This window comes from Peromyscus californicus, unplaced genomic scaffold, assembly GCF_007827085.1.
Source record: "Peromyscus californicus insignis strain IS unplaced genomic scaffold, ASM782708v3 Scaffold_6__1_contigs__length_162567912, whole genome shotgun sequence".
Lineage (NCBI taxonomy): Eukaryota > Metazoa > Chordata > Mammalia > Rodentia > Cricetidae > Peromyscus > Peromyscus californicus.
Genome location: NW_026294584.1, coordinates 135,039,040 through 135,305,002, shown reverse-complemented (window position 1 = coordinate 135,305,002; position 265,963 = coordinate 135,039,040). Strand labels below are relative to the sequence as shown.

The window sequence follows — 265,963 nt, the reverse complement described above, 5'->3', positions numbered from 1 at the left end:
TGCTCTGGTTTCAGTTGGATTCCTATAATTGCCCACTACTGTCAGTCAGATTTCAAGATGTATTTAATACCATTCATTCCTTCGGAAATGTATTTAATTAAGCCCAGCATGGTGGCTTATACCTGTAATCCCAGCACTCAAGAGGCAGAAACAGGATGATCACCATAGAGGCCAGTCTAGTCTATACAACAGGTTCCAGGTCAGCCCAGGGCTGCACACTGAAACTTTGACTCTTAAAAAAAAGAAAAAAGGCCGGGCGGTGGTGGCGCACGCCTTTAATCCCAGCACTAGGGAGGCAGAGCCAGGCGGATCTCTGTGAGTTCGAGGCCAGCCTGGGCTACCAAGTGAGTTCCAGGAAAAGGCGCAAAGCTACACAGAGAAACCCTGTCTCGAAAAACCAAAAAAAAAAAAAAAAAAGAAAAAGGGTATAGAGATGGCTCTGTGACCTGCCTGGGGGAAGGGGGAGAAAATGAACAAAAACACCAAGATGGCATCTAATAATCAGGCGTGGTGGAACAGTTTCTAGGTAATAATCTGAGGAAAGATGAGAAACTATCAGAAATTCGACAGACACTGGAGAGCTGGAAAGGGAGCCTTGAACTCGTGATAACAGCAGCAATAGCAGCAGAGACAGCCGGGAAACCCTCAGAAACGAGAGCTATTCTCAAAAGACATCTCTCACAGTTCAGCAGCCTGAGACCCTCTGAACCACACTCACAGGTGACTAAGTGGGAGTGAAATGCTACGTGGGAGAGCCTGACAAACAGCATCTCTCAAAACATTCAGGAAGCCAACCGCCTAGTGACATCTGAAAGATACACCAGAACTTTCACGAACTCCACGCAGCGTGCGGGACCAGAGGCTGAGGGGATTAACAGGCTTGAGCACATCTGTGGTCCCTCTTGTGTGCACTGCCCACCGACTGGACAGCACTGGCGATATCATCAACCACAGGAAGACTGAGAGCCGAACGGGACCGCCCATCACAGAGCACCCTCCAACAGCAGGGAGGGGTGTGAGAGATGCCAGTCAGTTTTTATGTCCTCTATCTCCACCGGGCAGATTAGCGGCTGGCTTAGCCCTTCTTGCCCCATCTTGCTTTTGTCTTTGTACCTTCCCCCCTCCCCCTCCCCTGCAAGGACCTTCTCTCCTTTTCTTTCCCTTGCTTTTTCTTCCTCCAGCGGATGCAGTCTGGCCTGGTTCGTAGAGTCAAGCTGCCTCAGCCTCCTGAGCGATAAGACATTAGCTCTGTCTTTTCGGTCTACCTTAAGCAAAATTCTCTCAACCTCCCCCAACTTCTTTTGTCCCTAAAGTTCCCCCTTCTGTGACTGTTTCTCTCTTCTGCTTTCTACAATCCCAGTACTGATCACTAGTCTTACTCTTTTGTTTCTTCTGCCTCCTTTCTCTTTCCGTGTATACCCACTATCCTGGCTAGATTTGTTTGTTTTTAAAGATCATTTAAGGGGTGGGTGGGTGTGATGGTGCATGACTTTAATCTTAACACTCCAGAGGAAGAGACAGGTGGAACTCTGAGTTTGAGGCCTGCTTGGTCTACATAGTGAGTTCCAGGCCAGCCAAATACAGTAAGACCCTGTCTGAAAAAAACAAAAAGAAGCCAGGCTATGGTGGTACATGCCTTTGATCCCAGCACTTGGGAGGCAGAGGCAGGTGGATCTTTGTGAGTTTGAAGCCAGCCTGGTCTACAAAGCTAGTTCTAGGACAGCCAAGGATACACAGAGAAACCCTGTTTTGAAAAAAACAAAAAAGAGAAAGAAAAAGAAAACCCAAAGTTTATTTCTTTATTCATTTGTGTGTCTGTGTTTGTGTGAGTATATGCATGAATCTATAAAGGCCAGGAGAGGATGTTGTATCCCTTGGAACTGGAGTTACAGTCATTTGTGAGCTGCCCGACACAGATGCCAGGATCTGAACTCTGGTCGTCCGGTTGAGCAGTACGTGCAACAGTCCCTGAGCTGGTTAGCTTTAATTGTTGACTTAACACAGCGTAGAGAGAGTCTCCTGAGATGAAGCCACAATTGAGGAATTGCCTAGGTCAGATTGGCCTTCGGGTGGTAGTGGGGGAGTGCCCAGCCTACTGTGAGAGGAGGTGATACCTCTAGCCAGGTTGGTCCTGAACTATATAAGAAAGCTAGCCTGCCTATGAGCCAGCAAGCAATGTCTTGCTTGGTTCCTGCCATACTTCTTTGTTGAGTGAGTTCCTTGGTTGGAAGTAATGCTATATGGAATAGCAAGTAGGCATGCCAGGAGTGTGGCCTGGAGTTGTATGCAAAATAACCTTTCCTCCTATAAGTTATTTTGGTTAGTGTTTTATCTCAGCAACAGGAAGGAAAGGAGAGCACCCACAAGAACTAAGAACTGGTATTAGTCCATTCAGTGCTATCAGTGTCTCTGTCCCCTAAGATCATTAGTCCTTAAAGGATGGTTGCTGTACTATTACTGTTTCCATAGTAGCCCTACCCCTGGACAGTGATAGTGTTTTATAGGCAGGGGAAGGCCGAGGATAGAGCCTGGTACACTGAATAACCAGTTTATCAGGGGAAAACAGCACTTCAACCCCGCTCAACATATCCCTTCCTGAACATTGCAAACAAACACACTGAAAGATGATCTCAAGAAAATTCAACTAGCAATTTAATTTTTTTACTTTCTTTTTTTTTTTTTTGTGACAGAGTTTCTCTGTGTAACAGCTCTGACTGTCCTGGAATCTGCTTTGTAGACTAGGCTGGCTTCAAACTCAGAGATACTCCTGCCTCTGCCTCCCAAATGCTAAGATTAAAGGCATTCACCACCACTACCCAGCAGCAATTTAACTTTTTTTTTTTGCAATTTAACTCTTGATGTGCAAGTTCCTACACACACACACACACACACACACACACACACACACACACACACACACACACACAAGTAACATGAAAAACCAAGGTGTTTTTTCTCTGAAAGTTAAAAACCCCAGATTAATGGCCTCCAGAGTCAATGTAGGATGTACAAGTGGGATTAAATAGAAAGCTACAAATACTGAAGAAAACCCAAACTGAGCCGATGCTAGAAATAAAAGTTCAGTAAATAGATGTTAAAATGGCTCAGTAATGGCACACACCTTTAATCCCAGCACTCGGGAGGTGGAGGCAGGAATCTTGAGTTTGAGGCCAGCCTGGTCTACAGAGTGAGTTCCAGAACAGCCAGAGCTGTTACACAGAGAAACCCTGTCTGGAAAAACAACAAACAACACAAACAAAAAGGGCTCAGCAAGCCTGACCGTGGTGGAAAGAGAGAATCCATTCCTGAAAGTTGTTCTCTGACCTCTACATGTGTTCTGTGGCATATGCCCACCCCCATCATACACGCACAGTAGTAGTCAATAGTGCAGGTGAGATGGCCCAGCTGGGTGCCTGCTGCCAAGTGTGACGACCTAATTTATCTTGGGACCTACAGAGGAGAGAACTGACTCCTGCAAGTTAGAATTTGACTGTCACATTTTTTTATAAACTGTTTTCTTCATTTTAATTATTACTTGTGTGTGTGTGTGTGTGTGTGTGTGTGTGTCTGTCTGTCTGTCTGTCTGTCTGCCTGTCTATGTAGGAGGAGGTCAGAGGAATGTCAGATCTGGAACTAGAGTTACAGGCAGTTGTGAGCTGCCTAATATGGTGCTGGGAATCGAACTCTGCAAGAACAGTGTGTGCTCTTAACCAGAGTCACCTCTCCAGCCCCCATGTATGTGTATTGGCATGTGTGTGCACACATACAAATACAGATACCAAAGAAATAAAAGCAATTGAACTGTTTTTAAATAAGTAAGTGATGTGGACCATCAGGTTGTTCTTCAGTGACACTCTTCTGAGATGAAGGACCAAAAGAATATAGGAAAGTTTGGGATCAGGAGGTCTTGCACAAGCTTGCTAAGCAAGCTTATAAAGAAGCATGGCATCTTATGCATGGTCTGTTGCTGGGGGGGGGGGGGGGGGGGATGTGGGACCAAATCAGCAGAAAGCTTTCATGCAGTGGGATGAAGTCAGCAGGAAGCTAACTGACGCTGTTGCACAACAGGAACACTCCAGCCTTCAAGGGAAAAAGCCAGGTTCCTAGGAATCTAAACCTTAACTCCTTTGAGGCCCTGGCTCCAGCCCCAGACCAGACCTTTCCAAGACTGCCCCTGGGCAAGGACACAAAATTACTCTTCTCTTTGTCCTTTCATCAGGGCCTGGTTCCCAACAAGTAAAAACTCAATAAGCAAAATAAAAAAGTCTCGGGGCTGGAGAGATGGCTTAGTGGTTAAGAGCACTGACTGCTCTTCCAGAGGTCCTGAGTTCAATTCCCAGCAACCACATGGTGGCTTACAACCACTTGTAATGAGATCTGGTGCCCTCTTCTGGCCTGCAGGGACACATGCAGGCAGAACACTGTATACATAATAAATAAATCTTAAAAAAAAAAAAAAAAAAGTCGCCGGGCGGTGGTAGCGCACGCCTTTAATCCCAGCACTCGGGAGGCAGAGCCAGGCAGATCTCTGTGAGTTCGAGGCCAGCCTGGGCTACCAAGTGAGTTCCAGGAAAAGGCGCAAAGCTACACAGAGAAACCCTGTCTCGAAAAACCAAAAAAAAAAAAAAAAAAAAAAAAAAAATCTCATTGGAGAGTCTCACCAATAGACAATAGAATGGCTCACAGGAAGGACGGAGTGCCAGATCTTAAAGACAAGGTTTCCACAATGAATTGGTACATTTAGTCAAGGGTGATAATTTTTTAAAAACATAAACATGCCAAGTGTTCAGACACCATGAAAAGAGGAAATCTGTAGATGTAACCAACCGTCTTATTAAATAAGAAACACAGAACCAATGCAAAGAAGAAAGCCAAGAGGTCAGAGCTAAGAGCCTTACCAGCCTGCTGCAGCTAGCCTCTTCAGCCAAGAGACCTCTCTGAAAGAGACCTACTTCCTGTCTGTTTGTCTTTAGACTTTCTGTTCTGCCTTCTCAATGGTTGTAAAACCAACCACATGACTGCCTCATCACTGTCTGTTGTACAGCCCTCCAGGTCTTCTATGGTATTGAGATTAAAGGCGTGTGTCTCCAATGCTGGCTGTATCCTTGACCACACAGAGATCTACCTAGCTCTGCCTACCAAGTGCTGGGGATCAAAGGCGTGCGCCACCACCGCCATGCTCTTGCTATGGCTCTAATAGCTCTGACCCCTGGGCAACTTTATTTATTAACATACAATTAAAATCACATTTCAGTACAAATAAAATACCACCATAGAGCCGGGCGGTGGTGGCGCACGCCTTTAATCCCAGCACTCGGGAGGCAGAGCCAGGCGGATCTCTGTGAGTTCGAGGCCAGCCTGGACTACCAAGTGAGTTCCAGGAAAGGCACAAAGCTACACAGAGAAACCCTGTCTCGAAAAACCAAAAAAAAAAAAAAAAAAAAATACCACCATAGAAATCTATAAATCATGTGCATAGAATTCCATGTCAAGGGCATAGAAAATGCTTGCAATACAATTATAGCAAAGAAATTCCAAAATCTAGAGGGAAAGAGGCTGATTGAAGTGAAAAAAAAAAGCATATATAATACCAAACAGAGAAGACAAAAAAGAAACTCCACATTGTATTGTAGTTAAACACTGAGTATACAGAACAAAAAGAGAAACACCAAGTTGCTGTGCTCAAATAAACCTGTTGTTATACTTTTTCAGTTTGGCTTGATCTGACTTGCTGCGTGGGTGGAGAAAACTTTGGGGGACAGAAGACCTATTTTCTTGGTGCTGAAACCCAGGAGTTCTTCACCCACCCATTTTCTTTGAAGGAGACAGGGGTGCTGTCAGGAGCTGGCATGTCTTATTGAGGGTTAGATCAGTAGATGCTGCATGGGGGAACGGGTGTGTGCTGGGCACACAGTAGCTGGCCTCTTTGGCTCTGACTCCCACATTGCAACAAATGTATGGACCAGACATTTAGGCAATTTAGGATGGGAAAGCAGATAGAAATAAACAGGGAGAGTGGATTTGTTTTTTGGGGTTTTTGTTTGTTTGTTTGTTTGTTTTTGTTTTTTCGAGACAGGGTTTCTCTGTGTAGCTTTGCGCCTTTCCTGGATCTTGCTCTGTAGACCAGGCTGGCCTCGAACTCACAGAGATCCACCTGCCTCTGCCTCCCCAGTGCTGGGATTAAAGGCGTGCGCCACCATGGTCCAGTCGAGAGTGGATTTGTTGCAGGTGGACCGGGCAGGTAGGAGAGCAGACAGAAACAGAGAGATCAGATATGTTGTGGGTAGAATGGGTGAGTAGGATCCCAGCATGACCAGACCAAATGCCAGGAGAGCCTGGTGAGTCTTTGGCACCAATGAAAAAGGAAAAAAAAAGTGAAGTTGGTACCTTTCGGTGGGCCTCGCCAAGGTATGCCACTAAGAGAACACACCACATGCAACAGTGTTAGTGCAAGAGGTTTGTTGGGGGAGGGGAGAGTGAAAGAGCAAAAGGCTGTCTTGGAGTGGGGACATGAGAGAGGCAGGTGGACAGACAGAACAGGGAAGAGACAAGAAGAAGAGAGGTGAGTGGGGTGCCCGTGACTCTGGAGGGCTCAAGGTCAGTCTCTGGGTGAAAATGCTAAAATCTGTCTCTTGTTCCCCAGACCTCCCCAACTAAAACTTAATCATCTGGAGAGCAAGGCTCCTGACCCCACAGGCAAAAGAGTCATCTGTGGCATTTAAGGTGTGCCAGGGAAGAGATCAAAAGCCCAAAAACAAAATTGCCAAGTGCTGGCACTCACTGACTCCCAAAAGCTGTTGGGTCCCTGTTTTAAGTGAGGAAAAGGCCACAGGCTAGTGAGTGCCCCGCCAGGCCATCAATAGCCTTGTTGAAAGTGCCACCTAGAAAGACAACTGGCACCAAGATGCATGGGAACATCAAGCTAAGACCTCCAGCAGACCTAGGCTTGGCTACAGGCTTGCAGGAAACCCAGAACGCAGCAGGGAAGAGATCCGTTTCCTTCCTTCTGGACACCAGAGCCACTGACCCTGTCCTGGGAGTTTTGGGATGTCACCTCTCCTCGTTTCCCAGTTGTCGGGGTAGGGAGGACAGCCTTACCCACCTCACCAGATTTAATTGTACTTTCAGGGTTACTTAATGGGAAAAGATTTCCAGCTAAGATAGGAGCTTTCATTTCATTGCCTCACTCCAGACCTACTTGCCTGTGTTTCTCATATGCATACAGACAGGCCCCTGATCTTTGCCTTGTCCCTAATTAAAAAAAAAAAAAAAAAGTTCTCATGCACCACAAGCTTTTCTCTTCCCAGTTCCCTGTTCTAACTCACTGTTAAGCTAATGGTACAGGACCGCCATAGAACTGGAGTCTAGAGATCAACTCCAGAAACCAGCTTAAATCCATCTGGACAGGTCGGACCTACTTCAGGCTTTTCCTGTCTTACCAGCATCCTGTCAGATACAAAAGCAGCCAGAGTGCCAAGCCAAGAAAGATGCACGGCTCCAGGATGGACAGCCCATCATCCAACAACACCCATCTACCTCAGAAGACCCCCCCTTCCCTATTCCCCCAATAGCCAACTGATGCCCTCCAAGTCAGCTGGAAGTAGTTTTTTCTGGGAGAAATGATGCCCCTATTCCTATCTACTTGCTTTTTTTTTTTTTTTTATAATAAGCAAAAGTCTAGAATATAAGAATTCTGCCGGGCGGTGGTGGCGCACGCCTTTAATCCCAGCACTCGGGAGGCAGAGCCAGGTGGATCTCTGTGAGTTCGAGGCCAGCCTGGGCTACCAAGTGAGTTCCAGGAAAGGCACAAAGCTACACAGAGAAACCCTGTCTCGAAAAAAAAAAAAAAAAAAAAGAATTCTGTATATGCGCAGCACAGGGTCTCGTCTGGCACCTTATTATGTCATCAGACATGCACTCCCACGCCCTCTCTCTGCATCTCTCTTGGTCTCTCTGTGTGTGTGTCTCTGTCTCTGCCTCTCTGTCTCTGTCTCTGTCTCTCTCTCCTTCTCCTAATAAAGCTCTAAAAGGTACCACTGGGTTCTGTTGTGACTGTGACCTTTCTGCCACCAACCAAACCAGCACCTCGGTAACTAGCGCCAGCAACCAGCGCTGTATACCCTTTCAGCTGTTACAACCCTGCCCAACAAAACCTGTGCCACCGAACACTGGCTACAGAGGGAGGGGCAGGAGTGCAGAACTCAAAAATCCTGGACATAAGTGAACTCAAACCATTTGTTTTGGGGCATATGGTGTGAGATAGCCCCAATTTGGATAAATTTCACAGCAGACACCACAGGGATGACTGAGTTTAGACCCATCATTGTCCATTTCCAAGCCTGTGCCAGAGACCAAAGACCAGGGGGAGGTGTCCCACTAAATAGCCTGGGGTTGAGCAGTGGGGTGGTGGGGTAGCCCTTGGGAAGGACATCTAACACAAAGACACCTCCGTCCCCACCCTGAACAGAAACTGTCTCTGCTCCGAAAAGGGATTGGACTTGCCTAGCACAGCCATGACTTGGCAGGGGATCCCAAGGGTGGTACTCGGTACCGCTTTAGGCGGTGGCAAGGAAATGCATGACTTACCCTGAGTCGAAAGTCAATCATGTCTGGCAGAAAGAAAGATAAAGGGAGAGGAGCAGCCCCCCATGTGGCCAGAGGACCCGGTCCACTGGGTGGGAGAGCTCAACTCCTCCCAGGTTTTAGCACCAAGATAATAGATTTTCTGTCCCCTGATGCAGATAATAGATTTTCTGTCCCAACAATAGGTTTCTCTGCCAACACAGTAATTCAAGCCGGATTGAAAAAGTGTAACAACAGGTTTATTTGAGCAAAGCAACTCCTGGGCAGGTTCTCCATTCTCGGAGATTGGGGCCAGAGAAGCGACATCCTCAAACTAAAGCAGGGAGATTATATAGGTTGTAGACCAGGGGTGATGATGTGTTCACCACAAACTGGGTTTGTGCCCAAGTATGGTCAAAAGCTGTGCACTTTAGGCAGGGCCTTGGGCAGACACAACTTCAGGGAAGGAAGCCGCAGTAGCCAAGTACGTGGAACTGGGCTTTTTGGTGCCTTCCCTTTGTTCGGAGATTCTCTGAGTGGGCAGGGTTTGGAGAGAGGGACAGGAATGGGCCTTTCTGGATCATGTAGGGGTGAGCTGGAGGTTCCAACCAAGGACAAGTCACATATAAAGACAGCCCCACCTGAATAACAGCTCATTTCACAACAGAAACTAAATAAAAACCGGAACATGGGAAAATAGACTTCAGGTTTGGAAAGACAATAATTGCCAACCCAGATTAGTATTGTAAGTAAGGGTTCAGTGAAACCACCAAAATGGACCACTCAGTGGGTAGAGAGCAAAGTTTATTGGGGGAACAAACTGCCAATCTGCCTCCAAGAGCAGAGGACGGGAGCTTGGCAGGAAAGCGAGAAGGTTCTACAGTCAGCAGGATGGGAGTCTTCGATGCTGGCTGTTAGGATTAATTAATCGGGAAGTAGGTGCCCTTACTCTAGGTAGTTGGGAGTGGGTGGATAAGGAGATAAAGGAGGTGGTGGGTTTTCCTGGTGAACAGAAACCTTCCTTGGGAGACTGCTGAGGAATGCTGAGTTTAGGCTTCTATTTACCCAATAATAGTCCTTCTGTTTACCTGCTCAGAGTCCTTCTGTTTAGGACATTGTCACACTGCCAGTTTTAGGGCCTGCTTTGAACCTAACAAGTATACCCAGGAAAACTATCTGTTAAGAATGATAGAAAAAGAACATTCTCTAATAAAAGCAGGCTAAGGAATTTATGGCCACTAGACCAGATCCTAGAAGATACTGGAAGGGATTCTTTGGACTGAAGAGCATGGTGAGCACATCTAAGAGGCTTTAGATGCTACAATGATAGCTAAACAAGTAAGAATTTGGAAAACACCAAACACTACAGAATCAACAAAATGACAATAATTAATACACACCTTTCAATGATACTTCTAAATATTGATGGTTTCCAATCATAAGACACCGACTGGCAAACTGGATTTAAAAACAGAATCCATCTATTTGCTGCTTCCAAAAGACTTCTCACCATCAAAGGTAGCTACTGTCTTAGGATAAAAGGTTGGAAAAGGTATCCTAAGCAAATCAAACTAGGCATTGCTACTCTAGAATATGACAGATAAATAAATAAATAAAGGAACAAGCTGTCAAGAGGACATTACAATTTTAAACACATATGCACCAAATACACAGTAGCCTTAAAAACTAAACAAATTGGAATAAACCTAACCAAGAAAATAAAAGGCCTTTTGTTTTGAAACAAAAGAGCCTTTTCTTCCAGTATTGTACCAAGGTGCCCTTCCTATAAACAGACTCTCACATGTGCTCCAGTAAACAGCTCTGATGAACACACACACACACACACACACACACACACACACACACACACACACACACACAGTGTCACAGTGTTTGTACTCAAAAGTTTAGTGGGAATGTAAATACAGGGAAAATTAATCTGAGGAGAAAAGTAGTGTGCAAGGTACAAACAGCAGAAATTTAAGATGCTCTATTTGAGCTGATTTGGGGAGTGGGGAGCAGTTTCAAGACAGGGTTTCTCTGTGTAACAGCCTGGCTGTCCTGGAACTCACTCTGTAGACCAGGCTGGCCTCGAACTCACAGAGATCCACCTGCCTCTGCCTCCCAAGTGCTGGGATTAAAGGCGTATGCTACCACCCCCTCCCCACTTGAGCTGAATCTTAAAAGCAAATTCACAAGAGAGGGTCTGAGTGTTAGAAATAGAGGGACAGCACATGTGGAGGCCTGGAGAACGGTGTGGGGGAGGGGGACTACAAGCATAGCAGAAGAGTAAGTGATATAAAAAATTGTATGAAATCCACTTCATTGAATTATGAAAAGTTTATGAATTTTTGTGTGTTTTTGTATATGTGTGTGTGTGTGCATGTGCACATGTGTGTACATGTGAAGGCCAGAAGACAACTTTATGTGCTGTTCCTTACATTCTATTAGCCATGGCCACTCCATTTTGAAAAGCTATTCCATTTTGGCTAAATGGTGATAATTTCCTGAAGCCGCAGTAATTAGCTATAGGTGGACTTTTCTGTCCCACCAGCCTATTCCCAAATAACCACACAGAGACTTATTATTAATTATAAATTCTAAGCTGATAACTCAGGCTTGTTATTAACTAGCTCTTACATTTTAAATTAACCCATATTTCTCATCTACAGCCTGCCACGTGTCTTCTTTGCACTCTCTTTTTGTCTGCAAGTCCTGCCTAACCTCTGCCTGTCCAGTTGTTGGCCAGTCAGTTCTTTTATTAACCAATGAGAGTAATACATATTTACAGTGTACAAAGATTGTTCCATAGCATTTCTCCTTTTTTTGCTAATTAAAAAGGAAGGTTTTAAGCTGGGCGGTGGTGGCGCATGCCTTTAATCCCAGCACTCGGGAGGCAGAGGCAGGTGGATCTCTGTGAGTTCGAGGCCAGCCTGGGCTACAGAGTGAGTTCCAGGAAAGGCGCAAAGCTACACAGAGAAACCCTGTCTTGAAAAACCAAAAAAAAAAAAAAAAAAAAAAAGGAAGGTTTTAAGTTTGACATAGTAAAATTATATACAATAAAAACACTTATCAAGTAAGAATTACAGTTACAATATCCAGTTGATTTGTATTTGGCAAATTAAAGAAAATATTATCTCTCTTATCTTTATGAGTCTAAAAGTTTTATACCTAATTTACCTTATCATAATTAAGGAAAACTTTAGGTCTCATTATTTAGTCTTTAACTCCATCAAAGACCCCAGAAGAGTATAATGGTACCTAGCGACAGGGACATCTGGCTGCTTGGATAGTCACCCAAAGTTCTTCTAGTGTTGGGGCATCTAACTCTGGCTTACAGGCCTAGTACATCTGACAGACATTTCTGAGAAGCAGGGAATTTCAAAGGACTGTCCTACCTTGTCTTGGCCAAGTTTAGCAGCCGTTTTGTTGTTGTTGTTGTTGTGTGTGTGTGTGTGTGTGTGTGTGTGTGTGTGTGTGTGTCTCATACTGGTCCAGTTTGGATAGTATACTGTCAGAAATTGAGACAAGGGCAGTTTCTTTGCCCAAATGGCTAGTTTTTGCCATAAAGAAAGCAAATTCCATATGGAAGTACTTTGATGCCCATCATCTTCTTTTGAAGAAACGTGCTGTCAGGAGCAGATGTGTCTCACTGTCATAGAAGCCTTAGGTTACTAAACATATTAAATGCCATGTTCTGTAAGTCTTTGAAGTATTTGAAGACTATCTATCTAAATATATCTGTTTAACCTTGAAAACATACCTAATATGACTACAAGTTTATTATAGATGACTAACCACTAATCTGTATTTTTTAATTATACATTACATTTTAAAATAAGTTACATAAGCATAATACCCCAAACAAGAGTAGAAACATACATATGGCCAGGCATTGGTGGCACACGCCTTTAATCCCAACACTTGAGAGGCAGAGCCAGGCAGATCTCTGTGAGTTCGAGGCCAGCCTGGACTACAGAGTTCTAGGACAGGCTCCAAAGCTACACAGAGAAACCCTGTCTCAAAAAGTCCCCTCCCAAAAAAATAAAGAAAGAAAGAAACATACATACAGCATAACAAAATTAACTTTAAATTTGTATTAATAAACCAAAATCCGCCGGGTGGTGGTGGCTCACGCCTTTAATCCCAGCACTCGGGAAGCAGAGCCAGGCGGATCTCTGTGAGTTCGAGGCCAGCCTGGACTACCAAGTGAGTTCCAGGAAAGGCGCAAAGCTACACAGAGAAACCCTGTCTCGAAAAACCAAAATAAATAAATAAATAAATAAATAAATAAACCAAAATCCATACCAATGTAAACTATTTTGAGATTAATAGTTGTTTTTGGGATTAAAGTAAATTCATCATTTCTATGTCATATCCCCCTTTTTTCCTTTAGAAAGAGATCTTTGAATTTAACTCTTTTGTTTGGCTTTTTTTTTACTATGACGAATAAGAACTTATAACCAACCCCTCTTAAATAATAACAAACATCCATAATCTATCTTTTGGGAATGTGGGTGTTGTTTTTTCTAGACTGCTTCCTTTTGTCTGGGGGTGCTGGCATCTTTGGGGGTATCTTGAGAAAATCAGGATAATTGTTAAGTCTTGGTTGGAGAAGTTTGTGAGGCTGTACCAACTGAGCCAGCAGCCTTGAAGCTGTTCTGGATGTAGAATTTTGAGGAAACTGCAACAGAGGCATTTTGAGATGCTGGATCACCTGGGCCATTTGTTTCCATTGGTGTTTGGTCTCCTTGTACTGAAAATACATAAACTTTTAAGGTAACATATATTTCTGTATTAATACAACTATAGACTGTGTGGTGTACACAAGTTAGCCAAAGATGATTTTTTTTTTATTTTATGTTTGAGCAGATAAAGTATACGTTACATGTTTTGTAGTTTTTCCAGTTTTTTTTTTAATGCCTGTAGCCAGAATTTTCAGGGAGTGTTCCCTGATCAAACCTGATCCTATCAATCTGAAATGAATCCATAGGCTCTCATTTTCTGTGGAAATAAAAGCATAACCTCTCCCCCAAAGCAACACACCTTTTGACTTCCATTTTGAAGTTATGATATTTTAAAAATATATAGGTTGGTTTAATCTAGCAGCTTTCAGTGTCTCTTAGCAGCTATTGCTCCTTTATCAGCAGTCAAAAAATTTAAAGACAGTAACATACAGGATCCAGACTCTGTGTATTTCCCATATTTACATACACATTTTATTCCATTTTAAGGGCTTTACTTTATTATTTTTAAACTATTTTTTATTTTATAGCTGTATATATCCTTTTTCTTTTCTCTCCCATGTCTATATATATTTTTAAACACACTATAACCCATTTAGAGGTTTTTTTTTCCATCTACGTCTGTCTTTACTGTGTATCTGTAATCTTTTTTGTCATCATGATCTGAACTTAAACTGCTGTACAACTTAGCTCATGGCATGCTGGTAGCTGGCTCCTCCCCCCTTGGTTCCCTGAGAGCCTACTCTCATGGCAGAAGTACTGGGGAGCCATGTTTACTGCCTCAACTCTGGGAAGGTTTTGGGTCCACGCTGCCACCAAGTAGTGTGCCACCCGCTGCTTATAAACCCCATTTAAGTGTTTGGTAGCAGGGCCTCTTAAAAGAGCTGTGTTTGCTGCTACCACCAAGCCAGAAAGCCACTTCTTGAAGGAGCTGTGCGTCTGTTTGTTGCTAGCACTGAGCCTACCCAAGAGAAGGCAGTTACCTGGAATTCACTTTTGACTCTTCATTTTTGTGTCTTTGGAACCTTTTTGTAAAGCTTTCTCAGGTTTTATGTGGATCTACATTACTCCATAATGCATGTCATTTGTAGGTGGACTTTTCTGTCCTGCCAGCCAATTCCCAGATAACCACATAGAGACTCATTATTAATTATAAATGCTTGGCTGATAGCTCAGGCTTGTTTTGAAGAGACAGAGAGCCTCACAAATGGAGTGAGTGATACAATACCTGAGAAGTGCAGAGAAAAAGACAGGCTCTCAGTGTACAGAAAAGAAGGTTCCTGGGTAGGGGAGAGGGGAAGTAAGATGGGTACCCTCTGATAACAGACTGTAGTCCCACCCTCAGGGCAAGCCCACGACCCTCAGAACCAGTTGTGAGCTTTTGTGAGACAGACTCCCTTGGTGGGTAGGTGGCAGTGAGAAGGAATCTTGTAGCATACACACACACACACACAATTATTATTAATAATAAATCTAAAATGTTGATGTAATACTGTCAAAGTTCAGTGGATCCCCCCATTGCTCCCCAGTCTTTACAGCATCCCAAACAAGGTCACTCAATTTATCATATTTTATAGGAATTTAAGAAGCCAGAAGCAAAGATAGAGATGAGAAACTCCACTTGAAACTTCCAGAAGGCAATGGACCCTATCAACTTAGAGGGTAGGGCCCTCTGGACTACCCACACCTAGAAACATGGAGTCACATGTGTGTAGGTGTAGGTGAAGTCATGCCAGGAAGAGACTTTTTTTGTTTTTGTTTTTGGGGACAGGGTTTCTCCGTGTAGCTTTGGCGCCTTTCCTGGAACTCGCTCTGTAGACCAGGCTGGCCACGAACTCACAGAGATCCACCTGCCTCTGCCTCTCAAGTGCTGGGATTAAAGGCATGCGCCACCACCGCCTGGCAGGAAGAGACTTTTATGACAGAAGCCCTGTGCACTGTGATTCTAAAGCCTGTTGGCACAATCTTAATGGGGGTTGCAGGTTATGTTGGGAGGATGTGGTCAGGCAACAGGTGATAGGATTACTATGAACATTTGGATAAAAAAAAATCGAGGTTTAAAATTTTATTACATGTATTTATATGTGTTTGCATTTATGTATGGGCATATATTCAATTTTGTGTGCATGGAGGTCAGAGGACAGCTTGCTTTGTTATTTTACCATGTGGGTTTGAGGGATTCAACTTGGGTTATCAGGCTTAATGACAAGTGTCTTCTTTATCAACCAAGCCATCTCACTGGCTGAAAAACTGGGATCTTTGAACATACTTTGCACAAAGTAGCTCTGTTTCCTTTATATAGATTTTTAAAGAAGATTTATTTATTTTATTTTATGTATATTTGGGGGTGGGTTTCAAGACAAGAGTTTCTCTGTGTAGTCCTGGCTGCCCTGTAACTCACTCTGTAGACCAGGCTGGCCTCCAACTCAGAGCTCTGCCTGTCTCTTCCTTCCGAGTGCTGGAATTAAAGGTGTGCGCCACCACTGCCTGGCTTGATTTCTTAAAAGAAAGGGAGAAACAAGATGAGGGGCTGTCTTTTCCATGAGTGCATGTTCACATTCAACTTGAGAGACATAGTGAATAAGTCCTTCCACTTTTCTGGGGTACCTGGAGAAAAGAGGTAGGGGAAGGTGTTGATGGAGCTACTGTCCTGCCCCGGTCCCCACCACTTCCACTTTCTTTTTCCCTGTCCCACAAAGGGATCCCTTGTCTTCGTTTGGCTCACTATTACTGTGATGACCAAAAGCAAGTTGAGAAGAAAAAGATTTATTGGCTTACACTTCCACTCATAGTCCATCACTGAAGCAAGGCAGGACAGGAACCCAAAACATGACAGGAACCTTGAGATAGGAACTAACGCAGAGGCCATGGAGGAGTGCTGTTTACTGGCTTGTTCCTCATGGCTTGCTCAGTCTCCTTTCTTATGGAACCCAGGACCACCAACCCAGGGGTGACATCACCCATAATGGGATGGGCCCTCCCACATCAATCACTAATTAAGAAAAAAGCCTCCAGCCCAATCTTATAGAGGCATTTTCTCAGCTGGGGTTCCCTCTTCTCAGATGGCTCTAGCCTGTGTCAAGCTGACATAAAATTAGCCAGCACATCCCTGGACCAGTGATGAAAATGCAGGTGTTGCAGGCAGAGGCAATTTCCAAGCAGGAAACCAGAACGCTACATTTGAATCTCCAGTCAGAATTCCTAAAGGGGAGGTGGGCCAGTAATGTGGTAGGAGAACATTTAGCTAACACATGTTGAGGTCCTGCCTTTGATTTTTCAGCATCAGAAAAAAAAACCCAGAGTCTAAAGAGGTGGATTGTGACTTTACAATGTGTTTGGAAGTTGGGGCTAAGGGAAATGCCATGGAGGCTACAAGAAGGCTATTGAAAACTCAGCCACATGCAAGGAGGTGGTGTGTGTACCCCGCCTTTATGGAGATGATAGTCCTGCTTGGGACCCCCTTCCAATTTTAGGCTTCGGAAGACAGAGTCTCATTTGTAGCTTGAAATGAAAAGGCCAGAGAAAGGAATTTCAAGATAGAAGAATAAGAGGAACTATTGCTATGAAAGATAATGGAGCTAGGCAGAGGTGACGCATGCCTTTAATTCTAGCACTTGGGAGGCAGAAGCAGGCCCATCTCTGTGAGTTTGAGTCCAGCCTGGACTACAGAGTGAGTTCCAGGGCAGCCAGGGCTACACAGAGAAACCCTGTCTTGAAAAAAAACAAAACAAACAAAAACTGGAACAAATGAGATCAGTGCTGATAGAGACAGAGTAGATGAGTTAGTGATCTAAAGGAGTCAATGCCCATATCTCCTAGAGAATAGATCAAGCTGTCTACTGAAAGAAACATGGCCTTTGATATGATGGAGAAGAGTGAATGAGTGAGTGTTTGTAGCTCTCTGTGTGTGTGTGTGTGTGTGTGTGTGTGTGCGCGCGCGTGTGTGTGTGCGCGCGTGCGTGTGTGTGTGTGTGTGTGTGTGTGTGTGTGTGTGTGTGTGTGTGTGTGTGTCTTGATTCTGGGACTGAGAACCGGGGCCTTGCACATGCTAGGCAAGTGTTCTACTACTGAGCCACAGGTCTTGATGCAGACTCTATTGAGTTGAATTGGTAGCCAGTGAAATCTGTCTGGGATTGCAGTAGGTCACCGTTGGCTTCATCTGCCCCATTGAGTGGAGGGCACAGAACCAAAAGGGGTCCAGATGAGGCAAGATGAGGGGCCCAGGAGAAAGGATAATGATGGAGGGAGGATCTGGCTGCCATTTGAAAGGAGATGCTGCAAAGAAAATTTTTTTGTTTTTGGTTTTTTTGAGACAGGGTTTCTCTGTGTAGCTTTGCGCCTTTTCCTGGGACTCACTTGGTAGCCCAGGCTGGCCTCGAACTCACAGAGATCTGCCTGCCTCTGCCTCCCGAGTGCTGGGATTAAAGGCATGCGCCACTACTGCCCGGCGTGAAAATATTTTTAAAAGAGTGTTAGATCTCCATATGAAAACATGTGAAACTCTCCACTTCTGACTAGGCTGGTGGCTTAGTTTCAAATTAGCCCTATACACAGCAACTGTGAATCCACCCTGGACGTCAGGAGCCGTTACTTAATCACCTGATATCCTAGTGACGTCACAGCATAGCCAAGTGGTTGTGGCTAGACTGTTCCTCATTTAGAGATGGTACACTGTGCCTTGGGATGACCAGACCATAATAAGCACATTTAAAGTGGCATGTAAGGGTATATGGAGTAAGACTGATCTGAGAAACACAAAGGTTTTTGCTTCAGTGGCCTTCAGGGAGCTTGACCTTCAAGTGGCATCTATGATTGTTTCTATTTGGTGACTTTCTTGACGTCTTGTCTTCTTTGCATCTTGGCTGGCATGGTCTCTCTCTCTCTCTCTCTCTCTCTCTCTCTCTCTCTCTCTCTCTCAACTGCTAGATACTCCTTTGGAAAAAAAGAAGTGTTGCTGGGCTGTGGTACAGCACTGTCTAGCATCCAAGAGGCTCTGAGCTCATCTCCAGCAACAACACACACACACACACACACACACACACACACACACACACACACACACACACACAGAGTTGTATTTTATCCACATATTAGTTAAAACCAGATACTAGGTTATTACGATACAGGAATTTCATATTGATGACTAATTTTTTTTTTTTTTTTTGAGACAGGGTTTCTCTGTGTAACAGAGTCCTGGCTGTCCTGGAACTTGTTTTGTAGACCAGGCTGGCCTCGAACTCACAAAGATCCTCCTGCTTCTGCCTCCTGGGTGCTGGGATTAAAGGTATGCGCCATCATGCCCAGCTCCTAAAATTTTTTTTTGGTTTGGCTAAATATATATTTTATTATGCTTGATAATTCAGCTCGTTTGTCTCTATCTTTTAGATAATTATATATTTGTATCCAGTTGTAGTAAATAATACAGTAGTCCAGTAGACATTTTGCCCATTATCCCTGAGTCTGTGACTTCCTTCTGACACAGTTAGCCGCAGTGATTTGCATGCCCAGTGTTTCCTGTTGGCCTTATGTTGGCTTTGTGATATTGTTTCCCTTTTAACTTCTCATTGTCATATCCACCAATCACCTCAGCACTTAACAATTGAAATGCTAATCTTAAGTTAGTACAACTTTAATATGAGAATGCTGACTGCCTTAGAGCCTTTTAATTGTCAACCTTGCCTTGACGTTTGGAGAGACAATTAAATATTAAATGCAGGACCCAGAATCTGAATGAGCTGAATGTCATATCATCACATAAGCTTTAATAAGATTTCATTTGGCTTCAGGCTCCGTGATATGTCTAGACTGATCTGTCTGGAGCTCTTTGACTTAGATTAGCGTGTTGGCCCCTCTAGCCCTGCGTCTGCTCTGTGACTTCCCAGACGAGCCCCTGATAGTTTCAGCGGGAAAGAGCTCTGTTCTCTGTGCCAGCATGTTCTCTTTCTTAGTTTATGTCAAAGCAATAAACCCTTTCCTTCAAAAACAACATGTGAGATTCTTCCTTTGCTATGTGTTCTCTTCTTGTTTCCTGAAGCATATTTTGTTCTCATCTGTGAAAGTTCTGTGGTTCCGCCAAAGGCAGCCTGCCCGGTTGTCTCTCGGACCCCCCACCCCTTCTCCAATGCAGGTGCGTCTCTCCTGGTCTCTAGTCCTCTTTGCCCAAGCACTGACTCCTCGGGACTGCTGCCTGCGTCATCTGGGTATGGACACGGACTCTGACTCTTCCTGCACCCTAGACTGCTCCCTGGTCTCACCTCAGCATCTCTTGTACCTCCACACTCCTTGCTATTTACACCTTTTCTAGTGTTGGTGTTCCTGGGAATTTTTACCTGGGACATTTAAAATAAGATTTACTTTTTATGTGTGTGAGTGTTTGCCTGCATGTATGCATATTCTCACATATGTCCGGTGCCCTCAGAGGCCAGAAGAGGTCTGGCACTGGAATTCAGATGATTGTGAGCCACCGTGTAGGTGCTGGGGACTGAACTTGGATCCTCTGTAAGATCCATCATAACCTTGGATCTAAAAACAAATATTCTTCTTTGCCTACTCCTCTTAGGCCCCCGCCTTCTTTCTCTCTGTATGATATATCTGTGTAAGAGAGTGCAGGTGTGCGTGTGCACGTGTGGATGTCAGAGAACAACTTGTCGGGGTCGCGTCTATGGACTGTGGGTTCTACAGATTCAATTCAAGTCACTAGACTTGAGAAACAAGTGCTTTTATCCACTGGACCATCACACACGTGCGAGAGCACGTGAACTAGTCAGCTTTCTGTTACTATAACAAATGTCTGAAGCAATCAACTTACAAAGAAAGAAGTTTAGTTGGGGTCACTGTTTTGGAGATTTGGGTCTATTGTCACTTGGTCTTACTGCTTTGGATCTGTGGCAAGGCAGGACATCATGGTGGTAACTCATGTCAGCTGGGCATGGTGGCACACACCTGTAATCCCAGTACTTAGGAGGTAGAGGCAGCAGGGTCAGAGTCCAAGTCCAGCCTCAGCTACATGGTGGGTTTGAGACCATCTGGGGCTACATGACATTGTCTCAAAACAAAACAAAGCAAAACAGAAGAACAGGACTCAAAAAAAGAGCAACCAGTGACCCTTTCCATGACACATCTCAGTGACCTGAATACACTCCAGTAGGCCTCATCTCCAAAGTCCCAGCACTGGACTTTTGAGGAGCATTCCAGTTCAAGCAGTAAGTTACTCACATTCTCTCCCCAGGGGTTTTCATGCTTTGACTCTGCTTGCTGATGCTATGATTTCTTTTCCAAAAAGTCAGGGTTTTTTTGTCTCACTATGTACCCCCAGGCTAGACTCAAGTGGGTGATTCTCTTGACCCAGCCTATGGAATGGTGGGATTATGGGTATGTACTACCATGCCCAGCTTCCTAAGAGGTTTTCAAAGCCGCAGCAGTCTCCCTTAAGGATAGCATGGCATTTAAGGGAAGGCTAAGACAGTGCTCAACCTGAGTGCCAGGATATCAGCGCCATTCTGAAATGCAGAGCAAACAGGCAGGCAACCCATGTGAGAAAAGTAATGCAGAGATTTCTGAGATCACTTTACATCCTTTGAAGAAGTCAGAAAGAGAGGCACACACCTATAATCTCTGTTATGGGGAGGCTGAGGCTGGAGGATTTCTGCAAGTTTGAGGCCAGTGTGGGCTATATAGCAAGTGTTAAGTACCAGGTCTGTTAGGAATACACAGAAAGATTCTGTTTTTTGTTTTTGTTTTTGTTGTTGGTTTTTTGAGACAGGGTTTCTCTGAGTAACAGCTCTGGCTGTCCTGGAACTTACTTTGTAGACCAGTATAGAGATATATTGTGTACCCTAATAAACTTCGCCTGAAGATGAGAGAACAGAACAAGCCACTAGATTAAACACAGAGGCCACGCAGTGGTGGCACAGGCCTTTAATTCTAGCACTCGGGAGGCAGAGAGCTGTCTGGATCTCTGTGAGTTCAAAGCCAGCCTGGACTACATAAAATTGACTAAGTCTAGGAGAGAAACAGAGCCAGGCAGTGGTAGCACACACCTTAATCTCAGTACTTAGGAGTTACATACCTTTAATCCCAGCCCTTGAGATCTCATGGCTCTGCCACCAGTATTAGGGAAGCACACACGCCTTTAATCCCAGCACTAGGAAGAAAGTAATATGGCTGGGCGGAGAAAGGTATATAAGGTGCAAGGAGATAGGAACTGGGGCCCTTTTGGCTAGAGGCCTTTTGGTTTTAGTCCCTTTTTGCCTGAAGCTTTTCAGCTAAGGAAGCCTTTCTGCTGAGGGCCCAGAGACATTCAGTCAGAGGATTCCTGGAGTTGGCGAGGTGAGACATGGCAGTGGATTGTTCCTTTGTCTCTCTGATCTTTCAGCATTTACTCCAATATCTGGCCCCAGGTGTTTTATTGAAAGACCGTTTAAGATTAGAGCAATAGACCAGGCTGGCCTCGAACTCACAAAGATCAGCCTGCCTCTGTCTCCCAAGTGCTGGGAGTAAAGGTTCACACCACCATGACTGGCTTCCTCTCTCTCTCTCTCTCTCTCTCTCTCTCTCTCTCTCTCTCTCTCTCTCTCTCTCTCTCTCTCTCTTTCTCTCAGGACAGAACCCAGGGCCTTAAGCTTTCTACCACTGAACTAAATTCCCAAGCCCTATTTTCTTTTTTTTTTTTCTTTTTTTTTTTTTTTTTTTTTTTTTTTTTTGGTTTTTCGAGACAGGGTTTCTCTGTGTAGCTTTGTGCCTTTCCTGGAACTCACTTGGTAGTCCAGGCTGGCCTCGAACTCACAGAGATCCGCCTGGCTCTGCCTCCCGAGTGCTGGGATTAAAGGCGTGAGCCACCACCGCCCGGCCCTATTTTCTTTTTAAAAACACAGGATGATAGAATACAAGGCCCCATGATACACATCTCTCTTTAGCCTGCCATGACAGCCCTCGGAGCGTAAGACTCCTGGAGGAATAGCCGAAGCCTCAAGACAGAAGAATGTTTGGGGAGCTCCAAGGTAACAAGTGCTAAGATGAACTCGGCCCTCCACTTTCTCTGGGAGGCCTCTGCTTATCCTCAACACACACAGACCAGCCTCCACTGCCATCACCCCCCCTCCGCCCCCACTGTGTATGCAGCTTGGGGATGAGGGAACAAAGTGATAGCTAAAGCCACCTCATTTCTTCAAACCTTCGCCAGATGACGATGTCCGGTTTCAATGGGGACTTTCAAACTGACTTTACAGTGGACTTCCAGGGCTGGGGTGTGGCTCAGAGATACAGCTCTTGCCTGGCATGTAAGAGGTCCTAAATTCCATCCCTGTATTTCAAAGCAACAGCACACACTCTGTCAATCCTGACTTTTTCACTCGGCATCTTACTCTTCCCCTAGGAATGAAACGGGAGCCTCCAACTGTGTTGACAGGGTGGGAAATTTTGTCTTACCCTTTCTCTTCCCCGCCTTGACAAGGCTTTAGTGGGGTTTACTGCCTGCAGAGGGCGTAGGGAGTCGGAGACCAATGTTGTTCTCTAATTTTCCCTCTCCAGGGCCAAACTAAATTCCAGAAAACCGCATACAGTGGGGATTTTTGTTTTCTTTCTTCCATCCCCAGCCCTGGTGGCGGCAGGGCTCAAAGAGCAGTCTGTTCTGGGGCGAAGCCGGCGTCTGCCTCTCTCCCAAACCAGCCCTGATCAAATCCCAAGCCGCCAGTCCTTAGATAACGTGGCTGAGAAACCCTAAACCAGCCGCTCCGACTTGCATCAGTGCCCAGCTTCGCTGTCTGGAAATCGAGCCCCGCCGCTGAGATGCTGCTCTGATTGAGCGTTGAGCGGCACAGCTGGGCTCTCTTACTGGCTTTACAGCCCGGACCAGTGGACCTAGACAAAGAAGGTTTTCAGAAAGTCTGTCCAGGGCTTGAGCGTTGGTGCTGTTTTGTGGCCCTTGGCACATGTACTGGGTTTTAGGACCTTTGTCCATCCCCAGCAAAGCAGAAGGTAGGTTCATGTAGCAGTGAGGGGGCTGTTTGTCCAAGGTGCCTACAAGATCCTGGCAGAAGAGTGGGTGCAATTGTGTTTGAGGAACAATGTGAAAGTCAGAAAAAGAAAAGCAGGAATGGAGTATAGATGGGTTCCTTTCCTTATTCATTTTCTTCCTTTCTGTCTTCTTCTTCCTCCTCTCCTCCCTATCCTCCCCTTCCTCTTCTCCTTTTTCCTCCTCCTTTCCATTCTGGAATTTGAGTCCAGATCTTTGAACACAAGTGCTTAGCGACTGAGCTACAGCTTCTATCTGGACCATTTCTGCTTTACTGGGGGAAGGCATTAGATGGGTAAACTGTGAGGAGACAGGGACTCATGTGAATAGAGACGAAGCATAGTTTCCATTATTACAGAATGTGTATTGGTGCTGGGCAGTGGTGGCACACCTCTCTAATCTCAGCACTCGGGAGGCAGAGGCAGGCGGGTCTCTGAGTTCAAGGCCAGCCTGGTCTACAGAGTGAGTTCCAGGACAGCCAGGGCTGTCTGTCTCGAGGGGGGAGAGGGAAGTAAGATGTAAGAATGAAGAATGTTTATTGAATGATTTTTCAGTTGGATGCTAAAGGGGCATGCAGGTCACAGGAAGTAGAAAACAAGGTCAGAAGCCATGCCCATAACTGCAGCCTTTGGAAAGCTGAGGCAGGAGGATCGATGAGCGTTGAACTCCACAGAAAGCTACATAGTGAGTTCCAGACCAGCAGGGGTTAAGGGAAAGATCTTGTCTCAAACAAAACCAAACCGGAACAAACAGAAGATGTGCTCAGGTGACAGAAGATTTGCCTAGTATGTGTGAGGGCCCTTAAAGAGTTTCTTTCTTCAAGATGAAAGAATGGAGATAGGAAACACCAGAGGCCCAGTGCCCTACAGCCTATTCTGAAAATTCTGGGAACATCCTCAGTGATGCAGAAGGTGGTGCCAGAGAGCTGAAGTGTGCCAAGGAGTTGCTTCTGGGTCCAGGGTCTGTGCTGCTCCCTAAGGGGGAGTGCAAACTCATGTGATGTGCAAACTTGTGAGAACTAAACCTGTGAAATAGGTCCTTGCAGGGCAAGAAAAAAGTGTCAAGTCCTCACTGGTGGCTGGGAAGTGCTTAGGGGAACGGTGAACCGCAGAGCTCGATGGTAGATATGACTCGGGAGCGTGCAAGATTCTGCTTAGAGTTGCCTCTCCTTAGTTTCAGCTTCCTGATTCCCCACCATTATCTGTGGCGTCAGACTGCAGGATGCAGGCAGGAGAATGTCTTTCTGGAGAAAGGTAAGGGAGTGTCTTTCAAGTAGGGTTTAGAACTCCCATCACCTCCCAGCCCTGCCACACACACACATACACCAGGATGGGACCCAGGGCTTCAAGCATGCTAGGCATGTGCTCCTCACTGGCTATCACCTGCAGCTCCTGAGGTAGGGGTTAATGATCAGAGAAACAGAAGTAGAGCTTCAGGGGAAGCTCTTCTGACTTACATTTCGGCATCAGCTAAAGAGAAATCAAGAGTTTTTCTGTCCTAGGTGAAAAGATAAACTTTCAATTGTAGTATAAAAATAAAAAAGAGAAATCAAAATGACTTTTCTGGGGGCTAGGAGTGTAGCTCAGGGGCAGAGCTGCTTGCCATGCATAACCTAAAAACTTGGTGTCAATACCCAACCGTAAAAAGATGAGGGTGGGTAGTGGGGAAGGAGGAAGAAATGCTTTTTACCTATATCCTCTGGGCTTCCTACCAACAAGGCAAACTTCAGTGGAGGAAAAAAATTGATATTATTCTATGGAAAGCCTAAGCAAATAAAACTGTACCGCACCCCCATAAGTGTCTGGTGAATTGCTGGGGAATCCCTTTTACTGGTGGAAGGCAAAAAGCATGGTTGTCATGATTTGGAAGCAGAAGTGCACAAAGTTGATCCAAACAGCACATAACCAGCCATGGTGGCATACTTGGGTCAAACTTGGTCAGCCAGAAGAGAAAACGTGGGCATGTGGCTCAGTGGTAAAATTCTTGTCATGTGTAGGCTCAGAGTTTGATCCGTAGAGCACAGACTAGCAAACAAGCCTGGCAGTGGCCCAAACCTATAACCCTAGCATGCCAGAGGCTGAGGCAGGGAGACCTTGAGCCAGCCTGCTACACAGTGAGCACAAACCGGGCATGGCGGAACATACCTGCAATCTTAGCACTGGGGAGGGGAAAGCAGGCGGATCAGATGTCTAGGTCATCTTCATGTACACAGGGAGTTAGGGGTCAGCTTGGGCTACATAAAATCCTGTCTAAAAAATAATGGGTGTGTAGGGTGCATTCTCACTTTGGACTGGAAAAGGAAGTATGTCCAAGCAAAGGATTGCTCAGTGGAAAACTTCCAAGCACATACTTCTGCTCTGGGAATACCTCCTTACCATTCCCTGAATACTGTGCTGAAAACTGGGCCGGGGGTATGATAAAGTCATGATCTCTTAGTATGTGAATTGCTGAGGATTTCCCCTAGCCCATGAAGTTTATTTTGATGTGAGCATAACATTATCACCCTTTCTTCTTTTCTGTAACTTCCTTTGTCTGGTTTCTTTTGTTCCTTTTTCTAAAAGTACAGATTCATGCCAGGCAGTGGTGGCACCTGCCTTTAATCCCAGCATTCAGGAGGCAGAGGCAGGCAGATGTTCGAAGCCAGCCTGGTCTACAGAGTAAGTTCCAGGACAGCCAGAGCCACACAGAGAAACCCTGTCTTGAAAAACAACAACAACAACAACAACAAAGTATGGATTTATTTATTTGGTTTTTTTGTTTGTCTTGTTGTCTTTTTTTTTAATCTTTTTTATTTTTATTTATTTATTTTTTTAATTTTTTTTCTTAATATGGAACGCTTCACGAATTTGCGTGTCATCCTTGCGCAGGGGCCATGCTAATCTTCTCTGTATCGTTCCAATTTTAGTATATGTGCTGCCGAAGCGAGCACTTTTTTTTTTTAAAGATTTATTTATTTATTATGTATACAGAGAAGGGCACCAGATCTCATTACAGATGGTTGTGAGCCACCATGTGGTTGCTGGGAATTGAACTCAGGACCTCTGGAAGAGCAGTCGGTGCTCTTAACCTCTGAGCCATCTCTCCAGCCCCCTTTTGTTTTTTTTTGGTTTTTTTTTTTTTTTTTTTTTGTTTTTGTTTTGTTTTTTGTTTTTTGTTTTTTCGAGACAGGGTTTCTCTGTGTAGCTTTGCGCCTGTCCTGGAACTCACTTGGTAGCCCAGGCTGGCCTCGAACTCACAGAGATCCGCCTGGCTCTGCCTCCCGAGTGCTGGGATTAAAGGCGTGCGCCACCACCGCCCGGCATCCCCTTTTGTTTTTGAGACAAGGACTCACTATGTAGTCCTGTTTGGAACTAAATAAACTCGACTGGCTTCGAACTCACAGAAGTCTGCTTGCCTTTCTTCTTGAGTACTAGGATCAATAAACTGCCATTATGCTCAGCATCCTTTAACTCTTTATGACTTAATCTTGCACTTTATTTTCAATGTTGGGGATTGAATATAGGGCCCACACATGCTAGGCAAATCCTCTGGCTTTAGTCTTTTTCTTCATTTAAGAAAAACATTGAGATAGGGTCTTGCTAAGTTTGCTGAGGCTGCCTTTGAACTCAGTCTGTAGCCCAGACAGACCTTGAACTTGAGATTCTTTTGTTTTAGCCTCCTTACTATCTGGGATTACTGGTCTGCACCACTAGACCTGTTACTCTTGCACATATTCATCCATGGAGATGGTAAACACTCATCACTTTTCCTATCTATTATGCAAACCTGTGTAAGGTCAGAGCCACAGGGCTTCAGCAGAGGTCCTGCTATTTATTCCATCATCCAGATGGAATGACCTGACCATACCGGAAAGGAAGAGAAGAAGCCAGGAAGGACGGTTCAGTCCTGGTGTGGTGAAGCATGACTATGGTGCCAGCTGCTGGGGGGTGGGGCCAGGCAGAAGGATTATTTCAGTCCAGGAATTGAGAGACTAGCCTGGGTGACATTCTGAGACCCTTGCAATAGCACAACGAGAACTGTTAATTCAGTCAGGGTTTCTCCCTGCTCCTGGAAACGATCCTGTAGAGGCAAACTCTGTAGAATTACTTGCAGATAATGGACCCAGGAAAACACGGATGGAAATAAAGATGTCCTCACTAAAGGACAGAGCAGGTGGCACTGATGAGGACGGGGAGAGGAAGGGTGAGGAGTAGAGCATGTCTGAATGAGTTGCAGATGTGTTGAAAGAGAGCTCAGAGTTTCCAGGGTGAATTTATTTCTCCAGGGGAACTTCCATTTCCTGGAAGCAGCTAGTGCAAAGGATAATAAAAAGACGCTGGACCTCAGGGCTTGGGTTACAGCTCAGAGTAAAAGCATTTGCAAGGTCCTGGGTTCCATCCCCAGAACTACAAAAACGAAATGTGTATAGGACCTGAAGTTAGAGCTTCTGAGTTGAAGTCCCATGTAAGATACATATGGGGCAAAGGATGCAGTTCAGTGGTGTTTAGCTAGCATTACAAGCCCTGAATTTGATTCCTCATCTCTAGCACCAGATTTTTTTTTTCTCTCGAGACAGGGTTTCTCAGTGTAGTTTTGTGTCTTTCCTGGAACTCACTTTGTAGACCAGGCTGGCCTCGAACTCACAGAGATCCGCCTGGCTCTGCCTCCCGAGTGCTGGGATTAAAGGCGTGCACCACCACCGCCTGGCCCAGATTTTTTTTTAACTCAAGACTCATGAGTTGCCTATACAACATCAAGTATTTAATATCTTTGAGCCCATTTCCTTTATCTGTAAAATGAACCAATGAAATCTTTTGCTTCTCTGTAAATGATTTGCATGAGTTGAGAGAAAAAAAAAAAGAAGCTTTGCCAAGACGAATAGCACTCTAGCACAGTTACTTATTTACTTACTTATTTAGTTTATTTTAGGTGACGGGGGTTTGAGACAGGCTCTTGCTACGTCGCCCAGGCTGGCTTCAAATTCACTATGTAGCCTAGGATGACCTTAGATGTCTGATTCTCCAACTTCCACCTCTGGAGTGCGGGGATTGCAGGTTAGTTTTGTGTAGTGCTAGGAACTGAGCCAGGGCTTCGTGAATGCTAGGTTACCACTCGACCAACTGAGCTACATCCCTCGCCTGGTGCTTAGTGTATCTCTATGGAGTAGAATACTAATCGCTCTACAGGGACTGGAGAGATGGCCCTGTTGTTCTTCCAGGGGACCCCAGTTCAATTCCCAGCATCCACATGGTGGGTAACAACCACCTGTAACTCCAGGTTGCCCTCCTGTGACCTCTGAGTTACACACATGGTGTATATACATGCAGGCAAAACATTCACATACATAAAGTAAAATAAATCTAAAATATATATCTTTTAAAAGAATCGTTCTAGCCGGGCGGTGGTGGCGCACGCCTTTAATCCCAGCACTCGGGAGGCAGAGCCAGGCGGATCTCTGTGAGTTCGAGGCTAGCCTGGGCTACCAAGTGAGTTCCAGGAAAAGGCGCAAAGCTACACAGAGAAACCCTGTCTCGAAAAACCAAAAAAAAAAAAAAAAAAAAAAGAATCGTTCTGTATTAGGCATTGCTGCTACCCTACCTATAGGTTATTGGGCATCCTTTTCATCCTTTTTTTTGGGGGGGGGCTGAGTTTCTCTAGGTATCCTTGGCTGTCCTGGAACTTGCTCTATAGACCAGACAGTGTTATCCATTATCCTTCTCCTCCTTTTTAAAATAATTAATTTTTTTAGAGTTTAGTATACCAAGTGATGAGCTCTATTATGCTACACACACACACACACACACACACACACACACACACACACACACACACACACACACATACGGTTCATTATGTTTGTTCTTATTCCACCCTCTCCCACACTGACTCTCCTCATCACTTATTGCTCCTCTCTTATTCTTCCTTCCTAGTTTTCTTTCTGCTTTCACATCATATGTATTCCATCACCTTCTTTTTTTACCCTTCTTCTTACTTTAGGGATTATTTTTTGGGGGTGGGGGTGCCTGTGCATGTTTGTATGCACACATGTGCACATTCATGTATTGTGGGATGATCCTTCTGTATACTGTGAATATGTATTACTCTCATTGGTTAATAATAAAGCTGTTTGGCCTATAGCAAGGCAGGATAAACTTAGGTGGGACAAAAATCAAACTGAAGACTTGGATGAAGGAGGGCAGAGATGGGAGAGATGTGAGCGAGCTACCCAAGAAGCAAGATGCCAGAGGACTGGTAAAGCCATGGGCCATGTGGCAATACATTTAGTAGAAATGGGTTAATTTAAAAGTAAGAACTAGTTAATAAGAAGCCTGAGCTGTTGGCCCAGCATTTTGTAATTAATATAAGCTTTTGTGTGCTTATTTGGGACCGGGCGGTCAGGACAGAAAAACTCCACCTCTATTTATATTTATGTGTATCCACTTGCACTGGGGATCAAACCCAAGGCTTTGTGTATGCTAAACACATCCTGTACTATTGAGATACATCCCATCTCACTCTTCCCTTCTGTATTCTCTACCCCCAGAATCCCTGTGTCTCTGTGATGACATTGGCCCACTTTAGAAAGCTTGCCTTGACCTTTTTTTCAAAGCTTCTATAATCAGAAAAGAAGATCTTTTCCATGGCATGGCTTGCCAAGCCCAAACCCAGAGAAAGCTCTTCCCAAATGGTACTACAGGTAATATGATATAAATTATTTTTCCTTCCTGGTGCAGCCTCTGTATTGTGACTCTGGGTTATGGTAGTCTCAATGTCAGATGGTAAAGTCACCAAAAGACATCTGAAGAAGTAGTGAGTATCCAGTTGAGTTGACACAACAATGAAAAGACATGATAAACAGTAGATTCAATATATTAGCCTGTGTACGTGGGTCAGCCTGAGTATTTTAATCCATATACTTAGCTCTGGAGTTCAGTTGATCAGGAAAGAAACTTGAGTGCTAAAGTCTGTGATAACACCAGAAGCCAAGAAAGGAATGTAGGGATTAGGGGGTAAATCAGTGGTGGAGCACTTGCCCAGCATGCAAAGCGGTGTAGAGCAAGCAGGGTACCACGGAGGCATATGCAGCAGGAAAGTGGACAGGAGATAGGAGAGGGAAGCACGAGAATTTCCTAGTCTCCTCTACCCCCACCTCCATCTTTATCAGGAAGTTGTAAGAACAGAACACTGGGCTAGGGTGCAGCTCAGGTGTAGCTTGTGTTCAGCATGCACAAGACCTGAGCCCAGTCCTTAGCAAGGAAACAAAGCAGAGAAAAAAACAAGATGAGGAGGGCACAAGGCTGAGATGCAAGGTGATTTCATTCTTCTTCTAATTTCTTGGAAACTTATGGCTTGGGCCAGATATTTGACCTTTAAAGTGTCTGATTTCTTTTTCTAGGAAATATCTTTTCTCCTCAATGAGACAAAATGCTTCCTGTTTCCCATCTCTCCCAGTCCACCTACAGGTACTTTTTTGCACGAATCCTAAATGGTCTTATAATAAAAACCTGGAGCCAGATATCAGGGTGAAAGCTGAAAGATCAGAGAAGCAGAGCAGCCAGCCACCACCTCTTACCTCACCAACTCCTCAGCCTGAATGAGAGAGTTACCGTCTCCTCCCGCCTTACGTTCCTTTCTCTGTCCAGCCATATCACTTCCAGTCTCAACCTTCCTAGTGCTGGGAGTAAAGGTGTGTGATCCCAAGTGCTGAAATTAAAGGTGTGTGCCACCACTGCCTGGCTCTGTTTCTCTTTTAGACTGGATTAATCTCATGTAGTCCAGTGTGACCTTGAATTCACAGAAATCCAGATGGATCATTGCCTGTGCCTCCGGAGTGCTAGGATTAAAGGTGTGTGCTACCACTGCCTGACCTCTGTGGCTAACTCTGTGGCTGGTTCTGTCCTCTGATCTTCAGGCGAGCTTTATTTCCTAGATTACAAATATATCAGCACAGTACTTTTAGCGTATGATCTAATGAAATGATTGCCAGCTTTCAGGAGAGAATCCTAGGAGGGAAGATGCTACCACCCATTTCCATGACAAAGTGCTACAAGGGACTCAGCCTGCCGCCCAGCAGGGCCGCTGCCAGGAAAAGAGACTTTCTAGGGCTCGGTCCCTTCCCACCAGACTTCCCACCAGACTCAGGCCAGCTTGAACAAGCTGCCCTTCTGCTGTGACTTTTGGTAAACAAACAAATGAACAACCATCCAAAGCTTTAGAGCATCACACGGACACTTTCTAGGGAGTGGCTACCTACCCTTTGGATTCACCTTCTCCTGGAGAACTAGAGTGAGGAAATACGCTTAGTCCCGTAGACTTCTGCCCTGTACAGCATTTGCATGGTATGTGCTTGATTTTAATGTCCTGGAACACATTGGTCCTTCCACTTTTCCGCCTCTTCCAATGTGGTTTTTTTTTTGGGGGGGGGGGCATTTTTACGTATCTTAGGCTGGCCTCAAATTCGGCTATGTAGTTGAGGATGACATTGAATTTCAGGTCCTCTTTGCATTTACCTCTGATCCCTGGATTACAGCTGTGTGTCACCATGCCCAGCTCTCTCTACATTCTTCTGACTTGTTTTCTCCACAAGAGTGAAAAAATTGAGCCTCCACCTGCTGGGTGACCTCTGACAATTCACTCTGCCCTTCTGGGTTTTTTAACTATCTCATTTAAATCAGATAATACTGCTTTCTCTGCCTAAAGTCAGGGTATTGGAATGTGGAGTATCTGGAGGACCCTTTCAACCCTGAGTGATTTCCCCCCTCCTTTTCAGTGTGTGTGTGCGAGCGCGCGTGTGTGTGTGTGTGTGTGTGTGTGTGTGTGTGTGTGTGTGTGTGAAGTAGAGCTCCAGATCTTATTACAGGTATTTTAATAAAGACAGTGCATGCCCAGCAGTGGCATGGGCTCCTTAAGGAAGAGGCGCCTCTCCTTTTCTTTCCCCCCCTCTTTTTAAACTACTTTATTATAAATTATGGGCATGTGTGTGTCTCTGTGTGGGTATATACACGTGAGCAGAGGTTGCAGCAGAAGCTACAAGAGAAAGTTAGACTTACAGGTGAACCCAGCTCAGGTCCTGTAGAGAGCATTATGCACTCCAGGGATGAGCCGTCTCTGCAACTCCACCCCACCTTTTCATTTCCTTATTTCTTTTATAGTTCCGGGAATGGAACCCAGGGCCTCTGCCATGCTAAGCACGTGGTCTACTATTGAGTTGCTTCTCCAGTCTTTCTTTCATTTCATTTATTTATTTATTTATTTATTTATTTATTTATTTATTTATTTATTTATTTATTTATTTATTTATTTATTTATTTATTTATTTATAATTAATTCTCCAACATCTCTTCCACTCAAAATGGGGGAAACTCTTTATTAAGGCTCCTCTGGCCAGGAAAGAACGGTATTCAAATTTGACTTGGAAGACAGAGTTAAAGGCTAAGTGTCCATTGGGGCTAGGGTCATTTTAGGCAGAGAAAGACCCGGAGGCCAAAGTCACCGAGGTCACTCCAACAAAAATGCGTCTCAACTCCACACCAGCTTCGAAGGAGCACCCTCAAATATCTTGGCGGTGACTGGGTTTCCTTCGGTCATAGAGTCCACGTCTTAACTCACATCTTCCTGCATGCCCACATCTCCCTCATCACACATCCCACACTCCCTCCCACATAACCCCAAGGGGTGGCTGCGTCAGGGACCGGCTCTCTGGCCCCACCTCTCGCCTGCCCTCCGCCTCTAGGGGGCAGGGCCCACCTGTGCCTGGGGGCGGGGCCGAGGCGGGGGGCGGGGCGGGACAGGTAGGGTGTAAGGTAGTGTTTGGAGCCGAGAGAAAGCGCCCAAACTGCAGCAAGCGAGCGCAGGAGCCGGCGGCCACTTAGGAGAGCCTCCTGGGCAGGGTGCAGGAGCGAGCGGGGAGGGAGGGAGGTGGCGGGCCTGCGACGAGGAGAGGCGTGGAGTGGACACTTGGGGAGGAGGAGCCGGGCTCCGCGGCCGGAGAGAGACCTGCGAGGCGCCCGCGCAGCCGAGGGACCCCAGCGCGCAGAGCATGAGCGGCCAGCCGGCTGGAGAGCGACCCGGGGAGACTGCTTGCGCGCCACGCTGAGCGGCGGAACCGGGTCGGGGCGGCGGGTGCGGGGTAGCCAGTGCTTGGGCGGCGGGCCGGGCGCAGAGCCATGGGGAGCCCCCGCGCTGCGCTGCTGATGCTGCTCCTGCGCCCCATCAAGCTGCTGAGGAGGCGCTTCCGGCTGCTGCTGCTGCTCGCGGTGGTATCAGTGGGACTCTGGACTCTGTATCTGGAGCTAGTGGCGTCAGCCCAGGCTGGCGGGAACCCCCTGAATCGCAGTAAGTAGCGCCGGGGGCCAAGGAGGTGGCGGAGGTGGGCGGGCGCCCCGGGGCGGGGATCCGCCTCTCCCAGCAGACTCCAGGTGCCAGCGCCGCTCCTCGCCTTCCCGGGGACCCTGGCCGGTGGGGGCCGCCGTGGGTCGCTAATTCTGGCCTGCCCAGGGTAGAGTGGGACCAGGACGCTCTCGGGGCTCCCAGAGCTCTGGCAGAGGTTTGGAACTCCTTCCACCGTGCAGAATTCGCAGCATCGTGGACAGAGACGCGCGATTAGCGAGCGCGGGCTCCGGGGCTGCGGCGCAACTCGGCCGCACGCTGCGATCGGCGCCGCCCCAACTTTGCCCTCCACTTGCTGGTTGTATGGTTGGGTTCCTGTTTCCCCTCCTGCAGATCTTTCGGGGTTTCTTTTTCAGTCGCACCCCCGAGAGAGCCTCCAGGCCTTCCCGCATTGGGTGCGCTGTTTCCAAGTACCCACCTCCTTGAATTCTTAGTTCTCCGCTCATCCAGACTGCCACCTCCAGTGTTTGAAGCCCTTGCAGAACCCGCGGATCTAACAAACTCCCGAGATCCCGCCAAGGCGACTACGCCATGGGTAGATTCCTACTTACATTTTTATTCCACCAAAGCACTCAAGTTTCTGCTTAGAAAAACGGGAGGAAATGGCCTTTCCCCTCTTCAATGGATATGATTGTCCACAGCGACTTTCAATATACTTTTGATTGGCCTAACAAAGTAAAATATCATGTGGTAGCCAGAAAGGAATGGAGAACTTTCCAGAAGGGTCAGGTACCCTTCCCCAGCCTAAAGAGAAACTCCCTGGGTTTCACTTTTCCTGTTTTAAGAGTCTCAAAGAATACCTTTCTGGTAGATATTTTGGTCAACAGCTTTGCCCTTGGCTGAATGTGGTCTTTTGTGGCTCAGAAGAAGAAATTATTGTCTCAGTAACTAAGCAGGTTTGGAGACATGAGCTTATAGCCCACCCTCTCTGTGGCAATGGACATACATAATTCTGGCTGTGAGCTAGGAGACTGGCAGTCACAAGAGATCAAGCTACTGTATGTAGCTAGAGATCAAGAGGCATTTGGCCTGCATGATCTCCAGGGTCCCTCTCAGTTGGGATAAGAGACGGTATGGCCACTTGGTATCCGCCACTTGGGCATTTCCGAGGTGAGAGGGAGCCCCGCATCTATAGGGAAGAAGGTTGCCCTCGGCCACAAGCACGTAGCCCTGCATAGAGTCCTTCCTTCCCGTGACCCCAGTCTTCCTCCTCGGGTTTTGTTTTTTGTAGAAGCCTTCACACTGTGGCCACGCAGGTGCAGGGAGCTGAGCTTTCTTGGAGTGCGTACAGGTGGGAGGCTTGAGTTCATCTCCTCCTTGGAACACCCGTTGCCAGCATAGTTAGTGGGATACTGCGTGTAAATGCGACAGGGAGGCGGCTGCTTTGTGATCCCGAAGTTAGTGGTTGCTGTCTGTCCTCTTGGCTTTTCCTCTACCGCGGGTGTGCTTCCTCGTCCCAGACCAGGCCCAGCTGGCCACAATAAGCTTGCACTCCAGCTCCCACCAGCCCTTGGATCTTGTTGGCTTCCTCATACCAGTTTCTGAATCTGCTGTGTTTCTCTCCTCGGTGGATCTGACTTGTGGGTTTTTATATTTTTATTAAAAAAATTATTTCTTTTTCCAAACTGACCCTTCTCCAAAAAATGTTCCCAGCTTCTTATTCCAAAATTGACTCAGTGCTCCTTGTGATTTTTTTTTTTTTTTTTCTTTTTGAGACAGCCACGCTCTAGCCCAGGCTAATGGCGGCTTGCTGTTGCAGGCAGGGCTTGATTTCAAGATCTTCCTGCCTCAGTCTCCCGACTGCTGTTCGGGGGCGTCTGCCACATAGCCTGTTTTCTTCCCTGTGGCTTCTTTCTTTTCTTTCTTTTGTTTGTTTTTTGAGACAGGGTTTCTCTGTGTAGCCCTTGGCTGTCCTGGAACTTGCTCTGTAGTAGACCAGGCTGGCCTTGAACTCACAGAGATCCACCTGCCTCTGCCTCCAGAGCTGGGATTAAGGGCATGCACCACTTTTTTTTTTTTTTTTTGGTCTTTAAGATGCCCAGATGTTTTGCATCAAAATTCCCTTCTGTGCTGTGTCTTACTCGCAGGTCAGAGCTATTCCTCTGGGGATAGGGTAGGGCATTAGGAATGGAAAAGTGGGAAGAGGTTGCTAGTGTTCCCTCCTCCTGCATACCAACAGCTACCAGAGTAGTAAAGCTACCCTCCCAGCTGTGCCCAGGACTTGACCACAGCAACCAGAGCCCCGTCTTAGCCCTGTTTCCCAGTGAGCCAATCTGTGCCAACTCAGTCCACCACCCGCCTTCCTGTCATCTGTGAGGCTGGCCTCTACCGCCCAGAACCTGTCATTTGCTTGTCCCTGTGTGAGGGTATATTGGTTTAGCACTGGGAAAGTGTATAGAGAATGGCAGTCACAAACTCTAGGGTGGCAGAGTAATGACAGGGGAGCAGACTTCCTGCTCCATCTTCACAAAATAACCTGGTAGTTTAAGATATGGATGGTGTGCAATTTTGGGCTCCATATGCAGAAAAAGCTATAACCACGATTGGGAGAGCTTTAAAGGAAAACAACTAAAATTATTAACACATAGAAAAGGGTTCTTGGCTGCAATAATGTCAGCCATTCAGTCAGTCATATTTGTTTAATACATAGCTCAAACAAAGCACTGTGCTAGGTCATTTAGATATGATGACCAAGATACGGTGTCTTAGTTAGGTGTACTAATGCTATGATGAAACATCGTGGCCAAAAGCAAATTGGGAGGAAAGGGTTTATTTGACTTACACTTCCACATCATAGTCCATCACTGAAGGAAGTTGGGCAGGAACCTGGAGGCAGGAGTTGATGCCAAGACCATGGAGGGGTGCTGCTTACTTGCTGGCTTGCTCCACATGGCTTACTCAATCCTTCCTTCCTTCCTTCCTTCCTTCCTTCCTTCCTTCCTTCCTTCCCTTTCTTTCTTCTTCCTCTTCTTCTCTCTCTCTCTCTCTCTCTCTCTCTCTCTCTCTCTCTCTCTCTCTCTCTCTCTCTCTCTCTCTCTCTGTGTTCATTGGTGTTTCGCCTGCATGTTTGTCTGTGTGAGAGTGTCAGAAGCCCCGGAACTGGAGTTACAGACATTTGTGAGTTGCCATGTGGGTGCTGAGAATTGAATCTGGGTCCTCTGGAAGAGCAGCAGCCAGTGCTCTTAACCGCTGATCCATCTCTCCAGCCCCTAGCCCGCTTTCTTTTTTTCTTTTTTTTTTTTTTTTTTTTTTTTTTTTTTTGGTTTTTCGAGACAGGGTTTCTCTGTGTAGCTTTGCGCCTTTCCTGGAACTCGCTTTGGAGACCAGGCTGGCCTCGAACTCAAAGAGATCCTCCTGGCTCTGCCTCCCGAGTGCTGGGATTAAAGGCGTGCGCCACCACCGCCCGGCTTAGCCCGCTTTCTTATACACCTTAGGACCACCAGCATAGGGATAGTACCACCCACAATGGATTGGGCCCTTCCACATCAATCACTAATTAAGAAAATGTCCTACAGGCTTGCCTGCAGCCTGATCTTAGAGAGGCATTTTCTCAATTGAGGTTCCCTCCTCTCCAATGACTATAGCCTGTGCCAAGTTGACATAAAATGATGAGCCAGCACATAATGGTTTCTTTGTTCTATAGCTTTCTGGCTAGGAGTGGAACAAGGTGTTGATATGAAACAAAAACAAAAAACAGGCTGGATGGTGATGATACACACCTTTAGTCCCAGCATTTGGAAGGCAGAGGCAGACAGATTTCTGAGTTCAAAGCCAGCCTGGTCTACAGAGTAAATTCCAGGACAGCAAGGGCTACACAGAGAAACCCTATCTGGAAAGCATTCATTAAATTTTTCAAAAGTAGAAAGCAAATATTCTTGTGATATTTCTGAAAATGGGACACAGCTTTCAAATAATTTCATAGAAGTGGAGACATTTAGGGAGGTGGTGAGGAGTTGGTTAAATTCTGATGAATTGGGGCTGGAGAGATGGCTCATTGGTTAAGAGACCTTGCTGCTCTTGAAGAGGACCTAGGTTTGGTTCCCAGGATCAACATGGTGGCTCATAATGATTTTCGTTCCGGTACACAGGATCCATTGCCCTCTTCTAGCCTCCACGAGCATGGCATACACATGGTGTGCTTATTGATGCAGGCAAAGCACACACACCAAATAAAAACAGACTCTGATGAATTGAGGCTGGGGATGCAGCTCAGTTGGCAGTATGCCTGCCTAGTGTATATGAAGCTTTGAGTTTTATCTTCAAGACCTTACAGAACTGGATGTGGTGTACCCCTGCAGTCACAGCATTCTGAGGTGGAGACAGGAGGATCGGAAGTTCAAGGCCAGCCTGTGCTACATGAGACCCTGCCTTTAAAAAAAAAAGCTGAAAGAAGGCAAAAGAAGATTCTGATGGAGGGCAGGAAAAAGGCTACTCACAGGAGCCAGGAAAAAGCTAGTGTTTGGGAATGTGAGCAGCTGAGTGTGGTGACACAGAAGGTATTTAGGTAAATGAAGGATGAGGCTCAACTGTGGAAGACTCTTGAGCTACATCCCAGCTCTTGTGCAAGACTTTGAATAACAGGAAAACGTGGCATCTGGTTCACTGAAAGCAGAAAAGCAGTTATGGGCTTTAAGGTAGGATAACATTGCTGTGTGGAACAGGCAATCTTTGTAATAATACTTTGAGGATGGGTAGTGGTGTTGGAATAGGGTCTTCAGAGCTCCTTGCTGTGCCCCCATAAGTCCATAAGTTGCTGGATGTTAAAAGCTGCTCTGGAGTGTGTCATCACAGCAGTGGTGTTGCTCAGAGAACCTGAGGTGACTATTGTATTCAGATGTGCACCTAAGTATTTCAGTATTTTAATAACTGGTACAGCTATGTTGATGCGTAGTGGCTGAATAGCAGCCCTGAGAGCAGACTCTTCAAGGTTCTCCATTCAGGTAGGCTTTAGCAAGTTATATCCATTTGTCCACATTGTATCTGGTAAGGTTCTGCCAGAAGGCAGAGGTTGCACTAAAATGCTTTCTATATTCTTTGCTATATAATGGACTTACAGTTAGGGTCAACTTGGTGTCGGAGCCAATAGATGACATTTTGGTACAAAGCCAGCACAGAGAGACAGTGCTCATAGTGTATCCTGGTTTTATTTCAGAGTTGGGCCTGGCATGTTCCTTCCCAAGTACCAGGTTTACCTGCTGGACACCAAAGCCCTCTCAAGCCTAGGCAACTAATTGTCCTTTGCTGCCTCTAAGGTCAGCCCCACATTTCCAGTTGGCCCTTATCATTTTGATTGACATTTTGAGTAGACAGAGGGAGGGACACCCACTGATGTCAGACAGACAGGTTGCTCCCATGTCACCACAGCGGTCCTCTTTGAAAGGATACAAACTTCCTGGAGCAGAGGTAACCCAGGGCAGAGCTGTAATCTGAGAAGTGTGCTTGGCAGGGAGAAGCAAATGAGGCAGATGTGTGGGCAGAGGAGGGATAGGATGGCTTGCGGAGGAACCTCACCGTAGAGCAGAGCAGAGCACACCACAGCTCCTGCTGCCTGCCACGCTGTTCTTTCCCAGGAATCCACTGGCTCTTTTTCCTCTGCTCTGCCTGCCTCCCTGTACGTTGGCATTTGTTACAGCGCTTGGCTGCTGTGGGCCTTTTCAAATTAGGATTCAGTTCTGGGCACATACTAGGCGTTCTGGGAACTCTCCTAAACACCTCTGGTAACCACTGGGCAGTTGTAGATTTCAAAGCACCTGATAATTTCTATTAGCAGACACGAACTTATCAGTGACTAATCCAAAAATAAAACCCAGGAATTCTTGTCCTGTGTACCATCATACATGTACTCTCCAATGCCTTTGAATATGAATGTCAAAGATAAGAATTGAGCAGTCTGGGGCTGGAGAGATGGCTCAGCAGTTAAGAGCACATAGTCTTCTTGCAGAGGCCCTGAGTTTTTCCTAGTACCCTTGTTGGGCAGCTCACAGTGTTGTAACTTCAGCTCCGGGGGATCAGGGCCTCCGAGGGCACCTGGACTCATGTGCACATACACAGACCTGTACACATAATTGAAAATAAAAGAATTATTGGGCAGTGGTGGACCATGCCTTTAATCCCATCACTCAGGAGGCAGAAGCAGCCAGATCTCTGTGAGCTTGAGGTCAGCCTGGTCTACAAAAGCGAGTTGCAGGACAGCCAGGGCTGTTACACAGAGAAACCCTATCTTGAACAACAACAACAACAAAAAAAAACCCAGAAAACAAAAACAAAACAAAACAAAACGAAACAGGCAAAACCAAAACTAACAAAGAGAAGAAGAATTAAGCTGCTCATGCTGTTTGTGAGTGCTTTCTAGCAGGCGAGTGGTGTTTGACTAGAGGACACTCTCTTTATTTGTTTCGGCCATTTACCTGGACTCCCCGTCCCTGTCCTAATGGAGCCAGCGGGTATCTTGGCAAGACATCCCCAGCTTCATTCTGTTCTCCACCCAGGGATCCTCAGTCTAAGTTGGTGGCACTGGAGCTGCCAGACACTCCCTGTCCTCGGGGTTGTTCAGGGCACGACTCTCCTACTTCACGGTGCAAGGGCTTCTGAAATAACCGATTTGGTGCTGGTTCACTGGAGGCTGGACGGTGTACTGCAGTAATTTTCCAGGCCACAGAATCTGGCCTGGCCCTCTAGTGTTGAGCTTTGTGGAGCAGAGCAGAGCAGCCGCCATGGAGTTTGCTTTGGAAGGGGGCCTGGAGGCTGTTCTGGGAGTTGCTGCACGGTACTGTCTACCCAGTTCCACTAGTCTCAAAACCCTCCCCTTTAAAAAATTTTCCACAAGCATTTTCCTTATATCCCAAGGCAGTGAGGTCTAAACTAGGCCAGCCATATATTTACACTTTGATGCAGTCCTCCTCTGACCTTTCAATCCACCCAATTCATAGATTTGTAGATTAACTAACACAAAAGGATGCTGCTGGGACAGATAAGTTTGGATGGTGTATATAAAAGGTGTTAGACCGAATGAATAGGTTGTGTATTCTGAGCAAAGCATGATAGGTCTTTAATTTTTTTATACTTACAGGTTCTGCTTTTCTTCCCCCCTCCTTTTTTTTTTTTATTATTTTGCAATACAATTCAGTTCTACATATCAGCCACGGATTCCCTTGTTCTCCCCCCTCCGGCCCCCCTCACCTTCCCCCCAGCCCACCCCCCATTCCCACCTCCTCCAGGGCAAAGCCTTAGACAGGGTTTCATGTATCCCAGGCTGGCCTCCAACTCCCGATGTAGCCAAGGATAACCTTGAACTTCTGATACTTTTGCCTTTACTTCCTGAGTGAATTTGATACTTGGGATTACAGACATGCTCCACTATACCCGGTCCTTTCATGTGGTGCTGAGGATAAGCCAAGGCTTCCTGCATGGTAGACAAGCACTTTACCACAGCTATATCTTTGGCTCAGGTTCTTCAAATGTTGGAAACAGCCATTAGATAAACAAAAATGAGTTTCTTAATTATTTTTTGCCATGCTGAAGTTTGAGCTGTGACTTTGTACCACTACATCCATATTCCTAGCTTAAAAAAAAAAAAAGATTATTAGTCGAATGGTGGTAGGTAGCTCATGCCTTTAATCCCAGCACTTGGAGGGCAGAGGCAAGCAGATCTGAGTTCAAGGCCAGCCTAGTCTACAGAGCAAGTTCTAGGACAGCCAGGGCTACACAGAGAAAACCTGTCTCGAAAATCCAAACCAAACGAACAAAAAGATTATTTATCTATATATCTATCTATTTATTTATTTATGACATAGTTTTACTATGTAACTCTGGCTGGCCTGGAACTCACTATGTAGACTAGGCCGGCCTTGAACTCAGATCCTGCTGCCTCTGCCTTCTAGGTACTGGGTTAAAGACATGGGCCACCATGCCCAGCTATTTTTATTATTTTAAGTTATAACTGTGTATGTTTGCTTGTGTACTTGTGGATGCCAGAGGTATTATACCTCGCTGGGAGCTAGAGTTACAGACAGTTGTAAGCTGCCTGGCGTGGGTTCTGGGAATCCAACTTGGATTCTCTGCAAGAGCAGTATACGTGCTCTTAACTACTGAGCCATCTCTCCAGCTCCCAGGTTTTAAAAAACCTTTTGATGAAAGACATAGACAGACAGGCATGGACACATGTACACATGCACGCACGCACGCACGCATGCATGCATACATACCCCCGCACACATATACACACACAGGGCAGGGAGTTGCTCTATAAATGTACAGCCTGGTAAACAGTGTATCTGCATAGCCAATCATGATGAAGAAGCAATTCTGTAAGACACTTTGGACTTCCCTTTGAATCACTGGCACCAGCATAGATGAACTTAAGACTACTTTTGTGTGTTATAAATGGAATCATTCAATATGTGATTTATTATACAAGTCACACAAACACAGTTTTTCTTGAGGCAGTGTTTAATGTAATACAGGCTGGCCTCAAACTCACTGTGAACCTGAAACTGACCTTGAATTCCTGATCTTGCCTCTTACCTCACAAGTATTAGTATGACAGGTGTGTGCCACCATGCCTGGCTTTAAAATACAGTTTATGATTCTAAAAACAATGAACATTCCTTGTCCCGGATGACAGCTCTATAGCTGGACCATTAAGCTACAGTCATAGCTTTTCTATTCTGTGCTTTAGGTACTCTAGCATATCTGATGTAACGGTCATCAGTGGCTAAGGCGAGGAGCCCAGCTACTGTGAGACAGAGCCCTGCGGATGTCCCACCAGAGCTGCTGTGAGACAGAGCCCTGAGGATGTCCCACCAGAGATACTATGAGACAGAGCCCTGAGGATGTCCCACCAGAGCTGCTGTGAGACAGAGCTCTGAGGATGTCCCACCAGAGATACTGTGAGACAGAGCCCTGCGGATGTCCCACCAGAGCTGCTGTGAGACAGAGCCCTGAGGATGTCCCACCAGAGATACTGTGAGACAGAGCACTGAGGATGTCCCACCAGAGCTGCTGTGAGAGTAGAGTTGGAGACTGTTGCTTTTATTGTGTGTGAAACTCCCCAAAACGTTTCTTTCCAGTCTTGACACTGGAATAGCTGTGTTTATCTTGAATAGTTTAGTTTTTGTTGGTCAAATCAGTTGTGTAGCTACCCTGGTTTCTCCCTACTTTAGAAAAGCCTTAGAATTTAATTTTCCACCGGGCCGCAGTTGTGCATGATTTTAATCCCAGCACTCAGGAGGCAGAGTCAGGCGGATCTTTCTGAGTTCAAGGCCAGCCTGGTCTACAGAGCTAGATCCAGAACAGGCACCAAAACTATACAGAGAAACCCTGTCTCAAAAAAACTAAAAAGAATTTAATCCTTCCTTCACATGGAGAAAAGCGGAAGAAATTTTATGATTTGTAGCCTTTCCTTCCTTCCTTCTTCTCTTCCTTCCTTCCTTTTATAGGTGGAACCCGGAACCTCACATGTTAATCTAGTGTTCTACTACTGAGCTGTGCTCCCAGATCTGTATTTTTCTATTAATTTCTTTCTTTGTGTCCTACAACTACTTCCAGTTTACACCATCTTGACAGCTTGTGGTTCTTACAAGCCATTTAACTTAATCAAGAAATAAATGAAAGTGCAACGGTGTACATAGAAACTTTGAAAAATTGCCTCAGATCCGCTACTCCGGCCGAGAGATTACTGAAAAGAAACTGCAAAATAAGTAAATAAAGTTCAATAAGCTGGTTGGCAACACTGCTAGTCACACAATCCAGGCACTAGCCAGCAAGGCTAGAAAACTCATTTGTCACATGGGCACTAAATATTGAAAAAGAAGACCTGAGAGGGACAGAAGATCGTGGAAGTGAAGCTCTGGGTCTGCAATGCAGCTGTGGCTGACAGATCCACAAAGTCACAAACATCAGAGGTTCCTGCCTATGGACAGCTGAGAAAACAGGCGGGGGAAGAACCTTTGCTTGCTTCTGCCTCCAATTCCTTATATTATTATTATTATTATTATTATTATTATTATTATTATTATTATTATTATTATTATTGCTTTGTTTTCTGAGATAATCTCCCCACATAGCTCAGGCTGGCCTTGAACCTGTGGTTCTCCTGCCTCCATCTTCTGAGTGTTGCAATTACAGGTTTGTATCATTATATCCAGTGCTGCTGCTGCTCCTCCTCCTCCTCCTCCTCCTCCTCCTCCTCCTCCTCCTCCTCCTCTTCCTCTTCTGAGGAAGAGGCTCCCACTATATAGCCTAGGCTGGCCTTAGAATCACAGAAGTCCTCCTGCCTCTGCTGCCTGAGTGCCGGAATTAAAGGAGTGCGACATCATGCTTGGCCTCCATTTCTTTTAGACCATGTTTTTGTGTCACCTAGCAGAGGCTATGCTGTGTCCTGCTTTATAGTAGGTAAAGTTATGCTTTGTAGAATCAGGCTGTTAGAAGAGGGATGAAGGATGGGAAAAAGAAGAAGGAAAAAAAAAAGGTATCGCTGAGCGGTGGTGGCGCACACCTTTAATCCCAGCACTCAGGATGCGGAGGCGGGCAAATCTCTTGAGTTTGAGGCCAGCCTGGGCTACAGAGCGAGTTCTAGGACAGCCAGGGGAACAAAGAGAAACTCTGTGTTGAAAAACAACAACAACAAAAGGGTATGTGGTTGTGTACACCTTTAATCTGTGCACATTGTGAGTTCCAGGCCAGCCTGGTCTACATAGTGACTTCCAGGCCAGCCAGAGCTACACAGTGAGACTTTGTCTCAAAAACAGAAAAAAAAAAAAAAAAAAAAATGGAGGGGCTGCTGCTGGAGAGATGGTTCAGCAGTTTCAGACCTGTGTTCAGTTCCCAGCACCCACATGGAGGCATACACCTGTCTTTAAACTCTAGTTCCTGGGCTTCTGAACTCATGCACATGCAGGCAAAATATCCATGCACATAAAATAAAAATAAATAAGGAAGGAAGGAAAGAGAGAGAGATGGGATGGTGGAGGGTAGGAATAGAGAGAGAACTTCCAAGAGATTTTCTATATAAGCACCCAGGAAATAGAATAATGTGTGTTTTTCAATTTTCAATTTGCAAATCTTGAATGGTAGCTGAGATGATTCATTTTAAAGCTTAAGGGAAAATGTCTATGGAACATTTACTTTTTTTGGTGGAGAGCTGAATGGAATAAAGCCTTGATAGTTCCTGGAAAAATGTGGAATTTGAAGACAAGGCAGGGTTTTACTCCCAGTTCTGTTACTCACCAATTTAAGACCTCTTGTAAGGTAATTATTCCTTTCCACGCCTCCGATGCCTCATCCGGGTCAGAGGTCACACTGCTTGGTGTAGGGCTTTTCTTCTTCCATCGAGATTAATGAGTCTGCCACGCACAGGTGCTTAATTAGAGGTCGTAGACGTTAAGTGCTCAGTGAATGGTGATTCCCACCTCTTCCTCCTTGAGGTTTCCAGTCTGCAAGAAATGTAAATGCCCAGGCAGGCCTGGGTCAATAGGCTGTATTCCTCAACTGGTCCTTTGGCCAAATGCTTCTTCAGGTTAGCCTATGACAAACATGTGCCCAGCTCCAAGCATCTGCTAGATGGGCAGATGTTTGCATGGAGTTGGGAGGTAGGTCGGCTGCTAGAGACTTCTGAGAGACCGGACTGTTTGGCTGTAGTAGGGCAAGAAAGCACAGCAGACAGAATACACCAGCCTGTCATCATGCTACATGCTCTGGAGTACATGTTGAGGATGGAAGGCGCTGTAAGGCAGGAACATGCACAGTAATCGTAATTTAAATTTTAGCATGGTAGCACATGCCTTTGTTCCCACCACAGGCAGAGGCAGGTGGATCTTTATGAGTTCAAGGCCAGTCTGATTTACATAAAGTGAGTCACAGGCCAGCCAAGGCTACATAATGAGACCTGGTCTCGAGCAGTAAAATCAAATAAAAAATAATTTAAACCTTAGCTCTGACTTGCTATGGGTAATAGATTAGATAAGATAAATGTAAATGATTCAAAACAAAGGAAAACAAAATTTCAGAAGGAATTGTATTCCTTTTCTTGTTGCTATGACAGAATCCCTGTCGAATGCAACTTAAGGAAGTTTGGTGGCTAACGCTGGCTGTCAGCTTGGCACAGCCGGGGAGAGGGACCCCCAATCTAGGAATTGCTTCTATTGGCTTCCAGCAGCTGTGTCTGTGGGGAATTTTTTTGCTTCGTGATTGAAGTAGGAGGTGGTTTCATCTCCAGATGGTGAGCCTGGGATGTATGAGAAAGGTAAATAAGCAGCCAGCAGTGTGCCTCCGTGGTTTGGCTTCCCTGCGTGAAGGACTGTGATCTATTGTTGTTAGCCATAGTGTTTATCTTAGCGACAGGAAATAATAGGATAGGAAGTGTTTATTTTGGCTAATAATTTGGGATACAGTCCATCATGCTGGGAAAGGTCTGGTGACAAGACTGTGGAGACAAGTGGTCACTTGTGTTCCCACTCCAGAAACACTGAGAGATGGCTGAGGTTCTCCACTCACTCTCCCTTGCACTCATTCCACTCATTCGCGAGCACGTGAGACGGGGCCACCCATAGTCGTTTGGGCCTTTCCTCTCAGTTCAACCTTTCTGGAAACACTGTCATACCGTGCACAGGTATGTCTGTATCCACGGTGACTTTAAATCCGGTCAAATTGACCTTGAAGATTAACCATTAAATGGAGGCAATAAATGTAAACAAAAACCATATAAATTTTGAAGGCTTTAGCTTTATCCTCCTTGGGAGTAGGTTTGAAACTCTTCCATGTTACTTAGGAGCTAAGGGGACAGTCATCTTTTTTTTTTTTATGTTCTGGTCATACGTAGCCTTGAAGACTTAATTGCCTAAACTTCTCTGCTGAGATCCCCTTACAAATACCTTGATCCACCCTTTCCAACTTGTCTGCCAACCAGAGTTCATAGATGTGTGGCACTGCTCACCCGCACCCTCCTTGTGCAACTAGCTCGGTGTCCTGGTCACTGCTGAGCCAGAGATTGGCACAGGGTGTGAGGACCCTGAGGACTTCCTCCAGAACCAGAGACAAAGCCCAGCACTCGTCCTCAGTTCTTGGGTCTCCTTTCTTCCCATTTTGGCTAAGTGGGAAAAGGGAGAAGGAGAGGGGAGAACACCCAGTGGGTGACTTTTAGCAGTAGCGGTGAAGATTGTACAAGGGAGGAAGACTGAGCAAGAACCCAAGGGGGAGGATTTTATTCTTTTTCCATTCTAGTGACTTTTGTTTGTCTAGTTTTATTTGATTCTATGTCAACAATTTTAGATCCCTTTAAAATGCTGTATTAATTGTATGCTTTTGACAGTTGTAAACGACTTTATAATATTGTTGATTGTGCCCCAAACTAAGGGGCCTGTATCTGCTGCTCTGATTGTCATACCTTATGGTTTTGTTTTTTTTTAACAAATCTTTTTTTTTTAAGGTTTATTTATTTATTATGTATACAGTGTTTTGCCTGCATGCCAGATCATTACAGATGGTTGTGAGCCACCATGTGGTTGCTGGGAATTGAACTCAGGACCTCTGGAAGAGCAGTCAGTGCTCTTAACCACTGAGCCATCTCTCCAGCCCCATACCTTATGTTTTGATCCTTGGAGATTTCTTTTCTATTATGAAGGGCTTAGCTGTGTCCTTAGAAAGAAGCTAGTAATATTGTATGCAGTACTTGTAAACATTTTGGTATGTTTTTCCAAAGAAGTCCTTTGGCTTAAATGCCCTTTTAAGAGTTTTTTGTTTGGTTTGTTTTTTGTTTTTTTTTAAGGCAGGGTTTCTCTGTATAGCCCTGACCTGTCCTGGAACTCACTCTGTAGACCAGGCTGGCCTCAAACTCCCAGATCCACCTGCCTCTGCTCCCCGAGTGTTGAGATAAAAGGCGTACACTGCCACCACCCTCCATCGAGATTTATTTTTTATTATTATTTTTGTATGTGTGTGCCTGTGTGTCCATGTGCATGCTGATGCCTATGGAGGCCAGAAGATGGCTTCGGATACCCCTGAGCTGGACTTACACGTGGCTGTAAGCTGTCTGATGTGGGTGCTGGGAACCAAACTTGGGTCTTTGTAAGTGCTGAGCCATCTCACCTTCCTCCTTTAGCTTGAGTGTCCAAGTCTCCTACTGTCTGATTTTGTGTGTGTGTGCACACGCGCGCATGCATGCATGCATGCATGCATGCAGAGGTGACTCTTTCTGTGGAAGGCAGATAGCATTAGCTAAGTGTCAGTTGAGGGGACTAGCTTGTTGAATTGAGGAGCCTGTTGTACAGAAGTTACCTGGGGTGAGGGAGATGAGGATGAGCAGCCGCATGTGAGGCCCCTTGATACCACACTCTACAGAGTTCAGGCTTGGCAGCGGATAGGGTCGCAGCATAAGTTCTGTTAGGCAGGAGTTGGAGATAATGAAAGTCCCTTTTTAAAATCCACTAATTTAGCCGGGCAGTGGTGGTGCACACCTTCAGTCCCAGCACTTGTGAGTTCAAGAACAGCCTGGTCTATAGAGCGAGTTCCAAGAACCCAGGACTACACAGAGAAACCCTGTCTTGAAAAAAAAAAAATCCACTTATTTGTATTTCAATTCTTCAGACATTTATTGAATTTTTGAATGTTCCAGGAGCTGTGACTGTAAGTAAATGAAGCTGTTGGAAGTTTGCGAGGTGGCTTGTGATGGACATTTAGAGCTGGTCATGATACCACATGTCTGTAATTCCAGTTCTCGGGAGACTGAGACAGGTTGCTGCAAATGTTGAGGCCAGCTTTGCCCGTGTGGTACAACTCTGTCTTTTATTTATTTATTTAGACAGGGTATCACTATGTATCCCTGGATGTTCTGGAACTCATCATGTAGACCAGGCTGGCCTTGAACTCACAGAGATCTCCACCTGCCTCTGCTTCCACCATGCCTGTCTAAATTAGCCTGGTGTGTGGCATGGGCCTTTAATCCCAGCACTCAGTAGGCAGAGGCATGTGGATCTCTGTGAGTTCCAGGTCAGATGGGGTGACATACTCAGACCCTGGTTGAATGGATGAATGAATGAATGAATGAGTGAGTAAATGAATGAAAACAAATGACCTCCTTAACCCCAAACCACCCCTGTGGTTACTATAGTGATTCTAAGGGTAGGCAGCGAGTGTCTAGCTTGAAAGGGAGGCAGACAAAAGCTGAGCCATCTCAAGGAAAGATGTGGCAGAGTTGATGTAGTAAAGGAGAAAATCTGAAGTTATGGGTTTCAGACATGATTCTCTGTCTCCATTCTGTCATGATCATTTTTATTAAGGGATGCTGTATCAATCCAGTATCTCAGAAGTGTTCTTGTGAGAAGGAAGTGTTGCATTTCTTCTCCTGTTTTCGTCTCTGGGACTTGGGTACTACAGTAGTCCTGGAGAACAGTGTTAAGGGATCAGGAGACAAATCAGCATTCAGCAGATGCTTCTGAGCACTTGTGAAATACCAGGCAAAGCCCTTTTGTGAAATACCATTGGGAGCATAGTATGGCTCATGAAATTCAAGAGTGGCCCGAAGTGACTGCGTGGAGGTAGAAGGGGCTTCCCAAGTGGTGACATTCAGAAAGCAGGTGTCTTAGTGGTACAGGGTATGATTAAGCACCCGATGGATGGTGAGATTTAAGGCCCTTAGTGGTTCAGACAGTGGGAGCCTGGCAGTGGGTAGAACAGAGTTGCAGCCGGTTTTCAGTGTCTCCTTTCTACCCTTCCTGCCGTCCTTGAAGCTTTACCCTTTTACCTCCTGGCAGGAAGAGCCAGCCACTGCCTCTGAGCTCTCTACTCAAGGTTATTCTGGGCCTGGAGAGAGACCCATCGTAGTGTAAACCTGGATCCCTAAACAAATCTGGGTGGGGTTGGGTCCTTCCTCTCCTACTGAAAGCCTGACTGGAATTAACCTCTGCTCCTCGTTCTCTCACAGCATTGTTTTCATACCTCCATTAGTGCACTTATCAAAGTCTGCTTGCATCAGAGTTATTTCTGTCTGGGTTTGTCTTCCCCCAAGAGATTGTAAATTTCTAGAGTGCTGGACTTAGGCATTGCCCCCTTTTTAGCTCCCTGGGACAGATTTTTAACACTTTGTGGATTGTGTATACTTGTAAGAATCTCATGGAGAAATGCAGGCCCTTTCTCCTTAAGTTTATTCACCCCTTAAATATTTTGCATACTATGAGTCCCCTGACCCCTACCTCAGAATCCTGAGGCAGTAATTTTCCAAAGTGTTTTATCCAGTGCTCTGGTAAGCTCTCAGGGTCCGATTGATGGGGACTTCCTGCCAATTAAACCTCCTTTAGTTGCAGAGGATATTAGGTGGTAGCAGGGAAGCCAGAAAGAGCACCTCTGTACAAGGGAGCATGTAACCGGATGCGCCCATGCAGAGGGAAGGGCTGTTGAGGCTGTGGCTATCCCAAGCCGTGGGCAGGCCTTCTCCCACATCTTTGCCATTGTTATGCTGTGTTCTGTTATCATTTCATCCCTTCTGCTTGATTCTCAAATGCTGCCCACCTTTGATATCGCCCGTCTTGAGCCACCTTTGACTATTTCAGAATCAGCTGACCTATCCTCCTTGGAACTTTGTTGCAGTTAAGTTATGTGAAGCTTGTCCTCTGGGTCTGTCTCCTGTATCCACAGCCTGAGAGACTCCTGAGTGTCTAGTTAGGGCAGCTCACGGCACTGCTCTATAAGCGTGTGTAAAGCACCTGAAGAGGCAGCTGGTCACCTTAGATTTGAGCTACTGTAGCTCATGCGTCCTCTGAGGTTGCCATGATGCCAACCATACCACCTATTATTGTGTAATAGCTCCTTTAAACTCACTCTAGTTGAGGGTGACCTGAACTTCTGATCTTCCTGCCTCTGCTTCCCAAGTACTGGGCTTGCAAGCACGGACTACCCAGGGCTTTGTGCATGGTAGGCAAGCACTCTACTAGCCCAGCTGCATCTCTAGCCTTGTGGGGTTTTAAATCCCTCCTGTGTCTCTTTTGATTGGTTTCAAGGCATTGCCTCTAACATATCATAAGGATACCTGTCCTCCAGCCCCCAATCTTAGAGATGAGAGTTGTTGAGATGACTGGTATCACGTTTTTATTCTAGACTCCTGGCAGACATCCACAGGAGAACGTGAATGAAATCCGTTGACTGAGCCTCTGTGCAATCTGAGAATCTTTCAACATGATTCACCACGTCATTACTACAGTTGATCTGAGTTACTCTTTAAAATGGAATCTGTTCGCCCAACTTCAGGGCTTGACCAGTGAAGATTGTAAGGCCTATAGAATTTTAATTTTAATAGCAGAACTGGGCTCCGAACTCCTGATACATTTCTTCACTCCTGCCGATTACCAATTATTCTGCCTGCTCATTCATTCCCCTTTTCTTTGCTAATGCTTTTTTCTTCCTCCCCTGAAGTCAACAGTTCTCAACTCGGGGGTCACAACCCCTTTGGGGGTTGAACAACCCTTTCATAGGGGGTTTTTGAAGACCATTGGAAAACAACAGATTTACATTATGATTCATAAAGTAGCAAAATTACAGTTATAAAGTAGCAATGAAAATAATTTTATGGTTGGGGGTCACTACAACGTGAGGAACTGCATTAAGGGGTTCCAGCATTAGGAAGGTTGAGAACCACTGCCCTAAGTGGTATTTTATTTTCTCAGTGCTGGGGATGGAGCCTAGTACATCATGCATGCTAGGCAACTACTCTACCATTGAGCAACACCCTCAGCCTGTGTTTATCTTTTCTTACCAGTGAGGCAGCTGAAGTCATTGCCACTTAGTTGCAGGTGGATCGTGTTTCCAACTCAACTACTGTTAGCGGTAATCTGTGGCTTTCCTGAAATTTCTCTTGTGACACCTGCTTTGATATTAGTGGTTGAGAGTAGCCTGCAAAGATGTTCTTATTGATGTTGAATTCTCACATTGCAAGGGGCAGGTCAAGACTTGACGTTCTTCATTGAACAGATTCCTTTGCTTTAGGCTCCCATCCTGAGAACAGAGCCCATTCAGTATTGAGCTCCTCCTCGCCGCCTCCTCTGGCCATTGTCTCCTCCTCCTCTGAAAGTTTTTTTTAATCATTATTTATTTTTGTGTGTGTGTGTGTGTGTGTGTGTGTGTGTGTGTGTGTGTGTGTGTGTGTATGTGTATGTGTGTGACAGAGGGGCGGGGAGGGAGGGAGGGAGAGAGAGAGACAGAGAATGCACATGCCACAGCACACATGTAGAGATCAGAGGACAACTTGTGGAAGTTGGTTCTCTCCACCATGTGGGTCCTGGGGATTAAATCTGGGTCATCAGTCTTGGTGGCAGATGTCTTTACCTGCTGAGCCATGTCACTGGCCCCTCAACTGGTCCTTTAATGGCAGCTGTTACCACATGTAACTGCAGTGGACCCTGGAGTCTGTTTCAAGCAGTAATAAGATGGGACTTACATTCAGAACTGACTTAAAAAATAGTGTACACCTGTTATCCCAGCTGCCAGGGAAGCTGAGGCAGAGGAATTGCAAGTTCAAGGCTTGCAATGGGCACAAAGTGAATTCAAGGCTAGCCTGGGTAACTTAAGGAGACCCTGTACCAAAATAAAGCCTAAAAAGAAGAAGAAGAAAAAAAAAGAGGCTGTGGATATAGTTCAGTGATAAAGCACTTGCTTGGTATCATGCTTGAGGCTCTAGTCTCACTCCCCAGTACTGACCCCCCCCAAATAAATAAGAAAAAGGGGGGGCAGAAAAGCACATAAATCTTTTCTCTTTCCAGCACATAGTAGAACTGGGCATCAGGGGATAGATTTTCCGTCTTGTTCTGATATGAACTGGCTGTATGTCTTTCAGTAAGTCAATTCTGCTCTTTGCTGTCTGGGGCTGAGTCTTTCTTTGTCAACACAGAGCTCTGACTATGATACCTGGTCTTATCTAATTCTGACATCGTCCTCAGAGAAATGATCTTTGTCTCAGCTTTCAGTCTCCTGAGTTGAATGTGGCCAGAGAAGGATTAGCAAAAAGGAGACGAGGGGAGATGCCTGAGTTCAAATCCTGGCTTCTTACAGCCGTTAGCTCTACTCAAGGGAGATGGGAGGCTGGGCTGGGACCTGCTCTTGTCCTTGAGACAGCGGCTGTCCCCTTCCTTCCCCATTCCCACTGGGGAAGGAAGGGTTGACCCTATAGGTGGGGGCTCTGAGGGAGGCTAAAAGTTGGATGATGATGTGGGGAGCATTTGGGGGGCATTTCCGTAAGTCCTGGTCATCATTGTCATCAATCTCGTAGCCCTCCCCTAAACTTCTGAGCTATAGACGGGACTGGGTCCTACCCTAGGGCCTCACCCTCTCTTCCTCCTGCCTGCTGGGCAGCCATCACATAAACACTGCTGTGTGCTTAGCTCAGGAGTGGGAAGACTGTTCAGGGACTGGCTGAGGAATTGCCCACTAATCTTGGCAGTTGCTGCCACAAGCTTGACCAGACCATCAGAAGTGGGGGAATCAGAAGTAGGAGCTAGTGAGTCATAGGTGCAGCCACGGGGAAGAAGCCCTTGGCAGAGGTGCCCATCCAGGAAGCCAATTTCCCTTGCAACTCTTGGGGAGTCAGAGTTCTGGATTCCGCCTTCCAGGCTTGCTCACTTAGGTAGCTGTTCTGGTTAGCATCCCTGTGGTGGTCCATTTAGTAGTAATAATAATCCTGACTGCCCAAGGTGAAAGCCTGGCACATCTCAAATGTTCAGCAAGCTTCTTTTCCCTTGGTTACAGTGTCCGGAGTTCAGGACAGGGCTGAGTGCGACACCCTGTGAAGACGTGGAGGAAGAGTAGCAAGAGGGCTGTCACACTCCAGGTGGCCTGCCTCCCTTCATGACCACCGTGGCAGGGTGGGAGGTTACTTTGTGTGTCTCTCCTAACCCCTCGTTGTCCTGGGGCAGGGCAGACAAGCTCCCAGTCATTACCTCACCGCAAGGCCCTGTTTGCCAGAGCTGAGAGGAACTGCCTGGGTGGAGAGCTCCAGGCTAATTTTAGACTTGGAGGCTCCCAGGCAGCTGGCCTGGCTGGGACAACTGGGGTCTGTCTCCTAGCAGGGAGCTGTGCCTATTGCTCTCCAGGTCTGCTTAGGGGGGCACGTTCCTGACTCAGCCTCTGTTGTAGAGAAAGCCTGAGGTAGGTTCCTGTGTACCAAAGGTAGGGCCCAGTTACCGCCACTTACTCCAGTCTCCTTTTTACTTGTGTTAAGATAGTTAGTTCCAACCTTCTCATGCTGTGTTCAGGTGGCTTTGGAGACTAGAAACTACTAATATATCGCCCCAAAGCGTGGGCCTTTGAGACTCCAAAAGCGGGCAGGAGGGGACATGAGAAGAGTGTATATCCAGGCTCCCACTCGTTACCGATCTGAGCATCTAATTGTGTATTTTTCTGTCTTTTTCCTATCGGCACATATAGTAAATGGGGAAAAAAGAAAGATTGAGTCCCACATAGGGATAAAGAGATGAGGGTCTCTGTTGGATACAGACAGCTCCTTGCCTCTGCTCCCCCAGGTCCCAGGATTGACTCCATTGTACTTTTGCTCCCCATCTGAAGCCCACCAGTGAGCTGGGCACTCTGGTGGGGAAATCCCAGTGTTATTCTCAGATATCATCTTGTCAACTTTCATCCCAGGGAACACTGGAAGGGAAATCAGAAAGATGGAGCCTCTTCGGTGTTTTGTTTTGTTTGTTTTTGTTTGATTTTCGAGACAGGGTTTCTCTGTGTAACCCCTGGCTGTCCTAGAACTCGCTCTGTAGACCGACCAGGCTGGCCTTGAACTCACAGAGATCCCCTTGCCTCTGCCTCCTAAGTGCTGGGATTAAAGGCGTGTGCCACACCACCCTTTGAACCTCTCCGGTTTTACAAACAAGAAAACAGGCCCAGAGAACTTTGTCGAGCCAAACCTGGTGCTTGCCTGTGATCCCAGCACTCTGGAGGCCAAGGTAGGAAGACTATGAGTTAGGGGTAAGTGTAGATTACACCTGTAGTGAGAACATCCCAGAATGAGAAAAAAGCCAGTTCTGGTTCTGCTCAAACAGCTACTTACACCCTCAGTCACCCAACTCCATCAGTTTATTTAGAGATGTGTGTAGGTCTCAGTATTTTGCCCTAGCTGGCTGCAAAGTCCTGGCCTCAGGCAAAACTCTTGTTTCAGTCACTGAAGTACCTGGGACTATAGTCTACCACTCTGCACGTACCGTTTATCACTCTGCAGATACAAACAAAGATCAAAACTTGATGCACGTACCGTTTATCACTCTGCATATACAAACAAAGATCAAAACTTGATGCTGGGAGCGTGGCTCAGTGGCTGAGTGCGGGTCTAGCATGCATGACACCCCGGGTTGATCTCCAGCACTGCAAACAGAATAAAACAGAATAAAAATCCAGAAAGCAGAGTGTTTGGGGAGGGGCCGTTTCTGGGAAGAGGGTTGGGAATTTGGGAATTTGAAGAGATGCAAAAAAGTTACAAAGTAATGTTATCTGGTTCGTAAGCAGAGGGGTAAGCCCCCTGGGGTCATCCTGTCCGCCATCTCGCTCTAGTTCTTCTGATGTATTTCTTTGCAAAAAGTAGTTGAAAATTTGAGGACGTTCACAGGTTGGAGAAAGTGGTCTGGTTAGGTAAGGAGGGGAAACCTAAGTGAGAGGGAGAAGAAACATAATTAGCAGGCAGGGTGCTAAGGGCTAGGCAGAGCCATATGAATAAGTCCACCTGTGTGTGCTTGACACGTGAGCTCGATGGCCTTTCTAGTCCCGGTTTACAGAGGACAGAACTGAAGTTCACGAAGGTCCCTCACCTTGTTCAAGGTGTCGTGTCAAATTGCCTGGGCGGTCAGCTGTGACTGCAGCTGTGGTGGAGGAAAATGAGGTGACAGAGGGGGCTGGTTGGGAGGGGGCTGGGCGGAAGGAAGGAGAATCCCTCACCTCTCCGAGCTTGTTTCTCAACTTACAAAATAGAGCTGTATTTTATTTGTCACTAATTTCTTAGAAGTTATTCCTGACTTCAGAAGAAGTTAGGACAAGACGTTAGACGTTCTTTTAGAGAAGAAAGTGATAGATCAGAAGGTTGAATCTACATAAAGGCAGAGCACTGGAGCCTCAGTGAAGGCAAAATAAAAGCTTTTGTTTTTAGTTAGCTTAACCGACGTTAGGAATAATAGCGTATTTGACTCCACAGGCATACTTGAACTTGTGCATGCTTTTACATAAATAAAGTGAATGACAGCGGTAACACCAGCGATACGGGGGAAACTGGAGACATTTTATTCGTGGAAAGGTGTAATTATAAGGGTCGGCATTGTTTAAAAGTGGACGTGCGTTCGTTGTAAATGTGTTTTGCAGACAGCAGGACACCACTCAGTGTGAGGAAAGAATGAAAAGTAGATGTGGGGACACAGGTCTGTGATGTCAGCCCTTCAGAGGCACTGCTGTAATTTGAAGCCAGCCTGGGCCACATAGCAAGACCCTGTCTCAATCAAAAAAGGGACAGCAAGACGGCTCAGTCGGCAGATGTCCTCTGCGCAAGCATAAGGCCATGAGTTCTGATCCTCGGCACTGTGGAGACAGAGGTAGGAGGACCCTCTGTCAATTAGCAGATAGCTGAATCATTCAGTGAGGGACCCTGCCTCAGAAAGTAAGGAAGATAACTGATTCATCCTCTGGGCTAGAATGGAATAATTGAAACTGCAGAAGGGGGCTGGGAGTAGTGGCACGTGATTATAGTTGTAGTTTGAGGTAGGAGGCTCATGGGTTTGTGGCTAATCTTGGTTACCTAGTGAGTTTCAGGCCATTAAAACCCTGGTCAAAAAAAAAAAAAAATAAAGAAAAATTAAAAAGGAGGAAAAAAAACCCATATAATTATATAATGAAAAATAAAGCACTCTAATGTTGACTAAAGCAGAAATAGCTGCATTAATTTCAGATAGAGCAGATTGCAAGGTAAAGAAACTCATCAAGGGTAAAGTGGAACAGTACATAATGACAAAAGGCCAGTATTCTAAGAAGATGTGACAGCCCTTAAGGGCTATGTGCTTACGGTGGTGTCAAAATACAGGAATCAGAAACTGATAGGCTGCAAAGAGAAATGAATGAGTCCATTGTTACAGTTGGAGACTTAACCCTTCTTTCAGAAATGCATCTATCCAGCAGGCAGAAAATCAGTGAAGACATAGTTGAACTCAGAAGCGCCATCCATCAACTGGATATGATTGACAGCTGTAGACTGTATCATCCAGAAACAACACAGCACACATGCCTCTCAAGGAGGATTCAGCAAGATAAATCACATTCTGGACTGTAAAGCACACCTTAACAATTTATGAGGCTACCATCATATATAACATCTGCTCTCAGGCCATATAGAATTAAACTAGAAGCCAGTTACAGAAAGATAACTGGAAAGTTTTCAAATATGCTGAGATTAAACAACAGACTTCCAAATTACACATGGATCAAAGGAGAAATGTCAAGAAAATTTTAAAATATTTTGAATAAAATAAAAATGAAACTTTAACTTACCGAAATTTCTGGGATACAGCAAAAGAAATACTTTGAGAGAAATTCGTGGCACCAAATATGTAGATGAAAAGAAAAACCTGACGTGGGTACTCTGTGCTCCCACCATATTGGAAGCTAGAAAGTGTAACACAAATCAAGCTCCAGGTAAGTAGAAAGAATCCTGAAGGTTGGAGTAAAAGTCAGGGGAACTGAAGGCAGGAAACTAAGAGAAAATCAACCAGTCCAGAAGCTGGTCCTTTGAAAATGTCAATAAAGTAGGTAAGCGTCTAACTCAGGCTCCCTAAGAAAACAGAGATGACAAATTCCTGACGTTCAGAATAAAAGAGGCTTGAAGAGCACATGCCTGATGGCGTTAGGAGGGCACTGAAAAGGACTGTGGATATGGCTCAGTGCTTGCTGGGCTAGCAGGAAGACCCGGATAGGGACCCCTAGCTCCCCCATAAAATCCGGACATGACAGCATGCATCTGTAAACTCCAGTGCTAGGGGCGGAGTAACAGACACGTGGATCACCCACCTGAAGTGTAGGGAGTGTCTGTGGGTCAGCTAATTTACCTGAAATGGCAGGTTCCAGGTTCAGGGAGAAACCCCATCTCGAAAAATAAGATGGCAGTTGAGAGATGGCTCACCTATTAAGAACACTTGCTGCTTTTCCAGAGGACCTAAGTTCAGCTCCCAGTACCCACATCAGGGAACTCACAATTGCCTGTAACTCCAGCTCCAAGGCTTCTGATGCCTCTGGCCTCCAAGGGCACTGTACTCATGTGCATATACCCAGATTCAGACATACAATAATATACATAATTACAAATGCTTTGTTTTGAGACAGGGTCTCTCTACATAGCCCTGGCTGCCCTGAACTCACTATGTAGTTCAAGGCTGACCTCACAGAGATCCACTTGCTTCTGCCTCCCTAGTGCTGGGATTAAAGGTGTGCGCCACCATACCCAGCAATAAAATAAATCTTTAAAGAAGAATATGTACAGTTCTGTGCCCATAAATACAGAATACACTAATATGTGAAAAGAACTAGATCATCTGAATAAGCTGTTACAGATATCTAGTAGATCATCTGTTAAAGACACTGAGTCAATAACCCAGAATGAAAAGCACCAGCCCCAGGTTGGTGATATTTAAAGACATTGAGCCAATAATTTAAAGACATAACCTAGAACAAGAAGCACCAGCCCCAGGTTGGTGATAAATAGGAGCAGACATTTAAGGAAGATCCAGCTAATTCTCTGTTTTCTTCTGGAAAACAGAAGCAGAGGGAACACTTGCTTATCTCTTCCTGTGGGGCCAGCATCACACCAATCTCTAAACCAAGACATAACACAAAAACACAAGTGAGGAGAATCTAAACTCCTACAACTCGATCAAGAATATAAAAACTCAGCCTTTAATCCTAGCACTCGGGAGGCAGAGCCAGGCAGATCTCTGTGAGTTCGAGGCCAGCCTGGTCTACAGGGTGAGATCCAGGACAGGCACCAAAACTACACAGAGAAACCCTGTCTTGAAAAACCAAAAAAAAAAAAAAGAAAGAAAGAAAGAAAGAAATATAAAAACTCTGCAGCTACCATCACACCTAACAGTGTGAAGCAGAAAGGTTTCCCACTCACATCCAGAACTTTAAAGCATTGAAACCTCCTTCCCTAGCCCTTTGTCCTAGAAGTCCTAGCTAATGGGATAAGACAAGAAAAGGAAATAAAAAGTATAATGGTTGGCCAGGAAGAAATAATGTTGTTCATTGTTCACAAATTCCAGGGTAGCTGATGGAGAGGTCAGAAGGATTCCAGAAACTACTAAGGTGAGCAAGGCTGCAGAGCACAAAGTAATATGACTGTTAATCACATTTTCCCCTTTTTGAGCCAGGTTTGCTGGCCTTGCTATGGAGATCAGGTTGGCCTCTGTCTCCCAAGTGCTGGGATTAAAGGCGTGTACCACAATGATCAGCTACAGTCTTCTTAATTACTCAACAATGAACAAAGGAAATTTGAGATTAAAAACACATTAAGGTTTATGTTATCACTTGTCTAAAATGAAATATTCAAGTATAGATACAAAGAACATGTATAAGATCTATATGAGGAAAATGTTTAAACTATGATAAAAAGAAGTAAATTGATTTTCTACATTTGTAGATAAGCCAATGTCACTCCTTTTCTTGGGTCTCCTATCCAGCCATAAAAAAATCTTGCCTATTTTATCTTCACAATGACCATGTTAATTTGGAATCTTTTTGTCTTCTCTCTCCCTCTCTCTCTCTTTCTGTGTGTGTGTGTGTGTGTGTGTGTGTGTGTGTGTGTGTGTGTGTTACTGAGGATTGAATCTAGGACCTGGGATAGTTGCTCTATCCCTAGGATAGATGCTCACCTCTGTCTTATTTTTATTTTGGGGCAGGGTCTCACTAAATTGCCCAGGCAGGCCTTGAACTTGTGGATCCTTGGGATTTCAGTCTATGCCACCAGACCTAGCAGAATCCCGATACCTTCTTACCTGAGTCTCTGTAAAGAGCTGAAATGTTCTAACCTCTCCTTCTGTCCTCAGGACCATTTTTATTTTCTGTTTTTATTTTTTGTGTATGGGTGTTTTGCCTGCATGCATATCTGTGCACCACTTGCATGCCTAGTGCCTGTGGAGGCCAGAAGAGGGCATCGGATCCCTTGAACTACAGACGGTTGTGAGCCTCCGTGTGGGTGCTGAGAATCAAACCCAGGTCTCTGGCAGGGAAAGCTGTGCTCTAAACCTCTGAGCATCTCTCCAGCTGGCTGCGGGTGTTGCTGAGGAGGCGTAGCGTTTGCCTCCTTCAGAGGCTCTGGTGCAGCTCCTGCTGCTGTTGAAGGTGCTGCTACTGTCGCTACAATATAGCTGTTGACTGTCTCTCACACCTAAGCAGGCTGACTGTAGGTGAACACTTGACAAACACCATATTCACACGCTAGCATGTGTGGGACCATGGTTTAAACCATTGTGGCCAACACTCCAGTCTACTTGCTGTGCCTTGAGAGAGTTTTCTGAAATAAGGGTTTCTCCATGTTAGAGGCCCTGGGTAGTGCTAGAAGCAGGGACATTGGAAAAGGAGTATATAGGACCCACAGAGCTGCCATTTTGAGAAGCACTAGCTGGTTTGAGAAGCCAGGGATAAGGAGGTCAGAGTGGACTACAGGGCATCTGAAGGTGGCAGAGGGGGAAAGTCGGTGGATGGGCAGCATTTCCTGATGAAAGCAGTGACAGGTGAACATCCGGAGTCCTCTGCGTGGTGGGAGCAGTGTGAGAAGCTCTTGGCTCTTTTGGCATAGGAACTAGGAAATCCGAGGATGCAAAGGTCATCTAGCATTTTGGTTGGCTTCTGGCACTGCCACAAATGTCATAATTGTCATGCACGCCTTTGTAGGACACCTCTTATGACTCTTTGTCAAGTAAATTTTATTTTTCCTTCATAGGTTAAATAAACTAAGGCTGAGAAAGGTTAAGTGACATGTCTCAGGATTCAGTCACACTAAATGCATTCTACCTGACTTCTTCTAATTGCTTGGGTGCGTTGCCTTCTGAAATGGTTTGTGTTGGGACTCACCTGTGGAAGGCTTTTCTGTTGCTCTTTCGAGGTTTCTCATTTATTTCCTGTAACTCTAGTACTTTCTTCTAGTCCTCAGTCACTTGGCTTTTTTGTTTTGTTCTTTTGAGACAGGGTTTCAGGTAGCCCAGGCTGACTTCCAGTTTGCTATGTAACCAAGGATGACCCTGAACTTCTGATCCTCTTGCCTCTACTTCCAGAGTGCTGGGATTAGAGGCACGTGGCAGTTGTGTTAGGTTTAGCAATGCTGGAGATCCGGGGCCACTGCATGCTAAGCCAGAATTCTGTCAACTAAGCTGTATCCTTATCCTGGCTTTTTGTTGCTTTATGTTATTGTTTGTTTTGAGACAGGATCTCACTCTGTAGCCTAGACTGGCCTGGAACTCTTGATGTACCCAGATTGTTCTCATATTTGTGGTAATCCCTTTTGCCTCTGCCTACCAAGTGCTGGGATTAAAGGCGTGCGCCACCACCGCCCAGAAAGTTAAAGGTCGTACTGTAGGCCTCTACAAGTAGTAGGTGAGCTATGGTACCTGTGAGCTTGCTTCTATTTTCGGCTCAAGGTGTACCCACTGGGATTTCAGGCCCATGCTCAGGGCCACTGGGCACAGCTGTGCAGGTTGTATTCTCCACAGATGTCCCTCCTCCTGGGGATGAGTGAGAACTGCAATTCGGTGTAAGTTCTGTGTGCCGAGCAGAAGCCCAGAGACGCTCTTGGGGTAGGTGGCCTTGACTCTTCTGGAGCAGCTCAGAGTTAGTTCTCTTGCTCTTGCCTAGCATTCCTCTCATGTGCAGAGGAGGCATCTCTGGGAAATAATGGGAATCGGCCACTCACTGTCTCACCTTCCCAAGACGGACAGATTGCTGAGCCTGATGACCCGAGTTTGATCCCACATGTTGGAAAGAGACAGCTGACTGGTACAAGTTGTCCTCTACCTCCACACACATCTGGTACATATCTCCCCCCACCCCATGATAATAAATAAAAATGTCAAAGTCTAAATGAATGAGTGGGGAACAGGCACTGCTTGGCCTCCGCCCCCCTTTTATATATTGTTATGGACACTGTTTTTCCACTTTGCTCTACTTCTCAAGAGCAAGTAGAGATCGTAGTTTTGTGTAAGGTTTTCTGAGTGTTAAATGTTGCCTCAGATTATCTAAAGCACCATGAATTCTAAGGAGATTTGTAGCTCCTAAATTAAGGTTATGCTCTCTAGCAGGTATATAAACTTTTAAGAGAAGCAATTTAAATATTGTTCTCAGGCCAGGCGTAATGGAGCACACCTTTAATCCCAGCACTAGGAGCCAGAGGCAGGTGGATCTCTGTGAGTTCAAGACCAGCTTGGTCTACAGAGCGAGCTCAAGGACAGCCAGAGCTCAAAGAACAAAACAAAACAAGATGTGGCACGCACTAGATGAAGACCCCCTATATTGACCTCTAGCCTCCATGCGTGCACCCAGACATACCTGCATACACAGGTGTATTACCCTCCCCCCCCTCACACCTTATCCTTCTCTTGTCAAAGATAAACAAAAGCTCATGAGCAGACTTAATTTCAGGCTTTATGGAAGAAGGCAAAAGAGTCTGACAACTTAAATGGTGCTTGTGCCACATATGGTGGTTCCTGCCATGTCTTTTAGGTGAATCAGGGCTGTCTATAAAAGCTCTAGTATTTCTGGGCGGTGGTGGTACACACCTTTAATCCCAGCACTCGGGGAGGCAGAGGCAGGTGGATTTTTGTGAGTTCGAGGCCAGCCTGGGCTACAGAGCGAGATCCAGGAAAGGCGCAAAAGCTACACAGAGAAACCCTGTCTCGAGAAAAAAAAAAAAAAAAAAAAAAAAAAAAAAAAAAAAAAAAGCTCTAGTATTGATAGTGTAAGAGGGGATGCACTAACTGACCAGGACAAAAGACAGTGGTAGGAGTGTATGCGTTAGGTGTGGACATTCAGTGTATGTACTGAAGTGATCACATTACTCACACTAACCAATTGATGGATGCTCAATGGTTGCTTTGAATTCTTTTGTTGCCCATCCCTGGATCCTCGAGCCTTCATATCAACACAAAGCAACGCCTGGGTAACATCTGTTTTCAGGGGTCAGTGTCCATGTTGTGGTGCTGGGTAGGGACTTTGAACGCAGTCTTGGATGAAACTGAATGTCAAGCCTGACTCCTTCCCAGGTGGAATGATCCTTAATAAGTAACTTAAGCTAGGAAGCTTAATTTTCTTCATCCTTAAAATAGAGATCGATACTGCCAATATTTGAAAGGCAATTGTGAAGAGGATATGTGGATATGATTAGTTCCACACCTTCATCAAGGAAGCGTCATCCATTTATACATGGGGATTGAACCCAGGGTCTTGTGCATGCCTAGAAAGTGTCCTGCCACTGAGCTATTCCTGACTTACCTTGTCTTTTATGCAGAGGCTTAGAGAAGTTTGGATCAGAGAACTAGGGGCGGAGGATTGCTCGGTGACATAGCCTACTGGTCCCGAAAGTTGTTGATGTCCATTTAGCTGATAGGGAACTGCCAAGCAAGCCCGGGACATCCTAACTCAGCAGCTCTGGGTGGGGCCCAGGAATCCTAATTACCAATCCGATTTTGATGATCTCGATGGACCGGTGACTTTGGGAGCCATCCTGTTCTGTCAGGGGCAGAGCTGGTCCCTTCTGTCACTGCCACCTTTTCACTTAGAGCAGTGACTCTCAACCTTCCTAACGAGGCGACTCTTGAGTACAGTTTCTTGTGTTGTGGTGACCTCCCCAACCATAAAATTATTTTGTTGCTACTTCATAACTGTAATTTCGTTACTGTTATGAATTGTAACATTAAATACCTGATATGCAGGATATCTGTCTGATATGGGACGCCTGTAGGGGTCATTACCCACAGGTTGAGAACCACTGACTGAGACTATGCTGTAGGCAACGTGGTCCTTCTGGCAGGAACTCAGCACAGGAGGGACTGTTGGACTAATGAATGCTTCTGAAGCAGCTGGGTATGCCCCACCCTTTAGAGACCTGTCCCATGCCCTCAGAGGGATCTAGGTCCCCCTAAGGCTAAGAGCACAGGGTAGAGGAGACTGGAGCCAGGCCTCTTGTTGGGCTGCACAGTAAACAAACAGGTGTGTCGTGGCTTGCCTGATCAGGATGGGGAGACCTGCTATAGGCTGATGAGCTTGTCCATCACATTCCCTAGGACACAGACCCAGTAGGGGGCTGACCTGTGTGTGCCACCTGTTGACAGGGCTTTCTGTGTCCTAAGCTGAGCCCCGGCTCCTTCTGGCCTCTAGGTGTCAGGTGCTCTGCCCTGCTGCAGCTGTCACGGGTGAACCCTCTGCTGCCTGGCAGCCACGGTCAGTGCTTCCTTACTACACACTCCGGGGCCTCCCTTGGGGGAAACTATTTGATTACAGACAGAGGTAACATTCCTGGTATTGCATCCCAAATGATGAGGACATGGATGATAGGGAGATAGTGCTGGAAGACATGGGAAGAAATGTGTTGGCACACACCTGTCATCCCAGGACTTGGAAGACCGATGCAGAAGGATCTCTCTGTGAGTTTAAGGCCAGCTTGATCTACATAGCGAGTTTCAGGCCAGTGAGACCTTGTCTCAAAGACGGGTGAACATGAACATATGAAAAGAAAGGAAACCAGTAAGGGGGAAAGAAAGTGTAAAGACTGAGAAAGAGAGGAGCCAAGAAGGATATATGTAAGGCAGGCGAAGCCAGATTTGGATGGCAGGCCTGGAGGATGTGGCTTAGTAGTAGATTGCTTGCCTCGAACGTGCAAGGCCCTAGCTGATAACCTCGGGGTGACAATGAGGAAGTGAGTGGGCAGATGATCCTTGCCATTGTTTTACTGTGGTTGTGACATCCTTGTGACATGGCATCCTTGATCACCCTGTTGGGTTAAACGAGTTCCTGGGTAGGAAACCCGACCAATAAAGCAGGAAGTTTTGGGCTTGCATTCCCAGCCAGGGTTTCCCAGCAGTGAGATCCCAGGGATTGTGGGGTGTGTGCACATGACTCACCTGACCGCAAGACTTCCCAGGTTTACAGCCCTGAATACCTGTTCCTATTCACTTACACACCTCTCACCACTTAGCAACCACACCCTACAGTCTCCCTGCTCTCTGCTTTCTCCACCGCCAGGCAAGGGCTGCCACTCATACCCTCTCCCCTCTGATCGCCTCCTCCCTGCTGCTGCGGCATTTCCTAGGAGCCAGAGTCCTCTGCGATCGGCTGACAAATCCTCCCTGGGCTCTCGTACAAAGCCCTTTTCCTGTCTGTGTCTCAGATTTCCGACCTATAAAGTGAGCCTCGGGCTCACTCCTTGCCGTGTGGAGCTGTGAATGAGGTCTGTTTCTTGTCAGATGAGAGATGCCACAGTGAGATCCACACAGTCCCTTCTCTCTCTTTCACTCTACCTGCCCTCCTGCCCCAAGGCCTGCCTCTCCCCTCTTCCTATTTACCATACAGATAAGAAAGTCGTGTAGGTCTGTGAACCCCGAAGACCTCACTTTGCAGATCCACCAGCCTCTTACAATCTTCATCTCACCCACTCCTACCCTATTAGAAACTGCGGAACACCTCCTTCCATCCTTGAAGAAGCAGAAATGTAGCACGTGCTCAGGGAAAAGGAAATTCAGCCTGGGGTGTAGCGCTTGCGTAGATGTTCAAGGTTCTGAGTTCTGTCTGCAGCACCATAGAAAGAGAAAAGAAAACCTAACATTATAGATTAGAGTTTAGGTTAGACATAAAAGCCACTCATTTCTGCCAGGTGGTAGTGGTGCACGCCTTTAATCCCAGCATTTGGGAGGTAGAGGCAGGCAGAGCTCTGTTCGAGGCCAGCCTGGTCTACAGAGCAAGTTCCAGGACAGCCAGGGCTACATACAGAGAAACCCAGTTTTGAAAAAACAAACAAAAAGTTGCTCATTTCACACACCAAGCGCAGTGGGAGCAGCCATGGCCGACGGTCCTGTGTAGGAGCTGTTACTATGGCAGCTGGAGGCAGCTGATGGTGGCCTAGACGGTGCAGCGGAGCTGACTATGCAGGGCATGGAGCACCAGGTGGTGGTGGGTGCAGTGAAGAGCCCACAGGCTCTAGGTGAGGCCACTGAGGCTGAGCTTCCTTCTACCAAGTGCTGGGAGCTCACTACTGAGGATGAGGAGATGGCCCGGGAGGGCAGCCATGAGGCCCATGTGTTTAGAAGCATTCCTCTTGAAGGCTTGGTGCAGAGTGAGCTTATGCAACTGTCCAGATGAGCAAGATGGACTTCAGCAAGGCCACGTCCAACAGGTGGATCCAAGTGGACAAGAGTGCAGTCCATGGGCCCTGGGTGTTCCAAGTGGTGGACAGCGTAGAGGATGGTCCAGGCAGGCCAGCCTGAGAGGCTGGCTGAAAAGGATTGAGCTCAGGAAGAGGAAGCTGCTGACAGAAGTGATCCTGAAAACCTACTGGGTGAGCCAGGGCGGGGCCTTCAGCACAAGTGCGTCCAAGATGGAGGCAGAGCTGAGCCCAGAGATGATCTCCAGCGGCTCCTGGAGGGACCGGCCCTTCAGGCCCTACAGCTTCTCTGCCCGAGGTGTGCTCTGAGAGTGGCCACCTTCTCCCCTTGCTCATGGTCCTCTCCCAGTCTGGCAGATCTTCCTGGAGATGGGGTTCTCTGAGATACCTACAGGCAACTTCAGTGAGAGCTCCCTCTGGAACTTGGATGAGCTCTTCCAGCCTCAGCAGCACCCGGTACGTGACCAATACGACACATTCTTCCTGCGAGAGCTGGGTGAGGCGCTGTAGCTCCTAATGGACTACATCCAGCGGTGAAACGGACCCACTCCTAGGGCAGCTGTGGCTCACAGGGCTGCAAGTATACCTGGAAGCTAGATGAGGCTGGAAAAATCCGCTTCGCACACACCACAGAAGCCAGCGCCTGCACCCTTTACTGCTTAACCCAGAAGAAACCCTTCATACCGGCAAGCACTTCTCCATTGATCATGTGTTCCAGAATGAGATGCTGGACACCATGGCCAAGTTCTACCAGATCAAGGGGTGTGATCGTCGACCACGGGCTCCCCCTGGGTCACCTCATGGGTGTGCTGAGGGAGTTCTTCCCCAAGCTGGCGATCACCCGGGTGTGCTTCAAGCCAGCCTACCACTCTTACTAGAGCCCAGCATGGAGGTGCTCAGCTACCACCAAGGACTAAAGAAGTTGGGTAGAAGTTGGCGACTCTGGGGTCTTTTGCCCTGAGATGCTCCTGCGCATGGGGCTCCCTGGGAATGTATCTGTTATGGTTCAATGATCCTGCTGCTCGTTGAGAGAGGGAGGGAGGAGAGGTGGCTAGTCTGCCCTCAGAGAGCTCAAGGCTTGCCTGGGGAGAGAAGCCAAGCTCTACCCAGTGGAGCGGAAGTGGAGATGCTGAGCCCAGGGGCAGGCCTTAGGGACAGTGTATTAGGAAGGCCCAAGAAGGGAGCCCAGGGGAGGATGTGGAATTGTACAGCTGGGTAGTAGGAGAAGAAGGAAACTGTGGACCAGCTTCTCTGGGCTCCCATAGGATACTTGGAAGCATGGCCTCATCTGCTCACTCTTCCCCAGGTCTCCACTGACAGGTTGTGATCCAGTCTGCCTCAGTGGTTCTCAGGAAGTTTTTCCCATGCTCCTTTCTGTAGTGGCTTGTGAGGCCCAGTTTCAGGCAGGAACACCTAAGCTGTGGAAGACAATGTGAGCCTCAAAAGTAGCAAAGCTCAGAGTCAGACTCTGTCCCTGTGGTGCCAGTGCCCACCCTCTGAGTCAGGGCTCTTTCTCTGGGGCGTTGGTCAGCCTCATTAGGCCACTCAGGGATGATCATTAGGTGTGGCCCATTTCTTTACGCTCCTGAATATTTTGTCAGAATGACATTACAAACTGCCTCCTATTGTTCAGTGTCGCAAACCTGAAAGTTGAGCACGCAGCTTTCAGAGGGTGAGATTTTTATGTCACATCCCACTATAAGCAGAGTTAGTTAAGGAGAAAAAAACTCCGGGAAGATGAAGTGACCACACAAGGCCAAGTTTTTTTTTTTTTTAACACAATAGACTGAATTAATTTTATTAATATGCACAACAAATTTTTGAATGGTGACTTCATGATGCTTTCCTCTTAAAGATGGTACAAAAATGCTGAGATGTCTATATACTTGAGGCGCTTGCTTGACAAGATTCTTCAGCGGCAATTTGATAGGAAGTTTCATCGTGTAGGTCGGGAGGACGTGCTGACAGGCTGCTGTCCACACCGGTGGTATTTTGAGCACCTCCTGACAAACGGGGCAGTAGAGAACATCTTTCATGCAGGATGGGGCCACCAAGAGCTCCTCTGTGAGGAGGAGCTGGACAAAGTGATGAAGTGGTGGAAATGGTGGCCCTGAGCCTGACTCCCTGAGGACACCCAGAGCGGGAAGGACAAGGCCAAATGTAAGAAAACAAAATAGTGCTCCCATCCCACTGAGGGAAGGATGATAATCCTCCTCCTCTTTCCCTTTCTCCTATCCCCTTAGCCGTAAGCTGGGGGAGACAGTCTCTGATACCCCCGTCCCTTTTTATACAGAGGTCTTCCCATCTCATGGATAGGAGTCTTGATTTTGTAAAGTATGTAGCAGATTGAAAGTTGTGAGGAAGAAAAAAAAAATGTCAATAAAAGGAAGGAAAGAAAGCCAGAGAAAGGACGAGTCTGGGAAGGGAAACAACAGTACAGGAGGAGGGGACTTCTAGAGAAGGCTGCAGTGACCTCTGGTCTGGGAGCTCTGACACTCACAGCCACCCAGAAGCTGCCAGAAGGCCTCGGTGGGGACTAGGGGTATGCCACTTCCAGCTGAGGAATCATGGCAGTGGGAAGGGAAGGGTGGTCTGCTGCCCTCACAGTAGACGTGATGTGAGCTGAGGTAAAGACGAGCACACAGACCTGGACAGAGCTGGTGTCTGCCTGCTCTGTGCGTTCCCCTCTGTGCCAAGTATGATCTGATGGAGCTGTGCCCCTGATGTGTGCATAGGCAGGAATGGAGTTCAGACTGTTAATGCTAAGTCAGTTTTTTTAGATCCCTGTTTTTGGAAACTAATAAGTAGAGTGGTGTAGATAGAATTGTAAATGGTCTTATTAAATAAGAAACACAGAGCCAAATAAAGAGTTAAAAGCCCAGAGATCGAGCAGTAGCCAAGAGCTAAGACCACCTCATCTTACCACTCGCTGCTGTCCTTCCCCTGAGAGAGAGACCTTCTTCCTGTGTCCTTTTTATTGCCTTTCTGTTCTGCCTTCTCATTGGTTCTAAACCCAACCACATGACTTCTACATCACTGCCTGTCTATGCAGACCTCCACGTCTCTACGGTTGGTACTGGCATTAAAGGCGTATGTCACCATGCTGGCTATGTCCTTGAACACACAGAGATTTTGCCTGCTATGTGATCGGATTAAGGGCGTGTGCTACCACTACCAGACTTCTGCTTAATGGCTTGCTCTTAGCTCTGATCCCCAGACAACTTTATTAACATACAAATAAAATCACATTTCAGCACAAATAAAGTATCACCATAGAGCAGGTTTGAAGTGGGGTCCTCTCTTCCCCTAACCTCAAATCACACATTAGAAAGTATATCATTTTCTTGTTGATTCCTATCACATCCTGTAAAGGGATGACAGGTCACTAGACAGGAAGCAGGTCACTCCATGGCCAGAAAAGATGGCGGCAAGGGTGCCAGAGCAAATGGAGGTCTGATTTCTAGATTACAGTTCCATCTGCCTAGAATCCCAGGTCATCAAGAGAGGGTCCACCCAGGTGCATCTGACATCTACCATGCAAGCTGCCTTCCTGTTTGAACTCTACTCTCTTCTAATTACTGCATAGCTGTTGTTTACTTACTAGTTTATACTGTATCAATTTATATCTGGTGCATATAAATCTATCACAGAAGTGCTAAATTTGGCCAATTAGCATATTTGTGACTTCACACCATTTTGTGTGTGTGTGTGTGTGTGTGTGTGTGTGGTTGAGCACCAAACACCCACTTCTGGAGAATATTCTTGGAGAATATTTTGGACTAGGGTATATCTTAGTGGTAGATTGCTTACATGAGGCCCTGGGTTTGCTCTCCAGCAAACACACACACACACACACACACACACACACACACACACACATACACGCTAATATAGTGACTGTATGGTGGTATTTTATTTGTACTGAATTGTGATTTTAATTGTATGTTAATAAATAAAGTTGCCCGGGGGTCAGAGCTATTAGAGCCATAGCAAGAGCATGGCGGCGGTGGCGCACGCGTTTAATCCCAGCACTTGGTAGACAGAGCTAGGTAGATCTCTGTGTGTTCAAGGATACAGCCAGCATTGGAGACACATGCCTTTAATCTCAATCCCAACCATAGAAGACCTGGAAGTCTCTACAGACAGGCAGTGACGAGGCAGTCATGTGTTTGGGTTTACAACTAATGAGAAGGCAGAACAGAAAGACTATATAAAGACAAACACACAGGAAGTAGGTCTCTTTTGGAGAGGTCTCTTGGCTTAAGAGGCTAGCTGCAGGGTAAGGCTCTTAGCTCTGATCTCTTGGCTTTCTTTGCATTGGTTCTGTGTTTCTTATTTAATAAGACGGTTGGATACATCTACATGACTGTGTTAGTAAATCTTCTATTTCTTTTCTTCTTTTTGTTTTTGTTTTGTTTTATTTTGTTTTTAAGATAGGGTTTCTTTGCTTAGACTTGGCTTTCCTGGAACTCTCTCTGTAGACCAGGCTGGCCTCAATCTCACAGAGATCTGCCTGCCTCTACCTCCCAAATGCTGGGATTAAAATCGTGCACCATCACCTCCAGCTTTTCTATTTCTTTTATAGTGGTCTGCCCTCAAACCCAGAATCCCCCCCCTTCCTCAAATGCCCTCTGTTCACATGCAGTCTTTATGAGGAACTCACTACTATTGGTATGTAATGACTGAATTATTTTGTCAGCTCTGAGGTGACTTGAATTTTAACTTTGTTTCTTGAAGGAGTTAATGTCTAGTGGATGAGTAAAAGGATGGATGGACACCAAGCTGATCTCACCTAAAGAAATGACAGCAAGTAGGACATGATGACACACGCTTTTAATCCCAGTGCTCGGGAGGCAGAGAGGGTGGATCTCTGAGTTGGAGGCCAGCCTGGTCTACAGAGGAAGGAAGGAAGGAAATAACAAATAGCAGTAGCACAGTGGCTCTCCTGACGCCCCTTTCCTCTGATCTTCACTGTTGGGCTACACTACCCCCCGCCACCCCATTGGAGAAGTTTTTCTTTTTCTTTCTCCCTTTCTAGTTTTAATTTTTTATTTTTTGAGAACGGCTTTGAATAAACCCCAGTTCAAGAACTGGCTCTTGCTGAGATCTGTGTGGGCGGAAGTCTGCCCCTTCGTTGGCTTGGCTTCTGCAGTTGCAGGCCTTTCTCACGCTTTGTCCCGTTCTTTGAGACCGCTCCCACTGCGTGAGATGATGGTGTCTGCCTAGCACACTTCATTGTCACGACAGGGAGTGTCCAAAGACCCTTGTTTCACATTACCCAGGCTTCGGATTGCTATCTGCCGGGAGATAGGGGTCTGAATAGGTCTGCCTCTTAAACGGTCCTGCATCTGGATTGTTAGGAAGAGAGGACAAAGACCTAGAAACAAAACTGTGTGGAGCCTACGTGGGGCTTCCAGCCCTCTCCCACGAAGGGCCCCAGATCAGACAAGCAGAGCTCCGCCATGGGCAACCTCAGCCATCCTTTTCTCTTCTTTCATTTGCATAGATCTGAGCCAGTTAAGCTGCAGCCTGTGCTCTTCCTAGAGACCAGACTGTGGCCCAGTCTCTTTTTAACCTCTAGCATGCTGCAGGGTCCAGGGGAGTAAACCCCAAGGAGATGCAGCCCTGGGAAATTCTATGTGAGTCAGCTTTTAGGGGCAGAGCTATTTGGACTATATTAGGGGTGCTTGTTACTTTAAAGGAAGTCATGCCAGGTCTGTTTGTAGCTAGAGTTTTCCTGCCTGGCCCACAGTCAGGGCAAATCTCTCTCACCTGCCAATCCCACAGCCACTCAGACCCGACCAAGTAAACACAGAGACTTATATTGCTTACAAACTGTATGGCCATGGCAGGCTTCTTTCTAACTGTTCTTATATCTTAAATTAATCCATTTCTATAAATCTATACCTTGCCACATGGCTCGTGGCTTACCGGCATCTTCACATGCTGTTTGTCATCGTGGCGGCTGGCAGTGTCTCTGACTCAGCCTTCCACTTTCCAGCTTTATTCTCCTCCTTGTCCCGACTGTACTTCCTGCCTAGCCAATGGCCAATCAGTGTTTTATTTATTGACTAATCAGCAACACATTTGCCATACAGAACATCCCACAGCATCTGTTAGCAACTTGAGGTTTTCATTTGTGTGTGTTTAGTGCACTGCTATAATCCCAGCTCTGGGAAGGCTGAGGCAGGAAGATTGTGGGGTGAGTTTGATGCCAGCTTGGGCTACATGAGAGAGACCCTGTCTCAAATAGAAAACCAAAAAACAAAAACAAAAACAAACAAACAAAAAACCCACCACCAAATAAAAAATAGTGCATAATAATTGCAGTGGTCCATAAAGTCATCATTTTTCCAGATAAACAGGACCAGATCACAGAGCTACAAGATAGAGGGCCTGAGCCCTAGACTCCCGTCTCCTAGCCTCATGCTTATTTCAGTCATAGCGATGATGGGACTCGGCAGAATTTGCCAATCTTGATTCTCCTATTTTTTTTCTTTTCGTTTCTTTTTTTTCTTCGACTTAAAAACATTTTTGAGGCTAGGTGTAGTGGCACATGCCCGTAATCCCAAGCACTCGGGGCAGAGGCAGGATGATTATAAATTCAAGGCTAGCCTGGGCTATAGAGTGAAACCGTGTCTCAAAAAAAAAAAAAAAAAAAAAAAAAACAAAACCCAAACTGGGCCAACAAAATGGCTTAACAGGCAAGCGCTTGTGGCTTTAGGTCTGGTGACCCGAATTTGACCCCTAGAACCTGTGATTGAAGGAAAGAACCGTCTGACTTACACACATGCACCTTGACACATGCTTGCCTGTACTCACCCATACTACATGATGATAATAAAACAAAGCCCAAACTTCTGGGCAATGAGGTGCAGGTTTGTAACTCCAGCTACTCTGGAGATTGAAGCAGGAGGATCACAAGTTCAAGGCCTGCCTAGGCAACTTAGTGAGACCCCTTCCCACAATAAGAAAGGACTGAAGCCGTAGCTTAGAACACTTACCAGGCCTGTATCTCTACTACCAAAAAAAATTTTTTTGAGCCAACCAAAATAAAAAACTGTTTTTGAGGGACTGGAAGGATGGCTCAGTAGTTAAGAGCACTGGCTGCTCTTCCCGAGGTCCTGAGTTCAATTCCCAGCACCCATGGTGTCTCACAACCATCTATAACTGTAGTCCCATGAAACCCAATGTCCTCTTTTGGTGTGCATACATGTAGACAAAACACCCATATACATAAAGTACATAAGTAAATAAATCTTTTTTAAAAAGATTTTGATGTGGACATATGTAGGACCAGCTACTCAGTAGCCTGAGGCGGGGAGATTATGAGTTTGAGGACAGGTCTGGGGTGTAGAAAGATGGTAGTGTGTGAGCTTAGCATGTATTGCGGTTCTTGGTGCCAACCAGGACCATTTGCATGAACACACATACACAGTTTTTATTTAAGAACGTATTCTAGCCGGGCGGTGGTGGCGCACGCCTTTAATCCCAGCACTCGGGAGGCAGAGCCAGGCGGATCTCTGTGAGTTCGAGGCCAGCCTGGACTACCAAGTGAGTTCCAGGAAAGGCGCAAAGCTACATAGAGAAACCCTGTCTCGAAAAACCAAAAAAAAAAAAAGAACGTATTCTAATGCAGAAGTGAAAAAGAAAAAGTTGTCTGCATGTCAGCACCCAGGCAGCTGAAGCAAGAGGGTCTCAGGGTGACTCCAGGGTGGATTCCACAGCAACACCCACTTCAAAAACCAAACAAGCAAAAATCTCCGAACCGCATAATGTAAACAAGTGGTTTTTCAGAGGTTTCATACACTTTCTTATAGACCCTCCTCCCTTTCTTTTTTCTTTCTTTATTCCTACCTCCCTTTTTTCTTTCTCTTTTAAGACAGGGTCTCTCCATGCCTCCCCGGCTGGCCTAAAACTCGCTGTGTAGACCAGGCTGGTCTGGATCTCACTGTGTAGACCAGGCTGATCCTCCTGTCTCTGCTTCCCCAGTGTTTACAAGTGTGTACCCTCAATCCTGGCTCCCAGATTTTCTATGATTATACAACACTCGCATTATAGACATAGGTATATTTTGAAATACCCTTAATTTTAGAGTAATTTTATGTTTACAAAGACATTACAAAGATGCCTAGCCAAGGAGATCTTATATCCCTCCCAGTTTTCATGTCATTTTACTTTAGTAGATGTTGCTTGTCACAGTTGATGGTCCAGTATCAGAGCACTAGTGTTAATTCAAATCAGGGTAGGGCTGTAGCTCAGTTGCTAGAGAGCTTGCCCAACATGCAAGTCCTAGGATGCATTTCTGGCTCACAATTCAGAGGTGGAGGCAGGAGGATTAGAAGTTCAAGGTCATCCTCATAGAAGTAGGGAGTTGAAGCTAGCTTGGGATATATCAGACCCTGTTTTTAAAAGTTGAAGTTCACACTTGTTTGTTTCGTTTCGGTGATGCTGGGGCCTGAGCCAGGCCCTCACACGTGGAAAACAAGGGCTCCACCACTTTTCTACACCCTGCCCTATACTTAACTTTGTTTACTTATTCTTGTGTATAAGTGTGTTGTCTACATGTAAGACTTGTACCATATGTGTGCCTGGTGCCTCAGGAGGCCAGCAGAGGGCATTAGATCTCCTGGGCCTGGAGTTACAGAGCATTGTGAACTACCATGTGTGTGCTGGGAATTGAACCCAGGTCCTCTGGAAGAAGATCAGTGCTCTTAACCACTGTGCCATATCTCCAGCACTCCTCCCCCATATTTTATTTTGATTTCCTTTCCAATATTTTTTTTTTCTATTCCAGGATCTCATCTGTTTAGTCATCATGTTTCCTTGATGGTTTTTTTCTTTTTTTTGGTTGTGACAGTTTTTTTTTTAATTATTTTTATTTTATGCGCATTGATTTTTTTTGCTTGTGTGTATGTCTGTGTGTGGATGTTGCAACCTCTAGAACTGGAATTATAGGCAGTCTTGAGCTGCTATTGGTACTGGGATTGAACCCGAGTCCTCTGGAAGAGCAGCCAGTGCTGGTAACCTCTGAGCCGTCTCTCCAGCTCCAGGGGACAGTTTTAATTATTTGTTTTGGAGTTTCACTTTTGCTATATATGGCAATTTCCCCCAAATAACTGTTTAGAACACCTCTGGGGTAGTGTATAAGGTGTATACTTGTGTGTGTGTGTGTGTGTGTGTGTGTGTGTGTGTGTGTCTGTCTGTCTGTCATCTGTCAGTCTGTGCTTTGTATGTACTGGGGGGTCTAACCCAGAACTTGTATCTGCTAACTAGGCAAATGTTCTACTCTGAGCCACACATCAGCCCCTTGTACACTTTAAATCAACTGCCATGTTGAACTGAGGGGGTCTACCCCATCATTACACTGCCCCTGGCAATAATAATAATAGATAACAACAACAATAAAACCAATAGTAATCCCTACTATGAAATAATAACAAGAAACAACATTAATAAATAAGAACAGCCTGGTCCACATGAGTTTCAGGTCGGCCAAGACTACATAATAAGACCCTGTCTCAAAAAAAAAAAAAGGAGACGAGGGGGAGGAGGATCTTCTGGTGGTCATCATTTGTAACTAGGAGTGATCTGGGAAATGACTTACCAGGGGTTCCACCCCAGTATAGCAGGTTGTTTTCTGGCTGTCCTGGAACTCACTCTGTAGACCAGGCTGGCCTCAAACTCACAGAGATCCACCTGCCTCTGCCTCCCGAGTGCTGGGATTATAAAGGCGTGCGACACCACTGCCCGGTGGGTTGTTTTCTTTAATTGCCTCTTCTCTGCCCATCTCTCTAATCTCAGACACCTATTTATGGCAGCGTCCAATTCTTATTAGTTAATGAAGATAAAACTTCTAGATCCCACACATTCTCTGTCACCACAGAACGACCATTACCTGTTTTGAAACAACTTCCTTTATAAATTTAATCTTGGATTTAGGCCTCTCTCTGTTCAAGTCAGAGCCTCTGACCTACTTAAACCCTCAGATTAACCTCCACCATTCTCCAAGGCCCAGGTTTACCCTCTTTCCTTTCCTCCCTCTGACCTCTGACTTACACAGGCCCAATAGCACCAGGACTCTCTGTCCTTTGGGGATTAACCCTCCTAGACTCCGTCCTTTGGGGATTAACCCTCCTAGACTCTGGACTTGAGAGCTGGACAACAGAGGAAATCACCTCCCAGAGAAGAACCAGTCTTGTGAGTTGACAGCACAGGATAGGCTTGGGCCCCAAGAGCCTTGCTAGGCATTTATTACACGGAGGGAAGGTAGAACCTGGGTCTGGTCATTTCTCTCGCCCAACACAGAATTTCTGCCGTTTCTTGCAGGCATTTGAACCAGGAACATACCCGAGACACTGCTTCCCCTCCAGTACTTCAGAGATGATGGACAATTTGTCCTGAGACCTCCTGGCCATTGCCATAACGGAGCCTGCCTCCCTTTTAGAACCTCATTTCCAAGGGGGTGGTCAAGTTCATCGAACAAAAGGGCTGACAGCAGAGAAATACTTTGCAAAATGCAAATGCTTAATAATAAATGAGCATTAGAAGCCAGCCTGAGGCCCCTATGTCTTAGGAAACCCATCTGCTGGAGTGGGACAGGAGACTATTTTCAGGGCAGGAGGGACCTGAGGCAACACAGACTGGTGAATGGGGCAGCCTCCTGAGGGATTTACATGGTACGGAAACCCAGATATAGAATTAGAGAAGAAACAACAGGTATTCTTCACTCTCCCAAATGTTGATTTCATTGACCTGAATCACGCCCCTGCTCCTGTGTGCTGGGACCTATTTTAAGAGAGTCATAAATATACAGACTCGGAAATGCCTGGTGCGGGGTGGCAAGAGGATGTGGTTGCACTCCAGGACAGGATCCGGCTCAGATCACACTCCCCGCCCCTGGATTTCAGGCGGGCTGGAGGGATGGCACTGAGCTGGTGTTTGCAAGAAGGTGCCGGGAGGTTGTTCTAAACACAACCTAGAGAGGTCACTGGCTAACATGGGTTCCTGCTTCCGCTCTCGGTGGTGGGAGCTGAAAAGAAAGGGGGCTCAGGGACCTCTTGTCCATCACACCCCTTTTTACCCCCCGACCCACTGCACCGGAATCACCCACTTGTCTATAGGCTTTCATTAGATCTGCTGCTGTTTCCCTGGATCGAGACCTGCTCCACACACCTGTGTTCCCTGCCCTGGCTCGAGAGTCCAGTCCAAGGTTATTGAGTCAAAAATACACTAATCTTTAGCTTAGAGAAATAATTCAGGCCCTTCTCCTTACTTTTCAGGTAAGGCAAGTGATGGGCTTTGAGTGCCCAGGCTGGCCAGGGCATGCAACGTGTCTACAAGGCCTCTAACTCAAACGAGGTTTTGTCAGGGGTGGAACACCATGAGCCCAGCTCTGGGTGTTACTTGGGTAGGGCTGAGATGTGGCAGCATTGGGCAGACCAGAGGGCTCTGGATAGCTTTGCCCACTCAGAGCTGGTCTTGATCCTCAGTGATAGAGCCCTTGCCTAGCATGTGAGACCCCCCACCCCCCCGCCCCGTTCTTTTGAAGCACCAGGAATTTGGTATGAGTTTTCCTGGCCTGCTGTTTTGGTGAGCCCCGGAAATAAGAAAGCTTTTGTGTCAGTTCTTTGAGGAGGTAGTGTGGTCTTCCTTGGCGTGACACAGCTCAGGGATGGAGTGGCGACTTTCCCCAACTCCATGGTCCTCCAGTTTCTCCTTCTGTGATCTGAGAAGTACTTGGAGAGGGGGAGCTCACCTGAGCTTTCAAGAACAAGTCAGTCTCTAGTGAGATATTTACACCAGCTCATGCCCAAGGGTGCAGTATGAGTCATTTAATCTAATTGGTTTAATAAGTAAACGATCTGTGCACAAAGAGGAGGGGGTTGGGCACGAGAGGGAGGGGCTGCGCTATCTACAAATCCTAAGGAGTCAGCTTTGAAGAGAAACCTGTTACCCGCTCTCCGGGGATCTGTGGCAATTAAGCTGGGGGTGGGGATGCTTTGGGAAGGAGGAAGAATGGAGACCTAGATGTCCTGGTGGCAGGAGAGGTAGTTCGGGTTCTCAGTGCCCATCCTAAAAAAGAAAAAGGAGCCGGGCGGTGGTGGCGCACGCCTTTAATCCCAGCACTCGGGAGGCAGAGCCAGGCGGATCTCTGTGAGTTCGAGGCCAGCCTGGTCTCCAAAGCGAGTTCCAGGAAAGGCGCAAAGCTACACAGAGAAACCCTGTCTCGAAAAACCAAAAAAAAAAAAAAAAAGGAATCATTCTTCGAAGTACACAGTTCAGTAGGGGCTGGGGGTGTGGCTCAGTGCTCAGTGGTAGAGTACTACCTATCATGTGCAAGGGGGAGGTGTAACCTCCAGTACCATACAACCCCCCCCCCAAGTACAATTCAGTGCAATCATTATTTAATTTCAATTTTTTTTTTTTTTTTTTTTTTTTTTTTTTTTTTTTTTTTTGCTCTGAAAAGGAACCAGGTACACAGTGGCAATCACTCCATCTTCTCTCCATCCTCCAGTACAGGCAACCACAAGTCTTCTCTTGTTTGGTTTTTTTTTTTTCTCTTTTTTTTTTTTTTTTTTTTTTTTTTGGTTTTTCGAGACAGGGTTTCTCTGTGTAGCTTTGCGCCTTTCCTGGAACTCGCTTTGGAGACCAGGCTGGCCTCGAACTCACAGAGATCCACCTGGCTCTGCCTCCCGAGTGCTGGGATTAAAGGCGTGCGCCACCACCGCCCGGCTTCTCTTGTTTTTTTAACCTCCGGGAATTTGCCTATTCTGAACATTTCGTATGAACAGCCCATGTAATAGGTACCCCATTCTGTCTGGGTTTTTCCTTTCACTTAACAAACTGTAGTATTTTCAGGTTTAATGATGTAGCATGGGTCTCTCAGTATCCACAGGAGATTGGCTTCAGGGCCTGCAGGTACCCTGAGGATGCCCAAATCCAAGGATGCTCCAGTTCCTTATGTTCATGCAACCTAGTACATCCTCCTGTATACTAGAAGTCATTCTAGATGGCTTGTGGTATCTGGTATAGCATAAATGTGATGTAGTGCTGGGATTAAAGGCGTGCGCCACCAGTGCCCAGCCTCTCTCTGTTTTTTTGAGACAGGGTTTCTCTGTATAGCCCTGGCTGTCCTGGAACTCAATCTATAGACTAGGTTGACCTCGAACTCACAGAGATCCGCCTGTCTCTGCCTTCTGAGTGCTGGGATTAAAGGTATGAGCTACTCCTGCCAGCTGCTTTGTCTTGTGAGATAAACTTCTTTTTCCTTTTGTTTTGAGACAGGGTCTCACTATGTTTCGTTGCCTGTCCTGGAACTCACTATGCAGATCAGGCTGGTCGCAAACTCAGAGAGATCCACCTGCCTCTGTCTCCCAGTGCTGGGATTGAAAGTGTGCACCACCACCCTGGTTCTGTTTTTGTTTTTTTTGAGACAGGGCTTCCCTAAACAGCTTCAGCAGCTATCCTGGGACTCACTCACTGTGTAGCTTGGGCTGACCTTGAACCCACTATCTGATCCTCCTGCCTCACCTGCCTCCCAGGTGTCTTCATTAATTGCTGATAGACAGTGGGTTGTTTACAGTTTGGGGCTGTCAGAACTGACACTGCTCTGGTGGTTTTACTTCTTTTTGTTTTTGTTTTGTTTTATATTGCTGGCCTAGAACTCATGGACGATCTTCTTACCTCTGCCTTCAGAGTTTTGGCTGTTTTTCCTTTGTTTGAGGGTTCTAATTTCTCCATATCTTCACCAACTGTCTGAGATATGTACACACACACACACACACACACACACACACACACACACACACACACTTATACTAGTGAGTGTGAAGTGGCCCTTGCCAGGTAGAGTAGATGGACATTGTTATTCTCATTTGTCATAGTCCCTTGTTTCATGTGGGAAAGAAATGCGCATGGAGGGGAGCTGTATGGCACACACAGCAAAAGTGTACAGCTGTTGAAAAGTGCTTGTGACGGTTGAGGAGAACTGAGCAACTTGCAGGAATACTGGGCCAGCTAGTTTTTACGTCAGTGTGACCAGGTTAGAGTCACTGGGAGGAGGGAGCTTCACTTGAGAAAATGCCTCCTAAGATCTGTCTATAGGCAAGCAAGCCTGTAGGGCATGTTCTTAATGGACTGATTGATAGGGGAGGGCCCAGCCCATTCTGGGTTAGGGCCACCCTTGGGCAAGTGGTCATGGGTTCTGGGTTCTGTAAGAAAGCAGGCTGAAGAAGCTATGGGCAGCAATGGCAGCAGCCCTCCATGGCCTCTGCATCAGCTCCTGCCTGCAGGTTCCTGCCCTGTTTGAGTTCCTGTCCTGACTTCCTTCCATGATGAGGGGTGATATGGAAGTGAAAGCCAAATAAACCCTTTCCTCCCCAACTTGCTTTTGGTCATGGTGTTTCATCATAGCAATAAAAGCCCTAACTAAGACACTAAGACACACACACACACACACACACACACACACACACACACACACACACACACGTTATAAAGCCATCCGTGTTTTGAGTCAGTTTTCAATTTTTTTATTCCATTTATTTGTTCACTGTGTACGTGTCTGTGTGGTTGCGAGTCATGGCATACATATGGAAGGCAGGTGACAACTTGGGGGAGTCAGTTCTCTTCTTCCACCGTGGGGATTGAATTCAGGTCATCAGGCTTGGTGGCAAGTACCTTTATTGTCTAAGCTATCCTATCTCCTAAAACTCACCTGAATGACGTAAATGATGATGAATTGCTAATATCTGTGCTTTAGTTCTAACACATGTATACCCTGTGACCCAACAGTTTCACTTTTGAACTCAGTTTGGAAATCAGAGCAGCTATATATGAACCATTGATTGAAGACAGTTAAATGGCCACTAGTTGAGAAGTACTTTGTTCAAATATACCATAAAACTATTTTCCAGTGTTGGGGGTTGAACCCAGGACTTGCACACACTCAGCAAGTGTTCTACCACCTAAGCTCAGTCATAGATTCTTCCAGAAAACTTTACTACTCAAGAACTGAGAACCAGTAGCCCCAACATTCTTGGGAGCTTGCTGGATGCCGGTTCTTAGGTCTCCCACACAACATCAACTGCCCCTCACACCTTACCTCCAGCGCTGGACATGGAACTCAAGGCCTGATGCATGCTGGGTAAGTACCCCACCACTGGGCCATGTCCTTAGCCCCAAAGATGATAGATTTGGGATGCTGCCATTTACCAAGATGCATATCTTTGGGGGACCCAGGTTTAGAAGCAAATATCAAGTTTGGTTTTTCTGAGTTACTGCAAAGATGTTCACACAGGGACTGGGTAAATTTAAAAACTACATATAAAGAAAAGTCAGAGCAAGCGTAGGGAAGTGGACGGTAGTGAGTGGCATTCTACAGGACTAATGAGTAAGGTGGAGTGTCACCAGGAAGAACAGTCCCGGGACCGAGCCAGCCACAAAGTTAGAGTGGTTTGAGGCAGGAGAATGAGCTTTTAGCAAAAAGACAGAAGAAGGCCATGTGAGAGCTAAAAGAAAGACCATCAAGGATCCTGGGTTCTGCCTGGCAGGTTTCTGTGCTCTGGGATCCAGGGAAGGATTCAAGGATGTTTCTGTGCTAGTTTTAGTTCAGAAAACTACATTATGGTTCCAGCCTGGGACCTATGCGTAGGTGGGGGCAGGCCTTTGAGACGCAGAAACTCACCCACCTCAGAATACCTGTTTGGGTCCTCTTCACAAAGAGCCTTTGTGTTTCATTGTGTACCCTGTTCTCTCACCACCCATCCTGGGTGCTGTGGAAAAAACACAGTTGCGGGGCAGGATTGACTGTGGAAAATGCAGCCAGCCCCATGTCAGTGGCCACACAGGGACTTCACATGTGACTTCCTGCTTCCTGACCGGTTTCCTTAGCTTCTGTTCTCTATTAACGAGGAGGCGTCATAAGACCAGCTTCTCAGGGCTGGGTTGAGGATCAAGTGAGCAGCCCATGGACTTTGACACAGAACTAGTTTGAGTCTCAGTTTAGCCTTTTATGAGATCTGGAGCAAAGCCTGTGAAATCTTATCAGTAGGCTGGGGAAAGGAGTACTTCCCTGGTTCTGCGCTGGGAATGAATGAATGAATGCACAGTACTTGGCATAGCATGGGGAATCAGTAAGCCATAGCCTTGAGTGCTGAGTGGAACCGCCCAGCCTCATCTACGTTGAGCACATATTGGCCGAATTTGTTCAAGCCTCTGAATGTTGGAAGATGAGGCAGTAGAGATCTTGAAATGATAACAGACTTGGCAAAAGGCATATAGCAAAAAAGTAGTAGGCAGGGACTCAGGCCAGAACTTTCTGACTCTTAACTTCATTTGTTAGACTGTACTTGACCACCAGACAAGGCAGCTGTGCCCCACACAGCACTTGGTAAATCTAGCCTGTCGACTGAATGCACCTTTCTTTTTAAGCACCTTTTAAAAGCTTTATCTCCACTATGAGCTATTCTATGCAACGGTCAGAACTCTAATATACTGGTCCAAGAAGCCAACTTAAAATAGGTAACAGACTGTAGTCTTTGTGAGAAAGCCGTATCTGTTTTTGTATGGTGGTGAACTCTGGGGAACCTAGCTTAGTGCTCCTAGCAGCCCAAGGGGATAAATTTGCATCTTGCCCAATAAATTGCCTACAACAGACTCTTTGAAACATGGAAAACATATTCCCCTAAGACCCAGGAAGGCTCAACAGTTAATAGCGTCCCAAGAGTTTTATGTATTACTAGGATACAGTGATCAGAGATCATTAAACATCAAAGTTTATGTTCAAGAAGGGAAAAAAATAAAAGGTCCAAGCCCTCTGCCTTAGTTGTCTTTACAAGTACTCCAAGTAGGAGAAGGCTCCAGAGCCCATTTAAAGTTATCAGGTAAAATGAGAGTGGGTGAGATCCAAAAGGAGCAGTGCCTGGCTCAGGAAGGCCCCCTCTTGCCTTTCATCTTTCATATCATTGGTTCTCCACAGCACACTCAACTTCCTCCTCGCTTTTCAGGGTAGGGACCAGGGCAGTCTGACCCATTTCTGAGTAGATTTTATCAGCTCATCTTCTTCGGTGCCCTTGATTTTCTCTTTGGTTCTACTAGACTTGGCGTTAGAGGTTCCTTAAACCAGTTAGACACTGGCATCCAGATGAATGCCTGCTGTTTCTCAGGGCCAGAGTGAACAGAGTTGGGATAGATAACCTGAGATGGTCACTCTGAAGGTGCCCTCTGATCTACCTGGCCTGCCACTTTCCTGCTCCTTACTAAAGTCCTGTAGTGGGCTGAGGATTTCCACGTTTATCCGACCTCAGGATAGTCCTATACTCCCAGCTCTTTGTCCGGGTGTTGCACCTGGAGCCAGCTCTGGCTCAGGGAAAGGGGTGATGGAGAAATCAATGAGTTGTGGGGACCATACATGGAGTAGAGGGTCTCCGAATGAACCATCTGTGCATGTTTAGTCAACATCTGTATTGACTCAGCTCCATGTGGATCAGGGTGGTTTATAGGTGAATCCTAACACTCATCTGAGGAACTTAGGAACTGTGTAAGGCTAAAGACAACAGAGAGCTTTGAAAATAAAAAAAAAAATTTTTTTTTTGAGACAAGGCCTAACTTCAACCCAAGCTGGCCTAGAACTCACTAAGCCTGGGTGGTCTCAAACCTGCAGGATAACCCTACTTTAGCATCCCACTATGTGCTGGGATTACTGAAAGTGAGAATCGACTATTGAACAATGTGACTCTTTTGCCTAGGTTGACATAGTAAGAACACATATCATTATTATTTAGATAAGAACACATAACAGATCTGGGCGGCAGTGGCGCACACCTTTAATCCCAGCACTCGGGAGGCAGAGCCAGGCGGATCTCTGTGAGTTTGAGGCCAGCCTGGTCTACAGCGCGAGATCCAGGACAGGCACCAAAACTACACAGAGAAACCCTGTCTCGAAACCCTCCCCCGCAAAAAAAGAACACATATCATTATTATTTAGTCAGCGTATAAAATAGGTATCATTGTAGCATTTTCATGTATATTTATCATTGTGCTTTGTTTATACTCATGCTCCACATTACCCCCCCTTGTCTTCCATCCCTTGGTCTATAGACTCCTCCCTTCTACGTAGGCCCCCTTCTGCTACCATGTCATATGACAAGAATACATATATATGTGATGTGTGTATTCAACGTAGGAGAAAACAAACGCAGCGTTTATCTTTCTAACTTACCTTGTTTAAAATAATCTCCCATCCATCCATTTTCCTGCAAATGACATAATTATATTCTTCTTTATGGTTGAATAAAACTCAATTGTATAACTACATATTTGTCTGTCTGTCACATTTTCTTTTTCTTTTCTTTTTTTTTTTTTAGAGACAGGGTTTCTCTGTGTGACAGTCCTGGCCGTCCTGGAACTTGTTTTGTAGGCCAGCCTGGCCTCGAATTCAGAGATTCACCTGCCTCTACCTCCCAAGTACTAGGATTAAAGGTGTGCGCCACCATACCCAGCTTGTCAGCATTTTCTTTACCTGTTTATCCGTTAAAAGGCATCTCGGTTAATTCCATATCTTAACTATTGTGACTAATTATCCAGTGAACATGGATGTTCAAATACCTCTGTTGGGAGCTGGCCTGGATTCCTTCTGGTATATACCAAGGAGTAATATAGCTAGATAATATGATATGTATTTATGTATTCATTCATTCATTTATTTAGAGACAGAATCTCACTAAGTAGCCAAGGCTGGCCTCAAATGTACTGAAATTGCTTCAGGCCCCCAAGTGCTTAGACCTGTCTTGGTGGTTCTAGTGTTGGTTTGTGGGCATCTCTGTAGGGTTTTGTAGCGTATGTCTTGATTAGGGTTCAGAAAATACGATGTCTAACATACCAAATAACCAGTTGAAATTCTCACTTTTCTTTAGAGCCATAGATCTGGGTCCTGTGGGCGTGTGTGTGTGTGTGTGTGTGTGTGTGTGTGTGTGTGTGTGTGTAAAATTATTATTATTATTTGTTTTTTTTGAGATAGGGTTTCTCTGTGTAGCCCTGGCTGTTCTGGAACTCATGCTGTAGACCAGGCTGGCCTCGAACTCAGAGATGGCCTATCTCTATCTACTTCCTGTATACTGGGATTAAAGGCATGTATCACCACGCCTGGCTAGAGCTAATTTTTTGACTGTAGAGAATATAAAACTATTGTTCAGTAGTTTAATCAGCCATCTTGAGGCAAGGTCTCATTGACTTTGTGAAGGTCAGAGCAGACCAGTAGAAGTCATCTTATGGAGTTGTAATCAATGGCATCTGAGCCAAAGTAAATATTTATACTACAGCCCAAGGGACTGATTCTTTCTTCAAGATTTAGAAAATTACATTGCTTTATTTACTTTATGTGTGTTTTGAGTGTGTGCATGCATGTGTATGTGTGTGTGTATGCACATGTGTGTATGTGTGTGTGCATGCATGTGTGTGTGCATATGCCACAGTGCAAATGTGGAAGTCAGAGGACAAGTTGTGGGGGCCGCTTTTCTCCTTCCACCATGTGGTTCCAGCTCAGGTCATCAGCTGCCCCCAAGGGACAGATCCTTACGGTGAAGGTAGAGAACAGCAATATCGGCTGGACTGTCAGTATCGACTGGACTGGCCTTCCGAGTCCAAGTCCCTTTCTCACGTATACTTGCAATTGTTTATCTTACCGATTTGAAGATTCTGGGGAGGCCTTTGAGTAACTCAGCAGGTAAAGGTGCTTACGGCTGAGCCTAATGTCTTGAGTTTCACCCCCAGGACCCATAGGATAGAAGGAGAGAACAGACTGCAGAAAGCTGTGTCTGCTGTTGTCATGTGTCCCCGCTCCCCCCCGCTATAAAATAAAATAAGTGTAATTATTGAGGCCCTGGATTTGATTTGTAGCCTCACACATACACACAGACTAAATAAATACATACATATATGCATACATGCTACCTTTTTGAACTGCTGGGGCTGGAATTTAGGGCCTTATGAATATGAGGCAAGTGCTCTGTCACTGGGCTACACAGCAGTCCTTATTCTTTATTTTAAAAATTGCTTCGCAACCTAAAGAAAGGATCTTTTCTCCCCCCTTCTATTGTGAAATGTTAGGAGTTAACACATCAAGGAAGTACTTAGTGTGTTTCTGGGGTTTTCTGTGCATATAAGGACGGTAGAGGAAATCCTGTAGGGAGGCTAATAAGTGGTGTGTCAGTCAAGTCTGACATCACTTCTCAAGCTCTCACTGTTCAGACTGAGGCCACAGGTAATGCCCAGCCTTGCCGAGCTCAGAGCCTTCTTTACGCGGTAGCACAGTCAGATTTAGGACTGATCCTGCTCTTCACTTGCAGGCTCAGATTCTCAGGGAAACGTTTTCTCCAAGCTGCCTCTGTTGACCGTGACCTTATTTCCACAAGAAGGCTTGTGTTCTTAGAGTCCAGACTAGACAGGCCCAGCAATATTGGGCACCTGCCGTCAGACTCATAGACTAGATGCCTCACTTGTTAGTAGACTAGGAAGGTGCCCAGACAGAGACCTGGGTTTTAGTCGTGGGTCTTCTCCAAACTGGCTTTGTGATCTCAGACAACAACACCTTAGCCTTTAGCTTCCTAATGGAGATCATATTTGAGCTTATAGCAATGATTTCACTGTTTCCCTAGATTGCAACAAGCTATTTTGTTTGAGATAGGGTCTCTCTATGTAGCCCTGGCTGTCCTGGAATATGTACACCAGGCTAGCCTCAGACTCACAGAAATCTGCCAGCCCCTGTCTACTGAGTGCTGAGATCAAGAGTGTGCGCCACTGTGCTCAGCTTGAGCTATTTTTTCCTGTTGTTGTTGTTGTTGTTTGTTTGTTTGTTTAAGACATTCTCACTACATAGTCCAGACTGGCTTTGAACTTGAGGTTCTCCTGAGTTACTCAGTCTCTAATGTGCTGGGATTGCAGGCCAAAGCCTCTGATACCCAGCTGAAAACATAACTTTCTTTCTTTCTTTCTTTCTTTCTTTCTTTCTTTCTTTCTTTCTTTCTTTCTTTCTTTCTTTCTTTCTTTCTTTCTTTCTTTCTCCCTTCCTTCCTTCCTTCCTTCCTTCCTTCCTTCCTTCCTTCCTTCCTTCCTTCCTTCCTTCCTTTCTTTCTTTTTTTTTTTTCCCTAGACAATGTTTCTCTGTATAACAAACATGGCTGTCCTGGAACTCACTCTGTACACCAGGCTGGCCTCGAACTCACAGAGATCTATCTGCCTGCCTTTGTCGCCCTAGTGCTGGGATTAAAGGCGTGCACCACTACCCCACAAAAGCATCACTTTCAAAGTCTGACTAGCCGGGCGGTGGTGGCGCACGCCTTTAATCCCAGCACTCGGGAAGCAGAGCCAGGCGGATCTTTGTGAGTTCGAGGCCAGCCTGGTCTACAGAGCGAGATCCAAGAATGGCGCAAAGCTACACAGAGAAACCCTGTCTCGAAAAAAAAAAACAAAAAACAAAAAAAAAAAACCAAAAAAAAAACAAAGTCTGACTAATGACTGTTTTTACCTTATCTTTTTTTTTTGTTTAATTTATTTATTTATTGTGTATACAGTGTTCTGTCGGCACATATGCCTGCATGCCAGAAGAGGGCACCAGATCTCATTATAGATGGTTGTGAGCCATCATGTGGTTGCTGGGAATTGAACTCAGGACCTCTGGAAGAGCAGCCAATCAATGCTCTTAACCGCTGAGCCATCTCTCCAGCCCTTTACCTTATCTTTAAGAAATCCATTTAGAAGAGAGGCAGGAATCACCAGTGAGACACAGAGAAAGTTGGACATACAGTACTGAGGAGAGGTAACAAGTCCGTGGCAGAGCGTAGATTAATAAGTTATAAGAGCTAGTTGGGAACAAGCCTACGCTAAGGCCAAGCTTTCATACTTAATAAGACGTCTCTGTGTCATTTGGGAGCTGGTGGGACACAGAAAGACTGACTGCATATAATAGTCTAAATAATCAATTCCCCCCATTTTCCAGATAGTCTGTAAAGTGTTACAGTGTTTGTGTCTTTGATACATTTGTGTACCCTTGCTTTAAATAGAATAACTCTCAGGAAAACCTCTTATCCTTTAAAGAATCAAGTCGATTATGTACAGCTAAACTGTTTTCACAGGGAAGAACACCTTCCATCCTGCCTATATTTGAATGGAGTTGCAGGGTTCTCACAGGCAGTAATAGGGTTTGAATTCTAAGCAGACATCAGGGGTGTTGAGAGATGAAGTATTAAAGATTTCAGTTCTTGGCCTCTCTGGGGCCTGGTGGTGTGAGTCCCTATTTTATTTGCTTTGTGGTCTTTCCCCAATTTACCTTAAAATCAAAACAAACAAAAAACAAAAGCACCGGGCGGCGGTAGCGCACGCCTTTAATCCCAGCACTCGGGAGGCAGAGGCAGGCGGATCTCTGTGAGTTCGAGTCCAGCCTGGGCTACAGAGTGAGTTCCAGGAAAGGTGCCAAAGCTACACAGAGAAACCCTGTCTCAAAAAACAAAATAAATAAATAAACAAACAAACAAAAAATAACAAAAGCATGGTCTTGTAGTCTGGCTGGCCAGAAATTCACTATAAAGACTAGGTGGCCTCAGACTTCCAGTGATACCCCTGCTTCTGACTCCTGAGTTCTCCATAACCAGCTCCCAAGTTATGTGTGGCTTATGTTAAGGCTAGAGGGCAGGCAGGTAGGCCTATGGTTCTAACCAGATCAAACCATAGTGGAGAACTAATCTTCCAGTCTTTATGTTTAGTTGCTGTTTCACTGACTGGTACATGGTCATACTACACACTAGCAGTGTGCATCTGTGCACATATGACTTACCACAGGAGTTCAAAGTATCTAGAACCAAGCATGTGGCACATATCTGTATTCCCAGCACGTGGGAGGCTGAGGCAAGAAGATTACAAGAGTGAGACCAGACTGACCCCATCACACACACACACACACACACACACACACACACACACACACACACACACAGGTCTATACCATTGTGCTAATTCCACTATCACTCTATGTAGCTATAATGTCAAACAATTGGACTAAAAAAGTTCTAAATGGTTACTCTGAAATACCTGCTTCTTGGAGGATAGGCAACTAACAGTCTCCACACATGCTTCCTGAGCTGCAGATTGTAAGGGACCAGAAAGTTTAAGCACTCCTGGAAGCTGGGCTGTATTGAAATTGGTGTTTTCACACTGTCTAGTGTACTAGAACATGAGTGCCCTGGGGAATGCCCCTCCTTAGGGACTCATATCTTCTGCTCTTTCCCTGTTATGGACTGGGAGTGGTGCAGCCTGAGCATACCAATGTACCACTCCTCTTCCTATCCAGGGCTCCACAGGTTTTCTGTATCCTCAGTGAAACCCAGGTGTTACTACCATTTATTTCTCTGAGATAACAGCCTGGTCCCCTTGGTCTTCAGGACCTGCTAGATTTTTAATTAATTAATTAATTTGTTTGTTTGTTTGTTTGCAGTTTAGTAATGTGCCTTCCTGGAAGATTTGAAAGCAGGGTCTCAAAGAGACACCTGAACATTTATGTTTTACAGCCTTTAAAATATATATATATTATATCTTATATATTATAAAATATATTTTATATTTTATTTTATATAAATAAATACCCTAGTGGTAGAAACAACCCAGCTTTCCATCATGGATGAATAGATAAACAAAATGTGATATATACCTGTCTCTGTCATTTCTAGAATTATGGAAGTTGCTTACACTGCACTTCCTCTTTACTCAGATAATATTATATCCTTCTGGGATCTTTGATGGAGTTGAAGACTAGATAGTTATAATTAGTTTTCCTTGGTTATGATAAAAGGTAAATTAGATATGAAACTTTTTTGGAGGGGGAGGGGTTTCGAGACAGGGTTGCTCTGTGTAGTTTTGGTGCCTGTCCTGGAGATCGCTCTGTAGACCAGGCTGGCCTCAAACACATAGAGATCCACCTGGCTCTGCTTCCCGAGTGCTGGGATTAAAGGTGTGTGCCACTGCCATCCGGCATTAGATATGAAACTTTAGACTCACAGATATAGAGTATTTTCTTTAATTTTGCCAAATACAAATAGACTAGATATTATAGTTGTAATTCTTGTTTGATAACTTTTTGTTATATGTAATTTTACTGTTAAAATGAAAACCTTCCTTTTTGATTAGACAGAAAAGGGGAAGTGCTGTGGGATGGTCTTTTTGTATGCCGTGAATACATGTTGCTACCATTGGTTAATAAAGAAGCTGCCTTGGCCTATGGCAAGCAAGACAGGTTATAGCAAGGCAGGAAATCCAAGCAGAGAAACAGGGAGAAGTTAGGGCAGATGCCATCCAGCTGCCCAAGGAACAAGATGCCAGCAGACCAGTAACACCATGGTCATTGGGCAAAATATAGATTAATAGAAATGGGTTAATTCAAGATGTCATAGCTAGCTAGCAATAAGCCTGAGCCATAGACCAAACAGTTTGTAATTAATTTTAAGCCTCTGAGTGCTTATTTTAAAAGCAACTGCGGGACTGTGGGACTGGAGTGAGACAGAGAAAAGTGTCTGACTACATCTACCCATATACAGTGGCATATTGCTCAGCCTTAGGAAAGGAAAGGTATTTTGACACATACTACAACTTGGTTGAACTATGAAATAATGTTATAATTATGAAATAAGCTAAACATATAATTATGAGCCAAACATATAATTATGAAATCAGCCAAACATAATAACAAATATTGTATGATTGCATGTATATGAGATACTTAGTATAGTGAATTTATAGATAGTAGAGTTCACAGAGAAAGTAGCATAGTGGTTCCCAGGGGCTGGGAGGAAAAGAAATAGAAATTACTTCCTGTATACAGAATTTCAATTTAGAATGATGAAAACTTTGTAGGAAGGATGGTTGTATAATAGTGTAAATGTACTTAACTGAATGTGCCAGTGAACTGTGCACTTAAAAATGGTTGAAGTGCTCTGACAGTGTAGCTCATGGAAGAGCACTTGCAAACTCGCAGTTTGGGTTGTGAGCATAATTTTTAATGGCTGAACCATTTTGGGTTGGGGGTTGTGAGCCTAACATTTAATGGCTGAGCTCTCTCTCCAGACCTACTTGCAAATTTAGAAGTGGTAAGTTTTATGTTATGTATTCTGCTAGACTTTGCATTACTATACCAAAATGCCTGGCAGAAACAACTCAATGGGGGAGGGGCTGTTCTTCACTCACGTTTCAGAGGGTTCGTTGCATCATGAACAGGAGTACATGTGGCTATGTTTGGATTATGAAGAGAAATACAGAGAATCACAGATAGTGGTCTCAGAGAGCATGTCTCTGTCTGACAGGCATATCTCTTGCAGGCTCCACCTCCCACAGTTCTGCTACTTCAGGAGCCTATTCAGAGTCTAAGTCTATCAGTTGATTAAAACGTTCATTAGATAGAATCTTCATGTCAGTCGTTCGGGAGCACCTTACAGACTCCCTAGAGGTACACTTCACCAATCTCCCTGGTGCCTCTTAATCTTACCAAGTTGATAATCAAGATTAGTTCATCTTCTATGTATTTCCAATACATAAACACACCTCAAATTACATTTAGAAAAGAGACAGAAGGCTAGGCACGGTGGTTAATGCCTTTGGAGGCAGAGGCGGGTGGACCTCTGTGAGCTGGAGGCCAGCCTGGTCTACATGGTGAGCCTCAGGTCAGTCGGGGCCAAATAGTGAGGTGATAGAGATGGGGTAGGAGGAATGGGTAAGAGAAGGAGAGAGAAAGGGAAAGGGAAATAGTGTGTACACTAAAGCAGCAGCAAGGCTTCCTTAGAGACAGACCCTTGGGCTATGACGTTGACATCTCAGCCACCGTGAGCGTCCGCAGACTACTAAGACACCTTCAGCTGGTGTCAGTTTCTCAGAATGTCAGGGCCAGTGCTGGTCAGTTCATCCAGTCTCTAGTCCAGAATTATGAGGAGATGCTGCCTAAGTAACTCTTCCAGCTCCTCACACCAACGCCGTTTGTCATTCATTTATCCACACGTATCAAGTGCTCACTTGATGCCATGGGAATATAATAATGGGAGAGACATGATCTTCAGGCCTTTCTGAGGGTCAGGCTCGGGTACTGATTAAACACTATGATGGCATACTGTGCCTCTAGCAAGAATCAAAGACTGGGCCGGGCGGTGGTGGCACACGCCTTTAATCCCAGCACTCGGGAGGCAGAGGCAGGTGGATCTCTGTGAGTTCGAGGCCAGCCTGGTCTCCAAAGCGAGTACCAGGAAAGGCGCAAAGCTACACAGAGAAACCCTGTCTTGAAAAAACCAAAAAATAAAAAAAATAAAAAATAAAAAAAAAAAGAATCAAAGACTGATTTCTGACATCCTTAATGCTGGCTCCCCTTGGGTATTAGACAAGTCAGTGAACTTGCCTTTAGGTCTCTCTGCCCTTGTCAACAAAATGGAAAAGGTTTGTGGCACCGGGCTGAATGTAAGAGTGAGACCAAGAATATGAGATATTGACTCTGGGATGAGGGCCTGACCCTTATGGCCCATCTGTTGCCCTCGGTGCATAGAAGCCCTCAAAGTTTCATTTAGATGGCATTTGTGGGGAGGAGGAAGGTAAAGCTTACCCTCACAATAACCTCCCTGTAGCCTTGACTGGCTGGAACTCTGTGGAGACCAGGCTGGTCTTGAACTCACAGAGATCCCTGAGTGCTGGGATTAAAGGTGTGTGCCACACCTGACCCCGATATTCCCGCCGCTGTCCTGTATGCCGTCCTGTCCCATTCCTTCTCTTTCCCAGAAACAGGTTACAGCAGCCTCAGCTGGGTTTTGGCAAGTCACTTGACTCAGACGGTGCAGGTGTAGCAGCTGGCAGGCACCCACATCAGATAATACGCCTTATTTGTTTTCCAGCCAGATGCAGAAAAGAGGCCCCAGCTGCTAAGAGGAGAGCGTGTTCAGTGGCTCGATGGTGGATCGCTTTCCTGCCTTGCTCTAAGTTGGATCCCCACACTGCAAATGTGTGCAGTGTAGGGGTGAGGGTAGTCTGATATCACTGATATCAAGTGAAATGGGCTGGGAGACTTAAGTCTCTAGACTGCTGGGCCAAACCAAGGCCCCGTGTGGCCCAAGAAGATGTGCTCGGCTTCAAGGATCCTTCCTCTCTTTGCTTCCCTTGGATTCTGTGGCCTTTTTGTACAACACACAGAAGGTCCCTATGTAAGATGCTTGTTAGGAGATCTTTTTGAAAAGCAAGCAGTTTTTCGGTGCCATTGTCTGGAGGCTGTGAGGACCTCAGTCTCCCCATCTGGACATCGGGAATTGTGTTCATGTGATTGCTGTGGGAATGAACTGAGACAGTGTATGTCAAGCGTGTAGCTGAGACGAGCCTGGGCAGATGTCTGTCTGTAGCTCTGGTGGTTTTCTCTGCGGGAAGCCCGTGCTAACCTGTTGGTGGGTGGAGTGGGGTTATGCGTGGAGGAGAGGTTTCTAAACAGAACCCCTCCTAGGTCTGTGTTGTCATCATCTGTAATCATCCCGCAAGCCCAGGCTCTTCGTTATTAGCAGTTAATTGTGAAGTAGTAGCTCCTGCTTGTCCCCTCTTGTCTTTTAAAAAAATGACTTAAGAGCCACAGTCTTGCCTCCTGTGTGTGGCTGTGGTGCGGGTGTGCCGCTGTGCTCAGTTTCCCTCCTGTCTCCTCAGTGGCTAGCTGATGTCCGTGCTGGCTTTTCACAGACACACTCCTCACTATTTCCCTCCCCAGGTCTGCCCCCCACCTTCAGATGGTGATGGTTTGGTTTGTTTGTTTTTATCCTGGCTCCCACTTCTTCCTATCAATGATGCTTCTGTCTCTGCAGGTCCTCCAACAATGGAAACCATTTTTCTGTCTCTCTTACTCAGGAGAGAGAGAATCCCTGTTTCCTCCTTTGACCTGGAAGAGCCTAGGGCTTTAAGGTTGTATTTGCTTTTTAGTTTTAGGATTTATTTTATGGGCACGCGTGTTTTGCCTGCATGTATGTCTGTGCAACATGTGTGTACAGTGCCCACAGAGGCTCAAAGAGGGCATCAGATCCCTTAGAGCTGGAGTTACAGATGGTTGTGAGGTATCATGCTGAGTGCTGGGAACTGAATCCAGGTCCTCTGCGGGAACATCTAGTACTCCGAACAGCTGAGACATCTCTCCAGTCCTTTTTTTTTTTTTTTTTTTTTTTTATTATGTGGATCTGTTTGTATGGATGTGTACGTGAGTACAGGTGCTTATGGAGACTAGATCATCAGATCTCCTGAAGCTGGAATTAAAGATAGTTGTGAGCCATCTAGGGTGGGTTCTGGGAACCAACCTTGGTCCTCTGAAAGAGCAGGTGCTCTTAACTGATGAGCCATCTCTCCAGCCCCCAAGCCCAGGCTGTTGACTAACTACTAAAATTCTGTTTTCTGCCCTCCAGAGCCTCTATGGGCAGCACTAAACCTTCGTCTGAGCTCTGGTGATGTTCTTGCTGAGATCCCTCCATTGCTGGTACGGAATCAGGATTTCCCTATATTGTTGCTGTTCCTAGACTCGTTAGGACTATGAAGACAAGTTTTTCAATTACAGAGAGTTTGCTCATAGTCTTGCCTGAGTCTTGGAAAATGGAAACTCCTTGAGCAACATTATGTCATCAACATCCAGTGAGCCCAGCTGCTGTGTCTGTCTGCTTGTATCCAGCAGAACTGGCTTGCACGTGCCCTGCATGTGGGCACAAGTGTGAGGACCAGGCCATCTCCAGTTCTTAGATAAGTGGGTCCTTTCATTAACCATGAATGCCTGCCCTGTCAGCCCCCCGGAACGGAAGGAGCTAATGTCTGTCCTTTTCTCTCTGTCCCAGCTGTTAGTAGGATATATACTCTCAGTACACACCAGGTGCTCAGCAAATGCCTGGTGACTGGGTAGCTCGCTGGTCCATTTGCTCATTTTTTCCCAGGCTTCTGATTGATCATTCTTAGCCCCTTATTCTGCATGTTAGACAAACGCCCTACTACTGCAGCCCTGAACTCCCTATTTGAAAGACCCCCGGGGAGGTGAAGGGTAGTTCCACATTTTCCTTGAAGAATATCTTTGTCCCATTCCACAAGAAGACAGACTGTAGGTGGAATTTTTCGTCAGGACTGACAGTCAGCTCCCAAATAACCACACAGAGGCTTATTATTAATTATAAATGCTTGGCTGGTAGCTTAAGCTTGTTACTAACTAGCTCTTACAACTTAAATTAACCTGTTTCTATGAATTTACATGCCGTCACATGGCTCTTGGCTTATGACCTCATTTTCTTTTCTTTCTTTTTTTTTTTTAAAGATTTATTTATTTATTATGTATACAGAACAGGGCGCCAGATCTCATTACAGATGGTTGTGAGCCACCATGTGGGTGCTGGGAATTGAACTCAGGACCTCTGGAAGAGCAGTCGGTGCTCTTAACCTCTGAGCCATCTCTCCAGCCCGTGACCTCATTTTCTATACATCCTGTTCCCTCTGCATCTGGCTGGCAACTCCACCCTTCTTCCCAGTGTTCTCTTAGCCTGGCTCTCCTGCCTGAGCTCTCCCTGCCTAGCTATTGGCCAGTTGGCTCTTATTAAACTAATGAGAGCAGCACACCTTCACAGTGTACAAAAAGATTATTCCACAGCAACAGACCTAGTGGGTCCAGAAAAGCCAACCCCACTCGAGGATCCTAAAAGAACCTAAGTGGCTTTTCTTGCCTAGGTGTCCTCGAGGATTAACGTGCAGGCTGTGGGCCAGTCTTCAAAATCCAGGACTCTGTCAGCTCTAGGTTTTCCCAAAGCTGTTCCATTTCATTAAGGGTCTTAAGTTCACACCCCCCTCGCATGGAACTGTGACTGTCATATCCCTGACTAGTAAATGGACCCTGAAATGTTATGGGTTGTTTAAATTTTTGTAATGATGGTAGCAATAATGACAATATCCTCAAGGTGACCCAGGCTGGGCTCTGTCTTCTGGAGACTATGTTGATCACCACCCGTGCCTGAAGAATGGAAACTTCCTGAGCTGGGCTATATAAAGCAAAGCCCATATTCCAGCAGCAGCAGCAAATAGAAGGACATGGAGCTTTCCTTCTCTTTTCTCCTCATCTGCTCCCTTGACTTTTTTTCCTATCTGGCTGTTTAGGTGAACAGGAAACCCCACAGCAGCCGTACAACAGGTGCATCCTTGGCACCGGCTCAGGTGCCCTCTTTTGGCCCCTTTTAGGCTGCACCCTCAAGGGCAGTAGGTGCAGCTTCCATGTCACTGGCTGCAAGCCTCAGCCTGCCTGCAGTCACAACCATCCCAACAGCTCAGGCGCTAGCCTGGCAGGAAGCTGAGGGTACAGCTGACTGCTCTTCAGGCCCCTGGGGCTGGCTGTGAGCAGACTTGGAGGCTTGTCGGGGAGGAAAGCTCATGAGAGTCCCACCTGTGTTTATCTGTTCATGAGTGGGAGCCAGGGAAACCTTAGGACTCCACCTCCGCTGTCCTCAGCCCTCTGCCCTTCCCTCCTCCTGATGAACTGGGCCGCCACCGGTGGTCCCCAGGGCCCTCGTGAACACTGCATTATGTCCGTTGAGAAGGAGAAGGTGCTGCAAGCAGGAAGAGAGCCTTACACTCTGCCCGAATGCTCGTGTCTAGTATGATGGGATTGTGTATTTGGGGCTCCATTTCCCCCCTGGCATTTCTTTGGCGCTTGCAGAGAGAGACTGGTTAACTAGTGACCAAATTGGAAAGAGAAAGGAAATGGTCTGGCATGTGTGTGCACATGGGATCAGTAGAAGGGAGTTTGGAGATGGTAGGAGAACAGGCAAGGGCTGGTGAATAAAAGGGCACATGATATCAGGTGATAATTATGGAAGTGAAAACTCACGCACATTTAACAGGGAGTAATAGAACTAAGAACACAGACTTTTGTTCACTTACTGTCTAAAATAAAAATATATTGTATAACATGTCTGTAATTCAAAAAGAAAGAATAAAAATGTATGTGTATGTATATATTTTTAAAAAAATATGAAAATAAGGTTGAGAAGAAAGGTTTCCGTGGGAGAGAGGATGAGGAGAGACAGGGAAGGCACCAGGAAATAAAAGGAAAATGACCAACATCCATTAAATACATGAACCTGTCCAAGCATAACAGGATATACAGATTCGGTGTCTACATACATGAACCTGTCCGAGCATAACAGCTATATACAGATTCAGTGTCTACATACATGAACCTGTCCAAGCATAACAGGATATACAGATTCAGTGTCTACATACATGAACCTGTCTGAGCATAACAGGATATATAGATTCATTGTCTACATACATGATCCTGTCCAAGCATAACAGGATATACAGATTCAGTGTCTACATACATGAACCTGTCCGAGCAGGAAAGCTATATACAGATTCAGTGTCTACATACATGAACCTGTCTGAGTATAACAGCTATATACAGATTCAGTGTCTACATACATGAACCTGTCCAAGCATAAAAGCTATATACATATTCAGTGTATAAACACATGAACCTGTCCAAGCATAAAAGCTACATACAGATTCAGTGTCTACACACATGAACCTGTCAAGGAAAAACTGAAAACTAAAAAAAGTGTCAGACACAGGAAAGAGATTGTTGAGAGACAGTGTAGCAGTGTTTTGAAAGACATTTCTGGGTTTATAATCTGATTAAACCTCTGGTTCTGCCAGGCCTATACCTTTCTCTTACCCAGGAGGTATAAGCCAGTGTTAATTATACTTCAGCCAATTCTTGCTGAAACCGCAGTTCACTTGCTTTTGGGTCTGTAGTGTCATAGATTATTTTCTTTAAATTGTATTTATTTACTTATTTATTGATATTTACTTCTTTTACAATATGTGTATGAGTGTTTTGCCTATGTGTGTCTGAGAACCACATATGTGCCTGGTGCCCACAAAGGCCAGAAGAGGGTATGGATCTCAGATCCCTTGTGAGCCACAATGTGGTGCTGGGAGTCCAACCTGTATCCTCTAAAACAGCAAGCATTATATAGTTCTGGCTGTCCTGGAACTCACTCTGTAGGCCAGGCTAGCCTCGAATTCACAGAAATCCGCCTGCCTTTGCCTCCTGAGTGGTGGGATTAAAGGTGTGTTGTTGTTAGAGTTTTCCTGCCTGGCCCACAGTCAGGACAAATCTCTCTCACCCGCCAGTCCCAAGCCGCTCAAAGGTGGGATTAAAGGTGTGCTGTTGTTAGAGTTTTCCTGCCTGGCCCACAGTCAGGACAAATCTCTCTCACCCGCCAGTCCCAAGCCGCTCAAACCCGATCAAGTAAACACAGAGACTTATATTGGTTACAAACTGTATGGCCGTGGCAGGCTTCTTGCTAACTGTTCTTACAGCTTAAATTAATCTATTTCTATTAATCTATACCTTCCCACGTGGCTTGTGGCTTGCCGGTACTTTACATCTTCCTTATCCTGATGGCGGCTGGCAGTGTCTCCCCCACCCAGCTTCCTGTTCTCTCCCTTCTCTTCTCTGTTAGTCCCACCTATACTTCCTGCCTGGCCACTGCCAATCAGTGATTTATTCATTGACCAATCAGCAACATATTTGACATACAGACCATCTCACAGCACTTCCCCTTTTCTTTTCTTAAAAAGGAAGGTTTTAACCTTTACACATCTCCAAAGTCAGCTTGGTATATTTGGGAATTTGGGCGTAGCTTCTCTTACTACTTCCTGCTGGAGGGGGGCGCTGTATCTTCTGGGGAAACAAAGAAAATTTTAGGATCATGGAGTAGTCCGTGGGGCTGTATCATCTGAGCCAGTTGTCTTGAAACGGTTCTGGATGTTGGATCATCTGGGCCATGGTGTCATCGGAGACCTTTCAGGGGGTCTTGGCTGGTCAAACCTGATGTATCTTACTCTGGAACAAATCCATAGCCTCTTGCTTTCTGTGGAAACAAAAGAGACTCTTTTTCAAAGCAACATATCCTTACATCTAAATTTTGAAGTCAAAGTATCTTTAAAATATACATATTGGTTTAACTCAGCTTCCTTTACAATCAAATATCTCTCTGTAGTTAAGAATCCCAAAGACAACATAATCCAGACTCTCTGTGTAATAGTCATCTCTACGTGGCTTATTTTTTATATTAATTTTACTGTCTCTTTAAAGACTTTATTTTTTAAAACCATGTATTTGTTTTTATACTGTATATATCACCTTTTTTTTGTCTCTTTCAAGCCTACGTATATTTTACATATATTTTAAACTATTACATCTGAATCTGTCTTATTGTGAATCTGTTGTTTTAAGCTGCAGCAGCTGTGGCTGCTGGCTCCGCCCACCTCAGCTTCCCAACATGGCGTGGTAGTTTACCACCAGCTCTGGGAGCTATCGTGGGTCTATGCTTTTATCCAAGCAGCGTGTAGCCCAGAAACCTCTTTTTTTGTTTTGTACTAGCAAAGGCTAAATCCATAATGTAGCTTAATGTGCCACTTGCAGAGGCCTCATTCCCGCCATACTGCAGGTCGAGCGCGCACGCCAGCAATCCGCCAGTAGCTCAAACCGGCAGTTGCCGCTCATTTGAGAGAGACAATTAGGAAGCTGTTTTTAGCTCCGTTTTAGAATCTTTTTTCTCAGGTTTTAGGTGGAAACTCTTGCCCCACGTTGGGCGCCATTTGTTGTTAGAGTTTTCCTGCCTGGCCCACAGTCAGGACAAATCTCTCTCACCCGCCAGTCCCAAGCCGCTCAAACCCGATCAAGTAAACACAGAGACTTATATTGGTTACAAACTGTATGGCCGTGGCAGGCTTCTTGCTAACTGTTCTTACAGCTTAAATTAATCTATTTCTATTAATCTATACCTTGCCACGTGGCTTATGGCTTACCGGTACTTTACATCTTCCTTATCCTGATGGCAGCTGGCAATGTCTCCCCCACCCAGCTTCCTGTTCTCTCCCTTCTCTTCTCTGTTAGTCCCGCCTATACTTCCTGCCTGGCCACTGCCAATCAGTGATTTATTCATTGACCAATCAGCAACATATTTGACATACAGACCATCTCACAGCAGTGTGCGCCATCTCTCTAGCCCCATCTCATAGATTATTAAGCACTATAAAAGAGGATTGCTTATATAGTTTACTTATTAGAAATTACAACTAAATTTAAAAAAAAGAAAAACGGAGTAATCTATGCTTGCGTTAATATATAGCATGCCTCTGTACAAATAGACATGTATATATGTGTATATTAATGTATATGTGTGTGTATTAATTCATACATGTTAATTGTTATGGTTATAGTAATAATAATTTTTATTGCATCAAGTTCCCTGGGGCATTGGGGAGCAGGAAGGAAAGACTATCACACTCTCTACCATCAGAGCCCTAGGCATGCCCTGAAGGCTGTCTCCCAGGTGACAAGTCCTTTGCTTCATCTGCCTGTCTGTGACATGCTGCTTCCATTTTCTGATCTGGGCTAGACCCTGCTGGCCTCAAACCTCCCCAGGCTCTCTCCTCAAGCTCTCCCAAGGGACAGAAGCCTTTCATCCTGCGGCTCAGGGCCAGTTCCTGGCTCTTGTGAATCCATGCCCGGAGTGTCCTGGCCTCTTGTCTCCTCGTCACCCTCTTGTTTTCTCATGGGACAAGGATTCTGTCTCTTCAGCGTCACTGTGTTTCATCATCACTCCCCCTCTTTGCGTTTTTAGTCTCTGGAGAGAGTTTCTGTGCAGACCCCAGGGCTTCTTTTCAAAGTCTACGTTCATCCTGGATCTTCAGGTCTGTGGTGTCCTGTGGAGCAGTCCTTCTCCTAGGCTGCTCACACTCTTTTCAGAGTCCTTAGAGGGCCAGCCCTTCCGCTCTCAAAAGTCCTCCCCGGTAGTCTAGGGAAGGAGAAAATCTCTTCTACTGGAGACCAGTCCCAAGGCTGGAAACAACGCTGTAAAGATGTCTATGCCTGCCCTGGTAACCCCGTGTGTTCATCCCTTTTCAGGCAGTACCCCAGTTCCTTCTCTCCTGGAAGCATTCTTGGGCTGCCTTCAGTTTTGCTGCTGATACATAGAGCTGTCAGATTTCTTTCTTTCTTTCTTTTTTCTTTTTTTTTGGTTCTTTGAGACAGGGTTTCTCTGCGTAGTTTTGGTGCCTTTCCTGGAACTCACTCTGTAGCCCAGGCTGGCCTCGAACTCACAGACATCCGCCTGCCTCTGCCTCCCGAGTGCTGGGATTAAAGGCGTGCGCCACCATCGCCTAGCTCTTTCTTTCTTTCTTTTTCTTTTTCTTTCTTTCTTTCTTTCTTTCTTTCTTTCTTTCTTTCTTTCTTTCTTTCTTTCTTTCTTTCTTTCTTTCTTGGGAGGAGGGAAGGGGTAGGTAACCTTGTTCCACTGTTTAGCCTTTATTTGGTGGTAAACTGGCATCATCCACTGTGTTAGACTGCCTACATCCAGCTCTGTCTACCCTCAGGCAAACTCTGCTTCCACAGAAGCGAGAAATAGAATGTGGAGTAGAGAGATGAGGTGACTCATTGTCTCAGGGCTGACACAGTGATCACAGGATTGGAACAGCTTCTGTAGGTCTCCACTGGGCTCCCGTTGTTCACGTGGAAGTGATGTATGTGCGTGTGTGCTCATGTTATCTGTCTTTACATGGTGAAATAAAACTAGCATGGAGTGAGCAGGGTGTTGCACGCTTTTAATCCCAGTACCCGGGAAGCAGAGGCAGGTGAATTTCTATGAGTTCCAGGCCAGCCTTATCAATATAGCAAGCTCCAGGCCAGTCATGGCTACATAGTGAGACCCTGTTTCAAAAATAAAAACAAAACAACCCAAAAGCCAAAACTACACCTCCTAGCATGGTCCTTTGCATATAATAAGTGCTCATTAATGTTGGCTGCTATTGGTATCATTCTTATAGTTACTTAGAAGCAAAAGCAATACACATTTCCACAAGCTTGTAAGAAGTCTGGTTGAGCACTGATAGAGGTTTGAACACATTTTCTTTAAAGATTTTTATTCATCTATTATGTATACAGTGTTCTGCTTGCATGTATGCCTGCAGGCCAGAAGAGGACACCAGATCTCATTACAGATGGTTGTGAGCCACCATGTAGTTGCTGGGAATTGAACTCAGGACCTCTGGAAGAGCAGCCAGTGCTCTTAACTTCTGAGCCATCTCTCTAGCCTCCCCCCCCCCAGCACATTTTTATGTGGTGGGCTGGAAGGGAGTGTGCTTTGGGTCAGCCAGTTAGTTCAGGGTCTTCATTAACAGGCTTTGGGAATTTATACTGACCCGCAAATTTAGCATTAACTTTTTACTTCCTAAGTTGTTCTGGCCTGCAGGCATACACTCAGACCAAATGCTGTATACATAATACAGATATTAAAATTGTGCTGGGGATGAAACCCAGGGCCTTGTACGCCACTGGCGAGGGCTCTACACTGAGCTCTACCCTGGCAAGCACTTTGTACTAACTAAACTCCGCCTCCAGCCCTTAACTGTTAAGTGAAAATACTTTGAAGTGTTTTCAGCCCCTGAGATGGAGCCGGAGCAATAGCCTGCCGTCCCACTGTAGAATCTGCAGCATCAGTGGCAGCCTCAGCTGAGAACGGCCTTCCCCGTTCTCCCGTTGACTGGCCCTGACGTCCACATGCTGTACGGGCAGGAGTATCAGATGAAGGGAAATGAGTGGCAGTTCCTGCCCTGCAGCACCCAGTGAGGCTGAAGATTGAGTGGTCACAGGCCCTGGCTGCGTCACGTGGGTTTATCGTTTCACTGTGTGACCTGGGGCGGATAATCATATCATTTTTGTTGTTTTGTTTTTGTTATTTCTGAGGGAAAGGGTGAGAGGAGGTGATGGAGTTAACATATGTTAGAGTCTTTGAAAAATGATCCCGAGGGATATATGTGTGCTATAGTGTCACAGAGAGCCAGGATGATGATCTCCAGGCCTTTGAAGTCTATTGCCCCCAGGAGGGATGTTGGCAAAGCTCTGGCTGATGGTGAACTTGATAGCCCAGCTTTGTGAGGGCAAAGCATGAGGCCCTCGGTGGTGCTTTGTCTGACACCTGAGATCTGGGTGTCTGTCTCTGACACCTGCTGTAGGAGAAGCGGGCCCTGGCAGCTGGTGCTCTGGAAGGAGAGTTCAGCCAGAAGCAGGAGGAATCACTTGACCGGGGACGAGTGACAAGTGCCAGTCATTCAATCAGCACATTCTTCAGCTCCAATTCCCCACCCCCCCGGGAGGGGGGCTAAGCAAGGACTGGGTACCCACTGGCAGGATTAATGCAGATGCAGAGATGGGAAAGATCCAAGCAAAGGGCCCAGTGCCTAACATAGAGTGTTTGCCTAGTGAACACTGGCAGGGCTGTGGGGAGGTGATAGAGGACCACAAAGTCCGTGGAGCAGAGAGGATACATCTGTTGCTATGCTACCACCAAGTCCTTGCCTCCCTGTCGGCTTAAGCAGAGGGGAGAGTCAGAGCTACTGACTCTTAACAGTTCACACAATTCAAAAGAATTTGGGATTTCTGTCCCCCGACTCTCAAACCCAAACCCCTAATTCAGGAACTGTTAGGAGGAGGGGACTCATATCAAGCAGCTTGTGAGTCAGACACATATAATCACTGCTCACAGCAGGCCTGGTGGATGGAGAAGGCCTGGTGGATGTTCTGATGAAGAAAGCAAGGTTAAAGAGATAGAGTGACTTACTCAAGCTGTTACAGCTGGAAGGGGCATGTATACTTGGACCTGTCACTCAAAGCCCGAAGACTACACTGTTGACCATCCAAATCTCATATCTCAGAACCGTGTAGACATACCTGTGACCTGCAGGTGAGGGCCTGGTTAGGTTTAATTTTACTGAGTTTCCTGTCTTTTCCTCAATAGAACTATCCTTGGCCACAGAGAGAGTCTTCAGTTAAAAAGGAATAGAACTGGTGTCAATGACAGTTCTTCACTTAGTATAGACCTGAGTTCAGTTCTGAGTACAGCCAGGAAGCCAGGGGTTTAGAGCTAATAAGTGGATTAAGGCAGCCAGTCAATGCTCGATTAAAAGAAGAGACATCAAGAGCATTGTAGCCAAATTCGCCCAACAGGACTCCTCTAAAAAAAGGGGGTTGGGGCTGGAAAGATGGCTCAGTAATTTAGAGCAGTTGCTGTGCAATCATGGAAACCAGCGTTCAGATCCCAGGACCCATGTAATAAGCTGGACACCCTGCACATGTGCAGGGGGACTGAGAAGGAGCATGGCTGGGGCTTACTGGCTTTCGGTCTAGATAAGAAAACATGAACCTCGGGTTCATGGAGAGACCTGTCCTCAGAGGGAGTAGGTATAGAGTGAATGAAGGGCATTCCCAGTGCCTTCTGGTCTCCATGATGCATAACACACACAGACACACACACACACACACACACACACACACACACACACACACACACACACACACAGTGTGAGGGGCTCATTTTTTGAGATTTTTTTTTTAAAGTATGTGTCTGTTCATGTGCCCTTGGAGGCCAGAAGTCCTCATAACTGTAAGTGTGACTGCATCTCTGTGTAGTAACCTGCTGCAGGCCACAGGAATATATCATAAGAACTCAGCTGGTTATGGCAAAGTCACTACCTAGAGGGATTAGGGAATTCCTCCAGAGGAAGCCAAATCCCAAGGAGTTTTTGGTGTTACTTGGCTTGTTATATATCAGCTGTATTCTGTTATGAAAATCATGTGTGCCTTCATAGTTTTCCCAATTGACTTTTCCCTAAGAAGGACTAACAGTGTGGACTGATCACCCTCTGAACATACACATTCCAGGTATTTGGAGAACAGCCTCGGGGAAAGGCTTTCTCTGGAATCAAATTATCTCCCTTAGCCACTTTCAAGGACTACAGGAAACACCGCCCAGGTGGGCCCCAACTTCCGAGGACTAACAATGATAACAGTCCACATGCAAGTCTCCTGACTTATGGTAAATTCCACAAGGAGACACCGCCTGGGAGATGTGGACATTAAGTAATAGCTTTACACAATTTAGCTCGGACCCTCCCTTTATATACCAGGACTTCCAGGGCACAAAGTGGGAGAAGAGAAAAGAGAATGGAAGAACTAGATGGGTAAGAACTTGAGAGGAACAAACTGAGATGGGGAAGAACTAGATTGAAGGGCTAGAAGAGAGGACTAGAGGAACGAGATGGAAGATGAGGAAGAGCCAGATGGGGAAGAACAAGATGAGGAAGAGCCAGATGGGGAAGAACAAGATGAGGAAGAGCCAGATGAGAGAGAAGGAGATGGGAGAGGAGCTGATAGGGGAAAGAACTAGATAGATGAGAACCTAGAAGGGACAGAGCTAGATGAAGGAATTAAGATAGAACCTAGAGGGGGCAGTAGATAAATATAGAGAAATCAGGCAAGAAAGGAGCTAGACATGAGAGCAGAATAGAAGCTGTGCAGAGAGAGAACTATCACAGAATAATAAAGTGTATGAACTAAGGAGTCTCATGTACATAGATTCATTTCTTTTCATCAAAGATTAATTATCAGCTGGTTGTAGATTCTTCCCGGACCCTGGGAGGGGGACTATCGAGGGGCTGGACCCCCCAAGTCCCCGATAGTAACCCAAGGCCCAGATCCATAGCTAAAATCTCTGACTCCAGGACTCCTCTAAGCTCTGCTAAAGAGTGGCCACGGGAGAGCGTAAATGATGACAGACATTGGCTTGGAAGGGCTATCTTCTCTAATCTTGGGTGACAAATATATCCGTGGCTCAGAACTCCAAGCTCCTCTTTCCCCTTCTGTAAGTTGAGAATGATGGCCTCTGACCTGACTCCAGCATCTTTAAAGGCTCACATGATGCCACGCCTCTGAGATGCTTTCTCAACACAAGCCCCGTAAGAAAAGTCCAGTCCCCCAGGGCATGCTCCAGTCTGTGACTCCGTGCCCACCCCTCCAAGCATCAGCACTTAAGGCACGAGGTGAGGTCTACCTTCTGTGTGGTCCACTACTTGTACTCTGTGACTGTTTTTGTTTTGCTGGGACTTGGTCTTGCTGTGTATCCCAGGCTGGTTTAATCCTGCCTTAGTTCCCTTAGACTTTTGATGTGTTCTAGGCATCTGCCACCACACTTAGCTGTTTATTCTGGTTTTATTTAGTTAGCTATGTCCCTGTTGGTGCTCACATAGGGATCCCGTGACACTTCTGCCTTCTGCCAACTGTTGATTCCCAAGGGGGAGGGGGATGACTGCCAAACTCCTTTTACGTGGAGTTTTTTTTCCCAAGTGGTGCATCCACCCTACTCCTCCTGAGAGTGCCTGTGTTGTGCCTGCATGAACTCCAAGCCGAGATGCAGCCCAGCCCCACCAGGGCAATCTTAATGAAGCAGCCCACTCCGGTTCTCAGCTTAGCCTTGTTCCTGTTCGTTCTGTGACTCTAGAGCAGTCATTTCATCAGCCTTGGTCCCCATTTTATTTTGTATTTTTTTTTTCCTCTGAGACAGGGTTTCTCTGTGTAGCCCTGGCTGTCCTGGAACTCACTCCGTAGACCAGGCTGGCCTTGAACTCAGAGATTCACTTGTCTCTGCCTCCTGAGTGTTGGGACTAAAGGCGTGGACCGGTAGCACCGGCCTGGCTTTAAGGACTTTTGTTGTTGTTGTTGTTGTTTTTCCCATTTTTTGGACCTGGAGTGAGGATGGAGTGAACTTAAGAACTGGTCTGATGGTTCGCAGCTCTGATTTATGGCCTACAGTGTTGTAGGTTCACTTATTTGAAGCCCGGCTGATCTCTTCATTGTTGAGAAGGCATGGCTTCCAGTGAGTCACAGACTGACCTGGGCCCTGACTCTTCCTGCCTCACCCCCTTGCAGCCCCTCACCTCTGCCTCTTCGTTTGTGAGCATGCTTGCTTGCACATCAGCAGTTTCCTGTCCCCTCCCTCCCACCATGGTCTGTCTTTTGGTCTCCTCAGATGCATGTGAGCTAACCTGTTCCAGAGCACACGTCCGTGAGTCACAGATAGCCTTCAGATCAGATCAGGGCTAGCTAGTCCTGTAAGTTTGCTTGACAAAAACCAAGTCCCTGGTTCACTCTTTCCTGCCCCCTTCAACTCTAGTTCTATCCAGCAATCCCATGGTTAATGACCAGAGAGAAGTGTGCCCTTTACCCCCTCCCCATCCCTGGCTGCTGCCCTGGAAATGGCCTTTGCCACCATTTCTTGACTGGGCCTCTTGTGAGAAATCACTCACTCTGTGCAATTGGGTAAGAATCATGCTGTAGTAGGTCCCCACAGTGTGTGACAGTAGCTGAGTTCACCAGGCAGTTTCTTCTCTGAGGTCTTTCCCACTCTCTGCCCTGTGGACTATGGCTAAATTTGCATCTGCCCCTGCCTCGCCCACTTCATGCCTACCTTGTGAGGTGGGGTGAGGAGAAGAGAAGCAATTCCCTCTCATCTCTGCCTCCCTAACCTTACAGACTTACAGGCTCCTGAATTTAGTTGACCTTGTTTTTCTCTTTCCCTTTCCTAGGATACGGCAGCTGGAGAGAACTGGCCAAGGCCCTGGCCAACAGGAACATCCCCGCTGTTGATCCAAATCTCCAATTCTATCATCCCCAGAGGCTGAGCCTCAAGGTATGCGGCAGGTCCAACCTTCCTTCCAGCCTCCTGCTGCTGGATCAGCCGGACCTTCAATTACCCTCAGTTGCTCCATGGCCTTAAGGGAAATCTTCTCTGTGGTATATGCAGAGGGGAGAGAGCTGGGAGAACCCCAGTCTAGCCTCTAAGAAGTTCTAGATGATCACAGCTATCTATTTGCCTCCCTCAAAGCCAGTGGTCCTCAACCTTCCTCATGCTGAGACCCTTTAATACAGTTAGTTCCTCATGTCGTGGTGACCCCAGCCATAAAATTATTTTGTTGCTACTTCATAACTGTAATTTTGCTACTTTTACGAATCGTATTGTGAATGTCTGATATCTGCTATGTGACCCTTGTGAAAGGGTCATTCCATCCCCAGGGATTGTGACCTACAGGTTGAGAACCATTGCTCAAAGCCTCAGTGGGCCTAGTTGTCTTGTTTCTGCTTTTACAACATTGTCTAAACTATCTGTGAGCTGTTTCAGGCATGTGGCCCCCATCTCAAGACAACACATCCTAAAAGCTAGGCTTAGAGGTAGAGCCTTTGCCTAGCTTATGTGAGGTTCTGGATTTCATATTTCATCCCTCTCTTTCTTCCTCTCCCTCTCTCTCTCCCTCTCCTTCTCCCTCTCCCTCTCCCTCTCCCTCTCCCTCTCCCTCTCTCTCTCTCTCTCTCTCTCTCTCTCTCTCTCTCTCTCTCTCTCTCTCTCTCACACACACACACACACACACACACACACACACAGAGCGTTTTCTGCCTATTAACCAGCATATCTATCTTGGAGACAGGACTGTATCTGATGAATAGCCGGAGGTGGTAAAGTAAACCAGTGCACTTCCCTGCAAACAGTTAGGGTGTAGTTTGTCATGGAACATTTCCTTATAGTGCTATCAGGTGGTAGATTAGGGAAACTAAGGGCCATTCCAGTTTGGAATCCCACCCCTGCAACAGTTGAGCCAAAAACAGACATGGATCCTCAAATCCAGGCAAGACCAAAGTAAATCTATAGACATGTATATCGTAGCGAGGACTTGGGGTGTCTTTGTCTCCTGTTTGTTGAGACCAGTGACAAATCTAGATAGCACTTGGGGTAGGGGGTGTTGGAAGAATAAGAAGTCACAGTTCCTGTCCCAAGTGGGTCCAGGGTCAGTTTTTTTTTTCTCATGGAGCAGGTTGAAGAAATTCAGGGATGTAAACAGACCTCAGGAGTGCATGTTGACAAGCCTGAGATATTCTTGGGGATATGATGTAAATAATGAATGAAAGAATCTCTCTCTATTTTTTAAAAAAGTTATTTATTATACAGCGTTCTGTCTGCATGTATTTCTGCAGGCCAGAAGAAGGCACCAGATTTCATTACAGATGGTTGTGAGCCACCATGTGGTTGCTGGGAATTGAACTCAGGACCTCTGGAAGAATAGCCAGTGCTCTTAACCTCTGAGCCATCTCTCCAGCCCCCTGAATGCTGACAAGGTTCCTCAGAGCAGGGACTGTGTCCCAGGACCCCCTACTTCCCCAGGAGCATCTTCAAGGAGCCCCGAATGCTGTCCTATCTCCAATTTTTTTTTTTTTTTTTTTTTTTTTGGTTTTTCGAGACAGGGTTTCTCTGTGTAGCTTTGTGCCTTTTCCTGGAACTCACTTGGTAGTCCAGGCTGGCCTCGAACTCACAGAGATCTGCCTGGCTCTGCCTCCCGAGTACCTGGGATTAAAGGCGTGTGCCACCACCGCCCGGCCGATCTCCAATTTTTAGCAATGTACTCACCAAGTTCATTCTTTGTTCTGATAGGACCAAGAAATTTCCCAAAGTAGGAGTAGGAACAGTAGCTACCTAAAGTGGAACAAGCCCGTCCCATGGCTTTCTGAGGTAAGGAACTCTACTGATCCTGGTCTTTCAAGAAGCTTAAACCGATGAAACACAGAGATCTCAGAAAACTCTCTTGTGATTATTGCTGTACTAAAATGTTTCCCTCTAGGCTCATTAGATTTTTCTCCATTAGAGAGCACAAGCATTTGCTCCATTAGAGAGCACAAGCATTTGCTGCAGGCCTGGTGGGTGCCGAGCTCTGCATATCAACTCACTACAGCTATCTTGCTCCTGTAAGGTAGTGTCACTGCGTTAACTCAGCTTTCTGTCACGATAGCAAATGCCTGGCACAGTGGACTCCAGTTTGGCTCACAGTTTCAGGGATTTTCGGTCATGGTTCTTTGGGCCTGTTGCTTTGGGCCTTTGTAGCCCAGCACATCGAGGTAGAGCTAGAGGAGGATTATCCTAGCTTCAGGATGCCTGGAATAAATAAAGAGGGGAAGGGGCCGGCCCTAATACCCCTCCAACAGCAGGACCTGTTTCCTTTAGGCTCTATCTCTTAAAGTTTCCACCTATCCACAATAACACTGCACCCTGTGGGCATTTCAGGGGCGTTGTAGATCCAAACAGTAACAGTTATTATGCTTATTTTATAGGTGGGAAAGCAGTATCTGGGGAAGTTACATGACTTTCACGGCCTTGCCAATCCCAAGTCTTAAAGATAACAACTTCCCCAGGAGTGCTCTCTCAAACCATGAAGTTCTATAAGATATTCCAGGAAGAAAGGAATTCATTGTTAAATAAACTTTAAAAAAAAAAAAAACCAAACAAACTAAAAACCCACTTTGCAGGACAACTGTTCTTGGAAATTCACATTAGCATATGAAAGATTCTGAGAAGTCCTGGGGAAATCTGTTTAGCCTGGTTTAGCTCAGCATGTCCCAAATTTATTTGCCCCTGAATTACCTTTTCCGTGAGTGCCTGTTAATATTCTGAACTACCAATGTTCTAAAGGAACATGCATTAGGAATCTGCTTCAGAAAGCAGTTATTATGGGACCAAAAATCACAACCAGGTGTACTGGCACAGCCGAGCAATCACTTGAGCCTGCACAGAAAAGAAGCAGCCTGTCTCTTTACAAAATCCCAGCCATCATGATGCTATTTACTAATAGGCATTGATAGTATTTTCTTTCTTTTCTTTTTTTTGGTGAGCATGTACAAGTTACCTTGAGTACATGCTTGTATCAGAACTGTGGAATAGCGCAGTGCTTTGGGGAATCATATTTTACAGTGTGTTTAGAACCCAGGGTCTCCCTCTTGGAGCCTGTGGTAGAGACTACTTCTCTTAGCTGTGCGGTGTGGGCCGGTCTATTGTCTTTATTGTTCCTATTACAGATAGATCTTGCAGCTTGGGTGGTTTTGTTTACAACCCACCCACTCAAGGGCAAGAGAAAAAGAGACAGTGTTAGCTCCTCTGCTCTATGAGACTGCCTCTTTTTAAAGCCCAAAGTGAGGATGGATTACAGTGCTGGCATAGTTGTTCTAGGTGACATCATCAGGCAGTGGAGATAGTATGCTGAGTCTTGCTTTAAAGATCGGTTGGTCCTGGTGATCTAGCCTTCTCTCTAAGGGCAGCTTGGTTCATTTTTCTTTTCTGTCTTTTTTTTTTTTTTTTTTTTTTGAGACAGGGTTTCTCTGTGTAACAACTCTGGCTGTCTTGGAACTCACTCTGTAGACCAGGCTGGCCTTGAACTCATAGAAATCCATCAGCCTCTGCCTCCCGAGTGCTGGGACTAAAGGTGTGTGCCACCATCCCCGACTTGTTTATTTTTGAGACAAGGCTGGCTTTGAACTCACTGTATAGTTGAGAATGACTTTGAACTCCTCCTAATCCTGTGCCTTCACCTCCCAAGTGCTAGGATTACAGGCGTGTGCCTCCACCTTTAGCCATGTTCTCATTTGTGTTCGTTCTCTCTCTCTCTCTCTCTCTCTCTCTCTCTCTCTCTCTCTCTCTCTCTCTCTCTCTCATTTTGGGGATAGGGTCTCTCAGGCTAGCCTGAAATTTATGACCCTCCAGCCACAGCTTCCTGAATGCTGAGATTATAGGCATGTGCCATCACCATATCTGTCCTGGAATTGACTTTTTTTTTTTTTTTTTTTTTTGAGAAAAAGAGGTCTTAGCTGGCCTGGAACTCACAGAGCCAGGCTCTGTCTACCGAGCACTGCGTTTAATGGCATGTGCCACCACACCTGGCCAGGATTGACCTTTTTAAAGAAATAATTGGTATCTTAGTACATTTGTGTGACCTTTTAGTGGTAAAATGACTGAATTCCATGGATTTCATCTTTAAACATTAAAAGATTTAAAATCCTCAATCTCTATAGACCTTTAGGGAATCTTTGATTTCCCAAGGAGATGAGTAGCATCCACTCCAGCCCAGCTTCCTGTCCCTCCCATTATGGGGACTTCTGTGTGCCCAGCTCAGTGGCTCTCAGATTAGGGTACTCACCCCTTTGTAGTCAGTGTGTCCGAGAAGTTGCAGAGTTAGTGGAGAGCCTTGTCCTAAGTGAACAAGGACTAAAAGTCGAGACATTTCTTTGTTTCCCGATCTCAGGCTTTGCCTGTCTGCTCTGAGGCCAGAGTCATTTGAAGAGGCAGCAGCCTTAGCTGCTGTCCTTGGTGTGAGAGAGGACTAAGCGGATTGGACAGCTGGGTGCATGGAGTAGCTGTCTTAAAACTTCCATGTCCGCTAGCAAACTCCAGTGCCAGCCAGTTCATCTGTTGGTCGGTGTGCAGGTCTGTTGGTACACTCTGTCTACCTGGTCTACCCCCAAAACAAAAATAATTACAAGCGAGAAGCTTGGTGAACATGGCTGACCTAAGCAAGTCACAGTGTTCATGTTACTATACAACTTCGGTAGGCGATGCTTCTCGCCTGTGGATAGGCCTGGGCCATAGACTCAAGGTTTTTGATGTATTTTTGTTTCCAGGACTTAATCCAGAGCCCCACACATTGATTCAGGATTTTTTGTCTTTTTTTTTTTCCCCTGTTCCTTTGTTTTCGGTTTTTGAGACATGAAGCCTAAAGCCGCTTAGAGCTTATATATTAGCTCAAGATAACCTAGAACCCACGGCGATTCCTCAGGGTTGTAGGCTTGTATCACCGCACTCAGCTTGTTACTATTTCTGGGGGAGGGGGGTCGGCGGGGGCAGAAGACAACTTTCAGGAATCAGTTCTCACCTTCCACCTTATAGAGGCAGGGTCTCTTGTTTCTGCTGCACAGTGTGTTCTAGGCTAGCTCTGGGCGATTCTCCCATCTCACAGTAGGACTGCTGGGATTGCAGACTTGGTCCACCGCACCCAGCTTTTTATGTGGTTGAAGATGGAGCTCAGGGTGTTGGATTGTGGGGCAAGCACTTTACCACTAAAGCATCTCCCTGGCCCTTGTCACTGCAGGTGGATTGCTCTGGGTTTGAGAATAGCCTAGGCTACATGTTGAGCCCTCGTCTCAAAAACAAAACCGAACAACAGAAATGTCATTGAGATCTAGTTCATGTTCCTTACAAGTCACTCACAGTGTGCAATCCAGTAGCTTTCGGTATATGAATAGAGTTGTGCGTCATCAGGACTTTCTGACTCAGTCACTCAGTGGTAGAGCATTTGCTTGAAATTTGTGAGGCCTTAGATACAATTCATAGTGCCACTAAATAAATAAATAAGGAAACCAGGGCTGGGGATATAGATTGGTTGATAGAGTACTTGCCTAGCATGGACAGAGCTCCTGGGTTCAGTCTGCAGCACTGTATAAACTGTCCCTCTGTCCCTCTGCAACAGCTCCAGACACAGGTGACACCATTTTACACTTCTCAAGTCTTGGTCTTTGATTTGAGCTCTGTGTGTGTGTGTGTGTGTGTGTGTGTGTGTGTGTGTGTGTGTGTGTGTGTGTGTCTGTCTGTCTGTCTGTCTGTCTGTCTCCCTCTCTCTCCCTCCCCCTCCGTCTTCTCCCCAGGGAAGTGCTGTACACTGAGCTGCACTCCACCCTCCTTAATCTTTCGCATTCACCGGTAGGAAGCACTCGGGCAGAATGTATTGCTCTGAATTCAGCTTCTACAAGCATCTGTTCATTCAGATAATTCAGATTCGCGGGGACACAGGGGAAGGAGCTCTTAGCTCTTCCCAGGGCAGACACAGAGGGCCTCACAAGTGTCTGAGAAAACTTTTGAAGAATAAATAGGAGCCTGCCATGTAGGGAAATAAAAACAGGGCTTGATCAGGAACCAATATTTGGGAAAGCGTGGGAAGTCGAGAGTTGGATGGTTTTGGGCAAAGGCTGGAAGTTAGATGTGGGTAGGTAGGGCAGGGAGGGTGTGGTGTGTGGTGAGGGCTGGGCAGGCAGGTCAGTCGTAAAGATCACAGTGAGGTTTTATTCTGCAGCCACCTCAGGGTTTCAGCCACAGAGTGACTTGCTCTGTCACACCAGCTGAGCTGCTTCAGAACAGTCCTGAAGGCCATAAGGGGACTCAGTGCAGGAGAGACACTGTCATGCTGTGAGGCCGACAGAGGTGGGGTGTTGGAAGGGCTGGCAGTGGGGCAGGCCTTACTCTATTAAATACTCCCTTTGCCCCTCCATCTCCACAGGGTAATTGCTGTGTGTTCTCAGAGAGTCACTTCCTGAGCCCCGATATCCTCCCTTCTAAAAGACAATCCAGTAGGTACATTTTCCACTACAGCTAACTGCAGGTTCCAGACCATCCCAACTAAAGCTTGGAGGAAGCTCTCCCCTTCCTGGCCTTCTGCCTATGCTAGAAAGGGAGAGGGGCCGCAGCCGAGGCTGGTGTGCCAGAGTGCCACATCCTTGCTAGTTCAAAGTCCCTAAAATGGGGTTGGGGATTTAGCTCAGTGGTAGAGCGCTTGCCTAGCAAGCACAAGGCCCTGGGTTCGGTCCTCAGCTAAAAAAAAAGAAAAAACAACAAAGTCCCTAAAATGGAGTAACACAAATTCTGGTGTAGTTGTCAATCTGGGTCTGGGGAGGAAGACAGTGTCTGCAGGTCTCCAAGACACCCCCACAGCCAGAGGTTGGGGACAAAGGTCTGAGACTCAGCCAAATGCTGGGTGAGGTCTACCCCAAAGAAAGGGTTAATTCTCTCATTCACTGTTGGTCTGCCCTGCTGGCTCTCCATAGCACCTCAGGCTGCCATGGCCAAGCTAGATAGCCTGGGGAGAAGCTGTGAGGGGGTGGTGTCTACCTGCCCTCAGGCCAAAGCTGCTTTCCTGCCAAGCCCATTCTCATGCTGAGGTTGGCGTCCTAGCTCCAGGCTTCACAGGAACACCTCCGTGGTGGCTGTGTTCACCCTCTAGTCCCCTGCTCTTCCGGGGACCAGAGCTCTCTGACCTGGAGGTCTCCTGGGGAGGGCCAAGAGGCAGACCACTTGGAGGAGACAACTGAATCTTTTCAGCTGGACTTGAGGAATTTCCTCAAGCAGCATAATGCCCCCATTCTTCTCTTCCTCGAAGTCGCAACCCGCCTCCCACCTACCAGCCCACACATTTTCTCACCCCCCCCAGCCCCCCACTTGCATTCCAGTGAGTGATGGCTACTTCCCAAGGTCCTCCATACCAAGTGCTGACCCAGCTAATGCACTTAAGGGTTAGAGAGTGACAAGCTGGGCTCTGTCTTCAGGGTCCAGAGTGGGACAGTGTCCGTGAAGCCTAGCCTGTCATTGCAGCCTGACTTAGACCCTCAGCATGCCTGTAGAGCACTTCCCCCGTGCCTACACCCCTTTCAAAAAAGGATTGTGTGTGTGTGGGGGTGTACATGTGTGCTGGTGCCTGACAACCTCTGGTGTCAACCACCTTGAGTTTTGAGATAAGATCTCATTGGCCTGGGGCTCGCCCATTTAGGACTGGCCTGGCCAGAGAGCTCTAGGGGGCCTCCTGTCTCTCCCCTGCCTGTGTTAGAATTCCAGTGACTTCTGGGGATGGAGCTCAGGCCCTTGTGCCTGTGTGGAAAGCACTATATTAACTGAGCCATCCTCCCAACACCCCATCCTGCATCACTGCACAGAGGACCCAGAAGGAGTCCTTCAGTCTGGGTGCCTCTTCCAACCACTCCTGCCCACTTTTTTCTTAAGAGTGACTCAGATTTTGGATCTGACAAGCTCCAGTTGGGGGTAGGGAGCAGGGCAGGACCTGTTTGTGTGTGTGGATGGGGCACCACGTGGAGTGTGCTCAGCTCTGGTAAACGGCTGTGAAAGGAACTGGATGGGAGTAATGTGGAACTGTGGGTCAGCTGGGACCATATCCCCGCTTCTCTTCCCTTCCTAAACAGGGTCCCTCCACTCGCCTGGAGTGTGGCTGCCTTCTGCGAGAGCCTCTGCTCCAGGCCTAGGCCTGCCCCCCTCCGATGCCACAGCAGAGAGGGACAGAGAAAGGGCAGACACTTCTGCTTCTGCCAATGTAGTGCTGCCAAGAGCCTGTGGGCTGCAGGAGGCCCCTGGTGCTGCACAGCCTGGGGGGGGGGGGGGAGGCAGAGACCTCCATAGTCTTCCTCAGTTGCTTCCCCCAGCCAGAGTGTGAAGACCACTGTGTAGATAAGACTTCCTGACAGGCAGAATGCTGCAGGGCCTTCCATGAGGAGCAGGGGAGGCGTGGTGGGCAAGCCCTTGGCTGGAACCTAGCCAAGGCCCTCCTACTTCCCCCTGCCACCTCTGCCATTTTGCCACGGCTGTTATGCCCCTCTCCCGCGCCTGCGGGATACAAGGCAGCTCCCTTCCTGCCTGGAAGGAATGAGGAGTGTGTTGTGTGTATGTGTAGGCATGTGTGCATATATGACCCCATCCTTAGAGTCAGGCCACGGGGCTGGTGGTAGCTTTCCCTCGGGACACACGTGCCTGAGATACCCAACTCACAAAGAGGAAAGGATCGCTTTGGCTCACGGTTCCAGAGGTTTAATCCTAGGCTCGCTTGGCCCAGCTGCTTTGGGCTTCTGGCACTTAGTACATCATGGTGGCAAAGGACTAGAAAATCAAATAAGACAGAAAGTAGCTGGGATCCCAATATCCCCTTCAGGGGCACATCCCAGTGACCTAATTGTCCCCTGCAATGTCTCCACCTCCTAAAGTTTCCACCATCTCCCAGTAGCACCCCACACAGGCTGGGAGCCCAGCCTTCCATAGACTATGCAAGAAGCACTGCCCATCTGCTTGCTCTGCCCTGGAACTCCCCTCGCAGGGCAGAGTACAGGCTGCTCGGCTCACTCACTGTCCCTTCTCTGCTCCGCACAGTTCCGGGGCCATGCCAACCTGCATGTGTTTGAAGACTGGTGTGGCAGCTCCATCCAACAGCTCAGGAGGAACCTGCACTTCCCGCTGTACCCCCATGTAAGTGCCTGTGGGGGTGTCTGCTCACCATCCCCAGATCATCTGTGTCTCCTCCATCTCATCCTCCCCATGCCTCCTTCCCGGCCCCTTCTCAGTCCATTACAGTCTATATCATTCCCCTGTTCTCTCGGGCCCCGCCCCCTCTTCCTCTCTTGAGAGTATCTTTCTTGTCTTCTCCTTCCTAAGCCTCTCGCCACCTGCCGTTCTATAGCGTTTCTGTTTAGGCTCTCTTGGTATTTATCCAGGGCCAGCCTGTACAGATGTTCAAGTTGTGCATCATGCAGGGTCGCCTGGACCAAGAGCTGAGTGGGACCTGACACTTGAATGCCACACACCACGCCACACCCCTAGTCTCTTATCTCCTGTTCCCCTCCTGGTCTTCCCACCAGCCCTGAGAGGCTCAAACTCAAATTCCTTAAATTCTTCTTCCTGCTGGGCGGTGGTGGTGCACGCCTTTAATCCCAGCACTCGGGAGGCAGAGGCAGGCGGATCTCTGTGAGTTTGAGGCTAGCCTGGTCTACAGAGTGAGTTCCAGGAAAGGCACAAAGCTACACAGAGAAACCCTGTCTCGAAAAACAAAAAACAAAAAACAAAAAAACCCAAAATTCTTCTTCCTGATTCTGAGTAACAACAGTTCATCTTTCTCGACATAGATCCGTACAACCCTGAGGAAGCTGGCTGTGTCCCCCAAGTGGACCAACTATGGTCTCCGCATATTTGGCTACCTGCACCCTTTTACCGATGGTGAGGCAGCCCCAAAGCCTCATCCTTCTTCCTGCTCTTGAGTTCTTCAGGGAGGTCCTGGAAACACGCCCGAACTAGGAAATACACCTGCAGTGAGCCCCTGTTAGCCCATCATCAAGGGAGAGGGCTTCATATTGCTACCCCAGAATGTAGAGGTTCCCCATCCCCCATGTAAAGGTGGGAGGCAGTAAGGCACTATAAGTGAAGGGAATTAATGCCCAGGCATAATGTAGACTTTCAGCCCTGGTGCCAAGGCCCTCCTTGACCCAGATACTCTGCCGTTGCCCAGGGAAGATCCAGTTTGCCATCGCTGCAGATGACAACGCCGAATTCTGGCTGAGTCGTGATGACCAGGTCTCAGGCCTTCAGCTGCTGGCCAGTGTGGGCAAGGTAGGGTCAGCTTGGCCCCTGGAGGCAGTCAGTCATGTGCTATAGGAGACCATTGGGAGCCTCTTTGACCATTAGCATCGCTGATGTGAAGAAGAGACAGAAACCGCACACGCTGCCCCTCAGCTCTGCCCTATTCTGCAGAGGGCATGCGAGATGTGGGCAGAGTGGGGGCCCAGCCACACACGTCTTTTGGGGCCCACTGTCCCTTAGCCCCATGCTGAAGATTGATGCTGGGCTGATTGCCTGTGGGAAGGCTCCCTTCCACCAGTGGGGGCAGCGTGTGTTGGCCAGCCACCCTCCCTAACTCCGTCTTCTCTCTCTCTCACCCCTCCTCTCCCTTTCTTCCCCTATCTTCTCTCCTTCCCTCTCCCTCCTTCCCTCCCCTCACCCCACACTTCTAGACAGGAAAGGAATGGACAGCCCCCGGAGAGTTTGGGAAATTTCAGAGTCAAATTTCCAAGCCAGTGAGGTGAGTGGGGAGGGTTACCACCCATACTCTTGTGAGCCCCTTCTGTACCAGGCCTGTCAGTATGAGAGAGCTGGGAGGGCCCCTCCTCACCATCTCCACCAGCTTGCTGCTCAGGGTTACTGTGCCTGAGCGCCCGTCCACATGGTCTGCCTAAACAGAAGCCATCTGCCCTGCCCTTCATTTTATTTTTATTTTTTAGTGAATGAATTTGTTTTTTCTTTTTTGTTTTTTTTCCGAGACAGGGTTGCTCTGTGTAGCTTTGTGCCTTTTCCTGGAACTCACTTGGTAGCCCAGGCTGGCCTCGAACTCACAGAGCTCCATCTGCCTCTGCCTCCCGAGTGCTGGGAGTAAAGGTGTGCGCCACCACTGCCCGGCTCTTTTTCTTTCTTTTTTTTTTTTTTTAGTGAGTGTGTTTTGCCTACACGTGTATGGGTGTGCCATGTGTGGGTCTGGTACCCTCAGAGGACAGAAGGATTATTGGGTCCTCTGGGACTGGTTTTACATGTGGTTGGAAGCTGCCCTGTGGATGCTGGGAACCAAACCCTGGTCCTCGGCAAAACCAGTGCTCAGTCTTAACTTCTAAGCTCCAGCCTCCTTTGTCATTTTAGATGGGGCCACTGAGGCCCAGGGAAGCTTTGTGACTGACGGCAGGCCACACAGATATTGAGTGACACCCAAGAGTAGAAAACAGGTCTCCTTTTTACCCGTTCTTGCCTTCCCGTTTTCTCCAGACCTAGAAATGCTCTCACACATAACGACTGCCTAGTAACCACTAGGGGTTACTCTGGGGTTTGAGAGGGTCCCTACAGGGAACTGGAAGAGTGACTTTGAGGTGATCCTGGAGAAATCAAACCTTTTCCAGCCCGCAGCAGCAGCGGGAATGGCCTTAACAGTTGGGCTGTGAACTTAGTCCAGCCTCAGCCCGCCACCTGGTGGCTGACACAGTCACAGGCGAGGCCATATGCTGGCTGGAAGTTGCCTTGAGCAGACCTAGTTTTCGAGGAGCCCTTGCTGCGGGCCAGCACTAGTGTGAGCATTCTGAGTCCTCTCAGTGGTTGGCACGGACCCTAAAGCAAGGCTGCCTGGTCCAAATTACAACTCCACTGCTTTACTACCTGGGTGACGTTGGGCAAATTACCAAAGAGTATGGTGCCTCCTCCTTACAGCCAAGGAGTGTCCGTCAAAGCAGAGGATGGTCCTGGCGTGCAGCAACTGCTCACTAAGGCCTAACTCTGAGTGCTGTGTCACTGGGTCCCCCAACTGACTTGTGAACCACTTAATCTGGCCCTTGCAGAAAGAAAGCCGAGGTCAGCTGTCAGGGGTAGGTGGGGATAGTTAGATGGCAAGCTCTTGGGAAGAGAAAGGAGCACCAGGGAGCTTTTGGGTGGGAGATGTGGACCGAGGGGACCAGCTGAGGAGAACCCCGTTTCCTGTCTCCTTCTGCCAGCTTGTCGGCCTCCCTCAGGTACTACTTTGAGGTTCTGCACAAGCAGAATGGTGAGGGTACCGACCACGTGGAGGTTGCGGTGAGTGACTGCTTCATCCCACTCCCCTCCACCCCTCCAGCCCCCCACCCCGCCTTTCCCAGCATTCCCTTCCCCATATCTCTTGAACGTTCTCCAACATCTGTGCCCTTCCTCTAATTCTAGTGGAGACGGAATGACCCTGGAGCCAAGTTCACCATCATCGACTCCCCTTCCTTGTCCCTCTTCACAAGTGAGTAGGCTCTGCCTGCCTGGGAGTCCCTGGGGCTCCAGTCAGGAGAATGTGGCCCAGGGTGAGGTTGGAGGGTGGAGATAAAGTTCTGCTTCTTAGAACATGGGTGTGAAGTAGGTCCAGAGAGGATAAGAGCCTGGGGGACCTTACAATTAGGGGTCTTTACTCTCCAGGGTCAGAGGTCTATTTAAGAACATGCTAGACACAGGTGTGGTGGCTTCGGGTTTGTTGGTTTGGTTTTTCAAGACAGGGTTTCTCTGTGTAGCCCTGGCTGTCCTGGAACTTGCTCTGTAGACCAGGCTGGCCTTGAACTCAGAGATCCACCTGCCTCTGTCTAAGTGTTGCCAGCACTAAGGAGGCTGTGGCAGGAGGATCATATATATATTCAAGGCTATCCCATGGGGACTTAAAAATAGACACAAAGCGAGAAAAGGGAGAGTGGGGGCATTCTGGAGGAAATATGTTCAATGTATAATATATGTATGTATGTATGAAGAAAATATAAAAAAGAAAAAGTAATACAAACAAAAAGAACCTGCTAGAACCTCTCTGAGCCCTACCTCCGAAAAATGCCTTTGCCCACCCATGCCTAACATTTTGAATATAACTACAAGGGATTCTGGGACCATGAGGCTCACTGGACGGCAGACTCAGCATGTTATATTTGTATATTTGTGCATACATATATATGTATGTATATGTATGAATGTAACAATAATAATCAAAGACAAAGAGGCTGTCAATTTGAGACTGGAGGTCTTGGGAGGGCCTGAAGGGAGGAACGAATGGGAATGTAATTCTACTTTAATTAAAAATGTATTTTTAGCCAATGGTGGTGTATGCCTTTATTCCCCGCACTTGGATGCAGAGGCAGAAGGATCTCTGTGAATTTGAGGCCAGCCTGGTCTACAGAGTAAGTTCCAGGACAGCCAGGGCTACATAGAGAAATCCTGTCTTGAAAAACTACTACTAGTAGTAGTAGTAATAATAATGATAATAGTAATAAATGTGCTGGGGTGTGGCTTGGTGGTAGAATACTTGCCTAGCACATGCAATACCCTGGTTTCCACCCCCAGTACAGAAAGAGTTAAAATTAAAAATAGCATCTTTAGCTGGGCGGTAGTGGTGCATGCCTTTAATCTCAGCACTTGGGAGGCAGAGGAAGGCAGATCTCTGTGAGTTCAAGGCCAGCCTGGTCTACAAAGCAAGTCCTAAAACAGCCAGAGCTACACAAAGAAATCCTGTCTTGAAAAACAACAAATAGCATCTTTAGGCTTCCATGGCAAGAGTATGGTGAGCAGCAAGTCCTGGGGAAGAACAGGAAAGTGAGATCAGAGAGACAGGAAAGTGAGTGTGCTGAAGGAGAGAAGATGGGGAAGGACCATCTGGGCTCCCAGGAGAGGCCGGAAGTTGTTGTTGGTCAAAGTAAGAGGTGCAGAGCAGAAGGGACAAGCTGTGAGCTGCTGGATGTTAGAGAGGAAGTGGTGTCAGAACCCACAGATTTGGGGGCTGGACAGACGGCTCAGTAGTTAGGGGCACCTGTTGTTCTCTTCAGAGGCGCCATTTTCAATTCCCAGCATCCACCTAGTGTCTTCACAACCATCCTTTCCTCCAGTTCCAGGGACCTGACACCCCCTTCTGGCTTCCACAGGCATTGCACACACATGGTACAGATAGACATGCAGGAAAAACGTTCATAAACATAAAATAAATACATTTAAAAAGTCGAACCAGGCGGTGGTGGCGCACGCCTTTAATCCCAGCACTCAGGAGGCAGAGACAGGCGGATCTCTGTAACTTGGTCTACAGAAGCAAGTTCCAGCCCAGCCAAGGCTACACAGAGAAACCCTCTCTTGAAAACAAAACAAAACAAAAAGAGTAGATAGAATAGTAGATAACATCTGGGGCTGAAGATAGAACCCAGGGGGCAGAAGGAAAAGGCAGGCAGTCAGTTCCCCTGGGGTCTCTCTGGAGCAGAATTTCTTAAACAGTAATCCCTTTTAGCTTGAGAAATCTGCACACAACTCCTGGTGTATGGGTCCATAAAATAGGTATATACACTGAACATTTACTGATAACAAATAATATGGAAATTCATTTTCAATTTTTTAAAAAAAATTATTTATTTATTTAGAAGAGGGCACCAGATCTCACTATAGATGGTTGTAAGCCACCATATGGGTGCTGGGAATTGAACTCAGGACCTCTGGAAGAGCAGCCAGTGCTCTTAACCTCTGAGTCATCTCTCCAGCCCCGGAAATTCATTTTAAAATAATGCTTTTGATATACTGTTTATCAAAGACAAAAGAAAATTTGCGCATCAATGAAATATCTATGCTTTATTTTTACATAAAGAATTAAATCTTGGTTCTGGGGATATGGCTCAGTGGTTAAGAACACTTACTTGTTGCTCTTGCAGAGGACCTAGGTTCAGTCCCCAACACCTACATGGTGGTTCACAGTCATCTTTAACTCCAATTCCAAGGAACCTGATATCCTCTTCTGATCTCTGTAGGCACCAGGCAAGCACATGGAGCACATACATAGATTTGGACAAAACACTCATACACATAAAATAAAATTTAAAAATATAAAATAAGCTTTTTTTTTTTTTTTTTTTTTTTTTAAAAGAGCACTTATGAGCTTGGTGGGTGGTGCACACCTTTGATCCCAGAAATCAGAAGGCAAAGGCAGGTGGATCTCTGTGAGTTCAAGGCCAGCCTGGACTACAAAGCAAGTTCCAGCACAGCCAGGGCTCTTATACAGAGAAACCTTGTCTTGAAAACAACAACAACAACAACAACAACAACAACAAAAAAGAGCTCATATTGCTCTTCAGAGACTGAGTTTAGTTCTCAGCACACACATCAGGTAGGGCTCAGTTAACCTGTCATTACCAGCTCCAAGACTTCTGATGCCTTCTTCTGGCCTTTGCAGGCACCAGCCCATATGGCATATACTCACATAGACAGACATACAAACAAATAAAAATAAGCCTTTGGCTAGATGTGGCGGCACACGCCTTTAATCTCAGCACTCAAGAGCTGGAGGCAGGCAGGTCTCTGTGAGTTCAAGACCTGTTTTGTTTTGTTTAAGATTTATTTATTTATTGTGTATACACTGTTTTGCCTGCATGTATGCCTATACACCAGAAGAGGGCACCAGATTTCACTACAGATGGTTGTGAGCCACCATGTGGTTGCTGGGAATTGAACTCAGGACCTCTGAAAGAGCAGCCAGTGCTCTTAACCTCTGAGCCAGCTCTCCAACCTCCAAGGTCTGGTTTATATAGTGAGTTAAAAGATAGCCAGGGCTACATGGTGAGACCCTGTCTCAAAAAACCAAAAACATTTATTTAAAAGATTAAACTTTGACTGAATATTTGATCTGTAGGATATGGAGCATCTTCCAGTTTATTTCAAGTAATCGATATTGTGTGTGTATGCATGTGTGCATGTGTCCGGGCACACGTGCAGAGGCCAGAGAGGACATCAGGTGCCCTGCTTTATTGCTCTTTAACTTATCCCCGTAAGACAGGGTCTCAGTGAAACTGAAGCTCACTGTTTTGACTAGGCTGGCTGCAAGTGGGCCCCTGGGATCTACCTGTTTTTGCTCCCCAGCACTGGGACTACAGGCTATGCCCAGCTTTGATGTGGGTTCTGAGGTTTAAAGTCATGTTTGTGAAGCAGACATGCTTACTCACAGAGCCCTATCCTCAGCCCCTTGATCAATATTTTAATTTTATAATCACCAGTGCTGAGAGCGCTGCTTTGCATAAATCATTGCTGAGATCACCATTTTCAGAATAAATAAGTGGTACAAACTAGAAGTTATGTTAAGGGCCATCCTGGAAATTCTGTCCTAATTCTAAGCCAAAATTCACTTAACAGCTTTTCAAAATGCTCATGTTTTTGTTTTCTATCATTAATCTGTTACATTTCTATAAGAATGTAAAACTTCATGTGCACATTAAAAACACCATATCATAGCATACAGTAGTCCTGAACCTGAGCCAAGGTGTTTCAGGGATTATTCACTGGCATTGCTAGGTGTGTGGCAAAGTGTAGTCAGAAGATTTCCTGTGTCCCTCCTGGCCCATGGTTGGGACAAATCTCTCACCCACAGTCCCACAGCCTTTTATAAAATAATCACACAGAGGCTTAATATTATTTTTACTTTCTCTTTAAAGACTTTATTTTTTAAAACTACCTGTTTTTTTAAATAATTGCATATGTTCCTTTTTCTCTCTCTTTTAAGCCTACGTACATTTTTACACACATTGTAACCTGTTAAGAGGTTTATTCCATCTGAATCTGACTTATTGTGAATCTATAATGCTTCTCTGACCAGGAGAGATGTTAAATTGTTAAACTGAGTGGCTAATACTGAAGCAGCAGCTGACTCCGCCCATTTCACCTTTTCAACATGGCGGAGGTAATTCACCTCCAGCTCTGGGAGTCATGCTCACCGCTGACTCTGGGAGGCAGTGGGTCCATGCCTCCATCCAGCAGCGTGTAGCCCAGAAACCTCCTTTTTTTTTTTTTTTTTTTTTTTTTTTTCTGTACTAGCAAACGCTAAATCCACCTCACAGTGTGCTGCGTGGCTGGGAGATGCCTCTGTGTAGTGGTGGGAATAGGCCATGCTGCTCTGCTCATGGCGGCTGGTGTCCAGCTCCATCTCACAGGCAGCTGTTAGGAGACAAGTGTCTATGCTACTGCTGGCATGAGACTGTGAGAGGAAGCCTAGTGTGGTGGCTCTGTTTCTGTGTGTTCAGAATCTTAAGCTTTTTTAGGTTTATGTGGATCAATGCCCAATGGTGAGTGCCAAATGTAGTCAGAAAGTTTCTCTGGTCCCGCCAGGCCCCCTCAGTTCCATGATATCAGAAAGTTTCTCTGGTCCCGGCCAGGCCTCCTCAGTCCTATAGCCTGCTTATAAAATAATCACACAGAGGATTAATATTAATTATAATTGCTTGGCCATTAGCTCAGGCTTATTACTGGCTAGCTCTTACACTTAAATTAACCCATAATTCTTATCTATGTTTAGCCATGTGGTTTGGTACCTTTTCTCAGTTCTGCCTTAATGTCTTGCTTCCTCTGTGTCTGGCTGGTGACTCCTGACTAGCCCTTCCTCTTCCCAGAATTCTCCTTGTCTGCTTGCCCTGACTATATTTCCTGCTCCTGGCTCCTGGCCAATCAGCGTTTTATTTATCAACCCATCAGAGCAACACATATTCACAGCATACAGAACAACATCCCACAGCAGCAAAGGCCTCATATTGTATGTTCAGAACAAGACTGATATTGTGTGCTATAACCAGAAACCTTTTACTATTGACACATTTTTTTTTTCAACAACCCCCACTCAGTGACACCACCCCATGTGGGCGCTTGACCACCAGCTTACGCTGCGGGCTGGAGAAGAGAGAGGTGGTGTGAGCAGACTTGAGGCTAAGTCTCAGCTGTGCTCAGCAGTACTGTAGCTAATGGGGCGTGGAGATAAAGGAGGACCACTCCAGTGCTGTGGATGCCTAGGGGAGCCTGGTTCACCATGTTCACATGGTACTCACAGATGGTGTATGAGAGGCTGCCCACGCTAGAGGCTGGAACTAGATTGCATGGGTGGTAACATCTTTCTGTCTTACCAGAGAAGGCCCAGGTTCAAACCCCAGCACTGCCAGGAATACCCAAGAAGTACTACCTGGGCGTACACTAAGTGAAAGTAAATAATATGGCTGAGTGTAGATTTCTGTCAGGTCGGCAGTAAAGCATTTGGGGGAGGAGGTATCTTTTTCTAGTCTATGCAAAATCATGGTGTGTGCTGGCCATGAGATGAAGCAGGCTCAAAAGGAGCCGGCTAAATCCACAAGTGTCTGGGCATCTGAGGGCAGGGGCTCCGCACAGCTCAGACTTTACCTGAAGGAAAAAGAGGCCATGCCTGAACTCTACCCGCCCTGCAGAACACACTCGGTTCTGTAAGGACCTACAGCTTCCCACTGTTCTCTCCTCCCTGGCCACAGATGAGACCATCCTAAGGATGAATGAGGTGGGCCACATCCCACAGACAGCAGCCAGCCACGTAAGCTCCTCCAACACTCTTCCCAGGGATGAGCAGCCCCCAGCTGACATGCTGCGGCCTGACCCTCGGGACACCCTCTATCAAGGTAAGTCTTTGCTCACATTCTGATCACCACGTGGAGGGTCTACACCTGCCAGGTTCTCTGTGTTGATGAAAAGGACTCAGGAGACCTGTCTATGCTACAGTAGCCCCAAAGTCACAAAATCTTTTTCCCCATTTGAAGTGTAAAACATAGCATACATACCAAAATTACAAGAGTGTTTACGTCCAGTTTTATGATCTCACAAATCATTATAGAGTGGACCTTGTCTAACCAACACCCAAGACCAGAAATGGAATTAGATTCAGATGTCATCACACAGTCCTAGATGGCCACAAATGTCAGCCGCTTTATGGATCCCAGCTCTTATCATCCAGTAAGGAATGAACATGTTAGTCTTTCGATGCTGAGGGCTGAGTCTGGGACCTTGAGCTGAGCCTGTGCTCTACCCCGGAGCGCATCCCCAGCTGGTCATGTCTACATTTTAAAAGCTGACGGCGCGCCCCTTTTCGTCCCTTTAAAAGAAGGCGGTGGCCAGATGTGTCACCTATCTGCAGGCCCAGCAGTCAGGAGGATGGGGCAGGAAGATCCTGAGCTTGTGACCATGGCAGACCCTGTCTGTCTCAGAAAAACAAAACCAAAAAGTAGTGAAAACTGGACAGCGGGAGGAAGGGAGGGAATCCACTAAGGGGAGTATGCTGAGGTGGAGCCTTGTGGCCTCTTGAAGTGTCGCTAGACAGTGATCCAATTGTACTGTCCCTGTGTCTTGGAGTTCTCTTCCTGTGGTGACAGCCTCAGTCGATAGACATGGATTGGGACCACAGCTGTCACCAGTGAGTACAGTACAATTGGAGGCCGCTCTGGTGGAGGACATCAGGTCTCTCCCTCAGCCAGAGGCCTTTGTGGCCCTCAGATGTTTGTGTTCTCACCTCTTCACACTCTTCAATCCTCCTCTTCCCTTCTGTTCTCAGTGCCGCTCATCCCCAAGTCCCATCTGCGCCATGTCCTGCCCGATTGTCCCTACAAACCCAGCTACCTGGTGGATGGACTCCCGCTGCAGCGCTATCAGGGCCTCCGCTTTGTAAGTCACGTCCCTAGACCAAGGAGGACTGGGAGAGGCCTGTTGCCTGTGGCTGGGGGTGTGGGGGATGGGGGATGGACCAAAGCTGACTCTGTGCTTCCTGTGTCCTAGCCCAGGACGCAGGATGACCTCTCAGGTCCCTGGGCTGCATCCCTGGATGGGCTCACTAGGGTGAACCGTCCTGCAGAACCTGCAGATAGATGCTCTGCCTTCGAATCTGTCTCTTCCCCCAGTCCTACAGCCTGGTGACTCTGCTCCAAGGGCCACACAGACCCTGTCCTGCCTGCTCAGTCCCGGCAACTGGGGAGCCAGTGGCATTTTAAACTCACAGACAAGATGCTTGGGAAAATGTACTAGATGTGGGTGGTAGCTTTATCTGTGTGGAGGGTGAGGGAGCAGAAAGAACGTGGTACACCCAGGTCTAGAGATGAAGATAGAGGACTGGAGGCTTGAAGAAAGGAAGTGGTCAAGAGTCATGGCCAGGCCAGAGAGTGCGGGCCTTAATTGAGGACGTTTTTGGTGGCGGTGAGCTCAGGCTGTGTTTAAGAGCAAAGGAAGCGGAGTGTAGAAAGGGCCCAGCGCTGAGAGAGGGAGTGGATAAAGAGAGGCTCCCAGGTGGCAAAGGGAAGAGGAAATGGTCTTGGTGACAACTAAGGGAGACAGATGGCCCAGGGAGGAGCCCACAAGGGCGGTCGTGAGAAGACAAGTCAAGACTGCATTACTAAGTGTGACATTCAGCACCGTGGCACCTTCCCCGTCCGGGTGCAGCTCAACCCAGGCAGGCTGCTTCCTCCCCAGGAGTCTCCCTCTCATGCATGCCCTGTTTTCTCTGCTTCCAGGTTCATCTGTCCTTTGTTTATCCCAACGACTACACCCGTCTGAGCCACATGGAGACCCACAATAAATGCTTCTACCATGAAAGTGCCTATGACCAGGACAGGTGTGTGGCACTGGATGGGGCAAATGGAGGGACTTTCAGGGGGCCCCGTGGGAGTCAGGAGAGCTGCCTAGGCTGGAGGGGCCGGTCCCTCCACACTGAGGAGTCCTGGGCCCTCCTCACACGCACATGTGTGGGTATTCCTGACCAGAACATACTGTTCCAGCTCCTTTCTCCACTCCCTCCCAGGGAGAATCTGTGAGGAATCTGGTGCCCGTCCACATGTCCTTCCTCCTACAGGTCCAGCTTCCAGGAGTATATCAAGATGGACAAGCCAGAGAAGCAGGGCCTGGAGCAGCCAGGTACAGAGGCGAGTGCAGCTGAGGCTGTCAGAGCGCACCTAGCTGCGGGTGGTGGTGGTCTCTTTCTAGGGAACATTCTAATCGTTCAGCCTTGCACCGGAGGAGCTTAGCATGCAAAACCCCCCGATCGGATCCCCTCATCACAATCCAGGGAGCAGAGAAGTACCCACGCCTTCCATTTCAGTCCGCGTAGAGAGTGCTGCTTCTCACGCACTGGGGCAGCTGGAGACGTGGGTGGCCGTGGGACCCTGGCTCTCTACACTGCTGGGAAGCATGCTATAGAGAAGCCCTGTCTTGCTGTGGCCTTCCTTCATGAAGGACAGGGTATGGCTGAGCTCACTTGTTGAGTCCTAAATGGTGCTGGTGCTTATAAGGTATTTTATATCACGGGGCTTACAGTCTTCTAAGTGGTTGTGTTTTGTTTTGATTTTTTAAAACTTTCCTTTGTTTGCATATATGCTTTTGCTTTTTTTTTTTCTTTTCTTTTCTTTTTTTTTTTTTTTTTGGTTTTTCGAGACAGGGTTTCTCTGTGTAGCTTTGCGACTTTCCTGGAACTCACTTGGTAGCCCAGGCTGGCCTCGAACTCACAGAGATCCACCTGCCTCTGCCTCCCGAGTGCTGGGATTAAAGGCGTGCGCCACCACCGCCCGGCCGCTTTTTTTTTTTTTTTAAGACAAGGTCTCACCATGGCATTCAGGATAGCCTGGAACTTGCTGTGTAGCCTAGGCTAGACTGAACTTTGTGACAATCCTCCTGTCTCTCTCCCTTCCAAGTGCTGTAATTACAGGCCTACACCACCATGCTGCCTGTCAGCCTTGATATAGATAACAAAACAGGGGGTAACTGAGGTGGAGTAACTTGTGCAGGGTCACACAACAAACGGCCCCCACCTGGACCCCTCGGGATGTCACATGTGTAACCATCTGCTGTTTTGTGTCTTTGGGGAGGAATTGAAAACTCCTGAAACGAGGGATGATTCTTAACAGGTTTTGAGGATGGCCTTCTAGAAGAATCCCAGTATGAAGAAGCAGAGGAAATCCCTGCCTCCCAAGACCAGGATCCTGGGACACAAGGAAGAAAACAAAGGACTACTTCCACCCCAGGGCTGGGTGTCACTGAATACCACCTCCGGAAGCTCTTGGCTCACCCACAGAGTGGCCCCTTGGCACCTCTTTCCAAGCGGAACTCTACCCCTCCCTTTCCAACAAGGACTAATGACAGCCCAGGCCAGCAGCCGGAGAAAAGGAAGGGGAAAAGTCGCCCTGTGCCCAGCCAAGATTTATCTCATTCTGACAAGGGGACCCTGAGGAACCTGCCTCTCCTTCAGAGAGCCAGACCCACTGGGGACAGTCCCGGGAAGACGCTTGAGCAGTCTCAGTGGCTGAATCAAGTGGAGTCCTACATTGCTGAGCAGAGAAGGGGTGACAGGATGGAGTCCCAGGCCCCCAGCAGGGGCTGGCACGGAGAGGAGGACGTGGTGGTAGCAGCAGGCCAGGAAAGAGAAGTGGAGGAAGAGGAAGAGGTGGAAGAAGAAGAGGAAGAAGATATGAGTGAGGTGTTCGAATACGTACCTGTGTTTGACCCGGTGGTGAACTGGGACCAGACCTTCAGTGCTCAGAACCTCGACTTCCAAGCCCTGAGGACTGACTGGATTGATCTGAGCTGTAACACATCTGGCAACCTGCTGCTTCCGGAGCAGGAGGCCCTGGAAGTCACACGGGTCTTCCTGAGAAAGCTCAGCCAGAGGACCCGGGGGTAAGGTAAAGGGCTTCCCTGGGGCTGGGGCAGGGGTATATGGTAACGCTGTCTTCAGGAGGCCCTGACCTGCGGACTGAAAGCAGGGTTCCTGCTGCAGGAGTAGCGGACCTTTGCTGGTATTCTGGGACGTGAGAAGGTTGCATGGCTTCACTCTGACTGGAACTGAAAATTAGCAAGGCTTGGTAGATGGCATCTGCCCTCTGAGAAAAGGCTTGGGAAGAGAGAAGCATGCAAAACAGGCTGAAAGCGTCAGCCACAGCCTCAGATGGCGTTAGAGGGCGTGGCTAGAGCTCTGCTCTCCCTCACCTTCCCCCTCATAGGTCCTTCCCCCGCATCATACCCTCTCTCCCTTTATATGTTCACTTGTTTAATCAATCAAGATCTCAGTATGCTGGTTTTAAAAGTACCTTCCCAGTAGAGTTGAGCCGTCACTAGTGTCTAATCATCCCAGGGCATTTCCATTCCCTTCGTGTTGGCTTGGGTCCTGCACCCACACCAGCTGGGCACGTGCTGCCCTACGAAGCTATGTCCCCCCCTACGAAGCTATGTCCCCCCCTACGAAGCTATGTCCCCCCCTACGAAGCTATGTCCTCCCCTACGAAGCTATGTCCCCCCCTACGAAGCTATGTCCCCAGCCCTTTCCTTTTCTTTCTTTTCGAAATAGGGTCTCAATGAGTTATTGAGGCCGACCTTGAATTCATGGTTAACTCAGGCCTGGAACTTGAGATCCTCTTGCCTCAGCCTCCAGAGGAGCTGGGCTTACAGGCCTGCACCTCACGACCTGAGGACAGGGAAGGGAGAGGAGAGGAAAAGGCCCTCCCTGCTGGTTGCGGTTGAACAATCCCTTCCCACCATGGTTATCCTCGTGTGCTATAGAGCAGAGCTGCCCCACCTACCCAAGTGCATCCTGCACCTGTAACTGTCCTGCCTCTGCTCCTCCCACCTCCACATTCTTGCCAGGCTCTGGTACCCACTGTTCTACTCTGTGCTTCCCTGAGAGACCTTGATTGCTTCCACATACAAATGAAGACACGTGGTATTTGCCTTTCTGTGCCTAAGTTATTTGTCCTACAATTCTATCCATACTGCTTTGAAAGGATTCTGCTGTTGATGGGTAGATAATAGTCCAATGTATATGTAACCAATGTTGCTTACTCATTTGCTTATGGATAAACGCTTTGGCGGTTGTGACCGGAGCTGTGGTGCACACGTGAGGGCAGGTGACTTTAACATGCTAACTTTTGTTCCTTGGATAGTAGGATAGCTGGATCATAGGTAAGTAACTCTAGTTGTAGTTTTTTGAGGAACCTCTGTGATTTTTTTTCTTTAGTAGCTGTACAAGCTTACACTCCCACCAATGTGGAAGAGAGTCAGTGTTCATCTGCATCCTCTAATGGCTGTAACTCTTATTTTATTTTAGTCTTGACAGCTGTCAATCTTGCTGGGGTGAAATGGTATCATTTTGATCTTACCCTGATGGTTAGCGACACTGAATATTTTTTTCACATACTTGTTAACCATTTTAAAAAAGGTTTATTTATTTTATATGTATGAGTGTTTTATCTGTCTGTATGTAAGTGCATTGTGTATGTGCCTAGTGCCCTAAGGGGCCAGAAGAGGGTGCTAGATCCTTTGGAACTGGGATTATGGATAGTTGTGAGCCACCATGGGGCATTGGGAAGCAAACCCAGGTCCTCTGGAAGGTCAAGTGCTCTTAACCGCCATTTTTTGGTGGCCCTCCTGTGTCCTCTTCCTAAATGCTAGGATTACAGCCGTATGTGCTACCATGCCTGACCTTTTGTTTTTGTCTGTGGCCTAGAACTTACTATTTGGATGGGGCTAGCCTTGGACTCATAAGCAGAACTCCTGTTTCTGCCTCCCAAAGTCAGGAATTATAAGCAGACACCTGGCTTGTTTTGTTTTGTTTTTTAGATGAAGTCTTGAGCCCATGTGGGCCTGGAATGTAGGTCGTGCCTCACTGTATACTTTGTTATCTTTGAAAAGGGTAGCTATCTGTTTCCAGATAGAGAGACTGGCACAGTGGACAAGAGCATTTACCGTGATAGCCTTAGGGCCTGAGCTGAGATAAAGCCTGGCATGGCATTGCATGCCTGTAATCCCCGCGTTGGTGGGCAGAGACAGGGAGAGCTGTGAGATCTCCGTTCACCTGGATGTGTGCTGCTTCCTCTAGTTTGGCGAGGCTGTGCTTGTTCACTTTGGCTTTTTGTTGTCTGAGCTTTGAGGCTGGTTCAGACAGTCTCTGCCCAGAGCAATGTCCTGAAGCATTCATTACCTGGGTGTTTTCTTTAGCAGTGCCATCATTTCTGGTCCTAAGTAGAAATGTTTGAGACTGACTGAGTTGATTTTTGAGCAAAAGTGGGCTTCATTCTAGTCTTCTGCGTATGCAGTTTCTGCTTTCAGAAGGCACTGTCCCCTAGACAAGGCGTGCTCTGCTGCCTTTGCTGCCAACCAGTTGGCTGGAAATGCCTGACTTATTTCCAGGTTCACTCGTCTCCTCCATTGATCGACATCTGTGGGTCGTTGTTGTTTTGAGTACCCTGTGTTGGGTGAGTGTGCTTAAAATTGTAGTAACCTCTTGGCGGATTTTTCCTTTAATCAAAGTGACCTTTGTCTCTTCTGACAATATATATTATATATCTATCTATCTATCTATCTAATATTACACCTGTTTTCTAGTTCATTTGTTCGGAGCACCTTTACTATCCTTTCACCCTAAGGTAGTGTCTTTATTTGATAGAGAGGTGTGCTTCTTGGAGGCAGCAAATATGTGAATCCTGCTTTTTGTTTTGTTTTTAAGATTCATTTTTATTTAAAAAGTTTTTAACCCTTATTTTTATTTTATGTGCATGGGTATTTTGCCTGCACGTGTGTCTGTGAATCACATGTGTACAGTGCCTGCAGAGGCCAGAAGAGGGTGTTTGGTCCCCTGTGGTTGGTCTTACAGATGTTTATCAGCTGCCATGTGGGTGCTGGAACCCAACACAGGTCCTCTGGAAGAGCAGCCAGTGCTCTTAACTGTGGAGTCATCTCTCCAGACCCACGATTTATTTTAAATTGTTTGTGTATGGGGTGGGGTGGGGGGGCATGTATAAGTGTAGATGTCCTCAGTGTTTAGAAGAGCCTATTGGATGCCTTGGGGCTGGATGATGGTCAGCCACCTGATGTGGGTGCCGGGAACCCAACTCAGGTGCTCTGAAAGAATAGCAATCACTCTTAACCACTGAGCTTTCTGTCCAGTCCCTGTATCCGTATTTCTTTGTTTTTTTGTTTTGAGACAAGGTTTCTCTGTGTAGCCCTGGCTGTCCTGGAACTCACTCTATTGTAGACCAGGCTGGCCTCGAACTCACAGAGATCCACCAGCCTCTGCCTCCCAAGAGCTGGGATTAAAGGCACGCGCCACCACTGCCCAACTTGTTTTTTTTTTTTTTTTTTCTTAATGTGGGTCAATTTCTCAAGGGATCTGTCACAGGACCCCTTATATTGAGTCTTAGTGCTATAAAAGGCCTTAAAAACCATCCTACATTTAAAGATGAAGGAGTCTTAGGGAGGTTGCATCTCTTGCATGAGCCTCTACAGCTAACCAACTGCAGAGCAAAGATGAAGCTAGGCCCTCCTGACGACTGGCCCTCAGGCTTCTACCACACGCCCTCTGCTCACTCTAGCACCCTCTGTACCTCAGGAGATACCAGCTGCAGCGCATCGTCAATGTGGAGAAGCGCCAGGACCGGCTGCGTGGAGGGCGCTACCTCCTGGAGCTTGAACTGCTGGAAGGCCAGCGCCTGGTGCGCCTCTCAGAGTACGTGTCCACTCGAGGCTGGCGGGGGAGTGACAGCACTGGTGGGGAGGACACGGAAGCCCGGAACCTGCAGGGCCTGGTCTGGAGCCCACGCCGTCGCAGACACGTGCTGAATGTCCAGGATCCAGAGCCAAAGCTGTGCTGGCCCCAAGGTTTCTCCTGGAACCATCGAGCTGTGGTCCACTTCATTGTGCCTGGTAAGCTTTAGCAGAATGGTGGGGTGTCTTGACGATCACCACGAGCAATGGGTCTGTTTTCTTGATTTGATCTCCCAAGGATTTGTGAGTGAAGCCACCTCACCACCGAGGAAAAACGCAAAAGGAAACAGGTTGAACTGTTGTGCCGTTGGTGAACAATGGAGCTGAGGTCACTGCTTTCTGTCCTGCTAGGTCTCAGGGTTGGGTGTGAGCATCAACTTGGGTTGTTGTTGAAGAAATAAGAGTGAGGGTATTATATAGAGTGGGTTTTGTTTTGAATATTCTTTGTGGTCTGGAGATCAAATCCAGGGCCTGGCACAGGCTAAGCAAGGCATGGAGCCGCACCTCCAGCCCTAGAGTGATCTTTCCAGTGAGAAAGGAAAACACGAGACAGTGTGTAAGAACGAAGGAGAAGAGATGAAAGGTGGAAGTAAGATGGATAGGTGGCAGGTCTGTTAAAGCTGGGCAGGGTTGCTGCCATGAGTCCCACCCACGACTCTCTCCCAGATACTGCCTGGGAGGTGTTCAGGGAGCTGTAGAAGGGGCTGGTGAGCCCTGCCCCTCCCTAGGGTCTCTGTGCTTCATGCTAATGATTCCTGGAGTTGCATTATCCCCTGGCAGAGGTCGATGGGACTCCTGAGTTGAGTCAGAGCTGAGAGATGTTCGCCTTTCCTTAACTCTGCTGTTTTCTCCCTGCCTGACCTACCTGGGTAGTGAAGAACCAGGCTCGCTGGGTGCAGCAGTTCATCAGAGATATGGAGAGCCTGTCCCAAGTCACTGGCGACCCACATTTCAACGTCATTATCACCGACTATAGCAGTGAGGACATGGATGTGGAGATGGCGCTGAAGAGGTCTAGGCTGCGGAGGTGAGGAAGACCTGGCTGCAGCCAGCTTGTCACCTTTTCCACATCCCGGGACTGCTGGTCAGGGCAGAACCGGAAGGTACAGCCAGCTTTCCTGAGTCCCAGTGTCCAGCTTTACGCCCCTGCCCACAACCCAGGAGCACTCATTCTCTCTGTTTTGTGCCTTCCAACTTCCTTCAAGGACCCCACAGCTGAATCCTCACACGCCTCCTTCTCTTCCTACAGCTACCAGTACATGAAGCTGACTGGAAACTTTGAGCGCTCCGCTGGACTACAGGCTGGCATAGACCTGGTGAAGGTAATGGGCCTCAGGGAGCACCTCAGGGAAGGTGCTCAAGAGTACTTAAGAGACAGAGAGGCATTTGGAAGGTATAAGGTAGTCAGCTCCTTAGGAAAGGGATTGGGTCACAGGACCGTGCTTGTCACTGTCCATTACTGTAACAAGATAACCTGAGCGTCCTCATCTGCTTTCTATTGCTGTGATAAACACCATGACCAAAAGCAACTTGGGAAGGAAAGGGTTTAACTGGTTCACACATCTGGGTCCCAGTGGATCACTGAGGGAGGTCAGGGCAGGATCTCAGGCAGGGTCCTCGGGTCCCGGTGGATCACTGAGGGAGTTCAGGGCGGGATCTCAGGCAGGGTCCTCGGGTCCCGGTGGATCACTGAGGGAGCTCAGGGCAGGATCTCAGGCAGGGTCCTCGGGTCCCGGTGGATCACTGAGGGAGGTCAGGGCAGGATCTCAGGCAGGGTCCTGAAGGAGCTGTGCTTCCTGTTTTGCTCTTCACAGCTTGCTCAGCTTCCTTTCTCTTCATTTTACTTTTTTAAATTAAAAACCATTGCTGAGGCTGGAGAGATGGCTCAGCGGTTAAGAGCACTGGTTGCTCTTCCAGAGGTCCTGAGTTCAATTCCCAGCAACCACATGGTGGCTCACAACCATCTGTAATGAGATCTGGCGCCCTCTTCTGGCCCGCAGTGCGGGCATGCGGGCAGAACAGTGTATACTAAATTAATTAATTAATTAATATTAATTAATTAATTATTGCAGATGGTTGTGAGCTGCCATGTGGGTGCTGAGAATCAAACCCAGGTCCTCTGGAAGAGCATCCAATGTTCTTAACCACTGAGAGCCAGCCGCTAGCCCTCCATCTTGCTTTCTCATACAGATGTGGCACCATTCACAAAGGTCTGGACCCTCCTGCATCAATCATGAATCAAAATGCCCCACAGACTTGTCCAAAGGTCAATGTGATGGAGGCATTTTCTTCATTGAGGTTCTTCTTCCTAGATGACCCTAGCTTGTGTCAAGTTAACCAAAAACAAAACAAGAAACAAACAAAAAACAAAACCAATCAGCTCACTGAATTGAATTAAGCTAAGATTTGTTTGTTTTTTATTTGTGATGTTGGGAATTGCACTCAAGGCCTTGTGCATGCTAGGCAAGCACTCTCCCACCCAGCTCCTTCCCAGCTCTGAGGAGAAGGTTCATTTGGTCTGTGGTTCCAGTCTATGGTCATTTTGCCCCAATGCTTTTGGGCCTGTGGTGAGGGAGTTAATCACGGCACAGAACACGTGGTAAAGGACACTGTACTTTGTGGCAGCCAAGAAGTGAGAGAGAGGGGGGCTAGGCTCCCAGAATCCGTACTCCTCCTCGTGACTTACCTTCTTCCCACCAGGCCCCACCTCCTATGGGTTCCCCAAGCTCCCCGTAGCACCACAGGCCGGAAAGCAATCCTTCGTCATGTGGCCTTTGGGGGATATTTTGAAACCTTAGCAAGGAGCATCCTTGGCACTGCATTGCAGACCCAGAATACAACGGGACTAAGTAAATAGCAAGGACGTGTTTCCCCAGGTGTCAGAATCCTCAGACTCCATAAAACATGGGACAGAAGTCAGTATTGTGGTACATGCCTATCATCCCAGCTCTGAGGAGGCTGAGACAGGGGGAGCATGGGTTGAGGCCAACCTGGACTACACAACAAATCCCAGACTAGTCTTCCAAGATTCTGTCTCAAAAGAAAGTGGGGAAGGAGTCTGAATTCATGCTGTGATGTGAGGACTCAGCCCTGCTATCCAGGGTTGTGGAAATATGCCTAGTGTTTAGCTTTGTGTAAGTTGTCCTTCACTCCAGTAGGGGAGAGCCCAAGGATTCCACTAGAGCAGTTGGTTCTCAACCTGTGGTGACCCCCTTGGCAAACCTCTGTCTCCAAAAATATTTACATTATGATTCATAACAGTAGCAAAATTACAGTTATGAAGTAGCAACAAATAAGTTTATGGTTGGGGATCATCACAACCTGAGGTACTATATTAAAGGGTAGCAGCATGAGGAAGGTTGAGAACCGCTACTCTATAGAGAATGGCCTCATCTCCCAGCTCCGGTCCAGAGTTCTGCTGACCTTGCCTTCTCTATCCCCAGGATCCACACAGCATCATCTTCCTCTGTGACTTGCACATCCACTTTCCAGCAGGAATCATCGATACCATCCGGAAGCACTGTGTAGAGGGCAAGATGGCCTTTGCCCCCATGGTGATGCGGTTGCACTGTGGGGCCACCCCACAGTGGCCTGAGGGTGAGCCTTGCCCTGGGTGAGGGAGGAGGAGGCACCCTCTGACCTTGGTGTTTAACCCCACGGCTGGAAAAGTTTATACCTAAGCATCAGCATCTTCCCCATCCTGCCTTCCTGTGTTCTCTGAACTTTGGGCAGACCCCAGGCTCTACAGCGGCACTTGCCCCTCTCCCCAGCATGCGTTCATCCGACAGTCATGAAGCATTTGCTGTGGGCTGGACCCTGTGCCCAGGAAGATGGGAAGGTGGAGAGATGAAGCAGAGGAGAAAACCAACTCACAGCGGCCAGAAGGGCTGCTGGGATCACATCCTAATTGCTGGGCTATAGTGAGGTTGTGACATCAGTCTATGGTCACTGCTGTGTTTGCTGAACCTCAGGCCTTGACAGGGGGGCTTCCCCCAGACAGTCCAGGGACTTCCTTAGCTGACAGTCTTCTGCCTCTGCCACCCAACTCTCTACCTTCAGAAGAGCCCGTGGGAACCCAGCATCCAGCTCGTCTCAGCAGAGTGTCTTGTCTGTCCACAGGCTACTGGGAGGTCAATGGATTTGGACTGCTTGGCATCTACAAGTCAGACCTGGACAAGATCGGGGGCATGAACACCAAGGAGTTCCGAGACCGCTGGGGAGGCGAAGACTGGGAGCTCCTGGACAGGTGACACGGGAGCAGGGCGCAGGAGCAGGGCACAGGAGCAGGGCGCAGGAGCAGGGCCTTTAGGGATCTGCTGGAGTTCAGGCCCAGGGCAGTGAGGCCAGAGCTGCAGAGCACGAGAAAGCATACTGGTCTGGGAGCTCCCAGAGGCTGGCTTCGCTGACACGCAGGCCTTGTATCCAGCAGAGGGGATGACATTCCTGCTGTGTGTCACACAGTCTGAGTGGCTGGTTGAGTTGTCAGAGGTAAAGCAAGAGATTGGAGCTAAACAGAGAAAATGATGATGTTCTTGGGACCGGGTGAGGCACTCAGGAGCTTTCTCCCCAGCCAGGGATCAGACTCTTCCCAGACACAGCTGCCTGGAGGAGGGGTTGAAAGCTGTGAGAGGGCATGGGGAGATGGGCCAAGGGTTAGGAGTGAGTCGGGAGCCGCAAAATAGGCAGTGTGGACCATTAAATGACAACAGGCTATCTAAGGGGGTCTGGATTCCTGGAGGTGAGAAGGGAGGTGTTTTGAGAAGAGTAACAGCTCAGAGAAGGGGAGGGCTGGGCATATAGAGCACTCTCGCCTAGCATGAATGAGGCCTTAGGCTCAATCCCTGGTACTAAAGGTGGGGATATATATATATCCCCACCGTGTGTGTGTGTGTGTGTGTGTGTGTGTGTGTGTGTGTGTGTGTGTGTTCATCACTTTTGTCATCACTGTGACAGAGTACCTCACTAAAGCATCTTGAGGGAAGAAGGGTTGGCAGCAGGTTCATGGCAGGGATGGCATGGTAGCATTCGTAGAGATGGGAACTCCTGACATCTTGGGCAAACTAGGAAGCAGAGAGAAAGAAACTTAGCCCGGAACTAAGACAGACTAAACCACACAACCCAGGGCATACCATGTGTTTGCATATACTCGTACACTTGTATTCTTAGCCTGGTGTGGTGACATATGTTACTAATCCCAGCACTGGGGGAGGCTGGAGGCCAGCCTGGTCTACACAGCAAGAGCCTGTCTCAAGCCCCCATCCCCCAAAAAAGGAAAGGAAAAAGAGAAATGAAAAGACACAGTGGAGTGGACTTAGGAGCAGTGGACTTGGCAGGTGGGCCAGGAAAGTGTTCTAGCAAGAAGCAGGGTTGTGTGGATGCCCGTGGATGTCCGTGGCCTCCCGTGGACACTGGGCTGCAAGAGTGGGAGGAACCTGCTGCAATGAGAATGTTTCTCCCTGTGTTTGCTTGTGAGCCCTCTTTCCCAAGAGAAGGGGAAGGAAGAGGATACTACCTTGAGATGTGACCTCAAGGGAGGAACTAAGAGGGAAAGGAAGCCTGTAACAGCTGGAAGGGTGTCCATAGAAGGAGGAAGGGATGAGGCAGGGGCACCAGGGACATGCTACTTCCTGAGAGGGAGGGCAAGGTGCAGCCACCAGCCTCTGGGTTATTATAATTGGCAGGTGAGGTTCAAGCCCAAGGCTTCATTCATCCTCCTCACCAAACACTGTGCTCGGTGCAGCTGTCTCCATTTCTCAGAGGGGAAACGGCTCGTGAAGAGTAGTTAATTACTTGTCCCTTCTCTTCCTGTAAAGCATCAGAGGCCTGAAAATCAGACCCATCTCTGATTTCCCGCTGGAGGGAGAAAAAGGAAGAATACTGAACTACTGAGAATGAAAGGTGGGGTGCGGAGAGGTTCAGTCACAGGAAGCCACATCACAGTAGACCCCAAAGCGGGTGGGAGCCCAGTGTGGCTGTTACTATCACACGTGACCTTCATGCTGGGCTCTGTGCTTTGATGCAGACCTCCAAAATAGTTCTTAACCCTCCCGCTGTCTTTGAGACCCGAGGAAAGAGCTGCTCTGGTTCCATCAAGTTGCAGAGCTGTTTGAAGTATAGGCCTCCTAGAAAAGGGGCCCCTCCCCTGGTGGCTGTGCAAATGAGAACATTGCCTAGCCTTGGGTTTGATCTCCAGTACTGCCAGAAAAGCAGCCAGGCTGTGAGACACACACCTGTAATCCCAGTTTTCAGGAGGCTGAGGCAGAAGAATCTTGAGTTAGAGGCCAGCCTGGGTGTGGTGATATATTGTGCACCCCAGTAAAACTTATCTGGGGATCAGAGGACAGAGCCAGCCCTAGATTAGACATAGAGGCCAGACAGTGATGGCACATACCCTTAATTCTTTCACTCGGGAGAAGACAGATCAGTTTGGATCTCTGTGAGTTCAAGGCCACACTGAGAACAGAGCCAGGCATGGTGGTACACAGCTTTAATCCCAGTACTTGAGATCTCATGCCTTTGCTTGGGAAGCACACACGCCTTTAATCCCAGAAAGTAAGATGGCAGGGCAGAAAAAGGTATATAAGGCATGAGGAAATGGGAACTCACTGTCTTTAGACTGAGGATTTCATAGAGGTAAGAACGTGGCTGGCTTGTTCTATTTCTCTGATCTTTCCACTTTCACCCCAATATCTGGCTCCGGGTTTTTTTTATTAAAAGACCATTTAAGATTTGTGTTACACCTGGGTTACATAAGATGGTGCCCCCCACTCAACAGACAGACAGGGACAGGGAAAGTCTGTGGGTTGCTTGTCCAGTTCCGGTCTCCTGATACTGTAAAGCAACTGGTGTATGCTGGGAATTGTGCTGAGTGCTGCAGATCCATCATCGTGTGTGTGTGTGTGTGTGTGTGTGTGTGTGTGTGTGTGTGTGTGTGGTGTGTGTGTGTAATTAGAGAGGATGGTGTGTCTATACAGATATCCACATTTATAAGATTATTGCCCTCTTCTAGAGAGGGGGAGTGTGTCTTTGATAGGCAACTTTCTGAGTCACACAGCTGTGACTGCAATCAAGGCAGGTTGGCTCCACTGTGCCTGGCTTGCTTTTTGCCCCAAGGGAAGTGACCAGAGGAAGGAGGGCAGGATCTGACGAAGATGTGGAAGGGTGGGTCCCTCGGGGGCCCGGTTGCTCCTGGACACCTGTTGCCTGGGTGCCTGCAGCGTTCCCGCTTCCGCGCCTCACACTGCCCTCTCTCCTCCAGGATCCTCCAAGCAGGCCTGGAAGTGGATCGGCTCTCCCTCAGGAACTTCTTCCACCACTTCCATTCCAAGCGAGGCATGTGGAACCGCCGCCAAATGAAGATGCCATGACCCCCAGGGACAGCTGCTTCCAGCTCCTTGACTTGCAGTTGACCTCGAGGAGGGAATACGAGGAACAGAAGCCTCAGCGCTAATTGCCCTCTCCACCAGGAGCTGTCCCTTCATGCAGGGACGAGTGCTGAGGCCCCTCTGCCACTCACTGAGTTGACAGATGCATAGGATGGGCAATGAGGTCAAGAAGAAAACACCTGCTTGAATAGAATACCATCGTGTCCACAAAGGTGCATTCCTAGGCCCCCGGCGCTCCTCACGGGGAGTACTGACCATGAACCAGAAACTTCAACGGGACAGATTTTATTTGGGGTGGAGGTGTGTGTGTGTGGGATAATTTTTAACAGAGTATGAAGACTTTTGTCTAGACCCAGCACTGACTGGGAGTGAAGCTGTGCATAGCTGATCTCAGACCCACTGAGGTGCTGGTCCCGTGCGGAATACCTCAGCTCCAGGCTCAGTCTGTGCCTTCCAAACACACACATTTCTCATGGTAGCCACTGAACAGCTGGCCACCAACTCGGGTATTAGCCCAACTCCTACAGATGGAGAGTTCTTTGTGGAAGGCCAACATCGGTGGCATCTTCCTTCTGCAACGGGGTGCAGGGTGAGTATGAGTGGGCATGGGCCCATCCTCCTGAGAGTCCGACATGTGGGCTGTGTGGAGGAGAGGCCGTGCAGGCGGAGAAATGCCCTTCCTCCTTTATCTCACCTGCCAGGGAAGACCTGGAGATGATAGGGAGGTGCCACCAAAGGTGGCGTGGATAGGCCCTCAACTGCTTAAGTGAGAATTTGGGAGGGACTCAAGCAGGGGGAGAAAAAGGGAAGAAAATGTATACTGTAAGCTTAGCACTCCTGTGGCTTCGCCTTCCTGCGGAGAGAGCCCCAGCCTCCTGGCCCTGAGAAGATGAGGTGAAACCTGGCCATCTGATAAGGGGCAGGGTAACGTATGGGGGACGGGGCAGGAAGAACCGAAAGATGGTGAGTTTCGGGGGACAATAGCCGTAACCTTTTCTGTCTTTGGCTACCCCTTCTGTCCCCTGATGTCACATACTTATCTTGCACTAATAGTCCCATTGCTCCATGGCTGGGACTTTCTACTGTTACTGCTGCTGCTGCTGATTCGCCAGTGGTGCGTTGGATGCTCGGGTATTAAACCCAGTCTGTGAAGAGGGCTCAGCGCAGCGCCTTTGCTGCCTGGAGAAAGGGCAGCACTCCGCAGAGCCTGCCTACCATGCTGTGAACGAAAGCGCGGCATTTGGAGCTGCAGGACCCACATGGTGGGCTCTGTGAGTGCCAAGAACGGTTTGGCACATGCAAAGTGGGACCCCCCCCCCCAAACCCCCCGGGCCTTGCCCTTAGGCAATCAGAAGGACAGGGTGGTTCTGTTTATGGGTTGTGGCTCTTTCTCAGTCCCGCTCAGGCCTTCTGCCCTTTAGAAAAGGCACATAGGAAGCAGGCTAGGGCTGCAGTGGGACAGCTGGAGTGCCAGGCTTCTCTCTACAGCCATAGATTCTTGGAATTGTGCTGGAAGGCCAGAGCCAGTCCCAGCAGCCCTCCTGCTCTGTTTCTGAGGACTGGAAGCCCCCTGGGCCTTCCCCCCCACCTCTGCGCATCACCTCCCTCCCAGGTCTAGTGCCTTGTGTTTGATGTCTGTTACCTCCTTACCATCTGCCTTAAGGGAGAGGATAATGCTGTGGGGAAGGGGAGGGAAGAGGGCCTCAACTCAGCATCGTAGGAAACAAAGGCTGTTTTCCTGTTGCCCAAGAGCCAGGGAACCACACTCTCGTCCCTCAGCTCTCTGCTCCGTGACAGGCTAAGGACTGTCCGTGGCCTTCCGCCTTGGTGCTTGCCGGCAGAAAGGACAAGCTTCCTGTGCTGCAGTGTGCTTGGGAAGGACACCGCACTGTCCTGACTGTGTCACGGTCTCAGCAGCCCAGGTTAGTGGAGGTCACAGCCTCACTAGAGAGGCTTCTCCCTGCCTGGGGACCGTGCAGCTGTAGTCCCAGCACTCGGGAAGCTGAGCCATGAAGATCAGGCGTGCAGGGCTAGCCTAGGCTACTTAACAAGATGCTGTCAAAGTAAATAAACACAGGAAAAATCTTTTCTGAGTGAATTGAAGGTGCTCTATTGATGCTTTGCAAGTATGAGTTGGCCCTCCTAGTTGCCTATGACCTAGGCAATTTTTTAATTTTTATTTTTTTCAGGATTTTTTTAAAAATTTTATTTTATGTTCATTGGTGTTTTGCCTGCATGTATGTCTGTGTGAGGGTGTAAGATCCTCTGGAATTGGAGTTACAGACAGGTGTGAGCCACCATGTGGGTGCTGGGAATTGAACCCGGGTTCTCTGGAAGAGTAGCCAGTGCTCTCAACCACTGAGCCATCTCTCCAGCCCCCATTTTCAAGATTTTATTTTATGTGTATGGATATTTTGCCCGCATGTGTATCTGTGTACCATCTGAGTGCCTGGTGCCCATGGAGGCCAGAAGAGGGCATCAGCTCCCCAGGAACTGGAGTTGCAGATGGTTGTGAGTCACCATGTGGGGGCTGGGAATTGAACCGAGATCATCTGGAAGAGCAGGCAGTGTTAACCACTAAGCCATCTCTCTAGTACCCCATTTAAAAAAAAAAAAGTTTTAGACAGGTTTAAAGGTGCCTTTAACCCCAGCACTCCAGAGGCAAAGGCAAGTGAATCTCTGTGAGTTCAAGTCCGCCTGGTCTGCATAGTTACATGGTGAGGCCTTGTCTCAAAAAAACAAAAACAGAAAACAAAAATTAAAGTTAAACTTTTTCATTTAAAGTGTGTGTGGTGTATGCATGCCACGTGTAGGTCAGAGGGCGGCTTTCAGTGGTTGGGTCTCCCCCACCCCATACCATATGGAGTCCTCAGGCTTGGCAGCAAGCACCTTTACTCACTGAAAATTTGTATTCTTGAAACATTACACCATTAGTGTGAAAAGTACAGTAGGTTTAGAGTAGAGTCTTTCAAAGCGTGTGTGTGTTCATCAGTCCAGAGCTCAGTGACCTGTTTGAATGTGCAGATGACAATGATCCCTTTCCAGGACACGGATGACGAGAACATCCACACACCAACATGACTCGGAGCCCATGTGACTGAAGACAGCAACACTAACTTGGTGGATTTTCAGATATCTTTATAGATAGATTCCCATTTTGCAGAAAGGGAAACTGAGGCTTGGAGCAGAGGGTAGGAATGCAGTGGAACCAGAGTCTGCAGGCTATGTAGATTCTGATTAGCAGACCCAATTCCTGTTGCTGGAGGAAAGGGTAACTGTTGCAGAGGCTGAGCTCAGGCCTCCAGACCAAGATGCAATTACATCACCCAGTAAAACTGCACAACTGAATTCAGGTCCTGTGGGCAGGAAACAGGGGCATCTTCATTGCTCTTGAAGCTCTCCTGGAGGCTGTGGAAAGTGCTAGCTAGCCTGACTGGTCAGGGACAAGGTTTGAAGCAGTTCCAGACCCTGTTCCTGTGGAGACAGACAGACAAAGACAAAGAAAGGGCGGGACCTGCACCCAATCCACCAGGTGAAGTGAGCACAGAAGAGGGTCATTCAGCAGGTTCCCGCCAGCTCCGAGGGAGCCTTGTGGAGGCTGCTGCTGGCTCGTGCCGTACGGCAGTATCGAGCACTGTCAAACACCAAGTCGAAGCCACAGCTCTATCTTTTTGCCAACAAGCCACAACAGCCACGAACCACATTGGCCCTCCACCCCATCCCCAAAAACCTACCTAAAAACGGGCTGGGTGTGGCACACCTGTCATCATTGGTTACATAGGGAGTTTCAGTCTAGCCTGGGTTACAAGAGGCACAGACAGCAGAAGAACTGAAGGATCATCACTCCTTCAGAGCAAAGGCCTCAGGGCAGGCCTCACTCAGTCCCCCTCACAGTACGTGTACTGACTTGTGGGAGGCTCAAGCCTTTAACACATCACATCACTCATGGTGCATGTACTGTGGGAGACTCAATCATGTAACGTCACATCACTCATGGTACATGTACTATGGGAGGCTTACACATGCATCCCAGCACTCATGGTGTATGTACTGTGCAAGGCCTATCAGCCCTTCAAGAACTCCCTTGGTGTGGGGAGGGAGAGCCCTCTTACTCCAACTGCCAGAGGCAGAGAAGGTCAGTTGTGAGCCCGTGGATCTCACCTGGGACCTAGGCAGGGATTAAACAGGATTGCTGGAGGTCCTGGCAGCCATGGAGCCTGTCTTGTGTGCCCCGAAAGCAGTGATAAAAATGTTGATGACCACAGTAATGAAGACCAGGGTGGTGGCAGCGTTGTTGAGCTGGTTTAGACGCCATTGGTTTGCTACCTCATTCAGGTTCAGCCTGGCTGTGGAGACCAGGGGATCAGGGTGGGTCGGGGGTTGATGTAGCAGGGCTGAGGCCTGGAGCTTCCCTCTCTCCACCCATGAATTTGGAGACAGCATGGCTTGAGAGACCCACCAGGAAGAAATCACTGGACTGAAATGTGTTTGGGTCTTCTGACCAGCACATGAGGCATCCCACATGTGCTTCACAGAAAGGGATTGGGAGCCAAAACATCGTCTAAGAGGGGAGGTGTGCTTGCTGTATAGAAGACTGCCACCAGCTAGTGGGGTCATCATTCAACAGCTGTCAAGGAGTGCCCACCCATGGGATATGAGGAGAAAGAGGTGCCCTCACTGTAGCTTCTGTTACTTGGAGATCTAGAGAGGGCTGGCTCTGTTAGGGGTCTAGAAAGTTTCATGTGGGATGCAGGAGCCTTTCCAACCACCAGGGGGCACCAAGGCGTCTGACTGCAGGCTGGGCTCCTTACCAATGACCACAAGAAGAATGCCAATGACTACTTGCAGAATCAGAGAGAGACTGATGAGGGTGATGAGGGTGGTGTAGTACTCTAAGGACGGCCCCTGCTCCAGCACCACTTTCAGCCGCGTGGCATTGGACATAAAGAGCGCCACATCCAGCATGCTCTCTGCCACACTCTTCTTGGTGGCATAATGGTTCAGGTTGAGAGGTTGGTTCCCCCGGGGGTTGGCATGCCCGCGCTGTAAGAGAGGAGATTCTGTTAAAGGGGCTGTGAGGGATTGGAAAGAAGAAAGGAGTTTTAATACACTTCCCACAGGAGATGGAATGTCCTCTTGGGTGACAGTGATGGCCTCCCTGCTCAGCTTATGACCTGAAACCAATGAAGGGTAGGATGGATGAGCAGGTGAGTAGTAGACGGACTGTTGGATGAACGAACTGGTGGCTGGAACCTCTTTGGACTGCTAAGCTCCGAATTAATTAATGCTGTATTGTGCTATCTACTTCACAGAGAGCCACTAGTCCCTCACACCTTCACATAGTCAGATGAAGAGGGGCAACAGAAGGAGGGCTGAGTGAAATGGAAATGATACTTCCTCCGGAATGGCTGGCCCTACCCTAGCCAGTGCCTAGATCAAGAGTTCTAGAGCTTCAACCCCACTCCAGCATGCCCTGATTGGCAAACATGGGCTGTTAGAAAACTCATGTTCACAGCAATGCATACTAGTTGAAAGCTCTTAATTTCAAAAATTGTTCTTGGAAGACTGGAGATGTAGCTCAGCAATACAGTGCTTCACAGCATGCCCAGTCCCTAGTTTCGATTCTTGCCCTGCTGAAATAAGTTATTATTATTATTATTATTATTATTATTATTATGTTTTTTGTTTTTCGAGACAGGGTTTCTCCATGTAGTTTTGGTGCCTGTCCTGAATCTTGCTCTGTAAACCAGGCTGACCTCGAACTCGCAGAGATCCACCTGGCTCTGCTTCCCAAGTGCTGGGATTAAAGGTGTGTGCCACCACTGCCTGGCCTAAATTATTTTCTTTTTATTATTTTAAAATATAATTATTTTTGAGGTATAAAATAAAGATCTTGTTCTCCCTAAGCCACTAATTCCAAAAGATGAAACCATAATATAGGCCGTATAGGAAAGTCAGAGGGGATGCTACGGGACCTCTGTAGTCACTCAAGAGGACTTCGGAGATCAATTTGGCAATGGTGCTTCGGGCATATGGAGCTAGAAGATACCAGAAGCAGGGAGACTATTGTGGTGTGATCTCATAAGGCATGACGGTGACCACCTGTAATCCTAGAACTAGGAAGGCAGGGTGTCTTAGGTTTCTATTGCTATAAAGAGACACCATGACCATGGCAACTCTTATGAAGGAAAACATTTAATGGGGTGGCGTACACTTCAGAGGTTCAGTTCATTATCAACATGATGGATTCATGGCAGCATGCAGGCAGACATGGTGCTGGAGAAGGAGCTGAGAGTTCTACATCTTGATCTATAGGCAACAGGAAGTGAACTGAAACCCACACTAGGCATAGCTTGAGCACAGGAGACCTCAAAGCCCACCCCCACAGTGACACACTTCCTCCAACAAGGCCACACCTGCCAGGCGGTGGTGATGCACACCCTAATCCCAGCAGAGGAGGCAAAGGCAGGCAGATCTCTGAGTTTGAGGCCATCTTGGTCTACACAGGGAGTTCCAGGACAGCCAAAGCTCCACCGAGAAACTCTGTCTCAAAACAAAACAAACAAAAAACAAAATAGCACCCTAACACACAATTGTTAGAAAATAAGTTAAAGTCCTTGGCTCCCCTTGAACCTCTACGCTAGAGCAGTGACTACTACCTTGGGTTGCTGGCTTTTTTTTGTTTTCAGGGAGGTGAGGAGGAAGTCTTTGTTTGGTTCCCCCCAGCACGCTCCTCTTTCCCCTCAACACACTCCTCTCTCAGTTCCTGTGCTGTGCTCTTCTAGTGATAATACTTACTTTGTAGCGACGGCTGATAACATTGTATCAATAACTAAAACCGCTAGAAGCCGCCTGGGGAAGGACCAGGGAAACTCAAAGGCGGTGAGCCTGTGCCCAGAGCTGTTTTAAAGCTAGAAGTCCACAACAAAGGCGAAGCTGTCTTCCTTAATGGTAAAGCACTTTATGAAACTCACATCTACAAAACGATAAAGTCAATTCAAACCCCCAAAACTAAAAAATAAAATTGAAAACCAAAACCCAGAGGCTGGAGAGACGACTCAGCTGTTAAGAGCACTTGCTGCTCTTGCAGAAGACACAGGTTCGGTACCTAGCACTCATGTGGTGGCTCACAACTGCCTCTAACTCCAGACCCGGGGGACCCAGTACCTTCTTCCAGACTCCCCTGGGAGCCTGCAAGCACATGGTGCATTTACATACATGCAGACAGACAGACAGACCACTCAGATTTTATATATGAAACAGTCTCACTACCTAGTCCCTAGCCCCTGCTGTCCTCAGACTACCTATGTAGGCCAGGCTGGCCTCAGACTCACAGGAATCTACCTACTTCTGCCTCTGGAGTGCTGGGATTGAAGGCATGGGCCATCATGCCCTGCCAATCTTTAAAAAATAAAAATAAAAATAAAAATAAAAACCCAACCCAACACCCCAGAGAGAAAAGAAAAGTTCCAAGTCATCGTCTGCTCTGTAAGTTTGAGGCCACCCTGGTCTTACACACCCTACCTCCCCACGAAATCAGACGAGGGCTTCCGAGCCTAGAGAATAATGGAGAGCTGTAGACATAGAAGGCAGCCATGGGATATTCCTCTCTCTCTCTCTCTCTGACTTCTTTCCCCACTGGATTTTTCGGGGGCCTGGCTTGCAGCCAGTGCTGAGGGTGGGAAGGATGTAACAGAGTGTGGGGAGGACCTGTTGGATCTGGGAAGGCACCCCCTCACCCACAGCTTTCAGAAATGAGGTCCAAGCAAGTCTCTGTGTGGGGTCAGGGGGCCTGGCTAGTGAAAAGCCAAGGATCTCAGGACGAACCCCACAAAGGCCAATGGTCACTTGGGACACAAGGTTATAAGGCAGTGCTGGCCCATTTGATGAAGGTCCGTTCTGAGTCACTAAGAACAACAGATGGTTCCCCAGATCAACATTCTCCTACGCCTGCCCCCCCCCCCCACTGAGCTGATACCCACCTCCTCCCAAGGCCGGCCTTACCCATCCTCCAGTACCTTGCTCCTCCTTCCAAATGCAGCTCACTTGTGGATCAAGAGTTGCTAGACTGGGCTAGCTCTAAAACTTGCAGTGGGCAAGCCTTAATTCAAATCTAGCCCTGTGTTTGAACATTGACCGTAGATGAGACTAGGCGGATAAAGGGGTACTGGAATGGGTGAGTACCTGGGAAACAGATCTTTCTAAATCTCTGCAAAACGTGTAATTTCTCATTTTTTCCTCTCCCTCCCTCCTTCCCTCCCTCCCTCCCTTCCTCCTCTCTTCCTGGTGTTTGTCTCTTTATTACCAGGGCTTCACACGTCCACATCATGCATTCTGCCATCGAGCCCCACCTCCAGCCTCCCAACCTTTTGTTACTGTCTCTTTAAGAGCCTGTTTTACCGAGGATGTGGGACTCACTGTAGGAGGTGTAGGCCTCTCTGAATTCAGGTCTCTCGCTTTCATTTTGCTTTACTGAGGCTCCTCTCCAGAAGGCCAGTTCTCCTGTGTCCACAGGGTGGCATGCGAGGTTCAAAGAAGCTGCTTGGGTACTGGGTGTCAGGTTGACATTTCAGCCCCAAGAAAGTGCCCACCACCATGTGACAGGCTGGGATTGTTGAGGACCTGAGCCAACACAAGTGAATAGCCTAGAACTTTCCAGACACAACTCTGAAGGGACAGTTAAAGAAAACCAATGCTAGCTAACCTGATGCTATTTATTGCCTGTAATGCCAATACACGGGAGGCTGAGGCAGGAGGAATGTGAATTTCAGGCCAACCTGGGCCACATGGCAAGATACCAAAACAAAACAAAGAAATATAAAGAAGCCGGGTCTGGGTGGGGTGATAGGTGTGGGAACTGCCTTGGTCCTGGAGCCCGGGACAGAAGGAGTGGTCAGAGGTAGCTGCTGTGAGACCCTGGAAGAAATTGCTTTGAAGAGGGTCCCCTCTTTGGACCTTTGCAAGTGAGGAAAAGATTTTTCCAGCCTTCCTGGACCTGAGGATGGGATTGGCTGTTCCCCTAAATCCTACAGTAGAGCATCCTCTTCTCCTTAGCTCCAAGCCCCCTAGCAACCGCATCAGAGATCTGGCTAAGGGAGGGGCACAGGATGACAGCCAGTGGTGCCTCAGAAGATCTGGCCCTTTAAGGTCAGAGCACAGGCGGGTCAGAACAAAGGCCTGGGAATGTGGGCTGGATCAGGGAGCAGAGCCATCCAGCATGAGTCATTCATGTTTCATGGACTTAGAATTCCTGGCTCCTACTTGCCTCGGCCTTTCCCATGGCCACGGGACAGCATGCAGGGCCTGTCTGCAGAGCTCGTACCAGGTGACTGGAGGCTCCTATCCGACTCAAGCCGTGCTAGGGAGGGGGGTTCATGAGCCTGGGCTCCCGGCTTTGGGGCTCAGTTCTACCCAGAGTGTGGGTGCTCAGGTTCCTGTTTACAGAACAGGGGGAAAACCAGGCCCCTGGAGGAGAGGCAGAGTGACTCTTCTTCCCCAGAAGTAAAGACAGAATCCAAGTTGTTCTCTTCCTTTCCTAGTCCGAAATCTGTCTCACAATGCCCATCTCTCAGGGTCTCACATAAGGGCTGCTCCCCTTAGTCCTGTGTTTTCATTCAGTAACGGCTGGACCCTGAGTCTAGGGTCCAAGAGGCCCTGTTCAATGTGCACAGCCCCAGAGACTTCTGCCAGCCGGGGATGCCTGGGAACCTGAAGGCCACTGAAGTTGGTGTGAGTTGGAACAGGGGGGTTGCAGAGGGGGTAAACTCAGGTCCATTCTGGGCCCAGAGCACCTCTAGGACCTAAGAGTACGTGGGTTTGGTGATTGGAGCGGGTAGGTAGAGGGTGAGCACACCAAAGATCTGATTTTGAGGCCCTACCCGACTCCCAAGACTGGGGATCCCACCCCTTCAAGTCAGCTCCCATATCGAGCCCTTCATCGTCACTGTTCTGTGTTCCTGCTTCTTTACAAAGCTAAGGTGCTCAGGAAGGGACTGCCTTTTTTAACAGAAAAGTAAACATGTTGTCACGTTGTTTATTGACACTCTGGTTATCAGGGACCGTGATGTCCACTGGCTCACTCTGCTTTTTCTTAGAAACAGGATTACAGGGATGCTGTCTCACAGGGGGAAGGGGTGTGTGTGTCATGGAAGCTGGATAAGTAACTGTTCTAAGAAGAGGCTACAGAGGCCTAGAGCCCAGCACAGTGGGCACTGCCAGGAGGTGCAGGGCCCAGGAAGCTGAAGGTGGAGACCTGGGTCCTGTCCCTGCTCTATTGAGCTGAAGTGTGAGCAGGCCAGCTCTCCCAACCTGGGCCTGTGGTAAGCAAGGAGCTCAGTTCTTTTTAGCAGAGCAATCTAAGAAAAGGAAGGCCCCCTCCTTTGGGTGGAGAGTCTCTGGGTTGGGGATATCTGCTAGGAGGAATTGAGGCCAGGCAGCTGTGGGGCCAGGCCAGGGTAGAGACAGTGAATCACTCTGCCCTATGCAGCTCCAGGCACCGGTGACCTTTGGGTGAGTCACTGCTGTCAGTTTTGAGAAAAGCCATGTGGGCTGTCTTTCTGTGTGTCAGCTCAAACCCAGGCTCTACACAGAGTAGCTCTAAAGGAACCCTGACCAATGATGACCTTTCAGTTGGCCTCAAAATGGCAGTCTACCTAGGAGTCTAGCCAGGAGCACCTGGAAAGTTGGTGGTGAGTGCCACGCTTCCAGAGTCTAATCTTCCACCCCAGGAAAGGGTGGGTCCAGCCCAGGCAGAGTGGTTGTTTAAATAATGACATCAAGAAAATTATTCTACTAACGGGTTTTAAGTAGGTGTTGGAGTGCTCTGCTGCCCTGTCAGAATCCAGCTTGGGAGGGTGACGGGCCTGCCCACGGTGTTGGAGTACACATACTGGAGCCATGTAGCCCCGACATACTGTATAGCCATGTGGCCCCAACATCCTGGAACCACGTAGCTCTTGGTTATGGAGGACAGACCTGGCATCTGGCACAGCCTTAAATACAGGACACAAGTCAGCTTAGTTCTCTAAGCTCTGCAGAGTAGGTGAGGGCGTCGCCATCTCGTGAGCAGAATGCAGAGAGCGCAAGTAACTCACCCCAAATCACCCAGCAACATTTCCCTGTACTCTGTTCTCTCTGTACTGGAGTCTGTAGGTGAACCGCTCCCCTACGGTGTCCCAGAAGCTCAAAAATACTTCGGATCTATGATAAACATATGGGTGATGCATGGTGGCACATGTCTGTAACCTTAGCACTCCGGAGGCTGAGGTAGGAGGAAAGCGAGGAACCTGGGAAAGAAACGAAACAAAACAAAGAACCCTGAAGATGAAATTTGTGGTGTGAGATGGAAAAGGCAACCCGGTAGTCTGGCAGGGGCACACTGCTCAATGGAAGTCTAGTCCTCAGCCCCGGCAAAGCTTGCTCCAGGCTTTCCTGAATCTTTTAGGGCTGTGTCCCCCCAACCCCTGCACTGCTGTGGGAAGATAAAACACAGACATGAAGGTAAACCTTGGATTCAAATGTTAAAAGGAAGCCGGGTGGTGGTGGCGCACGCCTTTAGTCCCAGCACTCAGGAGGCAGAGTTCGAGGCCAGCCTGGTCTATAGAGTGAGTTCTAGGACAGCCAGGGCTACACAGAGAAACTCTGTCTGGAAAAACAAACAAACAAACAAACAAACAAACAAAAAACTAAGAGGGGACTGAGGAGAGAATCCGGAAGAATAGAGTTGACCGCAGCTTCTTTGGCTGTGAGATGGGAACATCTGCCCTGTTTGCTGTGAGCGGCTGTGGCTGAAGCACCCCTCCCTGTACAGTGCTTGCCTGTTATTCATGAGGCCTTGGATTTGGTCCCCAGCAACAAAGGGGAGGAGAGGAGAGAGAGAGAGAGAGAGGAAGAAAGAGGAGAAAGAGGAAGAAGGCAGGCCCTTGAGAAATACTGAACATACACAAGATAAGCGGACAACCCCCCAATTCAGGATTACCCTCCCACGTGGTCCTATTTTAAAGAATCTGCTCTGCCCCAGGGCCTGTCCCAGCCCAACTTTCCATGTAGGCACCGATTAGCTTTTTCACAAGCCCCAGGGACTCATAATGCCTCTCTCTACCATGACACTCTCCACACCCAAGCCATGCCATACTACACCAACGTCCCAAGAAAGGAAATGTTCACACAAGCCCGATGACACTGTGTGTCTGAGGTCCCTGCTCCTGCACTTGGCCTGCGGCCTTCTCCCTTCTGGGCCACTCATCAGCCCGTCTCCCTACTTCTCTCCCCACCCTTCCCCACGGGACAGGCTGACGGCTAACCATCTTGAAGGCTCTGCCTGTGCCCCAAGCAGGATGCTGAGAAGCGGTGCCACACATTACTCATCATCCCCTGAACACACTCCACCCTTCCCATCTGCCTCTGGAGGCCTGTCTGCCCTACGCTCCTGGGGGAAGTGTCCCCTCTCTTCTAGACCCCTTCCCCACCAGGTACACCCCACCAGGTGACTGACAGGCTCTGCTCCCCAGTCCGTGCTGGCCTTTGGCCTTCTTTAAGCCTCTAGATGGCTCCCTCTGCTCTGTTGTCCCCACCCCTTTGGGACAAGGTCTCACTCACTGTACAGCCCAGGCTGGTCTTGAACTTAGGACCATTCTGCTTCAGCTACTTTAATGCTTGGAAGGCAGGCTTGTAGCATCATGGCCAGCTACCCTTTAGAGCCTCTCCTGCATATTCTTAGATTGCACGGTGCTCAGCTTGGTGCCTTGCTCGTGTTGGTGTGCAGTGCATTCTGGGATCCTGGGGAAGGGACTTAGTGTCTCAAGGATGCTACACAGTGCTCATCCAAGTATACTTCCAGCCCAGTATTAGACTATTTTACTTTCTTCAGGTTTCTTCCCCCCCCCCCAAAAAAAAAGAAAAGATCTTTAGGGTGAGGCATTGGGGACATCACCTCCGGGTCAGGGAGTGGCTTGGGACATGTGTTAGAAAACTGGCTCCACCCTAAGGACTGTCTTCTCTCCTCTGGACTCCACTCAGCTGGGACCCTCATGAAGGGTTGATAGGCCGGGTGCTGTCACTATCTTCAGGCCAAAAACCCACAAAAGCGCAGACTCCTGTGGCCCTCTGCTGGGGGCAGGCCGGGTGCCTCCACCATACCGCCCTTGGCCTCCCATGCCAAGAGCAGCGGTCTTGCCCTTAAAAATCAACAGCGTCTAATCCGCGGTAGGGCGGGGTGTCTTTTACGTGTTATTCTGGTGATAATCCCTGACTGGCCTTGAAAGCTCCCCAGCCTTGGGTGCAGCCTCAGTGGGAGGCTCCTGTTCTTGCTCCAGGCAACCGGCCTGGGCCTCAACGCTGCTGCGGCACTGAGAACCAGGGGCGTGGCCTTCGGGGGAAGGGCTGTGGTGTTGCGGTCGTCCAGCAGGGGAGGCCAGGAAACAGCTCAGAGAGGCCCAGGTTAGCTCAGCTCCTCCCGGGCTGGAATCCAAGTCCTCTGATGCCCAAGTGACAGGGTTGGTCCTTCACAAGAGGAGGTGGAATGTGTAGGGAGGCTGCAACGGAGGGCTTGCATGGTCGGCAGGGCCTGCTTACTCTTTCTGGGGAGCTTGTCCACCTCCCCAGCAAACAGAACTTTGCCTGTGGCCTTCAGGAAAGACTACTCAAAGTGCAGTTAACCATAGATTTACCACACACAAATTGCCGGAGAATCCATCTGCTCTCCCGCAGTACCCACTACACTCCAGACCAGAGCACTATCTGAGGTTTCCAGACCGTTTGGCATTTAGTTCTCTTTGGCTCCGGGGTTCCCCCAAAGCAGTATTCCCCAAGTCCACCCAGCCCACCGCTGCTGACTAGGTGGAGCCACTTTTTAAGAGTCAAGTGAAAGAGTTAACATGTAAACAGTAATAGTCAAATAAAGAGAGTGCTGCTTGCCAGGCATCGCTTTCATGGTGTGGGTAACTAGTCCCCCGTTTGTAAGTGAAGGAATTGAGGTTCCAAGAAATTAGCTTCCCAAAGCCACCAGATCTAAAGGGCCGGGTGCCCGTATGGACGTCCTTAAGCCTGGGCTCTGTCTTGTATACGGTTCTCAACATGTGTGGATTTGAAGTAGAGGCAATGGCAGCTGGGAGCACACAGAAATGAAGGTACTGGGCTGGAGGTGTGGCTCAGTGACAGACCACTTACTTCCCTTTGGTGTGTAGGCTTGATCCTCAACAGGGGTGGGGGCTGGGTAGGCAGATTCTCATGGCTGAATCTGACGTTCAAGGGAGATGCACCAGGTGATGCTGGTGCAAGGCTGGGTATGAGGCTCACTGTCCTATCTCTGACTCCTGACTCCACTGGAGGCCTCCTCCTTTCAAAGTGCCTGTGCTACACAGTTTCATTTTCCTTTTAATTCATCTAAAAGCACCGATTTTTACAGAAAACCAAGGGTCAGAACAGTTCAGGAATGTTGCCCAGCTTTCAAGTATTAGAGTTATTGGGATTTGAACCTGGGCAGGTTCTAGGACCTGGGTCCTTAAGCCACTACACCATACAGCCCTGGAAACAGGTTTCGGAAGCCTGGAAAGGCCTTGTGTAGAGGCTCACACATTCAATCCCAGTGCCGAGGAGTCTGAGGCAAGAGGACTGTTTAAGTCTAACCTGGGCTACAGAGAACTGTTTAGTTCTACCTGGGCTTCAAGAGTGAGACCTTGCTTCAAAAAAAAAAAAAAAAAAACAAAGAAACCCTCAATAGAACCAGTCTAAAGTTTTTTTTTTTGTTTTTTTTTTGTTTTTTTTTTTTTTTGTTTTTTTTTTTTTGGTTTTTCAAGACAGGGTTTCTCTGTGTAGCTTTGCGCCTTTCCTGGAACTCACTTGGTAGCCCAGGCTGGCCTCGAACTCACAGAGATCCGCCTGCCTCTGCCTCCCGAGTGCTGGGATTAAAGGCGCGCGCCACCACCGCCCAGCTAAAGTATTTTAATGTAGTATTTCTAGATCTTTCCACAGAAAAACAAAGAACACCCCTGTTTCGTTTTATACTATCAGTCACTGTGGTCTGGCAGCTTCTGTCCCCTATACTCATTATTGCCACACTATTGCCTTGCTTAAGAGAGCCTGAGGCCCCTTTTTTCTTTTCTTCTCCTCCCCACATGGGCACTGAGGCCTCATGGGTGCTGGGGAAGCGCTTTATCACTAAGGTGCATCTCCAGCCCCTGAGCTACCTGTTTTCTCCAAGCCTTGATGGAGAACCTAAACCCAGATAGAAGCCTAAATCCAGAACAACAAAAATAAAATAAAGAAAGAAAGGAAGAAAAAAACAACAAACCTAATACTTAGTCTCCAAAGAACAACAAAACCAGAAGTTAATTATGAAGCCGAATGTCGACATTGCACACGATGGCGAAGAGTGAGTTTGGTGTGTCCCCACTAGAACGTCCATTTCAAAAGGCAAGAATTATTTGCTTGGAATGTAGGGCAATTAGAACAAGAAGTAATAATAGTTTCTGGCTGTAGTCCAGGTGACAGGGCCCCATGAAGGAGATGATATCTGACAGCTAGATGGGAAAAGGGGAAGGTGGTGAATTTCCCACCCCGCCCGGCCCTGCCAGAGCCTGCCAAGGTGCCTATTTAGTCCGGTTCAACAAACACACGTCCAGCTCCTATCATGTGCAGGCGTCAAGGAAGCAATAAAGATCCCTGCCTGCCTCATAGTCCTCTCCTCCTAATCTCCCCAAATGGCAAGGTTTAACAGGGAATAAAGTATATAAAGTGGGAAGCCAGGAGACAAAAGACCCTTCATCCCACCCCAATGGGAAAGCTGTAGAGACTATGGACTTGGCCTCACTGCTGTAGCACCTCACCGGACATGGCAAATGAATGAGTGAATGAATGATGCATCCATTCAGAAAAGGCTTAATAGAATGAAGAGGAGTTGAGCTCCGAGACCCTCTCCAATGGAGCATCTTGCTTGCTCATCAAAGAATATGTGAGTGTCTACTGCAGCGTCCTTGGTCCTGGCCCTAGATGAGATAGACTATAAATGAGACAAAGAGAGGAGGGTACTGGGAGCACTGAGTCAAAGCTGGGGTAAAAACAGTCCTAAAGGGACCCTTCTGATTGACGTGCCAGCTTCCATCAATTAGAAGAGGCCTCTGGGGACCCAGACCCAGCCTAGGTGGATTGCCCTCAGCCGGCACCCATCCCTTCCCTTCCTAGAAGTGCAGCTAGAGACCTCACGTGGTGGCTCTCCTCCTTCCTCAGGGTTCCATTGCCACCGTGAGATGCAAAGACACAGTCACTGAGCCCACACCTTCACTCTGTGGAGCACTCGGATGCCGCAGACAAAGCTGAAGAAGATCAAGGGGGAGTGAACAAGCGAGCAACCGCAGAGTTGTGTGTGGAGCCAGGGATTCGACTCAAGCCTGCCTTCATATATTTGCTGCTTCTCTGCTTCCTGGTAGGTGAAGGAGTCTTCTGGAAGACTTCCCTCTCACCAGAAACCAGCATAGGCCTAGTCTGGATTTAGCAAACCCATAACACAGTTTACTAACCCCATGGGAAACAGCCCAGCATCAGGCTCTGGCAAACCGGCCACTTCTCTGTATTCCTCGAGTCACGGGACAGAAACAAAAGCTTGTGCATGGGGGCAGGCACCCTCCCACCCACTGAGCCACATCCCCAGCCCATTCCCTACAACTGAGACGGTCTCCTGTGGCCCTGGCTAGCATTAGTAGCTGAGGATGACCTTGAACTCCTGATCCTCCTGCCTCTACCTTGCTGGGGTTACAGGCGCTTATCACCATGACTGTTACCCAGGTGGCCTTGAATTCCTGGTCTCAACAACCTTCCTTCCTTTACCTGCTGAGTAACTGGGATTATAGGCATGTACTTCCATGCCTGGCCAGACTGAGGCCTATTAAAAAAATCATTTTTTATGGTATGAGTGTTCTCCTTCATGTGCGTCTATCCCCCAAGTGCATGCCTGGTATCCTCAGAAGCCAGAAGGGGGCATCAGATCCCCTGGAGCTGGAATTATAAATGTATGTCAGTCACCATGTGGGTGCTAGGAAACGAACCTGAGCCCTCTGGAAGGGCATCAAATGCCCTTAACTACTGAGCCATCTCTCCAGCCCCAGTATGCCTTCTTTTTAAATAAATAAATGTATGTATTTATTGGGGAGGGATTGAGTGTGGAGGTCAGAGTTCAGTTTGGGAGTTGGTTCTCACTGTCCACCTTGTTGAAGCAAGGCCTTTCGTGTTCTTGAGCTGCACCTTCTTCTCCAGGCTAACCTTCGAGTTTCCTTTCTGCCTCCATCACACTGTAGGGATGCTGGAATTGCAGATGTGCACCACTGCATCTGGCTTCTTTCCCTGGTCACAGGGATTGAACTCAGATCGGCTGGCCCACAAGACAAATGCTTTTACCTGCTGCTGACCCATCTTGCCAGTGGCTCTTTAATACTCCTGTTAACCTAGTGTTATGTCCTTCCTTCCTTTCTTCCTTGGGTTGTTTTGTTTTGTTTTGAGACAGGTTTTCCTGGATAGCCCTGACCGCCCTGGAATCCTCTCTGTAGACCAGGCTGGCTTCAAACTCAGAGATCTGCCTGCCTCTGCTTCCAGAGTGCTGGGATTAAAGGCGTGTGCCACCACGCCTGGTGCATTATGTTCTTTCAAATTCTCCGTATACATCCTCTCTTTCATCTTTCATCAAAACCCTCGGAGGAAATCTTAGAGAGATTAACTTGCCCAAGGTCACACAGCTGGCAGGTAGAGTCAAGATTTGAACCCAGGTCTGTCTGAGGTCAGTGTTCCGAACTCCTAACCTCTGAACTGTTTTGACCACCACTCACAGCTCTTGCTTTTTTGCCCTGGTCATGAAGGCTGGAGCTCCGGGGAAGTCAGTTCTCTAGTGTCCAGAGAACATATACATATTCTGTATGTGTGTTGTGGCCGGTATGTATACTAGGTGTGGATAGATGGGTGGATGCAGAATCGCCTGTGCCCACTGATCCCACCTCAGCACTGGCATCGTCCTGCCTGGAAGTTTCTCTGCAGCCCGGGGCAGTGCCCCAGGGTAAGGAGTCAGATGTCAACCCTTCATACCCTCACCTTCTAAAAATACTAAGGAGCATGAGTTCTGCTTGTCACCACACAGCTAATCTAGTTGTTCCCTGTATGGTCCCTGTCTGCCACCTAGCACCTGCTCTCGAGTCTTCTGCCTGACAGCTACTCCTGTTATCCCATGACTTTCCTGTAAGACCAAGGCCAGAGAACCCTTGAGCACCAGGCCAGGCCAGCTCCTCAGGCTGGACTTGGGGACACCAGGCAGGTTCGGGCTTGCGTGTTCTTTGCCAGGGCTCTGTTCCCAGGTGTGTGTCCTGCTAGTTTATGTGGAGTTTGAGGGCTGTGGACGCTCAGGACACTGGAGTGGGGACTCAGCACTGACAGTTGCCATGTGACTTGGGACCTCTGTTAGTCACCTGCTGAAAAGGGTATAATAATATTACAAAAGAGTGATGTTATCATCCTATTTATAAATATATCTATTTATATGTATATCTAAGCCTGATAGGACAGAGACTGTAGCAGCCTCATCTCTAGGCTATCCTAAAACAGATTCTTTTTTTTTTAAATTTTATTCTTTCATGTGCATAAGTGTTTGCTTGCATGGATATCTGTGCCCTACATGTATATCTAGTGCCTTTGGTCCAGAAGAGGCATAGGAGTCCCTGGAACTGGAGTTTCAGACAGCCGTGAGCCACCATGTGGGAGCTGGGAATTGAACCTCAAGTCCTCTGAAAGGACAGCAAGAGTTCTTAACCACTGAGCCATCTCTTCAGTCCCCATGGACAGATTTTTTTATTCCTTTGCTTTCTCTATTTTTCTTGTTTATTGATTGGTATTGGGAATTATACCCAGAATCTTGTGCATACTGGGCACCTGCCCTGCCAAGCTCCCATATTATATTATATAGTTACTTTTCTTGTTGACCAAATACCTGCTAAGGAGCAGCTTAAAGGAGGGAGACTTTGTCCTGGCTCATAGTTTGAGGGCATGGTCCATCATGGCAGGGAAGACTTGGCATCAGGACCGTGGCACAGCTGGTCACATTGTGTCCACACTCAGAAAGCAGAGAAGCCGGATGCTTAGTAATTCAGCATTCTGTTACCCAGCATTCATCCGAGACCCAAAGCAGCTGGCAGGCGAGAGGCTCAAGGGACCAGGTGCTCAGCAGCAGGCAGGGTCGGTCCAGGGACAACTGGATAGCTGTGCGGTGACAGGCAGGGCTCAGTTCCTCTGTATTTTTAGAAGGTGAGGGCATGCAAGGTTGATATTTGCCTCCTTACCCTGGGGCACTGCCCTGGGCTGCTGGGACCCAAGTCTGGTGCTGCCTGCCTTTGAGGTAGGTCTTTCCAACTCAGTTAAACCTTTCTGGAAACACAGTCACAGATGTGGCAGCGGGTTCCAAGACAATTCTAAAGTCAGTCAAGTTGACAGATAAGATGAACTCTCTTACATGCTTTTTCCTCAATGAGTGAGTTTTTTATTTACTTAGGTGTGAGTGGGGACACTGAAGGACAATTTCCAGGTGATTTTCTTCTTTCAACCACATGGGTCCCAGAGAGCCCACTCAAGTAGTTAGGCCTGGCAGCCGTACCTCTTCCCACTGAGCCATCTTGCCAGCCTGATGTTTTGATTTCAAGTGGCTAAAAAAGCCAGATATGGGGCTGTTGATATAGCTCTTGGGTAAACCACTTATCTAACATGTTTGAGGCCAGGAATGTAGCACGCACTTGGAATACCAGCCCTTAGGAGGCAAAGAAAGGAAGACCGTGAGTTTGACAATAGCCTAGGTTCCAACTTGAAACCTTGTCTCCAAAAAGAAAAAAAAAAAAAAAGTGAAGGCAGCCGGCACTAAACCAAGTGTGGGGTCTGTCTTAGGGTGGCCTTCTTGAGCAGGTCCAGAGACGCCAGCAGGCCTCTTGCAAGTACAGGAGACACGGATTGGGGATCTCTGGCAAAGAGGACCACAGGTCCCAGGTGTCCACTCTGTGTCCTGGCCCAAAGTTGTTCTCTAAATACTGAGATTTCCCAGCCTCGTCTGGCTTGATCCTTCCGTTTGGGGTGAGTGGAGACTCTTTCCTCTCAGGCCGTGGTGCCAGCAAGGCTAAAAGGTCTTGGCTCATTTCTCAAGAGCCAGGATTAAGGAGCAGTAAAAAGCACAATTTTAGACACCTTTAGAGCTGGAAGCGCAGAGGGGAAATCCCTTCTCACTGGAAAGGGCTAACCCCACTTCAAGACATTCGGTTTTAAACTGTGGGCACTTTCCCTGCAGCAGGGCATTGCTTGCAGCCTGTGTCCAGCCTTGTTCTATAAACAGAGAAAGAACTCAAAAGTGAGATAATCTTCTACCATCACCAGCAATATCCTCCCCAGGCTAGGGCTGCAAGGTTCCAACTGAGACAACCGTCTTTCATCTCTGGGACTGTTCTCAGTAAGGAGTCACTGTGGGACACGGTTCCTTGGGCTCTAGAGGTGTGGAGAGGCATTCAGATCTGCATGGAAGGGACCTACCCATCCCAACTTTAAGCCCTTGTTGCCTGCAGATAGTAGAACTGCCTGGAATGGAGGTGTCATAGCAACGGACAAATGTAACCAAAGGGGAACTGACATTATAATCCTCTGGAGACTATGGCAGGGTAGAGTGGGAATGGAGTAAGTCCTGGCCTGGCTCCACGGCGAAACCAGAGTGGGTCAGGGGTCAGAGCTGGATCACCAGGTGAGGCTGCACACCCTGACATCTGGATTTTTGTGTGTGTGTGTGTGAAGGGCCTTGTGACCGTGGCTGGCTGCAGAACCCTAGGTATATAGACATGCTGAGGCCACTGCAAAGCCTCAGAGACAGAACAATTCCAGTTACATTAGCAACTGAAAACACGCAGAGGCTGTCAAATATGTGACGGATTGCTCAGGAAAGGGCATTTGCACCATGTGAGCAAATTTACAGAGTCAGTCACCTGGGACCTGGGGCCAGGCTGCCTTTAAGGATAAGCGAAGCCTCGACCTGGGAGAATGCAGTCATGCTCGGGGCTGTCTGGCCAGTAATTTCTGGAACCAGAAGGAGAGGTCCCTGGGCTTTCCAGCTCTGCTGTTTGGAGGGCTGACCTCACTTGGTTGCTTTCTACCTCCCTATCCTTGCTCTTCCTCTCTGGGAACACCCCAGCCAGCTCTCCAACCTTGGGCCTCTGCCGTGAAGGGCTCAGGCGTGTCACAGGCACAGAATACGTATTTGTAGGATAGACAGCCGTCTCGTTCCCACTTTTTGGGATACTCTCTTTGTCCTTTGAACTGTCACAAGCAGGTGCTTCCTTCCTCGAAGGAGGTCCTTTCCATCATGAAGTTTTTGAAGATATGTATCTGGTGCCAGCGGGTCAGTTCCCACCCTGGACCTCCCCCGTGGGTCAGTGCGTTGATACAATGTTGCCACTTACAGCTAAAACATGAGAAATGGGAGGCATAGCTCACCCCTCCGGTTCTAGTCTTTTTGAGAGTCTCAGTATGGAGCCCAGGCTGGCCCCAAACTCTCCATTCTCCATTCTCCTGTCTCAACCTCCTCAGATTACAGGCTTGAAAACTACCTTGCTAGCTCCCAGGCCCACTCTTTAGACCTGAAACCGTGCCTTCGAGGGTCCAGTTCATTAAGGGGTGCCTTGGAAGTAGCTTTTCCTAGGCTTCCATCATATGATGTGGTAGGCAGGCCTCTGGGGGTTGGGGGCGGGGATCTGAGCCTGTGAAAAGTCAAACTAACTTACAGACAGTAAAATAGGGAAGTGAAGGGAAGTCCCAGTGTGAAAAGACCCTGTCTTTATTAACAGTTTTCTTTTTGGTGCTGAGACTCAAAGGCTGCCCCACCTTCCCTCCAAAGATCCTTCAAAGTAGCAGCGTTCTCTGGGAGTATATATTTTTAATCTTAGGATGAAGAAAATGTTATAAGCATGACATGAAATTCATAAGCATTAAAGCAGTAGTTCTCAATTTGTGGGTCACAACCCCTTTGGGGTCAAATGATCTTTTCACAGGGGTCACCTAAGACCATCAGAGAACAGACATTTACATTAGGATTCATAATAGTAGCAAAAGTATAGTTACAAAGTAACACTGAAAATTATTCTATGGTTGGGGAGGGGGGTCACCACAACATGAGAAACTGTATTAAAGGGTTACAGCATTAGGAAGGCTGAGAACCTTTAAGCCTAAAGGATCCTGTTTGTTTCTTTGTTTTTGAAATGGGATTTTACGATGTAGCTCAGGCTAGCCTGGAGCTCACTGTATGGAGTAAGTCCTGGCCTGGCTCCACGGTGAAACTAGAGTGGGTCAGGGGTTAGACCTGGATCACCAGGTGAGGCTGCACACCCTGGCTGGCCTCAGCTGAGTGGTGGGATTACAAGGCTGTGCTACCACACTTGGCTTCAACAACAATAAAGTTTTTTTTTTTTTTTTAAAGAAGGCCTAGCTACATTGCTTAGGAGGTCCTTGAATTCCTGAACTCAAGTGACCCCCCTGGCTCAACCTGTTAAATAGCTTGGACTACAGGAATGTGCAATCATATCTGGATAAGACCAAGAAGTGTCACTGCACAAAAACGAAAACTATTTGAACGCAATATTTCATGGCAAACACTGTGCAGACCATGAGCTCATTTTGTTTCATAATAATCCTATAAGGGTCTGAGGAGACAGCTCAGGAACAAGAGCTCATCTTATAAAAACATGAGGATCTGAGTTCAAATCCCCAGGCTCCCCCACCATGAGAAAATCCCAATGTGACTTCGTGTGCCTAAATACCAGTACTGGGGGACAGAGACAGGTGGAACCCAAGAGGTCATGCCAGCCAGAGAGTGAGTTTCCAGCTCAGCAGAAGGCTGTCTTAAGGCAATAAGGTGGGGAGCCATAAAGGAAGACACCCAGCATCCTCTTCTGGCCTCTAGATGTGTGTGCACAGGCCCTGACACCCACACTCACATGCACGCACACACACACACACACACACACACACACACACAACACACACACACAACACACACACACACAGCAACTTTCATGTACTACCTTCATCCGCAGTTTGTAGACAAAGGACCTAAATTGGTAATTCCTCTGGTTAAAAAAGTCAGAGATGAAACCAAGCTAACAGGCAGTTTGCTGTCTGATTTGATTTGGCTGTGCCTTATGCTGCCACACAGAAGACGGGCTGGGGTGCCACTCAAGGCCACAGCAGAGCTCAGCTTGCAGTACTCCGTGGTTCCATACCCAGCACCCCCTAAAGTCAGAGGACAGTGACAGATGGGAAAACACTGTCACACACAGATTAAAGGACTGATTTCCCTGCTGTGTATTGAGGGTTTAAAGGAGAGGCCAATAGCTGGGAGGCGGTTGCGCACACCTTTGATCCCAGCACTCCGGGAGGCAGAGGCAGGCAGAGTTCTGAGTTTGAGGCTAGCCTGGTCTACAGAGCGAGTTCCAGGACAGCCAGGGCTACACAGAGAAACCCTGTCTTGAAAAAACAAAACAAAACAAGAACAGCAACAAAAGAGTACTCGATACAGTCGCAGAGTACGCACATTTGCTTCCCAGCCTTCCAAATATTTTCTATAACTACTTGGCTGAATCCATGAGTGTGGAACCTGCCGATCAAGGAAAGCGAGGACGCTCAGCTCAGAACAGACAGACTTGGAAAACGAAACCAAGTAGGCCATTGCCTGCGGCAAGCCGTGAGAAGCATTCCTGAGTGACATGCTTTCGGTAGCACTGTATTTCCTCAGACACTGGGATTTGAACCTAAGCTCTCACATACATGCTACTACTCAACTGTATCCCACTCTTCTCCTTCTCTTCCTCCTCCTCCTCCTCCACCTCCTCTTTTCTTTTTTTCTTCTTCCTTTTTTACACACCCCTTCTTCCTGTAAGATAAGGTCTACTAAGTCGACCAGTCTGGCCTTGAACTTACTCTGTGTCCAATAGGCCTTGAATTTGTGCTCTCCCTGCCTCAGCCTCCTCGGTGGGTATTACCAACCTGTGCCTCCTGCTTCATCACACAGTAGTACTTCAGAAGGAACATGGGGGAAGCACAGACTGGAGAGTCAGTCTAGGCAGCCATGTTGGGTGGTGAGTATGGAAATGAGACTGTCCACAGAGGGATCGAGAAAGTAGAAGAGGCAAGACAGCGACTCTCTGGACGCTGAGGATGTGCACAGAGGAGAGAGAGTGCCCTGCTTCTGCTTGGGAGACAATCTCTGTGTGTTTCGGGCTAGAATCTCACCCCACCCTGCTCTGCAACCCAGCAGGATGCAATTCAGGAGCAACTTTCCAGGAATGTGGCCTCCGTGTACAGAAAGGGCACTTTGGTAATCTGTGTGGGCACATTTGCCGGGTCCTGATTCTGACAACCTGCTGGCCCCCGGGTCAGGCTGTGGAGAGGCCTGCCGGGGCCGTGGTTGCTTTCATTTGACACTCACTGCTGAACCGAACCCAGGACAAAGCCATTTTCCACAGAGACGGGAGAAAAGACAGCAAGTGTTGAGGGACTTCTCTTTTCAAAGTGGATGACGGGTCCATGGTTCCTTGCTCCTGTCTCCGGGTCCAGAGCTGTGATGGCCCCTCCCATCCACTGTCTTTGTGAACAGTGAGGGCAGCTGTGGGTCCTGCAGGGTGTGAGGCCCAGCAGTCCTGTGCCTGATGCCAGGGCTTCCTGTAGCATCTCCCTCACCTCCTGCCTGCTGACTGCCCTCCAATAGGGCAAAAATAGCCCTGCCACCCTCACATTCCTGCTTCACACATGTCAACAACTTGTCTTGGCATTGGCCCTCCTTTTTTTTTTTTTTTTTTTTTTTTTTTCCGTAGTAGCTAAGACACCACTGTCAGGGCTGAACGCAGACTCATCTGCCACCTTGGCCAGAGTTTGCGAGCAATTCTGACTATAGAAGTTTCTGGGAGGGCAGTACTTGAGGAGCTCAATAGGGTTGGTCTTAAAACCAGAGGCCTTTTGGCTGAGCCCTGAGTATTAGGAGGACCGTGTCTGCTGTGGATGGACGTCACTAAGGGAGTGGCAGGGTGTCATGGGTCTGGCTTTTCTCCCACAGCTCTGCTTATCTTAACCTGCAGCTGGCCTGGGGCTTGGTGGGAGTGGCTTTAGAGGGGTTTCTGCGGGCCTGTCTCCTTTCTAAAGGAAAACCTCTGGGCAGAGTGAACTGGCTAGTGGCAGGGGCGCCTGGGAAATGACTGGTTGGTTCCGAACAAAGAACTTCCCCCGTTCTTACCAATCCCTGTTTCCTTTGCCTAGTCCGCCTTCCTGGGCTCTTTAAACCTGAAGGCTCAGAGCCTCTGCCATCAGCCAAAATGCTACCCCATTTACGTTAGTGATGGACTTCGGTTAATCTGTAACCAATGAAAGAGGCGGACTTTGAAATGAGCATGGGGTCAAATCCAGCTTTACTACTTACTGGGCAAGTGAAATTGTCCAAGTCTCCATAGATGTCAGGCTCTCCTTCACTAGGTGGTTCTGACAGTACAGATGCTACATTGTCATGAAGCCACACTGGTCTTCTGGGTGACAGGGTTGTGTGTGTGTATGTGTGTGTGTGTGTGTGTGTGTGTGTGTTGGGGGGCATGGTCAGGGAGTCACTGCTGACCTGCTTCTACAGTCCTGAGGAAGGAACCTAGGGCTGTGGGCTGCCAGGCAAACACTCCACCACTGTTTTTGGATTTGAGACAGTCGTACTAAATTGTCCGGGCTAGCCTCAAACTTGCAATCCTTAGCTTCCCTAGTGGCTGGGATTGATTCCATGCTGCACAGTCACACCCAGCTACCCTGACTCACTACAGGAATAGCCTACAAATGATCCTGAGCAAAAGGACAAGATCCAGCATTCTGTAGAATGACTGGCTTCTGGGTCCAGACCTTCAGGGAGGCAATGCTTGCCGAACCACACGGCTTCGTTCTTAGCTCCATGGCTATATCTGTCTGTTTCATTTGAAATGGAATTTCACTGCGTTGCTCAAGGCTTGCCTCAGACTCCTGTGCTGGAGAGAACCTCCTGCCCTTGTCTCCAGGGAGCTGGGATTAGAGGTCTGTACTAGTGGATCCAGCCAGGTTCTTGACTTGGAGCTCTAACGAAAACTAATTTTTAGGCAGATGTGGAGGTGCATGTCTATAATCCCAGACCTTAGGAGGCTGAGGCAGGAGGATTATGAATTTAACGTCAACCAGGACTGCATAATAAAACTCTGTCTTAATCAATCAATCAATCAATAGATAAATAGACAGAAGAGAACAAGTTGTTATAAAAGAGCAAGCCTGGTTTTTCCTCACTCCCTTCAACTCTTATCGTGTGAAAGCTCTCCCCTCCCCCCCCCCCCCCCCCCCCCGTGTGTTCTTTTGCCATGACACCATGCCTCTTCAGAAGCCCTGCCCATGCTACGCCTTCACATATTCACAGAGTTGAGTCAGCCCTGTGTCTTTCTTTTCTTTGTTCTGTTTTCAAGGCTGGCTTCAGATTCACGAAGCAGCCAGGCTGACCTTGAACTCCTGGTTCTGCTGCCTCTTCCTCCAAAGTTCTGGGATTATAGGCGTGTGCCATTACTCTACAAAACCGTTCTTCTCTATAAAGTGCCCAGCACCGGACATTTTGTTACAGCAACACAAAACAGCTCATGATATCATGCCTCTCCACTGTAAAATTACTTTCCTCCATCTATGTTCTACTTTTGGGGAGTAAATTCAGCACACACTAAAGAAAAGGGGTGAAGACTTTTTAGAATAACATCATCATATAACTCCTAAGAATGTTCACAATAGTCGTCTACCGTGATCTCATGTACAGTCAGTGCTAGCCACTCACCCACACTGCATTTGGTTACTGTGTCTCAATTCCCCTTGCAATTGAAGTGTTACACAAGCCAAGTCACTTGTCCTGTAGAGCCACTCATGGTGTCAGGAATTTAGCCTGCAAGATGACCTCCTGGGGTTCACACCCTGCACTGTCCCTTCCCACCCGGCTCATCGGCTCGAGCAGCAGGAATGCTGTGTTTCTGGTGCGGTGCGGTTTCCAGGGCAGTGTCTTAGAAGACACTGTTGCCATTTGCTGTCTTTTGAATTCCTTGCTCTGGGAACTGGCTGCCACATCATCAGTCTAGCATCCTATGGGAATGGCAGGAGACTGGGTCTTGAACAGGAAGCAGCAGTTCTTGGCCAACCAGCTGGCTGTATGCATGAGTCTTTCTTTTCTCTGTTTCTAAGTTGGCGTTTAGCTTTGCTGGACACGCTTTCGGTGGCACTGTATTTCCTCAGACACCGGGATTTGAACCTAAGCCCTCACCTGCATGCTACTACTCAACTGTCTCTTCACAGCAATAGAATCCCTAAGTAAGACAAACACTAACTTGACCCTGACCTTACAGGTAATGGGGAACCAGTGAGGGAAAGTAGGCCAGAGAAACAGTGTAAAAGCAAAAAGGTATCATATTACATAAAGCCAAGGAGGTATTTTACACAATAGGTTCCTGACTTAAAATGACTCAGTGTATGGCTTAATTTTTAAAAAGTGTTTCTTATTATTGTTTGTGAATACGATGTGTGTTTGGGCACACATGGCACAGGGCACCTGCGGAGGTCAGAGGCCAGCTTTCAGGAACTGGTTTTCTCCTTTCCTCTGTGGGATTCAGGCTTAGGCAGCAAGTGCTTTTCCCTGCTGAGCCTTCTTGCTGGTCCTCAGCAAGACAATTTGTTACTTCATGTTAGTGCGAAAAGTCCTAAGTATTCAGTAGAAAACACCTAGAATTTCGCTGGGCTATTACCACATAGTCCGCATGTTCTGGAGGTGCTGGACCGTGGCCAAGGGCGGCCCCGGTAGCACAAGAGCAGCAGCCGGCAGAGCTGGGGTGGCCAGTGAGTTCGTTAGAGGAGACACATTTTTACTTTACGAGATTTCCCATTAAACGGTGGGCCATGGGCTGTAACTTCCTGGAAAGTAGGGGTGCATCAGAATCTAGGGTGAAGTAAAGAAATTCTACTGGAAGACGGGTGTCCTAGCAACACACCTGTAATCCCGGCACTTGGGATGCTGGGGAGTGAATTCAAGGCAGCCTAGCCCGCACAGTGAGACTCAGTCTTCAATGGATGTGTGTGTGTGTGTGTGTGTGTGTGTGTGTGTGTGTGTGTGTGTGTGTGTGGAGGGGGCTGGTTCAGATGAAGCAAGGCAGGTGAAGTTTTTTCCTCTTGACATTGGCCAAAATTCCACAGAGACGGGTCTCTTATTTTGGAACTGATAATGGTGTTTTGGGATTTATAACGGAGCTGCCATTAACAACGCACTCATCTCTTTTGATTTGATTTTTACTTTTGCCAGAGTTGGGGACAGAACCCATAGCCTCACAAATGCCAGACAAGTGCCCCCTACCCTGAGCCACAGTCCAGCCCCTGACAGTTCACACGGAGTGCGGCAGGCATGGGTGTCAGTCACAGGTGAACGCTGGACTGTTGAGGTGGGAGGGTCCCAAAGCCCTGGCCGTGGGGAGCCCTCTACTGCAATGTCCTTCCTGTGTGGACATTATAATATCCTTCTGTTATTCCAGCAGGATTTCTCTTTGGAACTGCTCCGTCGGGTGTGAGTGGGAGGTCCCCTCCTGAGACAAATTAATCTTCCCTATATAAAAGCATTTCACAGGCATCTACAGACAAGTTTCCTGTCAAGAAATGAGCTTGTTAATAAATAGGGGAGATAAAGAACTGCTCGCAGGGAGAGCTCATGCATGGCTGCAGTGTGCAAGCCCGTAGCTGTCGCTCTAAATGTGTGTAGATATGTACAGATAGAGCTTTGCCAACGACCTGCCTGGAGAGTGCTTAAGGTTCCCTACTTGGCTGTAGCTCAGGTGTTTTCCCTCATTTCCCTCGGGTCATGGGTAAGGGTGCCAGGTCCTCTCTTTGTTAGGGAGCAATATCTGCAACTACGTTTTGTACCCCCTTCTTGTTCTTCTTCTAACTGGAGAGAAGAACCGAGCAGTCAACTCCACAGAGGACTGACTGTGCTGGTCGAGGGTACCAGCCAGGGTATACAGAGAGTGTGAATGGTATGAACCTCTCATAGGCCACTTCAAAGAATGAGTTCATTAGAGACTCAGCCCCCACTGGGGAGGAATGAGGAGAAAGTGGGGGAGACATTCAAGCCACTCTGCCTTCCACTCATGACAAAACACCCGATGAAATTTTCTCACAAGATGGAAGGTTCATCTTGGCTCATTGCTTCAGAAGCTTTAGTCCATGGTCACCTGCTCTGCTGCAGTGGTGGAGCATGGTGGCCAAGAAGGAGAGAGAGATGCCAGGGACAAGACAGACAAGACATAGTCCCCAAGGACACACAGTCTTCAATTACATCCTACCTCCTAGGTTTCTATTGCCTCCTGATGTCAAAACCAAGAAGGGTTCATTAACAAATCTGTCCATGGATGAGGCCAGACCTTCTCAATATGGTTACAACAGTGATTAAGCATTCACATGTGAGTCTCAGGGGACACTCCCGGTCTATCCTACAACAGCACCCAAAACATACTCTTCTGCTACATCCTTATCTCTAATGATGGACACCATTGCTTTAATGGTAAGTTTAACCATGTATATGCTCATATATTTAAAAAATATTTTAAAGGAATGTATCCTTTCCTATAAGTAGAAAAATGTTAAAATAGACAAAAAATATAAACTTCAAAAGTATTTCCTCTTTATTTAATTTTTCAGTGGCCTTGAAACCCTTAAGAAAACTGTATTTTTCAGGCTGGATACGGTGGCACAAAGCTGTTCATCCAGCAAGCAGGAGGGGAAGACCAGAGGATTTTGAGTTTAAGGCCAGCCTGGGCTACACAAGTTCCAGCCCAAATTATACTTTCCATTTTAAGCAGTTAGCTCCATTGTAGATATTGATTCTGGGGAAAGAATCAGGGCCATGTGTAAACAGACACTTTCAGAAATGTTTATTATGACAAGTTTATTGGCTTCTGTTTCTGATTTGAGAAGGAGTCTCCTGTAGCCCAAGCTTGCTCAAGCTGACTTTGTATCTAAGGCTATCCCTGAACTTCTGATTCTCCGGCCTCTATCTCCCAAGTGCTGGGTGTCCCACCATACCCAGCTCATATGGCATTTTACAACAATGAAAATTGGGTCGAACTAGTAATAGGGATTGATTAAATGAACTCTATTGCAGTCATGATGGGCTATTGTTATTGGAACCCAGGCCTTATGTATAGCAAGCACACATTTTACCACTGAATGACACTATCAGCTTGCCTAGTTATTATGAATGGTTCTATAAAAGATTTACGATGACATGAGTATTGTCCAAATAATTTCATTAAATTCCAACTATCATCCAAATAATTTCAAATTGCCCCCAAAGTGGGACTCTATAATGCAGTCAGTGTATGTGGAGCAAAGGCTAAATGTTTAAGCGTTAGCTATTGTTATTTCTGAGGAATCAAATTATAGATTATTTTGATTTTGTATTTCTTTCCTAGAATTGTCAAAGATTCTCTAATGAACATATAATATGTTGTCGTCACATTGTAAGATAAATATTTTAGGACAAAAAAAAATCCCCTACCAAGAGATACAATAACAAAGCTAAGTAGATGTTTGTGGGCATCCTGGTCCTAGGAACAGGGCATCCTAACCACCAGGCTTTGGCCTTGCATCCTGCTCTGCTAGACTTTACATGACCTCTGAACCTGGCAGAGTCTGGCAGGTGGGACTGAGTAAATCCACTCAGACACGAATCCATGGTTCAGAGAGGAGCTTCCAGCCTGGTTATGGCTTCGTTGAGATCTGAGCCCTGACCTCAGCAGAGTTAGAAGACTTAGGCCCCTTGAAGTCCGCTGTGGTATGGAGTATGGGGCCCTGCACCAGAGTGCCAAAGGGGCCTCATTTCCCTGTGTTACTGGCATCAGGGCTGCATGGCTGCCTGGAGCATGCGCCAGTGCCAACACTTACATACCCCAGGCATCGTTCCCACCTTCTCGCCCACCTGGCACGGGGCTAGTATTTAGCCCATGCTGCTCGGTGTCTGAGTCTTGGGGAATGTGCCAGAAGCAAGTTGGCAATAAAGATTCGCATTGATCTGTCCTTCAGCTTCCTGAACAGCTGGGGGGTCTTGGCTGCTGTCACTCAGATCTGAATTCCTCTACACAAAACATGGGAGGTCATTAGAGATGGGTCCTTCCAAGACCCTTGTAGTGAAGTGGCCAAGGCTGTATTTGCGAGAAGATGATCGGGCTTGTAAGAGAGGTGGGGGTGGGGAGGCATGACTTGAAACTAGATTGATGGCGAGACAGATAGTAGAACTGTTAGATTTCTTAGCCTTTTCTCCACTCATTAGGGATGTTCTTATATTATGTAATTTTTTGTTGAGACAGGTTCTCCTAGCCCAGGTTGACCTTGAGTTTGCTATGTAGCTCAGGCTGGCCTTCAACTTTCCATTATCCTGCATCCATTTCCCAAGTGCTAGGATTTGTAGGAATGCTCAGCCCTAATATTTACGACATTAAAAAAACCTCTTGAGCCGGCGGTGGTGGCGCACGCCTTTAATCCCAGCATTCTGGAGGCAGAGCCAGGCGGATCTCTGTGAGTTCGAGGCCAGACTGGTCTACAGAGCGAGATCCAGGAAAGGCACAAAGCTATACAGAGAAACCCTGTCTCGAAAAGCCAAAAAAAAAAAAAAAAAAAAAAAAAAAAAAACTCTTGAGTTCTCAAGGGGTATATAAACAAGGTATCACACTTCCCTGAATCCTCCCTAAAACATCCATCTAGCAGGGAGAGCTCTGTCTGTTGGGAGATGTGGTCACAGCGACCCAAATGCTTGTCACTTGCTCCTCTCTTTGCAGCTGGCTTACCACTACATTATTGGAGGTTGGCAGAGTGATCAGCGCATTGAAAACACTCAGTATCGTTGACTGAATGAACTGGGTTTATACCCTCACTTTCACTTGCAAACAGATGTATGTTTTTTGTATTATTTGCTACCAAGGAAAGTTGTTCTTTGCTGTGGATATTGCTCTGTATAAATAAAATGCTGATTGGCCAGTAGCCAGGCAGGAAGTATAGGCGGGACAAGCAGAGAAGAGAATTCTGGGAAGTGAAAGGCTGAGGCAGAGACGCTGCCAGCCTCCACCATGAGAAGCAGATGTTAAGATACCAGTAAGCCACGAGCCACATGGCAAAAATTTATAGATTAATAGAAATGGGTTAATTTAAGATATAAGAACAGTTAGCAAGAAGCCTGCCACAGCAATACAGTTTGTAAGCAATATAAGTCTCTGTGTATTTACTTGGTTGGGTCTGAGCGGCTGTGGGACTGGCAGGTGAGAGAGATTTGTCCTGACCATGGGCCAGGCAGGACCAGGAAAACTCTAGCTACAGTTCTTTTTTTTTTTTTAATTAAGCTTTAGAAAGAAATGAAACTATTTCTTTTTAAAAGCTATTATCACTTTATTGGTTTTTAAGTGTATGGGTGTTTTGCCTGCATGTGTACCTGGTGACCATGAAGGCCAGAAGAAAGGATTAAATCCTCTGGAGCTGGAGTTACAGATAGTTCTGAGCTGCCATGTGGGTGCTGGGAATCAAACCCAGATCCTCTGGAAGAGCAGCCAGGGCTATTAACCACTGAGTCATCTCTCTAGCCCCCAAAATAATTTCTTTTTTAATGTTTTTATTTTATTTAGTCTTCAAATTTGTGTGTATATATACATGCATGTGTGAGCACCCGAATGCATACATCTAGTGCCTCTGGAGGCCAGAGAGAGTGTTGGGTCCCCTGGAGCTTGAGTTCCAGCTAGTTGTGAGCAGTGTGACCCCGGGTGCTGGGAACAGATCTTTGGCTCTCTGCAAGAGAAGCGAGTGCTCATGACTTTTCCTCGAGAGCCATGGAAAATAAATCAATGCTATGGGAAGAGAGTGCAAAGTCAAGGCCAGCTCTTTCATCGGTCTGACTTGATAACCAGCAGTGAAGATATTGATGTCCCCTGGCGAAGCCAGTGACAATTCCTTAAATGAACTACTTTCAGTTAAGAACACACATGTCACTCAGATGCATTCTCCTAAGATGGTGACTGAGAAGTAGTGTCACAGAAATGCCAAAGGCTTCTAAAGATAGTGACACTGGGAACCTGCACTTTGGCACAGTGTACCAGCTGCAGAAACTCCATTGTCAAGACTTTATTGAGGTACAACACAAGCCATGACTCATGCATTAAAGCATACAATTCAGCAACTTTTCCTATGGTCACAGAGTTGTGTAAACATTCTCACAATCAACTGTTCTAAATATCTCATATCCACAGCATACCATATCAATGGTAGGATGACCTTTAACCTTGTAAGAATCGAATACAGCGTGAGATCCTTTGTGTTGTCTTCTTGATAATATTTTCAAAGTTCAACCATGCCATGCTACATAATGAATATTTCATTTCTTCTTTATATATTTTTGGTAGGCTGGTCTTGATTTAGTTATGTAGCCAAGACTGTTCTTGAACCCACCTTCCTGCCTATGCCACCAAGTGCTGGGATTATAGGCTCTGGCTATCACACCAGCCATGCTTGGCTTTCTTTTTATCTCTAAACAAAAATATTCCATTGTAGCGGGTTGGTGGTGGCACACTCTTTTAATCCCAGCAGTTGGGAGGCAGAGGCAGTTCGAGCTCTGAGTTTGAGGTCAACCTGATCTACAGAGCAAGTTCCAGGACAGCCAGGGAAACCCAGAGGAACCCTGTCTCAAAACAAAACAAAACAAAACAAATTCGATTGTATAATTCAAGGAAGAACTTCATCCCATGAAAATCCCACAGTAAGGCCCAGAATCTACTCAAATATCAGGCTGTCAATCAGAACACAATCACAGTCTCCTCATAGTCAACATCTATTGGTGTTACTGAGGAATCCCTCTGATAGCTTTTGTAGATGTCAGTTGACTAAAAAATCCACTGATTCATTCATTCATTCATTCATTCATTCATTCATATTCTTTCTCTCTCACAGACATACAGACACACACACATTTGGCTATTTTGAAACAGGATTTCACTACGTAGATTAGGCTGGCTTTAAACTCACTATGCAGTCCCAGGCTAGCCCGCAAACTCAAAGCAATCCTCTTGCCTCTACCTCTCAACTGCTGGGATTACAGACACATGGCCAGATTTTAGCCTTACCCGCTAGGACTCTGTGTAAGTTCTTACAGACTGGAAAGGAAGAGCTGGTCCTGGTCAGGTTTGATGATACACATTGGGAATCTCAGCATTTGGAAGGCAGAGGGAAGAGGATTAGAAGTTTAAGATCACCTCTACCTATTATGTTCAAGCCAATCTGGGCTACACGATACCCTAGGTAACCAAGAAAAAAAAATGCTGGTCTTTCTTTTCTGATAGTTGAAGAAGGGATATAGGATGCGTGACAGGTGCAGCTGTATGGTGGTCGGGTTGGGGCACCTGGCTCAAAATTTGCATTCTGAGTAGTGCTTCACTCTCTTCCTCCAATCTTTCAGCTTTCACCCCAATATCTGGCTCTGGGTTTTTTATTAACAAGACCATTTAGCAATTTGTGCTACAACTCTCATTCTAGAAAACTTGTTGTTGGGTTTCTCCCTTACTCCAGTGTGGATCCAGACAGCCGTCTAGCCAGAAACATTAGCTAGAACTGGGTCTGGTAGCACAGGGCTGTAATTCCAGTTACTGGAAGTGGAGGAGGGGGTGGGGCCTACACTGAAGGATCCCAAGTTCAAAACCAACTTGAGCTGCACAGTGGCACCCTGTCTTAAAAGAAAACCAAATTTTTGCAAAAAGGAAAACAAATGTAAAGACATGGGGAAATTGGATACAAAATATAAGAAAATGAAACAATCCATTCCGAAGGCTGAAGAGCCTAGTAACGGGAAGTCCACATAACTTGACCTGAGAAAGAAAGGGCAAGAAATTCTTATATAATTTAGATTTTTTTTCCCCACTAGAACAGAGGTTATAAATTTTCAGGTGAGAAGTCCCCGCCAAGTATGTATTCCAGTGAATGAGAAAAGATGTGCCCACCCCAAGGTACATCACGCTTGCCTCTTAGAACCAGATGGAAGAGTCCTAAAGCCTTCAGATGTGAGGTGCCAAGGATAGAAGGCTGCTGTGGGATGGGCTGTATGTTAAATTGCTCTGATTGGTCAATAAATAAAACACTGATTGGCCAGTGGCCAGGCAGGAAGTATAGGCGGGACTAACAGAGAGGAGAATTGAGGGAACAGGAAGAGAGAAAGACACTGCCAGCCGCCGCCATGACAAGCAGCATATGAAGACACCGGTAAGCCACGAGCCACGTGGCAAGGTATAAATTAATGGAAATGGATTAATTTAAGCTATAAGAACAGTTAGCAAGAAGCCTGCCACGGCCATACAGTTTGTAAGCAATATAAGTCTCTGTGTTTACTTGGTTGGGTCTGAGCGGCTGTGGGGATGGCAGGTGACAGAGATTTGTTCTGACTGTGGACAAGGCAGGAAAATTCTAGCTACAGAAGACAGGCATCAGTGTAACCATGGCTGCACTAGAAGCCGAGTTCCAGGCTCAGCCACACACGTGAGCCCCAGTGTAAGGGTGAATTTGTTTGCACTAGTGTGTAAACACTACACTGCCTTTGCCTGCTGTCAGAGGGAGTTACTAATGTGCACCACAGAATCAAGGTAAACCAAGGAAGGGGAAGACAGCAATCTGCAGGACCATGGGCAGACTTACCTTGGCACTGGGAGGTCAGAGGAAAGGGAGAAAAGAGAGATGAGGAGGGGGTGGAGCATTGCAGGGGTGGGTGGGGACGACTAGGCATTGAGTTAAGTGCATGGGAACACCAAGTCAGTTGACCAAGAGGGTCCTGTGGGTTTGGTGAAATTGTTCAATTGCTCTTTCGTTTAATGACCTGAGTTCAATCCCTGGGACCGACAGAGTGGAAGGCAAGAATCAACTCCCATAAATTGTCCTCTGAGACACCACACACACACACACACACACACACACACTCCTGTTTCCAGTCCTTCATGAAGCCCAGCGACACTCTTGCCTCTCTGGCTTTATGACACTTGTCTCCCTTCAGTCAGTTCTTCCAGCTTCCCGGTAGATTTTAACCACTGGCAACCAAGACTCCTCCAGAAAACTCTGCCACTCAAGCAACTTGAACCACCGCCGACCTCAACATTACCTGATTGTTAAAAATGCTGCCTCTGGTCTTCCCCGGACCCATCCAACCGGAATCTTTTTTTCCTTTCTCTTTCAGTGCTTGGAATAACTCTGAGCCTCGTCCAGCTGGGCAAGCACTCTGCCACTGAGCCACATCCCTGACCCACAGAACCTGAACTTGTTTTTAGATTTATTTATCTATTTTATGTGTGTGGGTGTTTTGCCTGCATGTGTGTCTGTGCACCACATGAGTGCCTGGTGTTCATGGAGGTCAAAAGAGGGCATCAGATCCCCTGGACCTAAAGTTATTGAGTCACCTATGTAGGTTCTGGGAACTAAACCTGGGTCCTCTGAAAGAGAGATAAGTGCTCTTAACCATGGAGCCAACTCTTCAGCCTCCAGGACCTGCATTTGAACAGGAACCAGGGTCTCAGGACATTTACACATCTGTCAAAGGCTAAGAGGCGTTGTCCTCCTACATCTACTTCATAAGGTAGCATGCTGAGCATACTAGAGATAGCATTTAAGACCTGACCCTGCTGGGCATGGTGGTGCATGCCGTAATCCCAGCTTTTGGGAGGTAGAAGCAGAGGGTTCTAAAGTTCAAGGTTACCCCCCCATCCCACCTCCCCATCCCCACCCCACCCCTACCTAGCAAGCTTGATGCCATCCTGGAGCTACAGGAGACCCTGGACTGCAGGGGTCCAGTGACAGCCCTGTGCCAAAGCGCTAAAGCCAGCACACAACCGAAAGAGCAGAAAGCACGTTCTGTCGGCACAGGCTTCGGCTCTGGGCCAGGAACCCGTCAGATTAGTCAGGCTGGGTGTCACTGGGAACCATTAAGTAAAATCGCCTCTCAGGTGTGGCAATTGGCTACGAGTGAACAGCCAACCGACTGTCAACATCCTGGCTGACACAGGCTGGGGGTGCCGGGCTAGCACTCTGTTCCTGGCAGAGCTCCCCTCTGCCCCTGTGTTCAGGAAGTTGGCAGGAGGAGACAGCCTGGGTTAGCCACTGCTAATTGCTTTTTCAGGCAGAAACCTGTGGCCTACAGGACTAGGGGACAGAAGGGGACAGAGAGGGGGCTGGGGGCCCCTGCGGGGGTGGATAGGAAATCCCATCCCCATTCTTGCCAGGAGCGGGTTGCCTCCCACCTCTTTTCCTGGTTGAGGTCCTTTGGCAGCCAGCCACGGTCTCTGTGCTCCCTTCCACCCCTCTCCAACGTGAGCACATTTGAATGGAAGCCAGGGCTTAGAGACAGAAGGCAAAGGCAAGAGGAAGTGGACTTGTGGACAGCTGAGGTCCCAGCTCAGCCCTCCGTGTGCTGTGACCACAAGATGAGAGAAAAGAAGAGGAGGAGGAGGAGGAGAAGATCACCCTTAACCCTCCAAAATTTTACACGTGAGAGTCCTTGAAGGTGTCTTTAGAATCTTACATTATTCAGCAGTAGCAAACCCCTCCACTGAATGTCTGTTTTCACCAAGGCTTGTTGTCAGCTCTGGCGCCACCAATGCAAGCAGCAGTCAACCACAAACCTCCAAAAGTAGCCAACACTTACAACTGTGCTAGGTGGGGCCGCTAATCCCAGCCATTAATGAGGCTGAAGCAAGGGGATTAAAGGTTCAAGGCCAGCCTGGGCTACTGAATGAATCTAAGGCCAATAAACAAAGGATGTGACCTCATTTCAAAAGGAAATGCATAAAGAGGGCCAGAGGTACAGTGTAGTGCCAGCCTAGCGTACGTGAGGTCCTCAATTCAGTCCCCAGTAACACACACATGCAGAGAGAGAGAGAGAGAGACAGACAGACAGAGACAGACAGACAGACAGACAGATAGATAGAAAGATAGACAGACAGGCAGACAGAGCAATCACAAAGTGCCAGGCACTTTTTAAGTATATATTCTAATTTATTTAATTCTCAGAACAATCTTGGGGGTGACTGCCATTAGTCTCCACTTTACAGGAAAAGCTGAAGTGTAAAGAGAGGTGATGAGGTCACGAGGTAGTGTCAGTCAGCTTTTCAACGCTATAACAAAATCCTTGAGATGACTGACTGAAAGGAAGATAGATTAAATGGAGCTCATGGTTTCTGAAGTTTCAACCACCGTGGCTTGGTCTTGCCACATTGGACACATCACTGTGAGGTGCAGATGTTGCAAGGTTGCTCACTTTATGGAGGCCTGGAGGCAAAATGAGGGAGCAAGGGGTCAGGGTCCCACTTCCCCTTCAATGACCAAACCTCTTGTCACAAGGTTCTACCTCCTAAATGTTCTGCTGTGATTGAGTGAGGACTATGCCTTCCACATACAGCCTTTGGGGGACTGTTATAATGCGAAGCACAACCCCAGTAGAACTGGGGTTCAAATCCAGGTAGGATAGCCCCAGAGTGCCTGCATTTTAACCAAGGTGCTTAATCCGTGACACAGGAGCCACATGGTGGGCAAGATGCCCATAGCAGCCTCTGCTAGTGAATCCCACCCCAGTCTTAGTGAGCGGCTTGCTTCAGCTAAGTAACTCAGAGGCAATGTGGAATGGGGGGCAAGAAGTATCATATAGACCTGGTAGCACAGGCCTGTAATACCAGCTCCTTGGGAAGCTGAGGCAGGAGAGTGGTATATCCAACACCTGCCTGGGCAGTTGAGACAAGAGTCTAAAATAAAAAGTGAAAATGGAGCTGGGTATATTCTGCAGCAGTAGAGTGCCTACCTGGGTTTGGTCCCCAATATCTTGAAAACAAACAAAACAAAACAAAAAGCAAAGGGGGTGGGGGCAAGTGACTCATGGTGCTGTCACTTAGAAAGGAAGGACATCAGTGCTGAGTGAGCACTGAGCACCTGCCACATCCTGGGCACTTTCTAGGCTGTCTTCCTGGCAGTCCTGTGCAATGTTATGCAAGGTCCTGCTCCTCACTGGGTCTCTGAGAAGCAAAGAAGCCCAGAAGATCCAGGGACTCATTGTCATTGTCATTGTTCTGCAGCTGAGGATGGAACCCAGGGCCTTGTGCAGGCAGGGCAAGTGTTCTGCCACCGAGTCACACCCAGCCCCCATCCTTCCCTTCTCTTCTTTTTCTATTTTGTTTTGTTTCCCCTGAAGTAATGGGAACTGAACCCAGGATCAGTAGCTACCACTGAGCTACACCCCAGCCTTTTTGTTTGCTTGTTTGTTTGTTTGTTTTCCAGATGGGGTTTCTCTGTGTAGCTTTGGCTGTCCTGGAACTTACTCTGTAGACCAAGCTGGCCTCAAACTCAGAGATCCGCCTGCCTCTGCCTCCCGAGTGCTGGGATTAAAGGCGTGCACCACTACGGCCCGGCTCTTACTTTGTTTTAAATAATGAATCTGAACAGCACTCACCAAAGGCATACCGTGTGTGTAAACAAGATCCTACACCATGTACCGGAGGCCACAGGGATGCCTGGGAGCTGCTTTTGCCTTTGTAAGACTCGCTGGCAAAACTTCTTTTCCGCTTTGTAAGTCCTTTTTAGTTGACTAGGGCATGAGCCCTCCCCTTTCTTCCCCTCCCCCCTCCCTTCCTCCTTGCCTTTCCTTCTCTTTTATTTTCTTTATAAATTCTCCCTACTGAGCCCAGGCTGACCTCAAACTCACAACAATCCTCCTGCCTCAGCCTCCCAGGTCCTGGGATTTCCAAGCATGTGCCATCACACTCTGCTTCCCTCACCCTCCTTTTTTTAAATAAGGGAAATGGTGGATGAACGTGAAGGTTTTACCATTCAGTTACAGCCAGAGCGTGACCCCAAGTTGACTCCTAGTGCGGGACGCCTGTCCCCATCTCTCTCCCTTCATCTTGACATTACTGTGACCACAGGCTACAGTCCACTTTGACTTCTTCTCCCCAGTCACTGGTACCCCGCCCCCAACCTGTGTGTCCATCTTCCTTGTCTGACAAGTACAGACATTCATTCAGAGATGAACCCCCAAAGACATAGGGTCAACACCACCAGGTGAGTGCAAGCTGGTCCTTTGGAAGCTCTGCTCTTTGGCCTAAAGCCCCACCTGGTACATAAGCAAAGACAGCTACACCATAGGTGACTCATTCCCCCATCTGCTGACTCGGGAGCTGAAGCCTTTGCCCCACCGTGTAATTACTGGAGAAGAGGAAGTGCTTGGAGATAAAGTGACTCTTGTTGCTCACAGGAAGGGGTCAGAGCACACAGCATTCTAGCTCTATTGTTGCTGGTTTATTATTTATTTTAGCCAGGGTCTTACTATATAATCCAGGCTGGCTGGAAACTTGCAATCCTCCTGCCTCAACCTCCTGGATGCTGAGACTGCAAGCCTGGACTCCCATGTCCCTGCAGTATAGCCTTCTCTTTGGTGCTCTTTTGACCTCTGGGGGCTCCACCGCGGCATCCAGCAGGCACTGTGCCGGGAACAGAGCTCAGTGGGGGAGCACTTGTCCAGCAGGTACTCGCCAGCTTGGCCGGTGCCTCAGCTGCCTGAACATCTGTGCTCAGCACAGCTGCAGGCGGGGTTGCTAGGCAAGGATCCACATGCGAGTGTGGAGGAAATGACACAAGTACTTCTTATTTAGCAGAACTGGGCCACAACAAGAAGAACCACAGCACAGACAATCTGTTCTTTAAAGAACTCTGTGTTATCAAATTCACTTCTGTGGTCTGGCCCCAGAACTTCCTTTTTTTTTTTTTTTTTGTACTCTAAGTTAGATAGAGGAAGAGGCACGTATCCCTTGTTCCCCCACCCCCACCCCCTCCCTTGCCTCCTTTTCCTCTTCTTACTGTTTTGTTTTTTGAGACAGGGTCCCATTGTGTAGCCTTGACTGATCTAAACTCACTCTGTAGACCAGGCTGGCCTCAAACTCATGGAGATCCACCTGCCTCTGTCTCTCAACTGCTGGGATCACGGGTGTGTGTCACCACACCTGAGGCCTTTCTTAAAATGCTGTCAAAGTGCAAAATGATTTTTGAAATAATTTTAGCCTGAGTAACTCTGACCACACTGTCTGAAGTATTTTCCTGCCCATATTCTTCCTGTGCCCAAAATATCTCCTCCCAATTAACTAACAATAGTCTGCTTTTGAGGCTATGGCCAGCAGATACAAAGGCTTCTGGGAGTTCCAAGAGACCCAGACTCTAGGGATCCCTGCAGAAAGTTGTTCCTCAAAATCTACTCGACTTTATTGCAGATAACAGAACTTTTGGCTGGACACAGACCACCCAGCTGATATCAATGTTTTCCATTCTTACTTGCTTGTACAAGTAAGGCCTAGTAGTATGTAAGAACTCAAAAGGAACAATTGTGGGGGCTGGAGAGATGGCTCAGAGGTTAAGAGCACTGAATGCTCTTCCAGAGGTCCCGAGTTCAATTCCCAGCACCCACACGGTGGCTCACAACCATCTGCAGTGAGATCTGGCACCCTCTTCTGTATACATAATAAATAAATAAATCTTAAAAAAAAAAAAAAAGAAACAATTGTGCCCCTACAAAGTGTGTGCTGGGGCTGCAGAGATAGATCAGTCAGCAAAGTGCACAAGGAAAAAAAAACCGAGAGGTCGGGGGTGGATCGACGGCTCAGTGGTCAAGAGCACTGACTGCTCTTGCAGAGGACCCAGTTCAGTTCACAGAATCTACATGGTGGTTCACAACCATCCCTAACTCCAATTCCAGGGGGTCTAATGCCCTCTTCTTACCTCTGCAGGCACCAGGAATACTCATGCATACACACACAGACATATATACATACCACATGGGCACCAGGAACACACAAGACACACACATATGTACGTACGGGGAAAACCTTCATAAACACAAAATAAAATAGATAAACCAAAAAAAATTTTGGGAGGGAAAGAATAAGAATGAATATGTGTCCGGTAGGCCTAGGGAAAGAACCACCATGCCGGTCTGTATGCCATTAGGTTCTTTTCTGTTACCTGTAGTCAGAAGTGACCATGTCCCCTCACAGCACAGTCAGGGACCCATGCCTCTGCAGCACGCCCCTTCGTACACTGACTACTTCCATCCTTGAGATTAAGATGATCTAGATGAGTTAATAGGTTGACTCCCCAATTAATTGGGTTTAGGGTGGGTCATCAATGAATTTTCTGGGAGATGCTAATCAGGAATGTGGACTCATCAGACTAGGGATAAAGGAGACCAAAGACACCAGGCAAAGCATGCCCAGATAGGTTAGTGATATGCCCAAAGGCATGCATTTCAGGTGGCAGACCCTGGCCTGGATCCCTAGGCTCCCTCTCTCCTCCTGTTCTTGGCGGACTTGTTTGGAGTCACACTCCAAAATACCAAGGAAAGCTTCCCCTCTGCTCACAGCCAACTCCTTATGACCCGTATTCCAAACCTGCCATTCCTATGTCACCTGTGAAAAACATCAACTTACCCTGTTTCTGGAATTTACTCTCTCATCCTAACTTAACACATTTAAAAAACAACAGATTTTTTTTTTTTTCCACAGAAAGAGTGATGTACCTCTACCATGTATCAGGTGTTGTGTGCGGCTCTCTGCTGGGTGCTATTTAACCACAAGACCCTTTTCCAGGGCAGGAATGTGGGAACTGCTGGGAAGAGCAGAGTCAGGGAAGACCCAGGCTGGCCTGTCTGGAGAGCTGGTGTCTTTCCCACAGCACTGTCTTGCCTCCCACAGATCTATCCTGATCATCCTTGCTTTCCTCCCCAGGCCTCTCCATGGACACCTGGCCAGTAGGGCTTGATCTGAATTGCCAGCGGGGCTGAGACCCAGGGGATATGGTGGGGGAGAGATGGTGTGCAACCCCCATGGGAGGCCCAGCAGGTGGCACTTTTCCCCACACTGCCTCCTCTCGGGCCTGTCCTCCCTGCTCCAAATTCCCCCTTGCCTGTGCCCACATCACCGTCTTCCATCTCCAGAAACCTCTTAGTGCCTGTGCTGAACATCCTTCTTACCCTTGACAAAGCATGGCTTGGTCGTCCCTCCCAATGCCACTCTGTCCACAGTCATCAGCTTAGCTTTCTCTTTAATCCCACAGAGGAGAAGCAAAAGGCTCTCAGCTCAGGCCTCGGCTGGCCTGGTTTGGGGCTGTGTTTGTACCCAGAGCTGACTGTCTGTGGAGCTCAGGTTCGCAGAGGCCTGAGGGCAGGACTGTGTCTTCACATGCTGGGTGGCAGGTAGCTGCTCTGTCAGCTCTCCATGAAAAACAAACAGCTGTCATGCAAGACAAGGAAGCTGCAAGGCTTAAGGAGGCTCCGGGGAGATTGGAAAACTCGGGCTTAAGATCCTGACCTCTGGGGACACCACCTACAGAGGCCATGTGGGGTACCCTGATGATGGGCTCCATGAAGAACCAGGGTCAAGCAGTTGAAGGGAACATGTGAAGGCAGGGGATGGGGAAGACCCCTTCTGACTTCATTGTGAATCCTAAAAACAACCTGTGGTGTTCCTTTTTCCCCCAAAATGAGTGGTTCTCCAAGGAGAGCTGGGGGCCCAACCAGGAAGCAAAATCATAAGCGCCACGCTCAGATTGGGGTGGGGTAGGGGGATAAACAAGACCATGTTACATTCACCCAAAGAAGACAGAGTTTTTAAAAAGTATTCAGGCCTTGGGAAGAATTCCCATTATTTTCTCTCCTTAAAGAGCCTGCTTAGCTTTCAAAGCCCAGCTCGACTGCCTAGCCGCCCTCAGGCTCGAGGTTAAATTCACCCTTTCTTAGTTCTTGGTTCGTCCCACCACATGGTAAATTCTAGGCCAGCCTGAGCTAACATAAGACCCCGTTGAAAAAGAGAAAGAGGAAGGGAGGAAGTGAGTCAGTTTGCTGGGGTTAAAGCTCTTTGGAAGCTTAAGGACTGGTTGGAGGACATTTAAGATGGGAAAATTGGGACCACATTGTCGTCCCTACAGCCCTAGAAGACCTCGGAGTAGACTTTGGCTTCAGAAGCTAGACAGGAGGAAAGGAGACAGTAGCAACAATGACAACCAGGCCTTCAGGTTAACTGTGACAAGCTGCGTAAGTACCCAGCCACGCACCTCTAATTCACTAATCCCTTGGGGCCCATGCCTCCTGCTTTCTTGTGTCTTATTCTCATGAACGATGGACTTCATGAATGAGCAAAGGCCTGTATGAATGTCCCAGGGCTTGGCCTGGGGAAGACATAAGTCTGGATCCTTTGGTGGTAACAGTACAAAGATTGGACCACTGAGATGGATCTGTGGGTAGAGATCTGACATTCTAGTTCAATTTTGGGGATGGAAAAAAAGAACAAACCTCTACATTCATGATGCAGCACACACACACACACACACACACACACACACACACACACACACACACGTCAATAAATTTAAAATGTAATAAAATTAATAATGGTGATATAATATTGTATTAAGTTCATTTTTATTTTTTTAATTTATCTGGTGTAAATAAGGGTGCAAATGTGTTAGGGTGCATGTGTGGGGGCAGAGGACAACTTTGGGGAGTCACTTCTCTCCTTCCACCATGTGGATCCTAGGGAATTGAACTCAGGTTGTTAGGCTTGGTGGCAAGCACCTTTCACCCTCTGAGTCATTTCACTGGCCCTTGATTTGGTTTTATTTTTATTTATTTATTTATTTAAAGATTTATTTATTTATTATGTATACAGTGTTCTGTCTGCATGTATGCCTGCAGGCCAGAAGAGGGCACCAGATCTCATTACAGATGGTTGTGAGCCACCATGTGGTTGCTGGGAATTGAACTCAGGACCTCTGGAAGAGCAGCCCGTGCTCTTAACCTCTGAGCCATCTCTCCAGCCCTTTATTTTTTTTTTAAGATTTATTTTATGATTTTTAGTTATGTGTATGAGTGTTTGCCTGTGTGCAGGTGCGGGCAAGGGCCCACTGAGGCCAGAAGAGGATGGCAGATTCTCTGGATCTAGAGTTACAGGCAGCTCTGAGTCCCTTGACATGGGTACTGGAAACAAAACTCAGGTCCACTGGAAGAGCAGTAAGTATTCTTAACAATTGAGCCATGGTTCCAGTCTCTGGTTTTGTTTTGTCTTTTTAAAGAAGTATTATAGGAGCTGGGTTTGGTGGTGCAAGCCTTTAATCCAAGCACTCAGGAGGCAGAGGCAGGGCAGACCTCTACAGAGTGAGTTCTAGGACAGCTAGGGCTACACAGGGAAACCCTGTCCCTCTCTCCACAAAGCAAATCAAAGCCTTGCAGGGCTGGAGGGATGGCTCAGGAGTGAAGAGCACTTGGTTCTCTTGCAGAAGACCTAGATTTGGTTCCCAGCACCCACATTGGATGGCTCATAATGGCCTGTAACTCTAGCTCCAGGGCACTAATGTTCTCCTCTGGCCTCTGGCAGCACCTGCACTCAAAGGCACGGACTCCCATGAAGACACATACACATACACATACACATAATCTAAAAAATAAAATAAATTATTAAAAAACATGATCCAAAATAATCCGTTCTTTTTTTTTAAGGACTTATTATTTTTACTCATGTGTACGAGTGTTTTGTCTGCATGTATGTATACATACTGCATGCATGTCTGGTGCCTGCAAAGGCCAGGGGTGGGTATTAGATGCCCTGGGGAACTAGAGTTATAGAGAATTCATTATAAGTCACCCTGTGGATGCTGGGAACGGAACCTGGGTCCTCTGTAAGAATAGAAAGTGCTCTTAACTGCTGAGCCATCTCTTCAGGCCCAATCCCTTCGTCCTGGGAAATTGATTATTTTAGCTATGTTGTTACAATGACAGAAAGCTGATGAACATAATTTCATAATAGCCAAGCATGTTGTCCCTGACAGAGACTTGCTAGACCTCCATGTAGCTGAAGCCATCCATGTGCTGAGAACTTTGTTCTGATACTTCCCCTGTCTGTATCATCACTGCAGCTGCTGTTCCCCGGCAGTCGTCCTCCCAGAAGCCAGTGAAGCAACGTGCCCTGGCCAGAGCACAGCTTGTTCTTTCTTCTTCTTCCTAGGCTTATAATTAGGGGGTGGGAAGCTCATGGGATCCTGGAGATAAAAGGCCCATTGGGCTCGATGCTTTTTCTCATGGTTCCCTGAGCACTCATGGACATGAGCACTGAAGGGTCTCTCAGCCAAGAGCTCACCAGGGTTCACGGGACATCCCTGTATGCAGCTCCCCGCTCCACATCAGCTTGTTTTCTGTTCTCTTTGCTCATTTCTCAGGATGTTCTGGTTTCCTCATTTGAGTCACAGAGGTTGGGCAACTAGCATTGGGCAGTGGGGTCATGACCCCGCTTCCCAGGAAACGGTTCTCCTACAAGGTCACTCTGTGGTCACCTGTTTTTCAAACGTCTTGGTAGCCCCAAAGGCCCTGGCACTCTGGTGCATGTCCATACCCAGCTCCCATGTGGAGGCTGTGCTGGGCTCTGGCCAGGAGTGCAAGCTCTGAGGTCATTTTCCCAAAAGGAACTACTGGACCAGCCTTAGGCTAGCTTGTGACCTTGACCTTGATGCTCTCTGCAATGGAGTTCAGCGTGGCTCTTTATCTCACGAAGATCTGAAAATTGAATGTGATGATTTGTTTAAGTGCCTGGCTTGGCAAGTGTGGGCTGTCATCTGGGCCTATCATACCCTGTGGATCCAGGGCAGAAAATCTTCCCTGGATGCTTCTCATGCCTCCAGCAGGACCTCAGAGCAGCTGAACTCTCTGCCTGGGCCTGGAAACAGTATGTAAAGTCACAGAATCAGACTTCACTGACTGATCTCTATAGGCAGAAGCCGGCTGTGGGACAAAGGTCTTGGTTCACCTGCCTAAGGATCACTTTACTTTTCTTCCTTCAATCCAGGGATGATAGAGTCTACCTCAGGCACAATTTCCAGTCTTTTCCAGAAGAATCTCACTCTCCCACTCTGGCAAGGATCCTCTCTGTTCGTGACAGGATGTGACTTGTGTGCCTGGGAGACCTGCAGCTGTGGCCTGTGGTCCGCTCCCACTCTCTCCCAAGGTGATCCACATTTTTATCCTGCTAGTCCCAAGCTAGGATCTGGGGCTTTGTGAAGCAAACTGAGAACCCGAGTCCTCAGGAGAGCTCCCTTATCCTAAGCCTGCCTCCCTGGCTACTCTCACTCCCACAAAAACTATCAGAAGTGGGGAGCGCAGCGGTAGACGGCTCACCCAGCACACTCAAGGTTCTGGATTTCATCTCCACATTGAAGAAAAAAAAAAAAAAAACCTGGAAGGAAGAATGCCAGCTGGAAGCTCCTTGATCCTCTCCCCATAGTCTCCTCTTCCCCAGACTGTGTGTGTAGGGAGGAGTGGAATGTCACTTTGCAAACTTCTAGAGCAGTGGTTCTCAACCTGTGGGTCATGACCCCCACACGGTTGTATACCTGATATCCTGCAGTCAGATATTTACATTATGATTCATAACAGGAGCAATACAGTTATGAAGTAGCAACAAAAATCATTTTATGGTTGGGGGTCACCACAACCTGAGGAGCTGTATTGCAGGGTCGCAGCATTAGGAAGGCTGAGAACTACTTCTCTAGAACCATATTTGTCTGGCATTTTCCTATGATCACCCTCATAATGTCCACAGTGACGTCTTTCAGTAGCACAGAATGCACCCTGGGAAGGATGTGCATTTGTTCCCGGTTTCTAGGCCCCTGTGGCTTTTATCTGGGACATACACATTCCCTGTCAGCTTTACCACAAGTAAGTCATTCAGTCACCAGCCATGCCACAAGGAGTCAGAGGGTAGCTGTGGGGTTCTGCAGCTGCTCCATTGTCTTAATTTTTCTCAGTGATGGCATAAAACCCAGGGTTTTGAAGTGCCAGGCTGCTGCCTGGCTTCTGAGCTATCTCCCCAGGACTTTGTGAGGATTCTGTTTTTGTTTTGAGAGAAGATCTCACTATGCCACCCAGGCTGGCCTCAAACTTGTGACAATCCTCCTGCCTCATCCGCTCCAGTGCTCAGGTATGTGCTGCCATACCTGACTGAAGATTTTTTTAAATATTTATTTACTTATTTTTTATTGTATGTGCATTGGTGTTTTGCCTGCATGTATGTCTGTGTGAGGGTGTTGGATCCCCTGGAACTGGAGTTACAGACAGTTGTGAGCTGCCATGTGGGTGCTGGGAATTGAAACTGGGTCCTCTGGGAGAACAGTCAGTGCTCTTAACCACTGAGCCATCTCTCCAGCCCCTGAAGATTTTAAAATGAGCAAATAGATGTAAAATAATTTCCTAAACTATAAAGAACAGGTAACATTTCCAGATGATAATGGTGATGACGACCATGATGTGAAAAACAGCTCTTCCGGTTGTCTTGAAAGTATTGTACTTTCAAAAAGGGTACGAAGAGTCTGATTTCCTTGGTTAAATGTCAAGTTCATCAAAGGCCCCCTCTGTCTAGGGCACTCCATTCTGTCAACAGGCTTGTCTGGTCCTGCAGGAACTCCTGACTGGATAATTCTAGGGGTCAATCCTGACCTTACTGGGGGTCAGGGAGGTTGGAGTATTGGGAAGGAAGTGCTTTGTTCTAGAACCCCAAAGAGGCTTGGGCTATGGGACGTGAGGTCAAAAAGACATTTGATGCTGAGTCTGTCCATTTCACGGATGAAGAAACTGAGGTTCTGAGAGGCACATAACTTCAGTCAGCAGTGTGGGCTGTGCCCCAGGGACTGCCTGGTCACAATGGTAAAGCCTGGGGCTTCCGAGAAATTGGGTTGCTACACTGGGAGCTGAACTGTCTCTCACACCAGACTTTCTGTCTCACTTTGCAGAGAAAAGCGGCTCTTGGCCTGCAGGGGAGCAAAAGGCAAACACCCTTGGTTCCCAGGAGGCCTTGAGTGGAGAGCAACACCACACGCCCTCCTCTTGCCTACCTTCAGCCCACTGCAGGGACCCAGGAGGCTTTCAAAGGCAGAGCTGCCAAAGCCGTAAATAGCCTCTGCTCCTCCTCGGGAGCCTTGGGCAGGTGCGAAACACTGGCGTGTGCTTCCAGGCAGAGGCCCTGTGTCTGCACACAACCCTCCGAAGGCCATGCTTCCAGACAAGGCAGCAAACCAGATCCCAGCCCTCTCAATGGCCAGGAGCCTTGTGGGAGATTGGGTGGGCAGAGTAACCCCAAACAAGCGGTCCAAGAGGGAGGGGGTTTGTCTACAGACCGTGGATTTAACTCAGAGAACATTTATTAGTTTGTGCTCAGCCTCCATCTGGGGAGGGAACAGAATATATGTTAACACTTGACCCCCAGTTTTCACACTAGTCACAGAGAAGAAAGGTAGGATCTGTGTTAAAGGCCAGAGAGAACATGCTCCAGAAGGAATACGAATACTCAGGCTGGTCCCAAAAGGTTCTGAAGGGTGGAGAGCTTAGTGGTTGGGGGTGGGGTGGGAAGGGAGGGTCTTCTGGTAGCCTGGAGCATATTGGGCTGTACCCTTTCCTTGTGCCTAGTCCAAGAGCTCTCTCTCTCTCTCTCTCTCTCTCTCTCTCTCTCTCTCTCTCTCTCTCTTCCTTTCTTTTTTTAAACTGGTCTCTCTATGTAGCCCTGGCTTTTCTAAAACTAGCTCTGTAGACCAGGCTGGCCTTGACTCACACAAATCTACCTGCTTCTGCCTCCTTAGCACTGGGATTAAAGGTGTACATCAGCACCCAGCCAGGAGGGGAATTTTAAAGACTGTTCTGCCCCACAGGATTGAGGGTACCACACATCCTCCTGACCCTGGGAAATGTAGCAGCCGTGCTTCTACACCAGGAAGTCTCCTGGGAGACGGCCTTACACATTTCTGTAAATTGTGGCTGAGTTCAGAATGATTCTTTGGGCAAAATCACATAGTCATTAAGAAAAGCCAGGAATCCTGAGTCTGGTGTTAGCAGTGCCATTTCAGGGTCTGGATTTAGTCTGGACTTTAGATCCATTCCAGAATCCCTTAATAATGGTGTGACTTTGTCATTAACCTGAACATCAATATCCACAGCTATAAAGTGAAGGTAACGATAATCCTTGACTCACAGGCTCAGAGGAAGGACTGAATGAAGTCGGGTTAACCCCCAGCTTGGCATTCTCTGCTAAAACAGTGACGTCATTGCTTTGTGCTGCTCTCTGTTGCCAAGGCCTGGTGTGGTGTGTGGTTGGCTCTCTTGCCCGACCATTGATCAAATCAGGCAAGCCTGAATGAGTCCTTTCTTCCCTCAGGTGCCCTGTGGACACCTCTCGACTCAGGGGTGGGGGTGGGGTGGGAGTGGCCCCGGATGTCCTTTATGTAGCTGTTCTCAAAGCCTACCTGAGCTAGGGAGCTAGTGAGGACAAAGGTGTTACTCTGCCTTCCTAGGCTTCATTGGCTAGAACAGTTTCCTCACCAGCAGAGAGAAGCTAGGGATGGCAGCCCACAGCTCTGCTCTCAGGATGGGGAAGGCAGGAAGGCAGAGATTCAAGCCATCTGTGGCTACGAATCAACTCTGAGGCCAGCCAGGACGACAAGACTCCCTCTCAGAAAAACAACAAGTAAATAAATAACAAATCCATGGTGAAGACCTTAAAAGAGACCAGTGATATCTACTTTGTTGGGAGAGGAGAGGGTCCTCCATTACAGGGGGAGTCTGAATTTAGATATACATCAAAAATTGCCTACAGACAAATAAATAATGCTTTTCACACAATAGATGCTGGGTTCTTTTTCACACACTCAGGTATGTTGTTATACATTACATTTTAGATGACTGCATAGTAGCTCTTTACTGGCATGCATTTTTCATGTGTGGATTCTTAGAATGCAATTATAATTACTTGCAGGAATGCAAGATTGAGTTTGAAATTTAAAGAGGCACTCCAGAGGTTTGGCACCTTCTGTATCACATGAAAGGCACATTCCACCTTTCTTGGACCAGGGCTTCTAATGCCAGCCTGATAGACAAGCTCCACCCCCCACCCCCCCACCCCCCCACCCCCCCACCCCCCCACCCCCCCACCCCCCCACCCCCCCCACCCCAGTCAGCCTCAGGCCTCCTCTTGACAAACAACAGCCCCTAGCCTGGGCTCCCTGTGACTCTGAGAACAGAATGGAAAGAGAAGGATGCTTCTATCAGAGTTTGAGAAATCAGGGTTCTGCCCATGGAAAGGTCTTTTAGGAAGGTGACAGTCCCGTCACACTGTACTGTCTGTCATTATTTCCACTGCACATGTTTATCCACAGCACATAGGAAATAGGAGGAGTTGGGACGCCCACCCCATCCCATCCGCAGCCTTTAGAAAATGTGTTATTTTGTTTTGTTTAACATTTCAGGAGGTCAGACTCTTTCAAACCCCAGGAAAGGTTCTGGACCCTCATACCAACTCCTAGGACACAGCCATACTTACAAGACCATTGGGGCTTATCACACAGTTCCAGGAGGCACATCACCCTGCAATCCATGTGGTCTCTGTGATGACTTCTGGACCCGGAGATAGGAATGTTTGCATTTGAGGAAATACTTTGACTTAGTTTTCCACAGATAACTTATGAGTTCCAAAAGTCCCACAGGGCCTAGGACTGTGTTATTTCCCAAACGGCTATTGTTGGAACTCAGGTTTTGGAAGCATCAGGCTGCATGAGCTAAGGTGGAGCCTTGGAGGAGTACACTGAGCTTCAAGAGGCAAGTGGAACCCAGAGACGAACACAGAAACAGAGTCTATTGGAAGTCAAGAATCCTTTCTGTCCACGCAGTTTTGTAACTGTGGAAGCTGCTCCCATCTCCAGTCAGCATCTCTGAACGCCCTGTCTTCCGCCTATACCAGCTGGCAACACTCCTTTTACCTCAGGTCCCATATGAAGGCACCTTTTCCTAGGCCATCCTCCTGCTGAGCCTTGTCACCCAAGCCTGAGTGAAAAAGCCCAGAGACTATTTACCACTTGGACCCATTAACAAGGGTCTCAGGGTAAGTGAGAAAGCAGCAGGTCTGAAGGGAACAGAGGCAAACCGACAAGTTAACCCGGGGCAGGGAGTCTAGGCCAGTGGGCAATTTGTACCAGGCAAGGGAGGCAAATTCCCCAAATACCAGGATGTTGAGCAATATTCAAAGAATGAAATTCATTGCTATTCCAGCCCTTCCTCTCCCCACCCTGTACTCTGTGTCCCATCCTTTTCCTCTCAGAAGCGACTGTGCCAGTGACTCATGGTGCCCTGTGAGCTTCCCCTGCTGGCTTCCAGTCTGCCTCAGCTTCTACACACCTGAGCCATGGTGCCTGAGACGCCTTTAGAGCTGTGTCAGGGCGTGAAGGTTCTACATGGTCAAGTCACTCTGCTTAGCTATTTCATTGTGCTGTTTTGATTTCTTTCTTCGTTGTGCAGTGCTGGAGCCTGACCTAGGAGATTTTCCAAGCCTGGAAAGCGCTCTACCACTGGATTATATCCCCAGCAATCCATTTTCTCCATTTCAGTTGCTCGTTTTTTGTTTTGCTATAGTTTCTACTACAGTTCTAGGTTCTAGGGCCTTGCACATACCAGGCAAGCATTCTACTTCTGAGCTAACCCAGCCTCTCAGTTTGTAAAATTAATATATCTGACAAATTGTTATGGAGCTCTAATTAGGATAAAAGGAGATGGGGAAAATTAAAATGGACTAGATCCCGGTAGATAGGAAAATGTACAAATGAGATTTCGATTCTGTTTTTAAGGAGATTGCTGTCTACCAAAGACAAAGGACACAAAAAACCACGGCACCTGGCAGAACTTACACACGTGTGTGCTTGCCCTGTCTTAGTAACCCCACCGTGCAGCAAGCGGCTTCTAGCTGGAAGTCAGACCGAACAAGGAAAATGCCTCCCCGGTGGGAAGGAGGCGTGAGAAGAGCCTCAGAAGCAAGAGAAGTGGATCACATTCAGAAGAGCAAATACTTTTTGTTGGTAGGAACCTGAGAGCCAGGCAGCGGTGCACACCTTTAATTCCAGCACTTGGGAGGTAGAGGCACATGGATCTCCGAGTTCAAGGCCAGCCTGGTCTATAGAGCAAATTACAGGACAGCCAGGGCTGTATAGAGAAACCCTGCCTGGGGGGAAAAAAGGAACCCGAGAGAAGGGGCTGGAGCAATGGCTCAGTGGGTAAGAGCACTGGGTCTCTTCCAGAGGACCGGGTTGGATTCCTAGCAGCCACGTGACAGTTCAGAACTTTCTGTAACTCTAGTCCCAGGGCATCACACACATTCTTCTGGCCTCTGTAGGCACCAGGTATGTATATGTACACAGACATACGTGGAGGCAAAATATCCACCTACCTCCGCACATACACATACACAAGAACATGGAGAAATAGAGAGACAGAGGGTGAAAAACCAGAGTAGGGAGAGCTAAGCAGATGACTTTGAATGGCAGACTGGGGACCTGGGGATCTGGCTCAATCAGTACAACACTTGCTGTACAAGCCTCAGGACCTGAGTTCCATTCCTGCACCAGCATAAAAAGTCAGATGCATCCTATAATCCCAGCTCTGGAGAGATACAGACAGGGTAATCCTGGGGAGCCTGTCTACCCTGTCAATCCAGCCAAACTGGAGAGCTCCAGGGTCAGTGAGAGACCCTGTCTCAAACACCACAGGGGAGGACTGAGAGGGAACTCAGTGGCTAAAAGCACTTACTGTTTGTTCTTCCAGAACCTTAGTTTAACTCTCAGCCCCCATGTCAGGAGGCTCACAAACACCTGTAACTCCAGCTCAAGGGGATCTAATGCCTCTGGCCTCCGTGGGCATCTGCATTCACGTGTACATAGCCATACTCAGGCATACATAGAATTTTTTGTTTTGCTTTGTTATTTTGGACAGCGTCTCTCTATGAAGTCTTGGCTGTCCTGGAACTCACTCTGTAAACCAGGCTGGCCTTGAACTCACAGAAACCCACCTGCCTCTGTCTCCTGAATGCTGGGATTGTAGGCATGTGCCACCATGCCCAGTCATCATATACATAATTTTAAAAAATGAAAATAGGACAGGAGAGGCGGCTCAGATGTTAGGAGCACTGGATGCTCTTGCAGAGGACGTGGGTTCAGTTCCCAGCACCTACTTGGTTGTTCACAACTGTCTATAATTCCAGTTCTGATACCCTCTTGTGGCCTCCATGGGTTTTATATGCATATGGTGCACATACACACATGCAAACACTCATGCACATAAAATAAAAACAAGTACAATCTTCTAGAAATAATACAAATAAATTATTAAAAACAAACAAACAAACCAAGGTGAAGGGAGACTGAGGAAGAAATCCAGTATTGATCAGACATCCAGTGTTGACCTATGACCTCCACATATACATGCATGGGTGCATGTATCCACATACATTCAAACATATATACATATATATGTATAAACATATATACAACAGAGAGAGAGAGAGAGGAGAGAGGGGAGGGGAGGGGAAGGGAGAGGAGAGGAGAGGAGAGGAGAGGAGAGGAGAGGAGAGGAGAGGAGAGGACATGGGGAGGTCTGGGAGGGACTTTTAGGGAATCAATTAAGGGTGCACGATGTGTTTGCGTGTTTGTTTGAGACGGGATGTTTCTATGTAGCCCAGGCTGACCTTGAACTCACTCTCCTCCTCTCTGTGAACTGGAATCACAGGTATGTAGCAACATGCCCGGCTTTATTACAGACTCCAGAGTAGAGGCAGTACATGCTTACATGCTGATCATGATGGCGGGTCTTAGAAAGACTGATTAGATCATTCTGTGAAGGTGAGATTGGAGAAAAAAGCAGAAAAACTGGTGGAGGAGACTGCATAAGAGGGGACTTCTACAGGAACCATTCCCAGAAAGCTACTTCCAGCCAAACAAACTAAAAGAGGCCTTGACTGATGTTCTCAGTGGTCCTCATGACGGACTTTCTTCCAGAGAACAGGACCGTGTGGCTGTGAGGAAAAGATTTTGAGATCAGACAAACCAAGGTTTAAAGGACAGACGGTGTGGATGCAAACTCGCTCTCAGGATCTACCTATTGTATATGAAATGGGGCCATCATATTCTGATGTTTTGGTAAGGGTTAAATGATATAAAGTCTGCTAAGACACCAGGGATGGGTAAGTGACTGATAATCACTGTTGGCATGACAATCTAGACTTCATGATTCATGTTGTGGATATGTGTATGTAGAACTAGAGTTGAGGGCTGATGAGGCACAGTGTCAACATGCTTGCCTGGCATGTATGAGGCCCTGGGTCCCATCTCCAATGCTGAGAACCATCTCCACTGCAACTGTCTCCCTTCCTGGACTGCTGGTGGAGGGCAGGAAGCCCTCCTCAGTTAGTTTCCTGTACCAACGAGGCAACCGGTAACCATGAGAGAAACGGATGAAAGAAACAGTAGGTGCATAAGTGAAGATTTTCACGAAGCCTAGGAGTATCTGTCTGTCCCCAGGAAGAGGGTCTGACATTTTCTTGCTCCGTGTGCTCCTTCCACTCCCTAGTGTGGTCACTCTAAGCTGGCAGACATGATGAGAAATACCAAGGGATGGACAAGTCTGTCCTAAAAACAGGACATGAAGCCCAGCTCCAGAAAACATTTAGTGCTCACTGTTCCTGTAGGCGTTAATCCCAAGACACCAAGGCCTGTTCCTAACTGGACAATGCCCATGATGCAGCTGTATTTGCAGAGAGCCTTCCTGACATCTAGCTGGCTGCCTTCAGGGTGACCTTGGTCCAGCACAATGATTATCAACCTTCCTGATGTAGCACCCCTTTTATACGGCTCCTCCTGCCGTGGTGATCCCCAACCATAAAATTATTTTTGTTGCTACTTCATAACTGCAATTTCGCTATTTTTATGAATCGTAATGTAAATGTCTGTGTTTTCCAATGGTCTTAAGCGACCCCTGTGAAAGGGTCGTTCAACCCCAAGGGGGTCACAACCCATAAGTTGAGAACCATTGTTCTAGATCAAGACCTGGGTTTGTGCAGCGGGCCGCAGGAATATATTCTAGAGATTCAGCTGTATGTAAAAGCTATACCTAGAAAAGTCAAGGCATTTTTCTAGAGGAAGCCATTTATCAAGGAATATTTGGTGTTATTCAGTTTTTAATGTATCAGCTGTCTTTTGCTATGAAATTCTTGTGGGCCCATATACTACTAGGCCATATGGCAAACAGTTTAGCTTCTCAGATCTATTGCTGATCCACTAGGTAACTAACACCCCTGCAGGGCCTAGGAGATAGGCAGGTAGCAGATGCACAGCCTTGTTTCTTGTGCAAATGAAGCTCAGACCATCCCCCTGCCTTCAGGCCTAGTAGCATTGCAGAGCTATTGACTGAGAAGAACAGGGGATTTTACATAACTAGGTACAGTAAGGACTGGGGCAGGATTCCTGGCCAGAGCAGAGTCATGTGGCCAGAGAGAAGAGAACAAGGAGAGTTTCTGTAGAAGGTAGGCAGAGCTGTATGGTCGGAGAGAAGAGGAGGAGCAGAGTTTCTTATAGCCAGGGGTAAGGAGCAAGGAAGGAAAGAAGGAGGGTGAAAGAACAGAGGACGAAGATGAGGTCAAAAGCGTAAGCTTAGTTAGGACTATGAGAAGACAGGGAAAGTAGGTAAAGAGAGGAGCTGAATGTAAGGACGGAACTGAAGCTGTATAGATAGGATTTTGTCTTAGAAAAATAAAGTAAACGGATGAAAGAACATGGTGTACCTAGATTCTTTTCCCTCAGATAACCCATGCCAGACTTAGCGTCTTCCTCAGGACCCTGGGAGGGATTTTCTCAGGGCAGGCCCTTGGGAAAATTCCATTAGGTTTGAAAGGAGACAGTGAAAACTAACACAACAGTTACCACACAGCAGAATTTGGGACCTCCTCTCCAGGTTTCATCTCCTGTCTTTCCCCACAACCTCCTCATCTCCTCAGGACCAGTGGTGGAGACTAAGCCCAAGGCCTTGACAAATCCAGGCTTTCTTTTCTCAATTCTTTGCCTGTAAGTGAGAAACCTCAGACAGCCCCATCTCCTTGCTGCAGGGTCTTTTACTCAAGGCATCCAAAGTTTTCTGTGTAGTCCTGGCAGTCCTGAAACTTGCTCTGTAGACTAGGCTGGCCTTGAACTCACAGAGATCCTCATGCCTCTGAGTGCTGGGATTAAGGCATGAGCCACTACCACCCACCTCTTTTTGTTTTTCTACTAGCATTTTATCATGTTGTATCTGTCAGTTATATAACACATTATGTATTATAAAACATTTTATCTATAAACATAAATATCAATCTTAATAATCCTATGCACATATATGTACACAGGGCTGGTTAAGTTTTAAAAGGAGACAGCCTGCCGACAGCAAGCTCAGAAGCCACTGAAGATGAAGCCCCTCCTTCATAATCCCCTTGGACCCTGTCTCCATTTTTCTGAGTAATACCTATGACTAGAGAACCATTACAATCTGAGGTTTATCTCTGAGTCTAGGTGGAGACATAGCAGTCCAACCTGTCCAAGGTTATATATACATGTCACTGTCCCTCCTCAATGGCTACATTAAGCTGCTTGCCTGCCTGTCTTCTCTCCCTTCCTTCCTTCCTCCCTCCCTCCCTTCCTTCCTCTCCCTCTCTCCTTCCCTCATTCCCTACCCCCCTTTCTTTCTGCTTTCCTGTCCTCTTGTCTTTCTGCCTTTGGTTTTTTTTAGGAGGGAATGAGGATGGTGATACAGGATTTTTTTTTTAAAGATTTATTTATTTATTTATTATGTATACAGCATGTATTCTGCAGGCCAGAAGAGGGCACCAGATCTCATTACAGATGGTTGAGAACCACCATGTGGTTGCTGGGAATTGAACTCAGGACCTCTGGAAGAGCAGTCGGTGCTCTTAACCTCTGAGCCATCTCTCCAGCCCCGATACAGGATCTTAATCTGTAGCCCAGGTTGCACTTGAACTTGCTATGTAGCCCAGACTGGCCTTGAACTAGAAACAAATCTCCTGCCTCAGAGCCCCAAGTGCTGGAATTACAGGTGTCCACCACAGTGCCCTGCTGTGGGATTTTCTGTATGGCAAATGTGTTGCTCTGATTGGTCAATAAATAAAACACTGATTGGCCAGTGGCTAGGCAGGAAGTATAGGCGGGACTAACAGAGAGGAGTAAAGAAAGAACAGGAAGGCAGAAGGAGTCACTGCCGTGGGATGTTCTGTGTGGCAAATTTGTTGCTGATTGGTCAATAAATAAAACACTGATTGGCCATTGGCTAGGCAGGAAGTGTAGGCGGGACAAGGAGGAGAATAAAGCTGGGAAGTGGAAGGCTGAGTCAGAGAGACACTGCCAGCAGCCGCCATGACAAACAGCATGTGAAGATGCTGGTAAGCCATGAGCCACGTGGCAAGGTATAGATTAATGGAAATGGATTAATTTAAGCTATAAGAACAGTTAGCAAGAAGCCTGCCACAGCCATACAGTTTGTAAGCAATATAAGTCTCTGTGTTTACTTGGTTGGGTCTGAGCGGCTGTGGGACTGGCAGGTGAGAGAGATTTGTCCTGACTGTGGGCCAGGCAGGAAAACTCTAGCTACAGTGCCCAGCTCTGACTGCTCTTGGAAATCTCCTGGCAGTCTCCTTGTGTCCTACAATTAAGCAGGTATTCACTTTTTGAGATTATAATGAGTCCCATCTCTAATTTCTAAGTGAATAGATGACCAAGAGACTTAGGACCATCAGGCAATATGGGCTGTATAGTCAGGAAAGGCTTCGGGAGGAGGGAGGAGGTGACATTGAGGTGTACTTCAATAGACTTGGATAAGAGGTGCAAGTTCAAGATGGCAGAGAGGTCACAGGCATGGCACATGTACATGCATGGTGGCACCCATGTGTTAGAGCCTGGGCCCTAAGTACAGGCCTGGGAGGACAGGTATGTAGGTGGACAGAATTGTTTGGAGCAATTGTAGGCCCAGGGATAGGAACCCTTCAGCTGTCAGTCTCCGTCAGCAAGGTCACCACACCCCATCTGTCCTCTTGGCTCTTCTTTTATTCCCAGTGCCCACAGGAGGCCTGCAAGGAGAGGACTGGCCATGACAGACAGGGAGCTAGAGAGTCCTCCGATTAGGACAGTGTGGCAGAGGCTGCATGACCCCTCCATAGCTCCTCAGACCACGAGGCTGAGCTGAGACACTGCTCTGGGTGGAGAAGGGACTACATGTCCCCATTCCTCTGACAGGCCTCTGTGCCACAGCTTATTTTAACAAAGGTAATGGGGGCTGGGGATTTCCAACATGCATGAGTGCCTGGATCCCAGCACAGCAAACAATAACAGCAAAACACCTCAAGAGGAAAATGGGGGTGTAGATAATTTTCCCCTTGGAAAAAAATCAATTATTTTTTCTGGGCAGGGAGATTCTTGCTTGTAATTCTAGCATTCGTGAAGTTGAGGCAGGAGGATCAGTGGTTCAAGGCTAGCCTCAACTACATAGGGAGTTTGAGGCCAGCCTTGGGGACATGAGATGCTGTCTCAAAACATTTTTGTTGGGCTGGCAAGACAACTCAGTGGGCAAAGCTCTTGCCGTGGGAACCCGGCAGCCTGAGTTTAATCGTGGGGACTCAGATCAAAGCCGAAAGAGGAGCCCAGTGTGCACAGCCTTCAATTCTAACACTCAAGATGCAGAGCCAGGCGGATCTCTGTGAGTTCAAGTACCAGACTAGTCTATATAGTGAGTTCCGGGCTAGCTGGGGCTGCACAGGGAGACCCTGTCTCAAAAACAAACACAAATAAACCGATGGGACCACTGATAGGGCAAGGAAAGACACCCGCATGCTATACTCACGGTCCTGAACTCGACCCTCGCAGCAAGCCTGTGGGGTAGGGCTGCTGCTATCCCCATGTCACATGGGAGAAAACTGAGACTAAGGTTGAGGAACTTGCTGAGCTCACACCAGAGGTGGGCAGGTCCCAGTGTGAGTCACCTGAGATGGGAAGAGAGGAGGAGGCTGGGCTTCTTTTTGGTGTCCCTGAGACGGCAGCAGAAGGATCCGATGGAAGGGGAGCGAGACACAGGCCTGCAGTCCCGTCCTCAGGACCCCAGTCCTATTCATGACTTCGGGTTAGGCCCAAGACAGAAGGGAATTTCTCAACCCCCTCCCAGTTCCATGCTGGCAGAGTGCTCTGGGGACCCCACCTTTAGGCACCCACCCCTCCCTTTTCTCCCATCTCGTCCCTTTTTATTTCCCTTTTCTTCTTTTCCCCTTTACTTTCCTTCCCCATCTTTCCTTCTCTCCTTTCTTTTCCCCCTCCTTCATCACCCCCATCCTTTTTTAAAGAAAGCAGTAAACACCTGAAACACAGTTTTGGAAAAAAGGAGTCCTCAGTTATAATTACAGGCAAAGAGGGCCACTGCTCACTCCACGCTGGGAAGCTGCTTCTAAACCCAGGCTGAAGAATGAGTCTTCCGGCAATCACCCTCCCTCCCTTCCTCCATCCCTGCAGGGCTAGGGCGGCCTGTAGGATCAGGCTCCTGGAGAGGCCCTAACTCAGCCTCACCATGGCCCAGCACCAGGAGCCTGGTCCACTTACCCAAGTGTACAGGGGAGGAAAAGGGATTGGTGTTTTGCTTAATGTTGTGGAGGAGAAAGAGGAGCTTCTGAGACACATGTGAAGATCTACGGTGCCTCTGAAACACTTAAAAATCCAAGCCAGGTATGACAGCACACTCTTGAGATCCCAATGCTCAAACGACCAGGCAGGAGGATCATGAGTTCAAGGCCATCCTAGGCTGCAAGTGAGACCATGTCTCAAAGAGAAACAAACAAGCGAAAATAGATTTCCTTTCATACTGGCTGAGGTAGGAGTCAAGGCCTTGGTTCTGGAAGGAAAGGAGAGATGAGTGCAGACTAGGAGGGCTGTGGAGGCGGCCTCAGCAACAGCCCGTCTCAGCCTCTGGACCCTGCCTACTGGTTCCGGTTCTATTTCTAAACCAGCAATTTGGAAATGACAGTACAGGATGCTCTCTGGACAGAAGTTTAGAGAAAAACAAACAAACAAAAAAACAAAGCAGAAGACTATGCCTCACACTTCTCTTGGGCAGTCTCTAATGACCTGGGCATGTGCTGGGCATGTGCGGGCATCTGGGAAGTTACCTGAAATGAGAAATGCAAAGATGTGTGTGTGTGTGTGTGTGTGTGTGTGTGTGTGTGTGTGTGTGTGTGTGTGTATGTGAGTGTGTGTGTATGTGAGTGTGTGTGTATGTGAGTGTGTGTGTATGTGAGTGTGTGTGTGTGTGAATGTGTGTGTATGTGTGTGTGAATGTGTGTGTATGTGAGTGTGTGTGTATGTGTGTGTGAATGTGTGTGTGTATGTGTGTGTGAATGTGTGTATGTGTGTGTATATGTGAGTGTATGTGAGTGTCTGTATGTGTGTGTGTCTGTGTATGTGTGTGTGTCGGTGTATGTGTGTGTATGTGTGTGTGCGTGTGTCTTTTTAATCATTCTGTTCACAACCCCTTTCTTGTTCTTCACTCTGGTTTCAGTTTCTGGTGGAAAAGGAGGTAAAAATGACAGCAAAACTAAAAACTGAATGAAGAACAAAGAACAAACGATTTCAGGAAGTTCTTGAAGCTCTTGAAAGACTAAAATTAAGTATAAACTGGGCGGAACTCTGTTTTATTCACTGTTCCTTTGGGGGCTGAATTTATGGCATGGCTTTGAAAATCAGAGATTTTTATTTTTCACTACTTCGTAGTTATTCCAGAGAGGCACACAGATGAGAATGTAACCAGATTCTGAGGAAGCAAAAGAGACGTGGCAAGGATGCTCAAGTCGTGGGGAAGGTCGGCTGAAATAGCAATTTGTGGGTGGAATATCAGCAGGCTGCAGAATTAATCACCAATTAAAGGAGCAGGAGGGGATGAAGACAGATCTTAGGCTTGGGACATGAAAAAGGATTCAGTACAGGCTTCTGTGTTCTCAGAGATTCAAGTCCTGTCCAGATGTAGATGTCTAGAGCACAACCAGCAAATAGATTCAGAGATTCTGTTCAGCAAGAGAAGACAGGAGAGCAAATCTCTCTTCTTTGTTTTCCTGGTTGAAAACCAAACACAGTGGCCATTTGAGGAGATTCCAATGTCAAGAGTGCCCAGGCAGGGAAGGGAGGGTGAAAGTCAGCCAGACTATGACCACAGTGGAAACAGGCCTGTTGGCTCATTCACAGGCCATCTGCACTCTGCACCCTGGAATGCTCACTGTGGTCGGTGCAGCACCTCAGATTCTGATTCAAGCCCACAAGTGACTTCCTGCTTCTTCTCTCTTTCCTGTGACCCCAAAATATTAAGTGGTGAGGCCTGGCGTCTCTGTCTGGGACAGAGCAGCTGAAGCCACTGGTATGAGTCACAGGTAAGCTCAGTGGCTGTGGGAAGGGCTGAATGAAGGCAGGACAGGGGGCCCTCATGAAGACCTTGGTTTGGGGGAGAGGTGTAAGTGAGGAAGAGAGTCTCAGGTGGTCTGTAATGTTGCCTAATGCTCCTGCACTTTCACCAGCAGAGGCAAATTCCAGCTGATCTACCAAGATTTTTAGGAAACTTGACCTTTGTGACAGTGAAGGAACTAAAATTATAGTCCTGTCTGTAGCTGAGAAGCTTGGCACGCTGAGGATGTGCCAAACCCAAACCAGAACCAAGCATGGAAATGTCACGCCATTAGCACAAAAGGTTAGTGGGCCACTTTGCATTTGGGTAGGATCTCCGGGATTTTAAATCCATTTTGTTCCCTGACAGTAGTAGGCTCTAGTCAGAACTCACACTGGTCTCACACTGGTCATAAAGATCTAGAACTTTCCTTTCCAGAGAAGCGCCCCCCCCCCCCCCCCCCCAGACCAGTTTCCTGTCTCATAATTAATCCTGTGTTCCCTCTGGACCACACTCTGTAGAACAGTGCCCCATTTCTCCACTAAACAAAATTGATCATGGTGGGCATAATGGTGAGTGTTTGTAATCTCAGCACTTGGGAGGTAGAGTCAGGAGGATCAGGAGTTCAAGGGCAGCCTGAGCTACATACCAATTTTAGGGCCAGATGGGCTACATGAGAGTTGTCTTTAAATAAATAAATAGATAACCATTTAGGACATTTTAAGGACTTGCTACTATCTTCTAAGGTGGCACCCATTCTTTTGCCGGATTATTTCTGAGTCCTCTGTTCGGTTACACCACACCTATACACTAGTACACCCCCACACCCTCTCCTGGAGTCGGGCTGGCTACACTGTTCTCAGAGAGCTTACTCATTTTGGCCTTTGCTTTAATACTTAGCATTCTTCACCTTCACCTCTGAATCGGAATTCCTTCTCCAAGAAATCACTAACTCATTCCTTGACACGTATCCCTTTCTCAGTGGATGGAAAATCACCTGGAATTGTGTGTTACCATGCCTCACATAAATTGGGCTCAATAAATAATTTATTGCAATTCTTCTCTTACAAGTCAAAACCTAAACACACAATTACTCTGGTTCCAAATCCCATGGATTTCAACACAGCATGACACAGGACCTCTAAGTTCAGCAACTCAAGAAGAAAACTGATTGTGCCCAAGATAGTGAGAGAGTGAGTTCAAAACAGAATGACATGCTTGCTCAGCCTGACATTTTCAATGCCTGTCTGAAAACTGGGCACTTGTAAAGTGTTGTACCCTTCATAGCACTCAAGTTCGGGTTTCTATAACATAAAAATCCCTTTCTGTCACCAGAAGAGCAAGTTGAGAGAAACCATATATATACTTCTCACGGTGGAATGGAGGAGTCATGAAGTCCAGTGACACAGAGCAGAGACCTCACAATTCCTTATAGATGGTAAACTGATTTTTTTTGGGGGGGGAGGGCGGTTTCAAGATAGGGTTTCTCTGTGTAGCTCTTGGAGCCTATCCTGGAACTCACTTTGTAGACCAGGCTGGCCTGGAACTCACAGAGATTCACCTGCTTCTGCCTCCTGAGTGCTGGGATTCAAGGCATATGCCACCACCGCCTGGCCGAAAATTGATTTTTATAAATTATTTAAAGAATTTATTTTATTTTGTGTGTATTCATGTGTGTGGTGTTTTGCCTGCATATATGTCTGCGCACCATGGTTTTGCCTGTCATGGAGGACAGAAGAGGGCATTCGATACCCTGGAACTGGAGTTACAGATGGTTATGAGTCACCCTGTGGGTGCTGGGAATCAAACTTGGGTCCTCTGGCAGAGTAGCCAGTATTCTTAACTGCTGAGCTACCTCTCCAGCCTCTGGTAAATTGATTTTTGACAAGGGTGCTAAGACCATTAAATAGGAACTGTCTTTCCAATACATAGTGCTAGAAAAAAGTAGATTTAAATTATCTTTATACAACAGAGTGAAAATGAGTCTATATGCTGGATACAACAGTAAACTCAAAGTCGAGCAAGGAGCAGTCACGCTAACACATATTTATAACCCCAGCACTCAGGAGGCTGAGGCAGGAGGATTGCCATGAGTTCAAGGAAAGCTTGAGCTGCACAATGAGTACCAGGTGAGTCAGGGTTCCTGAAACAACATCTCAAGGAAAAACGGGTTTAAAGACCTAAATTTGTGAACTGAAACTGTAGGATTCTTACAAGAAAATATAATGGAGAGCTAGAGCCACAGCTCGGCTGGGGGAGCGTTCGCCTGATGCAGAGGGTCCTAAGTTTGATCTCTCGCACCACAGAAGCAGAATGTGGTGTCGTGTGCAGGCAATCCCATACTTCCTGTACTCAGAGGGTGGAGGCAAAAGTTCAAGGTGAGACACGCGCGCGCGCGCGCGCGCGCACACACACACACACACACACACACACACACACACACAGGAAGAAAAGAAGGAGGAATGAAAAAAAAGGAAAGAAAACACGATGGAACCCCTTCATGATGTTGTCTTTGGCAATAATTTCTTTCTAGACTATGATGGTAAATATAATAAGAAAGGAAAGATAAATTAGATTTCATCAAAACTAAAATCTTTGGCTGGGTGGTCGTGGCATATGCTTTTAATCCCAGCACTCTGGAAGCAAGGGCAGGCGGATCTCTGTGAGTTCAAGGCCAGACTAGTCTACAGAGCTAGTTCCAGGGCAGCCAACCTTGTCTCAAAAAATAAAAACAAAAATTAAACTTTTTTTGTGTATCAAATTACTGTAAAGAGGATGAATAGACGACTTATAGAATGGAAGCAAGTCTTTCTAATCAGATATATAATAAAGGATCAATATCGGAAGATATAAAGAACTTTTGGACTGGGTGCTATGGCATGTGCCTGAAATCGTAACACCTAGAATGCTGAGACAGGGGGATGGCAAGTTTTAGGCTAGCCTGGGCTACATAGTAAGATCCTGTCTCAAAATAAAGAAAGTGAGGAAGGAAGGAAAGGAGGGAGTAAAGGAGAGGAAAAAGAAAATGACAATAAAGAAGAAAGAATTCTTGTAACTTAACAAGAAGAATAAAAACTCAAACCCTACTTGAGTCTTCTGGGTAAGGTGGCAGATGAGAAGATGCTTCTGTGTGATCTGCTGAAGGAGGAGTGTCAGAATGAGGAAAGATACACCCTATTCCAAAGACAGAAGGAGGAGAAGAGCTTCTGGAACTCACAAAATGCAGTGAGACAGAAAGGCAAAAGCCTGGTGAGGAGGAAAGCCAAGCCAGACACTGCTCCTCCCGAAGCTCCTGTCAGGGAACGGGAGACAAAGGTCGTTGTGAAAGTGGTTTGTTTGTTCCTGGGTGACACTAGGGATTGAGCTCCCAAAAGTCGGCTGCTCCCCAAGAAGACCCCCCAAATAAAACTAGCAGAGATAAGCAAATATCGAAACACAAGGAACATGGAAAAGATAACATCCCCCCAAAATGCTAACCCCTCAACTAATGACCTCAAAGACGCCGAAATGAGTAAAACATTAAATAAAGATTTCAAAACTTAGTAGTGCAATTGACCGATGACCTTCAAGAGGTCACACACAAGCAGATGAATAAGGAAATCAGTTAAGGACTTAGAGGGGAAAGCCCCACACAGAACAAGTAAGTGGTCAGCAAAACAAGCGAGAAAGTCAGCAACATGGAAGAGAAAGTTAGCAAATAAATTTAAAAAAAAAAAAGGTGTAGAAATGAAAAACCGAGAGCATCATTAAGACGACTACGAAGGAAGAACACCAGATATGAAGAACAAAATTAAGGAAATACTACATTGAAACAGCAATAAAGAAACAAAATAGCCAGGCCTGGTGCAGGGCAATAATCCCAGCTACTTGGGAAGTTAAGGCAGGAGGGCCACAAGTTCAAGGCCAGCCTGGGCAATTAATAAGACACCATCTCAAATTTAAAAGTGAGATAAGGGCAGGGCTATAGCCTGATGATAAGGCACTTACCTTGCATGGTCAAAGCCTTGGAGTCTATCCCCAGTTCCATAAAAACAAACAAACAAATAAACAACAGAAAGGAAATCTGTCCAGGACTAAAACATCCAAGAACTCTAAGATACGATCAAGAACCCAAACTTAAGATCCACAGGGTAGGAGGAGCAGCTGGGATACAAACTAAAGCCATAAAGGAATCTATTTAAGGAAACCACAACAGACGATTTCCCAATGTAGAGCAAGAAATGGACACCCAAACACAAGGAGTATTTTGAACCCTAAATAGATATGACCACAGAAGCATCTCTCCGTGACATGCTACAGCTAAATGCCAAAAACACATAGCTCGGCTCAGCAGACAAACGTATTGCCAAGTCTGACAACACCTGGGACCCACGTAATGAATAGAATCAACTCAAACAAATTGTCCTTTGACCTCTATACATGCACTGTGTATAACACACACACACACACACACACACACACACCACTAAATAAATAAATAAATAAAATATATTTTTTTTTTTTTTTTTTTTTTTTTTTTTGGTTTTTCGAGACAGGGTTTCTCTGTGTAGCTTTGCGCCTTTCCTGGAACTCGCTTTGGAGACCAGGCTGGCCTCGAACTCACAGAGATTCACCTGGCTCTGCCTCCCGAGTGCTGGGATTAAAGGCGTGCACCACCACCGCCCGGCCTAAAATATAATTTTAAAAAATAGCCTGAACATAAAGCCTGAGCTATATTACTGGTGACTCACACCAATAATCCCAGAATTCAGGAGTTTGATGCTAGCCCAGTGAGTTCTTCACCAGCCTAGGTTATAAAGTGAGACTCTACCTCAAAACAAAACAAAAAACAAGCAAAACAAAAAAGAATACATAGCAGGGCGGTGGTGGTGCATGCCTTTAATCCCAGCACTCAGGAGGCAGAGGCAGGAGGATCTCTGTGAGTTCAAGGCCAGCCTGGTCTACAGAGCGAGTTCCAGGACAGCCAGAGTTACACAGAGAAATCCTGTCTTGAAAAAAAGCAAAAGAAAAAAAAAAGAATACCTATCCTGGTCTTCATGTGACCTTGTTTTAAAAACAATCAACAAAGCAAAGACAGAAATAAAAAAAAAAAAACCCAAAACATTAAAAATACAAAGCAAAGGAACAATATTAAAAACTATAAGAAAAAAATGTCAACTCATCAACAAAGGAAAGCAGGCTATAATAACACCAGCTCTCTCTCTGATCAGCAGCCTTAAAAGCCAAGCACGGAACAATGTATTTCAAGCCCTGAACACAAATAACTGCCAATCAGGACTGCCGTATAGAGCAATATGGAGAAACGAGGGCATTTCAAGACAAGCCCAGACAAAGGCAACTCGTGACCACCAAGCCGGCACTACAGATGATACTTTAAAGGAAACCACACAAAGAAGGAGGAAAGAGTCTCAGTTAGGAGAGCACAGGAGGTCAGCTTTCCATGAGAGAACTATATGATCAAAGAAGAGCTAGGGAGGCTTCGTGGTGCCCAGCACAGTACACCAGAAAACTCCTGCTAGGAATAGGGGGAAAGTGAAAACAAACAAGAATCCATCCAGCCAGAAAAACCAACAAGATTACAGGTATTAGCAAATGTCTCTCAATAAAGCTTTAATTGTAAATGTCCTCAAGTCACAAGTAAGAAGATGTAGGTTGGCATCTTAAAAACAAGACCCAAGAAACACACCTCACCAATAAAGACCCACAAACTGAGCATAAAGAATGGAGGTCAATTTTTAATCAAGTAAACAGAAGCTGAAAAAAAGTTAGAATAGCTGTTTGATAAAATAGACTTCAATCTGGGGCTGGAGAGATGGCTCAGCGGTTAAGAGCCCTGGCTGCTTTTCCAGTGGACTGGGGTTCAATTCCCAGCACCCACATTGTGGTGGTATTGTGTTCCCCAAAATATTGTGCACTCTAATTAACTTATCTGGGGTCAGAGAACAGAAGAGCCATAATATTAAACATAGAGATTAGGCAGTGGCAGCACACACCTTTAATCCTAGCATTCCAGAGGCAGAGCTCCACCTGGATATCTGTGAGTTCAAGACCACACTGGAAACAGCCAAGCATGGTGACTCATGCCTTTAATCCCAGGAAGTAAAGGCAGGAGGCAGAAAGGTATTTAATGTGTGAGGACCAGGAACTAGAGCCTGGTTAAGCTTTTAGGCTTTTAGCAACAGTTCAGCTAAAATTCATTCGGGATGAGGACTCAGAGACTTCCAGCTTGAGGAAACAGGATCAGCTGAAGAATTGGCAAGGTGAGGAAGCTGTGGTTTGTTCTGCTTCTCTGATCTTCCAGCATTCACCCCAATACCTGGCTTGGGTTTGTTTTTGTTAATAAGACCTTCTAACAATTCGTGCTACACCCACATGGCAGCTTACAACTGTCTGTAATTCTCTGGTTCCAGGGGATCCAACACTTTCACAGGACACTAATAAAATAAACAACAACAACAACAAAAAATAGACTTCAATCCAAAATTAATCAAAAAAATTTAAAGGCCACTATATATTAATGAAGGGGATTATACCAAATGTGAATAACATGCCCCAAATATTGGGGCTTCTAATTTCAAAAAACCCACAAATAAGCATGAAAAAGCAGTCACATTAGAAGACTTCAGTACTCTCATCCCTTCTTCAGATAGGACATCTAAACTAGAATTCAACAATAACAAATTTCAGAGTTAAAAACACCACGGTGCTGGCAAGATGTCTTAGCAGGTACAAGTTGCTTCTGAGCAACCTGATGGACGACCAGAGTTTGATCCATCTGGGACCCACATAGTGGAAGGAGAGAATGACTTCTGCAGGTTGTCATCTTACCTACACACACACACACACACACACACACACACACACACACACACACACACACAGGTACATGAGTACGCCTCTCAATAAATAAACGTTTAATAATTTAAAAAATGACACCACAGATCAAATGGGCTTGAGCAGGTAGCTATAGATTATTTCATTCAACACATATCAAACATACATTTTTTGTATGCATGGAACCATCTCTAAGATAGATCACATTGTAGGCCACAAATCAAGTCTTAATAAATACAAAGGAATTGAAATAATTCCCCGGGGTTGATGAGATGGCTCAGTAGGTAAAGGCACTTGCTGCCAAGTCTGAGCCTGAGTTCTATCCCTGAAAGTCACATGGTAGAAAGAGAGAACTGACTCTCTCTCTCTCTCTCTCTCTCTCTCTCTCTCTCTCTCTCTCTCTCTTGCACACACACACACACACACACACACACACACACACACACACACACACTCACACACACCAGAAAATAAATAAAATTAAAAAATAGTTTTGCGTATCATATCACACCACAGCAGGATAAAAACTCTCAACCAATTATGAGAGAAACTACAGAAGTAAGCAAATACTGAGTAACGCCTCTTGAATGGTCTTTGGTCACTGAAGAAATCAGTGAGGAATCAATGCTCCTCAAACTGGTCCATAAATAGAAAGGGAAGAACAGCTGGGTGTGGTGACACACATCTGCAGTTCCAGCTGCCTCCAAGAAGCTGGGACAGAAGGGCTACTGAAAATTTGAAGTCAGCCTTGGCTACATAGTGAGTCCTAGGCAAGCCTGAGCTATATAGCAAGATACTGTCTCCAAACAAGCAATGCTAGTGAGATTGCTCAGCAGGGAAGGGAACTTGTCACCAAGTCTGACAACCTGAGTTCAGTTGCAAGGGTGAAAGGTGAGAACCAAGTCCTGCATATTGTCTTCCGACTTTCATACATGTGGCATGGCATGCCACACCACGTGCATACACATAGACACATACAAATAAATAAATGTAGTTTTAAAAATAAGAACTAAAAAAGGAATGGAAAGAACACTACCAAACCCATCTGTAATTCTATAAGCATTACTCTGATACCTGACCTGGATGAAGATACAATAGAAGAAGAAAATCATACACCAATTTTCCTGATGAACATAGACACAAAGTGCTCAGTAAAATACTTGCAGCACAAATTCAAGAACACATTAAGAAGACCATACACCATGAGGAAACTCGTTTCATTCCAGGGATGCAAATGCAGCTCAACATACACAAAGCAGTAAGTGTAAAACCGCACAGAAATAGGATCAAGGTGAAGGAAAAAAAAATCACACAGTCATCTTAGTAGCTGCAGAAAAGTCCTTTGTGGACCAGCAAGACAGTCATCAGGTAAAAGGGCTTGCTCCACCGGCCAGGTGACCTGAGTTCAATACCCAGAAGCCATGTAAAAGCACAAGGAAAATATCGAGTCCACCAAGTTATTCTCTGATCTTCACATGTGTGTTAAGGCATGCACTCCCCATATCCACATCATGTACTCACACACAATGAGAAGGGAGGGAGGGAGGAAGGGAGGGAAGGAGCCACTTTTGACAAAGTTCAAAATCTCTTCATGATAAAAGCCCTAAAGAAACTATGACTAGAAGGAGCATATTGCTAACATAATAACATAATATATATCACAGACCTATAGCCAATATTATACTGAAAGGGATACAACTGAAATCATCTCATTTAAAGTCAGGAATGATGCTGGGGTGCCTACCCTCATCACTCTTATTAAATACAGTGCTTGAAGTCTATCAAGAGCAATATAACAGTGTGGTGGTTTAGATGAGAATGGCCTCCAGAAGCTCATATGTTTGAATACTTGGTCCCAAGTTGGCAGATTTATTTGGGAAGGATTAGGAGGTGTGGCCTTGTTGGAGGAGGTGTGTCAGTGCAGGTGAGCTTTGAGCATTCAAAAGACTGGCACCATTCCCAGTCTCTCTCTCTCTCTCTCTCTCTCTCTCTCTCTCTCTCTCTCTCTCTCTCTCTGAGTCCAAACGTCCAGCAATGTAGATCCACATAAAACCTGAGAAAGCTTAAAAAAAAAGTAACAGGGGGAGGGGGGATTCCAAACACACAGAAACGGAGTCAAATGTGGCTTCTTGGTAACCGCCTTTTCTCAGGTAGGCTCTGTTTGCTGTAGCCTCCTTTAAGGGGCTCCCTGGCTCATGCTAGCAGCAAACACAGTAGTGCTGTTTTAAGAGGCCCTGCTACTGAACACTTAAATGGGGCTTGTGAGCAGCAGGCAGTGTGCTACTTGGTGGCATCGTGGATCCAACAATTTCCTAGAGCTGAGGCAGTAAACATGGCTCCTGCTGGTATCTCCACCATGAAGCTAAGCTCTCAGGGAACCAAGGGGGGATTGAACCAGCCACCAATGCCATGTACTAAGCTGAGCCATGCCTACCACTAAAACAGCAGTTTAAAATTTATCTCAGGCAATCAAAAAACAATACAGATGCTCAGCAAAGACAGATCCAGATGGAAAAAACCTCTAGATGGGTTACAGTGTGTTTAAAATTGCACAAAGGCTTGGGAGAGAAAATAAAAAGGATATAGACAGTCATAAAAAAAACCCATATAGTTTTAAAATAATAAAGTCCTTAAAAAGGGAGTAAAGTAATATAAAAGAAAAAAGCTACATAAAGATGGAAAACACACTGGGCAGTGGTGACGCACACCTTTAATCCCAGCACTCGGGAGGCAGAGGCAGGCGGATCTCTGTGAGTTCAAGGCCAGCCTGGTCTCCAAAGCGAGTTCCAGGAAAGGCACAAAGCTACACAGAGAAACCCTGTCTCAAAAACAAAACAAAACAAAACAAAAAAGATGGAAAACACACAGAGAGTCTGGATCCTGTATGTTATTGTGTTGTCTTAAAAAAATTTTTTTTTGTCTGCTAAGAGATGCTGGATTATGAAAGCTGCTAGATTAAACCAACCTATATATTTTAAAAATATCTTGACTTCAAAATAGAAGTCAAAAGTGTGTTGCTTTGGGGAAGAGGTTATGCTTTTATTTCTACAGGAAATGAGAGGCTGTGGATTCATTCCAGGTTGATATAGATCAGGTTTGATCAAGGGAAGACCCCCTGAAAATTCTGGCTATGTACATAAAGAAATAAACCTAGAAAAACTACAAAGCATGTGACACATATTTTACCTGCTCAAACATAAGACAAAAAAATTATCTTTGGCTAACTTGTGAAAAACACATAGTCTACACTTGTATTAATACAGACATGTATATTACCTTTAAAAGTTTATGTATTTTCAGAACAAGGGACCAGACACCAATGAAAATGGATGGCCCAGGTGATCCAACATCTCAAAATGTCTCTGTTATAGTCTCCTCAAAATTCTATATCCAAAACAGCTTCAAGGCTGCTGGCTGAGATGGTTCAATCTCCCAAACTACTCTAATCAAGACTTAACAATTATCCTGATTTTCTCAATGTTCCCTCTAAATACCAGCACCCACAAACAACAAGAAGTAGTTGAGAGAATGATGCCTACATTCCCAAAAGATGGGTTATAGATGTTTATTATCATTTAAGGGGAGTTGTTATTGGTCGTAGTCAGGAAAAAAAGCTAAAGAAAAGAGTTAAATTCAACGCCTGGTGGTGGTGGCACATGCCTTTAATCTCAACACTCGGGAGGCAGAGCCAGGTGGATCTCTGTGAGTTCGAGGCCAGCCTGGGCTACGGAGTGAGTTCCAGGAAAGGCACAAAGCTACACAGAGAAACCCTGTCTCAAAAAACTAAAAAAAAAAAAAAAAAAAAAAGAGTTAAATTCCTTTAGATCTCTCTCTCTCTCTCTCTCTCTCTCTCTCTCTCTCTCTCTCTCTCTTCTCTCTTTGGTTTTTCGAGACAGGGTTTCTCTATATAGCTTTGCGCTTTTCCTGGAACTCACTCCGTAGCCCGGGGGGCCTCAAACTCACAGAGATCCGCCTGGCTCTGCCTCCTGAGTGCTAGGATTAAAGGCATGCACCACCACCACCCAGCTAGATCTCTTTCTAAAGGAAAAGGGGGTATAATGTAGAAATAATAAGTTAAAAGGGTAAATTATTGCATCTACTTTAATCCTAAAGACAATTATTAGTCTCAAAATATTTTTATTGTTATGGACTTTGGTTTATTGATACAAATTTAAAGTTATTTTTGTTATACTGTATGTATGTTTCTGCTCTTGTTTGGGGTATTGTGCTTATGCAGCTTATTTTAAAATGTAATGTATAATTAAAAAGGTTAGTAGTTAGTCATCTATAATAATCAAACTTATAGTCATATTAGTTATGTTTTCAAGGTTAAACAGATATATTTAGCTAGAGATGGTCTTTAAATACTTCAGATACCTACAGAATACAGCATTTAAAATGTTTTAATAACATAAGGCTTTTCTTGATAGTGAGACATATCTGTTCCTGGCAGCACCAATTTACTTCAAGGAAGATGATGGGCATTGAGAAACTATGCATGGAGTTTACTTTCTTTATGGCAAAAGCTGGCAAAAGAAACTGCCCTTGCCTCAATTGCTGACAGAATACTGTCTAAACTAGACCAGCAGGACACAAAAAAAGGAGACTGCCAAACTTTGCCAAGATGAGATAGAATAGTCCTTCAAAATTCTCTGCTTTTCAGAAAAGTCTGTCAGATACACCAGGCCTGTAGGCCAGAGTTAGATGCCCCACCATTACAGAAGAACTTAGGATGACTGCCCAGGCAGCCAGATGTCCCTGTCACTAGGTAACATTTCACCCTTTTGGGGTCTTTGATGGAGCTGAAGACTAGAAAGTCATAGTTAAAGTTTTTCTTAGTTATGATAAAAAGTAAATTGGGTATAAAACTTTAGACTCACAAAGATAAGATAAATAATAGAGTATTTTCTCTAATTTTGCCAAATATAAATGGACTGGATATTGTAAGTGTAGTTCTTGTTTGGTAACTATTTTTATTGTATATAATTTTATTATGTCGAAGTTAAAGCCTTCCTTTTTAATTAGACAAAAAAGGGGAAATGCTGTGGAACAACCTTTGTATACTGTAAATATGTATTGCTCTCATTGTTAATAAATTGGCTGATGGCTATGCAGGATTTTTGGGGCAGAGAGAATCTTTGCTGGGAAGAAGGGCAGAGTCAGAGGAGTCACCAAGGAGACACAGAGAGGAAGCAGGAGGTACAAGATGAAACAGAGGTAACACCACATAGCAGAATGTAGATTAATAGAAATGGATTAATTTAAGTTGTAAGCGTGAGTTAGTAATAAGCCTGAGCTATCAGCCAAACATTTTTAACTAATAATAAGTTTTTGAATGGTTATTTGGGAGCAGCTGCTGAGACACAGAGAAACTCCACCTTCTCTCTCTCTCTCTCTCTCTCTCTCTCTCTCTCTCTCTCTCTCTCTGCCTCTAACTTTTGGATCAAGATGTAAGTCTCAGCTGTCACTGCCACCATGCCTTTGCTCTGCCATCATGGTCTCTAACCCTCTGATACTGTAAGGCCCAAATTAAACAAATTCTTTTATAACTTACCTTGGTCATGGTGTTTTATCACAACAATAGAAAAGTAACTAAGACAAACATGGAAAGAACTAAAAGGGATACAATAGGAAATAAATAAAAATATCTTTATTTACAGGTGACAGTATGCTATACCTAAAAAGGCCCTGAAGACTCCACCAGAAAAATGCTTAGATTTGATAAGCATTTTCAACAAACTAGCAGGACACAAACCCAACATACAAAACACCAGTAGCTTTTCTCTATACCAATAACAAGCTTACTGAGAAAGAAATTGGGGAGGGAGGAAATCCCATTTCTAATTGCTTTTTAAAAAAAACCTAAGTAAAAACATAAGAAGGTGAAAGATCTTTATAATGAAAATTTAAGACACTGAATTGAGCATTGGTGGTGCACACCTGTAATCTCAGCATTCGGAGACAAGGAAGGAAGGCAGGTTTGGTGCCAACCTGGTCTTTCTGTGTAGTTCCAAGCCAATCAAGGTTGCATAGCAAGACCCTATTAAAAAAACAATGAAGAAGTCCCTAGATGATGGAAAGACTTCCTATGCTTGTGGATTAAAATAATTAATATTATGAAAATTCAAAAAATGATCTACATGGTTAAAAGCACTCTCCATCAAAATTCCAGTGCCATTATTAGTCTCAGTAATAGAGATAACCATTTTAAAATCCAAATGGAAGCACAAAAGACTTCTCCCCCATATTGTATTCCAGAGTCAGAGTAACAACACAGCAAGATAGGGACTCAAGACCAGAGCTGTAGACCAATGGAACAGAGCAGAGGACCCTGAAACAACCCAGCTGCAGCCACACAATCTTTCACAAAGGTGTAAAACACATACATCGGAGCGGGGAAAGGCAGACTCTTCCACAAATGATGTGGCAAAACTGGATGCCCACATTCCGGAGAATGAACTAGATCCCTATCTCTCACCCTGCACAGCATCACCATTAAGATGTTTTAGTATCACTCATTTACACCCTTAACACGATAAAACTGGTTACCATAGTTTACAACTTAGTTGAGCCTGAGTCAAATTGTAAGAGGGAGAAACCAGACAGTTCCAAAAAGATTCTCCAAAATAACTGACCTTCAACAATGTCAAGTAGGATGATGATGAAGAGAAGTAGGGTGCTGTTTCAGATTAACAGAGACTTCAGAGTCAGAATAAGGAAATGCAATGAGTGATCCTGGATCCCCCTGCCTCCACCTCCAGTTTTAGGTGGTGCTAGAGACAGAATCCAGGGTTTCATGCATGGAAAGCAAGCCCCCTCCCACTGAGCTACATCCCCAGCCCTTGTCTCATTTTTCTCTTAACCTTAAATAATCATCATCATCATCATCATCATCATCATCATCATCATCTCAGCTGGGCAGTGGTGGTGTACACCATTAATACTAGCACTTGGGAGGCAGAGGCAGGCAGGATCTCTGTGAGTTCTAAGACAGCCAGGGATACAGTGCAACAGTCTGGAAAAAACAAAAACAAACAAACAGAAAACCTCAGAGACATACCAAACACCCTATTTTGTGCAAAAGAACTAACACCGTAGTAGGTACTTAGTATAGTTTGTTCTATAATTGACTATGAGCTACTCCATCAATACAGAGACAAAAGCCTGTGTCAAAGTGTAGTGGACAAAGTCAGGATCCAGTTTTTTCCCTAAGGTATTAAGGACCTCGAAGGAGGAATGACAGGAGTGGGCTTTGACCTAGCCAGCTTTCTGTGGCAACCAGGTTACTGGCTTCATTGTGTTCAGGTCTTAACAAAAGCCTATGGGGGCCTAAGTACAGTGTGTCCCCAGGCAACCATGCTCATGCCCTAAAGAATCAGGGCCCATGGGGTTGGGGATTTAGCTCAGTGGTAGAGCGCTTGCCTAGCAAGCGCAAGGCCCTGGGTTCGGTCCTCAGCTCTGAGAAAAAAAAAAAAAGAATCAGGGCCCCGAGTAACAGTGTTTCCTTGGGCTCTCTGTGCCTCAGAAGACCTGCACCAGTAATAATTCAAGGCCAGCAGGCTGGCCTCTGTCCCAGGGTAGAAGTAAGAACTACCTACTGCCCACGTGCTAAGCTGCAGGAGACTGCCCAGAGGGGCTGCATTCCACCTCGGCTGAGACAGCCTGTGCTGCTGTGTTGTGGCTTGTTATAGCAGCATAGACTGGTCCTTCTTGTTTTGAGTAGTTTCTCAGCGAGCCTGGAAGTCCTACAGGTAGACTCTCCTCCAACCCGGGCTCCCAGGACACAGGCCATAATGCCAGCTCACACTCAGTGCTTATTTCCTATTAAATTGAGTCTTTTCATGATATCATAAATAGCATTGAATACTGCAAGTACACTTTCTACAAGTATCACAGTAGCACTGAAACTTAGTTTCAGGGTTTTTTTGATTTTGTTTTGTTTGAGGTAGAGCCTCCTTTTGTAGCCCTGACTAGCCTGATATTTACTATACAGCTCAAGCTAGCCTCAAATTCACAACCCTTCTGCACCAGCCATATGGATAACAGGATTACAAGGAATTTGTTAGGTTTAACTTCGGTTTAGTATTTCACCACATAGCTTCCTGTGTTGACCCCTGATCATTCCATATAAGTTTCGAGCATCTCTATAAAGTCCTCAAGTTGTCGGGAGCCATGCTCTGTGCTGTTCTGCGGTCTTTGTTCTCTCCCACACGAACTACACAGTAAATGTTAAACACACACTCATGAGTAGGGATATATAAATAGCCCAGGACGGGGCCATTGAGATGTTTAAGTGTGTAAAGGCACTTGCCACTAAGTGTGACAACCTAAGTTTGTTATTTTGTCTTTTTTTTTTCAGAGCTGAGGATCGAACTCAGGGCCTTGCACTTGCAAGCGCTCTACCACTGAGCTAAATCCCCAGCCCCGACAACCTAAGTTTCATGATCCCTGGGACACACACAGTGGAAGGAAAGAAACTTCCCACATGCAGCCTGGTACACGTGCATGCACACACATACAAGTACATACGATAAATAAATGTAATTTAAAAGAACAGTTCAGTGCATATTTACAGTATGTAATTTTCTGCAACAGGTAAAAATAAGTTTTATTGAACGCTAGCTAAGGATATAGAAGGTCTTAGGTTCAACCATCATCACTAAAGCTATCACCATCATCATCTATATAGTTAGCAAGGACCTTTCTTTTCTTCTCTCTCTCTCTCTCTCTTTCTCTCCCTCCCTCCTTCCTTCCTTCCTTCCTTCCTTTCTCCCTCCCTCCCTCCCTCCCTCCCTCTCTCTCTCTCTTTCTTTCTTTCTTTTTCCAAGACAGGGTTTTTCTGTGTAGCCTTAGCTGCCCTTGACTGTTCTAGAATCTACTCTGTAGACCAGGCTGGCCTCGAACTCAGAGATCCACCTGCCTCTGCTTCCTTGAACTCAGAGATCTACCTGTCTCTGCTTCCTGAGTGCTGGGATTAAAGGTGTGTGCCGCCACCGCCACCATCACCCGCATGGACATTTCTAATTCATGCTATTGTGTTTTCTACCAATTTGACCTCAGTCTGTGGGGAAGGCTTTGCCCTGGAGGAGATGGGAATGGGGGGGGGGGGTTGGGGGGAAGGTGAGGGGGACGGGACGGGGGAGAACAAGGGAATCCGTGGCTGATATGTAGAACTGAATTGTATTGCAAAATAAATTAAAATAAATTAAAAAAAAAAGTAAGTAGGGAGATGGAGTTGAGGATGTAGCTTAGGTGCTAGAATATTTGCCTAGCATGCATGTCCTGGTTTTAATCCCCATAAAACCAGATGTGGCAATATCAGAAGGAAGCAGATATCAGAAGTTCACAATCATCCTCAGCTACAGAGCAAGTTTGAAGCCAGCCTGGGCTACATGACAGTCTGTCTTTAAAACAACAAAAAAGGGTGGTGGTGGTGGGTGGGGATTTAACTCAATGGTAGAGTGCTTGCCTAGCAAGTGCAAAGCCCTGGGTTCGGTCCTCAGCTCTGGAAAAGAAAAGAGGGCAGGGGGAGGAAGAAGGAGAAGGAGAAGAGAGGGGAGGGGAGAAGAAGGGAGAAAGGAGAAGGGAAAAAATACAATTAGGCACAGCACAAAACCTTTCACAAAGAAGGGAAAAGAGGAAACAAAGGCCTGATCTTTACATCAGTTTCTTGTCATTTGTTACAAGCTAGTGTAGAATTCAGTATTATTATTTTTTTTCTTTTTCAAAGGGAGAATAAATAATACATGCCAGGCAGTTAGCACAGAACTTGTTATGGCAACTGCCACACTTCCATAGCACTACCTGGGCAGATGTTGCTCCTGGTGCCCTCCCTGAATGAACTCCCTTAACCTTCACAGTAATCTTTTAAGAAACGGAGGCACAGACAGGGTAGGTAATGTGCCCCAGAGCAGACAGGCCAGGGTTCAAGCGCGAGCAGCCCAGCTCCAGAGCCCTTAACTGCTCTTCTGGTGTTTAGTAACCCTCCCCACTCCTCCCCTCTGTTTCTACGTCTTGCATGTGCCTCCAAGAGGGTATACAGAGCACTATGTGAGAATTTTCTGGAAAGCATGCGCGCGCGCGCGCGCACGCGCGCACACACACACACACACACACACACACAAATGCCCAGTCTATGGGTTTCAAGGTTTGAAGTACCTGTAAGGAACTATTGAAGTGTTCTGGAAACTATGTGTAGTTTGTCATTGAGAGAACATGACCACTTGTCCTGACTGTAGACATATAATATACATAGATCCCCAGCCAGTGTTTCCTGAAGGTTCAGCCCCAGCTCCAGATCACATCACACAGAAACCCCACCCCCTCTTACCCAGAAGAGACAAGACTGATAGTGGCCTGGAGGTGAGAGGAAGAATGCTAATCACTTTGAGAGCTGGGAGCATGTGGTGTGAAGTTTCTAGGACCCTGGCTCTCCCTTGGCAAAACCCTTAAGGATTTTTTTGCAGTTGTCAGAAAGCAAAGTAGGAAATTCTGTCTTCTGAGCTCTCGGAAAGCCCGCTGGAGATGACCCCGGCTCAGCGCTGCTTGGGATGAAATGAGCAGCCCCCAAAGTGGCAGACCCACTGTCACAGTGAAATGTGTTTCCAGTCCACGTGTGGAATGTTTGCTCTCCGGCAGCCAAAAGCACTTGGAGCAGGCAGCGATGACCTCATAAAGCAGGAAATCTGAGCAGTTAGTCAGATGATTAACGTGTTTTCGAGCTGGAGGAGCAGAGTGTCATGTAATGAAAATATCATTGTAGAAGGAATTTCCAAATTGAGGGCAGCCTAGAAACCCAGCATGTCTAAATTCCTCGCTTTGTGAATGTGGAAACCGACTCTTGGCCTGTTTGTTTGTTTTGTGTTTTTTGAGACAGGATCTCTATGCAGCCCTGCCCTGGAACTTGCTATGTAGACCAGGCTGGCCTGGAAGTCCCAGGAATCTGTGTCTCTGCCCCCCTGAGTACTGGGATTAAAGGCGCGTGCACCCATCAAGCCTGGCTAAACTGACACTTTTTTTTTTTTTCTTTTTTAAAGAAGCTATGGGGCTTCTGGCTCAAGAAAAGTCAGAGTGTAATTTTTCCACTACATCCTCACTCCCTTGCAAGACCCTGTGCAGCCGAGTCTCCAGTCCTTAATTCATCCTGGGTGCCTGGTGACTTTTCTTTTTAGAAGTTTCTCTTTTTTAAGACTTAGCCATTTTATCTGCAGGTGTTTTGCTTATATGTTAGTGTACCACGTGCATGCCTGGTGCCTGAAGAGCTTAGAAGTGGCCATAGGGTCCCCTAGAACTGTAGTTACAGATGGTTATGAGTCACCATGTGGGTCCTGGGAATCCAACCCAGGTCCTCTGTGAGAATAGCAAGTGCTCTTAACTGGTGAGCTAGCTCTCCAGATCCTCAGTGGTTTCTTTTTTTTTTTTTTTTTTTTTTGGTTTCTAATTACACGTGTGTGCATGCATGTGCACAAGTGCCAAGAAGAGGTTGTTGGATCCCCCAGAGCTGGAGTTACAAGGGATTGTGAGTTGTCTGACGTGGGTACTACCAAACTCAGGCCGTTAGAAGACCAGGGAGTACTCTTTTCTTTTCTTTACTTTTCTTTTCTTCTTTTTTTCCACACAGGGTTTCTCTGTGTAGTGCTAAAACTCGCTCTGTAGACCAGTCTGACCTCGAACTCACAGAGATCCACCTGCCTCTGCCTCCTGAGTGCTGGGATTAAAGGCGTGTGCCACCCCCACGCCAGTGGTTTCTTTGTAAGGGTTGTGTTCTGTTTGGTGTTAGGATGCGACCTGGGATCTCACGTGCTCCGTAAGCCTGACTTTACTCCTGAGCTGCACCCTCAGCCTGTTTTATTATGTTTTCTTCATTGGTTTGAGGTCCAATTCAAGAATCAAGCAAAGCCAGGCGTTGGTGGCGCACGCCTTTAATCCCAGCACTTGGGAGGCAGAGGCAGGCGGATCTCTGTGAGTTCGAGGCCAGACTGGTCTACAGAGCGAGTTCCAGGAAAGGCACAAAGCTACACAGAGAAACCCTGTCTCGAAAAGCCATAAAAAAAAAAAAATCAAGCAACATTTCATTTCATGAACTAGAGCGTATTCCCATTTTAGTTGTCTTGTTCATGGCAGCACATTTCTCTTCCCTGGTGGTTCCCGTGCTGCAGTCTGCTTTCAGCTCTCATTGCTGAAGGAAGGCGCAGCCAGTTAGACCAGGTTAGACAGGACCTCCATGCATCCGCAGCCAGTTAGACAAGGTTAGATAGGACCTCCGTGCATCGTCTGCATTGTCTTTAGAGATCTTAAGTTCCGATGGGTAGTTTTTAGACCTTTCTCATATCTACCCATGCTAATGTGGTAAAATTTTTTTGACAATCTGCTTGTACTGATTTTCAAATAATAAAAAACAACCAGTCTCAGCAAAACCCAAATCCTTCCTTTCACATACACAAAGCTTTCTGGCTTTCAAAAACTACCACCACCGACTTCTCCACCAGACCTACCTTCTCACTTGGAAGGAGGCATTCTGGGAAGCCTGTGTTCTGCAAGGACCAGAAGGATGGCCCCTGGGAGCCCTCCCCTAGCATGTTCCCAGCTCTCCTGATCCTTAGTCTGTGTGGGTCTGTAGCAAGGTTCTGGTTGCAGAGGCCCTGAGCTACAGCTTAGCCTGTATTCTCTATTCCAGGCAGAGGGGGCAGAGGTACCTACCTTTCTCATGAGGACTGGAGAAGAGATAAGCCCCAAACCGGGATGCTTCTCTTGGAAGTCAGGTAAGAATTCCACACACACCTTTGACTCCACCCTTAGTAAAGACATCAACTCTAGGAAAAATCTTAAACACTGCCCTAGTCTGGCTGGGGGTAGAATGTGTCCTAACAACATCATGTTTCAAAATGACCCTGCATAGGCCTCTTCCAGATATCTGGGGGCATCTGTCATCCTAGGCAAGGCCCTTGCTGGCTATGACCGTGAGCAGATGAACTTCTCTCATTTAAATTTTCTCATCTGTAAATTGGGTTTGCTCTGACACGTCTGGAAGGGGAAAAAGAAAAGAAAAGAAAAGCCAGGCCCTCAGAAAGCGGTAGCTGTCACTCTGAGGTGACTTCAGTAACTGTAACCCAAGGGAAGCCTAGGGGAAACTCAGCAGGAAACCAAGAGCTCTTCTGCGAAAAAGGAACCGAAACGGCCCTGCTGGGCCCCGGTTTTGCTGTGCAGAGCTAGGGGCCTTCAGCTGGGCTCTGGAGGAGAGGAGCGACTAGGGAGATCCCCTAAGGGGGGTTGCAGCCGCTGTCACCTGACCCTGTGTGCCCCGCCTCCTAGGCAGAAAGGAGGGTGGCTTGTAGGGACTCTAAAAACTGGTAGTTTCCAAAGCTACGGCCTTCACACCTACATCTGTGCAGCTGCTTGCGGTAGGGCCCTCAAAACTAGGTAAAGGGAGGATGAACTCCATTCAGGGCCTCTACTGTATTCATAAAACATCCTCCTTAGTCCTCACAAGAACCCTCTGGAGTGTGTACAGCCCTTCTAGGCCTGCAGAACCAAGGCTCTTTTGTGGCTGGCATGTGGACACCTCAGTGGCAGAGCCCTTAGCCTGGCATGCATCCAGAATTCAAGGCATGGGCTTTTCTCGAGAACTCGGCCTCAGCTGGGTGGTGGTGGCACACGCCTTTAATCCCAGCACTCAGGAGGCAGAGCCAGGTGGATCTCTGTGAGTTCGAGGCCAGCCTGGTCTACAGAGCGAGATCCAGGACAGGCACCAAAACACAGAGAAACCCTGTCTCGGAAAACAAAACAAAACAAAACAAAACAAAAAACAAAAAAACAAGAACTCGGTCTCATACCAGGATACCAAATAATGCCCATTTCAAAACACCCCCGTGGGCTTCCTTGTTTGCTTGGTGGCCATCAGTGAGGGCAGAATGAGCTCCCTGACGCAAAGTTAAAGGTCTTTCCAGAAGGAGTGGGGAGGAGGTCTTTGGATGTGAAGTACACACTTTAAGTTCCCCGTAAGTGACACTACACTGAGCCACCTTCCTTTCCTTCTTCCTTCCTTCTTCCTTCCTTCCTTCTTTCTTCCTTCCTTCCTTCCTTCCTTCCTTCCTTCCTCCCTCCCTCCCTCCCTCCCTCCCTCCCTCCCTCCCTCCCTTCCTTCCTTCCTTTCTTTCTTTTTCAAGACAGGGTTTCTCTGTGTAGCTTTGGTGCCTGTCCTGGATCTCACTCTGTAGACCAGGCTGGCCTTGAACTCACAGAGACCCGCCTGGCTCTGCCTCCTGAGTGCTGGGATTAAAGGCCTGTGCTACCACCACCCGGGGAGCCACCTCTTTCTACAAAATACTTTTTTTTTTTTTTGATGAACACAGGGCCTTGCAAGCAAGTGCTCTACTACTGAGCTACACCCCAAGTCCACAAGCTGTTCTTTCGTTACCGTGAACCAAGAGGACATTCCCATCCCATCTGTCTTCTGGAGCCCCTTCCCCTCACATAATGGCAGCAGTCACATGTCACAGACTCTTCTGTCACTCTGGGGAGGGATTTTGAATTACCAACTTATCCCTGAGGCTTTATAATACTTGTTCTTGTCCCCAAGTCTCTTAGAGCATTTCTGGTTCCCCTTTTACAGCCCGTATTGTGTATTGCAGTCGCTCATTTTCCTACTGGTTGCCCTCTGTGGCAGAAGGACTCTACCAGAGTAAGGGAGCTGGGTTCTGATGCGAACCTCAGCACCGAATGTCTCTCTGACCCAGCCTGGGCAGGACAGCAAGACCCCATATCAAAAAACAGAAATTCGGGGGCTGGAGAGATGGCTCAGAGGTTAAGAGCACTGACTGCTCTTCCAGAGGTCCTGAGTTCAATTCCCAGCAACCACATGGTGGCTCACAACCATCTGTAATGAGATCTGGTGCCCTCTTCTGGCGGGCAGTCATACATGCTGTATTCATAATAAATAAATAAATCTTTAAAAAAAAAAAAAAAAAAACAGAAATTCAGGGGCTGGGGATTTAGCTCAGTGATAGAGTGCTTGCCTAGCAAGCGCAAGGCCCTGGGTTCGGTCCTCAGCTCCAGGGGGCAAAACAAAACAAAACAAAAACCCAGAAATTCAGGGGCTGGAGAAATGGCTTAGTGGTTAAGAACACTGGCTATTCTTCCAGAAGACTTGGGTTCAATTCCCAGAACTCACATGGCAACTCACAACTGTCTGTAACTCCAGTTCCAGGGGATCTGACATCGTCATATGGACATACATGCAGGCAAAACACAAATGCACATAAAATAAAAATAAATACAATTAAAAAAATTCATTTTGAATACCACAAATGTAATTAATATCATGAGTATAATTAATGAGTGTCATGAGTGTAACTAAAAAATTAATTAAAAAAAGAAAATGGTCTAAAATAAATAAATAAAAATTTACCCTTTACTTTAAAAACATTCATTTACTGAGTGCTCCTTATATAAAAGACATTGTTCTAAGAAGACAAACACAGCTACATCACCTAGGCGGAAGGTTATTAAAGCAGATTTGGTGGTGAGCAAGCTCTCATGGACCATCAATTTCTGTGTATTGATTTACTTTATCCTTTTAATACCCTGTAAAACTGATTCGTTTTGCTGTTGTTGTTTGTTTTTTGTTTTTTTCTCAAGACAGGGTTTCTCTGTGTAGCCTTGGCTATCTTGGAACTCACTCTGTAGCCCAGGCTGGCCTAGAACTCACTGAGATCCACCTGCCTCTGCCTCCCAAATGCTGGGATTGAAGGCTTGTGCCAGCACCGCCCGGCAGAACTGGTTCACTTTATAGATGAGGACACGGAGTAGCTACTCTTATGTGAACTTCTGTGCCGTAGCTCAATGGTAGAACATGTGCAAGGCCCTGGGTTTGACCCCCTATCACAATGATTCTCAGCTTTCCTAACACTGCAGCCCTTTAATACAGTTCCTCATGTTGTGGTGACCCCCAACCATAACATTATTTTCATTGTTACTTCATAACTGCTGCCCTAGAACCACATGGAGGTGGGGGAGTCAAAGACTACAGAGCCATGAGGCAAACAGGGTGGATAGGATATAGCTGTAGAAGGAGAGAGAAAATTCTAGACAGAGGAAATAGTATCAATAGGAGCTTAGCATACAGGGGAGGTAGACACGGGTTACTTATAGCCTATTTTACCTGTTAGGCACCTATATGCACAGGTCTTGGGCTGTGAGCTCCCCAAAAGTCTCAACTATTTGAGACCTGAAAGAAAAATATTGTTTCCTGCAGGACTTCGAGCACACTGGGCAAGCATTCTATCACCAAGCTATATCCACAGGCCAGAATTGAACACTTAATTAATAATTCCTGAATTCCAATAATGAATCTTTCAATGTATGGTGCATGACTGTAATCCTAGGTCTTGGATAGTTGAGGCAGGAAGATTGCTCAGAGTTTGAAGCCAGTCTAATCTACAGTGTGAGATTTTATCGAAAAAGAAAACTAGCCCAGTGGTGTGGTGGCTTTTACCTTTAATCCCAGTACGCAGGAGGCAGAGGCAGGTAGATCTCTCTGAGTTTGAGGCCAGCCTGGTCTATAGACCAAGTTCCAGGACAGCCCCCTGGAACTACATAGAGAAACTCTGTCTTGGGGGAAAAAAAAGAAAAAGAGAAGAAAGAAAACTAACTAATCTTTGTGTGTGTTTTTATTTATTTTTAAGGTTTCTTTTTTTAATAATAAAGTTTATAAAATTAGAAAAAACAAAGCAAAAATCCTTTCAAAGGATTTAGATACAGATTCCTATTTAATAAGTTATATGGGTGTATTTGAAAACATTTGATTTAAAAACTAGGCAGAGCAAAGAACAGAGCAGGCCATGGTGCTGGAGGGTTGGGATGTCCTCCTGAGGGCCTGGGGAGCCACTGAGAGAATCAGGGGAATGTTCTCTGTTACTGCCTTCCACAGAGAAGAGAATCTCTTCCCAGAGCCAAGATTAGCATAACATGATAGCATTATACAATCCTATTATTCTTTGATTTCTCCATCACCAACCTGACTCAGCATTCTAAATTTACTTAAGACCTGGGAATGGGGGTTTTGCCAAATTGACACCCCCTCCCCCGCCCCTTTGAGACAGAGTTTCACTCTGCAGACAAGGCTGGCCTTAGATTTGTAGCAACCCTCCTGCCTTATCCTCCCAAATGCTGAGATTTCTGCTTTGTTAAATCATTTCTTATTAAGTCCAATAAAGTTGTAGTCTAGGAAGGGCTAGAGCCCATGTTTGATTCAGATAGACATGGGTTCAAACCTCAGCTCTGCTACTTGCTTGCTGTGTGACTTTCACAAATGACTTAACTTCTCTGAACTTCAATTCCTTACTGGAAAAAACAAAATGACCAGTAGGGGAAAATAAAGATGGTCCCAGATCTTTTAGGAGCTGTTTATCCACGGTTCAGTGAGCATTTATCTGACCTTTGAGTCTTAGTTTCCTAATCTGTGAAGTGGAACCCACTCTGTCCTTCTAGGTCCACACCATCAGTGATGGTCTGTGCAGGTCTTGGTAGTCAATGGCACCTGGAGCCCTCTACCCTGTTCCGCTAGCCTCCATCTACCTCTCTTCCCCGCCCCTCCCAACATCCCTACTCCACCCTCACCGGTTACAGCCTCTGCACTTTCCTTGTTAAAGAGCCTGTCAGAGACTCTGAGGGAACGCCTGTCTGGGAGCCTTCCAGGGCACCTCCCTTCTAAGGGAGCAGATAAGTAGGTCACATCAGGATGCTGGGAGTTGGGGATAGGCTTCTATGGGAGGAGGAAAAAGTACTGCGTGTCACGTGGAAAAGGGGGGAGACAAAAACAACAGGGTTTCTTCCTCTGTCCTGCTCTTTCTCAACCTCCCGGGGCAGTTGCCTGTAGGCCGCTGTGGCTCTGGAAAGGGTTTCGGGGTGTCACCAGCAATGCTGAACTCCTGGGGCTTGGGATGCTAGTGGCACGTGCACTGGCTTATGTCTCATTTGCTCTCCCACCCCAGCCCTGCGCGGTATACCTCCCCTTCAGGCACCCTCACACTGCCCAGCTCCATTTTTCTCCTCGATGGAGAAAAGAAAGCCCGGGATTGGAGAAGATTCCACCCTGTCGACCTGGGAGGCCCTGGCCTGCTCCTTCATCTAGAGCAGCACCCTGTCCTGTCCAGGCCTAGGTCCCTGTTACCAAGACTACTATGGCAACCCAGGCAAGTCACAGCCTCCGCAACGGTTTTTCTCCTCCCCAGCCCTCCTGCTGACAGTTCACGACCAGAGCGGTGGAGGATTCCACAGCTGGGCAGAGCGTTGTGAGAACCCCAGGCAGAGGCGGCTGTCCAGGGCAGCAAGGCACCCCATCTCTCCCAGCCCCTCACCCCACAATCAGCCTTCTTGCCCAGCTGAGCCTGGCTGGAGTTATAATGCTGGAGTCCCTTTTCTAAGAAAATGCAGCTGGGGGTTGGGGATTTCGCTCAGTGGTAGAGCGCTTGCCTAGCAAGCGCAAGGCCCTGGGTTCGGTCCTCAGCTCTGAAAAAAAAAAAGAAAGAAAGAAAGAAAGAAGCTGGGGAGGGGTCCTGGCTGTGGAGGGCAGCTGTCTACGGACCAGGACTGAAAATTGGCACTGACCACACAGCAGGGTCCCAAGTTTCCATACAAGAACAAAAGGACAGAAGCCTGACCCTCAGCCTGGGAAACACTTCTGCTTCCCCCCCCCCCCCGGAGTCCGCCTCTGCAGGGGACCATTGTCCTCCTCTCCTGCTGTGTCTAGCCCAGTCCCGCCCCACACCCCCACGCCCCCACGCCCCCACACCCCCACGCCCCCACACCCCCATCCAGCCTTGGCAGCTCTTGCAAAGGCCATAGCACCCTCCCACCAACCCCTGTTTCCACACTATCCCGACCCTGACCACTCAGGGATGCTAAGCCCTGCTGGCCTCTGCTCTGCAGAAGGGAGTCTCCCCCAGCCCTTGCGTGTCTGTTCCCACACGCCCTGTGGGAACAGACACTCTCGCTCTCAGCGGCTCTCTCTTACAGAGCAAAGAGAGGCAGTTCCAGGTGACAAAAGAGAGACATCCATCTACACCTGGGTCTTTCATTATCCTTAATCTCTCCAGTGGGGCAGACTTGTCAAACACACCTCATTCCCAGGCTGGAGGAATCCCAGCTATCTCTCCTCAGAGTGGGTGTAAATCCCCACAGGTATGCGGCGGGCGGCGGGCAAGTAGCAGCGGTGCCAGGCTGGGGAGGGGCGGGGGGGCTTGTACTAAGACAAAACGTTTAGACTTGTAAAATTTATATCCTTTGTGTTCCTCAATTCCCTGGCATCTGCGGCTGCCTGGGTCCTGGATTGGCCCATTCTCTGTCTGTTGCTAGCTGCCCCGCCTCTCCCAGGTCCCTTGAGCAGGCTCACTTGAGACAACTGAGCAGAGAGGCCAGTCTTGACGTTCCCATATCCCCCACAGTCAATGAGTCACGCGCTTAAGCAAAGCTTCTGAAACTCCACTATGCCTCAGAGTCACCGGGGGTGGGGTAGGGAGTGTAGGGGGTGTGGGGGTGTGGGAGGTGGGGGGTGTTACAACGGTGTCACCACTTGTCCCTGGGTTCTCACACTTTCAGCTAATGCAGCTGTGGCTACTACCAAGTCCGGTACATGTGTCCACCCCACCCCACCCCGGGGCATATATATACTGATACTAAACATTTATCTTTTTACTTAAAGGACACTTTCTATGGTATTTTTGCTCATTCAGATCACAAGCACCGACACTATTACACTTCCATTTCTTTGCTTTTGAAACAGGGTCTCAAGTACACTCGCTGGCCTCAAACCTGCTCTACAGTCAAGACTGGTCTCAAACTCCTGATCCTCCTGCTTGCCAAGTGTTGAGATGGCAGGTTGGTACCACCTCACCTGCCTCTTTTTTTGCTCTCACATGTGTGTTGTGGGGGGTGATTGAGAGAGTCTTGTGGTGATATATTGTGTACCCCAATAAAACTTATCTGGGGATCAGAGGACAGAGCCAGCCACTAGATTAGACATAGAAGCCAGACAGTGATGGCACACACCCTTAATCCTATTACTAGGAGACAGATCTGGATCTCTGTGAGTTCAAGGCCACACTGGGAACAGAGCCAGGCATGGTGGCACACACCTTTAATCCCAACTCTTGAGATCTCATGCCCTTGCTTGGGAAGCACACACACCTTTAATCCCAGAAAGTAAGATGACAGGGCAGAAAAAGATATATAAGACATGAGGAAACAGGAACACACTCTCTTGAGGCTGAGGATTTCGTAGAGGTAAGTACTTGTGGCTGGCTTGTTCTGTTTCTCTGATCTTTCAGCTTTCACCCCAATATCTGGCTCTGGGGTTTTTATTAATAAGACCATTTAGAAATTCATGTCACACAGTCTTGCTATTCTGTACCCCAGGGTGGTCTTGAACTCTCAATCCTCCTGTTAAGTAAAACATGGGTCCCTTGAACACAGTCATCACAGCACTATGGTAACCAACATGGTGCTTAGGAACCAGTGGGTGGGTAGGATGGCAGAAGGGGGGTGGGAACAAAGCGGCGACTGGATGGTTGACATCCCAGGTAGGACAGTGGGAGATTTCAGTATGCTTCTCAGAAAGGGGCACAATCAAAAACCTATGGATTGTTAACCTCTGGAATACTCCATTTAATATTTTCAGATCATGATTGGTCTTGGGTTATGGAAACCTTGGGAAAGCAAAAATCTCCATGAGGGGTTTCAAAGCCTAGAATGCATTCCTAAGGTTTCTGGTTTGACATTTCTTCTTCTTCTTCTTCTTCTTCTTCTTCTTCTTCTTCTTCTTCTTCTTTCTTCTTCTTCTTCTTCTTCTTCTTCTTCTTCTTTTTAGTTTTTCAGGACAGGGTCTCACAACATAGTTCTGGCTGTCCTGGACTCTCTATGTAGACCAGGCTGGCCTTGAACCTGCCTGCCTCTGCCTCCGGAGTGCTGGGATTAAAGGAGTACACATCTGTGCATCTGGCATCTGGTGAGACATTTCTCACAATCCCTACATGAAAGGATGGTGCTGGCCAGCTACCATGTATGGCAAAAGAAAACTTAGGTTTGAGTCCCAGCCTACCACTTTCCAGCCCTGAGAGCTTTCAGAATTTCAGTTCAATCCCTTCACAGGAGTGTGCTGGCTATTTCAACTTGACACAAACTAGGAGGAAGGAACTTCAGTTGAGAAAATGCCTCTTATAAAATCCGGCTGTATGCAAGCATGTAGTATATTTTTGTCATCAGTGATCATATGGGAGGGCTCAGCCTGTTTTGTGTGGGGCCAACCCTTGGCTGGCCATCCTGAGTGCTATAAGAAAGCAGTCTAAGAGGCCCCGTGGTGGCTCACGTCCTTAATCACAGCACTCGGGGAGGCAGAGGCAGGCAGATCTCTGAGCTGGAGGCCAACCTGGTCTACAGAGTGAGTTCCTGGACAGTGAGAGATACACAGAAAAACCCTGTCTCAAACCCCCCCCCAAAAAAAACCAAAAAAACAAAGAAACAAAAAAGGCAGGCTGAGCAAGCCATGAGGAGCAAGTCAGTGAGCAGCACCCCTCTATGGCCTCTGAATCAGCTCCTGCCTCCAGGTTCCTGCCCTCTTTGAGTTCCTGAGTTCCTGTTCCGATTGTCTTTGATGATAAACTGCAATATGGAAGTATAAATGAAATAAATCCTTTCCTTTCCAAATCGCTCTTGGTGATGGTGTTTCATCCTAGCAATAGAAACCCTAAGACAGGGAATCAGACCACATGTGGATTTGAAAGGGCTTTTCATTGTCCATGGCAAATTGAATATCTGGGCTGCCATGTGGCTCCGGTCTAGAACTTGTACTTCATTTACATAAAGCTCTGGGTTCAATCCCAAGCACCCCAAAAAAGTAAGTAGACAAGACATCATTTTATCAAGTTGGTTTGTTTCCTGTTTCAGAGAGACCCTGCCTAGTGCTGTGGCCAACAGAGCATTTGTGAGAACTCTACAGCCCAGTTAAGCATCCTGCCTCTCAGGTCAAGTGTGGTAGCTCAAGCCTATCAACACTCAGAGAGGCCTTGTTATGAGGGTGGCATGTCTGAAACCACCTGAGAAAGACAGCAAGACCCTGTGGACTTCACACCCCTAGACCTCAGTTTTCTCTTCTATAAGGCAAGGGCTCTGACCTACCAGACTACTTCACTGGGGATGACACAGTCAGTGAGCCTGGTGACGGCTGGTCTTGCTCCACAGATGCACCCTGGCTGTCAGGTAGAAGTCCTGGAAGGGATGTACAAAGAACAAAAGCTGCCTATGTCCTCCTCAGCCTACCCCACTCCCCTGTCCAGATCCCCACACAGCACCTGGAGAAGTATTTAGTCCAGGACACCAAATTTATTTATTTATTTATTTATTTATTTATTTATTTATTTATTTATTTATTTATTTATTTATTACACATACAAGTGTTCTGCCTGCCTATACCCCTGCAGGCCAGAGAGGGCACCAGATCTCATTACAGATGGTTGTGAGCCACCATGTGGTTGCTGGGAATTGAACTCAGGACCTCTGGAAGAACAGCCAGTGCTCCTAACCTCTGAGCCACCTCTCCAGCCCTCCAACCAGCTTTTTGTTCTTGTTGTTTTTTAATTGTAGACAGGTGGTAGTGGCACATACCTTTAATCCTAGCACTTGGGAGGCAGAGGCAAGTGGATCTCTGAGTTTTGAGAACAGCCTGGTCTATAGAGTGAGTTTCAGGATAGCCAGGGCTACACAGAGAAACCTGTCTCAAACAAACAAACAAAACAAATAAAAATAAAATAATAAAACTATGTGTGTATGCACATGAGTGTGGGTGCTCAAGGAGGCCAGAGACATAGGGTCCCCTGCAACTGGTTTATAGGTATTTATGAGCCATCTGACGTGGATGCTGAGAACTCTGGTCCTCTGTAAAATCAGTACATGCTCTTAGCTGCTGAGTCATTTCTCCTGCCCCTCAACTGACTTTATACTAATATTCTCACCCACTTGTCCTCCATTCACTTACAGTCTACAACTCTACACAAATTGCTGGCCACTAATTCTTCTTCAGATACGTCCCTTGTTTTCCTACCCCCAGCTTTTGCTCACAGTTCTTACCACAGAACACACTGGCCCTATTCAAAGTTATGCTTGTTCTTCAAAGTTCACTCGGTGTCTGCCTTTTACAATAATCCATCTCAAATCCTTCTGTGTAGGGAGCAATCTAATCTTGCTTGTCTGTCTATGTATGTACACCATTGAGTCTTCAAGGATCATCATGATTTATCCATCCATATATCTATTAGTCATCATCCCCCACAAGTGATTTTTCTTTAGGTGTTTGTAAAAGAAAAGTTACTAGCAGTGTCAAGTATGGTGATATTTTATTTGTACTGAAATGTGATTTTATTTGTATGTTAATAAATAAAGTTGCCCAGGGGTTAGAGCTATTAGAGTCATAGCAAAAGCTGGGCGTTGGTGGTGCATGCCTTTAAACCCAGAACTTGGTAGGCAGAGCTAGGTAGATCTCTGTGTGTTCAAGGATACAGCCAGCATTGGAGACACACACCTTTAATCTCAATACCAACCATAGAAGACCTGGAGGTCTATACAGACAGGCAGTGACGAGGCAGTCATGTGGTTGGTTTTACAACCAATGAGAAGGCAGAACAGAAAGTCTATACAAAGACAAACAGACAGGAAGTAGGTCTCTTTCAGAGAGGTCCCTCTTGGCTGAAGAGGCTAGCTGCAGCAGGTGGGTAAGGCTCTTAGCTCTGATCTCTTGGCTTTCTTCTTTGCATTGGTTCTGTGTTTCTTATTTAATAAAACGATTGGTTACATCTACAGTCAAGTCTAAGCCTGAACTAAAATAAGGTGTCAACCAACTCACGGCTTATTACTTGAGTATGATGTGGACCCTCTGTAGGTGTTATGTAGAAGAAACTCAGTGATTTGCAGACTTATTTTGCATACTAAAAGTCTGTTCATTGAACATACTCGCACACACACACACACATAAACATATATATGTAAATGAGTTGTAAGCTGGATAGATGGGCTTATTTAGTGAAGTGCTTGCCACACAGGCCTGAGGTCCTGGGTTCAATCCCCAGAACCCATGGAAGAAAGGCTGAGTACAGCGGTGCATGATTGTAATCCCAGTAATGGAGAGGCTGGGGCAGGAGGATCCCTGAGAATTGCTTGATAGCTAGTCTAGCCAAAGAGGTAAGTTCTGGATTTAGTGGGAGATCCTGCATCAAACAATAAGGTAGAAAGGCCTAGAGATGGTTCAGGATTAAAAGCATTTGCTGCTCTTCCAGAGGACCTGAATTCAGTTCCCAGAACACATGTAAAGCAACTAAAGTCACCTGTAACTCCAGCTCCAGGAGATCTGATACTCTGGCCTCTGTGGGCATTTGCACACATATGTACAAATCCACATGCACACAGACACAATTTAAAATCTTCACACACACACAATTTAAAATAAAAATAAAAATTTTTTTTTTTTTTTTTTTTGGTTTTTTCGAGACAGGGTTTCCCTGTGTAGCTTTGCGCCTTTCCTGGAACTTGCTTGGTAGCCCAGGCTGGCCTCGAACTCACAGAGATCCTCCTGGCTCTGCCTCCCGAGTGCTGGGATTAAAGGCGTGCGCCACCACCGCCCAGCAAAAATAAAATCTTAAAAAAAATAAAGTGGAGAGAAATTGAAGAAGACACACAGCATCATCCTTTGGCCTACACACACACACACACACACACACACACACACACACACACACACCACACAGACATGCAAAAGTGCTATATAAAACTTTTAAAAAGTGGGACAGCCACTGAAAAGGAGATGCACGCTCATACACAAGATTAGTCAGCTGGTTATTTTCTATGGTTATCAGAGACAGAATATATGTATTTGTATGTGCATATATGTATATTTACTATGGCCCATATTCAGGAATCTACTGATTTGTCTATGGACACATCTGCTTTTCTAACCCCTTTTAAACTACATTTTTTCTCTATTCTAAGTATAATCATGTGTTGGTAGAAAATTTGCAAAAGAAATAAAAAGGAAAATAAAAGAAGAAAGTGAGTCATTCATAAACCCACAGTCCAAAAATAACCAGTAAACATTTGTTATGTTTCCTGCCAATAGTAAAACGTGCATATTTATTCTACATGATTTTTGAAGGCATTCAAGATCAAATGTTTATCTAGTTCTACGTCCTCCCCATCACCCCCTTAATGTGCAGTTAGTCTTTTGGTACTTGTGATGGGTAATCTTGGTTGTTAACTTGATGTGTAAGAAGAGGAACCAGCAACTGAAAGTTGCCTCCACTGAACTGGCCTGTGGGCATGCATGCCTGTGAAGTATTGCCTCCATTGAACTGGCCTGTGGGCATGCATGCCTGTGAAGCATTGCCTCCATTGAACTGGCCTGTGGGCATGCATGCCTGTGAAGCATTGCCTCCATTGAACTGGCCTGTGGGCATGCATGCCTGTGAAGCATTGCCTCCATTGAACTGGCCTGTGGGCATGCATGCCTGTGAAGCATTGCCTCCATTGAACTGGCCTGTGGGCATGCATGCCTGTGAAACGTTTTCTTGACTGTTGATGATGTGGGAGGGCCCAGTCCACTGTGGTCTTAGGTTGGATAAGAAAGGTAGCTAAACTGGGCAGTGGTGGTGCACGCCTTTAACCCCAGCAGAGGCAGAGGCAGGCGGAACTCTGTGAGTTTGAAGCCAGCCTGATCTACAAAGAGAGTTCCAGGACAGCCAGGGCTGTTACGCAGAGAAACCCTGTCTCGAAAAACCAGAAAAAAAAAAAAAAAAAAAGGACGGTAGCTAAGTGTGAGGCTGGATGCTCCTCTGTGGTCTCTGCCTCAGGCTCCTCCTGTTTTGAGTCCCTGCTTTGGTGTTCCTCAACCACGGACTGTAGGCTGTAAGCTAAAACAAAGCCTGTCCTTCCTCAAGTTGCTTTGGTCATGGTGTTTATCACAGCAACAGAAGGCTAACTAGGACAGTATTCCTTTAAATATTCTTCAAAAATTTTTTTTAATATCTACTCATAGCTGCAGCAATCTATATTCAGCCATTTATTTACCCCTATAAATCTCAATGAACATCCTTGCATTTCTGGGCAACAATTATTTTCTTAGGCTGAACCTAGAAACGTTTCGGTCTCTCTCTTTTTTTAATTTTCTGAGTCAAGGTTTCTCTGTGTAGCCCTGGCTGTCCTGGAATTCACTCTGTAGACCAGGCTGGCCTCGAACTCAGAGATCCAGCTGCCTCTGCCTCCTGAGCGCTGGGATTGAAGGTGTGCGCCACCATCGCCTGGCACATTTCAGTCTCTGCATAGTCCCCAGCTTATTTTCTGGAGCTCCCATTTGAAAATACTTCCAGAGGAGACTCTAGTGGTTCCGGTTCTGTGGATCAGAAGTTTGGGAGACACAACTCTGATGGGACAAGCAGTAGTTACATGACTGAAGAGTTGCTATTCTCTCTGAAAGAGAGGTGAGAAAATGGGAAAGGGATCCACAGGCAGATGGACACAGAGCAAAGCAGAGCAGACTCTGAGGCAGGGGGACCTTACCACAGCAGGTACAGCTGCTGGAGGCAGAGGGGACACATCTCAGAGTTACACCACCGGGAGCCCAGTCATGGGGAGGGCGAGGGAAAGGCTTTGTGCGTTTTACCTGTAGGAGCTACACTGAGTACCCACAGTGAATACTGTAAGAAAGTCTCCTGCAGAGGGAACAGGAACAGGACCATTCTGAAATAACAACGGATTTGTTCCTTAAATAAGGTCTGCTCTCAAGAGAAGTTATTAACTACAGCCTAAGCTTCTTATCCCAGCCTAGCTGACCTGAGGGAAGGGAAGCACCCACTGGAGCCCACGATGGCCATCTTGTCCCACCTCAGAAGTCGGGGATGGGAGGATTGAAAAGCACTTCTGAGGTTCACTCCTGAGGCACGAGCTCAGGCTTGATAGGACCATCAAGCCCCCAACACCCTACCTAACCGCACCACAACTATTTACAGTGTTCTTTTTGCCTGATACATCGTATCTACATATGAAGACTTTCTAAAGGCACAGTTTGAAGAGATGAAAAGATTGACCAAGACCAAGACACTAGAATAAGACACGGCAGGGATGCTAAACTTACCTGATCAAGAATTTAAACCTCTAGGGGATGGAGAGAGGGTTCAGTACTTAAGAGTCCTAACTGCTCTTCCAGAGGACCTGGGTTCAATTCCCAGCATCCACATGGCAGCTCACAACTGTCTATAACTCCAGTTCCAGGAGACTCGACACTCTCATACAGACATACATGCAGACAAAACACTCATGCACATTAACAAACAAACAAACAAACAAACAAACAAACAAACAAACAAACTTAAACCTCTGAGTTGTGCTAAGGACTCCAAAGCACACAGAGAACAAGCAAAGACAGACTGTAAATAAAGCCGAGAGGTAGAAATCCAAGAAGGGGCTGGGGTTGTGGCTCAGTCACAAAGTGCTAGCCTAGCATGTTCAAGGTCCTGGGTTCAATCCCCAGCACCAAAAAGGAAAGGAAAGCTATAAACATGGGACACCTGGAGACAATGTCTTACTAAATGAGACAAAAGAACACTAGTCAATCAAGATCGCATAAAATGAAAATCTACAAAAGGAAACCTCAAGAAAGAACCAAAAAGAAAGGCTGGAGAGATGGCTCAGTAGTAAAACATTTGCCATGAGAGCCTAGAGTTCGATCCCCCTAGCCCACGTAAAGGTGAAAGGAGAGAACTGACTCCACAGAGTTGTCCTCTGACCTCCACATGTACACCATGACACAAATGCTCCCCAGAGCATGCACGTGTGCGCGCGCACACACACACACACACACACACACACACACACACACTTTAAAAAATAAGGCAAATAAATATAAAGAAGAACCAAGAAGAAATCCTAGAGATTTCAAGCCCAGGAACGGAAACACAGACCACCTTTGATGGGCTTCTCTGCATGTGTCAGGGCTGAGGAAAAAATATCTGCGCTTGAGGACGTGTCCACAGAAACCCTCCAAACTGAGAGCATCGAACCAAAAGAGACAAGCGAGGGAATATTTAAAGTCTGTGTAGCCACTGCAGCAGATGTGGATGGAGATCTGAGGAGGAAGAAAGGGGCAGAAGACATTCCCCCCCCCCACCACCACCAGAGCTGAGGACCGAACCAGGGCCTTGCACTTGCTAGGCAAGCTCTCTACCACTGAGCTAAATCCCCAACCCCCAGAAGACATTCAAGACAAAGATGAGTAAAGAATCTCCTTGACTGGACCTCCAATGCTAATGAATAGCGGGGCTAGGAAGTGCAGAGAATTCTAGGCAGGATTTAAAGAAAGCGTCAGAGAGGGAGTTAAAGATAAGGATACCAAAAGAAAACAGGGCAGTAAAATGTTTAAAGTGCTCAGAGGGCACCAGTGAGATCGTTTGGTAGGTAGAGGCTCTTGCCACCAGGCCTGATGACCTGAGTTCTGTCCCTAAGACCCACAGATGAAAGAGAAGTGATTCCTGTAGTTTGTCCTCTGGCCTCCATATTTGCACTGTGGCACACAGACGTACCTGTTGAAATGAAAGGGTAAGGCCATCAAGATGGCTCAGTAAGTCAAGGTACATGCCTCAAAAGCTCAGCCACCAGAGTTCAATCCCTGTCACCCAGTAAAAGGCAAAGAGGAAACCAACTCCCCAGAGCTGTCCTCTGACCTCCACACATACACCGTGTTATGCATGTACATACATCATGCATGCTTGCACATACAATAATAATACATAAACTTAAAAAAAGAAACGAACGTTTCAGAAGTAACTAACAGACTTCAACATGTTAGTATAAGTCAACTTCACACCAACACTGAAGGGCACACTGAATGATCACAATATGAGTTAAGCTTCAAATGGCTGAGAAACACAAAGTATGACGTCATGTTCATAGTCACTGAAAGACAAGCAAAAAAAAAATTGGAAGTGCAGAAGAAGAAACTATACAAGAAAACAAACAGACACACTGCATTACCAAAAATGTGTGTCCTGAGAAACAAGCCAACTCTTTAGAGTTAACAACCACAACTTGTTGAAGGAAGTAGACACAACCAACCAGCTTCCGCGGGGAAGAAAAAAACCAGCCATAGAAACCGGAATGGCAAGCTTCTGTGTGAAGAAGGAGGCTATACTGTTGTGTGAAAGTTTTCCTGGTGGGGAGTGCCCTCAAGATCAAATGACTGCAGAAGACAATGTGCAAGAAGAGAGGGAAAGATTACTGAAGCTGGTTTAAAAAGAACCAGGAAACGCCCCCAAGGAGAAGAATTAATAGACACAAGAAATTGAAGTTTAGTGAGGAAACCAGACACCTTGACATGGGCTTAGAGGAACACTAAGGTGAAGGAAGTAATAGGTTAAGGGGGGGGGGGCATTTTCTAGAGACTTGAAGAAACTCAGACTCACTGTTGAAGCAGGATCTAGAGAAGCCAGCCATCAATATCAGCTGTTTAAGACAGAGGTCTTCTCCCATCAACCACACCAGCTAACTATGATACAGGATGGAGGCTGGAGAGATGTTCAGTGGTTAAGAGCACTTGTTGCTTTTGCAGAGGACTGGGGTTCAGTTCCCAGCACTCACATGGTGGCTCACAACCGTCTGTCTATAATTCCAGTTACAGGGAACCTGATGCCCTCTTCTGAACCCTGGTCATCAAGCACACACATGTGGTACACATGCATGTAGGCAAAACACTCATACACATAAAGTAACTAAATAAACCTTAAAAATAAAAAGATTAAACTGGGTGGTGGTGGCTCATGACTTTAATCCCAGCACTCGGGAGGATCTCTGTGAGATTGTGGCTAGCCTTGTCTACAGAGTGAGACCCAGGATAGCCAGGGCTACACAGTCAAACCTTGTCTTGAAAAAACAAACAACAACAATAAAAAAGATATGTAAGGAAGAACACTCTCTAAATATGCAAATGACAGCTAATCTGAGATGTGTGGTTTGTTAGCAAGAACAGAAGAAGAAATTATTTCAGGGGAGAAGTAGTATTAACAACTTGCAGAAATGCCTTCAAGAACACAGTGGCTTGTCTCCACTGGAGAGCTGGGGTACTAGGTACTGAACTTGGGTCACCAGACTTGTATGGCTAGCACTTTTACCTACTGAACCATTTCCTCAGTCTGACTTGCCTATTTTTAATCAATATTACTAAGGTTGTCTATGTTGTTGCATGCTATTGCTGTCCTTCATTTTCATTGCTCAATAATTACCCAGTGTGATTATAAAAAAAAAAAAAGAACACAGTGTCTGTGTTAGAAGTATAGTTCAGTGCTGGGGATGTCTTTCTGTATGCTGTAAATGTGTGTTGCTCTGATTTGGTTGATAAATAAAATGCTGATTGGCCAGTAGCCAGGCAGGAAGTATAGTATAGGTGGGATAAGCAGAGAGGAGAATTCTGGGAAGAGGAAGACTGAGTCAGGAGTGGCCAGCCAGACACAGAGGAAGCAAGATGTGAAGGCAGAACTGAGAAAAAGTACCAAGCCACGTGGCTAAACATAAGAATTATGGGTTAGTTTAAATGTAAGAGCTAGTCAGTGGTAGGCCTGAGCTAATGGCTGAGCAGTTTTAATTAATATAAGCCTCTGTATGTTTACTTGGGTCCAAGTGGCTGCAGGACTGGCGGGTGAGAGAGATTTGTCCTGACCATGGGCCAGGTGGGACACAGGAAAACCAGCTACAGTTCAGTTGGTAGAATGCTTGTCTAGCATGCACAAAACCCCAGGTTCCATTCTCCAGCACCCCATTAAATGGTTGTGGTGGTGCTCACCTGTAGTCCTACTGCTCAGGAAGTAGAGGAGGGAGGTCAGAGGGTCAAGATGATCATCAGCTACATAGTGAGTTCTACACTAGCTTGGGATACATGAGACCTTGTCTTTAAAAAAAGAAAAAGGAAAAGAAACAAGGACACAGCGGAGAAGCAAGACAGAATATAGAAAGTAAAGCACATTCTCAGCTTTGCTGCAACACCATGAACAAGATAAATCTTGTGATGAAACAGTTCATAGCAGCCAAGAATCCAGATGCTGATTACCAGTCAATTACTAAAAACACGAGGAAGCAGGTTCCTGAGCAATAAACCGTCCTGGGTGTTCCGCACAGTGTCAGCAGAAAGCAAGTCTGAATCAGCTGACGAGTCTGTGCAGAAATACCTTCTTGTTGCTGAATCTCATACAAACTAATGTAAGATGGTTTACCTCCTGGAGAATATGCTGAACACTTCTGAATGTCATCATTTCTGTGATCTCTTTGGAGAAGGATATCTTAAATAGTACAATATTCGAGGAAGAGTTTATATACAGAAAGGGGTGGAGTCAAGAGGGGTGTAGCTCACTGATAGAGTACTTGGCTAGCATATGCAAGGCCCTGAGTTCAGTCTCCAGAACTGGCAAAAAGAGAGAAAAGAAGAAGAGAGAAGAAAAGGAAAGGAAAGGGAAGGGAAGGGAAGGGAAGGGAAGGGAAAAAAGGGAAAGAAAAAAGATACCTCAGAGAAACAAAACTGAGGACATTTATTGCAGTAGACTTGACTTCAAACAAAGTTAAAAGTAACTCAGAAAAAGAGAAAATAAAACAGGCTAAAGGCTCACATCTGAAAGAAAGCAGAGGGCCTGAGGGTGTAACTCAGATGTACAGTACTTGCTTAGCTTGTTTTTTTTTTGTTTTTTTGTTTTTTTGGTTTTTTTTTGGTGGGGGGAGGTTTAGAGACAGGGTTTCTCTGTGTAGCTTTGCACCTTTCCTGGATCTCACTGTGTAGACCAGGCTGGCCTTGAACTCACAGAGATCTGCCTGTCTCTGCCTCCCGAGTGCTGGGATTAAAGGTGTGTGCCACCACTGCCCAGCTCTTGCTTAGCTTGTATGAGGTCCTGCGTCTAGTCCCCAGCATGATGGGAAGAAAAATAAATACATAAACAAATTAAATAATTCCGAAGAATAGAGGCAAAATGATCTTTCATTTTTATTATCTTTCTCAGTTTAGAATGAAAATTTGTATGTTTGCTGTGAACAATATGGCTACTTTTCTTGTTTTCATTGAGCTCACAGATAATGACAACAATACACTTGATTACATACGTGTATGTACATGTCACACAGGTGGTTGCAGAGTGGTAAAGGGTTGAGAGCAAAGACAAACACAGTGAGAGAGAAGAGCTGGGATTTGTGTTACAGAGCACTGGTGATAGCTACAAAGCGTCAGAGAGGTCTTTGGAAGTGCACATGGATTACTTGTGAATGTATTACCATTTGAGACGACCTCTGGAAAAAGGTAATTAGAAAAAAGGAAGACAAAATGGAGTCATAGAAATTGCTCAATTAAGCCGGGCAGTGGTGGCGCACGCCTTTAATCCCAGCACTCGGGAGGCAGAGCCAGGAGGATCTCTGTGAGTTTGAGGCCAGCCTGGGCTACCAAGTGAGTTCCAGGAAAGGCGCAAAGCTACACAGAGAAACCCTGTCTCGAAAACCCCCCAAAAATAAAAAAATAATAAGAAATTGCTCAATTAAAACCACAAAGTGGAGCCGGGCGGTGGTGGCGCACGCCTTTAATCCCAGCACTCGGGAGGCAGAGGCAGGCGGATCTCTGTGAGTTCGAGGCCAGCCTGGTCTACAGCACGAGATCCAGGAAAGGCGCAAAGCTACACAGAGAAACCCTGTCTCGAAAAACCAAAAAAAAAAAAAAAAAAAAAACCACAAAGTGGCTGGTCATGGTGTCACGTGCCTTTGATCTCAGCACTAGGGAGCAGAGGCAGGTGGATCTCTGTGGGTTTAAGGCCAATGTGGTCTACATAGTGAGCTCCAGGACAGGCAAGGGCTAGGCAGAGGGACCCTGTCTCAAAAACAAACAAACAAACAAAAAGCCAACAGACAATCAACAAACAAAGAAACAAACCAAAAATCCATAAAGCAGTAGTGGTCGTTTAAATGCAAAATCATTCATAATCTTAGAAATTTAAAGCTTGGTCTCCAGTTGTTGGTAATGTTTGGGGAAACTTAGGAGGTGTGGCCTTGTTGGAGGAAGTTTGTCCGTAGGGCTTTGAAGTGTCAAAAACTCAGGCCAATCCCAGTTCATTCTCTTTGCTTCCTGTTTACATGTCAAGATGTAAGCTCTTAGCTTCCATCTCCAGCCCCAGTGCCTGCCTACTATAACTATGAGGTGAGGGACTCATCCCTCTGGAACTGTAAAGCCCAAGCAAGCCCTTCTTCCTGTAAGTTGCCTTGGTCATGGTGTTTAATCACAACAACAGAAAAGTAACTAATGCAGTTGTTCATGTCTGTAACATCAGCACTTGGGGATGGAGGCAAAAGATCATCCTCATCTGTAAAGGCTAGCCTGGGCTACATGAGACCTTGTATCAAAATGAAAAAAAACATACCCAAAACCCACAAAGATAGGAAAAGAGATAAAGACAAAAATGTGAACAAGGAACAGGGCAAAAAAAATAGAAGACTGTAATAAATGCAATATATATTAATCTAACTACATTAAAAAATCACAGGGGCTAGAGAGATGGCTCCATGGTTATGAGCACTTCGTGCTCTTCCAAAAGACCTGGGTTCAATTCCCAGCACCCATGTCAGGCTGCTCACAGCTGCCTGTAACTCCAGTTCTAGGGGAGCTGATATTCTCTTATGGCCCCTGCAGGCATCATACTCACATGATGTACACACGTTATATATATACATACACTCGGGTACACACACACTCACACACTGAGTAAATAAATCAGTGTTTAAAAATCACTTTTAATGTCAAACAGTCTAAATGCATCAATTAAAAGACAGAGATGGCCTTGGGAGGTCGCTTAGCTGGAAAGTGCTGGCTGTGCAAAGATGGGGTCTTGAGTTTAATTCCCAGAAACCACTTTAAAAATCTGGGTGCAGTGGCAACTTACTGTCCAGCATTGGAGAGGAAAAAAATAGGCATATCCTTGGGGCCAGCCACCCTAGCCAACATGGTGAGCCGCAGACCAGTGGGAGACCTTATGTCAAAAACCAAGGCAGACGGCCTGAGAAATGACACCTACTTCATTTTCCTGAGTAGACCTATGCCTCCAGGCCCAGTGGATATGACAGTCCTTCATATATATGCATCAAACTATGTGACGCAAAAACTCATAGAAATTGGAGGGAAAGTAGATGCCACACTCTTATTATAGGTGGAGATCTGAGAGCCCCTCTTTCAGAAATGGGCACGATCAGCAGGCAGCTGAAAACAGGAAAGGGTGTAGTTAAATCCACTACCAGCTGCAGCAGCAGCAGCTGGATATAACTGCTATCTACAGATGACTTCATCACAACAATAGAATTACGCACTCTGCTCAGGCTCACTTGGAGCATTCACCAAGATGGGTCACATTTGGAGCCACAAAGCATACCTTAAGAAATATTTGAAAATAGAAATCATGAGCTGGGCATCATGGCACATGCCTTTAGTCCCAGCTCTCAGGAGGCAGAGGCAGAGGATCTCCGTAAGTTCAAAGCCACCCTGGTCTACATAGTGAGTTCCAAGACAGCCAGGGCTAAGTAGAGAGACCCTGTCTCAAAAAGAAAATAGAAATCATGTGATGTCTGCTGCTAGACCAAAGTGAAATTGACCAGAAAGCAATTACAGAAATGTAACTGGAAAACCCACAAATTGTGGAGATTAAACAGCACACGTTTAGGTAATCCATGCAACTAAGGACCTTCCAAGAGAAATTGAAAGTATTTTGAACTAAATGAAAAGGAAGACACAATTTACGGGATGCAGCAAAATCAGTGTTCAGAGGGAAATTTAGAGCACTCAGAGTGGATACTAGAAAAGAAGAACCATCTAGAACCGGTAATCTATGCTTCTAAATTAGGAAAGTAGGAAAAGAGCAAGTGATATATGGCAACGGACTCCTTAAAGCCTGTGGGAAGCTGAGACAGGAGGACAGGAAGTTCAAGGGAATCTTGGGCTACACAGCAAGACCCTGTCTGAAAACACACACACACACACACACACACACACACACACACACACACACACACACACACTCACATTCATACACTTACATACACATGCATATACACACACTCACACACACATGCATACACACACACTCACATGCACATGCATATACACACACACACACACAAACACAAACAAAACCAAAACCAAAACAAAAAAAAACACCAAATATTCAGGAACCAGGACGATCAGGAGTTCAAGGCCAGCCTTAGCTACATGAGACTGAAGACTGTCTAGGCTATGAGACCTTTTCTGAACAACAACAAAGCAAGTCGGGCGGTGGTGGCTTACGCCTTTAATCCCAGCACTCGGGAGGCAGAGCCAGGCGGATCTCTGTAAGTTCGAGGTCAGCCTGGACTACAGAGTGAGATCCAGGACAGGCACCAAAACTACACAGAGAAACCCTGTCTCGAAAAAACAAAACAAAACAAAAACCAAACCAACCAACAAACAAAAAACAACAAAGCAAGCAAACAACAGACTACCTAGTTAAATAAAAAAAAAAAGAACAATTAAATGAAGGTAAGCTGAAAAAATGAATAATAAAGTACAGAGCAGAAATCAACAAGGCAGAAGTGTGTGTGTGTGTGTGTGTGTGTGTGTGTGTGTGTGTGTGTGTGTGCTCGCTGTAGCACATGTGTGGTCGGAGGACACCCTTGGGTATGGATTTTCACCTTCTACCTCGTTCAAAGCAGGATCGTTATTGTTTGGTACTACATGAGACCAACTAACACAGGAACTTCCAGGGATTCGCTTCTCTCTGTCTCTCTTCTCACCACAGAAGCACTAGAACAGATCCTACCATGACTGGATTTCTGTGGAGTCCAGGGATCTGAACTCAGGTTCTCATGCTTGCACAGCAGGCTCTTTACTCTTTAAGCCATCTCTCCTGCCCAGTTTACTCAGGGCCTCACCTACACTAGACAGAAGCATGACCACTGAGCTGGAGTCACAGCCTTTGCTTTGTCTTTGAGGCGGGCGGGCGGGCGGCGTCTTTTTGCCCCAGAATGATCTTGGTTATTGGCCACTGTGTCCAGCCGATGGACAGCAGAGTGAACGCAGGAAGACAGGTCCATTGTTACCAAGATATCAGTTCTGCTCGGTTTGATCTACAGAATCACAACAATCCCAATCAAAATAAATTTTTGGATATCTGCAAAATGGCTCGGCAGTGTGCATATGCAGAGGCAAACACTCAAATCTAGAACAGCCAATAATAATACAGTGTTGGAAGAAAACAAGTGGGAGACTGATATGACCCAAACTCATGAGGCACCATAAATCTATACAGATCAAGACAATATGCTATTGGCAAAAGACTAGATCAGTGGGACAGTTCAGAGCCTGCAAATAGACATACAGTCAACTGTGTTTGGAGAGAGGAAGGGAACCATTGCATGTGTGAGTGTGTGTGCGTGTGTGAGTGTGTGTGCATGTGTGTGAGTGTGTGTGCAAGTGTATGTGTGCATATGTGAGTGTGTGCATGTGTGAGTGTGTGCATGTGTGCAAATATGTGTGCGTGCATGTGTGTAAGTGTGTGTATGCATATGTGTGAATGTGTGCATGTGTGAGTGTGTGCATGTGTGCAAGTGTGTGTGTGAGTGTGTGTGCATGTGCGAGTGTGTGTGCATGTGCACAAGTGTGTGTGTGAGTGTGTGTGTGCATGTGTGCAAGTGTATGCATGTGTGTGTGTTGGGGGGTGACAATAACATAGAAATCAATAGAGTGAATATGATCAAAATATACTATACACACACATAGTAATCTCATAGTGAAACTCATTATTTTGTACAATTAGTATATGCTGATGAAAATGTCTAAAAGTAAACAAATTGTTGTTCATAGTGGTCCACGCCTGTATTCCCAGCACTTGCAGGTCTACGCAGAAGGACTGCCCAAAGTTTAAGGCCAGCCTGGGCTACATAGAAAGGAAAAGGTGGGGGTGGGGCGGCTGCTAAAGGGAAGGGGAACGGAAAAAAACAATGGAAAGGCCAAGAAAAGAAAAAGGAGAGGAATAAACTAGTAAACCCAGGCACTGGACTGTTCATCAGTCCTGAAAGGAAATATGCTGGGGTTGAGAAACGGCTCAGCTGGTAAAGTGCTTGCCTTGTAGGCACAGAGATCTGAGTTCAATCCCCAGAATTCACTTAAAAAAAAAAAAAGCTAAGCATGGTGATGTGTGCTTAGAATCCCAGCACTGAGGAAATGGAGACAGGCAGGTCCCAGAGGCTCACTGATCAGCCAGCCTAGCCCACGTGGTGAATTCCAGGCCAGTAAGAGACCCTGCTTCATAAAAAAAAAAAAAAAGTTGCCGGGCGGTGGTGGCGCACGCCTTTAATCCCAGCACTCGGGAGGCAGAGCCAGGCGGATCTCTGAGTTCGAGGCCAGCCTGGTCTCCAAAGCGAGTTCCAGGAAAGGCGCAAAGCTACACAGAGAAACCCTGTCTCGAAAAACCAAAAAAAAAAAAAAGTGACTATCACTTGAGGAATGACATCATAGATTGTCCTCTGACCTCTCTGTGTGCTCACACACTCGTGTACGCACATATGTGGACTTCCCCAGACACACACACAAACAAAGAAATAAGCTGTCAAGGCATGGAGAAGTATTAGATTACTAAGTGAGAGAAGCCAGTTTGAAAAGTCTAATTTGTATAATACCAACCATATGACAGTCTGGGTAGGGCAAAACTGGAAAAGACAACATGATTGGTGCCTGTCGGGCTTGAGAAGGATGAACAGGTGGAGACAGGGGAAATAATGGTCCTAGAGTGGTGGAAACAGGCCACTGCGTTTCTTCATGCGCACTGTGAACTGTACACTTTGATAATGGAGGGTCGGTTCTAGTGGGCGGAGATGATAATGTTGGAGTTTGCGCATTACGAGGGTGGGGAGTCTGTGGGAGTTCCCTGTGCCTTCTTTTCAAGTGTGCTATGAACCTAAATCTGCTCTAAATGCATCCAGAAGGTAGAAGGGTTGAGGATGCAGCTCAGTGGCAGTGTATGTGCTGAGTGTGTGCTGAGTGTGTGCTGAGCATGTGCTGAGCGTGTGAGGCTCTGGGTGCCCAAAATGCCACACTCAAGTCTTCGAGGAGAGCAGGAGGCTGACCACCTCTCCAGCTCAGGTCAAGTGTACACTAGTTTGGCGGCTTGTGTTTAGTCTGAAGATCATGTTTTGGCATCAAAAATTCTTAATCTTAAAAGTCCTTTTCTAGGGAGCTGGAGAGATGGCTCAGTGGTTAACTGCTAACTGCTAACTGCTCTTCCACAGGACCTGGCTTCAACTCCCAGCACCCACATGGCAGTTCACAACTGTAACTCCAAGATCTGACACCCTCACGTATACATACATGCAGGCAAAGCACCGATGTAAACAAAAAAATATATAAATAATTTTTTTTTTTTAAAAGTCCTTTTCTGGGGCCTAGAGGGATGGCTCAGTGGTTAAAAGCACTCGCTGTTCTTGCAGAGGACCTGGGTTCAACTCCTATCAGTTCCCAGCAACCACATTGTGGTTCACCACCATCAGTAATTCCTGTTCCGGGAAATCCAAGACCCTCTTCTGATGTCCACAGTTACCAGGCATGCATGTGGTGTACATACATACATGTGGGCAAAATACTCAGAAACATAAAAATAAGTCTATAAAGAATTTTTTTTAAAGTCCTTTTCTGCTCTTTAATTGTCTGACTCTTGGAAAAGTTCTCATGCAACTTAGAGCTGACGATGCCCTGCTTGGTTGACACTCTGCCTTGCCAGAACCTTCCATTCCCTGTAGTGCCTTCCAAGCCTGTGGCAGCGAGGGTAGGACGCCTGACTGCCTCTCCCCAATAGATGAGATGGTGGCCTACCTTCTGTGCTGCCGCCGTCCGAAGGAGACACTCTCTGTCTGTCCCACACGAGAAAGCCTTATAGAGAAACTCGGGTCTCTCATAAAAGTTTAGGTTTTTTCCAAACTGTCTCTCTCATTCTCTCTCTCTCTCTCTCTCTCTTTCTCTCTCTCTCTCTCTCTCTCTCTCTCTCTCTCTCTCTCTCTCTCTCTCTCTCTCTCTCTCTCTCTCTCTCTCTCTCTCTGTCTCTCTCTCCAAGTTTGTATTCCTTTGTCCCTAGAGAACATCTGGGCAGCACTCGTATAGCTGCCACTGTCCCAGGGTTTGGGAGGAAGCAGTGCACAGAATATGAAATCATTTTTTGATAACACAGCTCTAAGAAGCTCTCTGACAAGGGGAAGCAGAAACCAAGAGGAATTGAAATAATCCACGTTTCATATATCTAAAGGCATGTGAGGAACCAGCCCTAGGGAACTGCGTGAAATGGAAATAAAGAGCAAAGGCCAGGGGAACATTCAGAGAACGGGGTAAGCAAGAGAGAGAGAACAGGGTGGGGGTGGCTATCAAGTGGCCAAAGGCCCAGGTTCCCTTCTCCTGGCTCCTGACAGAACTTACTTGAAGGTGGATGACTTCTCGGTCTGACTCCATCTTGCTGCCCTCCGGCTTCCTTCCACCCTCGGAGTGCCTGGAGTTTGCGTGGGCTCCTCGGCCGGGCAGTCTGTGGCTGCAGCTTTTCTGGGGTGGGAGACAGTGCCGCGGCAAGACAGACCTGCTATTCATCCGCTGATGCGGGATGCTTGGCTTGGCCTCAGCCCCTGGGGGAGGCGCACATGTGTGCAAGTGTCTGCCCTGCATGTGGCGTATCGATAGGTGGCCTTTTGAGTCCCCCTTCCAGTCCCCGCCAGGTCATCTGAGGTTACCTCGTCTGCTTTGAGGCAGTAGATTTACTGCTTGAAAAAGTAAATCTGCATATTTGCCAAGGAAATTGGAGAGTAGCTCTAAGGGAGTCTTCACACTTCACACTAGTGGTTCAGAGTAGGGAGGGTCTTCAGTCACAAGGGTCGGGTAGCCTTCAGCATAGTCTCAAGACAGAAGTTTCAGGGATTTCTCATCTGCACTGTTTGTGCCCTCCGTTCTTCTTCTTCTTCTTCTTCTTCTTCTTCTTCTTCTTCTTCTTCTTCTTCTTCTTCTTCTTCTTCTTCTTCTTCTTCTTCTTCTTCTTCTTTTTTTGGTTTTTCGAGACAGGATTTTTCTGTGTAGCTTTGCGCCTTTCCTGGATCTCCCTCTGTAGCCAGGCTGGCCTCGAACTCACAGAGATCCACCTGCCTCTGTCTCCTGAGTGCTGGGATTAAAGGTGTGCACTACCACCGCCCGGTGTGCCCTCCATTCTTAAGAGTTGGGGAGAGGAGGAAGTACCTTACCCAGGAGGATACAAAACTACAAGGTATTCGATACAGCTTCACGACAGATTGATTCCTGCCGAGAGACTGATTGTTTCAACTGTTCTCCCGGTGTGAGAGGGAGACAGAGGTTAGAGAGCATGGGGAAAGCTGTGCCTTCAGATCCTTTCATGAAGCCAGCTGCATTTCCTCCACTTCTAAAAGAGAGCTACAACAGCCAGACTTTTTTTTGGAAACTGATTATTTTTCCTGTTTACCTTAGAACCTAAAACACTTCTGTCTTGTTCCTAGACCTGTTTTAGACTCAAGATGCTGTAGTGGGAGTGTCTGTGAATGTGCTAGATGAGGGCTGTCAGGGTGAATTTCCATTCAGGGTAACGGGAGGTAGGAACGGGCAGGGCAGAGTCCTGTGTTTATTCTTACCACTGTCATATGTGAACACACACACACACACACACACACACACACACACACGCACACGCACACGCACACACACACGTACACACACACGCACACGCACACACGCACACGCACACACGCGCACACACACACACACAGAGTTTCTTAACTTCTCTTACACATCTAAGTCCCACCCTGCTAGACTGTGTGAGCAGGTTAGATGATGCGTGATTATTATGTCAATCAACAAGATGACCCATCACGCCCTACCTCCCACAATTACATCTGTGTCAGTCAGCTTTCTGTCACTGTGACAAAATACTTGGGGCAATCAATCAGCCTTTGGCATGTGGGTTCAGAGACTTTAGTTCAGAGATCACAGTTGGCAGGCCCTGTAGCAGCGCTCCAAAATCATAAACGTGTGTTGTAGAGGGAGTCCATTCACCCCCTCTCAAGGGCAAGCCCCACAATAACCTAACTTCCTCCCACTGGCTCCCCGCTCCACTACCTCCCAATAGCACCATCTCCTGATGACCAAGCCTTCAAGATATGGGCCTCTGGGAAACATTTCACTACTCTCTTTGAGAAGAACTATCCTCAACATTTAGCATACACTGCTTACTTTTCATAATAATTCTGGAAAGTGGTTTCCATTCTTACCACCAATCTATAGAAGAAGAAAGAGAAGCCCAGGAGGCTGAGCAGGTGCTCAAGGTTGACCCAAGATTTGAACCCAAGAAATCCGGATTCAGGCAAGGCACACATTTGGTTTAAAGAGGAGAGGCAACCACACTCCTGGTGGGTACTCTCCCACCCTCTGCTTTTCCTCATAGTCTAGAGTGAGAAAGTGAAGTCCGTCCCTTGTTTCTTTGGCTCACTATCTTTTTTTTTTGCTTATAAAAGAAAGAAAACATTTAATTGGAGGCATGCTTACATTACAGTTTCAGAGGAGGACCATCATGACTGCTCCAGCACCAGGCAGCAGGCTGACAGTCATGGTGTTGGAGCAGTAGATGAGAGCTTACATTTTATCTACAGGCAGAGAGAGAGGAGGAGGAGAGATTGAGCCTGGTGTGGGCTTTTAAAACCTCAAAGTCCACTCCCAGTGACATATGTCCCACAAAAAGGCCACATCTCCTAATCCTTTCTAAACTGGCTTACTACCTTATGTGGAATTCTAGGATAATAACTCAAAGGGAGAAATAAAAAAATTTGAAAGTCCTCTTTAGCAATAAAACCTATCAAACATATTGTCTTGCAAGCTGTGGTGTGTGTGTGTGTGTGTTCTCATGCTTATGTTTATATATTATAAAATAAAAATGTCCTGTTTACTGTAGAGTTAAAAAATGGAGTTGGAGAGATGGCTCAGTGGTTAACAGCACTGACTGCTCTTCCAGAGGGCCTGGGTTCGATTCCCAGCACCCGCATGGCAGCTCACAACTGTCTGTAACTCTAGTTCCAGAGGACCCGACACCCTCACACAGATATGCATGCAGGCAAAACACCAATGCACACAAAATAAAAAAATAAAATTTTCGGGCGGTGGTGGTGCACGTCTTTAATCCCAGCACTCAGGAAGCAGAGCCAGGCGGATATCTGTGAGTTCAAGGCCAGCCTGGTCTGCAGAGAGAGCTCCAGGAGAGGCATCAAAACTGAACAGAGAAACCCTGTCTCAAAAAACCAAAAAAAAAAAAAAAAAAAAAAGACCACCTTGGGAGGATCAAAAACAAAATATTAACCACCTCCTTTCCTGTTGTCTTCCTGCTGTGGCTGGCAGTTCCCATTATCTTTTAACTACATAGATGCGTCTGGCTGGATAGAGGGGGAAACAGGAGAAAATACGAAAGAGAAAAGCACCTGAAAAACTTTCCAAAGAAATTTCCTTAGTAACGAGTACATTGGCTTTAAGAGGAAACAGCTGTGATTGGTTAGGAACCTGGTCGGGTGGCCAAGCCTGTCCTGAATTTGCACCGTACTGTATCTCAGAAGCATCATGTGGAGGTAAACAAGAAGCAGAATTTGGAAAGTATTTTATCTCCTCTGTCACACTGTGACCCTGGACCAGGGGTCATCATACTTTTTCTGTAAGAGGCCAGAGAGCAAATATTTTTTGGCCTTTATAGATCGTATGGTTTTTGTCACAACCACTCAGCCCTGCTGTTACTGTGTAAAAACAGCCATACACAGTATTTCAGTAAATGGGGGAAGAAGCATTCCAATAAAACTTTATTAACAAAAACAGACGGTCAGAGATTATAAAACTAAGACCAGGTGTGGCTCCACAAATTGCAGTCTGCTGAGCCCTGTCCCAGAACTTAAACAGAAACATCTTTCAAGTCTAATTTTCATGGGTGTGGCAACTGCTGAGTCCCTCTGAGGTGTCACTGTGTTGAACTCTCTGGGGACATTCACATTGGAAGGGAGTGGCCTGAGACAAATGCACAGCAAACGCATTTGTCAAGAATGGTAGTTCTGACATTTGGCTGTAGGGTTGAACCTGCCCTGTGTGGAGGCTGTTCAGTCTCAGTGGGAAAGGTTTTATCTTTACTGTTAGGGTGATTTTTGTAGTGTGAAGTTCAAGAAAGATTTTTAGGGAAACTTTCTTGGGGAAGATTTTTTTTTTAGAACACACTTGAACTTATCATCACATTAACTCAAAGCATTTATGGGGAGGGGGGCCTCAATTTGGTTGTGGAGGGGCAGAATTACAGAAGACACAGGGAAATAGCTGTAAGAATAATAAGAATATCCCTCTGCCTGGCATGCTGGTGCACACCTCTAATCCCAGCTAGTCTGATGCTGAGGTGGGAGGGATTACTTTTGAACATAGAAGGGTTTTGGGTTTGATTTGTTTTGTTTTTTTGTTGTGGTGGTTCTTTTTTCTTTCTTTCTTTCTTTCTTTCTTTCTTTCTTTCTTTCTTTCTTTCTTTTTCTTTCTTTTTTTTTCTTTCTGTTTTGTTTTTCAAGACAAGGTTTATTTGTGTATCTCTGGCTCAACGTCCTGGAACTTAATCTGTAAACCAGGTTGGCCTCAAACTCAAAGAGATCTGTCCGCCTCTGCCTCCCAAGTGCTAGAATTAAAGGCATGCACCACCACTGCCCAGTTGAACCCAGGAAATTTTAGTCTTAAAAAATGTAAATTTTTAAGCCGGGCGGTGGTGGCGCACGCCTTTAATCCCAACACTCGGGAGGCAGAGCCAGGCAGATCTCTGTGAGTTCGAGGCCAGCCTGGTCTCCAAAGCGAGTTCCAGGAAAGGCGCAAAGCTACACAGAGAAACCCTGTCTCGAAAAACCAAAAAAAAAAAAAAAAAAAAAAAAAAAAAATGTAAATTTTTAAAAAGGAAGATTCTGCCAATCGTGATGACACATGCTTTTATAATCCCAGCATTTGGGAGGCAGAGGTAGGTGGGTGGATCTCTGTGAATTTGAGGCCAGCCAGGTCTACAGAGTAAGTTCCAGGACAGCCAGGATTACACAGAGAAACCCTGTCTCAAACAAATGAAGAAAGGAAGATACTGTAATTTTGCTTATTTGTTTTTTGAGACAAGGTTTCCTGAACTCCTGACCCACCCATCTCAATCCTCCAAATTACAAGTGTATACCACTACGCCTAGTTATTCCTGATTCTCTTAATTAGGGCTTCTATTGCTGTGAAGAGACACCATGACCATGGCGACTCTTACAAAGGAAAACATTAAATTGGAGTGACTTACATTTCAGAGGTTTAGTCTATTATCATGGTGGGACATGGCAGCATGCAGACAGGCATGGTGCTGGAGAAGGAGCTGAGAGTTCTACATCTTGATCTGCAGACAGCAGGAAGTGAACTGTAACACTGGACATAGCTTAAGAGACCCCAAAGCCCACCCTCACAGGGACACACTTCCTCCAACAAGGCCACACCTACTCCAACAAGGTCACACTTCCTAATAGTGCCACTCCCTTTAGGGACCATTTTCCTTCAAATCACCACATTGGTTAATCTTATTTTTTTAATTAATTAAAATTTAGTTCATTTAAAAATTATTTTTAAATGTGACATATAAGAATTGTAAACTGGGCCAGGCATGGAAGCTCCTAGCTGTAATAGCAGCTTGAGAGACTGAAGCAGGAGAAACACACATTCAAGACCAGCCTAAGTTATAGAAGGAGACCCTGTCTGGAAAACATATAAAAATATTATTAAATTACTGTAGGCTGAGGATGTAGCTCAGTAGTAGGACACGTGTCTAGCAGGTGAGAGGCCCTGGTCCCCAATACCACAAAAAAGAAAAATTGTAAGTATTTATGGGGTAACATATGCTGTTCTAATATAAGCACACACTGTATAATGTTCAAATTAAGGTAAACATATCTATTTCCTCAAACATCATTCCTATGTAGTTAAAAATACTCTAAATGCTTTATCTTCTTTGAAATGTATGCATATCTTATCACTGTCTATTAAGCAGTATGTAAAAATCCTTTAGCTGAATAGTGGGGAAATCCTGGGGTCAAGTCAAGTGATTCTGTCAAGTCACTGTGTTTTCTTAGACAAGTTACTTCTCTCCTTCAGGGGTGTGTGTGTGTGTGTGTGTGTGTGTGTGTGTGTGTGTGTGTTTGTGTGTTTGTGTGTATTCTTTTTTGAAGGGAGGAGAGTTGAAACAGGGTTTCTTTGTGTAGCCCTGGCTGTCCTGGAACTCACTCTGTAGACCAGGCTGGCCTTGAATTCAGAGATCCTCTTGCCTCTGCCTCCCAATTGCTGGGATTAAAGGTGTGCGCCACCACTGCCTGGCTATGTGAAAAATTAAGTTGTACAAAATAGTGATTCCTAAGATTCATACCCCTTTTAACTCTTGTTTCTAATGAATGTTTATATTAAATACCTCCTGGGTAACAGTGTAAATACTCAGCTCCAGGTCTAAGTTTAGTGTAGAAAGTTAGAAACATACTTGAGCTGGGTATGATGGCGCACAAATTTATTCCCAGCACTAGGGAAGCAGAGACAGGTGAATCTCTGAGTTCGGGGCCAGCCTGTTCTTCAGAGTGAGTTTCAGGATAGCCAGGGCTACACAGGAAAAAAAAAAGAAAGAAAAATTAAGAAGAAAAGATAGATAGGTAGATAGATAGATAGATTGAAATAGAAAAAGGGAAATTGAAATAGAAAAATAATTCACTACCTTTAATTTCACCAATCAAATTGTCTCTCATAGAATATTTATGTAGTAGAGAAATTTTAGGGAAATGACCTCTCTCTGGTGCTACTGCTAGTAAAGACATCAAGATGCAAACGTGAGGATAAAAGCAAACTTTGGGACATGCTTGCAGACTCATTTCCAGATTCACTGATCAGGACATCTAGGGCCAGAATGGACAGCAAAGGGAAGATCTTGTGGCCTATGGAGGGAGCTGGTTGTGCAGGGACTATTGTGAGGCTCAGAATGCTCAAAAGATGGAGAAGAGTTGGATTTAGTGACCTTTGTATGTCCAATAAAACTTTCCATAGTGACTAAAATAACAACACACCTCCATCTTCACCGCTCAGTACAGCAACCACCAGTCACATCTAGGTATTGAGAAAATAAAATGTAGTTGGTGTGGCTGATGATGTGAATTCTAATCTTGATTTCACTAAAAAAAAATAAGCCAGGTATGGTGGTGCACATCTTCAATCTCAGCACTCAGGAGGCAGAGGCAGGTGGACCGATCTCTGTGAGTTCAAGGCCACCAAGGTCTATATAGTGAGTTCCAGGCCAGCCAGGGCTACATAGCAAAACCTTACCTCAATAAGTAAGTGAATTAATGAGTTTATTAATGGGACTGGAAAGATACCTTAGTGGTTAAGAGCAAATACTGCTCTTTCAGAGGATCCAAATTCAGTTCCAAATGTCTACATTGGGAGGTCCACAACCACCTGTAACTCCAGCTCCAGGAAATCCAACACCCACTGTGGCCTCCAAGGGCACTCAAACACAGTATAGACCCATACTCACATATACATAGAAATTGCAAAAGAAAAATACTCATTTAGTGTACTTGTGCCAACTCAGACCCCTGCATACTAGGCAATCTATTACTGAATCACATGTCCAGCCCTAAATAGTTATATTTGTTTGTTGTTTATTATTCCTTTATTATTTTATTTTGAGACAGTTTCAGTGGGTTGCCCAGGCTGTCCTTGAACTTGCAATGCTCTCACCTCAGCCTCCTGCATGCTAGAAGTATATGCATGTGCCACCACACCTAACTTAGGTAGCTTTATTTATTTATTCATTCATTCACTTTTTGTGTTTTAGCTCCTTATGTACGTCAGGTTGGCCTTGAACTCAAAATAATCCTCCTGCCTCAGTCTTCCAGCTGCTGGGGTTACAGTGTGATCCAGTAGGTCTGGTTTAAATAGTTAAATTTAAATAGCTAGCAGCTAACACATTAGTGGCCAGTGGAGCTGGCTGTTCCTGTCTCTGTAGCTCAGAGGTTCATTTAGCTAAAGTCTGATTTGACATTAATAGGAACTCAAGCTCACAACTCTCTGGAGTGCCCCGTGAGACCCTGGGGTGTTCTTCGTGGCAAAATTTCCCTTCTTTCATTTCAGAGCAGGGGATTTCAGCAGTGACTCACTCTTGAGTTGATGGTTAGTGACAGAGCCTGCTTGAGACTGATATGGAATACTTCTCACCTTTCACCTCTGTGACAGAGTTTAAAATGACACATGCTTTAGTTCCAGCACTCTCAGGGGGTAGAGGTAGGCTGATCTCTGTGAGTTCGAGGCCAATCTGACCTGCATAGTGGGTTCCAGGACAGCCAAAGCTATGTAGAGAGACTCTGTCTCAAAAAGTGGGGGGGGAGGGGGTGGAGGTGGGGTGGTCTGGTGCTATCCTGGAACTTAGGGAAGAATAATGTGATCTCAGCTATCAAAGAGGGTCTGTGGATTTCAACGACTGTAATTCAGGCAAACCCTTTATTAACTGGGCTCTTGGGCAGAAGTTAACACAAAGAGCCAGATGAAGCTGCTAAAATCTGTCACAATTGATCCTCATCTTCTTTTTTTTCTTTTTATTTATTCTTCTCTCATACAATACATCCCAACTGCAGCCTCCCCTCCCTCTATCCCACCCCTCCCTTCCCCTCTTTCCTAGATCCACTCCTCTGTTTCCCTTCAGAAAAGAGCAAACCTCCCAGGGATATCAACCGAAACATAGCATAACAAGATGCAATAAGACAAGGCACAAATCCTTATATCAAAGCTGAATGAGGCTACTTACTGGGAAAGGGTCCCAAGAGCAGGCAAAAGAGTCAGAGACACCCCCACTCCCACTGTTAGGTCCCATAGAAACCTCAAGCTAAACAACCACAACATGTATGCAGAGGGCCCAGTGCAGACCCATGCAGTCTCCATGACCGCTGCTTCAGTCTCTGTGAGCCCTGTGAGTTCTGCTTAGTTGATTCTGTGGGCTGTGTTCCCCTGGTTTTCTGGACTCCTCATCTTCCTTTCAAGCAGTCCTTTAAGGCACCACTTGGAAACTAGTAGAGTTCTTGGCCATGACAGGGTTTATTTCCCCAAGGGAGGTCTGTGTGTTAGCCCTGGGAATCACAACTTACGTGCACTTTTCAGGTCTTAGGTGGCATGGATGTATGGGAAGAAAAGGGTTTAAAAGGTACAATTCTGTCATGGCCACTTAGCCAATTGCAGAAGGGACACTGTCCCGTAGTGGGTCCTTATTGACTCCTCGTGGAGAGGACAACTTAATATCACTGTTGTACTGTTTTCCAAAGGGCAGAGATGCTCAGGTTTGACTGTGGCAGGATGAAAGCCAGGAGGTATTCGCTAAGGAGAGATCTTTAAACATAAGTCTATGAACATGGGGTGAGGACACAGTATCGGAATTATTAGCAGAGAATGGAAATCAGAGATTGGACAAAAGAAAAAACAAACAAATAAAAACTCCTCAGAGTCCTTTCCAACCAGTTCATCTTGCAATTGACAGAAGCAGTTGAGTAGTTATGGTAGAATTAGATATTTACAAGCTAAATTTCCCCGTTGCCCTTTTCATCATTGGATGTACTGCCTGTGCTTATAAGTAAACGCACACACAACAGTTCATCTTCGTATAGTCGCTGGGCACTTTGCCCATACTTGATTTCCTTTGACCTTAACAGTGACCCAGCTGAAATTCACAGACGAGGGATCTAAATGCAGAGAACTGTCCAGGATCCCGGAGGTCGAGGAGACCAGAATTCACTTGAGACTTCTCTCCTCCAATTCTATTTTCTTCCTACCAAATGCTGCTACTTAACTTTCAGCCCCAACACACACACACACACACACACACACACACACACACACAGTCGGTATAGATTCTGTATGGTGGCATTTAACAGGTTGTTGGTAGTAATAACTCACTGTCACCCAAGGAAACAGGTCTACTTTTAACTCCTGGGCCTTCTGCCTACTAGTGAGGGTGTGGGGTATGGGGGAGGGTGTCCTTTGTTTGTTGTTGTTGTTGTTTGGCAGTGCTTTAGATGGAACCTGAGGCTTTGTACATGTTGGACTAGTTCCTACTGTTGCTCTAACAGACTATTTTTCAGAGCAGAAAGTTCAAACAGGTCTCACATACTCCTTCTGGTCTGCCATGTTCCTCTACTGCCGTACCCTTCATAGTTAGTCCTGGAAACATGACTTGGGTTGGTGACAAATGAAGAACGGACAGACACACGGACATACACAGAAAAGCTGGGAAGGGGTGAACTATGCTTGCTCTACCTGCCCAGCAACGGGAAACTCATCTCTTCCACTGTGGACAGCATGGGTTCCTAGGGCTCCTAGCTGCAGTGGGAGGTCTCTGTGTGGGGTGTGGAGGACAGTCTCAGTGGCAGTCATCCTGGGAGGGGAAGCTGCCAGTTGCTTGCTAGATTTTGTACGCACTGGTCAGTCTTTAGTAAACATTTGAACTTGGACCAGAGGAAGGCTTTACCATGTCTCTGAGTCTCACCAGGGGAAAGCTTCACCATTCTCATGGGTCTGAGCTATAGAATTAAAGGGACTAGAGGTATGTGCCATCACCGCCTAGCGTAATTTTGCCTTTTTTGCCCTGTTAAAAATAATAATCATGGCCAGGCAGTGGTGATGCATGCACGCCTTTAATCCCAGCACTCAGGAGGCAGATGCAGGCAGATCTCTGTGAGTTCGAGGTCAGCCTGGGCTACAGAGTGAGTTCCATGAAAGGCTTCAAAGCTACACAGAGAAACCCTGCCTCAAAAAACCAAAATAAATAAATAAATAATAATAATCATGGTGCCTAGTTCATAAAGATTAGTAAGAAGATGAAATTAAATCATGAGTCAGGAATGTACCATTGTTATAAAACACTTGGGAAATTGAAGCAAGATGATCACATATTCAAGGCCATCCTGAGCTACATAATGAGACCTTGTCTCAAAATAAGAATTGTTATTAATTAATTAATTAAATTGATTAAAGTTTAATGAAAATTAAAAATTCATTAAATCAGATCAAGAATGTAAAAGCAAATGGCCTTGCTGGCATGGAATGAAGAGAACACAACATGTGAGGCTGTTGATATTCATACGAATATGGTCCAGATAAGTCAAGCGGTTTAAGAGGCTCCTCACATCAGCCTAGGTCTCAGATCTAGATAACTCTGCCCAGGTAACCATGGAGATCCCTTCAAGACACTAGACTATGAGAATTACTGTGCTGCGGTCAAGAACTGAAACTGCTCTGGGGTTCTCACAGGAAGTCAGGAAAACAGGGATAAAACACATGGGTGTTCATAGACCCCTCAAAGTTCCACAGTCCACAGCAGGTTCAGACCTGGACCACTTGCCAAGAGAGCAGATGCTCACGGGAGAAGGATGGGCTGCCACTGGGAGACCTTCCCAGAGGTCCATCAAAGCTCTACTGCACTGTGAACTGCAGAATCTACAAACTGCGCAGAGCACAAGGTCCTCTTCCCCTCACACTTGTTGCCTTTGGACGTGTTTATAGGGGGTAGCTGCAGGAAACAAGGGCAGAGCGTTTGTTTAATTTGCGAACAGCTCTACGACAAAGGTTTCGTGCCAAGTGTTCTTGGTTGCTCCTCTGACAACCAGTTCCTCCCCCACCCACACCACAGTTCTTAAATTTAGAGCACGGTGGCATTGATGTCACTGGCCCACATGGAACAGTGAGAGCTTACTGGAAGCCCCATGAGAATAGGGCTTTGACTTTGGAAGCTCCCCTAGTAGTTAGCCTCGACTGAAGAGCACTAACTAACCCTGGACATTGGAGGAGCAATCCTCTCTGCATAGAGCAGCAAGAGCTCCCAGACAAAATCAGACAAAATCAAAAGATTAACAGAACTCCTGGTAACGAAAACCTAAGTGATTCTGGTGTGAAATGGGCATGCAGTTTCCTGAGCATGGTCACAAAGCCACTGATTGTTACGTGATCCTCCATGAGTCATTTCCTATCTGGTACCTTGGTTTCACTCATCTGCAAAATAGGGAGGAAATTTTTGTAAATGTACATGTATTCTCTTTTTTTCTGATCAGAAAAGTAATATACGGTCATTATAAAAAACATAGAATATAGGCAACTGGTGCTGGCCCACAACTTTAATCCCAGCACTCAGGAGGCAGAAGCAGGTGGATTTCTGTGAGTTCAAGGTCAGCCTGGTCTACAGAGGGAGTTCCAGGACAGCCAGGGCTAAACAGAGAAAACCTGCTTTGAAACAAACAAAACAAAACAAAGGAAAGCCAACATAGAATATATAGAAAAGTAAAAAAGGAAATGCTAGGCTTGCCTGCAATCCTGGTCCTTCCGAGGATGAGGCGAGAGGATTTGAGGTTCAAGTTCATCTTTGGCTACACAGAGATTTCTAGGCCAGCCTGAGCTACATAAGACTAAATCTTAGAAAGGAAAAAAAAAAAGAGAGAGAGAGAGAGAGAATCAGAAAATGAAAACCGCCTTAAAAGCCATCTACATACGAGCACTATTTACATTTGGGTATATTGCTTTTGAACCGTTTCCCAGTGTGTGCGGTGTGTATACCAGCATGCTTATAAGCATCATTTGCAGGGATCAGTGTAAATGAAGATGTGGGTCCCTTGTTTAAAGGTCAAGAGAGGGCAGTAGACACACATTCAGCCATGTGCAGAGCCCCACATACACACAGCAATATACTCATGAGGCTGACTTGTCATATCCGCCACTCAAAACAGTATGAGCACTTAGTGAACTATTTGTCTCTTAACTCTGTTACTTTAAGGTAAATGCCACTCTTCCTCAACTCCTCTGTCTTACAGTCACAACTGGAGATCAAAACTGAAGAAACTTAACTCTCAGTTCACATCAGGGGTAACAGCAATGATGTCACTCACACCTTGGTCATCTGACTGCAAGCTAATACTTTTTAGTTTTTCAAGATGGGGTTTGCTTCTCTTTGTAGCCTTGACTGTCCTGGAGCACACTTTGCAGACCAGGCTGGCCCCAAACTTAGAGATCCACCTGCCTCTGTCTCACGAGTGCTGGTGCTGGGATTAAAGATGTGTGCCACCACTGCCCAGTGATACTTTTTACAGTATAACACATTCTTCACCACCTGCATCTTGGTTTCAGTTTTGGTTTTTCTGTGTATGTAGCTCAGACTGGCCTCAGACTCCATATGTTGCAGAGAATGGCCTTGATGCTAAGAATAAGCCGTGGACTACCATCCCAAGCTTCTTACTGGCTTATACAAATCAGTAAGAAATTTCATATTATCTGTATGTCACTAAATACAGGAGGAAAACGGTAGCTATGTATAAGACATGGTGGTCATAAGATGAAATTGCACTGAGAATAATTCCCTTGCAAGGTTATATTAAAAACAATGCACAAATAAACCAAAGCAGGAGTGAGCACTCATGCACACTTGGTAAGGGCTCAGCTGACGTATGGAACCATGACATCTGCTAATAAATGGAATGGAATGTCTCACACTTGCTACTCTGGATGGCCTCCTAGTAAAAAGGCTATCTTCGCAGGTCCCCAGCAGCTGTGAAGATTTTTGTCAGATATTCCTTCCTGTTCCAGGACACCTAGACCAGGGCTGAGCCCTATTTCATTCTACCTCATTCCTCCTCAGCCAGTACTTTTTCCACGCATTTCTCAGTCTCAGCATTTGGCCACTTCCTCCGCCATCCCATGGAAGCCTGCGGTTTTCCAGCTCTTTTAACTTTACTTTGAACGGCTCACAAAGGGGAGAGAGCCTTCTACTTTTCCATGCTTGGTTTCTTTCCCGACTTGAGTTGGGTGTCTCTGCCTTCTTGAGAAACTTTGAAACCTTATAATCTCATTGGATCATTTTTTAGTTTGGGTTTTCAGTATGATTGTGGATTATTAATATACCATCGTATGAACCTATTATAGAATATTTGGAGAACAGAAAAAGGAAAATACCACAAATAACTTTGTGATCATAACACACCCTGTACTTTCTCTCTTTTTTTATTTTTATTTTTTAGTTATTTTTATGCCTGCATGTGTCTGTGCACCGTGTGCATGCCTAGTGTACTCACAGAGAGCACTGGATCCCCTGGAACTGGAGTTACAGATGCTTGGGAGCTGCCATGTGGGTGCTGGGAACTGAACCCAGGTCCTCTGGAAGAACAGCAAGTGCTTTTTACTGCTGAGTTCTCTCTCCAGCCCCTTCTACTGATGGTCTAAGAAAACTTCGAGTCTACTCAGTCCTATAATTATCGCATTTTTTTACATTCATTAACTGTGTGTGTGTGTGTGTGTGTGTGTGTGTGTGTGTGTGTGTGTGGTGTTGTGTCCTCCACCAGGAAAATTCTGTCACATAACAATTGTGCAAGGTGCCATGGAGTGTGTGGAAAGGTTGGAGGACAACTTTTGTTAGTTTTTGTCTTTCACCGTGTAGGACCTGGGGATGGAATTCACGTTGTCAGGCTTGGCAGCAAGCGTTTCTATTCACTGTCCCATACTGCTCTATCTTTTCACTTAGGATGCCTTTTAGGCTAAGGATCCTTTCTAGGCAGTCCTGTCAATTCATGGTACAAGTACCATTGACTCTCAGTCTTGGTTTGTTAGACGGTGTCCACAAGCTGAACCTCCTTTAAAGGAACATCCAGCTAATCTGAAACAGTCCTATCACTCACTGGGTGAAAGAAGGCCTCCATGAGTGAGGAGTCCTCTGGTCTCTACAGGTGCACTGTGAGGGACATGCCCACACAGGCATCACATACACAACAACAGTAAATAAGTTTAAATCAAATTAAGATACACAGGAAAAAAAGCCCCCTCATGTATACCTGGAGGAAGTATCAAACTAGAAGATCCATTTTGAAGAGTCATTGACAATATCTAGAAAAGCTGAGAATATCTCATAGTTTACGATCTTGCAACCTACTTCTATGTTACATTCCAAGTGGTGTTTCAACAGATATCCTTCTGAACTACAGAGCTTGGGGACATATCTGAATGATTCTTTCCAAGGATGGTGGTGCATTTAACATCATTTTAGAGATACGGTAGAGGTTTACTTGTTGTAGGATAATCTTTTTGTACATAGTGAAGGTATATCTGTTTTACCTCTTCTGCCTAAGGTACCTTCTGATTGGTTTAATAAAGAGCTGAATGGCCAATAGCTAGGCAGGAGAGGATAGGTGGGACTTCCAGGGAGAGAGAGAAACTGGGGGAAGAATCAGAGGGGCAGAGATTCACCAGGGAGACATGAAGGAAGTCAGATGTACAGAATGGAGGAGAGGTAGTGAGCCACATGGCCTAATGTAGATTAATATAAATGGGTTAATTTAAGTTATAAGAGCTAAGGCCAAGCTTTCATACTTTATAATAAGTCTCTGTGTCATTATTTGGAAGCAGGCAGTCCAAAGAAAGTCCAGTTACACTTATTTACTACATACAGTGATCTTATTGCAGCATTAGGGTGTGTGTTATTAAACCCAATTGAGAAAGACCACCATGGACTCTCTCAAACATATTTAACCACATTAACAATTGAATACCATGGGTTCACCCAGGGGAGGGCAGAGCCAACAAGCCCAACTAGAAGATAAAAGAGTGCAGACTGATTTGCTGCTTGTAACAAGAAAGCATGGGGACAATTTTCAGAGCAGCACCCTCCTGAGCAAGGGAAGCAAAGGGCTTGGGCGGGGAGAGGATTGGCTTGTTATATTGCCCCAACTAGCATCAAATGTGTCATCTTCCTGCCTCAGTCTCCCAAGTGCTGGGATTTCAGATGTCCACAACCTTTATTTTCATTTTTCAAGTCTGAAGATCCTATAACTGTTAATATTGGTTCAATTTGAACGGAAAACACACCAGTGATATACTATTCATTGTTTTTCATTCATTTTTCAGTGTTCTGTAGCCTTTTTAAAATTAAAA

At 46.6% G+C, this 265,963-nt stretch overlaps 2 protein-coding genes, 1 non-coding gene and 1 pseudogene across 5 annotated transcripts; 2 read left to right on the top strand and 2 right to left on the bottom strand.

Moving 5' to 3' along the window:
* Positions 1–26,141: 26,141 nt before the first annotated feature.
* On the bottom strand, positions 26,142–26,248 carry LOC128100262 (U6 spliceosomal RNA). The gene has a single exon (XR_008214763.1). It is a non-coding gene; the product is annotated as a U6 spliceosomal RNA (small nuclear RNA).
* Positions 26,249–32,675: 6,427 nt separating this feature from the next.
* On the top strand, positions 32,676–144,608 carry B4galnt3 (beta-1,4-N-acetyl-galactosaminyltransferase 3). The gene is made up of 20 exons (XM_052720327.1): positions 32,676–33,633; positions 107,549–107,652; positions 109,444–109,521; positions 116,749–116,844; positions 117,498–117,588; positions 117,878–117,978; positions 118,380–118,447; positions 119,895–119,973; positions 120,097–120,163; positions 126,183–126,326; positions 127,253–127,362; positions 128,202–128,302; positions 128,540–128,601; positions 129,588–130,356; positions 134,060–134,373; positions 135,088–135,241; positions 135,464–135,536; positions 137,658–137,811; positions 138,334–138,460; positions 141,473–144,608. The coding sequence occupies exons 1-20, from the start codon at positions 33,465–33,467 to the stop codon at positions 141,579–141,581; spliced, it is 2,970 nt and encodes a 989-aa protein (XP_052576287.1). The 5' UTR covers positions 32,676–33,464; the 3' UTR covers positions 141,582–144,608.
* On the top strand, positions 65,737–67,071 carry LOC128098632 (phenylalanine--tRNA ligase alpha subunit-like; annotated as a pseudogene).
* Positions 144,609–144,720: 112 nt separating the features above from the next.
* Ninj2 (ninjurin 2) lies at positions 144,721–250,649 on the bottom strand. Of its 3 annotated transcripts, XM_052720330.1 has the most exons (5): positions 250,394–250,628; positions 233,041–233,130; positions 146,411–146,642; positions 145,761–145,945; positions 144,721–145,073 (listed from the first exon to the last, which is right to left on the bottom strand). In XM_052720330.1, exons 3-4 carry the CDS (start codon positions 146,562–146,564, stop codon positions 145,779–145,781), a joined length of 321 nt encoding a protein of 106 aa, XP_052576290.1. In that variant the 5' UTR covers positions 146,565–146,642; positions 233,041–233,130; positions 250,394–250,628; the 3' UTR covers positions 144,721–145,073; positions 145,761–145,778. The 3 variants fall into 3 exon arrangements, with proteins under 3 accessions (XP_052576290.1, XP_052576288.1, XP_052576289.1); XM_052720328.1 differs by lacking the exon at positions 233,041–233,130 and having other exon boundaries at positions 250,394–250,626; XM_052720329.1 differs by lacking the exons at positions 145,761–145,945; positions 233,041–233,130 and having other exon boundaries at positions 250,394–250,649.
* Between the last annotated feature and the right edge of the window lie 15,314 nt (positions 250,650–265,963).

Excerpts from the sequence above, each read along its gene's own strand:
- B4galnt3 (XM_052720327.1), top strand. The coding sequence starts at position 33,465 with ATGGGGAGCCCCCGCGCTGCGCTGCTGATGCTGCTCCTGCGCCCCATC. Across the intron at positions 116,845-117,497 it reads ACTTCCCGCTGTACCCCCAT|ATCCGTACAACCCTGAGGAA; the intron begins GTAAGTGCCTGT and ends TTCTCGACATAG. Across the intron at positions 118,448-119,894 it reads CAAATTTCCAAGCCAGTGAG|CTTGTCGGCCTCCCTCAGGT; the intron begins GTGAGTGGGGAG and ends TCCTTCTGCCAG.
- Ninj2 (XM_052720328.1), bottom strand. The coding sequence starts at position 250,558 with ATGAATAGCAGGTCTGTCTTGCCGCGGCACTGTCTCCCACCCCAGAAA. Across the intron at positions 146,643-250,393 it reads GAGAAGTCATCCACCTTCAA|CGCGGGCATGCCAACCCCCG; the intron begins GTAAGTTCTGTC and ends CCTCTCTTACAG. Across the intron at positions 145,946-146,410 it reads CATTCTTCTTGTGGTCATTG|CCAGGCTGAACCTGAATGAG; the intron begins GTAAGGAGCCCA and ends TGGTCTCCACAG.